The 288,358-nt window shown below is 46.2% G+C and overlaps 1 protein-coding gene and 1 non-coding gene across 6 annotated transcripts; one reads left to right on the plus strand and one right to left on the minus strand.

Annotated features, from left to right (window-relative positions):
• Positions 1-8,687: 8,687 nt before the first annotated feature.
• Positions 8,688-147,768, minus strand: SFMBT1 (Scm like with four mbt domains 1). 5 transcript variants are annotated; one of them, XM_029051376.2, is made up of 24 exons: positions 143,402-146,104; positions 138,444-138,694; positions 138,040-138,222; positions 134,668-134,741; positions 71,550-71,717; positions 65,143-65,237; positions 62,838-63,078; positions 57,968-58,056; positions 56,449-56,695; positions 55,377-55,474; positions 54,066-54,167; positions 51,895-52,045; positions 44,607-44,689; positions 39,354-39,480; positions 36,976-37,089; positions 35,084-35,126; positions 33,875-33,924; positions 24,245-24,384; positions 20,889-20,998; positions 17,067-17,242; positions 15,482-15,660; positions 13,109-13,351; positions 11,710-11,838; positions 8,688-10,819 (listed from the first exon to the last, which is right to left on the minus strand). In XM_029051376.2, the coding sequence occupies exons 5-24, from the start codon at positions 71,608-71,610 to the stop codon at positions 10,679-10,681; spliced, it is 2,619 nt and encodes an 872-aa protein (XP_028907209.1). In that variant the 5' UTR covers positions 71,611-71,717; positions 134,668-134,741; positions 138,040-138,222; positions 138,444-138,694; positions 143,402-146,104; the 3' UTR covers positions 8,688-10,678. The 5 variants fall into 5 exon arrangements, with proteins under 5 accessions (XP_028907209.1, XP_028907208.1, XP_028907214.1 ...); XM_029051375.2 differs by having other exon boundaries at positions 138,040-138,694; XM_029051381.2 differs by lacking the exons at positions 138,040-138,222; positions 138,444-138,694; positions 143,402-146,104 and adding an exon at positions 147,672-147,768.
• A 93,937-nt stretch (positions 147,769-241,705) lies between these two features.
• LOC114806974 lies at positions 241,706-241,843 on the plus strand. Its single transcript, XR_003755027.1, has one exon. It is a non-coding gene; the product is annotated as a small nucleolar RNA SNORA7 (small nucleolar RNA).
• Positions 241,844-288,358: the final 46,515 nt, after the last annotated feature.

The raw sequence follows: 288,358 nt of genomic DNA on the forward strand, positions 1-288,358 counted from the left end.
TGGGCCAGAGGTTGACGGCGGGATAGGCGTGAACAGTGGACGGTGAGGAGGTGAGCGGCAGAGGAGCGGAGCGTGCCGGGTGGGCAGTAGAAAGAAGGGAGGTGAGGTAGGAGGGGGCAAGGTGATGGAGAGCCTCGAAGCCCAGAGCGAGAAGTTTATGTTTTGTGTGGAGGTTGATGGGCAACCACTGGAGGTTTTCAAGGAGGGGAGTGACATGCCCAGAGCGTTTCTGCAAAAAGATGATCTGGGCAGGGGAATGAAGAACAGACTGGGGTGGGGAGAGACAGGAGGAAGGGAGGTCAGAGAGCAGGCTGACACCATAATCCAGCTGGGATATCATGAGAGCTTGTACCAGTACGATAGCCGTTTGGATGGAGAGGAAAGGGCGGATCTTGGCGATATTGTAAAGGTGAGACCAGCAGGCATGGGTGACGGATTGGATGTGTGGGGTGAATGAGAGAGCCGAGTCAAGGATGACACCAAAGTTGCGGGCTTGAGAGATGGGAAGGATGGTCGTAGCGTCCACAGTGACAGGGAAGTCAGGAAGAGGACGGGGCTTGGGAGGGAATATAAGGAGCTCAATTTTGGACATGTACCTGCCACAGCGCTTAGTACAGTGCCTGACACACGGTAAGCACTCAACAAATACCAAAATTACTATTATTATCCCCCCTATAAGAACCCAGGATTTTAGAAGGAAAGCAGAAACTCTGGGAGAGATGGCAGGGGGCAGGAGACATGAGGAAGTTGTAAGAGAAACACACAGGGAGGAAAGGGAAGTTTATCACTGGCCATTAACTTCTATCTAAATGGTGGAGTTCCAGCAGACTTTGCAATTAGAAAGTGCAAAGAATTTCCAGATAATATAATTAGCTTGTTAGACTCATCCAATCATTTATTGAACACTTACTATGTGCAGAGCACTGTACTAAAGCAGTTGGGAGAATAGAATATGACATTTCCGGCCCACAACGGGCACTTCCGAGGTATGTGGAGTCACATCAATAGTGTTCCCCACCCAGTCTTGAAAAGAGGGCTCTGGAAGAGTGAGGTGGTAATAATTTAATAATTGTGGTATTTAAGTACTTATTCATTCATTCAATAGTATTTATTGAGCGCTTACTATAATAATGTTGGTATTTGTTATGCGCTTACTATGTGCCGAGCACTGTTCTAAGCGCTGGGGTAGACACAAGGGAATCAGGTTGTCCCACGTGGGGCTCACAGTCTTAATCCCCATTTTACAGATGAGGTAACTGAGGCACAGAGAAGTTAAGTGACTTGCCCAGAGTCACACAGCTGACAAGTAGCGGAGCTGGGATTTGAACTCATGACCTCTGACTCCAAAGCCCGTGCTCTTTCCACTGAGCCACGCTGCTTCTCTACTATGTGCAGAGCACTGTACTAAGCGCTTGGAATGTATAAATCGGTAACAGATACAGTCCCTGCCCTTTGACGGGCTTATAGTCTGTGCCACAGTTGTAAATACTGGGATAGATACAAGTTATTCATATCAGACGTACTCCCTGTCCCACATGGGGCTCACAGTCCAAGTAGGAGGGAGAACAGGAGCTGAATCCTCATTTTACAGATGAGGAAACTGAGGCACAGAGCAGTTAAGTGACTTGCCTAAGGTCACACAGCAGGCAAGTGGTAGAGCTTAGAACCCAGGTCCTCTGACTCCCAGGTCTGTGTCCCTTCCACTGGCCCCCACTGCTCCTCACACGATTCATGTGTGTCCTGGGACTTTCTGTTGGAAAATTGGGAAAGCCAGCGATAGAGATCTCCACCTGAGACAAACATCACGGTGAGGAGAATGGTGATATCAAGTCCCCAGTTCCCTTCCCCAGAGGCCGATCCGATCTCGGGAAAACGAGCTCACCCACATCACGACGGCTTAGTCTGCCCACTGACTCAGATTACCCGCTCTTCAAGCCGGAGGAGCAGCCTTACGGGGGGACTATCAGAAACAGCCCGCAAGGCTCTTTCATTTCAACCAGAGAACTCGGACTTTCTTTGGGTTCCCGGAGCAGCGGCCTCTAGGTAAAAAGCAACCACATTTCCCAGAAGTGCTAAGTGTATCCCTGTGAATGAATGTCTACTATGGGCAGCGCCCGGGATTTGGAGATAAAGGTGAGACCAGAGAGTCTTCGTCCTCTGCCCTTCCAAGGCTTTCAGTCTTGAGCACAGGATTCAGATCCAAAGATTAGCCTAGCCTGGCAGGTAGGTTCAAATAATCTCTCCTAGAACTCAGTTGAGGGAGAACAGAGGTTGTTTTCTTAAGATTCTGGCCAACAAATTGGATTTCTTCCAAGTCTTGGGACACTCGGGTCTGTGTACTTTCCACCAATGGAGGGCGGCGGCCCATTCGCCCATTTTAGTAGTAGAAGGAAATATACTTTCTGCTTGGGTAATTAAAAAGTTCAAAAATCCACAATCATCTTGATTTCCTTGTTTCCTGAGAGTACATCTTTGTAAATCTTTAAGATGTAAAATTGTTTAAGTAAAATCAGCACCAGGGAACTGCACCAATTTAAGGAATTTTTTTATTTTCTTACAACCACTTAAAACTGTCATAATATACCACAAACTTATGTACACTCTTATTTACACAGAAACAAGCAAAATAGCCATCCAAAATAGATTTAAAAAAAACTTTAAGCCTCTACATCTATCAAACATGATGGGAATTATTTTTAATAGGCATATTTTCTTGTGCATATTTTTCCTTACATAGTATTTCAACCTCAATGCATAACATCTGAAATCGGGGGTAGGGGGGTGGGAAGGGAACCCAAAAAACAGCAAGCAAGAAGGACACAACACAGAACGCATTTTGTTTTGTTCCAAACAAGCAGCTAATTAAAATAAAGGCAAAATACAGGAAACAAAGTGCATCCGTTCCAATGAATTAGTATAAGAAAGAGGCCCAGATAGAGTGCTGGTACCAGCCAGGAGTCTTTCCTTGGCAGACCTCTGATTGTCTCCATAGGATTTAAGTTTATTATTTTAAAAAGGAGGAAGAGAAGGGCAGGAAGGAGAGGAAGGGGGAGAAGCTTGAATCCTCGAGAGAAACATTCAAAGTACCATCTTGAGAAGTTAGGGAAGCAACTCGTCAGGCAACTTACTGTTTCTGCCTGAGCATCACCACGTCCCCAAATCAGTCGCTTCTCCACTGGGGTGCCTCAGAACCCCAATCGGGTGCTCTGTTCACACTCGCTCGCTTTCTTGCAACATTCCATTAAGCTGGAAGTGAAATTATGTTGAAGAATAAACCATAGAGGGATCTTGGGGTTCCAACACAGCTTGAGGAATTGGGGGTTGGGGGTGGGGGGGCGGGGACACCACCAGTTCCGCCGGCTCAGGAATGCTAAGTCAGATGCAGCCTTCGCCTCCTAAGTTGGTCCGAGTGAGACCCGTTGCCTCCTGTGGCCTTCTGGGTCAGCGCCTCACTGCTGGTGTTGGAGACTCATCCGGCAAGGTGGCTTGTTTTCCTCTGAAAAACAGTCTTACGTGTTGGCTGGAGCACTAGGCCAAGGCCCAGCGGTGTGCAAAGCCAGAAAAGAAGCATGGGGAGAGGAAGAAACGTCTATTTCCCTACGGGTTCCTCCTCATCAACTCTTGGTTTTTGCTGGTTACTTGGAAAACAGAAGAGTCTTCAAACGTATCGACAAAGAACCTTGTGATCTGATCAGTGCATCCAATACCCACCCTTTGCCCTTTCACCCCTCTAAGGCTGCCTTCAAAATTGAGGCTACTTGTATGGTCTGGGGAGAGTTTTCAGGGGAGCACCCCAAAACGGTGGGCTTGGAATAGGATACATTTGGACCGGTCCTTTGTACGTAACAGCTTGCAGCTTTCAAACTGGGCTTTTGGTAATCGGAACTGCAAGTCTACGTGTGGCTCACCTGGAGAAGTCAGAGTCCGCAAACTACTCACAGTCTCGTGCAGCGTGTGGGTTCCACCAAAGCTCACTAGCAAGTCAGATAAAGAAAAAAAAAATTCTCCAGGAGGAATCACACCTGCTTGAAAAGTACCAGGCATTTTTGGCTTTATAGTACTGTTTTTTTGTTTTTGTTTTTTTTTCAATGGTTTTAAATCAGCACCAAGATCACTCCATCTGCCGCAAATCCTTCAGAACAAATCCATGCAAGCTTCTGAAGGGCAGGGGAACAGGGACACCTGCTCGCCACCACAATCTTACACCTCACTAAGTGGTAGGATCCCCTTTCTCCTTCAGCTTGCTATCCAACGGTGTTTGAAGTCTCAAAACTTACTGAGCCCTCTGCTGACAGCACGTACAGCTGTGGTATTTCCTCCGAAGCCGAGGGAAAACAAACGACTCCCCCGCCCGCCGCCCCCATCCAGAGGCCAAGCACAGTGAATGAGAACTTGAAATTTAGAACTTGAAATTTCCACTCCCGTGGCTCTACTTACTGGCCACGCTCTCAGAAGATCTGTGGAAGTAGGAATTCTCAAACTGTCAACATAATAATCACTAGAGAACAGAGTCTTTGGCGATAGTTGCTAAGTACAGTGTGACACCATGTGGCAATCTCAAACAACATTCCCATTTGGTCTCACTCCAGACACTGCCCAGAAGCCTCTCTGGTATTTTATACAACCTCTCCCAAACACATGGTTTCCTTTTTGGTTCATATGGCAGCAGTTACATATTCCCCAAACCCTTGGCTGAAAAAGACAAAGCCAGCAGGGAGCCCCAAATAAGCACCTTCCCGTGGTCCCGTGCCAAGCCAGTTGCTATAGTCCCAGGGGTAATCGTATTCAGGTGACCAATCAGTACTCCAGGTGTTCCCTGTCCCACAGTCAATTCAGTTTTGCTGTAAGAGGAAGAAGCAGGACTGCTAAATTCCGATCTTGACTTGCAGGTATCTGCCAAAAAGCTGAAGTTCACCTTGCCTGCCCTGGTCCACTCGAAGGGATGAGTCCTGCTGCCTCCCCAGGGGCGGATTAAAGGCAGCCTGAGGTGAAATGGAGCAAATGGTTCGTGGTAGCCCATCGAGTAGGGCACGATTTCATTCATTCCGGAAGACAGCTGTGCTCTTGACCTACACTGGTACCTTCTATAGAGCTGGGTTTCAGGCAGTGAAGAAGCCTTGGGGCCTAATGACAGACTGCTGCGCTGTAGTTTTTCTCTGCTTTTGGAGAGTGGCCACGTTAAATTCCCGGAACCCCAGAGAATGACACAGCATAACGAGAATGACACAGCAACTCCCGCTGGTCGGGAAAGAATTAGCCACCCCAAACTACAGCCGGTCCTCGACTTTGAGATGCAGCTGTCTGGGATCAATTGCGTTCAGCGCTTACAACAGTGCTCGGCACACAGTAAGCGCTTAACAAATACTATTATAAGGCGAAACGTAAGTCGGAACCCATTTCCTCACAGCCCGATGGGGTCTTCCCTGGAGAACAACGGATGAGCCTCAGTCCCGGGACCCTGGGACCGAGACCCTGAGCGAAGGAATTGATTACAATGCTGGCGATGGGGAGAGTGCCGCTGGCGCTCTCTCTCGACTGTGCCGGTTATGTTCTTGTTGGGGCTGGAGGGAATGAGCGAGCGTGTGGGACGGGGTGCGGAACGTGGCAAAGCGCCCACAGAGGAGGTTTTCCCATGTGCGGGACCCAGCTGTGGCCAAAATGACCACAGCACAGTGCCGGCGGTAGGCCGTAGGGCTGGGACCCAGCAGACCGTTTCCTTGATAGCCGCTGCAGTCTCTGCTGCCCGTGTCAGTTAATTTTCAGGATTCCTGACGGGGCTGTCCACTGCTCGAATGCCCTAACAGGCAGAACTGGAACTAGAACTCCAGATTCGCCGAACAGTGTTCTTTACGCTGGATCGATGCTATAAATTGGGGATTAGTTCCTGAACCAAGACCGATACCCTATTTTTACCCCAATTACCCAGAATTGTGTACTTAATCGATCAGAGCTGAGTAATATAGTTGCATTAATGTATTTCTTTTGCAAATAGCAATCATATTGACATAAATATCGCATAAAAAGTTAAAAATACAGTACACCCAGTTCTCCTATAATACCGGGGTTGTGTTCTTGCAGGACCACATGTTGAAGAAAATTCATGTAGCGGTTCTCACTGCGTCCAACGCACACGTGCACAAAGCGCTTCTGAGACTGTATCACGCTGTATCACAGGCTCATGACGTTGGACAAGGTTTACTAATTCCCTCAAAGCCGTCTAGCCAAAGCACGTAGTGAAAATGCGTCGTTACGGCAGAACTGAGTGAACATAAAGGAATATAGTACAGTTCTGTACAATGTGCATTATTCCTACCTACAAATGATCTAAAAAGCATAAAAAAATTTAAACACACCCCTCCCTCTTTTTGATCTTTACAATAAAATGGGCTCAGGGATGGGTATTTCTCTCTGTTTTCCTGTGCATCCCCTCCCAAACCACTGCACCCCTCCATGGGTTCTAATCCCGGCTCCACCACTTGTCTGCTGCGTGACCCTGGGCAAGTCACTTCACTTCTCTGTGCCTCACCTCATTTGTAAAATGGGGATTGAGACTGGGAGCCCCACATTGGACAGGGACTCTGTTCACCCCAATTGGCTTGTATCTACCCCAGCGCTTAGTACAGTGCTTTGCACTTAGTGAGCACTTAAATACCATAATTATTCAATCCTCTCTGCTCCTTCCCCCTCCTCTGCCTTTTCATTTATTTTTTCAACACCATATACGGGCCCAAGCCAGTCCCTTCCCCAGCTGACGCCTCCCCCATCACACTGAGACCTCCATAGCTTCAGGGGCTGAACTGGACTCACCAGGATGGGGGAGAAGGCTCAAGAGGAGAACACCACCACTTTCCCCTCCCTCCCCTGCTTGCAGGCCTGGGCCTGGGACAGCTGAGCCAGGGGAGGGACCAACCATCACTCTCTCCCTTCCACTTAGGCCCTGAGGCTGTTGGCAGCCCTGGTCAGTGGGTGTGTGTTTGGGGGCTTGGGCGGGGAGGAGGGGGGGGGGGCAGGGAGAGAGAGAGACTGCAGCCAGGGAACGGGCGGCACGTGTCCATTTCCTATTAAAAAGAATAAAAAAGCAGCAGCACAGGGTAGGTGAGAGCGAAGGGCCTGGATTTGGTATTGCAGGGAATGGAAGGGGAGGAGCGCAGGAGATCATAAATGGGAAATAGTCTGTGGGGAGAAAGAACGGAGTGAAAGTTTCAAAATTGGAAGGGGTGGGGGGGCAGTGGAGAGAGGCCAGGGAGTGGGTTACATAGCTGATCAGCCAATGAAATACTGTACTACTGTAAGCAGAAAACTGAGCTAGAGGCTAGTTCAGTCAAGTTGGCCTCAATGTCAAAATGTCAAAACTCGATATTAATTTAGAAAAATCAGAAGTGTAGTTCCTCAAAACTCCAAAATCTTAGGCTGGGGACTGTCTGTACTCAAACCTTTTGCACTAAGGAGAAAATTACAGACTATGAGTCTATGTCAAATAATAATAGTATGGGAACAAAAGATATGCATAGGAAGTGAAATGTTTTAATCCAGGGTGAGCCACAAGCAAGGTGGTTATATAGTCCAAACTAAAAGACTGCCTCCCCCAACAAATCTTTCAAAGTCAGGAAATAATAATAATGGTATTTGTTAAGCCCTATGTGCCAAGCAGTGTACTAAGTACTGGGGTAGATAGAAGGTAATCAGGTTGGACACAGTTCCTGTCCCACATGGGGCTCGTAGTCTTAATCCCCATTTTCCAGATGAGGTAACTGAGGCACAGAGAAGTGAAGTGACTTGCCAGAGATCACACAGCAGACAAGTGGCAGAGCTGGGATTAGGAGACCCAGGTCCTTCTGACTCTAAGGCCTGTGCTCTATCCACTAGGCCATGCTGCAATTTTCTCAAGAAAGGAAGAGCCCAAGAACCTGTGTGCAGCACATACTTTACCGAAACACCTGTTCTGAAAAGCCAAACGAGAAATGGAACTCCACTGGCATCAGGTGGTATTGCTTTCCAGTCCAGGCTAAGTCCTAAAATGAAGCAGAGGATTCAACCCCTGACATCTGCCCCAGCGGAACGAATTCACCTCAACAGTTAATACACCAGTTCCAGGGAAGCAGTTGACACGTGTATTTGCAACAATAAATGGAATTGGAAATTTCTGCCTTAAAAAACACATAAACAAATATCCTCACCACACCAAAAAGCCCCAAATCATCTTCTTCCTTTGGCATAAAAGCTGCCTGACTTCGACCTCCATTTGTCTCTGCTTCTTGAGCTGCCTAAGAAATTTCATTTCTTATTTGAAATACTTGGGTATGGGAGTTTGGGGTAGGATGAGTTGAAAAATGGGAAACAAAGTCAGATTCCCATTACTCTCTAGGTTACAAATATTCCCCTAGGACACATTTCATTTTTTTGCCCAGGAAAAAAAAAAAGCAAACAAAAAAACAAACCAACAACAACATCATCACTAAAGGATCCAATTGCCCAAGCAAGGATTCCAGTTAACATTTTGCAGGGGACTGGCTCTCTCCTCGGCTCTTCTGGGGTGCTTAGAAGATTATCCCTTCAAGCGTCCTTTAGTACCACTGTCAAAGACAGAATACTGGACTGGAGGAACGTTAGTCTGACCCAATATTGTCCAGTTTATGAGCTGAAGCTGGAGACCTTAAAAGTCAAAATGAAATTTCAAAAATAAGATGTTCAATTAGGGTCCCTTTATTACTTCCCACACATTAACATATGCAATATGCAGTTCTTTCTCCCCTCTGACAAATGACCTATTCATCACCTTAAGGGACAATGCAGGAGGCCCACATTTAAGCTCAACAACACTATCTTGTACCCACTCTTTATTGCTAGAATCCAATAACTCCAAGTTGCTATTACAAATAAGTTGATAGACCCAGTACTCCTAAAATGCAGGATTACATTCTTGCAAAACCCTGTGTTACAGGTAATACATGATGTACTATTCCAACAGGCTCACACTGTGGAATGAACATTCCCTAATTTCCCAACAATGTTCTAGCCAAAATGATCAGTGAGAACATGTTTTCTGCCAGAACTGGGGGGAGGGGGGCAGTACTTCCACGTGCCATTTTATCAACAGATTCTGGGTAATTTACTGACTATCCACTGAACATGGGACCCAGATCTTGTGTTCTAGATTTTCCAGGACCTGACAGATAACTGAATTAATGATAAACTGTCCTTCGTAATAGTTGAATACTTACACCGTGGGGAACTTTTGAGAAGGGATAGAGAGATTTGTTTGGATATAATTTGGGATATCTTGAAAATGATTTGTGAACAACCATCAGGACCTGGGCAAGATTCTATTTTGAGATTTGAGGTGACTCTGCAGGGGTGAGGAGAGGAATTGTTGTGATGTGGGAGTGGGGTGTGTGTAACATAAAAGCTAGTGAATCCAATCCCTATATCATTCATCTTATATGCAGCTCAAAGGACAACTCAGCAGAAACCCACAAGTGGCTGGCTAGTCTTCAATTTTTAATCGATATTCTATGTCCCTGAAAACACAAGTGTTCTATTTGCTTTGCCTGAATTAGAGAAAGCCAAAACCCCACTTTCAGCAGGAGGGAAAAAGAGGTGAGGTGAGTCTTTCCTGGGTGCGGAGGGGGTGGTTGCAGAATTTAACCTCAAAAAGCCCAGCATGCTTTCAAAGGAACAAAATGTTGCTGCAACCTCAAAGAAAAACTGAAGACAAAACACACTTTCCAAAGTCCACTGAAAGAGCTAATGGAAATGAACATCATTGTTGCTAAGGTGCCTATAAACCTCTTCTTGGGATGCTGCTGAACTAGGAGACCAATCTCTGAATGGAGGAGAGGGAGAGACTAAAGAACTAGTGTAAAACTTCCAGAGAACTTGTCAAACTAAGTTAGAAATAAAGATAGCAAACCACCACCAATCCCCTGAAAGCATTATTTTTGGTGTTCAGGTTGCTGTTGAAAATGGCACCTGGGGTGGGGGGAAGGGGTGGGGAGATCCATCAAGAGCTATTAGCTGCAATTTTAAACAGAGGTAGTGGAAAAAAAAAAAGTCCCCAGAAATATAATTTTTAAATAGACCAAAATGTGACTACATTCAGAGTCCTAGAGCTACAATATCCCCAAAATGAGCTGCTTTAAGGAAAACACACACACACACACACACACACACACACAAGCACTGACACGCCCACGGCTCAATCCCGTATCAGTGCTCACAAAGTTAAGTTCTTGTCTTCCAAGAAAGATGGAACAGGAAGAAAAAAAACTTGGGATAAAGGGGGGGGGGAACAGAAAGGAAATAAACAAAAGACTTTCCAGCACTCGCGATTTTCACTTAAAATCACTGTCCATTTTTCTTCTTTTACATGCACACATCCCAAAATGCTCATTCTCCTCACAGGAGCCTGTTTTCCCTCCTCCCCCACCAATACCTTTTGTTAAAACAAACCAACCAAAACTGCAATCTGCCAGCCAAAAGACTGCCACATTTCCATCCCGATTACATTGGTACTTTGCCCCAAGGGTGTGGTCTGTCTTTCCTCAAAGTGCAAAAACATGGCAAGCGGACACCTGCAAATCGGCATCACCAGAGAGCCATTTTGGCCCCACCTGGCTACCCCGAGGAATAGCTCACTACAATTGTGCTTCCAAGGTCCTGTTCAGCTTGGCCACGCTTCTTAGTTGGCAAACTGCTGGTAAAAGGCAAACTTGATCCTCTCAATGTGATGACAGAGTTTGATGGCAGGTCCCAGTTTCAAGTCCATGCATTCTTGAACAGTGGGAAGAGTAAGGAGTAGTAGTGCCTGCCCATCAATTTCCTGTCCAGGGATAAACAACAAATAGCTTCTAAGAAGTAGAGTTAGTGACATTTACCGATATCTCTGCTCACCTAGGGGGCTCCTTTTTCAAAATTTTTCAAGGTAGGGAAATACTTTTTCCATTAGTCTCCTTTACTGAGATTTTTCTGCCTCTTTCTCCACCCACCCCTCCACGAAGCAGTCAGTCTTTTCAGGTCAAAGAATCTCATAAGTTCCTCGATCCCAGGGAATCTTCAAAACCAACTGCTATTGCTTCATTGGTCATCATGTGCTTGAAGATCGTTGCCCCTTCTTTGCAAGCATTTGGCAAATTTAACAAGAACTACAACCGGCAGCAAGACTGACGCCTTTTACACAGCCCTGATTAAACTTGGAATCATCATTTTCCTGTTTCGTAAAACGAAACTCGACACTGATAATACTGACCCCCAAGAGAATCTAGCAAATGATACCTAGACCCACAGGCTGATCCCGGGGTTATCCGGGTCATATTAGCTAGGAAACCGTAGTCACTCGCTATTCAACATCGACAATCACCCCTTTGAAAAATTGGTTGAAATGACCCAAAAATAAAGTTGGTAGATTTTTAAAACAAGTTTCTCAACTCATTGTGGAGAATGAGATGCCAGAAACGGCAATTACTTTGACAAGAACGGGAAAAGTAACAGTGGCTTTTTTGGGAGAACAAAGTTGTAACAATCAACTAAACAAGCTTTTGACCCAATGCCAAAATAAATGGCAGGAGATGGGTTTTATTATTTTGTGGAACTTGAAAAAAAAAAATCAGCATTTTGTAAAGATCAGAATACAATGCAGCTCTACAACAAGCTACTGTCATTGTTCTTCCCTGGGGGCCTGTACTGATAAAAATGAAAAAGCAGTTATTGTACCTGATCCAGGAATATTCTCGCTAACGGAGCACAGTCTGTGGATTTGATGAACCGCACAACATCGGCCACACTCCAATCCAGTGGATTACTGTCCAGCTGCAGCTTTTCAGCCACTTCAATCTTTATTTCCTTCATTTCCCCCACACAAAGCAAACACCACATTAGAGTGAATTTTTACTCACAACTATTTAGCTGTCTTATGCCACCATATGCTCTCCTCATAAACTAAAAGCCCATTCAAGCCCATAATTGAAACAAATTCAAGACAAAAACCCTCCTGGGGAGGTGGGGGTGGGAGGGGAGAGACATTTCCAGTCAGCATTCCAGTTTTACTTTCACTGAAGTGATCAAAAAAACATTTTGACTACCAAAAGAAAAGTGAATTTCATGGCCTTGTTCTATGCTGAGTGGTGTACATGGACGTGATAATATTTCCAATGAAGCGAAATAAAACTAAGTATAAGAGGGACCACTTATGGTTCAACTCAGTGTCTCTGTTAACATTCCTTTCGGATGGAATTTTCCTTTAAAGTGAGTAGATTGAATTGAGTGGGATCTCATCAGAAATGTCAACAGACTGAATTGTAAAATCAAAAAGTGCAAAAAGTGGAAAAAAAAAAATTCTCCTCCTCCTGGGTAGGCACATTAAACTAACACTGAAAGACTGTTGGACAATCAAGTGACTACGACCACTGAATCAGGTGGCATTATTCCTGAATTTTGGCCACCTGAAAAAACGGCCAGCAGGGTCCTAGCGTGGGCCAGCTAGCAGCACTGCTGCCATGGCCACCTCCACGGTCCGCCTGCTAGGTCTCCTGCAAGTGTTTGCAGAAAGATCATGCCAGGAATCTCTGGAAAACCACTTAAGGAAGTGGAAGCACTGGCTACGGTGATGGCAGAGAGACAGAGAGGGGGAGAGGACCTCTTAGCTGCTACCTACTACTTTGCAGGCTGCCCTGCACCTGAAACACTCTCTGGATCAGTGTTTCTGGATTTGCGTCCAGAGCTCTCTCTCGGGCCATCTCCCCCTTTCGCTCGCCTGCCCCCATCTCTCCATCGCCGTCTCCCTCTCTCCACCTGTCTTCCCTCCCCAACTCTCCTCACCTCTCTACTTCTCTGCCTTTCTTCCTCTCCATTTCGATTCTAGCTGCCTTTCCGGCCTTCTCCCTTCCCTTTTTTGGACCACCTGCCCAGATCCCATGGAAGTCTCACTTCCCTGTCCGGCTTTGAGCTCCATAAAAATATGGCCAATTTGACCAGGAATGTATTTCTAAAGGCACATCTATAGTGAAGGAAAGGAGGAACCTGGGTCAGTGACAGCTAGGTTTATCTCCCCAGGAGTTCAGGCCACACAAAACCTTGGGGAAGGAGGAAAAGATGATTATTGTCAAAAAGGAACCTTTGGTGAAGGAGGTTTGTTCTCGTCATCGGAGAAGGAAAAAGTGCGGGGCTTCCTCTTCCTCTTATCTTGATCCTGAGGCAGTGAAGGTGACACCTCGCTTTGGGTGGGAGAGGAGGAACGGGATTTTTTCTCCGATACTTCTGACTCCTGAAGCTCATCTTGTTGCTCAGAAACACTGTCCTCGCTTAAGGATTCTTCATCCACTTCATCCTGCTCATCCTCTTCTTCTCCTCCACTACCCTGAAGGAAAAAGGGAGAAGGAAGGCACCATCACACATCACAGAGTACGAAGAAGCAGCGTGGCTCAGTGGAAAGAGCCCGGGCTGGGGAGTCAGAGGTCATGGGTTCGAATCCTGGCTCCGCCACTTGTCAGCTGGGTGACTGTGGGCAAGTCACTTCACTTCTCTGGGCCTCAGTTCCCTCATCTGTCAAATGGGGATTAAGACTGTGAGCCTCATGGGGGACAACCTGATCAGCCTGTATCTACCCCAGCGCTTAGAACAGTGCTCTGCGCATAGTAAGCGCTTAACAAATACCAACATTATTTATTTATTATTAGTATTATTAAGAAGGTTAATTTAGGTACCCTAAAACCGATCTCTCATTGATCAGACTCAAAAATGGTCTCTAAAGAGGTATTTTACATTCCACTAGGTCTGCTCTGAAAGCAACGGACTCTCCCTGATAAATGATAGCTGAGCTATGGGTCCGAAGACTTCCGGACTGAGAATCTGAGTCTAGGTCATGGGTTCTAATCCCGCCTCCGCCACTTGTCTGCTGTGTGACCTTAGGCAAGTCAGTTCATTTCTCTGGGCCTCAGTTACCTCATCTGTAAAATGGAGATTGAACCTATGAGCCCCACATGGGGCCAACCTGATTTGCTTGTATCCACCCCAGTGCTTAGCACAGTGCCTGGCACATAGTAAACGCTTAACAAATACCATAATTATTACTATTAGGTTAGCATGCTAGTGGTTTGTGCAGCCCCATCTGCACTCTCTGTAAATTTGTCTTTAGACCGTAAACTCACTGTGGGCAGGGAATGTGTCTTATGTCGTACTCTCCCCCAAGCGCTTAGTACAGTGCTCTCCACATAGTAAGTGCTCAATAAATACGATTGACCGACTCTCTCATCCCCACCAGTCACATTCTTGTTAGGGCATGGAAGAATGGATAGGTGGGCAGGGCGGGGAGTGTTGCAAACTGCCCACAGAAGGAGGTTGCTTTGGGTTTGTGTGTGTGTGCATGACCCATTTACAATAATCATAAATAATAATTCCAGGCTTGGGAGTCAGAGGCTGTGGGTTCTAATCCTGGCTCCGCCACTTGCCAGCTGTGTGACTTGGGGCAAGTCACTTCACTTCTCTGGGCCTCAGTTACCTCGTCTGTAAAATGGGGATTAATAATAATGTTGGTATTTGTTAAGCGCTTACTATGTGCCGAGCACTGTTCTAAGCGCTGGGGTAGACATAGGGGAATCAGGTTGTCCCACGTGGGGCTCACAGTCTTAATCCCCATTTTACAGATGAGGGAACTGAGGCACAGAGAAGTTAAGTGACTTGCCCACAGTCACACAGCCGACAAGTGGCAGAGCTGGGATTCGAACTCATGAGCCCTGACTCCAAAGCCCGTGCTCTTTCCACTGAGCCACGCTGCAAGACAGTGAGCCCCCCGTGGGACAACCTGATAACCTCGTATCTATACCAGTGCTTAGAAAATAGTAAGTGCTTAACAAATACCCTCATTATTATTACCAATAACAACCCTGACTATTTGTTCAGCACTTACTATGTGTCAAGCACTGTTCTAAGCACTGGGGCACAAGATACAAGTTAATCAGGTTGGACACAGCCCCTGTCCCTCTTAGGGCTCCCGGTCAAAGTAGGAGGGAGATCAGGTGAAGTGGCTGAAGCAACCCCAGCAGGGTGCCGATACAGTACTGGAGTGTCCCAGCCCGGCAGTTGGTTGCTTTTTCAGCTTCTGGGGTCTACGCCTACTTTAGCCAGCTTATCTGTCCGGATATCTCCTGGGCCTGCCACCTCCCAGAATGCTCCGAATGGCTCTTCCATCAGAAACCTTCACCGCTGATGGCACGGCCACGGCCGGCACAACCAGGACTAGATCCCAGAAACCCGGGACCTGGGGATTCTTAATTCCCAGAGCGGTGCTCATCCATTCGTTCAATCGTATTTATTGAGCGCTTACTGTGTGCAGGGCACCGTCGTAGGTGCTTGGGAGACTACCATGTAACAATACAGACACATTCCCCGCCCATTAATTAGCGAGCTAGCAGGGAGCTGTAAAATTACGACCACGGTAGGTTTTTCATCTTATGCCAGCTGTGATTTGCTTTTTGCCCTAGCCGCATACCCGGGGAGAACCTGCTGGTGTGGTGTCCACAGATGGAGAGGAGCGCTTCTTCTTATGGACAAAGAAATGCTTCCTTCTCTTTCTCCTTTTGTTCTGTTTCTTCATGCCACATTCCAAATTACTGTGCCCACCAGGTGGTCGCCCAATTCTCTTGTTTTTCTTCTTCCCGTAATAGTGTGCTGGAGGGGAGAATAAAGAAATGGTGCATTGCTTTTACAACGTCTCTTCCCTGCTGTCAGCCTCATCCTCTCCTCTTCTTTGGTGGGAGAACCCGTCTTGTTCCTCTCCCCTTTTCGCTGTTCCCTGCCTGAACACTGGTTGGATCTGTAGGTCATTAATACGTCTTTCTGGACCCAAAAGGCAGGTTCCAAGCTCCTGCATGCCTCCTCTGATTTTGCTGAACCCGAGCCCGGGTTCATTGCTCGAACGTGGGCGGAGACGAGTGTACTGAAGAGAAGAACAGAGCAGGAGAAAGAGTGCAAGGCCAAGAAAGGAATTGAAGAGAATGGGACAAGGAAAAACTGAAAGGAACTCTGAACTGAAGAAGTAGAAAAGAGAAGGGGAAATACGGAGAGAAGTGGGACAGGAGGCAGAGACAAAGCTAGGGGTAGAAAGAGACACAGCTACCCAGAAAGATGAACAGAAAGAGGGAGATATCAGTAAAGGAGTAGAGGGATGCATGGAGAGAGGAGACAGGAGAAGAGACACATGGAAAAGGGACAAAGAGAGGATGAGGAAAAGAATCTAAGACGAGCAAAGAATGTGTACTTCTGCTGGTAGACCGTAGGTTCCTTTGGGACAAGGTTGCATTCAGGTTATACAATGCCTAGCTCATCGCATACAGATGGATTGCTAATAAATACAACTGATGATGATATATAGTTTAGACCCCGACATTTAATTAGCAAATTACCACGTCACTGTGGTTTTTCTCTCTGCAGCAGAGTCCAGACCCTGCAGAAAACCAGGGCATTATTTTTCAAAAGAAAACAAAACAGAGAGCAGGTTCATACCACAGTCATGCCCAACATTTGGCAATGTCATCATCAGAGATGAATTTTCACAAGTCCTGAGGCATGTAGCTATATTCCGGAAACAACCCAAGAGGCTTACAAATGAAAATGTAAATATTTTCCTATCTCTGAGGCTCCACCCATAGCCACTGGTTCAACAGTTCATTTGACACTATGAAAATGCAGGGTCCAAAACTGCTCAGATTCAACCAGGAGAAATTCTCCTCTTTATTAATTACCCTCAGAAGAGAGACAGAATTGGAATTCTGATTACTTATACTTTAAAAAAAAACAAAAACCCAAAACATCACGGCAGCATGTGCGAAGATACCAAGGCAAATCCTACCCAGCTGGGAAACTGCATTCTATTTGCTTCCATCTGTGTTTTTCAAGGGGAGAACGTACTGAAAAATCAATCGGAAAGGTATTGCAACTCATTCCTCAAGTGACTGCAGTTCAATGAGTAGCTGATCAAATCCCAAGTAGTTAGCTCTAAAATGATGTGGAATTTTTCCTGGACCACAGGGCTGGAGTCAGCTGAAACGGTTATAAATCCAGAAAACGGAACTCACTGTATTTGGTCTTGGTCAGTACGGAGCAGTTCTCGGAACATTTGTCCAGAACCATCTGAGGACCGAAGAGATTCGGACAGCATTCCAGTTTGATGCAGGTTTTCCGGCAGAAGTCGGCCACCCGGTCGGCTGTCCTCACTATCTCGACTGTAGCCCGATAGCTCTTCCCTTTGTACCTGCCGGTGGGAGAACCCGGATGGTTAGTCGGGTTTCAGCAGTTCTACTGATTTGGAGAAAACCCTAACTGTTGACATCTTGAAAATTATAACACTGCTTTGCATTCTGTACACAGCTCAAAACCCTCCAACCACTTGACCACCATTTCCTCCAAAAGCCTACGGGTTAAAAGCAGGTTAATATGCCCTAACCTATTTTAGAGATTGGGATAGTGAGGCATGGAAAGGTTATCCTGCTTTCTAGTTTATATTTTGAGTCCTGAACTTAAATTGTATGGAGCATAACTGTTTTTTTTTTCAAGAAATATATCTTTGCTTCAATCTTTAAAAATATTTTCCTGAAGGGGAGGAATTGCTCATATCACTGATTCATTAGCGATAGATTCATCTACGGAGTTGAAATCGAAAGCTTGCTTCCTCTGTTTACAAACTTAAAAATTGGTAGTGCTGTCAGGATTTTGTCCCTGCCCACAACGAGTTTCCAGTCTAAAGATGTCACGTGGTTTGCATGACAATTGTGTGTTTGCTCTCCGAGGTTGAGCGGGTGCCCTGTCAAGCCTACTAACCTCAAGGTGAAGGGGTTGAATTGCTCTCCCCTACAAGGTGTCTACATGGTACAGTGGAGGCGCTCACCCCCATTTGCCATCCGCTCTCCAGGATGCTGAGGGCCGCTCAGTATGACTCAGTCTCCCGGCGTCAGAAATCCGGCAAGGCAGTGGCTGGCTGCAGTAGCCCTTCCAGCTTGGACCACGGAGGCAGGCAAAGATGGGGTAAGGGAAATCTCCACTGCGGCTTTCATTTGTTAGTGCTTCACTGAGGGGAAGGTCTTATGAGTGAGCGAGTGGGAGTGGGAGAGACGTGTGTGTGTGTGTATGAAGGTAGGTAAGAGAGAATGTATGAGTGTGTGTATCAGAATGTGTGTGTGAATATGTGACTGTGAGAAAATGAGAGACTATACGGATGAAAGAGTGTGTGGTACGTGTGTGAGAGAGAGAACGCCTCTATCCCCTTTCTGCCTTCTCCCCAGCTTCATTCATTCATTCAACTGTAATTATTGAGCGCTTACTGTGTGCAGAGCACTGTACTAAGCACTTGGGAGAGTACAATCTAACAATAAACAGACACATTCGACTTCTGAGCCTACCCCCATGGAGACCCCGCCCCCCCCCCCCCCCCGCACCCCACTTACATCCCATCAGCAAGGATATAGTAAAGTGCATTCTGTTCATCAATTTAATTTCCCTTTCTTCTACTTCATACTAATAACGTGCAACGGCATATGCGATCCATTCACACGAAAGTCAGACACGTCTGTGTTCAACTAAATGCTAAAGCCTGTAAAATGTTTGTATAATTAAAACTCAATGGGCAGTCACAGCTAGTACCAAGGTGTTTTTAATGGTTTTCCTTATTTCAAGCTAATAAATTGAATCAAAGTTAAGTAGCTACGGGGTTTTGTGCATCACTAAATGGAAGTCTCCTAGAGCTAACCTGATTCCGCAAGCATGTGTGCTTTAGGTTTGTTAGGTATAATACACTTTCAATTATCCACACTAATGGAGGGAAGCATTAATGAGGAGAATTAAAACAGTGGATAATCCATACACATAACACAGTTGCTCAACTGCCTAAGGACCAGTTCCAATTTCCCTAGTCAAGTATCTGGGGGAAGAGACTACAGGGTAAATCCAATAGACTCCCAGAATAGACTGCTAAAAGGCAGAGGGAGTGGGGAAGTCCTAAAACAGAATGTTTTGGAGGGGAACAAGGTGGAGAAGTTCCTGAATCACGCTGGGCAGAAAAGTAAGTCACCAGGAACATGGTGAGATGGGGAAGTGCCAAGGGCGATGGGGATGCTACAACCTCTATGCAGATGATTTCTAAATTTGCCTCGCTAGCCCTGACCTTCCGCCTTTGCAATCGTGCATTTCCTCCAAACGGTGGTATCTGTTAGCTGTTTTCTATCTGCCAAACACTGTACTGAGCACTGGGACCGAAATGAGATCATCGGATTGGACACAGTCCTCCCACATGGGGCTCACGGTCTAAGGGGGAGGAAGAACAGGTATTTAAATCCCCATTTTACAGATGAGGAAACTGAGCCACAAAGAAGTTAAGCGCCCAAACACCCTGCAGGCAAGTGGCGAAGCCGGGATTAGAACCCAGGTCCCTTGACGCCCAGGCCTGGGCTCTTTCCACCAGCCCACACTGCTTCTCAGCGATGATGTCCTCAAATTCAACATGTCCAAAATTGAACTCATCTTCCCTCCCAAATCCTTGCCTCCATCTGTCTCATCAAGATTGACAACACCGCCATCTTCCTCACTTCTCAAGACGGTAAGTAACCTTGCCATTATCTCTGACTCCTCCCTCTCTTTCAATTCCCGTATTCAATCAGTTCTTCCTTCACAACATCTGCAGAATCTGCCCCTTCCTCCCCATCCCAGTGGCCACCACACTGGTCCAGGCGCTTGTCATATCCTGGCTTGACTACTGCATCAGCCTCCTCTATGGTCTCCCTGCCACCAGAATCTTCTCTCTCTGGCCCACGCTTCCCTCTGCTACCCAGATTAATTTTCTAAAACACCTTACTGTACGTGTCTTCTCGGTTCTCAAAAACTTCCAATAGTTGCCCATTCCTCTCCACATCAAAAAGAAACTCCTCGCCACTGACTTTATTAACAATGATGGTATTTGTTTAGCGCTTACTATGTGTCAAGCACTGTTCTAAGCATTGGGGCAGATACATGCTAATTGGGTTGGACACAGTCACCATCCCACATAGCGCTCACAGTCTTAATCCCCATTTTATAGATGAGGTAACTGAGGCGCAGAGAAGTGAAGTGACTCACCCAAGGTCGCACTGTAGACAAATGGCTGAGCCGGAATTAGAACCCAGGTCCTTCTGACTCCCCGGCCCTTGCTCTATCCGCTAGGCTACGCTGCTTACGACACTCCATCAGCTCTCACTCCACTACCTAGCCTCGCCCCTCCCGCACAACCCAGCTTCCATCCTTCATTCCTCTCAAGAAGCCCATTGTAGGCAAGGAACGTGCCTACCAACTCTGTTACATTGTAGTCTCCCAAGCTCTAAGTACAGTGCTCTGAACACAGTAAGTGCTCAGTAGATATGATTGATTGACTGATTAAGATCCAACTCACTATGCCTCAATCTCTTCTTGCCCACCATCGACCTAGACCTCAAACCCTCCCTTCTGCCTGAAATTCCGTCCCCTTTGTATCTGACGGACCACAGCTCTCCCCACCCTCTACAGCCTTCTGAAGCCACATCTCCTCCAGGAGGTCTTCCCCAATTAACCTCTAATCTCCCCCATCTTAATCCCTCAACTGCCACTTTAGCTATCCCATGACACCTATCGCTTAAGTACTCACAGCCCCTCGTAGCACTTAAGTAAACATCTTATATACTCTATCACTTCCTCTTATCTGCCATTTATTTTAGTGTTTGTCTCCCCGCACTAGGCTGAGGACAGGGGTCAGGTACACTCATTTCTGTTATACTTTTCCACACACTTAGTATACAATTTTTCACCCAGCAGGCACTCAGATTCAAGTGATCGGTCGAGTCTCCAATATACACGTTGCCATCTAAACAGATAAGAGAAAGAAGGTAAAAAGAACATACTTTGCTTTCAAGATCTCCCCATGCCCATGCCACACCGAATCCTCATCCAGCTGGAGCTCCCGAAGGACACGGCTCGGTTTGTAGGCTGCATTGATCAGTAAAGTGAGAACCTACAGGCAAAATTTTTAAAGGGTGTAGGGCGGGGGAAGAAGAGGTGTTGGAAGAAGAGAGGAAAGAGTCCATTAGGGTAGTCTTTTTGCACATTTGCTTTAAAGAGCAGAGAGATCAGCGGATTCATTCCATTATCTCAATCAATTAACCAGGATCAAAACACCAAGGAGTGAAAATGCCCACGCACTGTTTGGGTTACCGAAATTAGCAGCAGTTGCCAGAGATGACCAAACCAGGCAGTGAGTGGATCAAGCCAAAATTTTACTGTCAAGAAACAGTATACCCCACAAATTTCAGACCACTTTCAAGGAAGACACAGCTTTTTCCATGTCACTCATTGAGGAATCCCACCAAGTTCCAGAGGTTTAACCACACTCTGCATCCCTGACTACGATCCTTGCCAGAGGCAAACCCTCTGAGTGAACATCTGCTCCTTCTGAACCACCTCCCACGGTGGAGCAACAGTCAAATACGGAGCCTTACACGAGGGCTCATCTCCCACTCCCTTCTGTGTCACCCTGACTTGTTCCCTTTGCCTGCCCTCCCATCCAGCCCCACATCACTTACGTATATATCTGTAATTTTATTGGTATTGATGTTTGTCTCCCCACTTCTAGACAGTGAGCTTGTTGTGAACAGGGATCGTCACTGTTTATTGCTGTGTTGTACTTTCCCAAGCGCTTAGTATAGTGCTCTGTACACGGTAAGCGCTTAATTTGACAATGAATTAGGGAAGGACTAGTCATTTTGGCGCTGTTCAGCTTCTCCCGTGTTAAGAGATTAAAGTATCTTCATAATCGGTGTAGTAATGAGTCGGGTCTACAGATACATGATTCCATCCTCAAGGGATTTTCAATCTGGAAGAAAGGTCCTCTAGTGCTTAACATAAAGCAGTGGAAGCCCATGGAACAGGTATATCAAACCAAATGTGGCCTGCAGTGAGAATGTCAACAACTTACAGGTGTGCTAAAACACGGCAGGGAAATGGGAAGAGGGAGATAAAGTGGAGTAGTGAGAGCAGACCACTTGAACCTGATTCACCGCTCCTTGTTCCAAGCTGAAATCTCTGCTGAGTTTCCCTTCTGCTGCTGCTTTCGCTATCCGAAGGGAAAATCATTTGGGTGACAGCTTTTCTCTCTGTCTCTCTTCCCTCACCCTCCACCACTTTGACTCTTTCTCCTTTTCCTGTCTTTTTCTGACCCTCAATCTTGGACTGCTGTCCTCATCGCCTTGGAAGCTCCACCACTAATATTGATTCTTTGAGAAATTAATTATCGTTCCATTCACCCATTTCCTTTCGTTCCACTTAATAATAGCCTATTAGGTAGTGGTTGATTCTTTTTTTTTCTTTTTTTCTTTTTTTTTTTTTTTACAAAGCCTTCAATAGTCATTTGCAGCTTTTTAAAAAAAATCCGGCCCATGAACGTCACCAGCAACCCACACACGGGAATGAGTTGGACATGACGGTCACAGAGCAAGATCCATACTTACTTCCCAGTCTCCTCTTCATCATGAGACTACCCTGGTTGTACAATAAATGAAATCTGCATACTTTTCTTGTCATCCTAAATAAATTTCCATTTGCCCTGCTGGCTATTTACAAGGCTGCAGAAGAAGCAAAGGATACAATTTGGGACTTCCTGGGAAGAACAGCAACTTCACCACAGCAGATCAAACTACTGGGGACAAGAGTCTTATTTTGTTTCACTCAGAAACAATTGTCTAAAATAACAGAGGAAGAACTCTACCCCCCTTGCACGAACAGAGAGCGGACAAAAACCTTCAGGATGCTGGAATGCTTTGTGGCAGTTTGGACCACTAATGGCCCCGTCTGAGGAGTCCAAGGATTATTTCCCACCGGTACTAAGGAACTGTTATTTTTACCAGTTTTTGTAAAAATTTATCTCATCTCTTCCCTCTCCTGTGTGCTGCCCTCCCACAGTTTAGACCATGATCGCCATGACCCTGGGGAACAGGGAATATGTCTTAGCTAAGGTGAAGCAGTATGGTCTAGTGGATAGAGCAGGGTTCTGGCAGTCAGAAGGACCTGGGTTCTAATTCCGGCTCCTCCACTTGTCTGCTGTGTGACCTTGGGGAAATCACTTGACTTCTCGGGGCCTCAGTTACCTCATCTATAAAATGGGGATTAATAATAATGTTGGTATTTGTTAAGCGCTTACTATGTGCAGAGCACTGTTCTAAGCGCTAGGGGAGATACAGGGTCATCCGGTTGTCCCACGTGAGGCTCACAGTCTTCATCCCCATTTTACAGATGAGGGAACCGAGGCACAGAGAAGTTAAGTGACTTGCCCACAGTCACACAGCTGACAAGTGGCGGAGTCGGGATTCGAACTCATGGTCTCTGACTCCCAAGCCCAGGCTCTTTCCACTGAGCCATGATTAAGACTGGGGGCCGTATGTGGGACAGGGACTGTGTCCATCCCAATTACCTTGTATCTACCCCAGCGCTTAGTACAGTGCCCGGCACATAGTCAGCACTTAAAAAAACTACTATTATTATTATTGTAATTAAGAAATTAAGAATAGTGCTTTGCCCCGTCCATCGTAAACACTTAACACGATACTGATCGACTGACTTGTTTTCCCTTATTCATCTTCCCCACTCGTCTCTCTCTCTCTGTCCCTGCCTTTATGTCTGGGCATGGTTGTCTAGTTTCAATATCACTGGGCACTTTAACATGTGAGTGAGAATAATGGTTTGAGGTTATAAGTAATTTCCACTTGCCCCGCTGCTTTCCCTTGATGTGGTACCTAAAGGAGGGGGTTCTTTTTGACTTTGTTGCAACTTTTTTCCCTCTATTTTGGGAGCACAAGCTCTGGCTTCTCTCCATTTCAGAGTAAAGAGGCTGCATTCAGTCACTGTAGTCATCCAGAGGAAAGGAATTTGATTTTTCAAGTTTGATTTCAAATTCTGCATCCCTGAAAAAAAGTTCGGGCTACTTGTGTGGTCTACTGAAGCAGTAAACACGCCAGATAGTTCTGAGAATGGAAAATGATCCTATTTACTCTACCCAGGACTGCAACACGGATCACGTGGCTGAAATCTCTGCAAAAATGGAAACAACGAAGCTTCTGCTCTGGTCTCAGAAGAGAAACGGAAACCATCCACGGGTGGTTTTCTGCAAATATTTACGAGTCCGCTGCTCACCAGGATCACACACACACATTCTGCAGGAATGCTGCCCGAATCCTGACCGGAACCTCGCGCCCCTACTGCTCCTTACCTCTTTAAGGACGAGAACACAGTTTCCAGGTCCCACACACTGTGGCAGCTCGGCGATTCGGCCCTTGTTGAGGTATGGCCCTGAGAAGCACCGGTGGTTGAAGTAGATCTTTGGGCAGCAATATTTTCCGTTGACTACAACTGGAAAATGAAGACAGGCAAATACTCAGAATAAGAAGCAGCGTGGCACAGTGGAAAGAGCCCAGGCTTGGGAGTCCGAGGTCATGGGTTCGAATCCCGGCTCGGCCGCTTGTCAGCTGTGTGACTGTGGGCACGTCACTTAACTTCTCTGTGCCTCAGTTCCCTCATCTGTAAAATGGGGATTAAGACTGTGAGCCTCATTTGGGACAACCTGATTACCCTGTATCTCCCCCAGCGCTTAGAACAGTGCTCTGCACATAGTAAGCGCTTAACAAATACCAACACTATTATTATTATTATCTCTACGGCCAAAGATCAGGCCACCGGGCAATCCACCTGCCTCGGGCCTGACGGCTGTTGCTTGGGTAGTGGCCGAGAAGAAGCAGCGTGGCCTAGTGGATAGAGCATGGGCCTGGGAGTGAGAAGGGCCAGGGTTCCAAGCCCAGCTCCGCTGACTGTCCGCTGTGCGACCTTGGGTAAGTCACTTCACTGCTCTGGGCCTCAGTTACCTCATCTGTAGAATGGGGATGAAGACCGTGAGCCTTATGAGGGACAGGGACTGTGTCCAACCTGATTCACTTGTACCTCCACCAGCACTTAGTACGGCGTCTGGCACAGAGTAAGTGCTTAAATACCATAAAAAAAAAATAGTACTAAACTCAGAGCTTGGGTCAAAAATCCAAGTTTAGAATAGTGATGACTTTCTGAACGTGCCTCTGCGCCGCACCCCCTCACCCCCGGGCTTTGGCTTTACCACAATTTTAGGCCTTTATAATAGATGATGCTCCACAATAATAATAATAATTATGGTATTTGTAAAGTGCTTATTATGTGCCAGGCACTGTATTAAGTGCTGGGGTGGATACAAGCAAATTAGATTGGATACAATCCCTGTCCCATGTGGGGCTCACAGTCTCATTCTTCATTTTACAGATGAGGTATATGAGGCACAGAGAAGTGAAGTGACTGTCCAAGATCACACAGCAGACAAGTGGCAGAGCCGGGATTAGAACCCATGATCTTCTGGCTCCCAGGCCCGTGCTCTATCCACTACGCCATGCTACTTCTCATGCTGATTCCAGGCTTAAAGGGAGAGAAAGATGCGATTGGAATCGGCAGAGGGTCCACAGGGAGCCGAATGTAGTGTGCCAGATACATTCTGTTCCCTGCAGTCTAGGACAATTTTCATCACCGTGCAACAATCGCAGGGGTCTAGTTCAGACCGAGACGCCCTGGGGGACAATCTAGGCCATGTAGCTCGGAAACTAGAAGCCCTCGCTCGCTTCTCTTGGAGCTCAGTGAGGCAGCTTATGCTCCAGGTGACTTCTGATGACACTATCAGTGCCTACCAAACATAGACACATGATCCGAAAGGCATACGCTACATGAGATTACAGGAGATGCACGGCATGGTGGAAAGAGCCCGGGCCTGGGAGTCAGAAGATCATGGGTCCTAATCCCGGCTCTGCCACGTGTCTGCTGTGTTACCCTGGGCAAGTCACTTCACTTCTCTGGGCCTCAGTTCCCTCATCTGTAAACTGGGGATTGAGATGGTGAGCCCCAAGTGGGACACAGACTGTGTCCAAACGATTTGCTTGTATCCACTCCAGCGCTTAGTATAGTGCTTGGCACATAGTACGTGCTTAACAAGTACCACAATTATTATTCTTATTATGTTGGCCAATAACCCTGCTTTATTGTGCCACTATAGCCAAAAAAAGCTGGGCATCATCCGGTAGGATTTAGGAAACGAAAGGCAGAATTTTGCTCCTAGATACAACTGTGGTACGCCTGCAACTGGAACTGTGCAAGTGATTCTTGTTGCTACACCGTAGGAAGGATATAGCAGAGCTGGAACAGGTACAGAGAAGCAGCGTGGCTCAGTGGAAAGAGCCCGCGCTTGGGAGTCAGAGTTCATGGGTTCGAATCCCGGCTCTGCCACCTGTCAGCTGTGTGACTGTGGGCAAGTCACTTCACTTCTCTGGGCCTCAGTTCCCTCATCTGTAAAATGGGGATTAACTGTGAGCCCCACGGGGGACAACCTGATGACCCTCTATCTACCCCAGCGCTTAGAACAGTGCTCTGCGCATAGTAAGCGCTTAACAAATACCAACATTATTATTACAGAGAATGGCAACCAAGATAAGCAGGAGAAGGGAGCAGCTTCTGTCTGAGGACAGACTGAAAAGATTAGGTCTCTTCAGTCTCTCCCCACTCCAGTCCATACTTCACTCTGCAGCACAGATCATTTTTCTACAGAGTTTAGTACATCTATCTCCACTCCTCAAGAACCTCCAATGGTTGCCCATCCATCTCCACATCAAACAGGAACTCTTTAACATCGGCTTTAAAGCACTCGATCGGCTTGTCCCCTCCTACCTCACCTCACAGATCTCCTCCAGCCCAGCCTGTACGCACTTTGCTCCTCCAGCCCCAGTGTTGCTCTCTGGACCCTGTTCGTCTGTCTCACCATTCATTCATTCATTCAATAGTATTTATTGAGCGCTTACTATGTGCAGAGCACTGTACTAAGCGCTTGGAACGTACAAATCGGCAACAGATAGAGACAGTCCCTGCCCTTTGACGGGCTTAGGGTCTAATCGGGGGAGACGGGCAGACAAAACAATGGCAATTTTCCCACGTCCCTCCTTCCATATATGCCAGACCACCACTCTCCCCTCCTTCAAAGTACATCTCCAAGAGGCCTTCTCTGTTTAAACCTTCTTTTCCCTGACTCCCTCTCCCTTCTGCATTGCTTATGCGCTGGTATCCGTACCCTTTAAGAACTTGATATTCACCCCACCCTCAACCCCACAGGACTTATGTTACCCGTAATTTGTGCATTAATATTAATGTCTTTTTCCCCCTTTAGACTCTAAGCTCCATGTGGGCAGGAAACATGTCTACCGCCTCTGTTGTACTCTCCCAAGCACTTAGTACAGTGCTCTGCACACGGTAAATCTGGTTGAGTTATTGATTGCCGAGATAGTGGCTGAGAAATCTACAAATCATAAAGGAAGCAGACAGGGCAGACACGGAATTGTTGTTCACTAAATTCCAAGTCACTGAAATAAAGGGACATGGATCAAAACTTAAAGTAGTTGATTCAAAACAAACCAAAATAGGTTTTTTTCCCCCTACAGCTGGTGGTAAACAGATGGAATTGATTACCATTGTCAGTTGTGCAAGCAAAAAATATTAAGAGGTTCAAGAAACTGATGAGATAAACTGATGAGAGATCCAAACTCGGTTACTAAAGGACAAGCTGTGAATGCTAGACAGTACGGCTCTAACCATGGGGCAGCAGTGTGGTTCAGTGAACAGAGCACGGGCCTGGGAGTTAGAGGACATGGGTTCTAATCCTGGCTCTGCCACATATCTATTGTGTGCCCTTGGGCATGTCACTTCACTTCTCTGCACCTCAGTTACCTCATCTGTAAAATGTGGACTGAGACTGTGAGCCCCAATGTGGGACAACCTGATTACCCTGTATCTACCCCAGGGCTTAGAACAGTGCTTGGCACATGGTAAGCACTTAAAAAATACCCCACCCCCCAAAAACCAAAGACAGACAAGATTAATAGTTTCAAGAAATTGATGAGGCAAATTGATGAGAGATCCAAAATCAGTTACGAAAGGACAAGTTATGAATGCTGGATAGTACGACTCTAGCCAGGGGGATGGATACGCAGATAGATAATATTAATAGGTTCAAGAAATTGATGAGGCAAACTGATGAGAGATCCAAAATTGGTAATTAAAGGACAAGGCATGAACGCTAGATAGGACAACTCTACCCACGGGGATGGGTGTGAAAGAGGGTAACCATCACATGTCAGCTGTGTGACTGTGGGCAAGTCACTTCACTTCTCTGTGCCTCAGTTCCCTCATCAGTAAAATGGGGATTAACTGTGAGCCTCACGTGGGACAACCTGATTCCCCTGTATCTACCCCAGTGCTTAGAACAGTGCTCTGCACATAGTAAGCGCTTAACAAATACCAAGGTTATTATTGTTCCTCTGGTCTGATCCGGTATTAGCTTTGTTTATGGTCTTACGCCAATTCTCCAAGAGTACACGCTATAGCTGAGACTCAGTGGACTTAACCTACAGATACAGAAGTAACACTTTTCACCCATGGTGACAGTCTGTGGAATAAGCATTCTGAATGCAGGGCATGTGTCTGTTACATTGTTATACTGTACTCTCTCAAGCGCTTATTGCACTGCTCTCCACACAGTAAGTGCTCGATAAATTCCACTGGCTTTGGTCTTGAGCCATCCCTTAATAACAAGTTAAACAAGTGACAGCTATTTCTCTGAAAGAACGAGTAATCTGTCTTTAGGTTTTGACTTGGCGGGGGGGCTTACTTTTAGTCACATTCTAACCAGGTTATGATTTTACAGTTGAATTATGAAGGGGATCAGTTTCAATTAAAGACAGTAGTAGGGCAGCCCCGCTCCCAACCTGTTGCCATCACTGTAATCGTCCTCGCTCCCGTCCACTGCTCCTCTGCCGCCACTTGGCTCCATTTCAAAAAATAATAATAATAATAATAATTGGCAGAGGACCCAGTCTATTCTAGAGATTCAGTAGGATTTCGGGTGACTTACTGTGATTGAGACATTTTTCTAAGCCTTAGTGACTTTCAACTTTCTGACAATAAGGCCAAACTATATTGACATTTTGTTCCTGAAGTGAAGGATGATTAAGATGTACTATGAGGAATCCCTCTAGGGATGCCTTCTCATACCTTGTATATTTACTGATGCAGCAGTTTAGAGCATCATAATTTGGAAAACTCGTTGGCACATAACCATTCAACGTCTTCATTGATTCAACATGCTGCTGATTTAATTCACTCCCTGAAACTTGAGTCATACTCCAGAGAAGGAGTATGTTTTCTCCGCACTCTACACAGTGGGGCATTTTTTAGCTTACACGATTGGAATGGGCATTTCTCCGCAACAGTGCCTGCTAGGCCACCATCAAAACACTGGACTTGGTTAGTGGAAGCCATCCACGCTCATGTGATAAACATAATTTAGACTATTGGCAGCAAAAAGAGTACTGAATCAAAAACACCTTGCAGCATCTCGCAGAGAGTTCCACAGCAATCTACAGCATGACATGCAAATCTATTTATGAGGGCACGTAAGCTCGTCACAGGCAGGGAATGTGTCTGATGATTTGGTTGTATCGTATTCTCCCAACGCTTAGTACGGGGTTCTGCACATAGTAAGCACTCAATAAATGCCACTGATTGATAAGAGACCTGTGTGACAAGTGGTGGGATGCCAAAGCTGAGGAGATCCAAGGCTACACGGCCTTCTACACACCACTCATGTCTTAACAGTGCCTCGGGAGAATAAAGACGACACTGGCTTCATCACAAAGAAGGGAAACCGGCAGAGGTGGCGACCACCACGGCGAGGTGGATACAGCACGGGCCTGGGAGTCAGAAGGTCATGGGTTCTAATCCCTGCTCCGCCGCTTGTCTGCTGTGTGACCTTGGGCAAGTCACTTCACTTCTCTGGGCCTCAGTTACCTCATCTGTAAATCAGGGTTTGAAACTGTGAGCCCCACGTGGGAGAGGGACTGTGTCCAACCCGATTTGCTTCTATCCACCCCAGCGCTTAGGACAGTGCCTGGCACATAGTAAGCACTTAAATACCATGACTATTATTATTTAACATGCCCTAGAAAGGGACAGGGACCGGGTCCAATTCCCACCTGTGTATCCTTTCCCCGTGCTTAGGAAAGGGCTCGGCACACAGTAAGCACTTCATAAATACTATTGCTATTTCTACTAAGAAACATCATCTCTTATCACATCACATTGTGACTTCATATCACAGTATGGCACAGTGGACGTGGTCTTCACAACAAATCCGATAAGGGAGAAACGTATTGAGCAGCACCAAGATCTCTTAAACAGTTCTAATAGGCCATAAAAAGAATTCAACCCTCTCAGTAGACCTGAAATAGGGCCAGAGGCAAGGGGATCATAAGGAAATTTGGCTGCCCCGAGAACCCATAATGGCATGCTTGGTCATGTCGGAGCTGGGGATGTCCTGTCTGATTCAATCAATCAATTAATGGCATGTGCTGAGTGCTTACTGTGAGCAGAACACTGTAATAAGTGCTTGGAAGAGTACAATATAACAGAGTTGGCAGACACACTGATTGACCCATTCCTTATTGTCAATGGTATAAAAACAGGGCTGTGTAGTTGGTTTGGTCCAGTTCAATTTACTCATTCAATTGTATTTACTGAGTGCTTACTGTGGGCAGAACACTGTACCCAGCTCTTGGGAAAGTACAAAATGACAATAAACAGACACATTCCCCGCCCGCATCGAGTTTGCAGTCTAGGCAGCCACACTGTAGGATACAACCAAGGACCCGGACTCTAGCAATCGGCTACACTTCTGATCCTCTGAGAAATTCTTCCACTCAGGCTCTGAGCAACGTCCAACACCCTAAAGACAGTCAAAAAATGCTACATATGGATCACCAGACTATGAGCGCATTGTGGACAGAGAATGTGTCTACCCGTGCTGTTGTATTATACTCTCTCAAGCGCCTAGTACGGCGCTCAGCGCTCAATAAATGCTACTGATTGACGACTATGCTCTACAAACACATGCCCCCAAAACACCCCAATGAGAATGATCGCAGATCATTTTGCAGTACGCTTCTTGAAAATAACTGTGGCACCTGTTAAGCACTTACTATGTGTTAGGCTCTGGGTAGATACAACATAATCAGAGGAGCCACAGCCCCTGGGCTACATAGGGTTCCTATTTTAATGGGGAGGGAGAAGAGGTATTTAATTCCTATTTTACAGATGAGGAAACCAAGGCCCAGAGAAGTTAAGTGACCTCCCCCCCAGGTCAGCAGGTAAATGGTGGAGTTGACCTAAAACCTGAGTCTCCTGACTCCCTGTCCTGGGCTCCTCCCACTGCTTTTTACGTCTATTATACTCTCCAGAGCACTTAAAACAGGGATTTGCACCAAGTAAGTGCTCAATCAATGCAACTGACTGACTGACTGCAGAGTCAGTCGGTCTTGGGCAGGGACTGTCTCTGTCTGTTGCCGAATTGTACACTCCAAGTGCTTAGTACAGTGCTCTGCACCCAGTAAGCGCTCAATAAATACGATCAAATGAATGAACAGAACAATAGGCGTGAAGAAAAATCAGCCTGCACCAGGATAAGGGTTAGAAGAAACATTTTAAGGACACAGAAAAGTGAATCCTCAGGCAATGCAGGATCGCAGCAGAAAACTGGGAAACAACAGTGCCGGACTGACCGGCTCTTTTTGAGCAGAAACTCTGATAGGCTCGTGAGACAGAGAAGTCAAAATCAAAAAAAGGCACCAGGTGCCGCAAAGAGCAAACACCAGCGGAACCAGGGACAAACCACAGGTGGCGGACGGGACTGTCAGCTCTCTGTCGGCCTTTTCTGTCCCTCTGGCACCCAGAGCTAACTTACTTCACCGGCAATGGTCTCATCTTTGAACACAAAAGAACAACTAAAGTGTTTTCTACTGTTGAAGATAATGGCTGGGGCTTAAAACCTGCTCTTCACATCTCCCTCACTGGCAAGGAGCAATCTAGAGCATTCTTGGCCCAGGTCTAGTGTTGGGGGGGGGGGGGGGGGGGGAGGGAGAGCCTACGACCCTTCCCCTACTCCACTGCTCCACGTCGATACCCATAGCCTTTGACGCTTGCATGGAAGCCCCTGTGCATGTGCTGCATAACGAGGATGCCCAGCTCCACTCAACCATCCTCCCTGTCTTCCAGAAGGAAACGCACACCAAACTGAGTGCCCGGCTCAAAGCCCAGTCCTTTAAGGACAAGCCGCTCTCCGGATTTAGCCCGCTTGGGCCCGGCCTGTACACATTACAGCTGCTCAAATCAGTTTCTTAAAAAACACAGTTCACAACACATCACTCCCTTCCCTCAAAAGCCTCTAACGGTTCTTCCCGTTAAATGAAAAGGCCTAACAATTGGCTTTAAAGCTTTCCACTAGCTGTTGCTTTCTTATCTATGAACTCTCTTTCCCACATCGCCCTGTCACACTCTTTCCTCCGCCCACGCTAATCTTCTAACTGTACTTCACTCCCAACTCTGCCACCTCTGACCCCTGGCTCACACCTTTCCCACTACCCAGAGCTCCTTCACTTCTACAATCAACCAGACCATATCCCTTCCACCTTTAAAATCCTCCTCCAAGAGGTATTACCCTGATGATCAACCCCTGCTTTCTGGCCACGTCACCTCATCGGGCACCTTTTAAAATTGGGAGTCCCATGAGGGACAGGGGCCGTGCTCAATTCCCACCTGTGTATTTTCTCCCAGCGCTTAGTACAACGCCCTGCACACAGTAAGGTACTATACCTGAGCAGACAAGTGTGTATCGCTTTAACTGACTAATATAGTTTCGCACATTTGTATCTACGCTCTTTTTTAAGTCACTCAGTAGTAATAATAATAATAATTGCAGTATTTGTTAAGCACTCTTTTTGTGCCTGGCACTGGACTAAGCACTGAGGTGGATACAAGGAAATCGGGTTGGACGCAGTCCCTGTCCCACATGTGGCTCACAGTCTCAATCCTCATTTTACAGATGAGATCACTGAGGCCCAGAGAAGTGACTTGCCCAAGGTCACACAGCAGACAGGTGACAGAACCAGGATTAAAACACTCACGACCTTCTGACTCCCAGGCTTTCCAGAGCCCCTACTGTCTCTCAAGAGCACTGTAGTGGATGTTTGGGGCAGGGTTACGTGTGGCTTAGTGGTAAGAGCATGGGTTTGGGAGTCAGAGGACGTGGGTTCTAATCCCACTCCGACACTTGTCTGCTAGGTGACGTTGGGCAAACCACTTAACTTCTCTGTGCCTCCATACCTCCTCTGTAAAATGGGGATTACGACTGTGAGCCCCACGTGGGACAACCTGATTACCTTGTATCTACCCCAGCACTTAGAATAATGCTTGGCACACAGTATGCGCTTAACAAATACCGTTTCTTGATTCTATTTATTGCCACTGTTCTTGTCTGTCTGTCTCCCCCGATTAGACTGTAAACCCGTCAAAGGGCAGGGACTGTCTCTGTTACCGATTTGTACATTCCAAGCGCTTAGTACAGTGCTCTGCACATAGTAAGCGCTCAATAAACACTATTGAATGAATAAGAGATGCAGCCACTGTTTCTGAAGACCTTGCAATTCAATTGCATGTTTGCCAATTTCCATCTGCTCATCTCTCCCCACTGGACTGCAAGCTCTTTGAGGGTGGGGACCAAGTATTTTGTTTCTGTCCCATGATCCCAAGAGTTTAGTACAGTGCTCCGCACACAGTAAATGTTGATGAAATTAAGGTCATCTCTTTAGGTCAGATAGAGGCTTTGTTCAAATACAGTAACCCGGGAGAACGAAGATGGTCCCTGTACCCTTGGATCACAAATAAGGACACGAGTTCATACCTGAGTCTGTGGAATTCAGCTCCTGGTTTTTCAGGCCTTCGGGAACTGTTCTTGAAGACAGAATTATGAAGTGAGGAGACAAGCATAATGGACACCTATCCCCGCTCTTACCCTCTTGTTGCTATTTTCCCTCACCCTCTTCGTTCACAGGAAGAATGTGTAGCCCAGAAGAGAATATGGGTAGCAGAAAGTAAAACTAAAGGCAGAAATTTCAATGACTATTCTGCTGAATTACTAAGTAACCACAGCATGCTTCTACAGGTGGTGAAGAGAAATCTGTGGAAAGTTGCATCCTGTTTGCCTTTAACCAATTATTTTAACTCACAAAATATTTGGCACTAAAGTTTTGTTTTCCCAAATGTGAAAACTAGAAAAAGCCTAACAGAACAAACTCCAGTAATCGAATTAAACAGTAGTCAATTAATTCTTGCAAAGCCAACTTGCCTGGAGGTTGGACTCTTTAGGTCTTGAAAAAATATTTTTTTCCCCATCTCCAGTTGTGCCCTACCTCTGTCTCCGGCTTCTAGGACTGCCCTTCCCTACCCCTTTCTGTAACTACCCTCTTACTCTTTCTTCAAATTACTCTAGTTCAACACTTTTGTAGCCAGCATTTTTGGCCCGGACAAAGGCATCACCTGGAGAATTTTCCCTAACTTTCCACACCCTCTCTCCAGCCCACTAGCACAACCAATTTTATCTGACTCAATCTTGTAATTTTTGAATCTATATGCTGACTGCATGCCTGTCGGCTCCCCTTTCAGAGGGTAAACTCTCGGAGGGTGGGAACTATGACTATTTATTAATTTGCACTGCAGAAACCTAGAATCTTGGAGACAGTCTACAAATACTGCCTGACTCACCCTGTCTTTCGATCTAAATTCCATCCCTACAAATCCCTTCCTAGTATTTTTACCTCCTTTTATTCACATGCCTGGAAAATTAGAGTCCTAAAAAAAATATGCTTTTAGGGACATAAAATCTCAAAGACGGGTTAAAGCCATTCTGTGTCCAACTTCATTCTGGGAAATGTTTGTAATTTGAAGGGAAGAATAAAACCCATCATAAAGTAAAACACAGGTTTAATCTTAGAAATCATTTCAAGTCACGATGAACACATAAGCAAGGAATTTCTACCCTGAAGTAACTATTTTTCTGTGCATTCCAAAGCCCTAAGTGCCAAATTACCGGGAATACCATTGTGTTACTTACTGTTTCTCTGGTTGAACCACTGCAACTTTCTTTTGTTTGTTCACTGAAAGGAAAAAAAAAAGTCTAACTGCTACCCAATTTTTTTAAAAAACTAAGAAAATAAAGCTACAAATCTTATACCAAACACTTAAAAATACTCCAATCACTGGGCAGACTTAATAACAAAGATAGCTCTTAAGTGCAAGCATTTTGTACACAAGTCTTTAACTCCCTCAGAAACTGTTATTGCTCTACAGTACCATGTTGACATAATACATGCAGCTATTCAATATATGCCCTTATCTTCAAGGGAAGTCAAAGTGGGCTTGCCAACACCAGTTCATCTATCCTCTTCCCCCATGCATTTGGATCAAACATCTAGCTTTAGATTTACATACATCACATATTTTCATATTAGATAACATATCTCTAGCGCGTAGACACATTTTTAGAATGACTTGCATATACTGCCAGTAACATACGGGCCTTTAACACGACTCCCTTCTTGGGTGTACCTTTGCTTGTGATATATTTTCGGCCTAGAGGGCGTTGGCTCGTTCAATAGGTTACACCTCACCTATGTACTCTTGCCAAATCTATATGGGGCTAAACGGAAATCTAATAATTAACAGGACTTGTAGTTCAGCAGAAGTGGTCCGGAATCAACAGAATGATGTTCAAAAGGGACAAATGCAAAGTAGTGCACAACAGGCCCCTGCCCCCCCAAATCCCTGCACAAACACAAGATGGATATTGACTGCTGATGAATAAGAATGTCAGAATAAGATCTGGGGACCAAAAGCTGAAGATGAAGGAGCAAAATAGTGCTGTTGGTTTAAAAATGTTATTCCTGAAGTCAAAGGAAATATATAATGTGCTATAGTTGAGAGGAATCCTTCCATTAAAGACAGCATTGTTCAGTCTGAGACTTAGAGAATGGCATCCAATTTTGGCCACCGGATTTTAAAAGAGATGTGGAAAGTCCAGAGATTAAAAAACCAAAAAATGATTAAAGAGATGGAAAAATTGGTTCCATGAGGAAAGGTTAATGGCAGTAGGGTTGTTTAATCTAGAAGAGAAAAATAAAGATAAGAGGTGATTTAATAGGTGATTCAAGAAGAGGAAGGGTTATTTTGAGAAGAATGCTGACCAGCTGCTTTCTATTTCCAGAGAGGAACAAACCAGAAGAAAAGATGTGCTCAGAGTGTGACAGAAAGCGTATGAGTGAATGAAGAACTGGGGGAGCGCGAATGAGAATGTATGTTTGAGAAGACACAAAGAAATCTTAATTAACAGTGATTTAATTCAGGAACAGGCTACCAACAAAGGTTGTGGAATCTCCTCCCCTGTAGATCTTTTAAAAATTAGAATAGGCCACCCTCTGATATGGATGATTTCATCCAAGGGTTTTAAAAAAAAAAAATCATAGGAGCCAGCTGGGTCGATATAGGAAAGGAGGGCTCAGTCTGATCATGGCAGAAATTTCCCTCCTCCACCCGCGTCACAAGAAGTCTAACATCCTTTCAGTGTAAGCTAGAAGTCCACACTTTACTTACTGTTCATCTAAGAAGAGACTCCACAAGTTTTTGTTGAAGAAGAGACAGAGAGAGAGAGAGAGAGAAGGAAAGTGAGAGGAGGCAGAATTTTATAGTCAAAAATTTTTAGTGGTTTCTTTTCATTGGACATTGCAGTGACACATGCCCAGTCCCTTCGGGCAGATATGCAACCGCTTTCAAAACCGTAAGTTATAAATCAGAGCCTGAAGCCGAGATGAGCTACTGTTGTGGCATGTAGTTTGAGCTTTCCTCTAGAGTGTCAAAAGATTTATCCTAATAGGCAGTGACTGCAAAATGGTTCAATCTTACAGGTTTTTGGCATTCCAGCCACTCTAGTTAGAAAAACTGGACTGGTACCTAATCCTCGGCGAGGAGACCTGAGCTGGTAACCATTGGTCTCACACCAACCCACAGGAAAAATATTCATGGACTCCACACTCACGATGCATTCAGGCACGGGCTGTTTTGAGCCTAAGGTCAAAAAAAAAAAGTGGGGGAGGGGGTGGGGAAGGAGGAGAGAAGAGAAAATCTCAAAAAAGGGTTCATCAAAAGTCTTATTTCACAGTATCATGCTACATCTGCACTCGGTTGACAAGGGATTCTATTTGGAAGGTTCTTATTAAAACCCAATTTACTGCTGTCCACGCTACTGGGAGGAACACGCCTGGCCACTGACAGCTGAAATGTGGGTGCCATTCGGAAGAGTTGGGCTGAAAGCACATTCCGAAATGGAAATTCAATTAGTCGAAACACTTGGGAAAATAAGGGGCATGAGCAACTGGTTCACTCTGGGCCCCTGTTGCAAAGAGATCTCCCAGCAGGTCAGAAGCTGTACCATTTCATTTAGAGAAGTACTCCAACTGAAATGGTTCAGCCAGCTCGTCTCCAAGTCGGGGGGGGGGGGGGGAGGGGTGGTGTGAATCTAAATCCATGGTCTGGGCAACAAATTCAAAGTCATTTTGTGTATTTTGTTTAATGAGATGTACATTACCCTGATTCTATTTATTTGCCACTGTTTTGATGAGATGTTCTTCCCCTTGACTCTATTTATTGCCATTGTTCTTGTCTGCCTGCCTCCCCCGATTAGACTGTACGCCTGTCCAAGGGCAGGGCCTGTCTCTAGTTGTTGCCGATTTGTACATTCCAAGCGCTTAGCACAGTGCTCTGCACATAGTAAGCGCTCAATAAATACTATTGAATGAATGAATTTGGTTTTCTGCACACAGAAGATGAACAGTAATGTTGTCCACCTCTTTGAGTGAGAGTTGCTTGTTCCCCTAAGACCGAGAAGAAATTAGTGAAATTCTTCCTTTCAAGATGCGCCTGGCAAATATTTACATCCTCTAGAATATCAAACTTAATACATACAAACTTCCAAAATAATGTGTGCTAAATAGGGAGCAGAACCTTTCTCAAACTTACGAGTTACGCTACGGAAATACTATTTCAACTTTTTCAGACCCTGTTTGCTGGTTCTCTGTGGCAGGAAGGAACAAAAATCACTATGAATAAACTTGGATCCTAAGGGTCATTCCCATCTAATTCAATCACCCGGAAACACTCATCTTTTGATAGATAGTTGTCCTTTCACAACTGCAGGGACCGTATTTTTAATTTTTATTGAACTCCCTCAAGCCCTACCTAGTAAATTGCTCTGCACACAGGAGGTTCTCAATAAATATTTATGAATGATAATCTTCCAAAAGAAAATTCTTCATTATGCCCACTTTCTAAGGTTTCCAAAGCAGGCTTTAGCAACCCACGATCCTTACCAGAATGTGGTACGCTGAGCCAGCCGAAGGAACACGGCCATGGCTGAACACAAATGCCACACTGGACTTTAATGGATATGGGCTGCTGCTGTTCCAGACCCTCAGCAGTTAATACTAACTGTAGTATTTGTTAAGAACTATGTGCCAAGCACTGTGGTAAGCTCTGGGCTAGACACGAGATAATCAGGTCAGACAAGTCTCTGTCCCACCTGGGGCTCACAGTCTAAGCAGAAGGGAGAACAGGCTCTGAATCCCCATTTTACAGATGAGGCAACTGAGGCACAGAAAAGTGAAGTGACCTTTCCAAGGTCACACAGCAGGCTCTTGGCAGAGCTGGAATTATAAGTAGCATGGCCTAGTGGATAGAGCACGGACTCGGGAGTCAAAAGGACCTGGGTTCTAATCCCAGCTCTACCACTTATCTGCTGTGAGACCTTGGGCAAGTCTTTTAACTGCCATGTTCCTCAATGACCTCATCTGTAAAATGGGGATTAAGACTGTGAGCCCCATGTGGAACAGGGACTGTGTGCAACCAGATTTGCTTGTATCCATCCCAGTGCTTAGTACAGGGCCTGGCAAAGAGTAAACACTTAAGAAATACCATTATTATTATTACTATTAGAACTCAGGTGCCCTGAGTCCCTGGCCTCCCCAACCCACCCAACTACTCCCAGCCGCATCACATACCCCTCCTCCCCAACTCATTCCCCAGATGAGCATAAGAAGCCAAATATATTGCTGGCTTTTACCCCAAATTAGAATTTAGAGATTATTTAGGATGCTTGACATTGAATTCTACTTCTTCCACTGAGTTAGTTTGGGACCTGGAGCTCTCCCTGTGACTCATTTCACCTTCCTGAAAAAAGCAATATAAACTGAAAACTACCTCAAAAAAACCCCCAAAACAACATGGTCAAAAGGGACCCAGACCAAACTTTTCAGGCCCTCTGGAGTGATACCTACCTTCCAACTGAAGCCACAGGTAGGAACCCTTAACCATCGTAACGGTAGCCACGCATACTTCTTCAGGATCAATAGGGTTCACGGCCTCAAGCTTCATGTTCTCCTTAAATCCATGATCCGAAATTGGCTAGAGGAAAGTCCAATGAAAAAATTCCACTCGGGCACAATAATATCCTCAGAATTGAAGCAATGGACTAACGGTGGGCACGTATTATGGAAAACATGTTTTCCATGCAGGGCAGCTTCCTATCTTCAGATAGAAACTTAAAATCATTTTACGTATCAAGAAGGTGCACTGTGACATAAAATGAAATACTTTGAAACTGAGCCCCTAGCAGAGTCTTCACCTTCCCTCCTAAACCTACTCCTCCCATCACTATCTACACCGTCCTCCTCCCGGCTCCAGAAGTTCATAAACTTGGTGTAATCTTTGAAGCGCTTAGTACAGTGTTTTGCACACAGTAAGTGCTCAATTAAAAATGATTGAATGATTTCCTCTCCAACTATTACTTCCCTCATTCGGTCCTGCTGGTCTGTCCCCCACAATGTTTCCCGGCTCCTCTCTGTCCTCTCCACCACCCAGTTTCAAAGCCTCGTCGCTTCTCAGCCTCCTTATTCTAGTCTTCTTGGCTCAAGGCTTTCCCCATTTTTCATACGGTGACCAAATCATTCTAAAATGCCATTCACAAAGCATCACTCTCCTCCTCAAATACCTCCAAAGGCTACTCGTTTCTCCTGGCATAGAGCAAAACCTCCTTCCCATTGGACTTAAAGGTCCAGCTGTCTTTTTATATATTCACTCTTCTTCCACTACACCCCAGCTCGCACTCTTCACGCCTCCTAAGCTAACCTTCTACCGCTCTCAACTCTCCTGTCTCCGACCCAGGTCTTCACCCCCTTTCCTCTTGCGTGGAACTCCCTCCCTCCTCTCGTACATCTGTAGGATCACTTCCTGCTCCAGGTGCAAAACTTTCTAAAAAGCCATCTGCTACCAAAGGCGTGCCCCGATTACTCAGTACCTTCCCTGATCACATCATCCCACCACCCACCTCTAGCACTCCAGTGTATATTCTATTTAAACCCATCTGAACAACAAAGAACAGTCGTTTTAAGTGCATACTGTGGTCTAGACTGTGGGGCCTGCACGGGTCTCTTTCAGCCACACAGGCATCCAGAGATGAATTTCCCTGTCGTCTTCGAGCGTGAAGGGCGAGTACACCTATTATAACTACCTACTCTATGGATCCACTACCAGAACGACTGCAGATGGAGGTGGGACGTTGTGGGAGAGATGTGTCCATGGCGTCGCTATGGGTCGGAGACGACTCGACACCAGAAGTCAAGATTTTTGTGTTGATCATTTGTTGCTATAACCTTCCACTCTTATTCATATTTTATGTTTGCCGTGTGGCTTAGTGGAAAGAGCACGGGCTTGGGAGTCAGAGGTCATGGGTTTTAATCCCGACTCCGCCACTTGTCAGCTGTGTGACTTTGGGCAAGTCGCTTAACTTCTCTGTGCCTCAGTTCCCTCATCTGTAAAATGGGGATTAAGACTGTGAGTCCCACATGGGACAACCTGATTACCTTGTATCTACCCCAGTGTTTAGAACAGGGCTTGGCACATAGTAAGCGCTTAACAAATACCATCATTGTTGTTATTATTTCCCTATTGAATTGCAATCTCCTTAAGGACTCTCCTTCTACAACCCAACCTGCATACTTCGCTCTTCCAATGCTAACCTTCTCACTGTGCCTCCATCTCCCCTATCTCGCCGCCGACCCCTCGCCCACGTCGTGCCTCTGGCCTGAACGCCCTCCCTCCTCAAATCTGACTGACAATTACTCTCCCCGGGCTTCAGAGCTTTATTGAGGGCGCACATCCTCCAAGACACCTTCCCGGACTAAGCCTCTCCTTTCCTCTTTTCCCACTCCCTTCTGCGTCACCCTGACTTGCTCCTTTTGTTCTTCCCCCCCTCCCTGCCCCACAGCACTTACAATTACATCATTGTAATTTATTTATTTGTATTACTGTCTGTCCGGCCCCCTCTAGACTGTAAACTCATTGTGGGCAGAGAATGTGTCTGCTTATTGTTGCACTGTACTCTCCCAAGCGCTTAGTATAGTGCTCTGCACACAGTAAGCGCTCGATAAATACGACCGAATGAACAGATGAAAGGAACCAGGTCTTCTGTTTCTACTGAAGGTTCCCAAGTGCTCTGCATACAGGAGTCGCTCAACGGAATTGGTAATAATGATGACGACAAGCCTTATGGAAAATGCTTTCTTTCTATGGTGCGCAGCACTAATGCAGACCTGGATTTTTAAAGAAGGAAATGAAGAAAAAGTTTTTACCTCTTGACGAGCAAGGGCAGAACCACACCTAAAAGATGTGAATGCAATGCTTGCCAGGTCAGCTGGGCATAATACCGGTTATAGGGGAAACAAAGAGTTTAAGAGGTTCCTGTCATGAGAGCAATTTTCATGACCTTAATTAAGTCGGTACAGGTGATGCAGTCATCCAGCAGGCAAAGCAAAACAAACCAGAAGACTTAATTTCATCTATAGGACTCGAGGGAGTTGGGGTTAATTGAGAACAATATCGGAGAAGCCAGGGCACGGCTAGACGTTACCAGAGGGGTGTTTTACAACACTGCTGCTTAGGCCATGTGTTGTTTTGCCATGCCAAGGGAGAGGCTGGAGAAACCACATGGAGTCAGGAAAACTGAAGTCAGGAAAACTTCTCCTCATCTCCCACTCCCTTCTGCACTGCCCTGACCTGCTCCCTTTGCTCTTCCCCCCTCACGGCCCCACAGCACTTTTGTATATATCTGTAATTGTATTTATTTGTACTGATGTCTGTCTCCCCCCAGCTTTAGACTGTAAGCTTGTTGTGGGCAGGGAATGACTGTTTGTTGTTGAACTGTACTTTCCCAAGCGCTTAGTACAGTGCTCTGCACACAGTAAGCACTCAATAAATATGAATGAATGAAAACATAGCAAGAGAAGCTTAATACTGAAAGAAGGTCTAGAGGAGAACAACTCATTTCTCATACCAGTGGTTTATTTGAGGTACTTGAATGCCGAAGCTCCTTGTGGGCAGGGAACTCATACTGTACTCTCCCAAGTGCTCAGTACAGTGCTCTGCACACAGTAAACTCAATAAATACCACTGATTGATCGATTTAACTGCTATAGTCATTTTATTTCCCTAATTTTGTAACTCCGGTTCAGGGAGCTGGAGGGAGACGGGAATATGTGTGAAGGAATGGTGCAGTTAAGAGTGAAACTACCCGCTTCTCAAGTAGTTTCATTTTGTAGGTGACCTTCTCTCCCCAGATTGAACCAGGAGCCACTGTTTCCATGGTCCAACACAACCCTAGACACGGTGCAGGAAGGAGGTGGCATAGAGTTAAGATGATGGTTCAATAGTATTTATTGAGCGCTTACTATGTGCAGAGCACTGTACTAAGCGCTTGGGATGAACAAGTCGGCAACAGTCGGCAATCAGATGGTTCTGATTTTCCGTAGCCCAAGGCCCGCTCCACCTGCCCCTAAAACTGATTAAGTTTGTTAGTAAACAGTGCTTCTATTCTTTTTTAAAAAGAAATACTTGGGTACGCTATATATCTTGGGCATCCCAAATCCTTTTCTCTCACAGCAATGACTGGTCATATTAGAACCCCAAATGGTTCCCAATCCTGGCACCGGAAAAATCTTTTAAGCCACTGGGTTGGTGCCGATGAAGAGCCTGAAAATTTGGGTGGCCCTAGTCTGGCAAACTGAAATATTAAAAACTGAAAGCCAAATTTATAAACTCCTCAACGAGATGGGTTCAGAAAAGGTTCTGAGGCATATGAGATAAAAGTCCGGTTTGGCACAGGCACGGGGGAATCATATAGGTGGTTTCAGCCTCCTTGAGGTACAGGCCTGTCACAACTGTCTACGCAGGGAGGCGGCGTGATAGAATACAAAGAGCAAAGGACTGCAAGTCGAGAGCCCTGGGTTCTTCAATGATGGGGAATGCGACTCGGAACCCGCTACTCGAGTCAATCAATCAACCAATGGTATTTATTGAGCTCTTACTGTGTGCAGAGGACTGTACTAAACGTTTGAGAGAGTACAAAACGACAGAGTTGACAGACATGCTCCTTGCCCACAATGAGCTTATAGTCTAGAAGGGGAGACGGACATCAAAATACATAATTTATAGACATGTACGTAAGTGCAGTGGGGCTGAGGTAGGGTAAATATCAAGTGCCCAAAGGGTACAGATCCAAGTACACAGATGAGGCAGAAGGGAGAGGGAGTTGGGGAGGAGAGGGCTTGACTGGGCTAGGCCTCTAGGAGGAGACGTGACCTTAATAAGGCCTTGAAGGTGGGGAGAGTGGCGGTCTGGTGTAGACGGAGGGAGAGGGCGTTCCAGGAGAGACGGAGGACGTGGGAAAGGGATCAGCGGCGAGATAGGTGAGATGGGGGCACAGCAAGCAAGCTGGTGCTAGAGGAGCGAAGTGTGGGCTGAGCTGTAATATGAGATCAGTGAGGTAAGGTAAAAGGAGGTGAGCTGATTGAGGGCTTTAAAGCTGGTGGTAAAGAGTTTCTGTTTGATGTGGAGATGAGTGGACAACCCCGGACGTGGACTAAACATTTATTTTTCTTTGAAAAATCATCTGGGCAGCAGAGTGAAGTTTGGACTGGAGTGGGGAGAGACAGGAGGCAGGGAGGTCAGCGAGGAGGTGGATGCTTTAGTCAAGGAGGGATAGAATAAGTGCTTGGATCAGCACAGTAGCAATTTGGATGGAGAGGAGAGGGCGGATTTTAGCGATGCTGTGAAACAGTGGAACCCTTAGTAAAAACAGTGCACATACGTACATGAAATAAAAAGGCTTTCTAAAGGGCATAGAGATAATTTTTCTTCCATTTAACATTTTGCCATTTTTTTTAGGTTGACTAGAATAATCTCCAAGACCCACAAAGTCACTGCCTTAATTGACACGACTCTATTGATGACACCAGAAACTAGATTCATTTTAAATAAAATTCTCAAAAAGCATCTTATCAACTTCACACTTCCACGGATGGCTCCACTCCTACAACAATGGTGGCTTAAATTGTGACCAAAGAGTTTAGGTGACTACTGATATTTTGGGGTTGGAATCACTGTCACACCAAGTAAGAGGAACACTGACAGAAGATGGCTGCATCCTTGCAAGTCAGCTACAAGGAGGAGGATCTTACTAACAGAGAAATGCTTACCAAAGGAAAGCAGCTCTGGGGAGCAGCTTCAGCACCGCACTGTTTGAGGTAGTCCGCCCAATCAAAATCCTGGGTCGGGTAACCTAGAGCGGGGAAAAAAGCCCATACATTTTTAAATGAACACTTTATATCTAGCCCAGTACTTAGCACGGTGCTTGGCATCTTGTGCGGGCTTAATAAATACCACCACTATCGACATTATCAACTGCATCTAGATGAATTAATGTCCTGAAAGCTACAATTAGTCCTTTTTACCATGCACCCAAGTGCTACTCAGATACACGTCTGCCAAAAGCGATGCCTCTAGGTGCAATATCCGATGTTCAAATTCCTTTGGTTCTAAACTGGATCACTTACTACGCTTTTAGACGCAGGAAGACTGAGACCGGCTCAATCAATCGTATTTAGTGAGCGCTTACTGTGTGCTTACGTGTGCATCTGTACAGGGCTCCCAATAGGAATTTAAATTCCCAAGTAGTTCTGATGAGCACAGTTCCAACTGAACTCTTGAGCGATGCTAGCCAGAATCCTTCCTTATCGAACAACAACGTTAACTATGCACTACCCGAATCCCAATGCAATTTTACAGCAAAAAGGAACCCAGCAGATATGATCTTTGTATTATGACGGATACAGAAAGCGTCAGGGAGCAACCCCCAAACTTCTACTGTTTTCATAAACCGTATAAAAGTATTTGACACTATCCAGAGACCGGGGCCGTGGTAATTAGTAAGCTGCCTCAGAAATTCACCGAGATCCTTAGGCTATCTCATAATGGTACAGTTGGTGGACTCAGTTGAAGGTTTCTGGCACTTTCCTAGTCATCATTAGAATGAAAAGGGCTTTTTCAGTCCATTTTATACCGCCATGCTTGAGGATGGAATGAGGGCTCTGGAATCAGAATGCCACGGAAAACTCTTCCACCTCAACAGATGACTACAAGCATCATCAAAAGTCTCTGGGGCAGGCATCCAGGAACTGCTATATACTGACAATGACTGCATTCGAGATGCACACACCAGAAAACGTGCAAGTGATCAGCAATCACTTTGCAGATTCGACACAGCCCTGTGGTCTTCTAAGAAATCTGAAGACCAGTCGACAGCTGGGAAATCCTATACCAAACCATCAGACACCCAGAACTTGATAATGATTAATAATAATAATGTTATTTGTTAAGCACTTACCACGTGCCAGGCACTGTACTTAGCGCTGGGGTGGATACAAGCGAAACAGGGAGGACACAGTCCCTGTCCCACGTGGGGCTCACAGTCTCCATCCCCATTTTCCAGATGAGGTAACTGAGGCCCAGAGAGTGAAGTGACTTGCCCAAGGTCACACAGCAGACAAGTGGAAGAGCTGGGATTAGAACCCATGACCTCATGACTTCCAGCCCTTTGCTCTCTTCACTACGCCATGTACATTGTCAATAAATTTGCTACCTAGGCAATGACCAACGACACATCGAGAGACAGAACCCACAAGACGGAATGTAAAAAGGCAGTATGGCTTTTGGCAAATTGACGGTGCAATCGTAATGGGGCACCAAGCTCTATATCAAGCCGTAATAATAATGTTGGTATTTGTTAAGTGCTTACTATGTTCAGAGCACTGTTCTAAGCACGGGGGTAGATACGGGGTCATCAGGTTGTCCCACGTGAGGCTCACAGTTAATCCCCATTTTACAGAGGAGGCAACTGAAGCACAGAGAAGTGAAGTGACTTGCCCACAGTCACACAGCTGACAAGGGGCAGAGCTGGGATTCGAACCCATGTCCTCTGACTCCCAAGCCCATGCTCTTTCCACTGAGCCGCGCCGCTTCCCTGTATGGCATCCAGCTTTCTATATGGCAACCCGATTTGCTTGTATCCATCCCAGCGCTTAGTACAGTGCCTGGCACAAAGTAAGCACTTAACAAATACCATGTACATATCTGCAATTTATCAATTTATGTCTGACTCCCCCTATAGACTGTAAGCTCATTTTGGGCAGGGAATGTATCAGTTTATTGTTACATTGTCCTCTCCCAAGTGCTTAGTGCAGTGCTCTGCGCCCAGTAAGTGCTCAATAAATACAATTAAGTGATTGAATAAATTCCACCACTATTATTAATAAGTATTAATGATAAGGCCTGGATCTACTACAGAAGATACATTCAGCTTTTTAAAGCAGCTTCATCAGCATCATCCTTGACCCATTTATCGACATCACATGGCATGAAAGATTATGAGTAACGAGGGCCTGGAATGCAATCGGTTCGCCAGCACTGAGGCAATACTCATAGCAACATAGGTTTGCTGAACGGGATACATGAAGACAGTGGATTCAGAGGCCACATGATGAACTCAAAGGCGGCATCCGCAATCAGGAAGGGCAAGAAAAAATGCTTTAAAGAAGTAGTTATGCGGCCCCACAGTCGTTCTGTAAATATCCGCATACTCCACTATTTCCCCTATCTGTAATTTATGTTAATGTCCGTCTCCCCTGTCCACTGTACGCTCCTTGTGGGCGGGGATCCCATCTACCAGCTCTATTATATTGTATTTTCCCAAACAGTACAGTGCTCTGCACAAAGGAAGTGCTCAAATGCCACTGATTGCTTGAGTGATAGATTATATATTCTATAATATATATCATATCTATAATATAAATCTGGCGAGGCTTTGCCCTACCGCAGAAGATAATGATGGGGGATAGGGGAGGAGGGGAAAATTTCAGGGTTCATCTGTGCTCTTTTTCAGAAAGGGCAAGGGAAAATAAGAAAGGTGGGTTCGAGGAAGAAGCAGCCTTGCCTAGCGGACAGAGCACAGGCCTGGAAGTCAGAGGGCCTGGGTTCTAATCCCAGGCCTGTCACTTGTCTGCCGTGTGACCTAAGGCACGTCACTTGGCTTCTCTGTCCTCAGTTAACTCATCTGAAAAATGGGAATTAAAACCGTGAGCCCCATGTGGTTCACGGACTGTGTCCGACCTGACCAGCTTGTATTTACCATCCCAGCACCTGGTACAGTGTCTGGCACAAAGAAGGCACTTAACAAATACCATTTTTATAAAAAGCAAGTGTGGCACCCAAATCCAACTCTCTACAGCCTCCACCTTTGGGGTCGGATCAGATGTCAGTTCACCAGAGTCCCTTCTCCCCGGGTTGGCCGGAAAGAAACAGTGCATGATATATATATATATATATCTCATGTAATATAATCAAACAGTGGGCCAACTGGGGCTATTCTAAGGTAAGTCATCCCTACGATCTTGTGACTGTTACCTTTCTTTCTTTAAAGCACACCACTCTGAAGCACAGAAACTGAGCTACACCTGGATTTTAATCACCTGATCTTAAATACCCATTTCCCTCCCCCTTAACCTGTGAGCCTCACGTGGGACAAGGACTGTGTCTGACCTGACTGTATGGCAGATGCCCCAGTGCTTAGCACTGGCACATAGCATTCACTTAACATTATTATTATTATTACTATTATTACAAGAGCAAATGGAATTTGAACTGAGAGACTATTCAGGGACCAAGCTGACTTGAGAAGCAAAGATTCTTGCTATGATTTTTGAAAGAATTCTGATAAATACCTCTTTTAAATTTTTTTTTTTAAAGGAAGACAAGTAAAACCAATAAATGTTGCTCTCTGAAACCCTTCAAAACAATGCAGCGGGTCAGGTTTAAGAAAAGGCAACTAGTCAAACTAATTAAACAAGAAATGTAATGCAAAGATTGTAGGGTAATAATTCTCAGCCTGGTGCCCGGGGTGAATTGGAACTCTGCTTTAAAACTGTGGATACAGATAGATGACATTGTCATCAAATGTTTTCCGATTTGTTGCCTTGTAAATTGGGGAAACATCCACAGTGAAGAGGCTACTATGCCAAATGTGTTTTCAAATCAATTACAGCCAACTCTCACATACAATATTAGCAATTCATTCAACATATTTTTAGATGTGAAAAAGCTTATTGGTTATTTATGCTTTCCCCTGACTCCCCAGCAGCTCCAGGCTCTGGGAAGGAACAGACTGAAAATGAATCACCTCCCGATAGCATCTGGAGCTGCAGGGGCGTAAAGGGAAGCCTAGAACCCATTTCTGACCTTCCTGAATGTCATCCCTGAATTTGAAATGGGACCCAGATATCCCTTATAGCAAATGGCACCAAAATATCTTTCCCGAATCATGACAGCCTCTCCCTTTCATCTTGGAGTTCACCTTTCACAGTGTGATTATCAGATGACGCCACTGACTCCCTAGCCAGCTTCCTGCTTTTGATATACTTTATTTACTTGCATAATTGACCCACTTTGGGCATAATTTCTGTAACTCAAACGGGGGAGGAGCTATTATATGGGGAATGAAGCCTACCAATAAGGGGAGCAGGAGGAAAAAAAATAAGGAGAAGTTCTACATAGTAGAACAGTATTTATGCCAAACATTGTACTGAGCATTGGGTTAGACGCAGTACATGTAGACTGGACAGTGTCCTTGTCCTACGCAGGGTTCAAAGTCTAAGTAGGAAAGTGAATAGGTTAGCTCACCTATTACCCATTAGAATCGATTAGACTGTAAGCCCGTCATTGGGCAGGGATTGTCTCTTTCTGTTGCCGAATTGTATATTCCAAGCGCTTAGTACAGTGCTCTGCACATAGTAAGCGCTCAATAAATACTACTGAATGAATAGGTACTGAATCCCCATTTCACAGATGAGGAAACTGAGGCACAGAGAAGTTAGGTGACCAGCCCAAGGTCACGCAGGAGGCAAGTGGTAGAGCCAGCATTAGAACCCAGGTCTTCTGACGCCCAGACCCGGGCTCTTTCCGGTGGGTCACGGTGCTTTCCAATAGGTGCTCAATGAATTAAAGTAAGCTCCACTCCCTTCTCTCCTTATACTGGCCTGTCTGCACATTTCAAAAGAGAAAGCTTAGCGCTTGAGCCCTGGCCCTACCCTTCTCTGTACCTCAGAGCGAGTCACTATGGCTGCTTAGAAAATATATATTTTATTTTTTCCTCAAACATCTGGGGCAGGGGTGGTGGGAGGGGCCAAGATTGTGCAGTGGACGCAAGTAGGCGAGGAAATACGGTAGCTTAGGAACCTTTTACTGGTAGCGTGGACATCCCTAATAACATGCTTCGCACTCTTTTGGTTCACCTAATTTCCTGGATGATCTTGACCTACAGTTCAGCTTTCCTGTTCTCATTCAAGTGAGCTTTAAATTCTTGAAGATTTTTCCTCTAAAATGATTTCTCTTACTCGGTTAGTTACATATTTTACTTTTTCACTCCGTGGCAGGTGTTTTACTTGAACTTTTAATATAGTGTATTTAATGAGTCTACAGGCTTCCTGTAGACACTTTTTTTTTAAAGCTACTTCCTTTGGCCTTTTCCTTCCTTAGAGTTTCCAATTAATCAAACTTCTCTTTCATAAAATGTAACATCTGTGATGGTTTCTTTTGGCCTTCTACACCCCCAGAAAAATGGTTAAATGTTACAATGCTATAGCTTCCCCAACGGTTATCTGCTCACCAGATTCTGATCACTGTTCAGAACTGAATGCAGTATGGTTTCAATTGGTGGTTTTTAAGACCAGTTGTTCCAGAAGAGTCACTTAACCTAACCAAAGACTATACCCCATTTCTCGCCCTGATATGGTAGTTTGCACCACCATGTAAGGATAATTGAAATTTCCTACTCTTCTGGCCCCTGAAGTGTGGCAGGATCCCCTACCTCATCTCCCATTTTCTGTATTTACCTCATTTTCCTCATTCTAGTCATATGGTCTATAGTAGCCAGCCGCTCGTACTGATTGAGCACTTACTGTGTGCAGAGCACTGTACTAAGCTCTTAGGAGAGTACAACGGACACATTCCTTGCCCACAGTGAGCTTATAGTCATTGCTCATTGACCATTAGTGACCACTGCTCATAATGACCATTGCTCGTTAGTCATTGTGGGTGACAGCACAGTCCTACAGCAATATTTTTGCTGCTTCAACATGGAACTGGACCGAGGTCCCTGTCAAATGGAGAGAGGCGGCAGCCGAGGGAGCAGAACAATGGAAGAGTGGCGGCCGAACAGAGCTGGCCTCTCCCCATCTCTCCTGCTCCACCCCACCGGTCAGCCTCGGTCTCGTCACAGCCCCCTGCTATTCCTCTCTGAAGACATTCCTGACCCTTCCGCCGTACATGGCTCAGTGAAAAGAGCGTGGGCTTCGGAGTCAGAGGTCATGGGTTCGACTCCCGGCTCTGCCACTTGTCAGCTGTGTGACTGTGGGCAAGTCACTTCACTTCTCTGTGCCTCAGTTACCTCATCTGTAAAATGGGGATTATCTGTGAGCCTCACGTGGGACAAACTGATTACCCTGTATCTGCCCCAGCGCTTAGAACAGTGCTCTGCACATAGTAAGCGCTTAACAAATACCAACATTATTATTATTATTACTTCAGCATGGTGTAGTGGACAGAGCTCAGGCCTGGGGGTCGGAAGGTAATCCCGGCTCTGCCGCTTGTCTGCCGTATGACCTTGGGCAAGTCGCTTCACTTCTCTGGGCCTCAGTTACCTCGTCTGGAAAATGGGGATCGAGAGTGTGAGTCCCTCGGGGGACAGGGACTGGGTCCAACTCGATTTGCTTGGATCTACCCCAGCGCTCAGTACGGTGCCCGGCACATAAGTAAGCGCTTAAAGAGCAAAATCATTATTATTAATAAAAAGCAGTAGGACAGTTCTTGTTTGGGTAGATAATCCTAATTCCCATATTGGTGTTTCTGAGAACCAACCAGCACCTTTACCGTGTTACTATAGCAGAGTTATTCCAGTTATGGTCCGGTAAAATGGTCAAGAAATTACTGCCTTACGCTGTCTTTTACAATGTCATAACCTTATCTGTTACCTATCCCTGTACTTATAGAGTTTACAGACTGGAAGCAGAATATCCCGTTGAAGTTTTGACCTCCACACGTCTCTGAGACGCCAATGCTAATTATATCAAGGTTCTCATGCAGCTGCCAAGCATACCAAATCCCTTCCGTTCTACAGTGTTAGATTTCTAGTATTCATGTATATGCAGTTGCATATCTTGGCTTTACTTTTTTTGCCAATTCCCTGCCCGTTTCCCCATTTGATGGGTGGTCTAATTAGGTGTCATTGATCTCAAATGCCCTCCAGACCTCCACAACAGAATACAAGGAAAGAAATCGAGGAAATGGCTTTCGGCGCATGCCGTTTATCGATAAAACCTTTTAAACGAGTTATGATCCTGATGTACCGAAGGGCAAAAGGGAATTATAGATACATACCGGGAGGGGGGCTGAGATTTAATCCATTTTTCAGACTCCACTGCACCGGGAAAATGCCGTGACTATTGACGTGGCACACAAAGGATCGTTTTGCGGAGAGTTCTAGTCGCAAGTCGTCAATTTCCACCAGGAAGTATTTCTCATTGAATACCTGTGAATTTAATCAACAGGGAGATAAAAGTGTGACCTTTTATGAATGGCATTTCCACTCATAAAAGATTTAACAGATGAGGATTAAACGACGGCATTGTGCTTGGTAAATACGATGACACGACTGGGGGACTTAAACACGTGGGCCTCATTTCCAAGTCATCGTGCTTGTTTGCTGAGGTCTCCAAGTGGCTTGGGGAACCCCAGACCCACAAGTTCAGAATAATACAGGAGGATTGTGTAAATCCATGATGCAGCTCCCTCAGCCCTGAGCTGGATCACAGAAGCGCAAGCTCACACCCCACACTATATGGCTAAGTGGTGCCAACTCCAAACTCTTTTCTTCCTAAAACCTGAGGGGGCGGGGGAGGAGGAGGGCGCAGTTTGCAAAGGCTTTTATTCCTGTGTCTTGAAACATTCTAGAAAGAGAAGCAGTGTGACCTAGTGGATAGAGCACAGGTCTGGGCTCTAATCCTGGCTCCGCCACTCGTCTGTGTGACCTCACCTGTCAAATGGGGATTGATGCTGTGAGCCCCATGTGGGACGTGATTAGCTGTATCTGCCCCAGTGCTTAGTACAGTGTAAGCACATAGTAAGCATTTAACAAATGCCATAAAAAAAAAAAAGGAAAGAGATGCCCATTTCTTTACTGTGAACTTCAGGAGAAAGACATGAGAAACAAAAAAATACAATACAATAAAATAAAAATGGTATGTACCTTCTGCTTGGACTTGAAACAGAAACTAATTAAGGAAAATTACTCCAACCTTTACATCAGACAAGGCAAAGCATACTGTTGAAAAATAACAAAAAAACTTACTCCCTAGATAACCCCGTATATCCAGACACTTTAGTGAAATCTTTATCAAAGTTACAAGTAACAGTCATTTAAAAGTGATTTTCCTGCCAAGCTTATGAGAAAACGCTCATACATGGCTTCTTTCTACCCTGATAACCTGATTTGCACTGACATCCTCCCAGATGAAAAATGCAGAACAAATACTTTAGATGAGAAGGAAAAAGGAGGAATTTTGCCCTCTAGACACTTAGAAACCTTTGAAACTATGTAGCCTATTTTAAACAAATCATGTTTTAGGTTTCATCCCTTCAACACTTCTCTGTGCCTCAGTTACCTCATCTGTAAAATGGGGCTGAAGATTGTGGGCCCCATGTGGGACAACCTTATTACCGTGCGTCTACCCCAGCGCTTAGAACAGTGCTCGGCACATAGTAAGCGCTTAAATAACATAATAATAATAATTATTATTATGGTAACCCAACTACTCTGCAAAAGCAAGAGTGTTGGTATTTGTTAAGCGCTTGCTTTTGCAGAGTAGTTGGGTTACCATAATAATAATTATTATTATTATGTTATTTAAGCGCTTACTATGTGCCGAGCACTGTTCTAAGCGCTGGGGTAGACACAGGGGAATCAGGTTGTCCCCCGTGGGGCTCACAGTCTTCATCCCCATTTTACAGATGAGGTAACTGGGGCACAGAGAAGTGAAGTGACTTGCCCACGGTCACACAGCTGACAAGTGGCAGAGCTGGGATTTGAACTCATGACCTCTGACTCCAAAGCCCGTGATCTTTACAAGAGTGTCACACTTCTAGTCTTAACTGTAAGCTCCAGTCTTTCTCATAACACCCATATATGTATCTTTGCAGGGAGTATTGAATCAGCGTGGTGGAGGGCACACAATTAGGGAGAAATTAAATCTCCTCTTTTTATTCCTAGCTCAGTTGGAGAATGGAGTAGCCCTGTAAATGGACCTTAAGTCATCTAATATGAGGGACCTTTTACTTTGCTTTGACACACCCAAAAACAAGGAACAGGCAGAGAGGTGCAGCGTTGTGGACGCCTGTCCCTTCGGGGACTTCATGGAACTCAACAAGACCATTTCACATAGACCAAACGACAGACGTCTCAGGTAACCATCACGCTCCTGAACCGCTCAAGGTCTTCGACAGAGAAATGCTGACCAGTAAAACCCGACAACAAGGTTGACCCCCAAAAGTACCTTAATGACTGTAGCAGGAGAGATCACAAAAGGAGCCAGTGGATCCACAGCCTCTAACTTCATGCTCACGGAAAACGTATGCAGGCCTATCACTGGCTTGTCCTGAAATGTCAACAAGTAAGTTAGAGTGAAAATGAGGAAGTTTGAATTTGATGAACAGGATAATTTCAAGTGCATAATGTACGATTTCTGCTCCTTGACTCTTGTATCATCTTACCTGTGAGGGAGAATTAGGAAAATCGCCTCATGTCATATCCTCACTCACAGAGACGTAACTGTCTAGAAGGCAGCAGTACTAGTAGCATTTACTGAATGCCAACTTGGGCAATACAGAAGGACCTTACACTCGAACGGAGGAAAACAAGTATAAAAATATTTACAACTAGAGGTCAAAGATAAATAAAGCCGTCAAACATACCTGAGAGCTACAGAGGGGGTAATCATACTAAATGCAAAGGGAGCGTTGGAAGAAAAACAAAACTTATTTTACCTAAGCCATAGGTTTCTTTAACTATGGTTAGAATTTTAAAAGCTAAAAAAAAAAAATCAATAGAATAAAACACAAATCACCCAGAAAGATCATTTCAAGTCACATCTGTTAAAGAGAGATTGTAATTTTTTCATCAGAATCCCTTCCACCTCCCCAGGGTTCTTCAGAGCCAGCGGAGGTCAGACAGAGACACCCACAGGTATCTATATCTCTATAACTATACATATATAGATATGTATGGCTATAGAGCTATAGAGAGAGACATATTCTATCAAGAGTGTAGATCAATCTGCGTAGTATAAATCTATCAAAGTGCTCAATAAATACCACTGATGATGATCTATCGATATATACAGTTGTCGTTTGTATTCAAGGAAGACATCAGTAACGGTGAAGGTCACCTATGGGTGCGTCTGTTGCTGAAAAGACCCGTAGTCCCAGCCATATCGTGCATACAGAAAGTTTGTCCTTTATTAGGTTGTGATGCTTAATGTTTGCAACACCGGGCAATGTTTCCTCCTTTGCCTCCCCTTCCACACACAACTTTTGCTCAAACAGAATCACTCCCTTCTTAATGACAGTGCCCCACACAGATCTAGCCTGAGCCGCTGACTCTCACTTTTCAGCTGGAATGTAACGATGTCTGAAACTCTGTTTTACCGCAGGTAAAGAAAATATATGCCAATAAATTTGATAAATACCCTCCTAGAGCAAAGCAAAATACCCTCTTAGGGACTGTCTTCCAAGGTAATCCTTTTTCCTGAATCTCTGGATTATCAATGTTAACAGAAGACAGATCCACAAGGTGTGGTTGCTTTTACCTTAAAGAGGTCAGTCGGTAACAACGACTCTTCCTCCTCCTCTTTTACTTTCGTCAAGATCTCATTCCACTCCACCTCACTCTTCAAGTGTCTGATAGCTTCGGAAAAAGAACGAAGAAACACATTAAGTGAGAAGCCTTCTTTGCCCCAGAGAGAAGGGGAGGGACAAAATTAATCCCTTAACACTTGAGTGCCCAACTATGTTTCCACTCAAGGAACAAGCTGCTTGTTCTGACAAAAATCTCCACTCCACTGATGACTCAGACCCAAATATGGAAGGCTGCGTAACAGCTGTTACTGAATGCATAATAGCCTACAAAATCACCACGCTAACAGTTCACAGGTTATTTCAAATCAAAATGCTTTGGCATATCTTGAGTGCCACACAACTTCTAAATTGCTTTTCTTTATCCTCAAATTTCTGTAAACATAAAGCCTTCCTGCTCTCCTCACTTCCACCCATTTTGACCGAATGGGGGGTGACATCTGCCTAGAAGAGTACAAGGGCCATGAATCTAAAAAAATAAAACCGGAAGAAAAAGACAGGGTGCTGAATCTCAATTCATCATCTTCTCTCAGCCTTTGGCAGACATTTGTGAAATCACCAATATAAATGATCATACAAGGAAGGCAAGTAATAAACAAATGTGGTATTTGTTCAGCACTTATGACGTGCCCCAGTACTGTGCCAAGAGCCAGGATAAAACAGTGTGGCTTGGTGGAAAGAGCACGGGGCTTGGGAGAAAGAGGACATGGGTTCTAATCCCGCTCTGCCACTTGTCTGCTGTGTGACCTTGGGCAAGCCACTTAACTTCTCTGTGCCTCAGTTACCTCATCTGTAAAAATGGGGATTAAGACTGTGAGCCCCACGTGGGACAACCCGATTAGTCTGTATCTACCCCAGAGCTTAGAAAAGTGCTTGGCACTTAGAAAGTGCTTAATACTGTTATTATTATTATTAGATCTAATACAGTCAGATCCAATGCAAAACAAGATGCCCTGTAGGGACAGGATACTGGACTCATGTCTATTATTCATTTTATTAATAAAAACTGAAGAAGTCACTCAGCACCTAATGGGGGATGAAGGTCATATCCTTGTCGAGTTGCCCAGCCAACTTGATGAAGGAATGGATCCAAGTAGAATAACCACTGTTCAAACTGGTCAGAATTCTCCAGTCCTTCATAGTGCAACTTCAGTCTCCCCCCGACACTGTCTGCCACGTTAACGATCCAAGCACCCAAGGAATCCCGGAAATTCTGACACTCCAGTCTGGAGCCTGGTGCAATAAGATCCAAAGGATTCTTTCCTTTATGAAGCTGCAGGTCAGATGGTCAAAAAGATAAACAATAGAAACATTGCCAGTTAGAGAGAAATAAGGAAACCTCAGTTATGAGCCACAGTGTCTAGTAGCTTTGCATCTGTCTTTGGATTTTTGTATTAGCAATATCAGAGGTGACTGATAAAAGACAATTTCACGTCTTCCACCACCTCGCTGTTACTGGATACCATGTGAAATTTCCCATTGTAGACTACTGATCAACCTAAAAATCAATTACAGCACTTAGCATCCGAACCAAATTGGCTGGTTTTGTTTCAGTAAGCAGGCATTTTCTTTTCCACACACCCATGCTGCAAAAGAAAAACCTTATATCCCTAGCTCCACATACACTTCCCCAAGAGAGGACAGAGTAGAAGAGGCCAGAAGAAAATGAAAATTACCTTCTTGCATTCTAGTACTGCTCTTTTTTTCCAGTATTATCTATCAATGGTGGGGATGTGTTTGTGTGTGCTTTTGGGTATGTGTATGAGAGAGAGATGCTGTAAAGATGACATGGGAATCACCCACAGACAGACAAAGCGCATGTGAGCATTGGGAAGAATTCATTTCGGCATTAGGAGAGAGGAGTGATTAAAGAGTACTAATAAGTGATTGTCATAAAAGTAGTGAAGTAAACCTTAAGTTCAAAAAAGAAAGAAAATTTCCTGAACTGATGGAAAGGCCAAGCAATTTTGTTTAATGGAAGGAAATTAATTTGGATAACAGCCTTTGAAAAAATAACAGAAATAATACTTTGGATTTGTTTCCCGATAACTGTAAAGCAAACATGGACACGTGCAGTTCTCACAGAGATAAAAAACGCTGCAGACTTAACTGAAAACGAATGCGATCCTTAAATAAGCCTCCTTCCCCCCAAAGAGAAACACTATAATGGAGTAATCATTCATTTGCATTTCTGTAATTTACTTCAGAGTGCTTTACCTAGTTCTATTATTATGAAGTGCCGTCGAGTCGTGTCCGCTTCATAGCGACTACCCAGTTCTATACATGAATCCGAATGAAAAGCTCCCAAAAGCCAATCCCTCCCCACTGTCGAAGGGTGAGGGGTGATAGAGTGGGGAGGAGAGAGGGAGAGAGGAGGAGAGAAAGAGAGAGAAACTGACTCTTATTCCACCTCTACTTTCCAGCACAGCACCCATCTATCCAGCTGAAAAGATAAGCAAGGGCCTAGATCCATGTATACCCAACAGAGTTTCATTGGAGAAGAAAATCAATTTTCCCTAGTGATTCCATCTGCAGTAACACTTACACCCTCTAGCAGGTTAGCAGGAGCACTACAGGCTCCCTTCAGGGTCTGCTGTAGGAACTCATTCCAGTCCGAAAACTTATCTTTGATGCCTAAATAGGAAAACAAAATAAACGGTCAGTTCGTGTATCAGAAGCATTTCCCAATTCTTCGTCGACGGCTCATTCTAACACTTTTTTTCGCTTAAATAATAATGTTGGTATTTGTTGAGCGCTTACTATGTGCAGAGCACCGTTCTAAGCGCTGGGGTAGATACAGGGTGATCAGGTTGTCCCACGTGGGGCTCACAGTTTTAATCCCCATTTTATAGATGAGGTAACTGAGGCACAGAGAAGATAAGTGACTTGCCCACAGTCACACAGCTGACAAGTGGCGGAGCCAGGATTCGAACCCATGACCTCTGACTCCCAGGCCTGTGCTCTTTCCACTGAGCCACGCTCTAACTCGGGCCGCTTTTGTTCCTCTACAGCCAGAGTTCACTTGAGACCAAATCCAACCCCTGTATAAATGATTCCAGATATGAAGGTTGCATTCATTCATTCATACATTCGATAGTATTTATTGAGCGCTTACTATGGGCAGAGCACTGTACTAAGCGCTCGGAATGGACAATTCGGCAACAGATAGAGATCATCCCTGCCCAATGACGGGCTTAGAGTCTAATCGGGGGAGACAGATGGACAGAAACAAGACAACATCATCACGATAAATAGAATCAAGGGGATGTACACCTCCTTAAGAAAATAAAGACGGTAATAAAAATATATACAAATGAGCACAGTGCTGAAGGGAAGGGAGAGGGGGAGGAGCAGAGGGAAAGAGGGCTTAGCTGAGGGGAGGTGAAGGGGGGAAGGGAGAGAGAGCAAAGGGCCATCTGCTAAAGTCACTAAGGATTTAGTCATCTCAAACTTTCTGAATGTTTTCAATTTCACTTATGAGGAGGATCAGCTGTCTCTGCTCTCTTTAATTTGAACCCTTAAAATGATCCGTACTCCAGTCAATTTTTTTACTTTGGTAAATCAGCCATTCCATCTGAGTTGGAATGGGAATCTACTGCAGCTGGATAATGATACTGAACACCCCCTAAGAGCATGAACTGGATTTTTCATTCTGGTTTACTCTTCAAAATGCTTAGCCCGGTGCTCTGCCACTGAACAGACTATCAATGGACTTAGAGATTCACTATAGTTGCATTAAATGTCATCAATCTTCAGGAATTCGACTGTATAATTCCATTGTGTTAACGTTTTAGTACAGATTTCTCAGAACGGATAGCCCAGAGGTACTTTTGAAAGGCAACAAAATGAAGCTGGAAGATAAAAAATAAAATTTGGCATCTTTCCTGGGAAAATAGCACCCTAACGTCACTCAGTTGACAAAATCATGAAGACACGATCCCTCCTACAAAGTCCTAGGCCCAAGCGAAACCAGCAAGGTTTAAGACACAGATGGGCTGAAGTAGTTCAGTAGATAGTGCGTAAATATCTACAGAGAAATGCACACGAAATCCAGGATGAGAAAAACATTTACTGTACTAAAAGTAGTGACAGTAGAGTAATAATACTATTTACTGAACACTCAATGGGAAGAATTCACTGCACAGCAGCTCCGTAACAAAGAAGAGACACGTTCCCTAACACGACTTTACACTTAATGGGGAAGACAGACATAAAGATACTCACAGAGTACTCAAATACTTGAAAATAGATCTAAAAATAGATCTAAATAAAAGTGCTCAGAATGGATATGAATAAGTACCTAAGCATTAGAAAAGGTTGATGGGTTTGGATGAATTGGTGTGCTTGGAAGTGATTGAAGGGGGTGAGATTTTGGGAAGGTTTTGAATATGGGGAGACCTGGGGTCTGTCTGTTGTAGGGAGGGAGGGCCTTCCAAGGGAGGGGAACAGCGTGAGCAAAGGGATAAGGCGGAAGTGTCAGGTACAATCAGAAGGTGGGCTTGGAAGTGATGAAGAGAGCAAGTTGAGGAGTAGTAACCAAAGAGTGCAAATCCGTAAGATGGGGTGAGTTGATGAAGAGCCAGTTGAGTTTCGTTTTGGTCTGAAAAAACACGGGAAATGGAGAGATACGTGCTGCTTGATGCCTCAAGATGATCAGTGCAGTAGCCTACGGGACAGGTTGTAGCGGGTAGCGGCCGAAGGCAGGGAGACCGGCAAGGAAGCCGATATAGTCTAGCCACGAAATGACCAGAGCTTAGATCAGGGTGGTAGCTGTTTGGCGGAGGAAGAAGAATGGATCCAGGAAAAACCGGCAGAATATGGTAATTGACTGTTAGACCTGGAAGAGCCAGGACTCGAGGATGACACTGTCCGTGCGTTTCCGGGACAGGGAGGTTGGTGGTATTACTGACTAAGATGGGAAAGTTAGTTGAGAAGAGTGGGTTTAGGGGGAAGGGGGAATTGTTCTGTTTTAGACATATTGAGGTACTGTGGGACACAGAGAAGATTTTTTTTTCATATGGGTAAGATGCGTGTGTTCGAAGTCAGATGGAAAGGAGTCTTCAGGGAGTGAGATTTCAAATAATAATTGTGATTTTTTAAGTGCTTACTATGTGCCAATCACTGTACTCAAAACTGGGTAGACATAAGGTAATCAGGTCGGTCATACATGGGTCAAGTCTAGGTAGGAGAGCAGGTATTGAGTCTCCATTTTACAGATGAGGAAATTGAGGAACAGAGCAGTTAAGTGACTTCCCAAGGTCACACAGCAAGCAAATGATGGATCCAGGATTAGAACCCAGGTCCTCTGACTCCCAGGCCTGTGCTCCTTCCACTAGGCCATGTTGCTCCTTGACAGGGGCGGAGAGTGACAGCAAATGATTTTATGGGGTGAGGAGAGACAAGGTCAGAGGTACAATAGAGGGAGTGGATTTAAAGTGCAGACAGGAAACCTCCTCTTGAGAAACAGCTGGAAATCAGGAGAAAGACAAGGACGCAGCTGTACGGTAGTGAGGAGCTGATGGAGGCGGGCGGGACTTTGGGAATCTCAAGCCTGACGGCTTCAATTTTATCAACAATGTACTCTCAAAGGTTAGCGAGGAAGGCACTGAGGGGACTAGGGATTTCAGGAGGGACCTGAAGGTCTGGAAAAGTTGGTGGGGGAGTGTGAGAATGGGAGTCAATACAGCAAAAGCAACATTGTGGGGTGAAGAGGTCAACTCCCCCTTTCCCCAGGAGAGAGGGAAAGTGGGAGAAGGCAAGTGTCCCTCAGAAGAAGAGGGGCAGGGAAGATCTTGTCATCAGGTGAGAGCCAAGTCTCAGTGATGGTGAGGAGGAGCTGTGAGAGGGCCAGGCTAGGTCAAGAGTGAAAGGGATGGGAGCGGGATTTCTTACGACCACAGTGAAATTGATTTGGGGGAGAGAGGGGTAGGATGGATGGGGGGAAATGCAAGGGATGGGGCGAGGACACACGTATAAATGCTATGGCATGAGTCATCCTCTATTCCTGGAGACATGTTGAGTTAACTAGCAAAAATGAAATTCTCCTACAAGCCTAGGCTCTGTCATTAGAGTGTTATTTTGCAGGACAGAAAGTCACATCAGCACCACAAACCCAATTTATGCTAAACAGTTATTACCAATCAAATGATAGGCACATTTTGAAAGTATAAGGGAAGACTAACACATCAGAGATGGAGTAGACAGAGATGGTGACAGAGGCCATTCTCCAACAGCAGTAAGACAGCTGCCAAAGACTTTCTTCTATGGTATTTGTCGAGTGCTTACTATGGGTCAAGCACTGGGGTAGATACAAGGAAATCAGGTTGGATACAGTCCCTGTCCCACAAAGGGCTCACAGTCTAAATTGGAGGGGGGAGGATTTAATCCCCATTTTACAGATTTTCCATCCCTATTTTCCATCCTCTTTGTGAGAATCAGATTTGAGAAAGACTTTTTCCTACTGAATTTGTATGGGGATGTAATGTTTACTCTTGTCATATCTTGTATGTGTCAGGCATTATAGGTTACATTATATATCTTGTATTTTTATTGGGGATTTGTGACTACTACTTTTGGAGGATGATCCATTTGATATTGGATCTACCAGGCCTGCTACACAGACTGGAAAAGGGATAGAGGGTCCCCTTGGTCACTAATTATGATGTTTTTTCCTCCGCACCTAAAGGATTGAAATGTTTATTCCTGATTAGTTGACTTATACAAAGCATCAATTTACACTGGCTCTTGATTGAAGTTTGAAATTTGCCTTTTTTTTTTTTTAAGAATGCTCAGCTTGAAAGAACAAAAACAAAGGCATAATATCTTGATGAAAAAGTTAAGAGGGCAGAAGGTGAAGTGGCTCAGAGTCTAAGAGTATATATTTTAAAGAAATTAGTTTCAGAATATATACATCGAACCATCCAATTCTATGGACATTCCTAATTTTACATGACTTAAGGCGGCTTCTCCAAAGAAGAAGCTGACTCCTTGTACGATTCTTGTCTTATGCCGTCGAGTCGTTTTCGACCCATAGCGGCACCACGGACACATCTCTCCCAGAATGCCCCGCTCACCACCTGCAATCGTTCCGGTAGTGTATACAAAGAGTTTTCTTGGTGAAACTACGGAAGCGGTTTACCATTGCCGCCTTCCGCACAGTAACCTCGAGTCTCCGCCCTCGACTCTCCCGTGGCGCTGCTGCCACGGATGGCCTTCCACTCGCTAGCCACTGCCCAAGCCAGGAGTGGAATGGACAGGCCTCTGCTTGACTCTCCCTCCCGTAGCCGAGACTGGTAGAGGACTGGAAACTCTCCAGGTGCAACCCTGAGAGGGGCTTGTACGATTACCTAATGACAAACAAGGCTGTCGGTGGAAACGCTCTCAGGCACTCTTAATTCTTATGGGATTTCTATTACCTGCAGGAGCTTTGAGAACCTTCTTGTTCTGTTCGCACCACCCAATGGGGTGTAAGTCTGCTGTCATGATGTCGCACCAGAAGTCAGCTTTGCGATCCTCGCCATAGCCGTCATATCGTAGCAGAAGGAGCTGCCCGCAAGTGGTGACGATTGTGGCAACCCAGTAAGTGTCGTGATCTGTTTTGACAGCAACTTCAAGCTTCATGCCAGGAGCAAATCCATTCTGTAAACTTGTATCCACCTACACAGAAAAACTCCATAATCACCAGAGCACTTTCTGATCAGAAAATACTCTTGTAGAACACATTTCCTTCTCAGGGAGGCTTTTCACACTCAGGCACTAAGCAGTGAACTCTATAGAGGAAAACCAGATAAATTCTATTTCTAAGCACGTGAGTAATCGGATCAGAACAGGAGTGGTCAAGTTTTTGATGACTCACTATAAATTGAAGAAGAAAATTAAAAACGGAAACCAAAAGCAGTGTTCTGTGGGCAGTGTTTCAAGAAAACCACTAAATATTCCCGGAGCCTCAGGTAAAGTATTTCCTGCTGATAGCTGGATAAAACGTCAATTTTTACAAGTACTTTGCAGGAAAATTAACTAGAGGTTTGCAATAGACAATTTTTTTTAGCTCTTCTTTAACAAGACGAAAGGGTTTCTTTCTTGTTGTTATTTTTTAATGATAATTGTTAAGCGCTTACTATGCGCCAGGCACTTTACTAAGCACTGGGGTAGATACAAGTTACTCAGGTTGAGCACAGTCCTCATGTGAGGCTCACGGTCTTAATCCCCATTTGACAGATGAGGTACCTGAGGCACTGAGAAGTGAAGTGACTTGCCCGAGGTCACACAGCAGACAAGTGGCAGAGCCGGGGATTAGAACCCAAGTCCTCTGACTCCCAGGCCCACACTCTTTCCACTAGGTCATGCTGCTTCTCTGAATTCGAAAGAACAAATTACTCAAAGTCAAAAATGAGCTCTAATGTTAACAACCAAAGAGAACAGATGTAATACGCTCCAAATACATAAATTTCTCAAGTGCAGAATTTGCTTCCTACCCAGTGTCAAGTAGGTGCACAACTTAGTGACTGGGAGCCCTGAAGCTGTTTGTCTTCCCTCTTTAGGAATGTTCAAACTAGCTTGAAATTTCAGTGATAGAAAAACAAATTCCAATCCCTCAGTAAAAATATAAGATATCAGATTTCTACTTAACTAATTTTTAGCTTTGGCTTACATTCATTTTGGGTAGCGTATTTCCCTCCGCCAAATTTACAGGCAAGAGAAATTAGGCAGCAGCAGATTGAAAAAATCAGCTGGCAGCTGGTTAACCAGGTGAACACTGCTAGGGTAGCATATTTGAATGGGGAGTCTTGTGAAGGTGCGAATGTATTTTTAAATGAAAAAAACTTGGTTTATTAGCATAATTATTTATCCATTTGAACATCTGATTAACATCAATTGTAACTCAAAGGACTTTCACGGCCACCAGAGGGCTCTCGTGTTTTTCCAAAGATGAAAGACATTCAAAATGATTGAAATGTAATTAAAAATACTGTCGTACGAAGGCAGTCAAAGCAAGATGACGATGGATTCCAAACATGGAATCCACATCTGTATGCTCTATCACTTCAAAAGAAGCACAGTGAAATCCTTCTTGATTCAGAGACTTCTCCACTAACATAAGACCATCTTTTGTACGCCACGCTGAAACAAGTAGGGATTACACCTGAAGGTTAAGTAAGGGATATGGTGCAGTGGAATTCCCGTCCCCTTCGAATCCACCAGACAACAGCTCTCGCCATTTACAAAACCCCTCTGGAATTCCACCTCCTCTCGGAGGCCTTCCTGAATTTGTTTTGCTTTCCTCAGGTCACATCCTCCTAATTTTTGTGCCGCTTCTGCACTCATAACCACCCAGAGCCTTTCCAAACATATAGACTTACTCTCCTATTTAAGCACTTACTCATCTACATATCCACCTTTCTGTTCTCATTTTCCTTCTATCTATAATGATTCTGTGTCTGTCTCCCCTGCTAGATTGGCAACTCCTTGGGAACAGAACCAGTGGGTTCTAACTCTGTTGTACTCTCCCAAGTGCTTAGTACAGCGCAATCCATACAGTAGGTACTAACTAAGCACTATTGATGGATCGATAACAGACCTACCCACTAAAGGAATCGTGAGAAAACTTTCTCTGAGAGATCTAACACCCAAACCCTCCAGGGGCAGCTGCAAGAAGTAGAGGCAAGGGAGGGGGAGAGGAGGAGCAGAAGACAAAGGCAAGAAAACAAAATCATTACTTACATGCTTAAAGGACCCATGAGGAACTGCTGTGGTTCCTGTGTCTTCCAGATATTCATCCCAGTTAAATTCCACTTCCTCCATACCAGATCCAGCGTCTGGAACACATATTAATAATAATAATAATAATGTTGGTATTTGTTAAGCGCTTACTATGTGCCGAGCACTGTTCTAAGCGCTGGGGTAGACATAGGGGAATCAGGTTGTCCCACGTGGGGCTCACAGTCTTAATCCCCATTTTACAGATGAGGGAACTGAGGCACAGAGAAGTTAAGTGACTTGCCCACAGTCACACAGCCGACAAGTGGCAGAGCTGGGATTCGAACTCATGAGCCCTGACTCCAAAGCCCGTGCTCTTTCCACTGAGCCACATTAAATAATAATACCACGACCATACCAACTATCACTATAATATTGTACGATGCTACCCTCTTCTGTGCACCAGAAGAAATATCTGGGGCCAAGAGGACAAACGATTTGTCTGAGGTCACCCTCAATTATTAGAGGAACCAGAAATGGAACAGTCTTTCTGTTAGTGTGCTGCTTCCCAATAATAAGTAAATGTCTTAGTTTGAAAAGAACTTGATAAAACACAGTACCCTAACTTTGAAGGAAGAGGTTTCCTAATACAACCATACTATAGTTCTTCTGGGTACATAGTGAGGAAAGATCTCTTGTTATTCCTACCAGCCTGTTCAGGCACATACACACGCTAATGTCTCTCTGCCCCGCCCGCTTTCCTCTTCCCTCCTATACAGCTGAACCTCTGTCTTTGGGCAGAACAAGACCCAAATCATCCCAAACAACACATTCTTCATATTTTTAAAAAATTTCCCAGGAGATTTCAGTTTCTCTGTGTTTTGTTGGGGGGTTTTGGTCACTACTGTTACATTTGTTGAGTGCATTCTTTGAGCAAAGCACCTTACTAAGCACAGGAGTATGAATTTGGAACCTACAACTCATGAGCTCTATTTGGCTCTTCTTGGAAACAAATGGAATTCTTTGAACCAAGGCATCCATACTATGGGAGTCATGTCCCCCTCGCCCGGCGTGGACTCAGCATTGTAGAGATGACACATTCAGCTTCACCCCGACAGCTTATCCCGCAGGCAGTGGCTGGTCGGTCCTGACCCTTTCAGCCAGAAAGGGGTGGAGGTGGAGCCAAGATGGTGGCTCTACTTCTTGTCCTCTGCCGGCAGGACGCAATCCACCCAAGCCAAGGTATTGGTGGGGTTCCCGTCATCCTCACCAGATGGCAGGATGAACTGGTGCTGTTCCTTTTCCCTCTCAGCACCTCCAATGCCCATGGAGTTGACCAGTCCCCTACCCCAACAGCAAGCTGCCCACCAAACCCTATCCCTCCTCAGCCATGCTTTGGCACCCATCTTAATCCCTTTCCAAATGACAACCAGTAATAACTTCGGTCCCTTCCCCTCTTTTTCTTTCCTCTCCGTACTCCTCTACCACCTCTTTTCTCTCCCCTCCCAAGTTCCATTAGAAAATGGCAATGTAAACGCAATATTAACTTGAAATTCTTCTTATCATTATTACATCTCCACAGTGAAGTAAGCTACATTAATGTATGTTCAAATCGTATGATTAGCTCTTTGGGCAACTGGTCAAAGGTTTCATTTTGTTTGGCTCTTCTTCACAAAAGGTTTGCCAACTCCTGTGCCACGGAAAGGTTCAAGGTTAATATTTCAGACATGGTCCTTGGTCCATAGGGGGCTCACAATCGAACTGGCGATAGACGTACAAGGCAAAACAAACAAAAAAATCCCCAATAAATATAGAAAAACCTGCCGTTTGACAAAAACAGCAGCAGCAGTAGCAGCAGAATTCGTGAAGCGCTCCATTTTTTCCCTGACTTGCTCCCTTTGTTCAACCGCCCTCCTGACCCCACAGCACTCGTATAATAATAACAATAATAATGTTGGTATTTGTTAAGTGCTTACTATGTGCAGAGCACTGTTCTAAGTGCTGGGGTAGACACAGGGGAATCAGGTTGTCCCACGTGGGGCTCACAGTCTTAATCCCCATTTTACAGATGAGGGAACTGAGGCACAGAGAAGTTAAGTGACTTGCCCACAGTCACACAGCTGACAAGTGGCAGAGCCGGGATTCAAACCCATGACCTCCGACTCCAAAGCCCATGCTGTTTCCACTGAGCCACGCTGCTTCTCATTACAGATATACATATCTGTAATTTATTTATACTAATGTCTCTCCCCACCCCTCCGCCCCCGCCAGACTGTAAGCCCCTTTTTGGGCAGGGAATGTGTCTAAGGTTGTATTGGACCCTCCCGAGCGCTTAGTAAAATGCTCTGCACGCAGTAAGTGCTCAATAAATATGACAATGAATGAATAAGACTTCACTACTGTAAGGGCAGGAAGGGGAGCAGGAGGGTAGGGGAAGAATGCTCGACTCCATGGACTCTCAGGACCCCATCTTTTCACCCTGATTTGCTCCCTTTATTCACCCCCCAGCCCCACAGCACTTATGTACGTATCCGTAATTTATTTATATTAATGTCTGTCTCCCGTTCTACACTGTAAACTCACTTTGAGTAGTGAATGTGTCAGTGATACTGAACTCTCCCAAGTGCTTAGTACAGTTCTCTGCACATGCTAAGTGCTCAGTAAACATGATTGAACGATTGATTACCTGGGAGTCAGAGGACCTGGGTTCTAATCCAGGCTCTGCCAATTGCTTGCTGTGTGACCTTGGGCAAGGGAAAACTGCCCTATGCCTCAGTTTCCTCAGCAGTGAATGGGGATTATATACTCTTTCTCCATCCTTCTTAGCTCCATGTGGAACAGGGATGGTGTCCAACCTGATTAATCTGTACAAACCCCAGAACTAAGAACTTAGAACTTGACACATAGTAAAAGCTTAACAAATGTAGTAATAATAGTAATAATAACAACTGAATGCCACAGTGGAGGGTGGGGCAGCGGAGGGGAGAATAGAGGGTTGTGAGGATCCCTTAAAAGCCGAGATCCTCATGAACCTAAGACTATTTAAGGTGTAATCATCGCATTTTCAGAAACGTTTTCTGAGATGAGACTATGCACTGAATGTTCAGGAAGAAGTACAGAGGGATTCTTTTTTACAGACAGCAGCTGCAATCCTGGATGTGAGGATTCCAGATGAAATAAAGAGGAATACAAACAAACACTGCCAACGGTTTGTCCGTTTATCCAGGTCAAAAATTAATTTATCTAATGTGGGATTAGGGTAAGAAGTGAAATTCTGAATGCCCTTCTGTAGAGTGGAGTGAAGAACAGACAGTGCCTTGTACAGACCTAAAGCATTCAGTATCATATTTTCCTATGATGTTAGTCTGTGGGGCAGCTGTGCTTCTTATATTTAGCTATGGTCATTTCATACCCACAGAAGGTCAATTATGGTCTATGCTTCCACATTTCCTCCAGAAAAGTGTGCAACGTTTTTGAATTAGCATATGTCCTAGATTCATGATTATGACATTGTTATCACAGCCCTGAGTGAAACAGGCCTGTCCATGAAAGGAATCATTTGCTTTTATTCTACTCTGGTAATATTTTAACAGGATTAGAATAAAAGAAATAATCGGCTATTCAATTTCTGTTTATTAGACCACTACAGTAAAGATATCATTACGCTACAACTTCACATAAGTCTATTTTGGTAAAGTATAGCTAGACCTAAACTCTGGAATATAATTAAACATAGCATTTTAGTTGTCTTTTGTTGTTTACTTTCAAGCGCACACTCCACAGAGGATTGGTTTTGGGATATTTCTTTATAATGTTTGCGTTCCCAAGATTTAAGTGGCCTATTTCTCCATGAAGGTTAAAGTGCTGCGCTTTCATCTCCCTGAATTTGTTTAATATTATTTGATGGGGAAAGGTATGAAAAGCACAATGATGTATTGCTCTTTAATTAAAATGCCGCATCATATTAAATGGCGAGCCCTCAATTTTTTCCACTTCTCTAATTGTACAGACAGACAATAAATATATCTTAAGTCACATCCATTGAAATCTACACTAATTAGACTTCATTTTAGAGGATTCAGAAATATTAAAACATTTATTTGAGAAAATGCATTTTCCCTCTAATATCAGATCAGAATCGGCCTAAAATTACCCAGAGTGCCCAAAAAGTGAATAACGGTGATCAGTATCTACAGCCCGTTTTTACCGTCTTCCCAAGAAGGGTTTAATTAAATCAAATCTGCAGATTAATGAGCTGTTCTATATTAAAAATCGGATCTCAGACAGTGCAATCTAGGAAGCAGGAGAAGAGATGTGCGGTAGACTGTAAGCACATTATGGGCAGGGAACACGTCCGTTAATTCTGTTGTACTGTACTCTCCCAAGCGTTCGGCACAGCGCTCTGCACATCGTAAGCGCTCAACCAATACGACTGACTGATTGATAGAGTCCCGTAAGGCTGAAAATTCTCCATCTGGCCCTGCCTGCTCTAGTTTGAGCTGAGACGTAGGACTACGGCAACCAGGTCTGACAAGGGCTGGACGAGAGGGTAGGCCAAAATTTGAGATGGGGGTGCGGCCGAATTTAGGCGGTGCTGTCACACATAAATGGCATTTCCTGATGCGCTGCTGGGAAGGAAACAACGAGGTATGTGCGAATAGGTCACCAGCGCCCTGCACTTTCCAGCTGCCGAGCCCTCAGAGGCTTTAAATTGGGAGAGCAAGAGAAGGGCCCCGAGATAGGAAGTGTGGAGATTGGCTCCAATCTAGCTGAAGTGTATTCTGAACTGACCCAGCCCAATCCGGTCTGTGGATCGGGCTCCGGATTCATGCGCTTCGCCCAAGCTCAGTCAGCGCACGAATCCGGACTCTGCCACTTGTCTGCTGTGTGACCTTGGGCAAGTCACTTCATTCTCTGGGCCTCTGTCTCCTCATCTGTGAAATGGAGATGAAGACTGGGAGGCCCACGTGGGACAAGGACTGTGTCCAACCTGATTCTCTTGTCTCTGCCCCAACGCTTAGTACAGTGCCTGGCACATAGCAAGCGCTTAAATACCATAAAACAACAAAACAAACACTAACATTGGAAATCTCCAGAACTGCCCTGCCTGTGTGAAAACCTGTGTAAAAAGCAGCATTCTTATGTTAGGATAAGGTTAAACTATTCCATTACACTGCTTTCCTATCCAACTTGCCACGGGCTTTCCTCGACTCTAAAATACCACTACTGTCACCTGTCAATTGTTTCTAGGTTAACTATCTTGTAAGAACATGGAAATGAATAATTGAAATTCCACCTCCTGCAATGAAATGAGCAGGCTTAAGGGGAAGCTTCTGCTTCAGGTGACACCACTGCTAAGATTCCTGGAGGTCTCTTAGCCTTGAAACCATATACCGCAGCTCATTTCTTCATACCTTCAGTTGTAGATTAGCACTCAGTCCATCCATCAATAGTATTTATTGAGAGTGCATTGTGTGCCGAGCACTGTACTAAGCGCTTGGGAGACAACAATACCACAGAGTTGGTAGACACAATCCCTGCCCTTAGGGAGCTTACAGTCAAACGGGGGACATGGACATTAAAATAAATTACAGGTAAGAGAAGCAACTGAGCCTATGTACATTAAATTCATTGATTCAATCGTATTTATTGAGCGCTTACTGTGTGCAGAGCACTGTTCTGAGTGCTTGGGAGAGTTCAACAATAAACAGACACATTCCCCGTCTACAACGAGCTTACAGTCTAGAGCGGGGGGAGACAGATTCCGTTTAGAGCACTTATTTTTTTGCAGAGAATTCAGAACTACTTGGTATAAGCAAAAGCCTCCTCTACAGTAATCGTTTAGACTGTTAGAATCCAGGTTTTAAAGCAGCACAAATAGATACAGTATGTCCCTTAAGATCTGTTAACGATGATGTTGAAGGTAATATAGTGAGACCTAAGAGAAGTTTATAAAATTCTTTGCGTTCCTCAGATTAGGTTTTACATGACCTCAAGTTTTATTATTACTACCAGCCCTCTTTTGCACCTTCAAAGGGGGAGTTTTCATTCCCAGAGGAAAGGCAAAGTAGATCTAGAAACAGTTAATCAATTAGGCCTATGAACTTTCGTTCGATTTTAGAGATCATATTCATTTGTTCAAGAATTTTAAATCTGTGTCTCAGAAATTGTTTCCTTGTTTCCCCCTCTAGACTGTAAGCTCATTGTGGGCAGGGAACGTGTCTATCAACTCTGTTGCATTGGGACTCTCCCAAGTGCTTAGTACAGTGCTCTGCACATAGTAAATGCTCAATAAATACCAGATTGATTGACTGATTCGTTCCTCACTTCACCAACTGTAAGTTAAAAATACAGCACAGTACACAGTCCATCTACTTAAATCTGGGGCTGATCAGAAATTTCACCCAAAAGACAGAATGTTACTCTAATACCTGTGTCATATTGTTGTTCTCCGTTCATCTCCTCAGCACTTGGACCACCTTGCTCAGGCATAAAGCAAAAAGAAAATGTCTCAGAGGCAGGCCCAGCCACTGAATCCTGGGCACCTAGAGCTCTCTAAGTTTTCCTCAGCAGACATCCAAAAGGTCTCAGTGACAGGGCTGAAAAGCAAGCAAACAAAAGTTTAGCAGCCTGAAATTGAGAATCTGCTTTTTAAGATAATAAGACCAGACATTTGGCTTACTGTTAGGGGGTGGGGGGAGAAAAAAAGATTTTTCACCATTTATACATCTTTTCTTCTAGTCATCTTTGTTCTTCTTCCATTGGTAAAACCTGTTTGACCTAATTTCTTCTCCCTAGCAACCCACTGAAAATGTATATGTAAAAACCATGTAATTTCTCTCTGAACGCAGATGAAAAGAAAATACATAGGTAGAAGAAACAGGACTCAGGGAAAGCTCATAGCATCACTTCTGTTTTGGAATTCATCAGTTCTAAATGACAAAGACATATGTACATATATAGGTATATGTATACACACATACAAATGCACACACATATTTAAATATATGCATATTATATATATATTTCAACAAGGTACAATTTCAATCTATAAATGTTTTTAAACCTTCCTCCTCTCCATGCAGTTTCTTGAAGTAGCTAACATTAAGTTGCAACCCATTTTCCATAATAACACCATAACTACAGTACCCTCTAATTTCTTTTCTGAAAGGTTCGGTTTTCAATGCTGGGTTGGCTAAGAGGTGAGATTTAAGGCATAATTTAAGTTTTCCCTCAAAGCAGGATTTGTCAAGAATGTAACCTCCATGTTACAGGAGAATGGGACTGCATGTGGATTTGGGGAAGAGGGAAAAACTGCCTGAAACCTGCAGCTTTATAGTGTGTTAATCCTTAATGAGAACAACACATTTAAACAGCCATATTTGGCAATAATAATCTGATTATATACAGTTGCAGTCATCTTTATTTCCAATGATCTTAAAGAATTACATGATTTGACATAGGCATGGAGTAATTCCATAATTGCACATAAAGGACTGACCCAACTGAAACGTAGTGACGCAATTAACAACCTACAAAGACCAAATACCCTCCCCTCCACCCTATTGTCTCCCCCCACACCGCCACCAACGCACTTAAACCCTGCATCTCTGTGAGCAGGGAATGTGTCTGTTAAGTTCCTCTGCTGTACTCTCCCAAGCGCTCAGTACAGTGCTCTGCACACAATAAGCGCTCAATAAAACAAATGATTGAAAGACTGTCAGAGAAAGTGTGCTAAAATAGGTGACTGAACCAAAACAAACACATGGACTCCAGTGTTTTGCATTTGGCCTTCCCAAAAACAAACATTCACCTGAAATCCCAGTCAGTGAAACACTGATTCAACTATAAATGTAGAGGAGTTAAATCAATGCAAAATTCTGCTCTTATAGTAATATTAACTTATCAATATGGCATAGGGGTCATTTTAAAGTTTGCACTTAAGTACGTTAGCAAGTTAAGATTCCTCCGGCAATGCCAACCTTGGCATTTCTTTTACATTTGAAGCCTTGATGACTTACCAATGGAGACTTTAAGGATTTAAAAAACTGCCTACTTATGTAGTTTGGAGAACCCTTTATATACATCTACTGGAAAATTAGTAGAGTGCATTTTATAAAAGTGATTTCATGGCCAAAAGGAATTCAGGAGAGAGAATATAAACTCATCCTATATAAGTTATATTATCTACATGCTCTCACAATTTCCTGTGGGCAGGGAACGTGCCTACCAACTCTTTTGGACTACACTCCCCCAAGCGCTTAGCACAATGCTGTGTACACAGTAAGTGCTCAATAAATTCCACTGATTGAATATCACTTGGATTACAGCCAACGAGCCATCAGTTCATTGTTTTAATAGGAACAAGAGAAATAAACTGATGAAGTCATTTTATTTGGAAACATCTGTTAGGGATGCCTGCTTATCACCAGATGGTTAGCTATTTTTCTGCAAGTGAAAAACTTGTATGTCATCCAAGCTTGGCGTTCGTGGAAACTAAGTTTATTTTGCATTTATTTCCTTATATCAGTTCATGAAAAACAATTTTATGATTTTTTAAAAAAATGGTATTATTTTGCATTACATTCCTTTACCAGTACATTTTACCATTAATATTTTACCTTGCAGGCTCCAAAAACATTATTAAGTTATTCACTTGAGAAGGTTCTGCAAAACTCATCCTGACCTATTTGACCACGAGTCTATTTCACTTCTAAAGGAAATTAGAGAAACTGTTAGACAGTCGACCCTTAAATTTGTTTGTTTAGAGTTTAAATGGTAATATCATAACCATTTTCCATTATTTTATTCCCTTGTTAGATGTTAGGCCAGAACAATTCATCACTGTTAGATAAAACTGAAAACCCTAAACAGTGTAAGTGAACAAGGATCAGAATGCAAATTCACTGTTCAAACACGGATGACCAAAAATATAGCCGGAAAAAAGCAAATTGAGTTTTTACGGCCTTTCAGTTTTAGAAACCAAAAATTATATGGCACACAGTCCCCAAATATGCCCACCAAATATCAATACTGATAAGAGGTAGTAGCATTTCTTGAGCACTCACTGGGTGCAAAGCACTGTACTAAATGTTTGGGAAGTACAAAAGTGACACATTCCCTGCCTTGTCTGCTGCGGGAACACGGGCAAGTCACGTAACTTCTCTGTGTCTCAGTTAACTCATCTGTAAAATGGGGATTAAATCCTCCTCCCTCCGACAGACTGAGGGCCCTATACGGGGAAGGAACGCTGTCCAACCTGATTTCTTCGTATCTATCCCAGTGCCTAGAACAGTGTTTGACACCTAGTGTGCTTTTAACAAATACCATAAAAAAGCCTACACTCTAATGGAGGAGAGAGACATAAAAGTATTTACAGAGCCAGAAAAATAAATAATTGAATACACATATATACTTGAGTGCTGAGTATAGTTATCAGAAAGTACATAAATATTAGAGATGGCTGACGTCTTTAACTTATATCCTACTGGAAATTATTCAGAGAAGGCATTTTGGAGGAGGTGGGCTTTCAGGAGCACTTTGAATATGGAGAGGGTTGTGGTTGTTGGATTTACAGAGGGAAGGAGTCCCAAGCTAGAAGAAGCACAGTGTCAGCGAGGGGATGGAAGTGAGGGAAGCATTGTGGCTCAGCAGAAAGAACGTGGGTCTGGGAGTCATAGGATCTGGGTTCTAATCCAGGATCTGCCAACTGCTTGCTGTGTGACCTTGAGCGAGTCATGACCTCTCTGTGCCTCAGTTTCCTCGACTGTAAAATGGGGAGTAAATACCTGTTTTCCCACCTACTCACTGTAAGCCCCATGTGGGACAGGGACTGCGTCCAACCCGATGAACTTGTACCTCCTCTAGCTCTTAGTGTTTGGTGCATAGTAAACACTTAACAAGTACCATTAAAAAAGGATCCTCTGACTCCCAGACCCATGTTCTTTCCCCTAGGCAGTGCCGTTTCTCTGTTGGGAATCCAATTTTTTGAAACAGTACATTTGGTGCATCATCACTGAAAGTTTGGAGTATAACAGACGACTCATCCACCACTTAGGTTCCATGCAGAGCTGCAGGATTGGAATATATTTCAGGTCCCTCTCGCCTACTACAATATAATTAGCGAGGAGCCACTGTTTTGATCCTGGGTGTGTTCAGGATGCCTTTCTCTTATTCAAAAGGGAGAAAATAGTGCTGGGGATCCCAAGTTGCTATTTGGCACAGTGGCTGAGAAAGACAAGAACTCTTCAGTTAACAAATTCATTCATTCATTCAACAGTATCTATTGAGTGCTTACTATGTGCAGAGCACTGTACTAAGTGCTTGGAATGTACAAATCGGTAACAGATAGAGACAGTCCCTGCCCTTTGACGGGCTTACAGTCTAATCGGGGGAGACAGACAGACAAAAACAATAGCAATAAATAGTGATGGTATTTGTTAAGTGTTTACTATGTGCAAAGCACTGTTCTAAGCACTGGGGGGCTACAAAGTGATCAGGTTGTACCACATGGGGCTCACAGTCTTAATCCCCATTTTACAGATGAGGTAACTGAGGCCCAGAGAAGTTAAGTGATTTGCCCCAGGTCACACAGCTGACAAGTGGCGGAGCCGGGATTCGAACCCATGACCTCTGACTCCTAAGCCCGTGCTCTTTCCACTGAGCTACACTACAAATCCTAGGTGGCCCAGTCACTTTTCCCCATGATAAGACACTTTGATCCAACCCCACCAACCCCCGAACCCCACAGCACTTATGTACATATCTTTAAATTATATGTTGTAAATTCCTTACTTACTCATATTAATGTCTGCCTCCCCCTCTCAACTAGAAGCTCGTTATGGGTAGGGAATGTGCCTGCTAATTCCGTTGTATTGTTACTCTCCCAAGTGCTTAGTATACTGCTCTGCACATAGTAAGCACTCAATAAATCTTACACTGCAAACGGCTTTTTGTGGGTTGAGCCTGGTGAGCTGAGTCTTTGTAAAAACTTCCCATTCCTTTGTCATTGTAGAAATAATAATAATTAATAACGATCATTATGGTATTCGTTAAGCACTTACTATGTGCCAACCACTGTTCTAAGCGCTGGGGTAGATACAAGGTCATCAGGTTGTCCCATGTAGGGCTCACAGTCTTCATCCCCATTTTACAGATGAGGTAACAGAGGCACAGAGAAGTTAAGTGGCTTGCCCAAGGTCACACAGAGGACAAGTGGCAGAGCCAGGATTAGAACCCACTTCCTCTGACTCCCAAGCCTGTGCTCTTTCCACTAAGCCACGTTGCTTCTCTATAGTATCATATCTACCATGTGTGCTGATAATGAAGTAAAAGACTTTTGTTTCCGCAAGGCAAAAGATCAGTCAGATTTAGAAGACTAAAGAGTTGTGATTGCTTTTGAAAATCTGAAAACGGTTCTTCTAAGTAGGGAAGATCTTTCCAGAAGAAGGTATGTCCAACACCTATATCTGTGAAATTTCCTCCATTAGGGAATATAGTTTTGCTTTAATCCTATAACCTCAACTTCCAATCTGGACTGTTCATATGCAACAAGCGGTGTTCTTTCTGAGCAACAACTGTTCTCGTTACTGCTGATGGAGTATAAATTCCATTATATTTGTTAATGTTAACAAATAAGTTGAACTAGAATAGATCTATTGCCCCTACCTACCACCAGGGATGATTAGAAAAGGCCCGGTGGAGACTGACCCCCTCAAAAATATGGCAAATATTATATAATTTCCAAGGCCAAGAAGAATCACATGAGTGGAATGAGAGCTCATTTCCTAGGAGGTAATGAGTAATCACAGTTCCATGATTCAGCATCACTGGCATAAATACTGTACTCACAGTGCCGAAAGAAGTGAAATAGCAACGTTATGTGGCATTAAAGGCAACTGGATATCAATGAATGGTAGCCAAATAGTAATTCAATTAATAGTTAATGTCGACAGAACAATTCTTCCCTGGTTTTCTTTCCCTGGTAAACCATCAGCAGCCAGCAGACAAATTCCAGCTGAAGCACTTGAATCTGCCCTCACTATCCAACAATTTTCACCATAGGCAAATACATTCGTTTCGGTCAGAACACAAGTTCTCGCCATGCTTTCTGAGCAGAAAGCTATTCAGGATTGGGAAACATTCACTCGACATCTCAAGGCAGTCCGGATCCAACGTGCTTCAGGGTAGGAACGAGCGAGTCCTTAAAGTGGGAGTTTTCCTGAATGCAGAGAGCTTGGCAAGAAGGCGAACCCCATATTAGAGAAGAAATGAGCGGAGATAGAAGGACAGTAGCAGTCACGCAGAATAGCTGCTGAATGAAGTACATTCTCAAGCACAGCCTGCTGCTCTATTCAGGTCAGTTCTCCTTTCTCGGCTTGCTCAGGAAATACTGATTCCAATGTAGAGTCATCAAACATTTTCTCCCGTTGTTTGAGAAGACACTTGGCTTTTGTTGCTCTGCAGTTACGAAATCAATCATCACCCTCGACTTTATAATATCCAGCAGCCATTCTGCGTGACTGCTGTTGTGCTTCCATCCCTCTGATCTCAATTTCAAGCTCTTAGTACAGTGCTCTGCACGCAGTAAGCGCTCAATACATACCACTGAATGAATTTCACTTTTGAGTGATCAGGTTAGAAGATTCAAGAGATCCAATAAGAATGGTTTCACCAGCTGCTCACACCTGACTGGGGAGCTGAAAATTAAGAGAACTTCCATACTAATCAATCATAGAAAATAAGGGGATAAAGTTTGAGACAGCTCATAGGCAAAGTTTTCCCTTTTCCCTACCCACCCACCCCTTTTTAGACTAGGCTCAGAATTTTACTTCAGTTACCTAAACCCTGTATAGTCAGGGTGTCACCCCTACCAAAAAAATACCTGCCCCAAAACAAGAGGTGAAATAAGGTAATCTAATAAGGAAATTTGCACAGGCAGGGAATGTGCCTGTTTACTGTTATATTGTACTACCCCAAGTGCTTAATACAGCGCTTTGCACACAGTAAGCACTCAATACAAATGAATGAAAAGTTCAATATTAGCTTACACTTCATAACTGAAAAATAAACAAGTCAGATTTTTATGAATTGAAATGTGTAAGGGCCTCAATTCATTTCTTCGACATTGTCCTGCTCTTGATCACCACAAGCTCAAGTATACGTTCTTTAATTAAGAGCTTTCCTGATGTCACGAAGAGTTGGAATCTGAAATTCTGGGTGTCGGCATCATATTGTTCCCCCCCTCCCAAAAAAAAGAGAGAGAGAGAGAGAGAGAGAAGGATTTTGGGGCATTTTTACTGCTAAAATTGCTAAAATGAGGGGCAATCCAAGCACTCACACTCAAGCAAGTTAAGACAGCATCGCTGCAATGCCAATAAAAACCCATTCTCAAGTTATGATGGTCATCCGCTAACCCCAAACTCAGGAGGGGGAGGAGATTTATTCCTAAGTGTCCCTCCCTGAGGGAAGTTTAATTGAGCAGCTAATTCTTTATATGGTATCAATCCAGCCAATCGGAGGGAAGGATTGGGAAGGACCAAGTGGGGCCAGGCAGATGGGGAAGGAAGAAGACCCTCAGCCATTTTAGGGAGGGGAGAAGGTTTGAGCCGCGACCCCGGGAGGTTCAGGGCACAGGGAAGGCTTGGAGCTGTGACTCCGGAAGGGCAGAGGAAGGGATCGCATCTCAGAGCATCAAGATACCCAGAGGTTTTAGGGGTCTGGAGGATAAGATTGCGGGGGAGCGAGGCTCACCGGGGGCGGGGGGACACGATCAAGGAGACCGGTAGTGATACATCCTGGCATCCAAAGGATTTGCAGAGGGTGCAACTGGAACCTGGGCTGCCTCTAGAGAAGAGGGGAAAGCACTAGAGGAACGTGAGCATCAGAATGCCTACAGGAAAGTCGAAAGGGTGCTTTCTCGGGGGAGGGGAGGAAGGCACGCGGGGGGAGAGGAAGAGACATGTTAGATCTTGGGACAGGCAGTTCAGATGGGAATTATTCATTTCTAATCTGATTAATGTGTTGAGAATACCTGCGAGGAGACTATTAAATGTTGCCGAGATCGCTGATCTTGGTGTCTGCCTGGGGGGGAGGCCAGAGAAGCTCCAGGTTCCAGGACCTGTGAAGTCAAGGGAGGGAGTCCTTTCTCACAAGTCCACCGTAGTCAACCCTGGAGAGGGGTGGTATACTAGTCCCTGAATGATGCCCTTGTTTTCAGAGAGATAACTGGGCTTAAACCAAGGAGTAATGGCAGTGAAAGGGGTGCAGAGATTTGGGGTTTAATAATGTTGGTATTTGTTAAGCGCTTACTATGTGCAGAGCACTGTTCTAAGTGCTGGGGGAGATACAGGGTCTTCAGGTTGTCCCACGTGAGGCTCACAATTAAACCCCATTTTACAGATGAGGTCACTGAGACACAGAGAAGTGAAGTGACTTGCCCACAGTCACACAGCGGACAGGTGGCCGAGCCGGGATTCGAACCCAGGACCTCTGACTCCCAAGCCCGGGCTCTTTCCACTGAGCCACGCTGCTTCTGCACGGACAGGGATGTTCAAATCCTGCCTGTCCTGGGAAGGGAAGAACTGTCAGTCAATCAATCGTATTTACTGAGTACTTACTGTGTGCGGGACGATGTACTAAGCCCTTGGGAGAGTACAATACAAAAACAGACACATTCCCTGCCCACGAGGAGCTTACAGTCTAGAGGGATTAACTGGAGAGGTTTAAAATCCAGCAGGGGCTAACAGGGGCCTGGGGGCTCCTAAAGTGACTCCAGGGGCTATTTCGACTAGGATTCAGGGCCGAGAACCACCGGAAATCTCCCAACAAGTCCAGCCGCACGGATTCTACGGCCCTCCTACTCACTCCCCTTCCTGTGGCGGAACATCCTCCCTTCTCCGCAACTGAGCCTGTTGCCAGGAACAGTGCCCACAGGTGACTGGAAGACGGAGTGGCCTGTGCTCAGGTTGAGACGATAGGAAAGATGAAGGCAGAGGGGGCAGAGAGATGAGGACGTTGGGAAGAGATGGGGACGGCATCTTTGGAGGAGGAGGAGACGAACGGAACACACAGTTCGGCTGCTCTCATCCAACCCACGGGCCTGGGGCAACCCATGGGGCCAGCTGGGACCCGCCCTCCATGCCCACCTGGGCTCAGCCTTGCAGGTCTCCCTGCTCAACAGCTGCACCTGTCTCTGTACTCTTTCTTTCTCTCTTCCCCCCTCAGCTCAGTGCAGCTGCTGTTTCCCCAGCAACCAGAGGGCGTCTCCAAATTCCTGACTCAGGGGAAAAAGCAGTCTTCTCTCCCTCCCTCCCGGCTAGCTGAGTCTTAAAGGACCAAGAGCTGGCTTATTTGCCCTTCATCTTACCTGCGGACCAGGCAGCGACCTGCCATCGGCTCCCTGATCGACAGACACGCCCTGTTCCGCTCGGACGGTCTCTGGGCAGCAGCCCACTCACCCTATCCACCGGGAGATCGCTCCACGAAGCCTGGCCATTTGGCCTGGGGAGATGGAGAACCCCAACTGAGAAGCTGAGTGTGCTGCTCGAGGCATCTGGATGTCCTTGGGGATCGGGTATGCCTCCCCATCCCAGGTCTTGGTGGAATCAATCGGTCATGGAGAGGAGGCCCTGGACAATCAATCTCAATCGCTCAATCTCCCCTGCCGGCTTCCCAGTGATGTTACACACACCACATGGAAGCCTCGCAAAACAGATCAGTCCGGGGCCCGTGCAAGGCTTGCGCCAGTCCTGAGTAGAACTTAGGATAAAATATGCTACAGAAAGAGCGAAAACAAGTCTGTGTTCTCTTTTTATATTTTCCTGCGCCTTCCAACTACTGGCTGTGCCTTCAGGCAAAATCCCCACCTGCTCCTGTCTTGATTATTGTAAATGAGTAGATAGATGTAGGTATATCTGCGCACATATCTCTCTACTCATTTACAGTAATCTATACACGCACACACACACAGCATCAGTTAAAGAAAGAAATAGAATAAAGAGGCCAAGTGCTGACGGATCTCCCCCTACATTTTCTTTCCTCCTTCATACCCCTGACTCCCATAGTTACCTACTCTGCATAACTTTTTCTTCTAATAACCCATCATAGACTTACCATCCATATATCTAATTTAGCCTTTCTCAAGCCATCTAAAGCTCCTCACTTCCCCCTCTAAGATTCCTAACTCTCTCTCCAGTAACCCAATAAGGACCTCTCATCCCTGAATTTATCCACACCTGTCCTGAAGCTATCGATACTTTCAGCCTGCACAACCTTTCTGTGGCAAACAACTCCATATGCTTACCGCCTGCCGCGTAAAGCAGTGTTTCCTTTAGTTTGTTTCAGAGCCTCAACCTTCGATGACCAAACAGACTAATCTTCTTGTGGGATTTTGTAAATAGCAATTTGGGTTAGCCTTGTCTTCCCACTTCATAATTTTATAAACTTCAAACATATCCTCCCTCAGCTTTCACCTTTCTGAACTGAAGACTCCTAATCTTTTCAGTGTAATCTCATATTTTTTTAAAAATGACACTGTTAAGCACTTACTATGTTCCACGTGCTATACTAAGCACTGGGGCAGATTCAAGTTAATGAGGTTCAACACAGTCCCTGTCCCACAAAGGGCTCACGGTCTTAATTCCTATTTTACAAATTGGATAACTAAGGCACAGAGAAGTGAAGTGACTTGCCCAAAGTAATGCAGCAGACATAACGGAGCGGAATTAGAACCCAGGTCCTTCTGTCTCCCAGTTATATACTGAACCTCTCCACCCTCCTGATCACCTTGGTTGCCCTTTTCTGTACCTTCTCCAGCAATATTATGACCTTCCTGTGACGTGGGGACTAGAACTTCAAAGTATCTCCAGGACTGGGTGCACTGTAAGTTTATACGACAGGAAAACTGTACCATTAGTTTTGTGTATCTCTTTCCCGAGTCATGGTTGATGGTAATGTTTTCTTTTTGCTCAACCTCACATGCCTAGGTCAGTACTCTCCCAACAGTGGACGCTCAATAGGTACTATGACTGACCGACTGACACTGGTAACTAAAACCAACATCAAGTCTCAACCCCAAGTTCGATGCTTTTTCCTCCCTAAAGAGGAAGATTTTAGGAGTGCACATTGATGACTTTGCAAAAATTAAAGTTATCCACCTATCAGCTAACATAAACTACCTAGATCTTTACAGCATTACGATACTGCTCTGAAACCAACTTGACCAGAAAATTTAGCCAACCTCTCTCCCCAGTTCCGATAGAGCCAGTTCTCCTATAATGTCGGGGTTTTGTGAAAATGCAAAGTGGAAAACACACATTATAGCAGAACTGAGTACATTATTATAATAGTAATTATTATGGCATTTATTAAGTGCATACTCTGGGCTAAGATAACCAGATCTGATACAGACCCTGTTTCATACTGAAGTTCACAGGGAGTAAGGACAGGTACCTTATTCCCATTTTACAGATGAGAAAACTGAGGCCCAAGGAAACTAAGTGACTTCAGGATGGAAAGGCAATTCCACCTTCCCATTCACGTTACCCCACTGCTTCTGCGTGTCAGTCACTTGTCTCTGGCTTCTGAAAAAAAATCACTCCAGTGGTCCTCTTTCTTTACCTTTCTTCTTTTTCATTTCAATTGACATCCTCTACCTCTTTTTTGGGGGGTTGGGGCGGTAAGACATGGGGCAGAGTTCATTTATCTAAAGTAATCTGAACATGAGACAACTGGAGGCTTGGTTTGAAAAAGCATCAGAAGTCATGACAAATGTGCCCGGGCTTAGACCAGTGCTTGACACATAGTAAGGGCTCGACAAATACCATTTAAAAAGAAGGAAGCCAGAAGGACATATACAAAGGGAAAGAAAGGTAAGCACAGAATTGAAAGGAGAGAACACAGACTTATCTTCAGCACTTTCTGTCCTAGACTTCACCCCTTCCTTCTTGCACTGACTTAGGAGAAAAGGGATATGGGGAGGGACAAATAAGTGAAGTGGCCGCAGCTGTCTGGGCCACTTTAAGCCAAACCTTGGCTTTGGCTCACTAAAGACAGTCCCCCAAATTTCACCTTACTCTTGAAGCGATATGGTAGTTTAAGGTGTGTACGTTCAAGTAATTATACTTCTCAGTATAATTGATTTCCTATATAATAGGTTCATCTGTTCTGAGTTTGCATAATCTTACGCAGTATACAGAGAACCTAAATAATTGAAAACCATAGTAAATTGCTTAAAGTGAGCTTAAAGGCAACAGAGATGCAACCTTAGTTTAAACTAAATTAAGCTCATGCTAATTAAATAGGCAGTCCAGAGTTCGGTTGCATATTAAACACACACACACAGCTCTTAAAACAACCACTACTTTCAGCTAATTATTCTCAGCTGGAAGGTCATCATCAACTTCCTAGATGGGCTTTCCATCTCATTGTCTTCAACGGCATTCTCTTTCGTGCTGTGACTCTCCCTCCTCTATGATTCTGAAAAAGGGTTATGGGGAAAGCATAACTAAATGTCTTTATAATCAAGTAGCCCCAAATGATCTGAGTAGGTCTAAACTTTCAGGCCTGTTGTTGATGAATAATGGTTATATTACACTTAAATGTTGCCAAGATTAAAAGTTATAATTTATGAATATATCACCCAATTTTGGTTCTGCACCAGGTAATTCCATCTTATCATAGCACACACAGATTTCATACAGAACTCTTTCTTGGGGGGAAAAAAAATCGAGCACAGATGTGGTTTTTTACTGTAGTGCAACAAGTACAACATGTTTAACATAAAACTTAATTACATGCTAAAGGACTAACAGACTAAATCATGTGTGCTGAACTAGGCAGTTGAAGCAAAATGGATATGCAACTAAAACCAGTCTTTGGCACCAAATGAAATTTCCAATGAAAATTCTGGGCACACATCTGCTAGCACAGACTGTTAGGTTTTTATTTTCAACTAAAAAAAAAAAAGAAACCACACAAACTTGTAACTGCAATTTAAAATGAGATAATAAGTGTATCAAAACAAAGAAATCAAAAGTTCCTTCAGCAATACTGATTTTGCCACAATGTGCTGAGAAAACATAAGCCTCTAAACTGTAAGCTGCCAGTGGGCAGTGAAGGTGTCTAACCAACTCTGTTGTACTGTACTCTCCCAAGAGCTTAGTACGGTGCTCTGGACACAGTAAGCGCTCAATAAATACCATCGATTGATTGATAGGAACCTTAAGCAGGTCAGAGCAAAGACCCATCTGGCCCAATAGTCTTTTTTTGACAGTGGCATCAGCACACTTGGGAGAATAGCATGAAAGCTCCCCTTCGTGATACCCATCCTAATGGTTAGGGGTGAGCTAAAATCCCTAACTTCTCCTCTGGTAAACAATTAAAAGAACCTCTTTGTCTAGGAATTTATGCAGACTCCTCTTGAATCTTCAGATTTTTTTCAGCCCGCTACCGTCTTCGTCGCCCTTGCGCTTGGATTTGCTCCCCTTTATTTACCCCTCCCTCAACCCATACATCCAATCTATCACTAAATCCCTTCGGTTCCACCTTCACAACATCGCTAAAATCCGCCTTTTTCTCTCCATCCAAACGGCTACCCCTTTAATCCAAGCACTTATCCTATCCCACCTTTACTACTGTATCAGTCTTCTTGCTGAGCTCCCTGCCTCCTGTCTCTCCAAACTCCAGTCCACCCTTCACTCTGCTGCCTGGATCATTTTTCTACAAAAACATTCAGGTCAGGTTTCCCCACTCCTCAAGAAATTTGGTTGCCCATCCACCTCCACATCAAGCAAAAACTCCTCACCATGGGCTTTAAAGCACTCAATCACCTTGCCCCCTCCTACTTCATCTGGCTACTCTCCTACTATAACCCAGCCCGCGCACTTCGCTCCTCTAATGCCAACCTGCTCACTGTACCTCGATCTCATCTATCTCGCCGACCTCTTCCCCACGTCCTGCCTCTGGCCTGGAACAGCCTCCCTTTTCGTTTTCGACAATGACTCTCTCCACCTTCAAAGCCTTATTGAAGGCTCACCGCCTCCAAGAGAGGCCTTCCCTAAGCCCGCTTTTCCTTTTCTTCCACTCCCTTCTGTGTTGCCCTGACTCACTCCCTTTATTCACCACCACCACCCCAGCTCCACAGAACTTATGTAAGTATTCATAATTTTTATTAATGTCTTTATCCCTCTAATAATAATATTAATCATGGTCCTTGTTAAGCACTTACTATATGCCAAGCACTGTTCTAAGCGCTGAAGTCAATACAAGTTAATCAGGTTGGACACAATCTCTGTCCCACATAGGGGCAATCTCTCTCTTAATCCCCATTTTACAGATGAGGTAACTGAGATCCAAAAGTTAAGAAGTTAAGTGACTTGCCCAAGGTCTCACAGCAGATATGTAGGAGAACCGGGATTAGAACCCAGATCCTTCTGACTGTAAACTCACTGTGGGCGGGGAATGTGTCTGTTATAGTGTTGCGCTGTACTCTCCCAAGGGCTTAGTAGTGCTCTGCACACAGTAAGTGCTCAATAAATACGACTGATTGAAACTCTGAGTTGAGAAAAACACATTATAATTTGCATACGACCATCACATCGCATTCTAGCCAGACAGACGTGTGTTGTTTGAAGAACATTCCCTAATTACCTACCAGCAATCTATTCAAAATGTGTCATGAAAACACATGCTCTGGAAGACCAGAGTAGTGCTGTTTAATTTTGCGAATTTTATTGTTAATATTTTGGAATGTTGAATTTTTAAATTGCTATAATTGTCTCTGATATATTCTTATTGTTTTGTGTGTCTATCTTCCCCACTTAGATTACGAGCCCTCTGTGGGTCAGGGACCGTGTGTTAATTGATTTTCCAATGTTTACCCCAGCACTTAGTACAGAACTTTGCACATAGTAAATGCTTAATAAATGCTAGTAATAATAACAATAATAATAATGACCTCCGATCCAAATGGGATTTGAGCTGGTCAACTGTTCGTAATCGATCTTCTCCATAAATGCAGAAATGAAAAAAAGATTAAAAGCCTTTGCCTTTACAGAGTCACTTATTATCAGCTTTCCCATCCTACCTATCAGGGGGCCAACATTTTGCTTAATGTATTGTTTGTGTTTCCCTTAATGCATCATGCTAATTGCCTCTCCTTTCCAGCTTTAGCTTTTCTAATCTGTCCCTACACAGTTGTGCTGTATCTTTATGCTCCTTTTTGGTAATGTGATCTAATTTCCTCCTTTTGTGACTTTCTCATTTGCTCTTCCCGATTCTGGTTCTGGGTTTAACCTACTTGGTGACCCTTATCCAAGCACTGTCCTCGCCTATCCCGCCGTCGACCCCTGGGCCACGTCCTCCCGCGGTCCTGGAATGCCCTCCCTCCTCACTTCCGCCAAACTCATTCTCTCCCCCTCTTCAAAACCCTACTTAAAGCTCACCTCCTCCAAGAGGCCTTCCAGACTGAGCTCCCCTTTTCCCTCTGCTCCCTCTGCTCCCCATCTACCCCCCCTTCACCTCTCCTCAGCTAAGCCCTCTCTTCCTTTCTTTCCCTCTGCTCCTCCCCCCTCCCTTCCCCTCCGCTCAGCACCCGTCCACTCAACTGTATATATTTTCATCACCCTATTTATTTTGTTAATGAGATGTACATCACCTTGATTCTATTTATTTGCTATTGTTTTAATGAGATGTTCATCCCCTTGATTCTATTTATTGCTATTGTTCTTGTCTGCCTGTCTCCGCCGATTAGACTGTACGCCCATTAAAGGGCAGGGACTGTCTCTGTTACCGATTTGTACATTCCAAGCACTTAGTACAGTGCTCTGCACATAGTAAGTGCTCAATAAATACTATTGAATGAATGAATGAACTTATCACTTACCACACTGATCCACTTCTCTTATTCACCCTTGACTACCGCATCAGCCTCCTTGCTGACCTCCTTGCCTCCTGTCTCTCCCCTTTCCAGTTCCCACATCTCTCCGCTGGCTGGATCACTTTTCTAAAAAATGTTCAGCCCACATCTCCCTACTCCTCAAAAACCTCCAGTGGCTGCTCATCCACCTCCACATCAAACAGAAACTGCTTACTATCAGTTTTAAAGGCGCTCAATCAGTTCCTCGGCCTCCTACGTTACCTCACTACAACCCGACCCGCTCACCTCGTGCCTCTAACAACTGCCTACTCGCGGTACCCTGATCACATCTGTCCTGCTGCCAACCCCTCGCCCACATCCTCCCTCTGGCCTGGAACTCCCTCCCCTTTCATATATGACAGACCACCACTCTCCCCACTTTCAAAGCCCTACCAAAAATCACACGTCCTCTTAAAGGCCTTTCCTGATTAAGCTCTCACTTCCTCTATTTGCCTATGCATTTTGATCGGTAAGCCGCAAGCACTTGATGTTCACCCCACCTCCACAGGACTTTTGTACACATCCATTTCCCCTATTTCTAATTCATCTGAATGTCTGCTCTCCCTTCTAGACTCTAAGCTCCTTGTGGGCAGGGAATGAGTCTACCAGCTCTATTGTGTGGAACTCTCACAAATGCCCAGTACAGTGCTTGGCACATAGTACGCACTCATACACACTGACTGATTGCTTATCCTTCCTATCTGTTTGAAGAGTGGGTTCCTGAGCCTGCATGACTGTTTCTTCGTAGGCCGGCTTTCTTGAACTCTTTTCTGCCTTTTGAACTTTCTTTCCATTGGATCTTTCCTACTAATGCCTTGTTGCTGTAGTAGTAGTAGTAGTAATAATCATATTTACTGAGTGGGAAATATAAAGATGTGACATTCCAATCAATCAAGGGCATTTATTAAGTGCTTATTCGTGTAGAACACTGTACTAAGCACTTGGGAAAGTACAATACAGCAGTTATGCAGACACGATCCCTCCCCTCAAGGAACTAATGGGGGAGATAGACATAAAAACACTTCCAATCAAAGCAATACCGTAGATGCAAAATTGCTGAGGTTGAGAATCTGCCCGATTCCTCAATGTTCCGCACTGGGAAATCCAACATCCCAAATACAATCCGAAATGCTGCGTGTCTATCTTTGGCCCAGTGAATTGCTTAGTTTTCTCATTACCAACAGATGCTGACCCAAAGCTGAGTTATGAGTCGATTCTTCATGGATATTACCAGAAACTCAATTGTGGCTGGATGAACAAAGCTAAGGATTAAAGTATAGGTATTCCTCCTACAACAAGGTCACTGCATTTCTGCAGAGCCCCCAAGGTATCCAAAATAACTGTGTTGGGATACTGTTTCAATGGGAAAGAAAGGATTAGGGTTAAAAATTAGTGACATAGTGCAAGGCTTCTAAAAGCCTTATAAAATGTGTTTCACATAAACTATTGTACTTCACTTGTTTACAAGACAATTAACATTGGTTTTTAGCCCCCGTCAGGGAATAATAGTAATGATGGTATTCGTTAAGCGCTTACTATGTGCAAAGCACTGTTCTAAGCGCTGGGGAGGATAGGAGGTCATCAGGTTGTCCCCACGTGGGGCTCACAGTCTTAGTGCCCATTTGGCAGATGAGATAACTGAGGTCCAGAGAAGTTAAGTGACTTGCCCAAAGTCACACAGCTGACAAGTGGCGGAGTCGGCATTTGAACCCATGACCTCTGACTGCCCAGCCCGTGCTCTTTCCACTGAGCCACGCTGCTTCTCATAAATGGGACCCTCACTGCTCTGTCCTTACAAACTCACTTGTTCTCTCAGGTTTCTTTTCCTCTTGGCTGTCAAATCCCCAAACCCTGTTTGGGAGCCCCTTAATGTCGGGCTCCCGTTGAAACCTTCATATCCACAACGCTTTCACCTTCAATCAATCAATGAATGTGCACCACTTAAAATCAGTTGTGGGGATTTTTTTTGTTGTTTTTTTAATATATGGTATTCGTTAAGTGCTTACTATGTGCCGGGCACTGTACTAAGCACTGGGGTATATATAAGCGAATCGGGTTGGACGGTCTGTGTCCCACATGGGGTTCACAGTCTTAATCTCCAAATTACAGATGAGGTAACTGAGGCACAGAGAAGTGATTTGCCCAAGGTCACACAGCAGACAAGTGGCGGAGCCGGAATTAGAACCCAGGTCCTTCTGACTCCCAGGCCCAAGCTCTATCTACTAGGCCATGCTGCTTCTACTGCTCAGTTTCTAGTAAACAATTAATTTTAAATGCTCGCAATTGGTTTCCTTCAAAATGGGTTTCTGTTGGTCTGTGAGCTCCTTAAGGGTAGGCATCCCCTCTAGACTGTGAGCCCACTGTGGGCAGGGAATGTCACTGTTTATTTTTGTATTGTACTTTCCTAAGCGCTCAGTACAGTGCTCTGTACACAGTAAGCACTTAATAAAAATGACTGAATTGAATCCTGTCTACCAACTGCATTGTGCTCCTCCAAGCGCTTAGCAGAGCGTTCCACACAAAGTACTTGCTCAATAAATACCATTTATGAAATGGGTTTCCACATGACCCTGGCATCGTCACTGTAAACAAGTTCCACTGCTTTAGGTCCAGGTACTCCACCATAGGAAACAAACCTACAAAATTATCTTTGTAACTTTGCCTTTGACTAAAGGGGGGACACAACCTGATGCACAGAGTCAAATCACAATTAGCCAGGAGTTGGTTAGCCAGTTTGGATTGTTTGAGCTGCTAGAAGCCTCTGCCTCACCTGCAAATCATCATGGGAGCAGTCTCGGTCTGAGGAGCTGGTCAGACTCTTGCTGCTAGCCGGTTACCTGCTCCATATCCTGATCCGGCCCAGGTCCCTGCTGGAAGAAATCTTTCATAGGGTAAGGTGACTGGGGCAGAAAGGAGGCTAGGGTGAGCTGATTTGGGGTTATTTCAATCTAAAACCTTTTCCATCCCTTTCCTCGAAGCAAAAACCGTAGGGTGTCCGTGTGGCCCGGCACATGGCAAGTGGCTTTTGTAATCAGGCAATCAAGCTTTAAAATGGACACTTTGCCACTCCATGACTGTAAACCTCAGACTTTGTTTCTCTTCTTGGAGCCTTTCCTATCTGTAACACTGACGAAATCTAGACTTTGGCCATTATTCTGTTCGGTAATCTGGCTCAACCAGGATTATGCTGGCCAACGTCTACACACTCCCTTTTTTCCCGGATCGCTCCGAACACAAGAGCGTCCCTGTTTGTGTTGTATTTATTCCTAATTCAGTGATATACAGTTAAGTGGCCCCACTCTTAATCGCCTGAAGTAAAAGCTTCCAAATCGAATAAACCAAACTAGCTTCTGGGTGAGCCTTTAACTCTGTCAAGTTAGGGAGCCAAGTGGACTAGCCCAACAACCATCTTTAGCACTTAGGAACTTATTTATACCCATCCTCAGCATTTGAATGTTCGGTGTATATTCAACTGGGTATTGAATTTGTTCTGATTGCTCCAAGGGCTTAGTACTGTACTCGCAAAAAAGTGCTCAGTAATAATAATGGTGGTATTTGTTAATCACTTACTATGTGCCAAGCACCGTTCTAAGCTGCTGGGGGAGATACAAAGGTAATCAGGTTGGACTCGGGCCACGTCCCACATGGGGCTCACAGTCTTATTCCCCATTTTAGAGATGCAGTAACTGAGGCACGGAGAAGTGAAGCGAGTTGCCCAAGGCAACACAGCAGACAAGTGGAGGAGCCGGGATTAGAACCCACGCCCTCTTTTCTCCCGGGCCCGTGCTCAATCCACTACACCATGCTGCTTTATAATGATATTTGTTAGGCAGCGTGGCTCAGTGGATAGAGCCCAGGCTTGGCAGTCAGAGGTCATGGGTTCGAATTCCGGCTCTGCCACGTGTCAGCTGTGTGACTGTGGGCAAGTCACTCAACTTCTCTGTGCCTCAGTTACCTCATCTATAAAAGGGGGATTAACTGTGAGCCTCACGTGGGACAACCTGATCACCCTGTATCTACCCCAGCGCTTAGAACAGTGCTCGGCATGTCGTAAGCGCTTAACAAATACCAACATTATTATACTAAGCCCAGGGGTAGATACAATATGATCAGGTTCGACACAGTCCCTGTCCTACAAGGGACTATCGCTCTGAGAGAACAGGTACTGAATCCACATGAGAAGCAGCGAGGCTTAGTGGAAAGAGCCCAGGCTTGGGAGTCAGAGGTCGTGGGTTCTAATCCCGACTCCGCCACTTGACTGCTGTGTGATCCTGGGCAAGTCACTTAACTTCTCTGGGCCTCAGTTACCTCATCTGTAAAAATGGGGATAAGAAGCGTGAGCCCCACGTGGGACAATCTGACTACCCTGTATCTACCCCAGCGCTTAGAACAGTGCTCTGCACATAGTAAGCGCTTAACAAATACCATAATTATTATTTTACAGATTAGGAAACTGAGGCACAGCAAAGTCACGGAACTTCCCCAGGGTCACACAGCAAACAAATGTCAGAGCCCAGATCAGAAGCCCGGTCTTCTGATTCCCAGGCCCGGCTTCCTTCCATTAGGCCAGTCTCTTCCCAAGGAAAAGTGTCTTGTGCTTTGGTTGCACCTCCCAAGCATCTAATACAGTGCACTGCATTCAGGAAACATTCAAGAACCATTTATACTATTACTACTTCAAAAATCTCTCAAAAACAGGTTTTATAATCCCTGGGGGTCTTCAGCACAGGCAACTTCAAAGCTTGGTCTGGGACTATTTCGGTCCACAGTGGCTGAGAACAGCGGAGATCAAAAAACAAAAAGAGTCCCCATATGGGCTTTGCTGTTTATTTAGTTCTCTGTCTCCATAGTGGTCACAATCCACTCCATAGCGGTTCTGAGCCATGTCCACTCTATGTGGAAGTGTCCCCACCAGGCTGCAAGAATGGGCTCTGCTTGAGAAGCGGCATGGCCTAGTGGCAAGAGCATGGGCTTGGGAGTCAGAGGACATGGGTTCAAATCCCAACACCGTACTTGTCTGCTATGTGACCTCGGGCAAGTCCCTCAATTTCTCTGTGCCTCAGTGACCTCACCTGGAAAATGGGGATTAGGACTGTGAGCCCCACGTGGGATTATCTGAGTACCTTGCATCTTCGCCAGCACTTAGAACAGTGCTTGGCTCAGAGTAAGCACTTTACAAATACTACAATGATTACTTGGACAACAGGGGCAGCAGAAAGGGATTGGGACACACGATGCCTTTAAGTAGCACTGGGCACAGATGGAGTGAAATAAAAAATGGAGACATATGAGCAAGTCATACTGGGGATCCTGCCACTGCAGTCTAAAAGCAAACACCCGGTTCCCAAAGGTTTCTGGGAAGAGGGGGAGAGAGGACGGGGGAAGGATTAAGAGTCAAGGATAGCATTTCGGTATCACTATTAGAGAGAGTACTTAGCTTTCAGAAGAAGCTCCAGTCGCCTGAAAGAACTATGCTTTAGGCAGATTATAGATTTGAAATCTTCACCACTTGCTGGCACTAGTGATAGCCCTCAGTAATTTCATGGGAGAGTGGCAGAATGTGGGGGTTGCAAACTCTGTCCTACAAAGACTTGGATGAACTTTTGGAAAGTTCTTTTGGCACTCCCAAACCAAACAAGTGCAAAAATTAGCAGTAATAATAATAATGATGATGGTATTTGTTAAGCACTTACTATGTGCCGAGCACTGTTCTAAGCACGGGGTGGGGGGGGGGAGGGGGAGATACAAGGTTATCACGTTGTTCTAAGTGGGCCGCAGAGTCTTAATCCCCATTTTAAAGATGAGGTAACTGAGGCATAGAGACGTTAAATGACTTGACCAAAGTCACCCAACTGATAAGAGGCGGGGCCGGGATTAAAACCTACTACCTCTGACTCCAAAGCCCGGACTCCTTTTCACTAAGCCACGCTGCTTCTCGTAGGCAGCGAAAGACAAAGAAAAGCAGGACTAGAGACCTCTGAAAAGTAAATATGAGAAGATCTCTCTGATAAATGGAAAAACTACATTTTTAAGAAGGAAGGGAGAAATAAAATACTGCCCAATAGAACCAAAATAAACTTTTACTGGCTCATTGATCCTTAAATCCAGGCTCTTTAACGCCTTGCCTCTGAGTTTCTAGTTGTCTTGGAATGTGTTATTCTGAGTGTAAATCCTTTGCCACAGAAACCTTCGAGTAACAACTGGAATCAGCATAAAAAAACAAAAACAATTCATTAAAAGCAGATGGCCAACTTGAGAAGAATGAGAAACTCAACTGAAGCTTGATTAAAAAGTTGATACCTGAAGCTTGCAATGGTTAAGTGACTTTTCCCTGGGTCACACGGAGGAAAGGGAAGCAGAGAAACAGAACCAGGCCCTCTAGCACTATGCCTTCATCACTAGGTTATGCACCTTTTCTTGATCAGCCAACACAAACACCCAATACGCAACTGTAGCACTTCAGTACTTTATCTGTAAGCTTATGAATACACTCTTCCCACTTATACTCTTGCACTTCATTTATTTGAATGCTCATGTTTATGTTTCCTTGCTTCTTTCATTAGAGTAAGTGCCTGGTTAATTTTTTTTTTTTCATTTTCTCAGCATCTAGTTCAGGGCTAAGCCCAGGGTAAGCACTCAATAAATACCAATAATGATGATGATGATGAATTTTAAGGTTCCAGAGGCTGGCATCCAGGCTGCTGACCTCACCAACTGTATATCCACAGTGAGAAAGCCTGAAGATCAGCTAAGACATCATCCTAACGGGGCCATATTTGGTTAATGGAGCTCAGACAGATCAACTGCTGCCCTTTTGAAATCATGACCACTTGAGGTATAGGCCCCAGCATGAGACATTCCAGCTTAGCATTCCAGCTTGGGCTCCCTGCAAGTAGTGAGAATAGCATTCAACAAGGAGGAGAAAAAAAAAAAGCCTCACATAAACACAACAGCCATGCAAAAGCAACACTAGAATTTAGATTAAAAATTCAGTAACAAAAGACCTTTACTGGAATGAAGAGGGGAGATGGCAGAATTTCCTGGTAAGGGTAAAGAAAGTTTACCCAAGTGCTTTCTACAACACATTTTCTTCACAGGTGTTATAAATCCACGCGAAGAGGAAAGAGGCAGAAGAGAAATTTTTAAACCAAAAGATTGAGGCTTTACATATCTTCGACCACTCACACGCCTAGCGGAATCACTGATACTCTCCACCTAGAAACAAAAAGTTATTCCCAAAGTGCCTGAGCACCCCTTATGATAGCACTGAGAAGGGTATTAAAAGGACTAAGCAACATGACTGACATGTAGAGACTCCCTGGAAGGCTGCCTTTTGTCGAACCATGACTATCCTCCCAACAACTCCTTCCTTCCCAAACAGCCTTTTGGACACCAGATCTAAAGAAACTACAGCGCAAGGAGGCTTTGGGTTTTTGTTGTTTTTTTTGTTTGTTTGCTTTGAAAGCTCCCAATTTTTTTTTTAAAGCCCCACTTCTGGGATTTAAAAGTCCATAAACCGTGATAACATTAGCCCCCTGAATGTCAGATCAGTTTATTATGGTGCTACGGTCTTCAAATGGGCATTAGCAGAAACAAATAAGCTAATGCAAAATGCTTTGGGTGAAGCAACTGTTAAACACCATAAAATGCATCCAGCTCAGAGAAGAGAAACATTATCCTCTTTATCAGCAGGAGTACTTGAGTACCTACTCTGAGCAGAGCACATGCTAAGTGCTTAACAAACAATTTAAGATAAATACAAATATAAACGTCCCTCAAGGAGTTTACAATCTAATGGAAAGACAAACCAATGTAAAGTGATGAATACAATAGTTAAAAGAGTGTGATCAAAGAAAGAAATGATAAACACAAGTGGATGAATAAATAAATGAAAAAACCTGATACATATAAGGTGATTCCTGCTGGTTGAGGAATGGCACATCCAGGTTTGAAAGGGAGATTTAAACAGAGACTGCATCATGGAGCAAGAAGCCTTTTAGAAGTGCTCTGAGAGAGGACAGGAATATACTTTGTTGAAGCTGTGAGACAGGGAGGACTGAAGTGGAATGGCATAAGCAAGGTTTGGAGGCAGGCGAGTTGAAGGTGAGATTTGTTAGTGCACTTAGTTATTGGGGTTTTTTTGCTCCTTTTGGTTGTTGTTTTTTTTAATGGTATTTGTTAAGCGCTTATTTACGCACCAGATACAAGTTAATAGAGAAGCAACATGGTCTTGAGGATGGAGCATGGGCCTGGGAGTCAGAAGGACCTGGGTTCTAGTCCTGGGGGACCTTGAGCAACTCGCTTAACTTCTCTGGGCCTCAGTTACCTCATCTGTAAAATGGGGATTGCGACTGTGAGCCCTACGTGGGACATGGACTGTGTCCAACCTGATTACCTCGTATCTACCCCAGCGTTTAGAACAGTGTCTGGCACAAACTAAGTGCTTAACAAATGCCATTGAGGAAAAAAAAGTCTGGACACAGTGACTTGCTCCAGATCTCACAGCAGACAAGTGGCAGAGATGGGATTAGAACCCAGGTCCTTCTGACTCCTGGGCCTGTGCTCTATCCACTAGGCAACGCTGCTGCCAGAATGTATGTTTTAGCTGTGCATTTTGGATACACTGACATGGCACATTTAGATAGATGACATGTATCTGTCTGGATTCATAGAGACACGGTGTTGGAAGAAACAATCATGCACATGCGGGCAGCACCAAATACAGTGGGATTTCTACAGCGCGAGGTTTTCTTTAAGGTGGGGTTTGACAAGAACGCAACCCCAGTGTTATAGGAGACTGGGGATTTGCACAATTCCCTTCCCCCCAAATGATATCCACCTCTGTCACCAAAGGCAGGGTAACCTCTCTATCAGGAAGGGTAAACTGCATGACTGTTAGGAACCCTACTGCAGCAAAGAAAGTCAAGGGGCTAAACAATCTGAAACACTGGATCATTCAACTCACCAAAGGACACTGAAATGAGCTTAATTCCACATGCCTCTTCGTAGCAAGAATAAAGACCAAATGTACTCACGACACTCTTTGAAATGAATATTTTCCAGGCAAATGCATATTTATGCTTCTTACTGTAGCTGAGACAAACTTACTTTCTAGATTGAAAAACATGTTGAAGCCTGGCTGATCAAAGGGTAGGCTGTTTCAATAGATTGACAAACTAACCAAAAGCATTAATGGCTGAATGACACCAACCTTTATACATAATGATGTCAAGACGCTAGTAGAGAGCTTAATGGCTTTATTTGTCCTATCACCAAAACGGCTCATTTCCAATTTATCTGTGGCTTCACTTGATTTGCTCTTACAAACTGAAAAAAAAAGAATACATCTAATTTCCCCAGAGTACATCTTTGAGAAACTAGCAACAACCGCAGTCGTTCCTGGATTTAATGATGAAAATGTTGGTCACTATTTTTTATATATATATACATAAGAAGCCATTCGGAGAATTCGAAATCCGACTTAGAAAGGAAACTTTCCTCTTACTTGTTCCGTTCCCAAATACTCTCCCCCCTGGCGTCATTTGTTATGCTTTCTGGAAACACAAATATTGCCCAAGTCCTCAGAATTTACTTTTTCCACCTGAAGCATTTATACATTTCCCGTTGCTTTCCTCAGCCCAGTGGTGACTATCCAATTCTCCAACATTATACCTACCCTTTATTAACCCTAAAATTAAACTTTTTTCTAAATTATGAAAGTGATAAACGGTACAATAATCTATTTAGCAACGGAATGACAAATATGCGCTGGGAGAGAGGGAGGAGCTAACTGCCCTCCCCCCAGCCAACTATCATCAAACAATGAATAGATTAACTATTTTGCAAGTTAGTAGTAGCTCAAGTTAGGAGCATGGGTTGTTTATTTCTGTCTTTTCTAGAGCAGGCACCACAAAATTGCACACCACCCTCCAATCTGAACGATACTCCATAGTCTACTGATTTTCTCAAGCGTAGTGCTGGCCCCAAGTTCCGTCCAAGTCATCAGGCGAGTATTCACTCTTGCCCATTAAACATTTTTGAGCTTTCCCTTTTCCATAAATTTTCCATAAATTCTTCTATGGCTGGACTACAGTGCAGTTCCAGGACTCTTCTCCAAAGCCCAATAACGCAGCAGTCAGTTCAGCAGGAGAAGCTCATTAATTCCCTCCAAGACAGTCTGTAAATCAAATCAAATCAATCCAAGGAAGAAAAAATAAAGTTCATCTTTCTAGAACTAAGAAATTAATCTCATTTTTATTAAGTAGCTTACATTTACAGTCTCGTGGGGCTGAACTGTCAAATCGATCACTGTCATCAACAGTATCTGAGTGCCTACCAGCCAACGGAAGTCCTTAGCCGATTTCAAACTCCTAAAACCAAAGTCAATCAAAAAGTCACTCTATTCTAGTGTACTACTCTTCGCTGAGCCCTTAAGGGCATGCCAACCAGATTCAGATTGGCCACTGGGATTTCAGGAATGGCACTTTGTTCTTTTCAACACGGCACTTTGCTACCCAAAAAGCACCTTAAAAATTGAATACATTTTCTTTGCTGAAAAGAAAAATAATTACTTTTAATTACAATACTGGGGAAATCAGAATACATATGACATGATATTCTTTCAGGAAATAATACCTAGAGTCTTTTAATAGCTATATAACCCCCAAAATATCTGGCTATGAAAACTGGACAGTAGAGGTACTCAGTACAATGAAAATACATCTCTGATGAATCCAAATTTGGTTTCCTGAAGGGTATAAGAGACATTTTAGAAACAGTCATAATTATTGTGTCTAGTTAATTGTACAAGCATTTGGAGAAGTTGGGGTGGGGTGCGAAGGGTAAAAGGAAGAGAGGAATAAATGACTTTCCCAACCCATGCAAATAAGTGATCAATTCTAAAGGCTAAAGTTTTATTTTCAAATAATTTAGGCTGTCATGCTTATTTATGTAATTAGTTGTTTAATTCTTTTCTAAAAGCTTCCTACTGTTTTCCTCAATTATTTCCCATGCCAGTTAATTACACAGGTTAGGAATAGGATGCATTAAAAATATTCGTTTTCAGAGGTTTTAAATTATTTAATGTAGTCTACTTTGACACCTAGAGTGAAAAAGAATAATTTTTCCACATACTTTACACCTCACCTGAATTTTGGCTCATAATTTAGGCAATGTTACTTCAATATCCAGAGAAGCAGCATGGCTTAGTGGAAAGAGCTTGGGCTTGGGAAGCAGCGGTCATGGGTTCTAACCTCAGCACCGCCACTTGTCAGCTGTGTGACTCTGGGCAAGCCACTTCACTTCTCTGTGCCTCAGTTACCTCATCTGGAAAATGGGGATTAAGACTGTGAGCCCCACGTGGGACAACCTGATTATCTTGTATCTACCTCAGTGCTTAGAACAGTGCTTGGCACTTAGTAAGTGCTTAACAAATACCATCATTATTATTTTTATGTTTAGTAATGAACAATAAGATAAAACGTTTCTAGGACTCCCTAAATTTAACCTTCTTCCGTTTGTCTCATAATGGCTACTTAAGAAAAGTTGGACAAATTAATTTTTTAGAAAAAATCCAATTTTTTTTTTTTAAAGGGGCCTACTTCATAGAGTTCTTCACCAGTTGGAAAAGTGTAAAAGTTCCCCAAAGACTGCCTGTTTCAAAATAAAGAAGAAACTGTAACTAACCCTTTTTGCAAAGTGCCCCAATAACCTCTAAAACTGAAGTAAATTATTCTCTCCACCACACAAAATACACTGATACAGAGGTAAGATTTCTATCGATCCAGCTTGACATTTTCATACCTGCTGCATACCCTTTTCATCCCTTCATTTATTCATTAGTATTTAATGAGTACCTATTGTGTCCTCTAGACTGTAAACTCATTGTGGACAGAAAACTTGAAGCTCTTACACTCTGCTGGGGAGGACCGGCAGGGCGATCCAAATGGTATACATTTTCCAAGGAATTCTTTTTGTTTGGTTGGTTAGATTCTTTTTAGAAATACGGCCTCCCACCTCCCATAACACTTTTTTAGTGCTTTTCCACAATCGGGCTACTAAAATTAATGCCATTATTTCTTACAGTGCTCTCATTTTGTGATAGCGTTCTGGTTTTGCTGAGTTTGCAGTCTGTAGAGCGTACATGGTTTGCGTGTACGTGGGGCCACTGAGGAGTAGCTGTGTACCAACACTCATACAGCTTCTGTGTTTTGCACTGAAATTACCCCTCGGATAAATACAGTATTGTGCATTATGAGCGCAAAGCAAGTTACCAGAACAGAGAAAACAAATTTTGTAAGTTTTAGGTCTGGCGTATAAATTAGATAAGTGTCAAATCAATGTATGCATAGTTTTTGATTCGAGAGGGTTGCAATGGGGATTTTTTTGAAGGTGTAGACATGTTAACATTTAATTGTTTAAATAAATAATCTTTGATTACTTGTGCTTATTTGCATTGCTATTTGACCATGTATGTTAGCAGTATTAACTAGGTTGATCATTTTAGTCACTTTAAAATATGTATTTATATTCCTGGATTAATGGACTCTATATTATTTCCTTTGGAAAACTATACTTCATTTAGCACTGTGGAGCTGAATACTTGATTTTCATGGAATCAGGCAGGAGCACTAGCTGGATTTTTCAGTACTCATATAACTCCTGAAACAACTAGGCTATGGTCCTTGAAAGTGCGGTTGTGTCATGAATGGCTGTATTGTGGGGTACATTTTCCTGTAGACTTACACGTTGTAAATTAGAATCTCTTTCAGAACCAGGCCTAGTGTAAGTAAAAATTATACTGCAGATCTCGTCCACCTTCCTCGGTTTTAGAAGGCTTTTTCTGCCTCCCCTCCCGACCAAAAACTCAGGCCCTAACCCCCATAATAATAATAATAATAATAATGTTGGCATTTGTTAAGCGCTTACTATGTGCCAAGCACTGTTCTAAGCGCTGGGGTAGATACAAGGTAATCAGGTTGTCCCACGTGGGGCTCCCAGTCTTCATCCCCATTTTATAGATGAGGTCACTGAGGCACAGAGAAGCGAAGTGACTTGTCCAAGGTCACACAGCTGACAAGCGGCAGAGCTGGGATTAGAACCCATGACCTCTGACTCCCAAGCCCGGGCTCTTTCCACTGAGCCAATAATAATAATAATAACGGTGCTTGTTAAGTGCTTACTATGTGCCAAACACCGTTCTACACACTGGAGTAGATACAAGGTAATTAGGCTGGACACAGTCCCTGTCCCACATAGGGCTCACATTCTTAATCTCCATTTTACAGATGAGATAACTGAGGTCCAGAGAAGTGAAGAGATTTACCCAAAGTGACACGGCAGACATGTGGTGGAGTCGGGATTAGAACCCAAGTCCTTCTGACTCCCAGGTAATAAAACCAACACTAAAATAATTTCTACCAAAAGTACAATGTGCCTATTAAATCCCAGTCTCTAAACGACAAATGACTTCTATAGAACTCCCCAGAACACCTACGTAGCAAACTGCTAGCCCCACCTCATGTTTAAAAGTGAATCATATTTAATGCCTTCAAAATATAATATGAGATTACATAATCCACCTGCTAGCAGATCGTTAGGGAAGCAGCACGATCTAGTGGAAAGAGCATGGTCCCAAGAGTCAGAGGCCCTAGGTTCTAATCCCGGCTCCGCCACCGTGTGCAGCGTGGCTTAGTGGAAAGAGCCCAGGCTTGGGAGTCAGAGGTCGTGGGTTCTACTCCCGGCTCCGCCACATGTCCGCTGTGTGACCTTGGGCAAGTCACTTAATTTCTCTGTGCCTCAGTTGCCTCATCTGTAAATATGGGGATTAAAAAATGTGGGACAATCTGATTCCCCTGTGTCTACCCCAGCGCTTAGAACAGTGCTCTGCACATAGTAAGCGCTTTACAAATACTATAATTATCATTATTATCTTGTGCAAGTCACTTTACTTGCAAAATGCAAAATGGAGAGTCAATACCTGTTCTCCCTCCTGCTCGTACTAGGAACCCCATTGGGACCTGATTAGCCTGTGTCTGCCCCAGCGCTTAGAACACCGCTTGGCAAATAGTAAGTGCTTAACGATTACCACAGTTATTATTATTGTTGTTGTTATATCATTTATCCTCCGTGAAAGACTTGTTTCAGATGAATAAAGAGTAAAAAAGGACACTTTTTTCCTCTCCTCTACTTGTTGCAGACTATTTCATCCTCCTGCTGCTTTTATCCCCCACACTACAAAACACAGCCTGGGTTTAACACAACTGCGAGATTTTAACGGTGCTTAAAACAAATACCTAGAGGTCAGAAGTATCTGCTCACTGGGTGAAAACTCTAATTAGAGTACCAACAACTCCGCTTCATTCTGGTAAAATTATTTGGCCACCCTCACTGCCCTTCCTCTCCTGCCAACTATCATTTACTCATTCTTGAAACAACCGTGCCCTCCCTCCTAAGCATTCTACTCTTTCCGGCGACTTAGGTATCAATCAACCAATCAATCAATGGTATTTATTGAGCACTTACTGCGTGCAGAGCACTGTACTAAGCTCTTGGGAGAGTACAATGCAACAGAGTTGGCAGTCACGATCCCTGCCCTCAAGGAGCATACGGTCTAGAGGGTATCCTCCTCCCGGAAGCCTTCTCCAACAAACAAGACCTAGGCTACCGCTGCATATCATTCTGTGATAATCAACCCTAACCTGAATAGGCATGCTAATACGAATTTGTATTTATGTCTCCTATGTAGTCTACGCATTCTACTATTCAGTCTCTTCATTTCTCTCTACCCGTCCATCTTCTCCTTTTATGATATTAGTTAAGTGCTTACTATGTGCAGGGCCCTTTTCTAAGTGCTGGGGTATAGAGACGAGCTAATGAGGTTGGACACGGTCCTTGTCCCACGTGACGCTCACAGTCTCAATCCCCATTTTACAGATGAGGAAACTGAGGCCCAGAAGAGTTAAATGACTTGCCCAAGGTCACACTGTAGGTCGGGGCGGAGCCAGAATAAGAACTCAGGTCCTTCTGACTCGCTGGCCCGTGATCTACCCATTAGGCCGTGCTGCTTCACCCACGTTAGCCGGCTACAGGCAGAACTGGGACTCAAACCCAGATCTCTTGATTCCCAGTGCGGTTCTCTTTCCACTGGACCAGCAGCAAGGCTCTCCCTCTCTATACATTTAGCTTCTTGAGGGTGAGGATTTGCCCAATCCAACCCTAAACTCCCAGAGCTCCACTATCACAATGTCGGCGATGCTCAGAAATTGTTGGCATTTCATCCACACAGAAAACACTTGAAAGTTTATTGCAATTAATTCAAACATATGACTTTCTCTTTTTAGACCGCTGACCAAGGATAAGGCAGCCAACTCTATTATAGCATAATCAAGCGGCACCAGAGGCAGCCGCATTATAAATGAAAGCTAGGGAAGGGGAAAAAAAAAGTAAAGATAGCAAGCAGTTATCATATACTCATCACAAAATTGTTATGCTGGGACGAGATAAAGTCAATATTGCAATTTGTTCTCATAAAGCAATAATTCAGCATGCAGCCTGGGCCTACAAAGCAGGCCTTTGAGAAAGCCCAAGTACAGCACTTTTATACAGCGCCTCAAACAGAAGGACTTGTTCATAAGCCATTACTGAGGGAAGAAAAAACCCTTCAACCTGCTAATTAGCTGGAACTCTAGTGTTTGTCTGCCAATTCAAATGGGAAATGGTACAGTGGGGGAAAAAAAAAATACCAACCAAAACCACTTGAAAATCCATTCAAAGCACTTTGTGATTAAAAAGACCAAATTCCACTCAAAGGAACTAATGCCTGACAATTATCCATCCAGATTCCCTATTTTCATAAATTTGTAGAATCGGCGTAAAGTCGACTCTTCCGTGTAACGTGGATGATTTTTATAGATGCACATTCAAGATATCAGGCTGCACCAGCCTTAATTTGTTTTATGTTACGGCATTGCTACGTTCTTGTTTTGACAAAAGTGTCTAATCCAATATGCAGTGTGCTAGCAGAATGAGCTATCTGTCCATCCGTATTTTGTGTTCACCTTGAAGTTGTTATGCATTTCTAACAAAGAAGCCAAGCAGCTTTCGCAAAGTCAGAATGCATGGAATGCTCATTTGTCTGTTCTACTTAGGGTCTGCCACTGTCAATTTACTGTCACTTCATTTTTTCAACTCCTCCGATTTCTTCTTTGAGAGCTTGTCTGTGACCCAGAACAAGGTCAGAAACACCCCCACGGGCTCCCAGAAGCCAGCCAGATGCCCAGACACACCACATGTTGAGGAAGCCATGTTGTGTCGCATCTTTTTACCCCATCCTACTCGCCTAACACCAGCCTTCAAATAGGCACGTTCTAGAACAGCATTCTTAAGTCTGTTGCTTTCCGACTTGTTTCTACTTATGGGAAGCAGCGTGGCTCAGTGGAAAGAGCCTGGGCTTCGGAGTCAGAGGTCATGGGTTCGACTCACAGCTCTGCCACTTGTCAGCTGTGTGACTGTGGGCGAGTCACTTAACTTCTCTGGGCCTCAGTTACCTCATCTGTAAAATGGGGATTAACTGGGAGCCTCACGTGGGACAACCTGATTACCCTGTATCTCTCCCAGCGCTTAGAACAGTGCCCTGAACAGAGTAAGCGCTTAACAAATACCAACATTACTATTACTGTGATCATATTAGTCAGTTGGTAGTATTTATTTACTGAGCGCCTACTGGGTGCGGAGCACTGTACCGAACTGTGAAGCCTAAGAAGACTCAGTCTGTACAGCATCTGTGGAGCTGGACGTTGAGATGTTCAGGAAGTTTCAGAGACTTGTGGGTTGGATCCAGAACAGTGAAAAGATGGTTTAAACTGGCCCGATTACCCTTGATTCATAGGCCCGTATGACACTTGGACAGAAAGGTTTCTCACAAGCTCCAGTTACAGACACACAGACATGACGGGAATCAAAGCATCGCTTTCAAAGGTGCCATACTGCTGGCACTACGGCTGCTGGAACAGGTTCACATTCCGATTCTCCACACATGAAAAGCTGTATGCACTTGTGTGGCAGCCTACCAGAAGTGGAAAGCCTCTTCCATCAATGAGGATTTGTAGTTGCAGGGAAAGTTGCAACTGCAAACACCATCCTCGGGGACCTAGGCTAGGGGCACTTCCACCGTGAAGAAAAGAAGGTTTGGAAAGCCTGAAAAGATTCCCTGTGGGTATTCTGGCAACTCCAGATTCCACACGGGAAATCTCCCCTCATTAATTCACAACACCCTAGTCACGTCACCTCCACTTATGTATTCAACTGTATATTCGATTATTTTTTCAGCTTTTTCATCCTAACATACTCGTACTACGTTCTGTTAGATCCTTGCTCTTCCTCCTGTTCCCCTTATTCGTAATTATGGCATTTATTAAGCACTACGTGTTAAGCGCTGGGGTAGATACAGAGTTACGAGATCAGACGGTCCCTAACGACCACGAGGGGCCCAATCTATCTGACCCCCATTTTGAAGATGAGGAAACTGAGGCCCGGGGAAGTTGAATGATTTGGCCAAGGTCGCAGCAGGCCGGTGGCCAAGCTGGGACTTGAACCTCGGTTTTCTCATTCCCAATCCTATACTCCTTCCACTAGGCCATGCTGCATCCCTTTTATCTGGAAATAATTTGCAAATCGTTTTTGATTGTCTCGCTCTCCCATTAGATTATAAGATCCTTGACGGCAGGGAAGTGTATCTCGCTTCTGTTGTACTCCCCCAAGCATTCAGAACAGGGCTTGGCACTCTGTAGGTGCTCAATTAAAAACACATTGACTGATGTACCTAGGCAACCACTTCACTGAAGACTGCTCAATGTAAGGCAAGTTGCAACCTACCCAGAAATCACCAATTCAGAAGAGGGATTCATCCATGGCAAAGCTCAATTAATACCACATCCTCAATAAAATCTTCTGAGACTCGAACGATGTGATGTAGTGCTTGCAGTGGAATAGCAGCACTGATATCAGGTGTAATAGATAGGATATCCAGCCCAATGCAAGCCATTTCTACTCCCGGCAAAAAATTAGCAATAGTGTCGTTAAAGCCAAGCAGAAGATTCTTCAAGTACGGTGACCACGACATTCTGGTTCTAGGATGAGAACCCAAATCCTCTGACTCCCAGGCCCATGCTCTGTCCACTAGGCCACACGCGGCTAGCTCCCTTCTCAGCCCTCTGCCTCTAAACCCGTTACGGGCTGGGAACGTGTCTGCTAATTCTGTTGTACGGCACTCTCCCAAGCGTTCAATACAGTGCTCTGCACATAGTAAATGCTCAATAAATATGATTCGTTGATTCCCTCCGTGCTCCCCTCTCCTTGCTTGTTTCAGCCTACCTTGCTCCCATCGCCCACATATTACCTGACGCACCCTTTTCAGCTAGCCTCAAAGTACGTGTGCGAAAACATCGAACCAAAAGAACAATTTTGTGAACTGATAGGCAAACGTATTTAAACAACGAAAGTCTTGCGCAAATTACAAGCAGTGGCAACAGTGGAACCTTGTAGGTTAAATGGAAAGCTAAATATTTATTACACAAAAGCTACAAATATGAAATATGAAAAAGTTGTTCATTCAGGTTTAGTTAATCCCTTATGAAGAAAAGGCAAAGGCAGCGGAAGTATGGGGGGGGAACTGAAATGAGATTGACTAAGAAGCAGCACGGCCTGGCGGACAGAGCACAGATCTGGGAGTCAGAGTGTGTGTGACCGCTGTGTGACTCTGGGCAAGTTGCTTAACTTTTCTGCGACTCAGTTCCCTCATCTGCAAAATGGAGATTTAACACCTCTTCTCCCTCCCATTTAGACTGAAAGCCCCATGCGGGAAGGGACCTGATAATCTGATAATCTTGCATCTACAATCAGTCGTATTTATTGAGCACTTACCATATGCAGAGCACTGTACTAAGCGATTGGGAGAGCACAATCCACGAGAATTAGCAGACACATTCCCAGCCCATAACGAGTTTACAGTTTGAAGGAGGAGCCAGTCATGAATATGAAAAAAATCTATGCCAGTGCTTGACACACAGTAAGTGTTTAACAAATACAACTACTGCTGTTAGCATTATCATTTCTTTTTTTCTAAAATGAGATGAGAGGAGACAATGAAAAACACATGAAATGTGGTCCTAGAAAGACTTTGGGAGTGTCAAATAGGCCTTTCAAACCAGGATTTAGATTAGAAAATAAATGCAAATAAATCATAACTAAATGAATTTTCCTTCAAATACACGTGCAGGTTTAAAAGTTCAACAGGGAAGCATGTTTGCGATTTTGCTAGTGCCCCAACATCTGAAAATGATCATTTTATGGTTTTGAGAAACTCAGTGAATCCAAAAATTCAGGCACTAAAGGTCTTTCATCCCTCACTGTAACTCCTTACTTCCTTCAGTCCTAAAACTGAGATAATTGCTCAAAGGAAAAAAAAAAAAAAGCATTTTAAGGCACTTGAAGTACTCCTTCGAAGTGAACTTACATCTTTATCTCATTAGCCTTTCAAAAATGTGTCCCTCTAATGACATTTTATTTATAGCAGTAGGATTTGTTCTACAACAACTGATTGGGGAAGGTAGCAAAAGAGCATCGCCATGAATATATATAGACTGCAACTATAAAGCATTCATCATAAACCTGCAAGGTATTTAAATAAGGCAATTTGCATAACACTTCCCCACTGAATTTTAATTCTGCAGCATTATTCCAAATCCTTGTTACGGCACCATGTAAAATCAGCGAAATACTGGATGACACAGTCAACTAAAACCCAGGCACCTACTTCATGCATATTCTTTATCTCCAAATGTAGAGAAGCAACGTGGCTCAGTGGAAAGAGCACGGGCTTGGGAGTCAGAGTGGCTCTGCCACTTATCAGCTGTGTGACTTTGGGCAAGTCACTGAACTTCTCTGTGCCTCAGTTACCTCATCTGGAAAATGGGGATTAAGACTGTGAGCCCCACGTGGGACAACCTGATTACCTTGTATCTACCCCGGGGCTTAGAATGGTGCTTGGCACCTAGTAAGCGCTTAACAAATTCCAAAATTATTATTATTACAAGCAATACCACAGAAAACTAGGGTTTTTACAGTGCAGTGCTTTGGGAACAACCAGAATGCGCATAGTCCATTTAGTTAAAAATGCCTAGCAGGTGAACTAGAAACCAGTCTCGTCCCTTAATAATAATAATGATGGTATTTGTTAAGCGCTTACTATGTGCCAAGCCCTCTTCTAAGCAGTGGGGTAGATACAAGGTAATCAGGTTGTCCCACGTGGGGCTCACAGTCTTAATCCCCATTTTATTCATTCAATAGTATTTATTGAATAAAATGGAGTAACTGAGGCACAGAAGTTAAGTGACTTGCCCAAGGTCACCCAGCAGACAAGCGGCAGAGCGGGATTAGAACCCCTGTCCTCTGACTCCCAAGCCCGTGTTCTTACCACTAGGCCATGCTGCTTAAAAGTCCAAAGGCTAAAACCAACAATAATAACGAGTGCTTGAAATGATTCAAGGTACTGGCATTCAAAGAAAGAAAAAATAAAATAAAAGCGAGCGGTCCCTTTGTGGAAGAGTCGAGTTCAGCACCTCACAGAGGAAAGCACCTCTGGTTGTTCTCCAATTCAATCAAGTCATTAGCTGCCTGGAGTCAAAGGCCAAGGGAATTAGGCTAACAAGGCTAATTTGAAAGTCTCATTAACAAACGTTTAACATTTAACATCATGTTATCATGGCAAACACATAACTATATACTGTGTATAAACAATGTAATACATGATAAAGCCTGTTTCAAATTCGCTTCTAACTCGGAGCCTGAGATCCTGATTAGGACCCAAATGATACATAGTTGGAAAATGGAGCATTTTTTCTTGCGGCATCCTTTCAAGGGGCAACGGTTCTCCCGCCCATGCGAATATGTTCCTCCTTTCTTCCTCAGTGGTGACACACAGAAGGAGTAAAAACGTATACATTTTGACGCTTTTCACCTCTTAGCACCTGAACAAGTTAACAGTGTTGTAAAGAACATTGCAAAATGCAACTCTGGTTGTTGAAAATGGAAATGGTTGCAATCATTTCATCGACATGTTATATTAGGTTCTGTTAAGTGCCCAAAGTATAACTTAGGTGAGGAAAAAAAACATTCTAAAAGGCCACTTGTAATTTCAGAGGCGCTTTGCTGGGAGAAAATCTTACTGTGTTATTTGATTGCACATGGGGAGTGGGGGGTGGGGAGGAATCAAGTCTAAATTCAGCATTTAAATGATTCCTTTAGCTGAAAATGTGCACTTTAGCTCATTAAATTCCATTTTAAAAGAGTTTTGCTGTAGGGGCAGTGTGTCAATCTTTTTCAAGTTAAGATCACTTAGAAACACTTAAAAATCAGTCAAATGATCAATGGTATTTATTGAGCGCTTGTCAGGTGTAGAGCACTGTACTAAGTGCTTGGAAGAGTACAATACAACAGAATTAGCAGAAACGTTCCCCGCCCATAACGAGTTTACAGTCTAGATGGGGACTGTAAAACTACAAACCCCTTTAACTTGGGGCCAACCACCCAAACAAATTCCTATTTCCCTCATGGTTGCCTTTTTATGAGCTCTGATCCTGCAGGACATTCGCTTTTAGTCAGGGACTGAGACCCTATCTTCCCCAAACTACATGGAAATCACGCATCTCAACTAAAAACTTCTTGCAAATTCCAATTCTGGGTTGGGTTTTATTATTGTTGATGGTGATGTTTTTCCTCTGAGGATTTAGACTAGTACCTTTGATGAGGAAGCAACTCTCAATGAAGCCAATTGCAATTTTGCCTTTCACAAATGTGCACTAACATATCTGTAATTTACTTATTTATAATAATAATAATGGTATTTGTTAAGCGCTTACTATGTGCCAAGCACTTTTCTAAGCACTGGGGTAGATACAAGGTAATCGGGTTGTTCCACGTGGGGCTCACAGTCTTAATCCCCATTTTACAGATGGGGTAAATGAGGCACAGAAGTGAAGTGACTTGCCCAAAGTCACAAAGTTGATAAGTGGCGGAGCCAGGATTAGAACCCAAGACCTCTGATTCTCAAGCCCGAGCTCTTTCCACTAAGCCACGCTGCTTAGACTGGGAGCTCATTGTGGGCAGGAATGTATCTGCTCGCTGTTATACTGTACTCTCCCATGCTCTTAGTACAGTGTTTTACACATAGTAAGCGCACAATGTGACTGAATGAATGAATGAACTTAGACTGGCAGCCTCATGTGGGGCAGGGACAGTGTGCGACCTGATTAACTTGATTCTATTTATTGCTATTGTTCTCGTCTGTCCGTCTCCCCCGATTAGACCGTAAGCCCGTCAAAGGGCAGGGACTGTATCTGTTACCGATTTGTACATTCCAAGCGCTTAGTACAGTGCTCTGCACATAGTAAGCGCTCAATAAATACTACTGAATGAATGAGTGAATATTTACCCCAGGGTTTAGAACAGTGCTTGGTAACTAGCAAGTTCTTAACAAATACCATCTTCATTAACAGTGTTTCTGAGCAACAGGTTGAATAGTACAATGTTAAAGCTACACTGGCTTCTCTCTGACTTTTGCAGGAACGCCTATTGGAAATTACGTTAAAGACGGCACAAAACCTGCAGGTCTTGGGAATTCAATCTCAACTTTCAGAAGCATCTGTTCTACAGAAAAGGAATCGGCAAATTTTTTTTTAAAAGAGAATACACAAAGGAGAAGAGCAAGAGTCATTTAGGGTAACAATCCACAGCATTTATGAAGTGCATACTGGGTGCAGAGCGCTGTACTAAGTAAGCACTTGTGAAAGTACAGTATAAACACAAATAATTACTAAATATTGGGTGTGAATTCTGTCTTCATTTTGCCTTCAAGAATTCACCAAATTCAATACTGCCAAATAACAGTCAAACAAGCAACTAATGGCATTCAGAAATTACACGGCTTCTTAATGGAAGTGATAAAAGTGCTTTAGAAGGTCAGTCTGAACCCTATTCGGTTTTTCTTTACCTCCTGCCTTCGGCTTTTTGTCATCTTAAGGCCCGTCCTCGATTAACTACAGGCCTCGAAAAGGGGGAGCAAGACAGGCGGTCGAGAACGTCGGCGGTGAAAGCGCTACATTCAAGAGATGCTGTCTCGTCTGTCTTCTTGGAATGTCCCATCTCACTCCCCCATACAGCTCTGGGGTCCCCGACCACATCCGGCTGCCTCCTCAATCTTACAAGTACTGTTAAGTAAAGGCCTGTATCCCCAAGCCCCGACGTGCAGGCCCCAAGACGAGCCCTTCTAGCTGAATGAAGCCAGGGCCCCGAGCTTTCTTGTGACGAGGGGAAGTCAGATGAAAGGCTGGCAAGCCCTTCACTCTTCACCACTCTATACAGAAGCTCTGCAACACAAGTCCCAATGCACAAAGAAATTCCGGCTCAAGAAAAGGTTGTTTCAAGAATCCAAACGTCCTTTGTGGCTTTCTTGAAAGCATTTTCAGATAAACTAAGTTTTCGAGTTAACTTGACAAGTTCTGTAATGTGAAAAGCTCTACCCACCGTGGCAGGAAAATTGGCTCTTTTTCTCCTTTGTGGTGTTCCTCCTCCACTGCCCCACCCTTAGCAGCTGGTCTCCTTTAATTAAGGGATACTAACCTATTGGAACCCAGGCCTCTCAAGCCCCCAATTAAGAGGCAAGTACAAGAAGATTGTAAGAGTAAAAAAGCAACAAAATTCTCAATTCTAGAGTACACCAAGTTTACTGCCAGGAAAGAAACAACAAACAATATGGTCATCTACACTACAATGTGCCCAAACAATGTGGTGAAATCTTTAAAGAAGGTGCTTTAATCGTGATAATTGGGTATGCTCCCTTAAAGGAACAATCCTCAAACTCCGAACAATTTGGCCTCCTGTGTCTCCCCAATTCAATCCAAACTTCATTCTGCTGCAAGGATCCTCTATCAACAAAAACGTTCAGTCCATGACTCCCCACTCCTAAAGAACCTCCAACGGCTGCCCATCCACCTCCGCATCAAACAGAGACTCTTTTATAGCACTCAATCAGCTTGCCCCATCCTACCTCACCTCACTAAACGCCCAGCCCACACACTCTGCTCCTCTAGCGCCAATTTTCTCGTGTACCCCGATCTCGTCCGTCTCGCGGCCGACCCCTTTCCCACGGTCTTCCCTTGGCCTGGAACTTCCTCCCCCTGGGCCAAATACACCAGACCACCCCTCCCTCCACCTTCAAAGCACAATTAAGGTCACCTCTTCTCCATGAGGCCTTCCCCGATTAAGCCCTCTTTTCCCCGGTTCACTGTCCCTTCTGCATTGTCTATGCACTTGCATCTGTGACCTTTGGCCATTTGATAGTCACCTCACCCCCAACCCCACAGCCCTTATGTACATATCTTTAAATTATTGTGACTTATTTATTCATACTAAATAATGTAGTCTGTCTCCCCCTCCTGATTGTAAGCTCATTGTGGGCAGAGAATGTGTCTGCTAATTCATTCATTCAATCATATTTACTGAGCACTTACTGTGTGCAGAGCACTGTTCTAAAGTACATTACAACAATAAACAGTGACATTCCCTGTCCACAACAAACTTACAGTCTGGAGGGGATGCTAGTTCTGTTGTATTGTACTCTCCCAAGAGCTTAGAACAATGCTCTGCACATAGTAAGTGCTCAATAAATACCACTGATTGATTTTTCCTCTACATAACCTTAATACTACTACTAATAATGGCATTTGTTAAGTTTTTACTATGTGTCTAGCACTGTTCTAAGCGCTGGGGTACATACAAGGTAATCAGGTCCCACGTGGGTCTCACAGCCTAAGCAGGAGGGAGAACAGGCACTGAATCCCCATTTTGCAGATGAGGGAACTGAGGCACAGAGAACTGAAGTGAATTGCCCAAGGCCAACCAGCAGACAAGTGGCAGAGCTGGGATTAGAACCCGGACCTTCTGTCTCCCAGATCCAGGTCAGCTGCTTTGCTGTTATGTTTTCAAGATACCACATTATCAGTTAAGATGGACATGGGATGGAAGATGGAGGCAGCAAGCAGCTAGTAGTAGAGAGGGCTGCTGTTGTTGAACTTGGGAAATGCCACAGCCCACATATAAGATTTGAAGCTTTGGTTGTTTCTGTTCATAGGAAGGAGGCATGAGAGCAGTGTAGCCTCTCTTTGAGAAAGACCCATATTTCCCACATTCTGAAAGCTTATTAAATTTATCTAGCCAGTTCTCCTCTAATGCAGAAGTTGTGTTCCTGAAGAACCTCAAATAACAGGAAACTCACACAGCAGTACTCCGACCACGTCTGATTCTGCTTACCGTATTACAACTCGTGTAATGAAAACCCATGGTTTTTTTGGGGGGGTGGGGGGACATTTAAAATGGTATTTGTTAAATGCTTTCTATATGCCAGGCACTGTACTAAACACTGGGGTAGATACAAGCTAATCAGGTTGGACAAGGTCCATGTGCTCACGGTCTTAATCTCCACTGTACAGATGAGGTAACTGAAGCACAGAGGAGTGAAGTGACTTGTCCATGGTCACAGAGCAGACAAGTGGCAGAGCCCGGATTAGAACCTAAATCCTTCTGACTCCCAGCCCGAGTTCTATCCACTAGGCCATGCTGTTTCTGTTTTGCAGAAATAATTGCTTACGTTGTGGTTTTTAATTTCATTAAGACAATAAGAAAAACCAATAGTGAAATATCTTGTTTTTTACGAGGTGATTCTTTTATCAAATAATGTGTACAGCCTTGCAGATGTTTTGTTCCTTAGGCATAACGCTTGGCTCTAGCACACAAGTTCTCAGAACAAGTTCTCAGCTAGACGTTATTACCGGACAGGAAGCCAAATATATCAATTAGCAAAATAACACTTCTCTGGCACCTCAGATCTCAGTAATCTGAAAATTTTCACAACATTAATTATCACTCACCTACTTCACAGAAACAGGAATACAGAGATAAGTGATTTGCCCCCCCCCCCCAAAACAAGAAAAAATCACGCAAGCAAGAATTAGTATGAGAGAGTAACTGAAATCACACTCTGAGATTTTAACTACATCATGTTCAGTCTTTTCATTCACCAACATGAAACAACTATTCATTCACAAGCTAAAACACTTCCGGGTAAACCAGATGAGAAGAGTAAGCATATTTTAGAGAAACGGGCTACCACCTGTGTACCTTGTCATCACAAAAATGAAATTAGATTATACAACTCCCCACATGAAGACGTAAATGAACGAAGCCCTAAAGATTAGCTTCACAGGGGTGGGCTTATCTGATGCCCTCTCTTTGTCACAATAGTCCTGGGGGACTAGAAATCATACATCATTACAAATACGGAACACATCATCCAACAGAATGTTGAGCCTTCTGTCAACAGACCGTGCAGAATGAAACAACCACTTGGGATAGTCCCTCCAAGAGGCCATCTTTTTTTGGTGAGGCTATCCTCTCAATCGATTTCTTTTAATAATTAATTAATACTGATGCTCCATCCAAAGAACACCTATTCCATATGCCCCTTTTCTACTCTATGAGGGAAAATAAAATTTTGCTAAAATGACAAAGAGGCAGGGCAAAAACACATTTCACTGCATTTTCTCTATATCAGAGCGTGATTTACTGCTCCTGGGGACCTTGACGAAAGGGGTGACGACATTCAGAACAAGTGGGAGGCTATGAAGACTAAAGAGATCTACGCTTAAGTAGATCAAAACCAAATCAAGGGTATCTAATGCATCCTTGAAGAGTTTATATGAACCCATATTCAGCACCACAGCATAATTCGCCTGCGTTCCCTCCCCCTTCGTGTCCAACAGACCACCGCTCTCCCCACCTTCAAAGTCATATTCAAATCCCATCTCCTCCAAGCGGCTTTCCCCAACTAAGCTCTCATTTCCCCTACTCCCTCCCCCTTCTGTGTCGCCCTCTGCTCTTGAATTTGTACCCGTGAAGCACTTGATGTTCACCCCATCCTCAGCCCCAGCTCTTCTGTACATATTTTAATATCTGTCTTCCCCTCTATGTTATAAACTCCTTATGGGCAGGGAACATGTCTGCCAAATAATAATAATTATGGTATTTGTTCAGCGCTTACTATGTGCCAAGCACTATCTGACCCAAGTGCTGGGGTAGATAGAAGGTAATCAGGTTGTCCCACGTGGGGCTCACAATCTTAATCTCCATTTTACTGATGAGGTAACTGAGGCACAGAGAAGTTAATGACTTGCTCAAAGTCACACAGCTGACAAACGGCGGTGCGGGGATTAGAACCCACAACCTCTGACTCCCAAGCCCGTGCTATAGTGTACTCTCCCAGGCACTTAGCCCACTGTTCTGCACACAGTAAGCACTCAATAAATACCACTGGTTGACAGACTGCTCTGCACAAGCTAAGTGCTCAGTAAATACCACTGATTAAGTATAGAGAGCGTCACGTTCAAACGTTTACCGAAATCACTGCCACAGAAGTATTAATAGTATTTATTTTGCACTTACTGAAGGCCCAGCACTGTACTACGCGCTGGAAAGGAATACACTGGTGAGCATTAGACAGGAGCCCTGCCCCTCTAGGGGTTCGCTATCTAAGAATAAGGGAGATGGGGGCCTGCAGATGGACATATAAAGAGACAGTAAAACAATAAAAACACCAACAATAAAAAAATCAACGGAAAAATCCGAGGACAGAAATAAATATAAAATAAAATAAACCCTGGAGGATACTCTGGCTAGTAGAGCGGAGCAAAAGTATACCCAGGAACTGAGTTGTTCGCCAAGATCGAATTAATTTTCTCATCACATCCCTGCCGGACAGGAATGAGAAGAGGATGAACGGAAGCAGGATACCCAAATAGCTACTGTAAGATGAGCTTGTTAAATACTCCGGGGGGCCAAGTGAGACCCTGAAGGCTTGGGGGGAGGGGCGGGTTGCAGTCTTTCTTAACCCTAATTCCTACTTCACACAGCTGCTTCAGTCACTACCGAAGATAATCAATTGTATGTATTGAGTGCCTACTGTGTACAGACCACTGGACTAAGCACTTGGGAGAGAAAAATGTGGTAGGCACGTCCCCAGCTCACAAGGAGCTTACAGTCTAGTGGGGAGACGCACAATAAAATAAATTACAGATATGTACATAAGTGCTGCGGGGCTGAGGGTGGGATGAATAAAGGTACAAATACAAGCGAAAGGACGATGCAGAAGGGACAGGGAATAGGGGAAATGAGGGCTGAATCACGGAAGACCTCTTGGAGGAGATGTGTCTTTAATAAGGCTTTGAAGGTGGGGAGAGTGATCGACTGCCGGATATGAAGGGGGAGGGAGTTCCCGGCCAGAGGCAAAAGGTGGACGAGAAGTCGGCAGAGAGACTGACGAGATCGAGGTACAGGGAGTGGGTTGGCATGAGAGGAGCAAAGTAAGCAGGCTGGACCGTAGTAGGAAATCAGGAAGGTAAGGCAGGAGGGGGCAGGGCAATTCAAAGCCAACCGTAAGGAGTTTTTGTTTGATATGGTGGTGGATGGGCAACCACTGGAGGTTCTTGAGGAGTGGGGAAACGTGGACTGAACGGTTTTATAGAAAAATGATCCGTGCAGCAGAGTGAAGTATGGACTGATGTGGGGAGAGACAGGAGACAGGGAGGTCAGCAAGGAGGCTGGTGAAGTACTCGAGGTGGGACAGACTAAATAAATGTGTGGATCAACGCGATAAAAGTTTAAATGAAAAGGAAAGGGCGGATTTTAACGATGTCGTAAAGGTAGAACTGACAGGATGTGGTGACACAATGAACATGTGGGTCGAATGAGAGAGATGTGTCGAGGATAATGCCACGATTATGGGCTCGTGAGACAGGGAGGATAGCGGTGCTGTGTACAGTAATGGGAAAGTCGGGGGAGGACAGGGTTTGGGTGGGAAGATGAGGAGTTCTGTTTTGGACGTGTTAAGTTAAGAGGTGTGAAGGATGGTAATGCTCTCAATTTGAAGGAATACCAACTGAGACAGCACAAGAATCCGACACAAAAGTTGACAGGTATATTTGGGCTAAGAAACAATTGTGCTTGGCACGTGGCCTCGGTCAAAGCTTAATGCTGCCCCACTTCCCAGCCTCTGCCTCTCAGTATTGCACTGCACCACAGACTATTTGGTTTTTATGTTTTTACACTTTACAGTATTTAAATGCAATAAAATTGCAACTAAGAGGCCTTCTTTGACTAAGCCCTCCTTTCCCCTTCTCCCACTCCCTTCTGTGGCACCTTGACTTGCTCCCTTTATTCATCCCCACTCCCTGCCCCACAGCACTTACATACATATCTGTAATTTATTTATTTGTACTGACACCTGTTTCCCCCCATCTAGCCTGTAAACTCAAACTGGGCAGGGAATGTGTCTTTTGTTCTATTATACTCTCCCAAGCGCTTAGTACAGTGCTCTGCACACAGTAAGCGCTCAATAAATACAACTGAATGAGTGAATGAATTAGTTCATTCAGTCAATCAATCGTACTTATTGAGCGTTTACTGTGTGCAGAGCACTGTACTAAGCGCTTGGAAAGTACAATTAAGAGTGTTAAAGTATTCTGCTGGTTCTTATTATTATGATATTTGTTAAGCGCTTTGCATCAAGTACTGTTCTATGCGCCTGAGTAGATGCAAGTTACTCAGGTCGGACAAGGTCCCTGTCCCACATGGCTCACAGTCCAAGTAATGTAATGCCAGTAATGGACATAACGATAATACAGAAATTTATATTGAAAGATGTCACAGTGGCATCTCTGAACCCTACTGAATCAATGATTATTATAATGTGATTTTCCCCAAAACACGAGGTTCTTCAAGAACACGACCCCCACATGGTAGGAGAGCCCCCCGTGCTGCTTCAGCATTACACGGGATCTTTTTCAACATGTGGAAGTGAACACGATCTTTACTGCATTATAAAACACAACGCAAGGAAAAAAATCAAGACTTCTACCTGATATTCATAAGACTTAATAAAGTGTTTTGACGCTCTTACCAGATCTGGTCTCTGGCAATTACTAAAGAAGTTTGGTTGCCCTAAGGTTTTTTTTTTATCAAGAAAGCTCAATTACTCTAGGATTATATGGCCATCTGTGTCAGAATTGAAGAACCATGTCTAATCTATATTGGATCCAGTCTGGTTCAATTTATTCCCTACAGTCAAGCTTAAAGAGGCAATAAGAAATATGAAAAAGCTGGTGTTAGAATACAGAATTCCAGTTCTTGGAGAAACTCAATTCCATAGGGTAAGAGGAAGACAGAAGTCATTAATTCTGCATACTTGTACAGATATTGCACTATAGAAGCCCCCCGACAAGTTAGCATGCAGATGAATATGACCCTTTTCATAATGAGCCAAACACAATGTGACTGATAACTAGCCAAAGTTCTGTGCCAGCCAGAACTGACAAGATTAAAAAATAAGATTTTTTTTATGGTATTGCTTAAGCGCTTACTATGTGCCAGGCACCGTACTAAGCACTGGGGTAGATACAAGCTAATCAGGCTGGATACAGTCCATGTTCCACATGGGGCTCCCGGTCTTCACGCCCATTTTACAGATGAGGTAACTGAGGCACAAAGAAGTGACTTGTCCATGGTCACACAGCAGACAAGTGGTGGAACTGGGATCAGAAGCCAGGTCCTTCTGACTCCCAGGTCTGTGCTCTATCCACTGGCCCATGCTGCTTCCCTATTTCCATTGGCAACACAGAGATGAAAGCTGTCACTGAAAGCTGTGCTCTAGATAGCACACTGACCGATGATCCTGGGCTCCAGAGAGCCGGAGAGTCGCGGGATCCCAGCTGCAATGGGATGCAGCAGGTGGGAGCTGCACTTAGAGGCTGGGAGTCGTGGGGGAGCCCCACGGAGGAGAGTGGGTTAGGGAGTGAGAGAAAAGGGGAATGGCGAGGAGGAACTGCAGCTTCTCTGACTTGAGGCTACTTGAACAACTCATCTTTTGTGATGCCAACCTCCCGCCCACGGTAGCTCCGTCCGTCCGTCATCCGGACTTGCCATCCCAGCCCGAGGCCTGGCCTTCAGCTCAGTTGCAGCAGCAGTGGAAGTTCCCGGGAAAAGCCAGGCACTGATTGTCACAAAACCTGGAGAAAGTCTGCTAGAGAAGCAGCGTGGCTCAGTGGAAAGAGCACGGGCTTTGGAGTCAGAGGTCATGGGTTCGAATCCCTGCTCGGCCGCATGTCAGCTGTGTGACTTTGGGCAAGTCACTTAACTTCTCGGTGCCTCAGTTACCTCATCTGTAAAATGGGGATTAAGACTGTGAGCCCCACGTGGGACAACCTGATTCTCCTGTGTCTACCCCAGCGCTTAGAACAGTGCTCGGCACATAGTAAGCGCTTAACATATACCAACATTATTATTATTATTAAAACATCCTTTGGAAGTACTCTGTACATGCACCTTCCCCCTACACACACATACCTGCACGCTAACTTGTGTGGGGGGCTCTATGTTGCGATAACAGTACACATATGCAGATTCAATGACTTTTCTGTCTTGCTCCTACCCTGTGTAATTGAGTTTCTCCAAGGGCAGGAATTCTATAATCTAGTGCCAGTTTTTTTCATATTTCTTATCGCCTCTTTAAGCTTAACTGACTTTTTTTAAAATGGTATTTGTTAAGCGCTTACTATGTGTCGGGCACTGTTCTAAGCGCTGGGGTAGGTACCAGCTAATCAGGCTGGACACAGGCCCTGTCCCACATGGGGCTCACAGTCTTAATCCTCATTTCATAGATGCTGTAACTGAGGCACAGGGAAGGAAAGCGTCTTGCCCAAGGTCACACAACAGATAAGCGGCAGAGCTGGGATTTGAACCCGGGTCTTTCTGACTCCCAGGCCCGTGCTCCACCCATTAGGCCACACTGTTTCTCCCGATGGTGGTGCAAGCAGCAGCCTGGCTTGCCCTCAGGGGTCGAGGGAAAAAATTCCTTTTGCCTTATGGTGGTAGGAGAGAGCAACTGCTGGTGCTTGGATGAGCCTTGTGGCCTAATGGCTAGAGCACAGGCCTGGGAATCAGAAGGACCTGGGTTCTAATTCCGGCTCCGCCACCTGTCTGCTGTGTGACCCTGGGCAAGTCACTTAACTTCCCTGTGCCTCAGTTACCTCAACTTTAAATGGGGATGAAGACAGTGAGCCCCATGTGGGACATGGACTGTGTCCAATCTTCTATCTACCCAAGCGCTTAGTACAGTACCTGGCACACAGTAAGCACTTAAGTACCATACCAAAAAATACACCTGAAGGCAGGACTCTCCTCACTCACCCCTGTCTCTCTTACCTGGAGCTGTTCCTATTCTAACAGCCCCTAGAAAGCCTCGAGTCTTCATCTTTCGTCCTTTCCCGCTAACTACTGCCGTAGCTGAGCTGGTGGTTAGGGCTCGGACTGGGAGGGCAGCTCCAGAAAACGGACGGACGGACGGGGCTAGCTGGATGGGAGGCTGCCAATACAAAGATTCAGTTGTTCTACTAGCCTTGAGTCAGAGAAGCTGCAGCTCCTCTTCGCCACTCCCCTTTCCTCTCACTCGGGTCTGTTTATTGTTATAATGTACTCTCTGAAGCACTTAGAAAAGTGCTCTGCACACGGTAAGTGCTCAATAAATATGACCGACTGACTTCCTCTCCCACTTTCCTACCTGCCCTCTTCTCAACTCCTCCCTTCTTCTCAATCAATGGGATTTATTGAGCGCTTACCGCGTACAGGGCACTGTACTAAAAGCTTGGGAGAGTACAATATAACAGTATAACAGAAACATTCCCTGCCCACAACAGACTTTCTCCTCCTGCCTTCCGTATTTGCTGGACTCAGCCCAGACTAGGCGGGGCCCAACCCTGGTAAACAGCCTCCACACACCGCCCCCCTGCATTTCTACCCAAAATGCATTACCGGTATTTTGAGAGTAAATTCTCTATAAAAACAAATTTAACATATCAGTGAACATGTGTTTGGAAGCAGTGTGGGTGTGTGAGAGTGTGTGCGTGCTGTTAGGATGGGGGGGTGGACTGGATGTATTAAGTACTTCCAAAGGATTTTTTCCACCTCTAGCAGATTTTCTCCAGGTTTTGTGACAATCAGTTCCTGGTTTTCCTCTCTAGCATGAGTCACTTGATTCAATGTTTAACAAACTGAAGACTGCATAAGCTAGATATAGAGCACAGCGGCTCAGTGAAGCAAGTAAGAATTCCCCGAACTACAGGTTAAACAAATACCAAAAAAAAAAAAAAAAAAAAGAGCAAAAAACACCCAACCATAAACTTAAACTATGAATCTAGAGGAAATGTAGACTAAAGAGTTGGGGAAGGGGAAGCAATTTTTTACCGGTGGGTTGGGATGGGAAAATTTGGTTTTTTCCACATAGCAAGCAAATACATAGAGAAACTCTAGTCACCGGAGTACAGTATTAAATATTTAGTGGGATCTGATCTAGAGCATTAGCTCCCTGAGGATATATCACTTCTTTATTTTGTACTTCCCTAGCACTTAGTACAGTGCACTTCACCCAGTGGGTGCTCAATAAATAATGTTGGTATTTGTTAAGCACTTACTAGGTGCAGAGCAGTGCTATAAGTGCTGTCGGGGACACAGGGTAATCAGGATGTCCCATGTGGGGCTCACTGTCTTAATTCCCATTTGACAGATGAGGTAACTGAGGCCCAGAGAAGTGAAGTGACTTGCCCACAGTCACCCAGCTGACAAGTGGCGGAGTCGGCATTCGAACCCATGATCTCTGACTCCCAAGCCCAGGCTCTTTCCACTGAGCCACGCTGCTTTACTACTGTTACTACTTAAAACAGTGCTTAGCACAAAGTAAGTGCTTCACAAATACCATTTATTATTACTATTAGCGCTAGACTATGGGATAGAGTACAGGACTATGATGCAAGAAATTTAATGTTCCTAAAACAACTGGATGATGAAATGCATTCTAGGATATTTAAGGGTTTGACAGAAATAATTTGCAGTGTCATTCGCCAAGATTTTTGAGACCTCACGGTGGGACAAGAGAAGCCCCTAGGATTGGAAAAGGGCAAAGGTTGGCCCCAGTAATTATTAGACCAGCAGCTTGATGTCAACGTCTGGAAAAAAAATCTATTTTTAAATACCTAGAAAAGCCTAAGTTACTATATTTAGTTGTTCATACTTGAAGACAAGGTTACTGATGCAGAGGTATGGATACAAGTTATGTAGAGAAGCAGTGTGGTCTAAGGGAAAGAGCACGGACTTGGGAGTCGGTGGGCCTGAGTTCTAATCCTGGCTCCGCCACTTGTCTGCAGTGTGACCTTGGGCAAGTCATTCACTTCTCTGGGCCTTGATTTCCTCATCTGTAAAATGGGGGATTAGCTGTTTTCCCACCCCCTTAAACTGTGAGCTCCATGAGAGACAGGGACTGGGTCGGATCTGAATGTACTGTGTCAGCGTCAGTACTTAATACAGTGCTTGGCACGTAGTAAGCTCTTCACAAACATCACAATTATTAGGAAGTAACCAGAGGGGCTTTGTAGAGAGCAAACTGTGTCTACTGAACCTAGGCAGTATAACTCTTCTTGAAATCAAAGAGAAAATAATAGGTAGAAATTATCTACTTTTCACTAAAGCTTTATACTCCATCCCACACTTTCATGGCCAAGTGAAGATATGACCAGACCAGTGTTGGATGAGTATACAGCTACACAGAAGGTAAAACTCAAAATATTTGGGAACCTGAAAAATGCCATTTCTGAGTCAAGCCAATGGTCCTTCCAGCCCAGGATTCTGAGAGTCAGAATACAGTGTTTGGAGGAATAGCGTGTTATCCTCACCGACATCCATCCTCAGAGTTGGGGATGGGCCATTTAACCTCACTAGCTTTTCAGCATCTATCCCAACTTTTCCCCCTCTGACCCATTATGTGCCTCTCATCCATTCATTTATCCCTTCTTAAATCTTCTCATATTTTCAGCCCGCCCAACTTCCGGTGGCAACGAATTTCACGTGCTTACCACCTACTGGGGGGAAGGTGTGCTTCCTTTGGCTTGTTTTGAACCCACCAGCTTCAATACATACTCCCTCATCCTGGCACTGGGTGAACACTTCCACCTCGTCCAGAGAGGGTCCGGCAAATGTGGAAGGCAGGAGGAGAAAGTCTGTTGTGGGCAGGGAATGTATCTGTTATACTGTATTCTCCCAAGCGCTTAGTAATGTCCTCTATACAACGAGCACCCCCTAAGTGATTGACTGCCTGTAAAGGGAGGAAATGGTGGAGGAGGAAAAGGAGCTCTAAAAAACAGAATTGCAAGCACTGTTTCGAGGGGATCCCCCTTCCTTGGAATTTTTTAGGGGGTTCTGAATTCTGCATCTCCTATTAGGGTTCCTAACTCATCAGCGGAAGTGTATGGAAAGGAGGGGAGAGGGAAGGAAAAGGAAGGGAAGATAGTACTCACCTCTGCCGCTCCACTGGCTCCTCCTGCCACTGCTCAGGTTGTCATCGCCAGCAGCTCTGGAGGCAGTTGTGGTCTGGGCCCAAGTCAGGCCAGCTGTGCCTGAGCTCTGGGCCAGGAAGCAGTATAGCGGTCACGTTGCCACAGTGGCTCCTGAGCCCACACACCTGCTTGCCAACAGAGGGGACCGTAGGAGGAGCCAAGGAGGAGGCAGGCAATACAGCTCAACCCCACCGGGCCACGGGGCCGGAGAAACAGCCCGGCCTCTTGGCCTCTGAGGCCTCCATCTTCCTAACCGGCCCGTCCCCCCCCCCTTCTTGGGCTATCATCTTATGGCAGCGTCACCATCTCCCAGACCGGCGGGGTTGCCCTTCGCTCCGAGTCTAGTTCTCTAACATTCTTCCCGAGACCAGAACTACACATGGAACTCCCGGTTGGGGGCATTCCCCCGTTTTACAGAGTGGCAAAACTCTGCCTTCCGTTTTGTTTCCTTTCCCCTTCCTGATGACGCCTGGTCTGGCCGGTCTCTTTGGCTGCCACTACACATCCAATCAATGATGTGATGACTTGGAGATCTCTTTCCTGAGTCACGACTGGCTCAGCACTCATCATCGCAGAGTTGTGATGTGGACTTTTTTTTTCCCCCGAGTGCGTTATCCTGCACTTGCTGACGGCAAAGTCATTTGTCAGCCCCGCTCACTTGGCTTCATGAGGTCTTGCTGCCCTTCCTCCCCCCTCCGCACGGCATTTCATCAACTAGAAGAACTCAGTATCACCTGCAGGCTTGGAGGTTTCACTGCACGCTCCGTCTTCAGAAAATGTTAAAGCCCATTCTAGTGCTGATCCCTGGATGTCCCTTCTATTTACACCTCTCTGACTAGTTATGGCCATTTATCCCATGCTTTGTTTTTCACTTTTTAGCCCATTTTCTCTCCATAAGAATCCATTATTCCAAACTCCATCATGGCTTTTTGAAAAATAAATAAATCAACCTTTGGTCTGGAACCTTGTCTAAAACCTTTGAAAATCTAAATAGACTACGTCTCCTGGTCTACATCCTTATTAACTCCTTAAAGAACTCCAGCAGATCTGTAAGGCATAGTTGTGACCTCAGCAAGCTGAGTTTACCCACGTGCCCCCGATCCTAAATGTAATTATATATTCTACTTAGTTGCCAGGTATAGAAGGAAATTAATTGGTCTATAATTTCCAGGATCACCCTGGAACCCTTTTAAAAGATGGGGATTATACTGGCAATCCACCAAACCAATAATACAGTGGCTATTTGTAACAATAGGTTACACACTCCCAGCTGAGTTCCTTAAGAACTCTTGGGTGTATGCCATCTGGTCCTGGTGCTTTGTTTACATCTAGTTTATTAATTTGATTTAAAACATCCTGTAACTCACCACACCCTGATCCAGTTCCTTGGACCTGCCTGCTCCCCAAAAATAATTTAGATGCAAGTACCACTAACGACTTCCTCAGTAAAGACCGAACTAGAGAATTCCCCGGGCCACTCGGCTACCTCATTTTCATCCCTGAGTGCACCTTAACCCATAACCAAGTGGCCTCATTGATTCTCTAGCTGGCTTCCTGCTTTGGGGAAATCTGCAGCGTCAATTTTTAGTAAGTTTTAGCAGCTCTTGTACGGTGTTCTTCAGGCTCCTTTTTGTCTCACCTAATTTTCTGTTTACACCTGACCCGCCACTCTTCATGGGTTTGCCTGCTCTCATGATAGAGAGCTTTGCATTTATCAAAGAATGACTGCTTCTCTCATGATAATCATGATGATGATGATAGTATCTGTTAAGCTCTTGCTATGTGCCAAGCACCGTGTTAAGCCTTGGGGTAGATTCCAGGTTGGTCACAGGTCGGTCCCTAGTCCTTGTCCCTCATGGGGCTCATCGTCTGTCTGATGACCTCTCTTACTCTGCCAGATAGCTTCACAGAGTTAGTTCTGTTTGGGTGTCCCACAAAAATTTTACCTGGGCCCCTAAAATGGTGCTTTTAAACAGCATCCAGGCTTCCTGTAAATCAGCACAACTAGCAGCTTTTTTCCTAACTGTGGACTGCATTTTTTCATAGGTGTTTATATTGGGATTTTGACCCTCCCCTCTACCCTCCACGAATATTAAATGTAACTGAGTCGTAATCACCATTGAGAAGTGGCTGTCCTACATATACTTCTTGCTCCTGGGCCTGCCGATACTAAAAATTCAATCAATCGCTGGGATTAACTGAGCACTTACTATGTGCAAGAGCACTGTACTAAGCACTTGGGAGAGTACAATAACAGCAAAATTAGCAAACACACTCCCTGCCCATTCCAAGCTCACAGTCTATAGTTGGCCGTCAGGTTGGGGAAATGGATCATGAGGTTCCAGAGCAATTCAGGGGTACAACTAGCTGTTAGCGCTTAGTACAGTGCCTTGCACATAGGAAGTGCTTAACCCATACCATAATTATGAGTATTATTATTACAGTCTTCTAGACTGTAAGCCCATTTGGGGCAGGGATTGTCTCTATTGCTGAACTGAACTTTCCAAGTGCTTAGTACAGTGCTCTGCATGCAGTAAGCGCTCAATAAATACAACCAAATGAACGTTACCGAAGCGGGGACAAGTTTCGCCAACTGAGGCAAACAGCTCTCAAGGTTTTCATCACCTCGCCTTGCTCAGCATATTCTTTTGTATTGTACTCTCCCAAATGCTTAGCAATGTCTCCTATACATTAAGTACCCCGTAAGTGACTGTAGTGGGAGGAAATGGTGGAGGAGGAAAAGGAGCTCTTAAAAAATAGAATTGCAAGCACCTTTTAGAGGGGAGCCCCCTTCCTTGGAATTTTTTAGGGCGTTCTGATTTCTGCATCTCCTTTGAGGGTTCCTACCTCATCGGCTCCCTCCTAGCTGCATTACTATCTTCATCAGTGACTTGAACAGAGGAATTGAGATCCTACTCCTCCCGCTGCCTAATGATACTAAATCAGGAAGGGTTGCTATCATCTTAAGATCAAAGGAAGAAAATTCAAAGTGACCCTGAAAGGTGGAAAAATTACCCATCAGAATTAGGACTGCAAAAGGAAATTCAACAGGGACAAGTGCGAGATAGGACGTATGCTGATTAGGGAACTCTCTTCTGAATAACGCAAGCCCGCTGGATACCATATGCGGCAGCGTCAGAAGAAGCGGGTGCACGTGCACGGCATCAGACACGATGAGTACTACAGACAAGTTTCATAATGTGGGGTTTTGTGAGAACACTTCCCCCATCCCGTAGAACTAGGCGACCGGTGCTTTTGGGCAATGTACACCCTTAATGTCATTACAAATGCCCTTATTCCCACAATCAGTTGTGTCCCCTTTTAATCGCTACACTTTAAAAGAGAGGTGAAATTGAAGAAGATCTAAAGGACAGCCAAAAAATGAGGATGGAAAATAGGCCCTATGAGGAAACCTTCATGGAACAGTGGCTGCTTCAGCTGGAAAAAGACATGGTTTTGGGAAGAGTTTTGGTGAAAACTCTTTTCTTCCGGTCCACGAAAGTCTGAACAAAAGCAAGGTAAATTACATCAGCACAGAAGCCAATTCCATTAGATGCAACCTAAGTTAAAACTTCTCGACTGGAGGAGTGACAAAACCCAGGAACAGGCTACTGAGTTCCCGAGGAAAGTTGTGGAGACTCACCATCCTTACCAACAGCAGGTACTGAGTAGCTACCGTGTGCAGCGTTCAGTACTAGCAGCTTGCGGCTGTGTGGTCCAGTGGGAAAAACATGGGTCTGGAAGTTGGGAGACACTGGTTCTATCTATCTTGTCTTGTTGGTGTCTTGGGGTGAGTCTCTTATCTTCTCTGGGCCTCATCTGTAAAATGGGGATAAAACACCTGGTCTCGCCCCCTCAGACTGCGAACCCTGTGTGAGAGAGGTACCATATTCGATCTGGTAACCTTGTATTTACCCCTGTACTTAGGACAGTGCTTGGCACAGAGTAAGTGCTCAATAAATACCATTATCATCATTGCATAATAGAAACAAAGTGCAAGGTACTCAGGTGCCTGAGGGGGAGGAATGGCCAAGATCTTGGGGAACAGTCAGGGAATGATGCCTCTTGGAAAAGGTGATTTTTAGGAAGGCAGGGTTATGGCGAAACAGACTAAAGGAGGTGGAAGTAGTTTCAGGCAGGTGTGAGCAAATGAGTCCGACATGAAGGTTATTCCATCTAGAAAATATGCTTATTTTCAAATGCTGCTATATGGCCATTTAGAGAGATAGCTTCATCAGCACAAATAATAGAACTACAGGAAATGGGTTTAAACTTCAGCCAGAGAGCTATATTAGATATAAAGAAAAATACTGTGATAATACAGATAATTAATTACCAGAACCCGCTACCAAGAGAGGTTGGGAAATCTTTATCCTGGAAAATCTTTTGAAAAAAAGATAGACAACCATTAGTCTTAGATGGCTCAGGTATAATCCCGCCTGGAGGCAAAATGCTGAACTAGATGAACTTTTGCGATTCCCTCCAATCCTAGCCATCTGCGATTCCATGAATTGCTCTCTAAGGGGCATGTAACATTCCAAGCAGTTTAAAAAGTGCACACAAAATTCGACTAACCCACAATTTTCTAACACTAAGCAAGAGGAAGTAGCGTGGCCTAGCGGCTGGAGCACGGTCCTGGGAGTCAGAGGACCTGGGTTCTAATCCCAGCTCCACCACTTCTCAGTCGTGTGATATTGAGCAAATCCCTTCTCTGTGCCCCAGTTACCTCATCTGTAAAATGGGGATTACCACTGCGTGCCCCCTGTGGGATACGGTTGTGACCAATCTGATTAGTTTGTATCCACTCTAGTGCTTAATAAAAATTATAACTGTGGCATTTGTTAAGCGCTTACTATGTGCCAGGCACTGAACTAAGCGCTGGAGTGGATGCAAGCAAATTGAGTTGGACGCAGTCCCTGTCCCGGATGGGGCTCATCACAGTCTCAATTCCCATTTTACAGATGAGGTAACAGGCACAGAGAATAATAACGATGGTATTTCAAGCGCTTACTATGTGCCAAGCAAGAAGCAAAGCGACCTGCCCAAGGCCACACAGCAGACAAGTGGCGGAGCTGGGATACGGTACCCGACACATGTAAGCACTTAAATACCACAAAAAAAAAATAAGCAAGGGGCTACATACAAGACTGAATTACAATCCACAAAAAGGTGCCCTACCAACCTGACAACATACCCTTTAAAGTTCAGGGTGTACAAAAAAGTGTGGGTGTGCCCCGGTAGACCAAGGTGTGTCTGGGTGTGGAGAGAGTGGGCAGGGCTCCAAAACTGACATGGGGGGGGGGGGGGGGGTGGGATGAAATGAGTCCTCAGATCCCTTGATTGGTTCAGCCACGGGGGCTAAGAAGCTCAGTTCACCACCTTCCATCTCTTGCCGCCCTGCCTGGAAGAACAGAGTGATGTGGGGAAATCTGAGCGGGGTCAGGAGGCCTGGGCTGCAAACTCTTCATCAGCTTCTGCCCTTGGGGAACTTCACTGCCCCACTGATGGGCCGCAGAGTATAAGAAGGAAGGGAGAGTGCTATTGAATGAATGGCAAAAGTTTTGTAAGCAGAGTGAAATTCTGACATCACTGCACAGAAGTGAGCTCTCCACCAGCCTTCTCCATTCTCCAGCTCGCACTCTTCGTTTCTTGCAAGCTAATCCTCTAACAGTACTGATCCTCTAACGGTAACCGGTTCTTGTCTTGCCCGTCTCCTTCCCCTCATTCATACTGTTCTTTGGGTCTATTCATTCATTCAATCGTATTCACTGAACGCTTACTGTGTGCAGAGCACTGTACTGAGCACTTGGAAGAGTACGATACAACGATAAACAGACACATTCCCTGCCCACAACGAGCTCACAGTCTAGAATTCACTGTCTCCCCAAATTCGCCAGACTTCAGCTTTCCTCAATCCATTTCTTACCTCCCCATCTCTCATATCCCAACTGCCACTTCAACAATTTTATGCCACCTCTGAGCTTTAAGTACTTATAATCCCCAGTAAAATTTATGTGCTTATCTTTAATAATCAATCAATGGCATTTATTGAGCACTTACTGTGTGCAGAGCACTGTACTAAGCGCTTGGGAAAGTACAATATAATGGAGTTGGTAGATACCTTCCCTGCCCACAAAAAACTTAGTCTACAGGGGGAGGCAGACATTAAAATGAATTATGGATGTATACCTAAGTACTATGAGACGGAGGGTAGGGTGAATATCAAGTATCAGAGCAGCATGGCATAGTGGATAGAATGCAGGCCTGAGGTTCTAATCCTGGCTCTGCCATTTGTCTGCTGTGTGACCCTGGGCAAGTCACTTCACTTCTCTGTGCCTCAGTTACCTCATCTGCAAAATGAGAATTGAGATGTGAGCCCCACGTGGAACAGGAATTGTGTCCAACTCGATTTGCTTACATCCACCCCAGTGCTTAGTACAGTGCCAGGCACATAGTAAGTGCTTAACAAATAGCATAATTATTATTATTCACTATTATATTGATACCTCTTTATTTGTATTGATGTCTATCTCCCCCCTTCTAGACTGTGAGTCCGTTGTGGGCAGGGATTGTCTCTCTTTATTGCTAAATTGTACTTTCCAAGTGTTTAGTCCAGTGCTCTGCACACAGTAAGTGCTCAATAAATATGATTGAATGAATGAATGAATCAAGTACAGAGCCCAGTGCATATGCAACACAGAAGGGAGAGGGAGTAAGGGAAAATGACGGCCTGGGGAAGGCCTGTTGGAGGAGATGTGATTTTTAATAAGACTTTGAAGGGAAGAAGTGAGGGAGGAAGGAAGAGGGAAAGGGAGAGAGAGAGAAAGCGAAAGAGAAAGAGAAAGAGAGATGGTCTGTCGGATATGAAGGTAGAAGTTCCAGGCCAGACAGAAGGCTTGGGCAAGGGGTCAGCAGCAAGACAGACAAGATTGAGATACTTCCTTGTCTGTGTAATTTTATCATCTGTCCCCCCTGCTAGCATGTAAGCTGCTTGAGGGCAGGGATCATGTCTACTAATTCTACTGCACCCTCTCAAGTGCTTTGAAAAATGCTCTGTCCACAGTAGGCGCTCAATAAATGTTATTGGTTGATCTGATTCCACCTCTCTGATCTCTGTTCATCCTTTATTCCCTCTATTTGTAAATCACTGTTTGCCTGCCTGTCTCCCCCATTAGATTGTAAGCACATGGTAGGCAGGGAATGTAGGCTTGGCTTCTGTTCTACTTCGCCAAGTGCTTAGCACACTGCACTGAGCATCCCAAGTGCTCAATAAATACCACTAATCCTACTACTGTTGCTCCTCCTTGGAAGCAGCTGAGCAAGTGGTGAGGATTTGGGGCCCAAAGAGCAACTGTGTGAAACAGGAAAAAGGAACAGTTCTCTTCCTTGAAATGGTGGTTCAGGGAGTGAGGTTCTACAGTCGGCATAATTAGCATTATTATTCATGACATTTGTTAAACACTTACTGTGTGAAAAGTAGAGTTCTAAGGTACTGGGGGAAAAAAAAAGTACAAGAATATTCTTTTAGACAGGTCCCTGACTCACAAGGGGTTTATAATCCAAAAGTGGGATGGGGGGCAGTGGGGAGGAAGGAGGGAAAATTGACAACAGTCACAAAGGGAAGGAAACAACAGGGGAGAAAGAGTACAAAACAATATTGTTCAATAATAATAAAAGCCACAATACATTACTGCTAGGGGGCATAGTCTTGGGACCAATTATATTTTTATCAAGTTAAAAAAACTCACAGACCTCAAAAGCAATTGGCTCCACAATCCAAAAAAAAAAACACGCAAAAAACTACTCACAAAGGTGTTTTAACTATAAAGGTCAACTAATCTTTCGGAATTTTCCCCTTGACTCATAGCTCCCCTCCCCTTCCCATCCCGGAGATCTTCAAACCATCCCCCTTTCAACTGCATTTTCTTCCTAAAACACAGAATTTATTTATAGACTGTTTCTGGAGTCCGTTTACCAAAGGAAAATAACAACAGTGTTAAACCAAGGACTGGATATTGAAAGTAAAAATTGTCTCAACAATCCTTAGTGCTGTTATTCAAGTGCTTATTACAAATGTTAATGAACACTTCCCTTTGGCAGAAGAGATTAACGTCTTTAAGCATTAGTCAACACTGCCTTTGGCTACACAGGTAAGAGGACCAAATAAGAGATTTCAGGGAGCCAGAAGTGAATCACTGTCCTACTATAAAAGAACTATATTTAAACATTTTGCAGTATTGTAAAAGCTAGAGCCCCCTACTGCTATACAAAGATTCATTCACCTGTCTAATACAGATGGGAACCATGAATAAAAAATCAATTCTAAAGATTGATTTTTAAAAAAAGACCTAAAGCAAGAAACTCAGGGGAAACCCTTTCTACTATGATAAAGAATCACAATAATAACACACTTTGTGTGAATCACTCCATCAGGTTTAGAAATGCTATTCAACTGGAACAGAGTTTATATTTACTGAGGGATATTTTCTAGACTTTCCAAGAAAGTGTTTGTTTTTTTTTCCTCCCTCACTACAGACCCCTGCATACATCATAAAGAGTCCACTCAAATAAGGTTATTAATACTTAATAATACTAAATCTGGTTCCACACTCTTTTACTCTGTTCTGTTTAAGCAAAGGGAATATTCTGCTTCCAACCTACGATGGAAGATTTATCACTGTAATTTCTCATTACCATTCCCCTTCTCCAAGAAGACACTAAAGTATAGTTTATATATAGCCTGCCATACATATATATATAAATATATACACACACACACACACACACACACAGCAGCATGGAGTAGTGGATAGAGCACGGGGGTGGGAGTCAGAGGGTCACTGGTTCTAATCCCGGCTCCACCGGCTGCCTGGCAGATAGTAAGTGCTTCACAAATACCATAATAATTATTATTATGCATATCTTTAGTTTGGTCACTTGTTTTTGCCCCATATCTCCCAATAGAGTCAAAGCTCCTTGAGGGTTAAGAATTGTCTTCTAACTCCTCTCATTACTTCCCATAGCGTCTGCCCACAGTGCACCCTTAATGAATATTAGCTGACATACTTGTCATATTATGACTATTATGGCACAGTGGATAGAGCATGGGCCTGGGAGTCAGAAGGTCATGGGTTCTAATCCCAGCTCCGCCACCTGTCTGCTGTGTGACCCTGGGCAAGTCACTTCACTTCTCTGTGCCTCCATTACCTCATCTGTAAAATGGGGATTGAGACTGTGAGCCCCACGTGGGACAGGGGCTGTGTCCAATCCGATTTGTTTGTATCCACCCCAGCGCTTAGTACGGTGCCCGGTACATAGTAAGTGCTTGACAACTTGTCGGCTGTGTGACTGTGGGCAAGTCACTTAACTTCTCTGTGCCTCAGTTCCCTCATCTGTAAAATGGGGATTAAGACTGTGAACCCCACGTGGGACAACCTGATTCCCCTATGTCTACCCCAGCGCTTAGAACAGTGCTCGGCACATAGTAAGCGCTTAACAAATACCAACATTATAAGTACCACAATTATGAGTACTAATGAGATTCCACAATTTAGATTTTTATGACAAATGATTCTTTGTATATGATGTCCAAAGGGTAAGGGCAGGGACTGTATCTGTTACCGATTTGTACATTCCAAGCACTTAGTATAGTGCTCTGCACATAGTAAGTGCTCAATAAATACTACTGAATGAATAGATAAGCAACAATGAGAAATGAACTTGAATTCAGTGCTTGATTTCTAGGCAACAGCAATTACCAAAGGAGCAATCACTTGTTTTACAATCTGAAAACAAATTCCGTAGACAAAAGGCATTGGAAGTTAGCCTCTTGAACTCTACTGCCCCCCAGTTGGGTTTTTTTGATGTTGTTTTACTAGGCAGTAAGAAACACAGGGGCCAACTTTATGGAGGTGATGGAGGCAATGGATTTCATTATTATTATTATTATTGTTACAGCCAGCAGAGTCTGAGGGTAAAGCTATTCTCCCCAGAAGTCCTAACTGGCTGTGCCATCTTGGCAGCCCTAACGAAATCCTAGCGGCACTGCCATTCTGGCACTAACCTCAGAGGGGGCCGGTTAAAGGGGAAGGATGCAGAGCCAAACTGTCCAGTCCCCTCAGCAAGGATCCCAACCACTCTCAAATCCTTCCTCGTCCCAGGACCTGGGTCCCTCTCCTTGCCCCTGACTTTGCTCCTGTCAGGCCCGGGGCCTAGCTCAGTTTCTTGTTGTGGTCCAGATCCCAGGATCTAACCTCCTCCTCCCCTCCCCCCTTCCACTGCTACCCAGCCCTCACTCCTACCAAAGCGGGGGAAATGGGAAAAATGGGGCAAGAGTAAGGATACGTGGGAGGCTTGGGACTCCCATGTAGAGCGGGGAGCTGAACCACCTCCCAAAACATAAGTCCACATTCATATACCTACACAAATATCTCCTGAAAGTCACCCCATGTATTCAGTCAATCGCATTTATGGAGCGCTTAGAATGTGCAGAGCACTGTACTAAGCGCTTGAGAGAGCACAATATAACAACAGACGGACTGCCCCACGCACGCTTATCATCTCCACGCCTAAAATGACAAGGCAGCAGCACTTACAGCAAGAAGGTAATTTTGTTTTTCTTATCACTCTATAGTGATGCCTGGGAAACCAGGCAGACCTGCTGCTAACCTTCAAAAATTGAAAGAAAATGTGTTAAGTGCCTGTAGGAGAAGTTCATAATACAAATGATTAGTAATACAATTTAGTCCTTACATTTCTGGGATTGTGCTATATGCCCTTCACGTCAGCAGTTTTGACCCTTGTGACAATATTCCACGGTAATTGAAGAGTTAGCTCGAGCAGGGTATTGCACTATTTCCTTTTAAAATTTCTCAACCAAGATTAGTGTGATGTTGCTATGATTTGTTCTGTTGCTAAGATTTGCCCGAGGTACAGACTGACCTACTGCAATCAAAACATTGTAAGTATGTGGTAGTCAAATACACTACTATAAATTAGGAGTATTCAAATATTCTTTTCCAGCCAAAGTTTTCTTTTGAAAAATAGTTTTTTAAAAAAATGTGGCTTCCCCATCTCCTTTTGGATAAATATATCACACTTCATTCCCTACTTTGAAAATGCAGTGAGTTAAACCATGCCCTACCCTAGTGATCCTTCTATCTGCAACTACCCCATCAAAGACTCTTACACTTAGCCCCAAACCAATTCCTCTTCCTCCTGCTTCCTCTCGAACAACATTTTTCACTGGGTTTCCAGCTGCTGATTTCTGTTTTCGCACACTTCACGGTTAAAGCCATTTACCTATATCTACTTGACTCCCAAAAACTACTATATGGTTTGGCAGAGTTGGGAGGACGGGGACGGGGGAGAATGGTTTAGCACGACATAATATAACTATCCAAAGCAATCTGGAACATAATTGGACCTTATGATACATTTTTATTTAAGGAGAACTTAACAGAAATACACACACACACACGCAAATCATATTCTTTGTCATGTGGTTTCAAATCTTTAAGAGGACTGTGTCATGGCCATTTTGGACTGCACAAATGAGAGAATGCAGGGAGAAAATACATAGTAAGGACTTAATTGTCAGTATACGAGGCTTGTGCTGCACGGGGCAGCATTCACAAAAGCAGACAAAAGGTTCAGTGTGTACTATACAAAACACTTAGCCCTAGATTAGAGAGTCTTGAAAGACTGAAATACACTGAACTTAACCGTAGCCAAAGAAGTTTAGCTATTTTAAATAATGCAAAAATCACACCTGGTTAGTAATTATAGCACTACATTTGTATACATGGTTGACTCTTATAATTCTTTATTAGGGCCACCTCTCCCATGTTTTGCAAATACCCCACTCTTTATAAATCTCGCTAGCTGTTTTCCACAAACAAGACGGTAATGAGAACAGACTACAATCGTATATTTGCTTTACCATTACCCAGTCATTCCAAGGGGGCTTTTTCATCATTAACTTGACGGTAAAAATGAGACGATGCTATGATTCCGGTCTCAGGAAATACGAACCCAAAGACAGTAATTTTTTTCTTTAAAAAGGAGAAGCATGCTCCACAGTATACTGACCTGCAGACTGTTAGAACGATTCAGAAAAGAAAATGTTCTCCACACGGTGCAGCTCATCGGTTTGAGGCAACGATCTGCAAAAGGGAAAGTATGCTGTAATCGACACATCTTTCTACTGAGGGAATACAGAGAAGAGTCCACTATTCAGAGAAGTACGGCCTTCTGCGTCGCGCAATACACAGGGAGGCACGTACACTGAACTTCTGCAGGAATCACGCATTATGTAGTAGCTTGATAAGAGGGCCCGGCGGCGTGGTCGGGGATTTCTAAACCTGATCTCGTCCCCTTTCGCCTCACCTCACGCTCCCACTCTAGTCAGTCCTCTAGTCAACTTCCATCACCCACAACAGTCCCCCATTTCCTCCACTCCCAAACCACCTGCCTCCTCTTGTTTGCCATCACTTTCGGAGGGAAGTGCTCTAATCCTAGGAAACTGTAGGCGAGAACTTTCACCTCTCCCAAACCTCTGCCTAGAAACCGCCCCCTTCTTGGAATCCATTTCAGTTTTACCAAGCTGGGACATTAAAAAAAAAAAAAAAGAGAGACAAAACCCAGAGGCTAAAAGCAAAAAGTGATCAACTAAGGCCATGTAGAATTTGTAGATACACTAGATATGCTACTTTGGAATGTAAGCTCCTAGAGGGCAAAGATGATCTATGTTCGGTTGGTAAATCACATGACATTGCACGGGTCTGCAATAAATAGAGAAGCAGTGTGGCTCAGTGGCAAGAGCTCGGGCTGGGGAATCAGAGGTCATGGGTTCGAATCCCACCTCTGCCACTTGTCAGCTGTGTGACTGTGGGCAAGTCACTTCACTTCTCTGGGCCTCAGTGACCTCCTCTGCAAAATGGGGATGAAGACTGTGAGCCTCACGGGGGACAACCTGATGACCTTGTATCTATCCCAGCGCTTAGAACAGTGCTCTGCACATAGTAAGCGCTTAACAAATACCAACATTATTATTTTTATTAAATATTAAACCACTACAGCCAGCATCAGCAAGCCCTGTACGTGCCAGAAGGTGGCACCGCAGTCAACCTGTTAGCAGGACTCAATAAACACACTTATCCACTCATCGGTAACCAGGGGGGAAAAAATCCAGCTCGACCAGTAGAATATACCCTTGGCGGTGGATAAGCATTAAGGGGAGACATCAAACACACTCAGTAAGCGGAGAAGCAGAGAGCAGCCGACGAGGCCTCCAAGAGACCATTTCTAAGTCCTCCTCTCCTCCCACTCCCTGACTCGCTCCCTTATTCCCACGCCCCCTCCCAGCCCCACAGCACCTATGTACATATCTGCAATTCATTCATTTATATTAACGTCTGCCTCCCGCTCCAGACTCTAAACTCGCTGTGGGCAGGGAATGTGTCTATTTATTGTTATCTTATACTCTCCCAAGCGCTCAGTACAGTGTTCTGAATGAATGGAAGTAGCAGTTGGGTTTCACCGGAAAATGAGGCCAACATCCGTCGAGCTCTACTGGCCGGCCCACGAGCCTCTGGGGTAGCAATGCTTGGGCTGGGGGGTGGGCCACTTCCATTCCGTAATTGACGACGCTTCCAGATTGGAAGCACAGCTCCCGAGAACTTCACGGCAATCCCCCATCCTTCTCCCCGGCTTTTACTTGAGACGCGGCTCACAGAGCGAAAGCCTGGGACCACTGTGCGGATCCTAAGAGTAGCCACTCCAACGAGGAAACGGCAGGGGCTGCCTCACAGCCGTCACTCTTGGAGGTGGCGGGGAGGAGGGGACCCAGCCTGTGCTCTGCCCCTTTGCTTCCCACCCCTTTTTTGGTGTGCTAAATGGTCACTCCGGTAACGACGGTTACAGTATTATTTGCTTTGGGCACCTAGAACATACGTTTAAAGACCAGCGGTCTTATTAAGGGGTTTGTTTTTCACTTTCTGCGTTTCATTCAACTCAGAGAACCAATAGAAACCGGTGAAGTTGAGCCCCAAACATTCACGCGCGCTCTCGATATTGTCGTACGTACTTCACGAACACTGAAGGATTCATTCGGAAGTCAAGAAAAATTTCTTATCTTCCCCTCCACCCCAGTTCTTTGGCCAAAGCTAGGTTTATGACTTACCATTCGATCACGACCCTCCTATTTTAAACCATATTCCACGAACGAATAGAACATCAATACGGACTAGATAGGAGCCTCCAACTACCCCAAGTAAATGGTTAAAAATCCCCTAAGCAACCACAGTAAACTCAGAGAAAAAGAGAGTCGTCCTTCATATTCAAAGAACACTTCCTTTCCCCAGTACCCAGCGGTGAAGTTCACCTTAGGAGTGCCTGTGTGGCTCAAAAAGCCAATCCACACCGGGCACGCGAAAAGGCCATCCCATGTTGTGCTGTCATGTTTGATGCTTGCAGTGGCTGGTGGTGTTTCCTCTTCTGCCTCCTTGTCTCTCTTTCCATCCAAAGCTTTTGCTCAAAGAGAGCTACTCCCGAGTAAACAACCACGTTCTTGGAGTTTTAACAGGGATTTTAGAAACACATTTCCTAGGTTCCATTTTGAAACCCAATAACGAATGGTGTTTGCTCTGGGGGACATTTTTAAAAATTCAAAGGATAAAACTGAATGATATGTACTCTGTAAAGTACGCATTTCAGAAAGAGGTAAGAAACAGCAGTGTTAAGTCAAAGCCAAGTTAAAGTGCTAGACACCGGGTAAATGACACAGGGAAATCAAATGCTGCGAAGCCATTAACAAGTAATAATTATAAAACTGCCAAAATAATTCTCGAGCATTAAACACCTCTGTTCTTAATACTCTCTGGTTTTCAGATTCCCTTCTATTTTTAACCACCTTTTCATACATGCTGGGTAAGAATGCTGTAGTCACTTTAAACAAGCCAAAAAATGTTTGGGCATAAATTTTATTGTGTCCTGCTAACCGCAAACCGTAACGTATCTGTTGTTGAGCCATTATTACTTGCAGCTAAGGAAGGACAACCTCAAAGAAAGGAAACCTCAAACCCTGCTTGGGTTAAAGTACAGCCTTATAAAATTAATTTTTAGAATATGCCAATAATCAAGAACATAAATCAAAATTTAACATCTCTTTTGAAACAAACATTTTCTCCCACCTTCCCATTTTCCACCAAGCATTTGTTGCCAAGACGGAACTGGCAGTCTAAGTGAACGATTCTTCAGTTACGGAATGAAGTCACACCCAAGTTGGGATCAGTGAGGCCTTGCCAAAAAAGAACAAGCGACAGAGCAACAGTCACTAAACTAATTATGCTTTGGTTGAGCCATTCAATCGGCACATTTTCAGGTACAGAAGTACGGTCAGCAGCCGTTTCTTTCGAATCTCCACTTTCTTGCCATGGGAAGCCAAGAACACAGGTTACTCACCTGTAGTAGCAGTTCTCTGAAAGTGTGGTGGGCACCAGATCAAATCATGGTGTGAGCTCCATCTCAGCCTCTGTTTCCAGCCTCTCTGCTGGCTGGGGCCCTCGAGACTGGATTTTCCCGTCCAGGCACGCGGCCCCTCCCCTCCGACCGGGGCTCGCATATGGCTCTGGCCGGCAGACCCCACTTTCGCGACGTCCGTGGCAGGGTAGGTCCCAAGAAAATAAAGCACATGATTAGTGGTACCGCGGTATGGCTGGAGTTCGTCTGAGCAGTGGGAAATCTGAGTGGCAGGAAATCTGACTCTGGTGTGCTACCCACTTTTAGGGAACTACTATTACAGGTAAGTAAATGGCGTTTCTCCAAAAGCGAGTGACAACCAGATCAGATCATGGGCTATTACACACCTTAATCCCCCCTCGGTGGAAGGGGGGAGTCGTTTGGGGGGCGGCTGATGGAGGACGGGCAGCCCAAATTGGTTCTCTCTCCTGCGGATGGCATCCGGGCAACAGCGCTCAACAGATGTCCTCGTGGGGGACAGGAGGGCATCTTGTCCAGATTTGCCGGTGGACTGTCCCTCGGTGTTACAAATGAAGGTGGCCCAAGCCCTGACGGAGGGAGTGGTGGCTGTCCCTTGGAAGGATGGGCCCGGGCAGTTCTGGCAAAGGAAACGCAATCCAAGAGCCAGTGGAAAATGACTCTCCGAATACCTCTCCCCGCCCCCCTCCACCCAGTTAGAGTGGAAGGACGCAAACCAACATCTAGTGGGATACGCGCAGACTGCGTGATCGTTACAGATAATGGGCGATGACCTGTTCTGCAAGGTTGGGAAAGAGGAGATGTACATTCTCTTTCCTGGCTTACGTGACGGTCTGACACTACCTTAGGGAAGAAATTTGGGTTGGTATGGAGTACGAGCTTGTGGAACTGGGGAATCTAACAAGAGGGATTGAAGCTCACAGGTCCAACGGACTGAAGTGACTGCCACCGGGTAGCCGATCTTCCACGACGAGTGCTTGAATGTGCCCCAGTGGGTTCGAATGGGAGATAGGACAGCTGTGTGAGCACTCTGTTTACATCCTAAGGTGCAGGAGGGGTGCAGCTTGGGAAATGTAAGCGGTTGGATCCCTTCATAAACCCAGTGACGAGGGGTATTTCCCCCCAGTCTCTTCCCATCCGCCCGTCCAGGGAAAGTTAACCGTGCCGCTGGGTGTACTTTGACAGAGGAGGTCTGGAGAACGGACTGGCCGAGATGCACGAGGTGTTTCAGCTGGACATGGCCACTTCTGGTGCTACTGGCAACTATTTCCGACCCAAGTCGGTTCCTTGGTGTGAAGGGATTTGGCGCCGTCCCCTACAGCCTTTTCTCACACACGAGGATTTGGGTGCCCACTGCCACCTGATCTTTGTTAGTGTGTGAGAAAAGGGGCAGGGGGAGGTGGAGGGGTGGTTCCAAAGCCCATCCTACAGAGAACTGACAATGCGGTCCCCTTTACGGGCCTCCGGCGAATAGTTCCTTCAGTGGAAACTGGGAAGCTTTGCCTTTTCTTCCCTCGCAAATAAGTCTCCTTCCGGGGTGGCCCATTTCCAGAAGAGGAAGGTCACTGTTGCATCGTGCAGGTATTTGCTCGCGCAGGGCATCAGTTAGTATATTTTCCTGGCCTTAGAGGTGAAAGACGATGAAGTTTCCACAATGTTGTCTCACTCGTGACCAAACAGTTCTGCCTCAATGTGTAATTTTCATCATACTACTGAATAAGGGAGAGTTCTTCCCGTAACACAACTCAGTTCTAAGTGTAAGACGGTCCATGTTGATGCAAGTAGATTTGTTGTAGGAAGTGACAGTTGTAATAATAACCGCATCCGTTACGCACTTACTATGCGCCATTCACTCTACTAAGCGCTGTGGTAGAAGCAAGATGAGGTCGGACTCAAACCCTGTCCCAACTACAGTAAGTAGGAGGGAGAACGGGTACTGAATTCCTATTTTACAAATGAGGAAATAGACACAGAGACGTTAAGGGACTCGCCCGCGGTCCCGCGGCACGCAAATGGCAGGGCTGGGATTAGAACCCAAATCCTCCGACTCCCAGGCCCGTGCTCTTTCCGCTAGGGCCCACCGCTTCTGCACTGGGGCGCCTGCCGATGAAGCCGGGTGTTTTCTAATGTAATTTTTCCGTAACACAAGGTTCTTCGGGAACACAACCGCTGCATTAAAGTGACCATCCCTCGAAGGTTTCTTCACAGGTAAAGTAGGTTCCTCCTTGCTTGATGAGGTAAAATATGGTGACCTGTTACCGGTCAGAACCACGGTTCCTTTCCCTTGCAGTCTATCTTGGAAAGAGAGTAAGACCCAATGGGCAGCCCCCTCGTCCAGAATGTTGATGCGTAGTAGTTGGCTTTCCCATCCTCTGAGTTACGTCCACAGTGACAATCAGCTCAGGGTCTGGCTCTAGGAACGGATGTTCCCGGCCAAGGCTAGTTGGTTCTTTCTCCCAATCCAGCAATTGGAATGCACTATCCTGGGTGGCACTTGGCATTTTCCGTAATCACGTTTAGGCGGTCCTCTCACCTCTTCTGAGAAAGGCACTGGTTTTGATCACGTGGATGCGTGTCCCTAGGAAGTCCAACCACCGCAGCCGGGTCAGCTGGGGCTTCCTTAGGTTTCACTTAAACCCAAAGACACTGAAGAAGTGACGATGTTCATCTCAGATCTTCTGGTGCCCCAAGCCTTGACCTGGCATTTACTAGCCCATCATCCATGTACGGGAAGAGTATCCTCTGCCTCTATAACGGTGTTACTGAACGTGCAAGGCATTTTGTGACTAACCACTAGATTGTAAGCTCCTTGAGGGCAGGGAACATGTGCCTTCTCTGCACTCTTCCAAGCTCTCAGTACAGTGCCTAGCACTCAGTAGGCATTCAAGAAGTACCACCGATTGACTGAAGACCAGAGGGCCGACGTCAGGCCGAAAGGGAGGGCTCTGGACCGGTAATATTTTGGCCCAACCACGAATCAAAAGAATCTTCGGTGGTATGGCTGGATTTCAAAGTGTATGTACCCTCTAAGCTCCTTGTGGGAGGGGATCGTGTCTACCAACTCTGCTGTAATCGTGTTTTCCCAAGTGCTTAGTACAGTGCTCTGCACACGCTAAAGTAGTCGGTAAATACCACTGATTGACTGATGTGACTCTGAGGACCAAGGGACCCAGCCCATCCCCCTGTCCAGGAGTGGGAAGATCTTTCTGTGAAACCATTTGGAACTTTTAAGATGAGGTGTTTCCACCTGAGATCTAGGACTCTACTTCTTGGAATTGCCCTCTCGCGCAGAGGGGGCCCAAATCTTCCTCCTAATCGTGAGAGGGTCCCGGTTCCTCTTGGGAGATTCAGGGGGAATGTTACTGGTTGTGGCGAGAAGCAGAGCGATATCCCAACCCGACTATTGGAGGATCCAGAGGAGATGGGGTAGGGACAGAGGTGACCCGGTCCAAAGTGCTGGACACCCTAAGTCTGCCAACTGCCTAGGTGTTAGTGCCCTGAGGGGCCAAGGTTTGGGGGGTTCTAGTGGACAGCACGGTCACCACTATCACCTACCTGCCCCTGCCGCTCTGGCTGCTGCTTCGACCAGTGGGACGCTAAAGCTTTTTGTTAGGGAAGGAATGGCATCAGGTAGTCACAGATATCTTTACAGACACCAAAGCCACCCCTGCTGACAACTGCTGGCTCTCTAAATGAGCCTTGGATGTTAGGGTTCACCTTTCCCTCCTTGCTGAACCGTCCGCCGCTTTTTCTGGCCCGAATAGCGATTCAGGGTTGCAGGGTAACACCTGAATCTAGGTGCTCCTGGATTTCCTTGTTAAAGTTGGACTGTAAGTTCCTCGCTAGGCAAGGCGCACATCTTTTAGATCTGGGGTACGTTGCTAAGCACTTAATAGGGGGTTCAGCGTACAGTAGGTGCTCAATAAAAACCACTGTTGATAAACTCGCCTCCTTGCAATCATATCTGTGTTTCCAACACCCTTAGATTGGCCGAGGGCCAGGCTCTGCGCGACTTAGTCATGGTCTTTAGAAGGTGGGTGTGAATGGATCCCTTTGGCAGTTTGGGCCTCTAGGAAGAGGCCGTCTAGCCTTCTTCACCTGTTTCTTTTTTTTTTAATGGCATCTGTTTAAGGGTTTACTACGTGCCAGGCACTGTACTAAGTGCTGGGATAGAGACAAGTGAATCAGGTTGGACACAGAGTCCCTGTCCCACGTGGGGCTCACAGCCTTTAACCTCCATTTGCAGCTGAGGTCATTGAGAACCAGAGAAGTGAAGTGACCTGCCCAAAGTTACAGCACAAACAAGTGGTGGAGCCGGCATTAGAACCCAGGTCCTTCGGACTCCCGGGCCCATGCTCTATTCCCCTAGGCCACGTTGCTTCTCCATCTTGCCCCGGACGGTTTTCTGGTGCCGAGCCACATCGTCTGGTAACCGAGCGATGTCCGGGCGGTGGAGGGAGGTCAGCCTTTTCGTTTTCCAGGCTAAGTCCTCTACGGTTATCCCGCACCACAGAGTCACCACTGGTTTATCAATTTCCTCCACGCCACACTCTTGACAGCATCTGGAGCAAGGAGGATCCACCGGGTCATTCCGCTCGGGGCTGAGCGGGAGAGTAGAGACCGTATCGGTGGTCTTGAGTCCGGGACACACCTTCCCCGATTTCCTCCACTGGGCCATCTGAGATTATGTCCTCCACCATTCCGCTGGGGTGTGGGCATAAATCATGCTAAACAAGTTATAGGTGTGCTGGTGGTTTTTGCTAATCAGGCTGGTGTGTTCATAATTTATGCTAATAATAATTGGCACACCCCTTTCCCAGGTGGGTGTCAGGACAGAGGGTTGCCCCTTTGTGACTTTTTTTTTTCTTTTTTACTTTCGGTTTTAGGTCGAAGGCAGATCAAGGCTTGCAACGCCTCCTGCCGTGACCTGCCACCTAGGAGTGACAGCCCGGTCCCTTCGCCTCCTGCTCAGGGACAAAAGTGAGGCGCACAGGTCAGGGCGCGGATGGGGACCTCTGGGAGAGCGGGGATGACGGGGGCGGGGCGTGGGAGGAAAGCAGCCCGCGCCCACGGCTGCAACAGCAGGTACCCCTACCCCCTCCCCGGAGCATCTCCACCGAGGCTCCACTGAGGGGCGGAAGGGGGCCCAGGGTGGGAGGAAGGGATCCCCTGTCCCGTGCCACCTGAGAATCCTTGCCCAAGGGAGCTCCCCCTTCTCTCGGAGTCAGGGGCCAAATGAGAGAGGGTAGGTACATTTACACCTTTCTTCCCTCCCTGGCAGAGAGGTCTCAGGTAGGGAGGGACAGAAAGGAGGACGAAGACTTACCTTGAGTCCGAAGGTAGAAGAAAGCCGAAGATCATTCCTCTGCAGCAGAGAGAAAGTGGGGTCTGCCGGCTGGAGCCACACGTGAGCTTCGGTCGGAGGGGAGAGGGCCACACGCCTGGACGGGAAAATCCCGTCCCTGGCTCCAGCCGGCAGAGAGGCTGGAAATAATCCGGAAACAAGAGGCTGAGACGGAGCTCATCCCATGATTTGATCTGGTTGCTACCCACTTTTGGAGAAGCATTCCGCTAAAGAATAATTTACAAGAGGAAATTGTCATCTTTAATAGCAGTGAAAACGTTTCACTTGTGCTACTCAAGTTCACAGTTCATCAGAACTAGACTGCTTCTCCAGCTACGATCAAGTCAGTTAAGACAGCATGCCCCCTTACCTGCCTCTGACCACCTCTCTAACAAAAGTTGCAGGAAAACCCACAAAAGCATCTAACCTGGTACAGGCAGTCCTCGGTTTTAAGATGTTTCGGGTTAAGATGAACAGCGCTTGTATTTCTAAATGCATTCCGTTTCAGCTTTACAACACATCGGTTTTGACTTTACAACACCAGCCTCCCTTACGCCCCTTCGTTAGTGGGGCACAGATGGGGGCGGAGGGGGAGGGGGGTAGCAGAAGAGCCAAGTGGAAATGGAGCCAAAAAATTAAAAGAGGTGGAGGAAGAGGGGGAATCACTCGATCGCCAGACAGAATGACCAGGGAGGATCGATACGGCCACTTTTCTCCCAAAGACATAAAAATCGGCTACCTCATCACGGAACCTCGTTAACTCAATATAAATACATCGACATACTTATGTTACTTAACCGGAATTGGTTGAGGATAGAAATTGGGGTCTAGTAAAAAAAAAAAAAAACCCGACCACGGTTCAGGAGGTACAAATCCCCCCTTTACGCCACTGTGCCAGTGACCAAATCGGTTTTAACTTTCGATGCAGTTTTCAGGAATCATTCGTGTCCTAAGCGCGAGGACTTCCTGTACTATTGTTAGGAGAAGTTACACCAATTGTTGTTGAATATTTGAGGACGCACAGGGTTCTCTACTGACCACACAACACCGCCGCTGCTCTCGGAAAACAAACTTAATACACTTCGCAAATACTGTATGTTGTTCCACTAAAGCTGGATGACTTTTATAGTGCGTTTTTGCCATTTTGGATTCGCCTTACTTTCTACTTTACTTTTTATTTCAACTTTGGTAAATGAGACAGGCACACGAGCCAACCCAGTCAGTATCTTTGACAGTGAATCCTTCTTTGTGGGGGGTGGGAGGAAGAGAAGGGGGAGGGTAAAGCCTGTATGTTAACAACATTCTTTCTCGAATTTATAAAACGTCTGGTTCATAGATGCCCATTCCTGAATGAGTCCCTCGTTCTTTCAAATGATTCAACTGCCAGCATCTCCAACCTAGTTTTGAATTTTTCCCGTTTCATTTCATCAACCACCTTGAGCTTAGATGACTGCAAACTCATGAACCCCTTCACCAGAGAGCTTACAGAGGTTTAAGCCCGAGCCTGTTAATACAAAGACTCCCATGAGCCCCCGATTCAACACTTAAAGTATCAGCTCAACTGTTCATCCTTTTAGAAATGACACATCAAGTACAATACTGTTTGCTGTTCACCGTTCAAGGCCTTTCAGGCAAGTTTGATGAAGTGTCTGTTCTGAACATTAAAGACCACGAGGAGCATAATAAAGGATTATCCCACTGCTTTTGGCTAAAATGCCATTTCTGCTCTCCCAAAGACGGTTGAGTTTGAATGACGGGAATGGCTGTATAAAGTTCGTGAAGCTTATCTGGAGTAAAGTACCTCGTATTTTTCTGGCACTGCGAACTAACTCACTTTATTGAAATGATAGGAACGGTTGTCTAAAAAAGACTGTGAAGCTCTGGAAGCATGAGAGAAGTGTTTTGTTTTTTTTTTTTTCAATCTGCCGTAAAGTACCTTGTACTTGTCTGGCACTGCGAGCTACATCGCATTAGAGTCTAAGTTCACCCTGATGATTAAAACACAGTATTACCTATTAAAACTGAATCCATCCCATTTTTTCAACGTGCTCTGTTCTCCAATGACGGACGGGAGACTCCACGCCTTCCCAAACATTCATAACAGACTACCCGTAACCATTTTCCTGAAGATCAGGAGAGCAAAACTCTCTTTCCTTAACTTCACTCTCTCAAACAGAATATAAGAAGACTCCGCAAGAGGGTAAAACATAGAATACTGTCAAAATTAACGGATTCTTTTTAACTCACTTCGCTGACAGCAGCTTGTTTCTTCAAAGTGCAAATAATCACCGTGTAAAAATCCACCTGGGACCATTAAGCAGCCATAACTTTCAGGGATCCCTCTGGGAACATCAAACACCCCACCTTGTTATTACTTAGCGGTTAACTATCGGGCTTGTTTGTTCCTTTTCTCCCCCAAGACCAATTCAGCCACAGAACCCTCGGCCGCATCGTAACAGATTAAAACGTGCCCGCGTACTACCGTTAATCTTAAAGTCGCCGACGTCTCAAAGAAAACTCAAGATGGTCTTTTTCGGGAACCACCCGGACCCGACCGTTTCGCTGCCACCGGGTCCCCGTCTGCGAGACCACTATTTCTCATCACACATCTTCGCCAGAAACAAATAAATAAATAAATAAAACACCACCTTCCCTCGTCGCAGAAATCAAGCTTTCGAGGCAGTGGCAAAACAACCTCTGGCAATCAAAACAAGACAACTCATTCCACCCGAGAGGCATCGCCGGGAGGGGCGGGAGGGTGGTGAAACGCTAAGCAGAGGGTTTCTTGGTCGGGTTTTCTTCCGCACAACAAATATTTTCGCTGCAATCCACGGCTCCTCAAACGCTACACGTCGACTAAGGGAGCGAAGGAAGAGAGGGGCAACCCCGCCGGATTGGGGGGGGGGGCGGGGGGGAAAAAAGGCGGCGGGTCGGGAGCCGATTGTAAGACATCCACGTCTGCCACAGTTCTGCACGAGGCGCCCGCCATCTGACAGCCCCGGGGACAGTTTTCCCAGAGCGGGCAACGTTCCGGCCGCAGAGGGGAGTTACCTTCGGGTCCTCTCCCCGGCACACAAGTCCGCAGCAGCCGCCGCCGCCGCCGGGGCCGCCTCCCAGCAGATTGGCGGTCCCAAGTCCCCGGCATGGGGGGGCGTCGGTCCCCGCGGCCGGGACGGGCGCTGGGGGGGGGGGGGGAGGGGAGAGCGCGGAGGCACCTCCCCCATAAAGGGGTTTTTCCCGGGGGCTCTCCACCCCTTACCGTCAGGACTCGCTCGTTTACAATAAGCGGAGAAGGTGGTTCGATAACCGGGGCGCGCGGGGGGCGGCCCTCGGGGCCTCCTCACCTTCCATCCAGGTTCCAGGAGACGGGAGGGAAGGGAGCAAAGACGCGAAGCTCCGAAATCGTCGCGGGCGCGGGGACAGCGATCCCGCAGCCCTACGGGGAGGGTTTCCCCGACCGCAGCGCGCCGGATGGGGGATGGGGAGCCGAGCAGCAGAAAAGACGCGCCTCTCCGCAGCGGGGGAGCAGGGGCGGAAATGAAGGGTGCGAGGTGCGGGGAGAGGAACTTTGACGGCTCGGCTCTACGGAACTAGGGGGGTCGGGCCCCCCCCGGCCCCGACGCCGGGGAGGGAGCCCGCAGCGGGAGGCTCTCGGTCCTTCCTCGGCCGCTCTCCTTTCCCAAGATGCGGCGCCGCAAGCTCCCTCCTCACTTTTTTCGCCGGGAGTTGCGGCGCCGCCGCCGACCGCGGCCGAGAGAAGTCGAACGGGGGGGGGGGGGGGAATCGGGAAAACGGGGAGGAAGGGGGGGGGGAAGCGGGGCTGGGAGCGCACCTCGCCTCCGGGGGGCAGGAGGGGCGGCTTGGGGGCGCCGCGCGCTCGGTGCATCCCCCGGCCCGCCGGGCACCCGCGCGCGCGGCGCCCCAAGCCGCCTCCGATCTTCCGCCCGCGCGCGCGCCGCCGCCGCCGCCCGTTGGCGCTTTCGCCCCAACATCCTCACCGAGCCCGCTTGGGCTTTCGCTCCTTCTCTCATTTCTCCCGACCAAAGTTGAGGGAGGCGGTTTCACCCCACCACCACCCCTCACCCCTCCGCGCGCGCACACCCCGCGTCCCCTCCCCCAGCACACGCACATACACACACACACACCTTTTTCTCAAACCCCCGCCGCCAAACGCGCCGCTGCCCCCCTCAGGCCGCCGAACGAGGGAGGGAAGACCGGCGCGGAGGCCCGGCCGGCGGTCGCTTTTGCCTACCGGGAGTTGATGAGGGGCTTTTTTTTTTTCCTCCTTTTCTCTAAGCGCTCGCTCGTCTCCTTCCTGCCGGGCTGAGCGGAGCGGGGCAGCCGGGCTCCTCTCCCCGCCCCCCCGCCCCTCCCCTCCCACCCGCGCTCCGGCGGAGGCGGCGGCGGCGCTCCGCTCTCCGCCTCATTCCAATATGGCACGGCCGCGCAGAGCGCATGCGCCCGCCGCCCCTCTCGCTTGGCGATCCCCTCCCTCTCCCCTCGCCCCAAATAGCCGTGCCTAGGGTCTGGTGGGGGGACACGACCTCCCCGCCGCGGGCTCGGGACCCCGTCGCCCACCCCGGCCTGGGGCTCGCCGCTTTCTCCTCGTCGCCGCCTCTCCCCTTTTCTCCGGGGGGACCCCCGCACCTCCCGGCCCCTGCGGTCCGCCTCTGGGGGATTGCTGGGAGAGGAGGCGGGCTCGCATCCCTTCCCGGGTGCGGGGGGGGTCCGAGCGCCCACCTTGTTTGTCTCCCGTCTAAACGGCTCTACCCCGCTCCGGGCGGAAGGAGAGGCAGGTTGCATCTCCCCGCCTTCCCCCTGCCCCGGCCGCTCCCCTAAATCCCCGACCCGCAGGTCTCGCTCTCTTGGAGCCACCGCTTCAAGCGGAGGGGGACGGGCCGACGGCGAGCTCTCCGGAGCCACGGTCGGGGGGCCGGGAGAAGACCTCCCGAGGCCGCGGGAGCGAGAACTCCCGGAGATCGCCGGCCCGAAAACGCCGCCGGAGAGAGCCGAGGCGCCTTACTTTGAAAAAGTTGGGCGGCAACGCGGAGGAAGGAGGCGCTGGCCTCCCACTGTCCCCCAACTCGCTCCCGCGGAGGGACTCGGGCCGATGGGACGCGCACGTGGTGCCTTCCCTCCCCCCGCCCCCGAAAGGGAAATCCGCGGAGGCGGAGAGCCGAGCTCCGCGCCCGGCGCCGCTCCCCCCCCCCCCCACCTCCGCCCCGGGATGGCACGCCACCGGCCGGGGAGGCTCCCGGTCTCTGGGAGCCAGAGTGGCCCGGGAGGACCGCGGGGAAGAGCCACTCCCGGGGCGGGGCCCCGACGGGGCCGCCGACCGCCCGGGGGAAGAGCATCGCGGGGGAAGAGCCGGTGGCGGCGGGAGCTTGGCGTTCCCGAGCGGCCTCTCCGATCCGTCCGGAGATGGGGTCGCCTCTCCCTCTCTCTCTCCGTTGCCCGGTCCGTGCCGTTGAGGCGCGGTCGGTCCTGCGGAGATTCCCCTCTCCGGCCGCTGGAGGGGAGCCGCTGCCCGTGCCAATCTCCGGGGCGCGGGGAGAGGAGGATCGCCGGGGAACGGCGGGCAAGCCGGCGGGCGGAGGGGGGGGAGCCCCGCGGGGAAGGGGAGGGCGGCGGGGGAGCGGGTTGTGCCCGTTCTGGGCGGAAGCCTCGGTTCCCGGCTGGCGAAACGGGGGAAACGCGATCCTCGTATCTGCCGACGCTTCAGGGGAGGCCCGGCCCCCGCAGGGTCTCCCTTTCCGGACGCTCCCGATCCCCAGCCGCGCCAGCGCCCCCGGGGAATGGACCACGCTGGACCGAGATCCCCGCCGGACCCCGCCATCTCACCATCTCATCGAGGCCCGAATCGACAGCCGGGCCACTTGTCCCCGCCGATGGGTGCGGGGAGAACAAATCCGGCAGCGCAGGCCTCTCCCTCCTTCTGGGAGAGCGGCGAGACGCCCCCCCGGACCGGTTCCGTTGGCGGGGGGTGGTCTGCGGCCCCGGGCGGTGGATCGACCGGGAGTCGGAAGGACCCGGGTTCGGATCCCTCCGCCGTCACTTGCCCGCTGCGTGAGCTCGGGCAAGTCGCTTCGCTTCTCCGGGCCTCAGTTTCCTCATCTGCCAAATGGGGATTGAGACCGTGAGCCCCCCAGGGGGACGGGGGCCGCCTCCAATCCGATTTGCCTCTATCCGCCCCGACACTTAGTGCGGTGCCTGGCGCGCGGCGAGCACTGTACAAATACCAGAATTCTTACTGTCGTTATTTAAGTGTTGGGGGGGGGCGGGCGGGGGACACCTTGGGGATCCCTGCAGTGACTCTTTGGCTTTTCCCTCCCTGTGCCCACCATCCCAGTGGCCCCGGGAAGGAGACCGCAGAAGAAGGCGATTGCAAGATTCCCAGCTGCCGGGGCGGGGAGAGGGTTGAAACGTAGGGGGGGAGGGAGCCGGGGGAATAGCATCTGGTAACCAACTCCCCTTTCTCCACAGAGTAGGACGTCGGGTGCCCCTCACCTTCCTGGCAGGGTCCAGTACACCCGATTTCCTTTACGACAGAGTTCTCGCTGCCATGGAGGATAGATGCCGCGTCCTCTCGGACGCTCTCTCCTCAGGACGGTGCAGGGGGTTCACGCGAACGCACCCGCCACGGGGAATCGAGCCTGCCGCTTTTGATGAATTCCCTGAGCCGTCACCTGCACTGAACAGCACCACGCCCACGGGAGCTTTTGGGGTAGGAGGAAGGTCAGAGGGAGCCCAGAAAGGTTTCCCAAAGCCCTCCAAATTCTAGCTTCGGCGGGGCCCGGTGGGATGATCGGCAGGACGGGCCTCTGGGATCTCCCCCCAGCTCCCTCCCCTTTCCGAAGTTAAATTTGCCAGAGCGCTTTACAGAAGGGGGAAACTTCTCCGGTGCTGGAAATCCTTGGCCCACGAGCGGAGCGCCAATCCAAGCCGAAGAGGAGAATTCAATACTCTTTAAGAGGGGAGTCCCGGAAAGGGCCAGCCGCCCTGCCGCTCGTAATCAAAATCAGTCCTGGGCCGCCAAGGTAGCGCTGAACCCATAGACTCCAGACTGGTGTGGGCTTTTCGGAGGCCCCTGGTCCGTTCCTCCCGGTAAAGGCAGGATTACACTTCAACCATTGGCTTGGTGTTCAGAAACCACCCAAAAAGCAACAGTTTGATGCCAACGTTTCTAGCCATCACAGAAACTCTCTCCCAGATGGTAAATCAGCACAGAAATAAGAACTTGGTTTCTTCGACTCCAAATCCCAGTCCAAGTCGTGCGGCTCCCATGCCAAGCTCAGCAGAATAAAGCCTGCCGAATCTCCCGAGTTCCTCTTCTGAACCCCCATTCGGTCCTAATTTAGGAGTTCTGCTGCATCGCTTCCCTCCTTTCCATCGTTTAGAAGCAGCGTGGCCTAGTGGTTAGAGCATGGGCCTGGGAGTCAAGAGGCCCCGGACTTGGCTTCCAATCCCAGCTCCGCCGCTCGTTTGCTGGGTGACCTTGGGCGAGTCGCTTTGCTTCTCTGCGCCTCGGCTACCCGATCTGTAAAATGGGGACTAAGAGGGGGAACCCCATGTGAGCCCCTTAAATTCATTCTTATCTGCTTCGACTCAGCCCTCTCTCCCTGCTCGACAACGATACTTCTCCTTCCTAACTCGCTCCTGTGCCCGCTGCCTCCGCCAGCTGTTCCGGGCATTTAGCTCCTTTCGCAAACCTCCTGTCTCCCCACCCGCATCATCTCTTTCCCCTAATCCCCTGGCCACACACTTCATCGACAGATATGAGACCATCAGGCGTGATCTCCCTAAAGCCTTCCCTGCCCCTCTCCAATCCACCCCACCTCCTCCAACCTCCTCGACTCTTCCTGCGTTCACTGCAGTAGCTCAAGATGAACTCTCTCGCCTCCTCTCTACCTGTGCTTCTGACCCCAACCCTTCATACCTTTTGAAAATGCTCCCCCCCCCTTCTTCCCTCCTTGACTGCCATCCTCAACTGTTCACTTTCCAGCAGCTTCTTCCTTCAAACGTGCTTACGTAAGCCCTACCTTTAAAACCCCTCCCTCGACCCCACGGCTCCCTCCAGTTATCGCCCCGTGTCTGTCCTACGGTTTCTCTCCAAACTTCTTGAGCGAGTTGTTTCCACCCACTCTCCCCACTTCCTCTCCTCCGATTCTCTCCTAGGTCCCCTCCAATCTGGCTTCCGTCCCCTTCACTCCTGAGAAAGAGCCCTCTCTAAGGTAACCTGCTTCTCTCCGAGTCTAACCGACTACTCCATCCTAGTGGTCCTAGGCCTTTCAGCTGCCTTTGACATTCTAGACCACCCCCTACTCCTTGAAAACTTTATCCACCCTTGGATTCACCGACACTCGTCCTCTCTTGATTTTCCTCCTATCTCTCTGACCGCTCCTTCTCAGTCTCTTTTGCAGGCTCCTCCGCTGCTTCCCACCCTCTCACAGTAGGGGTTTCTCAAGGCTCAGTTCTAAGTCCCCTTCCCTTCTTCTACACCCCCTCCTTTGGAGAACTCATTCACTCCCGTGGCTTCGATTACTATCTCTATGCAGATGATTCCCAAATCTCTATCTCCAGCCCTGTCCTCTCTCCTTCCCTGCAATCTCACATTTTCTCCTGCCTTCGAGATTTATTGTCCTTAGGCGTACCGGTGACACCTCAAATTGAACGTGTCCAAAACTGAAGTCCTTATCTTCCCACCCAAACCCTGCCCTCCCTCTGTCCTTCCCATCACTGTAGACAACACTGCTATCCACCCTATCTCACAAGTCCGTATCCCCGGCGTTGTCCTCGACACGTCTCTCTCATTCCACCACCTGTTCGATCTGCCACCAGATCCTGTCGGTTCCACCTTCACGACATCGCTAAAATCTGCACTTTCCTCTCCATCCGAACTGCTACCGTGCTGATCCAAGCGCTTATCCTATCCTGCCTCGACTACTGCGTCTGCCTCCTCGCTGACCTCCTGGCCTCCTGCCTCTCCCCACTCCAATCCATACGTCACTCTGCTGCACGGATCGTTTATCATCAGAAACGGTCAGTCCGTGTCTCCCCACTCCACAGAAACCTCCAGTGGCCGCCCATGCGACTCTGCATCAAACAGAAACTCCTTACCAGCGGCTTTAAAGCACTCCATCAGCTTGCCCCATCCTACCTCACCTCATTAATCTCCTGGTACAGCCCAGCCTGCACGGTCCGCTCCTCTACCGCCGGCTTACTCACTGTGCCCCCGTCTCATCTATCTCACCGCCAGCGCCTTTCCCACATCCCACCCCGGCCTAAAACTCCTTCCCCCTCCACGTACGCCAGACCACCACTCTCTCCATTATTAAGGTCACATCTTCTCGAAGAGGACTTCCCCAATAAAGCCCTCTTTCCCCTGGCTCCCTCTCCCTTCTGCGTCATCTCTGCACTTGGATGGGTGACCTTTGGAAATTTGATACTCGCCCCACCCCCAGCCCCAGAGCACTTGTGCACAGATCTTTGGATTACATAGTAAAAATTAGTTTTATATTCATATTCGTGTCCATCTCCCCCTCTAGACTGTAAGCTCATTATGGGCAGGGACCGTATCTGCTAATTCTGTGATACTGTACAGTGCTCTGCACATAATAAAGTGCTCAATAAATACCGTCGATTGATTGACGCGGGACGTGGACTGTGTCCAACCTGATTAGCTTGTATCTACCCGGAGCTTAGTACGGTGCCTGGCACATAGTAAGCACTTAAATACCATTAAAAAAAAAACCCACCTCATTTCCTTCTAGCAATTTGAAAGCCCTTATGGCCACTTTGTTTTCCCAGACTGAATGAATGGACACCAGAGAATTGAAGTACCAACCAGCGGTCTGGGGTCTCCTCTGGTCAACCTGGGCCGTCCCCACTTTTTTTCCAGCTGTGTCTTCGCTCTGGTGGAAGCAGAGACACTTCAGTCTGGCAACATTTCATCCGGTGACCGGCAAGGGTGATGCATATCACTTGCAGAGAGGGTCGGGATTTTTCAGCTCCGTGTCACTGCCCTCCTTTGAGATGGACAGTGATGTCTTTGGATCCTCATCTTAGTGTCAGGTGCTTCGTTCCCCACGGCATTCCCTTCTTCCCTTTTTCCTTCTCCTTCTCCTCCCCTTGCTGCCATTCTCCGAGGCAGGAATGCTCGGGAGACTCTGAAAGACTCCGCCTGTCCGACAACTATCCGATTCATCCGTGTAACGTACCCAGGCTGTAATGTACCCAGGCTGCACAAACCCTGGGAGAACACATTCATGACCTCCTGGTTTTTCCGTTGCTGTAGAATGCTGCTAGGCACAGGTGCAATTCTGCTCAAGGGATTCTCTCTCTCCTCCTCGATGTTTCCACATTTTCTACCTATCGACCGTGCGGAGGATTCTTGAGATTCTTCCTCTGGAGCTGTTCCGGGGTTCCTCCCGCAAACATAGTATAATGTATTTTTCTTAACTCGGGGTTTCAATCAATCATATTCATTGAGCGCTTACTGTGTGCAGAGCACTGTACTAAGCACTTGGGAGAGTGCCACCCAACAATATAACGGACACATTCCCTGCCCACAATGGGCTTACAGTCAGAAGGACCTGGGTTCTAATCCCGGTTCTCCCACATGTCTGCTGTGAGACCTTGGGCAAGTCACTTAACTTCTCTGGACCTCAGTTACCTCATTTGTAAAATGGAGATTGAGTGTGAGCGCTATGTGGGACAGAAATTGTGTCCAGCCTGATTAACTTGTATATAGCCCAACGCTTAGAACGGTGCTTGGCACATAGTGCTCAACAAGTACCATGATTATTATTATTATTATGCTTCACTGATTCAGAAATGTAGGCATAGTCTGCCCTAGACTACCTCTATATACTGGGACCCATAGGGTCCTGTAGCCACAGTGATAGAAGAGAAAGTTCAGAAGGCTGAACCGCTGACCTAACAGCATCATTTAGTCAATCAATCCATCAATCAGTTGTATCTACTGAGTGCTTACTGTGCGCAGAACACTGTACTAAGCACTTGGGAGAGTACAACATAGCAATATAACAGATGCATTCTCTGCCCACATGAGCTTACAGTCTAGAGGGGGAGACAGACGATAATATAAATAAATTATGGATCTGTACAGAAGTCCTGTGGGGCTGGAGGCAGGGGTGGTGAATAAAGGGAGTGAGTTGAGGTGACACAGAAGGAAGTGGGAAAAGAGGAAATGACTTCTTGGAGGAGATGTGCCTTCAATAAGGCTTTGAAGGTGGAGAGAGTAATAGTCTGTTGGATATGAAAAGGGATGGCGACCGGGAGCAGGACATGGGCAAGAGGTCGGCGGCGAGGTAGACGAGATAGAGGAGCAGTGAGTAGGCTGGCATTAGAGAAGTGAAGTGTGTGGGCTGGGTTGTAGGAGAGTAGCGTGGCGAGGCAGGAGGGGGCAAGGTGATTGAGTGCTTTAAAGATAAAGGTAAGGAGTTTCTCTTTAATGCAAAAGTGGATGGGCAAACACCCCCCTCCCCACCCACACACACCCCATAGGTTCTTGAGGAGGGGGAAAACATGACCTGAACGTTTCTGTAGAAAGATGACCCGGGCAGCAGAGTGAAATTTGGACTGGAGAGGGGAGAGACAGGAGACAGGGAGGTCAGCAAGGAGGCTGACATAGCAATCGAGGCGGGATAGGGTAAGCGCTTGGATTGAGGTGGCAGCATTTGGATGGAGAGGAAAAGGCAGATTTTAGCAATGTTGTGAAGGTGGGACCGACAGGATTTAGTGATGGATTGAATACGTGGGTTGAATGAGAGAAAGAAGTCATGGATAATGACAAGGTTCATTCATTCATTCATTCAATCATATTTATTGAGCGCTTACTGTGTGCAGAGCACTGTACTGAGCGCTTGGAAAGGACAATTCAGCAACAGATAGAGGCAATGGGCTCACAGTCTAGAAGCGGGGAGACAGGCGTCAAAACAAAGTTTCGGGCTTGTGAGACAGAAAGGATGGTGGTGCAGCCTACAGAGATGAGAAAGTCATGGGGAGGACAGAGTTTGGATGAGAAGATAAGGAGTTCAGTTTGGGTTATGCTAAGCTCGAGGTGACGGGAAGACATCCAAGTAGAGATGTCTTGAAGGCAGAAGGAAATGCGAGACTGCAGAAAGGGAGAGAGATCATTGTCTTCATTCCAGGACCTTGGTTACCCTGTAGCCAGAAGACCAGGATCGAAGTGGGGTCCAGCAGGGCAGGTACACAAGCTATCCCACCCCCCTCCCCGGCAATTTCTTGGAGTCCTCAAATTTTGTTTCTCATTTTATACTCTTTCATATTAAATTGAACTTTGATCATGAAATCAAGTTTATCTTCAAAAAAATTTTTTTATGGAATATGTCAAGCGCTAACTCTGTGCCAGGCACTGTACTAAGCGCTGGGGTCGATATGAGATAATCAGGATAGACACAGTCCCTGCCCCACACGAGGCTCACGGTCTTAACCCCCATTTTACAGGTGAGGGAAGTGAGGCGCAGAGAAGTGAAGTGACTTGCCCAAGGTCGGACAGCAGACACTGGTGGAGTTGGGGTTGGAACCCAGGTCCTTCTGACGCCCAGGCCCTTGCTCTATGCACTAGGCCGCGCTGCTTCTCAAAAACTGTCATCAAACGGTTTGTTTAGAATTGTTTTTTGGATAGAAGTGTGCCGCGCTGCTCGAAAAGAATCCAGATTATGGAACTAATATTGTCAGCACAGAAAAAGTAAAAATGCTGAAGATGACTTTTCGAATTTGGTCCAGAAGAGGTCCAATATTCCTCCGGCACAGGGCCCCTGAAAGTTTTATCGCCAGCTTGCAGGGCATCAACGGCTCCTCAGTGGTGCTGGAAGCAAGTGTACATGTGCGGTTAAATGCCTCCACAGGAAGCTTCCCGGCTGATGCCTCATTTTGGATTTTCATTTGTAAATTGGTGTCTATCAGACTCTGGATTTGCTCATGTTGTTGCTCGAGGTGGTTTCTCGGTGAAATCGTCTTGCTGCTGATCAGGCTTGTGGTTCCTAAGCCCATTGGTGGACATTTTCCATGAATAAAAATGGCGATGCATTTATTATTGATTTAGAAGAGTTCTGACATTCTGGGGCTCGCCTGACAAGAAGGGTCCCAACGGTGCCACTCTTTGCATGGGAACCATTGGGCGGACAGGTGAGAGGACATTTAGGAAGTGGTCCCACCTCTCTCCAATACACATACCAAGCAGAGAAGCAGCATGGCGTAGTGGATAGAGCAAGGGCCTGCAAGTCAGAAGGTCATGGGTTCTAATCCTGGCTCCACCACTTCTCTGCCGAAAGACCTTGGGCAAATCACTTCACATCTCTGTGCCTCAGGTCCCTCATCTGTAAAAGCGGGATTAAAACTCTGAGCCCGGTGTGGGTCAGGGACTATATCCAACCCGATTTGCTCGTATCCAACCCAGCGCTTGATACGGTGACTGACGCCTAGTAAGTGCTAAAGAAATACCATAATGACTTAACTTAAAAATTTAAACTTAAAGTTTTTTTAAACTTAAAAATTGTCTTCACAAAGGGTGAGTATAAGGAGACCGCTGGCCAGCTGTTTGACTTTTCTACCAAATTTGGAGGAACAGAAATGTGATCAAACTGGAGTGAGGGACTTTGGTTAGGCGTAAGGAAGCGTTTTCTGATGGAAAGGAAGAGGCTACCTAGGGACAATGTGAAAACTTAGTACCTGATACTTTAGAAGAGGACAGCATCACCTCCCTATCTTGGATGATTTAGCTGTGGTCTTGGCTGGAGGTAGAAGCTGGAATGTCTAGACCCCTGAAAGACCCTTCCAGCCTTAGGATTTCCCAAACAGATTTTTCCATCCACTGACTCCTAGGCACCAACGAAATAATAATGATAATACCAACAATATAAGGGACCCAAGCTTCTTGCTTCTGTTTTTAAAAATGAATTTGGAACATAGAATAATATACTAAATCCAGAGCTAGAGAAAGTGAATGGAGAAGCAACAACCACAAGAAAATGCCTCAGGGATGTGGGATGGCGAAAGTGCGAGATATTCTCTGGATGGTGTCGGGAGGCCTTTCGCAAGGTGGGGAATAACAAGCCCTCCTAGTTTCCCGCCCTCACTTATCCAATTCACCAAACTTTCCTTCCCCATTTACCGCTGGGCTGTAGTCCAGGAGAACAAGCAGAAAGAATAGCAGTCTCTCCAAAATTAGGCAAAATGTTAGCGACTGAAGCTGTTTTCCTGCCACCCTTTGCCCCCTTACCCCTTTCTGCTACCAGACTGAAGAGGAGCTTTGCCACTTGTAAGAGTTTGTTGGGAATCCCAGGGAATAATAAAATGGACTGGAATCGTTCTGGGGATTTTTTTTTTTTTTTGTAATGTTATTACTCTGACCCAGCTCTGGAAGAAAAGAACCCTCCTGTCCTCAAGATCACATCAGCAACAGATGGACAGTACTTCCTGCCTGGGCCAGAATCTCTGTCACTATATGGCACTATTTTGGCAACTTTTAGAAAGGGAGTGTGGGTGTCCAAGGGGTGAATCAGAACACTTGGTGTACTTGACCTTCAAACTGTCCCAATTTAGTACCAGAACCGCACAGATTTGGTTGAGGTGTTTTGGGTTTTTTTTTTTACCTCAAACCCTCTGCCTGCTTGCACCTTTTGCCCCTTTCCTTTAAAGTGACACTTAACCTTGCAGAGACAGTCAGAAGGACAGCAGGGGAGAGGGTCTCTCCCACAATCTTCATTTTCCTCTCCTCGGATTCTTGTTTAAACTGCTTGGTGCTTTCTAAGAACGCACCAGGGCTAGAAGGCTAGCATTCTCACCACAAGTTCCAAGGCCAGTGAGGGACTGTGGGAAGTATGAAAAAACAAGATACAGATTTAACAGGCCTGTGGCCAGAGGCCAAGTTCAATATGTGGTGAAATTCATTCATTCGGTCGAATCGAGCGCTTACTGTGTGCAGAGCACTGTGCTAAGGGCTCGGAAAGTACGATTCAGCAATAAAGAGAGACATTCCCTGCCCTCACCAGACTTAGAGTCTAGAGCGGGGGAGAGAGACATCAAAACAAGTCAGCCTTTCCACCCAAAGGGCCGGAGCCCTAAAAAGATCTCACTGGGCCTCCACTCCCTGCAGCTCCAACCGAGTCAGGCCAGGAGGCAGTGAGGGTAATGACAGGCCTGGGAGCTTTCAGTTGATCAAGCCTCAGGTGTCCAAGCGCTTAGTTCAGTGCTCTGTCCAAAGTAGGTGCTCAGTACTTGCTATCGATCGACTGATTGATCGCACGGTAAGAAAAGGTCCGGAGGGCAGAGCCCCAGGTGGAGAGTCAGATTCCTGGGTTCTCTTCCTTCTCCGCGCTTGTCTGCGCCGGTGCCGTGGTGTGTCTATTGATAAAAGAGGCATGACTGTACTGCCTTCCTGCTTTGTCAGAATGTGCGCGTGGACAAGTGAGTTGTGGCACGGAGATCTTCAAATGGAAGGGTCTGGGTAGGTCCATCTCCCAGTCACGGTATCGGGGGTGAAGCGGGTGCTTCTGATGACTTTTTAAAAATGGTATTCGTAAAGCGCTTACTATGGGCCAGGCACTGCACTAAGCGCTGGGGTAGAAACGAGCTAATCACGTTGGACACAGTCCATGTTCCACGTGGGGCTCACAGTCTTAATTGCCATTTTTCAGATGAGGGAAATGAGGCCCAGAGAAGTGAAGGAACACGCCCAAGGTCACACAGCAGACAAGTGGAGGAAGGGAGATTAGAACCTACATCTTCTTGATTCCCAGGCCTGTGCTCTTCCACCAGGTCACGCTGCCTCTCCCCCAGTCTCAGGTCCCTGGGAACTAAGCTCTCCCTTTCCTGCTCCTGGACAACTGGGGCAACAAGTGGAGCAGATGTGAGGGGGGCTGCAATCACGCTGCCCAGTTGGTCTGCCCCAGGGGAAGCAGAGCAGGGCCCAGGTCTCGCCGACATTAGGATACGGAGGGTGGGAAGAGGGGGACTAAACCAGCTGGGCTGCAAAGTGCTCCTTTGTACCCAGTGGGTGTTGTTTTAAACCTGAAAAAGCACTTAATTAAAGGTAGCAGCAGTTTGCAAATCTCCTTTCCACTGACGGAGAGGGTATCGCCGCGTGCTGGAGAGCAATGTCAGAGAACAACAAAACCCCCGTGCCGCACGTTCCCTTTAATAAGCAAGTTAGCAAAGGGAATGAACACTAATGACTTTCCGAGGTTAATTACCGTAAGTAATCTGCTCCTCTAATCTGATTATTTAAAGGCTGCTCCATTGCCTTCGCTCTGGGGTCTCCACTGCCCCACAGGCCCGAGTTGGTCAGCAACCATCCCCCTGTCCTACTTGCCCCTCCAAAGAAAAACAGCTGATCCCAGTGATCCATGAGAATGGCAAAATCGATCACTTGGAGACGGTGCGGGAGGGTTCTTTTTGAAAGAATGCCGTGACAAGGTAGCGCTGTTCCTTGCCAACCTGAAGTCCTGTTTCATTTTGGATGAGCAAAGACAATCGGAGGAAAGGAAGAGGATCGCACTTGCCATGGATTAGGGCTGCAGCTGCTGCAATTCAAAGACTGCACCCGATTTCACAGTCCCCCGAGAGCGGGCTCCGGCATGAGCGTACATGCGCATCGGGGCGCGCTTTGCCTTGGGGTGCATGTGGGTGTGCATGAACGAATGTGCATGGGAGTGCAAATGTGGGTATAGGGGAGTGAGTGTGTGCACCAAAGGTTGGGCATGGGTGTGGATATGAGTACGTGTGTGAGTCTGGGAATTGAATGTGGAGACGGATGAGGAGATAGAAACGTGCTCGTGTGGATTTCCACGCTGAGCTCGCTTGAAAGTGAGGGAGAAATAACTCACGCAGCTCCTAGGAGCGTCTTCTATCTTCTTCCACCTTTATTTCCACACCTTTGTTCCCATCTCCACACCTTTCTGCTTTCCATCCTCCAAGACAAAAGGGCTCTCTTCTAAACCCATCCAACGGGGTGGTTTGGGGGCTGATGGGAAGCATCTCTGCTGAAGAGTCTGAATCCAGACACGACTCTCTATTCCCAAGAACATTCCCCAAGCACCATTTCGCACAGTTATGGAACCCTGAAACTGGAAGGGAAACTCTAGCAAGTTCTCCTGCTTATTTTCTCTGTCTTCTGAGAAGAGGGGGTAAGGAAACTATTCAGGTCAACTAGGTGTTTTGCTAAATCGAACGACCCTCGGGCATTAAAGCCCCATCCCTCATTTCTCTTCTCCGACAGGTCACCAGAGCTTATCTGGGCTTGACTAACCTTCTTGTGTCATTACTCTCTTTGAATGACCCTGGGCGGTGGGGGCAAAAGGGGAAGGGGGAGGGGAGGAGTGGAGAAGCACTGTGGCTCAGTGGAAAGAGCCCGGGCTTGGGAGTCAGAGGTCGTGGGTTCCAATCCCGGCTCTGCCGCCTGTCAGCTGTGTGACCTTGAGCAAGTCCCTTCACTTCTCCGTGCCTCAGTTACCTCATCTGTAAAATGGGGATGAAGACTGTGAGCCCTACATGGGACAACCTGATGACCCTGTATCTACCCCAGTGTTTACAACAGTGCTTGGCACATAAGAAGCGCTTAACAAATACCAACAATATTATTATCAAGGAGTGGAGGAGAAGCAGCGTGGCTCAGTGGATAGAGCACGGGCCTGAGAGTCAGAAGGACTTGGGTTCTAACCCCAGCTCTGCCACTTGCCCAAGCTCACACAGCAGACAAGTGACTTCACTTCTCTGTGCCTTGGTTACCTCATCTGTAAAATGGAAATTAAGACTGCGAGCCCCATGGGGGACACGGACTGTGTCCAACCTGATTAGCTTGTAGCTTCCCTGGCACATAATAAGTACTTAACCAGTACCATAAAGAAAAAACAAAAACAAACCAGCCTGCTCTGATCTTAAATGTTCTATACTGGCTCACCCCTCTCAGGACCACACCTAGAGAGCTTCCTGTACTCTACCAGTCTCAGCTACAGGAGGGAGAGTCAAGCAGAGGCATACTCATTCTGTTCCTAGTTTGGGCAGTGGCTAGCGAGTGGAAGGCAATCTCCTCCAAGTCAAAACTCCCCTGTGCTGGGTAGCAGCGGTATGAGAGAGAGTCGAGGGTGGAGACTCAAGTTTACTGCATCGAAGAAGGCAGTGGTAAACCACTTCCGTATTTTTACCAAAAAAACTCTACGGACACACAACCAGAATGATTGCAGGTGGAGGCGGAGCGTTCTGGAAGAGATGTGTCCATGGAGACGCTATGAGTCGAAGATGACAGCGTAAGACAATACTGGCTCGAGCCCACAGTCATTGCCCATCTGCCCAGTAAGGGACAGATCCGATTTATATTTATTCTGCTGTAATTTCCAATGTTGTAATGATCAGACCTTTGGTCAAATGCAGTGCGAAGAAGGAAGAGATGATACAATTGCAGTCTGTTTCCCCCAAGTACCTAAACAAGATGACATCTCCTCAGTTCCAAAGTCAAGCAGTACAGTATTCCTTGATGCGCCCTTCTCTCAACCCACAGTGCCAACCAGAGCGGGTATTCAACTAGAGGCTGCCCCTTGTTGTGTGTCACGTTTGTCTCATGATCCCTATGAAGCTGCTGCTGGAAAAGAGCCACTTCTTTTTTTGATTTCAGTGCACCGTGCTGGTCTGTCGATGGCAATCGACTCCTTATTTTTAGAAAGAATGTAAGAAAAACACAGCAAATGCATCACCTCTTAAACATACAGAATACAGCTAATTTAAAGCTAGCTATACAAAATGAAACCTCACCTTCTTTGATCTTCAACGGCAAAGAGCCAGCTGGTGTAAATCAAAATAACACTTCTTTAATCCCTTATCACACTGATGCAAAAACCATGTAAAGTAATTCTAAACCTCCAAGACCGTTACTATTGAACTCAATAAAAAACTCAATAAAAATAGAAATAAAACAGCCACTCCTAATCTCTTAACTAGCAAATAGCAAAAATCAGTATAAAAAGGAATATGGAACTCAAACCAAATTTGATATAAAGAATAGAACAGCAGGCTCCTTACCTCTTAGATAGCAAATAGCAAAAATTAAAAAAAAAAAGAATATAAAACTAGGCCTTTTACTTAGCAAATGGCAAAATTGATGTAAAACATGAATCAATCTATAACATCATATGCTACCTTTATCATATTTTAACCCTGGATTAATTTGTAATTTATTGTTGCTCTTAATCACACTCTTATCGTACAGCGTATCTTTCTTTTCTCATTTAGCTTGGGAGGCCTGGGTGGGACAGTGACTGATATAATTAGCTTGTATTTTCCCCAGCACTTAGCACATAGTAAGCCCTTAATGAACACCATTACTATTTCCACAAGTAAGCGCTTAACAAATACCATTATCATCAACTAGCTCTGCTGTTGGTCCAGAGAAAAGAACACTGGTCTGGGAATCAGGAGGCCTGGGTTCTAGTCCCGGTTCTGTCTGCTGGAGCTATGCTCTCTGTGGTGAAGGTCTCTCAGCAAAGAACCACCTAGACCATTCTGGGAGGTGGACAGACCCAGCAGGAACCCTGAAAAATAGTTGGCCAGTGTGGGTGGTGAAGACCACAGTGGTTACTTAGGCAGTTGCCCGCTGGATCACGGCCCAGTATCGGCACTATTGCGATCATTTCAGCCACGGTGGGTCCTGCACATAGAACCCACTGCTCACCTATTCACTCCATGCCCCAGTAGAGGGTGAAATTAGGGTTGTGCAAATCACTAGCACTTCAATCTATTTCTTCCTGCAGTTTCAAATTCCTGCAGATTGAGAACTGGGGCTTGTCCATCATTCCTGATGGGAGACTCCATCATCATCACTATGACTATTACAGCTACAATATGTGCGTTACTGATGGTAAGATCCTCTCCATCATCATCATCATAATTGTGAAATTTGTTAAGCACATCATAATAATTTGTCAAGCACTTGCTATGTGCCGGGCACTGTACTAAGCGCTGGGGGGAGAGCAAGGAATACAAACCAATCGGGTTGGACACAGTCCCTGTCCCATATCGGGCTCACAATCTTAATCCCCATTTTACAGATGAGGTAACCGAGGCATGGAGAAGTGAAGTGACTTGCCTAAGGTCACACAGCAGACAAGTAGTAGAGCCAGGATTAGAACCCATGAATTTCTGACTCCCTGGCCCGTGCTCTATCCACTAGGCCAGGCTGCTTCCGAAAGAGACTGAAAAGACCAACGCATGACCAGTATTTCCTACCACAGAGTCTGCAGTTAATAGACCCTTGCTGTGCTAATGAGTTTGTCCCACACCGGGCTTGTCTTTGTTTTTGAACCTGCCTCTTGCTACCCAAATCATCACAAAGCCATTGCTTAAAGGGAGCAAACCCGCTCACAATCACTGTGTGCGAGGCTGGTCTATCCACTGCAATGGTCTCCCAACAGGCCACTGCTATATCGCATTGTTGGAGCCTTCGCTTCGCTACGTCTTTATATCATCTATCCTGTCCCCCCGGCACACATGTGCTTTCTTTCAGTCCGCCATCTAACAGCTGCTTAGATACCCTGCTGTTTGTTCTCCATTCTCCAACCATGTCCCGTCCAGAAGAATTCTGTTGCTGTGAGCCCTGATTCAAAGCTAGCGAACCGACTGCGTTCCGGGACCTCATTGTTCAGCCGTTTGATGCTGAATATGGTTCATAGATGGTGCTGATGAAACGCCTCTACAAGTTGGATGAGTTTTCTGAAATGGGTCCAGGATTCACGGCTTCTTCCTCTCTACCCTCCTAGTGATGTCACTGGCGCCAACCGCTATTGGCTGTCGACTGCAACTTAGATGCCTTCCTAAGGATATGTAATGCAGTTAGAAGCTAACATGTTAGAAGCTGTCACCCAAGTTTATGAGTGGATGGAACCCAGGGGCTTTAACCATGGCCTAGTGGAAAGGGTATGGGCCTGGGTGTCAGAGGACCTGGGTTAATAATAATAATGTTGGTATTTGTTAAGCGCTTACTATGTGCCGAGCACTGTTCTAAGCGCTGGGGTAGACACAGGGGAATCAGGTTGTCCCACGTGGGGCTCACAGTCTTAATCCCCATTTTACAGATGAGGGAACTGAGGCACAGAGAAGTTAAGTGACTTGCCCACAGTCACACAGCTGACAAGTGGCAGAGCTGGGATTCGAACTCATGAGCCCTGACTCCAAAGCCCGTGCTCTTTCCAGTGAGCCACGCTGCTTCTCTATAATGTTGGTATTTGTTAAGCGCTTACTATGTGCTGAGCACTGTTCTAAGCGCTGGGATAGATACAGGGTAATCAGGTCGTCCCACGTGAGGCTCACAGTTAATCCCCATTTTACAGATGAGGTAACCGAGGCACAGAGAAGTGAAGTGACTTGCCCACCGTCACCCAGCTGACAAGTGGCTGAGCCGGGATTCGAACTCATAACCTCCGACTTCCAAGCCCGAGCTCTTTCCACTGAGCCACGCTGCTTCTCATAGCCACGCTGCCACCTCCACCACTTGCCTGCCGTGTGACTTTGGGCAAGTCACTTAAGTTCTCTGGGCTGCAGTTTCCTCATCCGTACAGTGGGGATTCACTATCTATTCTCCCTCCCCCTAAGACTGTGAGCCCATGTGGGACAGGGACTGTGTCCAACTTGACTAAGCTGTATCAACCCAGCACTTAGTACAGTTCCCGGCAGATAGTAAACACTTAACGAGTATCGTCATCATCATTATTATTATTGTTATCACCAAGTTCTTGATCTGCCCATCTCACTGTTTCCCGTCTAGCCCACCTATTGGTTGGGGATTGTGTAACTCTCTCTTTTATTTTTCTGTCTCTCCAAGTCTCTTTCTCCCCCACTGTTCCTTGAGCACTCTTCCTTCACACCGTTGGGGGATTAATGTGATTCCATAAAACTTTAACGAGGACATTTTAATATCTGTTTGTATGATGCCTTTTATAGCTAATGTTCAGCTTAATCTCCCTAATTAATATAAACCTCACAATTACCTAGGCTGTGGTTAATAACCAAACACACAGGATCTGTCCACCTGCCTTCTCTACTATCCATCTGCCTGTGTTTAATGGATTTGTTTATTTTGCTGTGATTAATCTGTGATTAGATTTGTATACAGCAATAAAGCAATCAGGAGAAATATGCTTGAATATGCTCATTTATTTTAGTTCTAATTATATTGATTTTCAGTACATTGGTAATTGGCTGGGTTTTTCTTGAGCTTTTGCTTATGGCTGGGAACTCAGCAACGATCATCTCTGTTGGCTGGTTGCTTATTGGTGAGTTTCTTTGTCATTAAAGAACGTGAGGGGCAAGGCACGGGGTTGGAGATGAGGGTGCCAACCGGGGGATCTTTTCCCAGTCAAGCCTAGCCAGCCGCTTGCACGCTGCCCTTCGGAATGGATTATTTGTAAAAACTTGAGAGACTAGGATAACATCTTCATAATAATGTTGGTATTTGTATTTGTTAAGTGCTTACTATGTGCAGAGCACCGTTCTAAGCGCTGGGGTAGATACAGGGTCATCAGGTTGTCCCACGTGAGGCTCACAGTCTTAATCCCCATTTTACAGATGAGGGAACTGAGGCCCAGAGAAGTTAAGTGACTCGCCCACGGTCACACAGCTGACGAGTGGCAGAGCCGGGATTCGAACCCATGATCTCCCCTTGACGCTGTTTAGTGCCATTGTTCTTGTCTGTCCGTCTCCCCCGATTAGACCGTAAGCCCGTCAAACGGCAGGGACTGTCTCTATCTGTTGCCGACTTGTTCATCCCAAGCGCTTAGTACAGTGCTCTGCACATAGTAAGCGCTCAATAAATACTATTGAATGAATGAATGAATGATCTCTGGCTCCCAAGCCCGTGCTCTTTCCACTGAGCCACGCTGCTTCAGGGCATGAATGCCACCTTGGTGCTACCTTGTGGCAGGGCAATTTTCTTTATTTGGGTTTATCACCTCATTAGAAAAGTATTATTCCATGGCTCCGTTAAAAACTGCCCTTTGCATTCCTGTTCCCATTTCCCCATTCCCTCAGGGCTGCCTTTGAGTTTTCTTTTCTCAACACTCTCCTCAGCAAACTATTTTTTAATGGTATTTGTGAAGCACTTACGATGTGCCCAGCACAGTTTTATGCGCTGGAGCAGGTACAAGTTAATTAGCGTGATGGAGTGTACAGAGTACAGGCCTGGGAGTCAGAAGGTCATGGGTTCTGGCCCCGGCTCCACCACTTGTCTGCCTCGTGACCTTGGGCGAGTCACTTAACTTCTCTGTTCCTCAGTTACCTCATCTGTAAAATGGGGATTGAGACTGTAAACCCCATATGGGACAGGCACTGTGTCTAACCCAATCTGCTTGTATCCACCCCAGCGCTTAGAACAATGCCTTGAACCTAGTAAGCGCTTAACAAATACCACAATTATTATTATTATTATTATTATTATGATTAATTAGGATGGAGATTCCCTGTCCAAGATAGGGCTCACAGGCTAAATAGGAGGGAGAGAAGGTATTGAATCCCCTTTTTCAGCTGAGGAAACAGGCACAGAGAAGTTAAGTGACTCATCCAAGGTCACACAGCAGGCCACTGGCAGAGTCAGGATTAGAACCCACGTTCTCTGACGCTCAGGCCCATGCTCTTTCCACTAGGCCACGCTGCTTCCTGCTTTGCTCAATCTGTGCTTTATTCTGAAATCACTTGGGTTTTCTCCCGCAAGAACTGACTCCTTATTGCAAGCTTGTTATGGACAGGGAAGGTGTCTGCTAATTCTGTTGTATTGTACTCTCTCAAGTGTTCAGTACAGTGTTCTGCACTGCATAAGCACTCAATAAATACCACTGATTGATTGATTATTTTCATCTGGGTGTTCGGCATTTTGTCCTGAAAATGTCCAGTAACCCTTCTTTGCTTATTCCCCAAACTCTGTCCCCAACTCCTCTGCCCAATTCATCCAACTGAGAAAGCAAATGTTCCTCTAGACTGTAAGCTTGTTGTGGGCAGGGAACGTGCCTACTTATTTTGTTGTATTGTACTCTCCCAAGCGTTTAGTACAGTGCTTTGCACACAGTAAGCACTCAATAAATATCATTGATTGATTGGTTTTTGCATTTTATTATCCTTACACCCTCCTCTTGGGCGCTTTTTGCCTCGATGATTTTTGTCTCTATTTTCTTCTCTTTAACCTCCAGTTTTTGATTCTCCCTGCCATGCTACTTCGATGGCATCTTTGTATTCCTCTTTGACCCTAATCTCATCTTGGTTAAATTTGCCAAAATATCTTATGTCTCTTCTTTGGGAGACCCTTCCCTGCAAAATTCTATGCTTGGGCTTCTTTATGATTCCTCTAGAAAAACTTTGTCTTCCTTTGAGATCGAAATCCCTTTTCACTCTTCCCCATTGAATTCATCTTTTTTTCTTCCATCTCTTTCCCATAACTGGCCAGATGACCCACTCTTTTCCTTTTCCTAGTCGATGGGACAGGTTTTCCCACTGCTTTTCTAATGCAGGAGATGGATCCTAAAACTCCACTTCCATTCTTCTTCTTTTCTTACTTTCTGAAATGAAAATACATAGGCATCAAAACATTCACTGGCATACCAGTCCCATTTCCCACTGTCGCCTCCAATCAATCATTATTATTGAGTATTGTGTGCAGAGCACTGTACTAAGCGCTTGGGAGAATATAACCTAAAACAATATAACAAACATTCCCCGCCCACGATAAACTTACAGTCTAGAGGGGGAGACAGATGTTTGTTTTTTTTTTAATGGCACTTGCTAAGTGCTTACAATGTGCCAGGCACCATACTAACTGCCGGAGTAGATACAAGCTAATCAGGTTGGACACAGTCCCTGTCCCACATGGGGCCCACAGTCTTAATCCCCATTTTACAGATGAGGTAACTGAGGCACTGAGAAGTTAAGTGACTTGCCCAAGGTCACCTAGCCAACAAATGGCGGACCTGGGATTAGAACGCAGGTCCTTCTATTTATTTAATATAAATAAATTACAGATATGTACATAAGTGCTGGGGGATGAAGGGGGAGTGAATAAAGGGAGCAAATCAGGGCAACACAGAAGAGAGTGGAAGAAAAGGAAATGAGGGCTTAGTCAGGGAAGACCTCTTGGAGGAGATGTGCTTTCACTAAGGCTTTGAAGGTGGGGAGAGAGATTGTCAGATATGAAGAGGGAGGACATTCCAGGCTCATTCTCTCTTTGAGATGTTTATCCTGGGCCCCCTCTGTGCATAAAAGAAAATTCCAAACAACTTAGCTAAACAATTATCTGGTCCAACCCACACAGAGCTCACATGGAAAACACTGGAACAAAGAATTGCTTTATCAGCCTCGTTCTGTTGCCTCCTGACAACTTCCACCACCCCAGTTTTGACTCTTCTCTCCACCTCCATCCAGTTTAGCTCTTCAATTCTCATTCCTATCATTTCATCCTTTAAATGAGAGTTCTGGTGCTTTCTCGGTTGCTAGCCTACTAATCACTTCCTAACTTTATTCTCTTACAGTACTCTGGACATAGTGAGCGCTCAATAAATTCCACTGATTGATGGATTGATTATATTTTCCTTTAATCATCTTTGCACCTGCCATTTGTGCATATCCCTTATATGCCGGGAAGCAAAGCTCTCCCCATCCTTGTCCTGTCATCATTCAAACAATTGTACTAAGCACTTGGGGGGGGGGGGGGGCACAATATAACAGAATTGATAGACACATTCCCAGCCCACAGTGATCATCAGCGCAATCCATTACTGGCTCTCAATTAATAATAATAATAAAAAAATGTGGTATTTGTTAAGCACTTACTGTGTGCTAGGCACTGTACTAAGCGCTGGGGTGGATACAAGCAAATTGGGTTGGACATAGTCCCTATCCCACATGGGGCTCAGAGTCTCAATCCCCATTTTACAGATGAGGTAACTGAGGCATGGAAAAGTGAAGTGACTCGTCCAAGCTTCACACAGCAGATAAGTGGTGGAGCCAGTATTAGAACTCACGACCTTCTGACTCACAGGACTGGGCTCTATCCACTATGCCACGCTGCTTCTCAATTGCACCTTGGGTCCCGGTATCCTGGCTTCTAACAACATTACATATCCTTAGGAAGAGTTCACTGCATCTAATACTGAGAAGCAGCATGGCCTTGCGAAAAAAACACGGGCCTCGGAGTCAGAGGACCTGGATTCTAATCCTGGCTCTGCCACTTGCCTGCTGGGTGACTTTGGGCAAGTCATTTAACTTCTCTGGGCCTCGGTTTCCTCACCTGTAAAATGGGGATGAAATACCTGCCCTCCCTGTGAGCTCCATGTGAGACGGGGATTGTGTATTATATGATAATATCATATAATAATAATAATAAATAATTATTGCATTTGTTAAGTGCTTACTATGTGCCAAGCACTGTTCTAAGTGCTGGGGTAGATACAAGGTAATCGGGTTGCCCCACGTGGGGCTCACAGTCTTAATCCCCATTTTACAGATGAGGTTACTGAGGCACAGAGAAGTTAAGCAGCTTGCCCAAGGTCACACAGCGGACAAGTGGCGGAGCCGGGATTAGAACCCACATCCTCTGACTCCCAAGCCTGTGCTCTTCGCACTAAGCGACGCTACTTCTCCAAAAGCTTAGTACAGTGCTTGGAACATTGTAAGCAAGAGCTTAAAATATACCACAGTTATTATTATCACTACCTATTTGCCCAGGTGTATAAGAGTAAGTTCAAGGGGCATCCTTACCTCATTCACCACCTTATCTGAAACTCTTTTTCTATCCAACCAATTATCTTTGGAGGGCTTGTGTTCTCATACATTGAAAGTACATATTTTTAAATCCTATCATAACCCTGAGAATGACCAAGAAGAAGGGTAACCATCATATGGTTCCTCCAAGCATCCTGGGGTCTCTGTCAGACAGAATACCAGGCTGGATGGATCAAGGTTCGAGCCCAGAAATGGCTTTGTTCATGGTCTGTTTGCTTGCTTTGTTTTGTTTTGTTTTGTTGTCTGTCTCCCCCCTTCTAGACTGTGAGCCCATTGTTGGGTAGGGATTGTCTCTATTTGTTGTTGAATTGTACTTTCCAAGCGCTTAGTACAGTGCTCTGCACACAGTAAGTGCTCAATAAATACAATCGAATGAATGAATGAATGAATGGTCTTATTTTCTTGTGAACGAGAAGCTGCTGGCCTAGTGGGAAGAGCACGGGCCTGGGAGTCAGAAGACCTGGGTTCTAATCCCGGCTCCATCACTTGTCTGTTGTGTGACTTGGGCAAATCACTTCACTTTTCTATGCCTCAGTTACCTCATCTGTAAAATGGGGATTAAGAATTCATTCATTCATTCAATAGTATTTATTGAGCGCTTACTATGTGCAGAGCACTGTACTAAGCACTTGGGATGAACAAGTCGGCAACAGATAGAGACAGTCCCTGCCGTTTGACGGGCTTACAGTCTAATCGGGGGAGACGGACAGACAAGAACAATGGCACTAAACAGCGTCAAGGGGAAGAACATCTCGTAAAAACAATGGCAACTAAATAGAATCGAGGCGATGTACAATTCATTAACAAAATAAATAGGGTAACGAAAATATTGTGAGCCCTGTGTGGAACAGTGACTGTGTCCAAACCTGATTATCTTGTATCTACCCCAGTGCTGGTACAGTGTCTAGCACATAGTAAACACTTTATAAATACCATTTAAAAAGCAAAGAAAAAACCACTTAAGAAACGCTATTAAAAAAAAAAAAGGTCACATTTCATCGGCTTGAAAGTCTTCTCCTGCTCTAGAAGTCCACTCCACCTCCTTATCTTCACATGGACAAATGTTTCTCAGTTAGCAACCCACTATCCTCCTGCTTTTATAGCAGCATAACGCTGGACTCGCGAGAGGAAAGAAACAATCAACTCTGTGCTGTCTTCTTTTCAAGCGGGCATATTCCCAACAGCTTTCTGTAGCCCTCACGGGTCAAACTCTTAGCTTCTAACACAGCAATGAACAAAGCGGACAGCATCCGGGCTTTTGAAGTTGTTTGCTAAATAAAGCATTTCAAAATCTCTTAGCTACTTGACATTATACTGGGAGGAATCGCCTCCTCCAGGCTACTTAGCAATACTCCCACATAGATCTGATGATCTGTGTTCATCTGTGTATAAGTGGCCTTCAATTCCATAGTTAAATCTTCTTTGTTCCCTTTCTTTTACAATATGGTGATAAGTCCTTGTACTATTGACATTACCATCTTGCCCTCTCTCCATATTTCATTGTAGTCTTGGCTAAGGGCTTGTTCAGCACATTTGTGAATGCCTTATAAAATTCCAGTGGCAGTCTATTCGTTCAGAGCTCTTCCTTCTCTTTCAGATTCCATAACCCTGATAGCGCCCCACCCCCCAATCCCCTGCCCAATGAAATGTTGCCCTCTACCTCTAAATCCTCTCACTGTTCATCTGTCAAGCTTATTTTAGGTGGGGAGGGGTCAACCCACACCCACCACTAACATTTCTCACTCAATCAATCAATCAATCGTATTTTTTACTGTGTGCAGAGCACTGTTCTAAACACTTGGGGGAATACAATATAACACAGCGGGTAGACATTTCTCCCTCCTCTTTTTTAAATAGTTCCTTAAAATAATCTAATATCCCCAGTTTTTCATTTCTTTCCCTCCTTCCTTGCCTTTGAGCACTACCAACACCCTCTCCTCTTTCTTTCTCTTTTGCCAACCTAAAATATCTAGAGACAAGTTTATTTCCTTATCTGCCCGACCCCTCCATCCTTAACCTGTTTCCTCATATTGCTCTCATTTGTCTTTTTGATGTACTTCATTTACCCCCATCATCCTTTATGCCCCTCTCTGTTGCTTCTAGCACCTTCTCAACAAAACATATTTGTTCCTTTCTCTGAGACACCCCACTTTCATTCCCTCCTCCCCCTCACCCCTTCCTAGTATGTTTCTTCAGATCCTTCAGCCTCTCTTGTGACCTTTGGATGCTTCGACCTTATTAGTTCTCTGATCTCTTCTGTCATTCCTTCATCTTGTATTAAGATGGTGCTGCTTCTCCCTGTCCTTTCCCAAACTGACTGCTTTGCCAAATTTCATATCAGCTATGAACGATTCTAGAATGATCTAGAAGCGCATTTCCCTCTCGTGACATTTTGCCGCCTCCACTTCTGCCTGCCCCTATTTGCTCGCCAACTTTCCTGTTTTCTCATTTTCTCCTCCTGATGATTCTATACGAATTAAGCACTTATTTTGCGCTAAGCATTATGCTAAGCGTTGGAGTAGATACAAAATAAACAGTTCAGACACAGATCCTGTCCCATTCCGGGATCACAGACAGGCAGAATAAGGCAATTTTGTACACGGTGGGAGCTATTAAGAAACATACCATTCAGAAAGTGAAACCATTACTATGGGAAAAGCATCTTTGTGTGTGTGTGTTAGAGAGAGAGAGAGAGAGAGAGAGAGAGAGTGTGTGTGTGTGTGTGTGTGTGTGAGAGAGAGAGAGAGAGTGTTTGTGGGGCAGGGGATTGGACAAAGGGAAAGATCCATTTCATTACAGAAGGCTCAGGTAGTCTCCCATGGTACTGATTGAGTGTGAGAGAGTGGAATTTGGGGGGAGCTGCTCTGGATATTTGAAAGTTCCTGGCAGAGGTTGGGATAGTGCCACCACTGCCTTCAAGGACTAGCGCTGTGTAGGTTCCTCTCACCCTCAGCCCTCAGTGTGAGGGGGAGGTGGGGGTCCTTCTCAATCCCAGCCCTTCCAATCAGGTTGGGGAATACACAGGGCCCAGATGAGTGTCGGAGAGCTCAGGAGCTGCTGCAGCTCATGGAGCCAATCTGCCAAATGGCTACGCCACTCAAGTGTCAGTGGTCCCAGCTCAGCAGGCCCATCCTAAGCCGAGCGCCGTAGCGGCTGCTGCAGGGCCGATCATGGGAGGGCAGTGGCATGGCAGCAGTCGGTGAGTACCCTCTCCCTTTCCTCCCTCTTTTTCACTCTCCTCCTTGCCTTCACCCTTTTTCCTTCTCTTCCTTTCCTCCCATATCCCCCAAAAGGGTCCTCTATGTTAACCAATCAAGTGTATTTTTTGAGCGCTATGTGCAGAGCACTGTATTAAGTGGTTGGAAGAGTACAACAGAGTTAGTAGGCACGTTCCCTGCCCATGACGAGCTTACAGTCTAGAGCGGGGAGACAGAAGTTAAAATAAATTATGGATATGTCCATAAGTGCGGCGGGGCTACGGGTGGGGTGAATAAAGGGCATAAATGCACGCGCAAGGGCGACACAGAAAGGAGAGAGAATAGGGGAAATGAAGGCTCAGTTGAAGGAAGCCTCTTGGAGGAGATATGATTCTAGTAAGGCTTTGAAGGTGAGGACTGTGGTGGTCTCTCAGATATGAAGGGGGAGGTAGTTTTAGTCCAGAGGCAGGATGTGGGCGAGGGGATGGCGGTGAGGTAGACGAGATTGAGGTATAGCGAGTAGGTTGCCGTTAGAGCAGCAGAGTGTGTTCGGTTGCAGTAGGAAATCAGCGAGGTAAAATAGGAAGGGGCGATCTGATTGAGTGCTTTAAGGCCAATGGTAAGGTGTTTCTGTTTGATGTGGAGATAGATGAGCAACCGCTGGAGGTTCTTGAGGAGTGGGGAAACGTGGACTGAATTTTTAGAAAAATAATCCTGACGGCAGAGTGAAGTATGGACTGGAATGGGAGAGACAGGAGGCAGGGAGGTCAGCAAGGAGGCTGATGCAATTTCACATCTCCCCACCACCTCAAAATCTTAATTCGGACTCACTTGAAGTATGCTTGATCTCCGCCTTCGCTCACATCCGCCTACCTCGAGGATCTGGGACTCGGTTAAAATCCCACCAGAGTGGCCCCAGATTTCCAAGCTCCCTCTTCACCCCCAAACAAAATCCCCCTGGGAGGTGTTTGACCCATTCTGTTCCCCATCGGGAACTCTGCCTCCTCCCACTTACATTCCTCAGTCCAAACCCTTTCCTGGCAGAGACCCACGATTACACCATTTCTTCAACTCAGTGTCTTGGACCAATACAACCTTGTTTCCCCAAAGCACATTCACACTATTCAATTTTCAGTCATATTCTGTTCAGCGATAGCAACACAAAAAATCTTTCCAGATGTCTTTTCCCTTTTCTTCCTGCTGCTTTTTCCGTACGCAGTCATAGGCAGCTCAGGTCAAACTCTTTTCGAACTTGGCTTCTGTATGACAGCATTTATCTCGCTTGGCTCCGTTCCAAGTGAGGCTCGAATCAGGAGGCTTACCACATTTTCTCTGTGGGCTGCTTCTCCCATGCCATTTCTTCTGCTCGCAAACTTCCCTTTAAATGGCTCCGACTCACTCCCTCTTGGATCAGGATCCTCAGAGGCCAAAGGGTCCCAGAGCTTGCATTTCTGCCAATACTCACAAAGGTCCACGTAATTTTTCAGGATCTTTGATGAACAATCCTCTTTCCCAAGTCCGGTGTAGAAAGAGCTTCAGAGACTCCGCAAAACAGGGTTTCAGCATAATCTAGTGGATAGAGCACGGGCCTGGGAATCAGAAGGACTTGGGTTCTAATTCCGGCTCCACCACTTGTCTGCTGTGTGATCTTGGGCGAGTCACTTAATTTCTCTGTGCCTCAGTTCCCTCATCTGCAAAATGGGGATTAAGACTGTGAGCCCCCAGGTGGGACAGGGATTGTATCCAACCTGATCAGCTCGTATCTACCCCGGCGCTTAGAACAGTGCTTGACACATAGTGGCGCTTAACAAATACTATCATTATTACCTTAACTCTCATTCTAAGTTTGCTGATCCCTGTCAGTGTCCTCTGGCCCTATCATATATATCCCCCAGAAGGTCAGCCTGTTGGCTCTGCTCCTCCAGCTGGAGAATGACCCCAAGAAGGAAAAGCTGGGGCAGGGGAGAGGTGGAGAAGCAGGTAGGAAGACAGGATGTAACCGACCTCCGAAGGCACAGGGCTGGGCCAAGTATGTGCCTGAGCTTTAACCCACCCCCATCCTGAACGAAATGATTAAAGTTAATGAGCTGTAACAGGCGGCACGCTTTTCAAGGCAAATCAAGGGGAAAATCATTTGACTAAACTGGCTAAAATTAGAGCTGACGAGCGGCTGGAAATCCAATTTGGTATTTGGGGATTTCTTGGTTCCTAGCCTTAATTCTTGCCCCTTCAGCAAGTTTTTGCCTTAAGCTTCGGACCCGTCTTTCCTTCCAACGAAAGGAAAATCCCCTGGGTTGCAGAATCCCGGGAAGATTTCTTGCTAGTTTTGAAAGGCACAGTGGAGAGGCAGTCCGTGGAGACAGTGGAGGGGAAGAGGAGGCAGTGTGAGGTAGTGGATTGAGTTGTGACCAACCTGATTAGCTTGTATCTACCGCAGCACTTAGTACAGTGCCTGGCATATAGTATGTGCTTAACAAATACCATTTAAAAATATAAATACATTTTAAAAAGGGAAGAAATGGGCAGTGGGTAAAGAAGCAGAAAAAGGGAAGGAGAAAAGTCACTCAGAAGGCTTTCCCCAAGACATTGCATCCAGAGGTCTTTTTTTCAGTGGCATTTGCTAAGCACTTACTATGTGCCAGGCACTGTACTAAGCTTTGGATTAGATGCAAGCTAATTAAGTTGGACATAGTCCACGTCCACATGGGACTCACAGTCCTCATTCCCATTTTACGGATGAGATAACTGAGGCAGAGAGAAGTTAAGTGACTTGCTCAAGGTCACACAGCAGACAAGAGGTGGAGCCAGAACCCAGGTCCCTCTGACTCTCAGCCCTGTGATCTATCCACTAGGTAATTATAATATAATCATCATTATTATTATTAAAACATGTATTAAGCACATACTCTAAGCTAGGTGGCAGGATAAAAACAAGGTTTGGAGATTGGATACAAACCCTGTACCAAACAGGGCTCATTGTCTATCTTATACCCATTTTATAGATGAGAAACGTGAGTTCCGGAGAAGTTACGTGACTTACCCTAGGTCACACAACAGGCCAGTGCCAGAGCCAGAACTCAAGCCCACGTATCCTGACTCCCAGTCCCACCATCCCAACTCCAGGGTAACAGGAAGAAGCCAAATCATTTAAAGAGATAATTCAAAGCTAGGAAAAAGCTCTTCCTCCCCTCCCATTCTCTGACCAGGTTCAGCAGGATTAAGGTGAGATTATGGTTTGGGAATACACATGAGAGTTGAGCCAAAATATGGGACTTCTGAGCCAGAGGATTTCATACAATACTGCAAGGGGCAGATGCATCCCCTTCAGTCCTGCTACCTCCTCGGTTACCTAAGCACTCAGTTGTGCTTTTTTCTTTATTACTAATCTATTTATTATTGCTCTATCCACTTCTGTATATCATTTACACATCCTCGACACCCGAAACTGTTATACATTCATCGATTTTGCCTGTTTTTCTCCTCCATTAGACTGTAAACTCCTCAAGGACAGGTATCAATCAATCAGTGACATTTATTGAGCACTTTCTGTGTGCAGAGCATATAGAAGTTCTTGAGACAGCATCACATCTTGGACGTCTTTTGGGTGTCCCTCAGATGCCTAATGCAGTCCTCTGCACCAGCCAGGGAGGGGTTCAGCCAATTCTGGCAGTGATAGCGATGAAAGGACCACTTCCCATCAGAGCCAATCGAGGAGGACCAAAGGGTCCCAACTGCCCACAGAGTAATCTCTGCCCTGAAACTTAGCTCCCCCTGGGCTCAGAATTTTTTTTTTATGGTATTTGTTAAGCACTTATTATATGCCAGGCACTGTACTAAGTGCTGGGATATAGATACAAGTTTATCAGGTTGGGCAGAGTTCCACGTGGGGCTCATGGTCTTAATCCCCATTTTACAGATGAGGTAACTGAGGCACAGAGAAGTGAAGTCACTTGCCCAAGGTCACACAGCAAACACGTGGCAGAGCCAGAATTTGAACCTAGACCTTTCTGACTCTCATGCCTGTGCTCTATCCATTATGCAATGATTTGTATGGTTATCCTCAACTGGAGCAGGAGTGACTGGGATTTAGTCTATGTACTATCTGATATGATGGGTTTATTACATTTTTATCATCTATAGGATTATGATGTATATTTGATTCAGCATGAGATATATACTTACCTGAATAGTGACAGATCTGATTCAGAAGCCCATGTTCAGGTCCTGGTACCAAGCCGCTTGAGATACATTAGGCATGGAGGATGATGGACAGGATTATTTCGAGTCCAATAAATGACACATCTGACACATCCGACAGGGCATACGATGCAAGGAACGGAGTGATTACCTGTTTCAGTAGCTAATATATCTGTTTAAACAGGCAGTGTGTCGGACTCAGTAGGTTAGTTGATTTCCCAGTGAGTAATGGTGTCCCATTCCTGGGGATGATTTATCCGTTTCAGAATGAAATGTATCAAATTGGCCAGGCAGGAGGTTTAGTCTGGCGTGTGATGTATTTACCTGTCATAGACACTGGGACCTGCAGTTAATGTCTCTGTTTGGCCTCAGGGCCCTAAGGTCTCCAGCAAGATGTGGGTGTGGCCATGAATATTTTCTTTGAGGAAGGTAGGCTAGGTGTTGGGAGTGTGTTTGCTGCAGAGAAATGTTGAGCATGGCTGCTTCTGGACATCAGGAGGAAGGGTAAGAGGGATGAGGGAAGAAGCGGCTCTGCAGGGGAGGGAGAGGGAATAGGGCAGATTCCACAGCCCTGGTGTAGCTTTAAGGGCCAGGAGAATGTGTGAAAATCCTTCCTTCGAGATGGAGCTTCACCATGTGGGGAGGGTGGACATAGAGGCAACCTCTGGAGAGTGAGTGAAACTGGGGTTTCCCTTCCCTGACCCTTCCCTTTCCTGCACTCCTCTGTCCTCCTCCTTCCTTCTCCCCAACGGCAACCTTCAGTGACTCCTTTAACTACCTCCAGCCCCCAGAGCTGCCTAGGGCTGAGCTGTTACCTCATCTCACTGACTTCTCTCGTTTCAATGAACACCCTTAACTTTCCATTATTCACGGATCTATCATCCACGAATCCACCTAAAATCTCTTTGAAGTCTTCTAACAACCCTACCATGTCCCTCTTCAAACCTGAATTTATCTTATTCTAGTAACTCATTATAAACCTCTCTAACACAAATTTATCCAAACTCCTCTTGAACTTGCTGATATTTTCAGCCTCTTCAATTTACTGGGAGAACAAAATCTATACGCTCATCATCCACTGTGGAGGGAGTGTTCCTTTTGGTTTGTTTGGAATCTACCACCTTCCAATTTCAATGGGTCCTGCCTCATCCCTGTATTTATTTAAACAGCAATTCCTAGTTTGCCCTGTCCGTGTCCTTTGTGACTGGGTAAATTTCAATCATATCCCTTTTCAGCCTTCATTTTTCCAGCCTGAAGGGTGCTAATCTTTACCAGTCTATCCTTGTCCAGAAGCTTCTCTTTCAATCAATCAATCAATAGTATTTATTACCTACTGGTTGCAGAGCATGCTATTAAGCATTTGGTAGAGTTCAATGGCCGTTGAAGGAGCTTATAACGTAATGGCAAGAGACAGACACGAAGCAATTTGCAGATAGGAGGAGGGAGTACTTAAATCATATATACATCGATATCTACAAAAATGCTCTTAATCAGTGGCATATATTGAATGCAGAGTGCTTGGGAGAGTACAATATAACGGAGTTGGTAGACAGGAATGCTGTCCACAAGGAGCTTACAGTCAAGAGGGGAATATCATGGTGGTTTTGAGTGCATGAGTACTGAAACGATAGTGGGGAGGATATGACTTGGGGAGGAGAATAATTAAGTAGGGAAAGACTCCTGGAGAGGAATGGAGGAGGAGAGGCAGCATGGCCTAGTGGTTGAAATATGGGCCTGGGAGTCAGAGGGACTCCACCATTTGTCTGCTGTGTGACCTTGGGCAAGTCATTTAACTTCTCTGTGCCTCAGTTACCCGATCTGTAAAACTGGGGATTAAGACTGTGAGCCCCATAAGAGACTGTGTCCAACTGGATTACCTTGTATCTACCCCAATGCTTACAACAGTGTGTGGCACATAGTTGGCGCTTAACAATTACCATTAGAAATTTTTTTCAGGAAGACTTTGAAAATAGGGGAGAGTTGTGGTCTGATGGATTTGCAGTGAGAGGGAGTTCCAGACAGGAGAAAGGGAATGAGCAAGAGGTCAGAGCGGGAGAACTGAAAACCAGATGGAGTGAGAAGATGAGCCTGAGAAGAACAATGAGTGTGAGGTGGTGTGTAGTAGGAGGAAAGAGTGGATAAGAGAGCGTGAGTTGATGGAGTGTCTTAAAGCCAATTATCAGGAGTGTCTGCTTACTGTGGAGAGGCTTGAGGGTCTTTTGAGGAGTGGAGAAATGTGGGCAGAACAATATTTTAGAAAGGTGATCCATGCAGCAGCGTGCATGAAGTATGGACTGGAAAGGGAAGAAGCTGGAGGCTGGAAGAACAGTGAGGTGATTGAGGCAGGCTCCAAGATGGGATATGATAAGTGCCTGGACCAGGGAAGTGGCCATTTGGATGAAGAGGAAGGGGCGGATCCAAGAGATGTTGTGGAGGAAAAATCAACAAGATTCACTGATAGAGTGTGAAAGCTGACAGAGAGCGAGGAGTCAAGGAAAATACCAAGGTTATGGGCTTGAGAGGCAGGAAGGGTGGTGGCACTCTCTACTGTGATGGGAAAGATGAGGCGCTAGGTTTTAGACATATTGAGCATAAGATGCCAGTGGAACATCTGTGTGGAAAGGTCCTGGAAGCAAGAAGACATGTGAGATGGAAGAAGAGGTGAGTGGTGAAGGTTGACAAAGTAGATTAGAGAATCAACTGCTTAGAGGTGGTCACTAAAGCCATGGGAGTGGATGAGCTCACCCACTGATCATCTTGGTTGGACTTTTCTGTAGTCAGTCAATCAGTCGTATTTACTGAGCGCTTACTGTGTGCAGAGCACTGTACTAAGCAATGGGAAGAGTTGTTATTGTTGTCTTATGCTGTCGAGTCGTGTCTGACCCTTAGGGATGCCATGGACACATCTCTCCCAGAACACCCCACCTCCATCTGCAATCGTTTTGGTAGTGCACGGGCTTTGGAGTCAGAGGTCATGGGTTTGAATCCTGGCTCGGCCACTTGTCAGCTGTGTGACTTTGGGCAAGTCACTTAACTTCTCGGTGCCTCAGTTACCTTATCTGTAAAATGGGGATTAAGACTGTGAGCCCCACGTGGGACAACCTGATTCCCTTGTGTATACCCCAGCGCTTAGAACAGTGCTTGGCACATAGTAAGCGCTTAACAAATACCAAATACCAACATTATTAGTGTATCCATAGGGTTTTCTTGGTAAAAATACGGAAGTGGTTTACCATTGCCTCTTTCTACGCAGTAAACCTGAGTCTCCGCCCTCGACTCTCTCCCATGCCACTGCTGCCCAGCACAGGTGACTTTTGACTTGTAGCAAGGCAACAATAAACAGACACATTCCCTGCCCACAACGAGTTTACAGTCTAGAGGGGGAGACAAACATTAATATAAATAAATCAATTCTGTACTTTCTCCAGCTCTATTATACCCTTCCCAATATGTGGTGGCCAGAACTGAACAGAGTATTCTAGGTGTGAACAAACTATAGCACTACAGAACGGCAAACTGAGCCTTTTGTTTCACTGTTCTATGTCCACTCAATCGATCGTATTTATTGAGAGCTTACTGTGTGCACAGCATTGGCTAAGCACTTGAGAGAGTACAATATAACAATATAACAGATTTGGTAGACACTTTCCCTGCCCACGATGAGCTTACAGTCTAGAGGGGGAGGCAGACATTAATATAAATATATTTTGGATATGTACACAGATGTTGTGGGGGTGAGGGAGGGGTGAATAAAAGGAGCGAATCCAAGTACAAGGGTGACGCAGAAGGGAGTGGGCGAAGGGAGGAAATGAGGGCTTAGTCAGGGAAGACCGCTTGGAGGAGATGTGCCTTCAATATAGCTTTGAAGGTAGGGAGAGTAATTGTCAGATGTGAAGACAGAAGGCGTTCCAGGCCAGAGGCAGGACGTGGGCGCGTCTATAATTTTGTTTTATTTATTTGCATCGATGTCTGTCTCCCCACCTCTAGACTGTAAGCTCGTTGTGGGCACGGAATGTGACTGTTTATTGTTGTGATGTACTCTCCCAAATGCTTGGTACGGTGCGCTGCACACAGTAAGCACTCAGTAAATGCTATTGAATGAATGAATGAATGAATGGTCGGCGGAGAGATAAACAAGCTCGAGGTCTAGTGAGTCGGTTGGCATTAGAGGAGCGAAGTGTGCAGGCTGGGTTGTAGTAGGAGAATAGCGAGGTGAGGAAGGAGGGGGTAAAGTGATTGACTGCTTTAAAGCCAATGATAAGGAGTTTCTGTTTAATCGGAGGTGGATGGGTAACAGCTGGAGGTTCTCAAGGAATGGGGAAACGTGGGCTGAATGGTTTTGTAGAAAAAATGGTCCAGACAGCAGCGCGAAGTATGGACTGGAGTGGGGAGAGGCAGGAGGCTGGGTGGTCAACAGGGAGGCTGATGCAGTGATCAAGGTGGAATAGGATAAGTGCTTGGATTAACGTGGTAGCACTTTGGATGGAGAGGGAAGGGCGGATTTTAGCGATGCTCTGAAGGTGGAACTTACATGATTCAACCGAGCGTCCAGATGGCGCCCAGTATTTTTGGCTGCTGCAGTACATGGAATCAATACTTTGCGAGAAAAATCGACAGTAACTCCAAGTTGTGACTGAAGCTCCGAGTCCATCATCTGGCAGTTGTAATTTGGATTCTTTTGTCCAAAGAGCGTTACCTTGCATTTGCTAAAACTGAAGTTCACCAGCCACCTTTCAGCCCACACAGTCAGCTCGATGAGGTCTGACTGCAGCTGGTTCCCCATCAGCCTGACATTTTACCATCCAGGGGGTCTTAGTGCCTTCAGCTACCTTAGAGATTTCACTGCCCACTCCAGATCATTTATGAAGATTCTATGTTTACTCAATAGTTTCTAAAACTATAGAGAAGCAGCGTGGCTCAGTGGAAAGAGCACGGGCTTGGGAGTCAGAGGTCATGTGTTCGAATCCCGACCCTGCCACTTGTCAGATGTATGACTGTGGGCAAGTCAGTTAACTTTTCTGTGCCTCAGTTACCTCATCTGTAAAATGGGGATTAACTGTGAGCCTCATGTGGGACAACCTGATTACCCTGTATCTACCCCAGCGCTTAGAACAGTGCTCTGCACATAGTAAGCGCTTAACAAATACCAACATTATTATTAAAACCTTTGCTATGAAACCCTCGCAAAGGTCTTGAAAAAAATCAAAATCGATTTTGTCCGCTGGTTAATAATAATAACTGTGGCATTTGTTAAGTGCTTACTATGTGCCAGACACTGTACTAATAGTCTGTGTCATAGTAGTGTTTCTTTCTGAGGCGCTTCCAGGAACACAGACTGCACTTTCTATTTTTGCTAGGGCTCTCTCAGTACAGGTTGTTAGTCATGGGGAACCGGGAAAAAGAGGGTGGTGGCTCAGCACATATCATCTCATCAACTACCGCAAAAGCAGTTCAAGCATTTACGCTGTTGGTGGCACGATCTATCTTTTCCTTCTTCTCCACCCCATTCAAAACTCTGGTCCCAGAAAATATCAACAGCCCCAGTCCGATCTCTAGTTGAGGGAGAGAGAGTGGTGCTATTTGACAGCACCTTTGGTGTTTATGTACATACCTGTAATTTATTTATTTATATTATTTATATTAATGTCTGTCTCCCTCTCTAGCCTGTAAGCTTGTGGGTAGGGAATGAGTCTGTTATATTGTTATATTGCACTCTCCCAAGTGCTTAGAACAGTGCTCTGCACACAGTAAGAGCTTAATAAATACAATTGACTGACTTGTTCAGTGCTCTCTCTGAATGGAATGAAAGGTGCCCTATTATATTTTCACAGCACAATGGGCAAGTTATTCTCTCGCAATGACATTCCTAGTCATGGATTCAATTTCACCATTAACAGGATCATCTTCATACCAAAGAACAGCTCTACGATTGTCTCCTGGTAGCATTTCTTGGGTGTTGCTAGTCATTAACTAGCACTGTGGGCAGGGATTGTCTCTCTTTGTGGCTGAATTGTACTTTCCAAGCGCTTAGTACAGTGCTCTGCACACAGTAAGCGCTCAATACGATTGAATGAATGAATGAACTCACTTTTTCGGTGAAGATCAGTTATTTTCAGGTAATAATAATAATAATTGTGGTATTTGCTAAGCACTTTCTATGTGCCAGGCACTGTAATAAGCACTGGGGTGGAAACAAGCAAACCCAGTTGGACACAGTCCCTGTCCCACATGAGGGCTCACAGTCTCAATCCCCATTTTACAGATGAGGTCACTGAGGCCCGGAGAAGTGAAGCGACTTGCCCAAGGTCTCACGGCAGACAAGTGGCAGAGACACTTAGAACCCACGACCTTCTGACTCCCAGGCCCGTGCTCTATCCCCTGTGCCATGCTGCTTCTCACTAGGCCATGCTGCTTCTCCTTGGCTGGATCTTCATTTCGTTCAGTTTATCTCCTAAACCTATCGGTTTTTCCACCACAGTGTCTCCAGGATCCACTCCCTGCTACCCTACCTTCCTCTTCATTGAAACCGCCACCGCACCGGTCCAGGCACTTGGCTTATTTCAGCATGACTATTGCATCAGCCTCCTCATTGATCCCTCTCTGCCCTCAGTCTCGCTCTTCTCCAGTCCATAGTTCACTCTGCTGCCCAGATTGTTTTCCTAAAACATCATTTGGCTGACTGCATCTCTCCAATCTTCAAAAACCTCCAATCTTCAAACCCCTCATCAAGCAGAATCAGTCATCTCTTTCCCTCCTACTTCTTCCATTTCACCTTAGCTTGCATTCTCTGCTTCTCCCAAGACAATCTACTCACTGACCTCCTTCTCATCTCTCCTGATGCCATCTACATGCCTATGCGAGGAACTCCCTCCCTTCCAAATCAGACCCCAGATCCTCACATCTGCTAAATCTTCTGGAAATCACATCTCCACCAAGAGGCCTTCCCCGATTAATTCCTACTCAGGTTATATCCCCTTAATCGCCACTTCTGAACCTGAGCATTTGTGATCTCACAGAATCATATCTTATGTACATGTGCAATTATGTAAATATCTTTCATACCCTACTACTTAAGCACTAACTCATAACAAATCTCTCTTTCCTCCTATCTGTAAATTATTTCAGTGTCTATCTCCCCTACTAGACTGTGAAGTCGTTGAAGGCAGGTGCTTAATACAATGCTCTGCACACGGTAGAGCTCAGTAAATACCAGCGATTGATTTGAATGTAGAAAACACTAGAAAGAAGTCAAATTGCAAGGAAGTAATAAAAAGAAAACTGGTTTCCAATGAAAAATTCATCTCCCAGCTCTGACACTGTTTCTTCTCAAGCTCCACCAACCACAATACATGCTCTCTGGGACACTGGAAAGCAGAAACAGGAGAGGGGGGATTTAGCGGCTGGCTTTTGGGCACCTTTTACCCAGTTCAGACATCCTGCATATTGGCTACTGAACTACCCCAGTGAGCTTCTCTGACGTGCTGCTCTCAGCCGTGGCTCCACCTTCTTGTGAATTGCCGAAACTTTCCAAGTGGCTGTGAAGGAGGTGCTGGCATTTGGGCAAATCTTGCAGAGAAGGGAGGGCAAGGGAAGGTTAAGGTTAAAAGGGTCAGAAAGAGAACAGAAGAAGCTCCTATTAAGTCAGGGAGTTTCCCATCTGAAGCTTCTGGTCCCTTTTTGGCCCCACCCAAAAAAGTGAGCAGAGCTGGTGAAAAAGAGAAAGAGGGAAACCATCCTGTATTTTTCAAGAGTTTCTTTGAAGAGTCCACCACTTTGGTTCCAGGTATAAATTCTCTTGAAACTGGAGGAGCCAGATAATTGGGAGTTAGAAGTATATCTGTTAAACATTATTCCTTAGACCCCTGGAAATGAATTGATCTTGTATGTCCCTGGTATCAATTCTGTTCAGTGACAACCTAATATCCAGACCCTACTGGCACATTTAATGAGGTTGTAAAAATGTAAATAGATATTTATTGCTTGTGAAGTTTTGAAGTTTTTATAGCCGGTCCGTGATCTCCTTTTAAGGCATCTCATAAATATACCACTTATTACTGAATGTCAGCAAGGACTCTCCTGAAAAGACAAAAGATATTTAACTTAATATAAAATAGGAATAACCCCATTAGAGCTAGATTAAGGGCCATTTCCTGAAGGACGTGTTTGCTTCGCATCATAATTGCAAAGCAAAGTTAGGGCGCGAAAGGTCGGAAAGACCTTAGTACAGTGCCCAGTAAGCACTCAATAAATATGATCGTATGATTGATTGATTGATTGAAAGAATCATGGCACCATCACGGGTGCAGAATAGGTAAAGAATCAGGGCAGGTCTGGTTGTTGGGGGTGGGGGGGCATGGACAGATAGATCCTCCCAATACTGGGTGCTCAAAGACACACCCGGGTACTCTCTGGACGTCGGCTGGCTCCTTCCATTCTGTGGAAACAACATGACCTAGTGGATAGAGCACGGGCCTGGGAGTCAGAAGGCCCTGGGTTCTAATCCCGCATCTACCACTTGTCTGCTGTGTGACCTTGGGCAAGTTCCTTCACTTTTCTGTGCCTCAGTTTCTTCTTTGGAAAATGGGGATTGAAACTGTGAGCCCCACGTGGGACAGGAACTGTGTCCAGCCTAATTTGCTTATCTCTCACCCCAGCATATATGTGCAGTGCTTGGCACTTAGTGAGCGCTTAACAAATACCACAATTATTATTATTATTCTTACCCATCTGTTCTCTTTTGCTATACCTAGGCTCATGCTCTTCGCTCCACCCGAACAAACCTAACTGCTCTTAACTGTTGTATTCTACTCTCCCAAGAGCTGAGTACGGTACTCTGCACACAGTAGGCATTCAATAAATACCATTGCTCGTTTGATTGATTCTTCACCCTTGATACTCCCACCACTGACCCACTGCTCACATTTTCCCTCCTGCCTATGCAGGGAACATGACCACCACCTCTGTTATATACCCGAGAAGCAGCATGGCATAGTGGATAGAGCATAGGCCTGGGAGTCAGAAGGTCATGGGTTCTAATCCTGACCCCACCACCTGTCTGCTGTGTGACCATGGGCAAGTCATTTCACTTCTCTGTGCCTCAGTTACCTCATCTGTAAAATAGGGATTGAGACTGTGAGTCCCATGTGGGACAGGGACTGTGTCCAACCAGTTTTGCTTGTCTCCACCCCAGTGTTTAGTACAGTGCCCGACACATAGTAAGCACTTAACAAATACCACAATTACTATTATGATTGTTATTATCGTAATAATAATAATAATGATGTTGGTATTTGTTAAGCGCTTACTATGTGCCGAGCACTGTTCTAAGCGCTGGGGTAGACACAGGGGAATCAGGTTGTCCCACGTGGGGCTCACAGTCTTAATCCCCATTTTACAGATGAGGTAACTGAGGCACCGAGAAGTTAAGTGACTTGCCCAAAGTCACACAGCTGACAAGCGGCCGAGCCGGGATTCGAACCCATGACCTCTGACTCCAAAGCCCGTGCTCTTTCCACTGAGCCACGCTGCTATCGTGCCCTCTTAAGCACACTAAGCACTCCATAAATGTAACTGACTGATTGGAAATCTCTCCTCCCTTAGTTTCACTAAATCCCATCTCTCTCCTCTTGGAAAGCCCTTCTAAAAAGCTATGTCCTCCAGGAGGTACTCCTTAATTACTCTCCTCAATTATTAAAAAAGGATCAGTGGATTTTTTTTGAGCATATGCTCTGAGCAGTGCACTGTACTAAGTACTTGAGAGAGAACAATAGCATTCGTAGACACAATTTCTGCCTTCAGTGAGCTTATGATCTAGCAGGGGAGACAGATACTAAAATACATTACAAGTAGGGGGAAGCAACAAAGTTTAAGCAGGGGGTGGGGGAGGCTGTCCCCTCACCCTGATGTTGAGGGATTTGGTGAAGAAGAATTCTCTGTTCTGTTGGCACCCTTTATGATTTTGTAAGCGTCAATCATGTCCCCTCTCATCCTTTGCCTTTCCAGTCCAAAGAGTCCAGAGGACTATAAACTGGGTAAAAGAATCCCAATTCCTTTTAATGTGTTTCATCACCAGCTCCTCTTTAAGTGTTGGATTGCTGAGGAGAGTATTCTCTATTGCTTTTCTTTTAAAATGGTATTTATTAAGCGCTTACTAGGGGCCAGGCACTGTCTAAGCGCTGGAGTAGATACAAACAAATTAGGTTGGACACAGTCCACGTCCTACATGGGGCTCACAGTTTTAATCCCCATCCAAAGATGAGGTATCCGAGGCACGGAGAAGTTAAGTGACTTGTGCAAGGTCACAGAGCAGACAAGTGGCGGAGCGGGGATTAGAACCCAAGTCCTTCTGACTCTCGGGTCCGAGCTCTATCTACTAGGATACGCGGCTTTCCTTATGGGAAAACTTCAACTCGGCCACAGGGTGAACCTTTTTGAAGATTTTCCTCTTCTGCATTCCGAAATATGAAAAGACTTTTCCTTCACATCTCCAGATCTCTGCTGAGCTGGCCTATATCACAGTGCTCAGGCCTAAAAACCACCAAGCTAGGCTTTTGAAAAACAGAATTGTCTCTAAAGTGTATTAATTTTGGACCGGGCTAGTGTAACACAGTGTTCCCCACACCCTGGCAGAGAGCTGACTGCGCTATTAGCCAGCTCAGCTGGAAGTGGGGAAGAGCTGCGGTTGATCGCTTCGAGTAAAATGCACACGTTAACTCTACTGACACATATAAACTGCATGTTTTTGGGAACAAATGGGAGCCAGCTGTTCTCTCTCCACAGAGGACAAAATGCGAGGCAGTGAATTAGAATAGAAAGCAGAGATTCTGGTTAGACATGAGAAAGTCCTTCCTGATTCCAAGTGTTGTGAAGCAGTGAGTATAAGCTCCTTGTGGGCAGAGAACAAGTCTTACATCTGCTGTACCTCCCCAAATGCTTAGTGCAGTGCTTTGCCCCCATTGACACTCAAACAAGACCATTTTTTATTTGTTAAGCTCTTACTATGTGCCAGACACTGTACTAAGCCCTGGGGTAGATACAAGATCAACAGTCCATGGGACACATAGTTTTAATCCCCACTAGACAGATGAAGTAACTGAGGCACCGAGAAGTTAAGTGCCTTGTCCAAGGTCACACAGCATAGAAGTGGCGGAGCAGAATTAGAACCCAGCACCTCCGATTCCCAGGCTTAAGCTCTTTCCACTAGGCCATAACCATTTCTACTTCTCCAGCAAAACAGATCACTGAAGGAGGCTGAAGAAGCTCCTTCTTTGAAACCTCTCAAACTCTATGGAGGTCCAATCTGATCAGGCTGGGTTAGGGATTTTCTCCCCCTCTAGACTGTAAACTCGTTGTGGTCACGGAATGTGTCTATACTGTACTCTCCCAAGTGTGCAGTTCAGTGCTCTGCACACAATAAGTGCTCAATAAATATGATCGAGTGAATGAATAAATGATTGTCCTGTCTGCAGGCAGGAAGATGGACAAGTGACTTTTAGAGGACCGTGCCAGTCAAAGACCTAACAATAACTTTCTCCCTTGTTCAACTCTCCAGGAGGAGTTGATCTGTTGTTCACCACAGTCCTTTACTCTAGCCAAGATCTTGGGCTCCTTCCTGATTAAAGATCTCTAGTGGACGAGTTTCACCCTCTCTGAAACTTCCTCCCACCTCAGCTTCACCCTCTGTCCTCCCCTCCTTCAGAGCCTTTCTAAAAATGTCATTTCCTCCAAGCCACAGGCCAGCCTCGCCCTACTTCTGCACCATCGTGAGCAAACACCGACAACACACCGAGACACTTCTGAGACACCTCGGGGGGGGGGGGGGGAGGACCAAGGGCTTGGCTACTTTCCCTTGGAGGGCAGGCTGATGTGTAGTTTGAGGAAATTTTCTCTTTAATTAAAGCAAAACTGGGACATTTTGAGAGTCTCATTATGAAAATATTGATTTTTCTTCATTTTACTCTTGGCCAGAGGGAGCCATAGGTTAATTGCCAAAATATCTTTCTTCCAGTCCTGGTTGATCTTGAAAGCCCTTGGATTCCCTTGGATTAGGATCTGTGAACCGAGAGGGTGAAACAGCATACTCTAGTGTCAAGAGCACTGGCCTGACAGAGGATCTGGGTTCTACTCTCGGTTCTGCCATTATCCTTCCTGTGTGACCTTGGGCGAGTCGCTCTGGGCATGTCACTCCCCTCCTCGAAAACCTCCAGTGGTTGCCTATCAACCTTCGCATGAAGCAAAAACTCCTCATTATTGGCTTCAAAGCCCTCCATCACTTTGCCCCTCCCACCTCATCTCCCTTCTCTCCTTCTACAGCCCACCCCGGAGGACACTCCTCTCCTCTGCCGCTAACCTCCTCACTGTGCCTCGTTCTCACCTGTTCCGCCGTCGACCTCTGGCCCAGGTCCTACCACTGACCTGGAATGCCCTCCCTCCTCATGTCTGCCAAACGTACTCTCTTCCCCTTTTCAAAGCCCTACGGAGAGCTCACCTCCTCCAGGAGGCCTTCCCAGACTGAACCCTCCCTTTCCCTCTGCATCTCCTCCTTTCCCCACTGCCCCTCCTCCCTCCTCCCCCTCCCCATAGCAGTTGCGTATATTTGTATATATTACTTTTTCCTCTATTTTATTAATGACCTGTACATATCTACGATTCTATTTATCTACTTTGATGGTATTGACGCCTGTCTACTTGTTTTGTTTTCCTGTCTGTCTCCCCCTTTTAGACTGTGAGCCCGTTATTGGGCAGGGATTGTCTTTATCAGTTGCCAAATTGTACGTTCCAAGTGCTTAGTGCAGTGCTTTGCACACAGTAAGTGCTCAATAAATACGATTGAATGAATGAATGGAGTTAACTTCTCTGTGCCTTAGTTCCCACATCTGCAAAATGGGGACAGAATACCTGTTCTCCCTCCCTCTTATATTGTGAACCTCACATGGGACAGGGACTGTGTCTCCTCCGCTTATTTGTAGCTACCCCAGTGCTTGACAAAGACGATAATAATAATAAAAAAATAGACTGGCAAACTGGAGAGGACCCAGCAAGAATCTGATCGTTCAGCCCTGGGCCCAGTTGGGTCAAAGGGTCAGAAGCAAGGCCTAGGGTAGGGGCTGGACCAGAGGCAGGGAGAGTGGCAGCAGCAGAAACAGGGCTAGACCAGAATTCCCTTTCCCTCAGGAGGTGCTTATTGCTGACTCTATTGGGCAGCACTCGGAAAACCCCTCGGTACACTGGCTCCCGGGAGGGGGGTCACCCTGCAGTCAGAAACATCCTCTGCCCTCAGGCATCTGGCTTCGAAGCCCTCCTGGCTGCCTATTTAGAACAGCTGCATCTGCCGGGAAAAAGTCAGTACCACTCCGTCAGCAGCTGACAGCGAGTGGGATTCAGGGGGGCCATGGTTCATCTGGCCTACGTGTTCTCGTGTATGCACATACACACACATACAAATGGATGCTCATGGACCCTCACTCATAGGTGAACTCACGCACTCTCCCCACATCAAAAATGGCTCCGAGAACGATCGCCTACACCACGGAAGCTATCGGTTTCCCAAGTCCAGGCCAGCGTCAAGCAATCTCATTAGGAGGAAATCAGCAATCCATAATGCCCACACTCCGTTCTGGAGAGGTTGGTCCCCAGGGCCACTCAAAAGTCACAGCACACTCACACTGACAGTGACCTACACTGCCTGCCACCCAGGCAGAGAAGACACCTGTTCGGGGAGGGAAGGGCCACATAACCTGTGATTGACACTTCCCTGGGCAAAAAACGAGGCAGCCACGTGAAGAGCACAGAGAGCTTCACAGCGCCCTTGGCTCATGGGCTGCTGAATCTGAGTGACAAACATAGCAAGTGAAGGTCAGAACTCCCAACCTCCACACTGCTCTGGATGTGAGCAGTCCCTGCTGGATTGGAGAAAGCCATTCCCGCTCAGCAGACATCCTGGTTCCACCCAGCCCTGCAAAGATTTGGGCCTGTGTTTCTTCCTCTGACTCCCCCACCTTCTTCTGAAACACCAGCTCATCTTCAGTCAAGGGGGCTGGAGTTAGTGACTGAATCTGAATCTGAAGCTTCCGTCACTCCGGAAGCTCTCCTATATGTCTAACCTCAATCCTTCCTGCTGCAACTTGGGTCCATTTCCTCTTGCTTTGCTTCAGTGGAGACCAGCAGCAGTGGGTCATTTTCCTCCACAAACAGTACAGCTCTCTGCCGGTATAACTTTTCAAGGGACTCCAAACAAAGAACTCTCCTGTGAACCAAGCCACCCAAATTCATTACCTTCAGCTTGGATAAAGGTGGTTTTACAGTATTGATCCTACCTAGATTTCAAAACTGCAATCAGAGAAGCCCCCACCGCCCCCAACCTTTCCACCATGTTGAAAAACAGTGGCTTTTCAGGGACTTTTGCCAGCTCCATGTAACGTACGGGCTCCACAGAGGGAGTTAGTGATTTCTGAATTTTCCAGATTTGGAAGGGGAAATACCCATTTCCAACCCTAGGCTTTTGGTTTTGAAGACTCATTTCAAAACTATGACAATAGAGGAAAGTTCACAACCAATTTCTCCTAGCCTTGCCTTGGAGTTCAGACTAGTTCATTTTCTTGCCTTAGGTGGTCCCCCCCACCGCCCCAACCCAGCCAGAAACAGCTCTGAATTTATGTGGTAAATGCCCTGTTGAAACTATTGAATCATTTATTATTTATCCAATTGTCTGTGATATATTACTCGCCTAGAGCTTCCCCAACCTATTAACTAAATTCTGGGGACAATTGGAAATGTGAGGTTACCCAAATGCCCTGCAGGGGTTTTATGGGTTTGGAGACTCTACAAAGAGTTAACATTTGTTCAGAGCGCTCCTAAAATGGCATTTTAAGAAACCTGAGGTCATTCTCTCAGTGTCACGGTAGTTGCCGTAAATGTCTTGTTAAATAAACTGAGAGGGCACAGGGAGAGGAACAGCCAGGGGCTGCTTCTGGGATCAAGCCACATCACCTTGAGTGGGAAAAATGCACTTTATTATTTTTTTTTTAAACAAAGGCTCCCAGGGCAGTGAAAAATATTAGCCAAATGGGCAATGGCACCTTGGGTATACGACAGTCTACACATACATGCACACACAAGCTACCGGGATAATCACGGCCTAAAAATATCCGCCGGCCCAAAGCATCCAGATAATTCAGGCCACACATACTGACACGCAAAGTGTGTTTGACTGGCCTCCAGCTCCCTCTGTTAAACCCAGCCTGGCCTATGAAGAAACGGCCTTTTGGAAGCTGAAACTGGATCCCTGGCTTGCCCTGTGGCCTTCCGTGGAGGGGCGGGGGGTCTGGGCCGAGCTTCTGCTTCAGAACGCTTATTGCTGGACAGTTCTTCTGGGAGCCGTCACCAGGGCTAAAGAACGAAGACAATCCATCACTGGTATTTATTTAGTGCTTTACTGTGTGCAGAGCACTGAACAGAGTACAGTTGTTGTTGGCAGGGAATGTGTCTACCAACTCTTTCTTTCCTTTTTCATTTATAATATTTGTTAAGCGCTTGCTATGTGTCCAGCACCGTTCTAAACGCTGGGGGAGATACAAGTTAAACAGGCTGGACTCAGTCCATATCCCATTTTGGACAGTCTAAGTAGGACTGATAGAATTATATTCTATTGTACTGTCCCAAGTGCTTAGTACAGTGCTCTGCACATAGTAAAAACTCAATAAATGCCATCAATCAATCAATTGATTACAATACTACGGAGCTGGTAGACAGGATCCCTGCTTTCAAATATCTTACAATTTCAGTGGGGACCCAGAGGTAGGGAGAAGTAACAGTCAGTTGGTCAGTCAATTGTATTTATTGAGTGCTTACTGTGTGCAGAGCATTGTGCTAAGCTCTTGGGAGAGTACAGTATAACAATAAACCACCACATTCCATGCCCATAATGAGCTTACAGTCTAGAGGACTACAGATAGGGTGGATTCATTCATTCATTCAATCGTATTTATTGAGCCCTTAGTGTGTGCAGAGCCCTGTACTACCCGCTTGGGAAGCACAATTCAGCAACCAATAGAGACAATCCTGGCCCACGATGGGCTCACAGTCCAGAAGGGTGGATGGATTGGCTCTACACTGTGGGAAGTTCACCGGGGCTTATCCAAGCTACTTGGAATGAATCAATGCCCTCTCCACACTCCACACTCCACAATGGAACCTGATTTAGTCCCATCTGCTATTGTCACTTGGTCATTTTTGCCACAGCGCTCAGAATAGTGCTGGACACATAGTAACAACAAATACCATAATAATAACAAATGCCATAATACTATGAAAAGTATAGACAGAAGTGCTATTCAAGAGACTAAATTATGGGCTCAGATGAAGGGCATGTTCCATAAGGGATCAAACGTGGGGAGGATTGTCAGGCCGGTGACCTCACTGGAGGAATATTCTAATCACTAAGAGAATCTTGGGCTAGTTATCATCATGCCCCCCTCCTGATTTCCGATTATCCGGTCCACCACAAGGAGAAGTCAGGGGGCTCATCTTAGAGTCTGTACTCTGAGGCTCCCGGCTTCAACTCCTCAAACCCTAGAGGAAATGTTCTGTGGCTTCTAATCCATTTTGGGGAGAATGGCGGGTGGGGGGCGGGGAGGACGTCAGGGAGAGGGACAGATGGGTTCCATTATCTGCACCTCAGCCAGTGAAGATGAGGAAAATGAAATCATAAGAAACGCTCATGAAAACCCAGAAGCCCAGGACACTTAATTTGAGGCTGTGGCAGAGGCCCGTCCCAAAGTCAATGCTTACAGTTTACAACTGAGTAGAAAGAAACAGAAAATAAGGTTTTGTATTAAAACCCCAACAGACCCTTAACTTTAACAGCACCCGCTGGCATAGCCCATAATTAGATCGAACATAACGACCATTAGTCATCTTAATTAGTACACACATTCCTTGTTTAGAACAGTAAAAATTACAAAGTCACAATGGCATTTAATTAGGTGAGCTGGGAATTGATGGTTGACTGTTTCCCTTTTATTTCTAAGGGCCCTTAGATTTAATCTCCACTTTAGATCCAGAGTCCCATGAGATTGCAGGTCTTTCCAGAACAGACACTTGTATGTAAAATCACCTATAGCCTTAAGACAAACAGAGTTCCTCCAGGAAGCTCCTCCAGTCGCGCTAACAATTAGTCGGAATGTAAAACGCGATGGCTTCGGAGATGGGCAGCGAAATATGCTTCATTGGTAAAAACTCAAGGTTAATGATGTGTCCTCACCAACCACAAGGAAGAGACTATAAATTCTCAGTGGCATATAGGCATTTTCACTGCAGTGGAGCAGCAACTGTGAGTATGGCGGTGCTGGGGGTGACGGGTAGCGGAGGGAATTTCACTTTTCATCACCTGTGGTTTACCCAAGCCAAGTGGAGTGCTGAGACAAATTATCCAGATAATTCAGACCCAAAATTCACACCTTCTAATGAGGAAAATGAGGCGCTCTTTACTTTCGGCTCGAACAATTCAGATTGGCTAGCTACATGGATTAAGTTTACTCAGTGTTTAGAGTTTGGTAGGAAGGGGAAGTGTGTGTGTGCGCGCATGCATGCGTGTGTACACGTTCATATATCTGGAACAATCTAAGGCAGCCTTGGGCTGTGAAAAGCAGGGGAGGTCCCAGGGCACGGATCCCCTTAATTCCATAGGTGATTTCCTCTTCCCAGGAGAGCTGGGTCTGTTTGTAAGCAAGCAGGTGGTGTGGTGATGCTAAGAGTAAGGAAGAGAGGAGGAGGGACTGCCCCGTCAGCCTGTTTAAACTGCCTCCCCTCCTCACCTCTCGCTCTTCTTTTCAGCCGCCGTGGGCTCCTAGACCGTTATAGAGGGGCCTCCCTGAGAACTGTAGACCATGGGCAAACACCCAGTTGGTCCACTGGTTAGAGCGGACCTGGTGGGGGTGGGGAGGAGGGTATGTGGGGGAGGAGGGTATGTGGACGTGTGTTTGTATGTAGTACAGTGCCCGGCACCGGCTGGGGAAGCAGCGTGGCTCAGTGGAAAGAGCCTGGGCTTCGGAGTCAGAGGTCATGGGTTCGACTCCCGGCTCTGCCACTTGTCAGCTGTGTGACTGTGGGCGAGTCACTTCGCTTCTCTGTGCCTCAGTTCCCTCATCTGTAAAATGGGGATTAACTGCGAGCCTCACGTGGGACAACCTGATTACCCTGTATCTCCCCCAGCGCTTAGAACACTGCTCTGCACATAGTAAGCGCTTAACAAATACCAACATTATCATTACATAGTAAGCGCTTAATCAATGCCGTAATCATCACGTCATTTCATAGTATCCACAAGCCGGTTGGGTCTTTTATTCCCCAGGGGTTTTTGAGTTTTCCAGCACCTGAGACCCTTTGCACTTCAGTCCTGATTCATTCGATCGTATTTCTCAAGTGCTTACTGGGTGCAGAGCACTGTACTAAGCGCTGGGGAAAATACAATACAACAATAAACAGTGACATTCCCTGCTTAACTCTTCCCAGGCACCCGCTGCTAGGGGCCACCCATCCCATTGGAATCAGCGGGAGAGATAGGCAACGGCGGGGGAAATACAGATGGCACCGGGCGATGATCTGACTCTGAACGCTAGGCTGGACTAAGCTCTCCTGGACCCCGGGGTTCAAAGGCCCAGGGGGACGTGGCTGAGCCTCTGTCACTCACGGCTCTCGGTCCTGCTAAGGCAGACGCTTCAACCTAAGGCTCCCCGCATCATCAAGCGCTTAGTACAGTGCTCTGCACATAGTAAGCGCTCAATAAATACGATTGAATGAGTGGATCACTGAAACCCCTCTTCCCAAAGAAGGCTGGCCTGGAGTCTCTGCCGCCCCAAGGCCTTTAAACCGGAGCGGATTTGGCGACTGTGGCGGACGGGGAAAAAGTGGGGAGGTCTCGCCCTCTAGTGGTCAGAGGCTAGAACGTCTCCCTTGATGCTTCTGCCCGACTGCCGAGCTCCCATCGGAGGCCTTCGCTGTAGCAATCGGTCCATAGATAGTAATAATGTTGGTATTTGTTAAGCGCTTACTGTGTGCGGAGCACTGTTCTAAGCGCTGGGGGAGATACAGGGTCATCAGGTTGTCCCACGTGAGGCTCACGGTCTTCATCCCCGTTTTCCAGATGAGGGAACTGAGGCTCAGAGAAGTGAAGCGACTTGCCCACGGTCACCCAGCTGACGCGTGGCAGAGCCAGGATTCGAAACCATGGCCTCTGGCTCCCAAACCCGGGCTCTTTCCGCTGAGCCACGCTGTTTCTCTCGTTAAGCGCTTACTATGTGCAGAGCACCGTTCTAAGCGCAATCAGGTTGTCCCACGTGAGGCTCACAGTCTTCATCCCCGTCTTCCAGATGAGGGAACTGAGGCCCAGTGAAGTGACTTGCCCACGGTCACACAGCTGACAAGCGGCCGAGCCGGGATTCGAACCCATGACCTCTGACTCCCAAGCCCGGGCTCAGTAAGAGATAGATCAATAGATCCGTAGGATTTTTTGAGCGCTTGCTAGGTGCCCAGCATCGCACTAAGCACTTAGGAGAGTGAGATCTAACAGAGTCGGGGGGGGGGGGGCGCGTTCCCCGCCCACAACGAGCTTACCGTCTAGAGGGGAAGACGGATATTAATATATAATAATGTTGGTATTTGTTAAGCGCTTACTACGGGCAGAGCACTGTTCTAAGCGCTGGGGTAGATACAGGGTAATCAGCTTGTCCCACGTGAGGCTCACAGTTAATCCCCATTTTACAGATGAGGGAACTGAGGCACAGAGAAGTGAAGTGACTTGCCCAGTCACACAGCTGCCAAATGGCAGAGACAGGATTCAAACCCATGACCTCTGACTCCCAAGCCCTGGCTCTTTCCACTGAGCCACGATATATATGTTGGTATTTGTTAAGCGCTTACTATGTGCAGAGCACTGTTCTAAGCGCTGGGGTAGATACAGTTGTTGTTGTTGTTTGTTGTTGGTATTTGTTAAGCGCTTACTATGTGCCAAGCACTGTTCTAAGCGCTGGGGTAGACACAGGGGAATCAGGTTGTCCCACGTGGGGCTCACAGTCTTAATCCCCATTTTACAGATGAGGGAACTGAGGCACTGAGAAGTTAAGTGACTTGCCCAAAGTCACATAGCTGGCAAGTGGCAGAGCCGGGGTTTGAACCCATGACCTCTGACTCCAAAGCCCGTGCTCTTTCCAGTGAGCCACGCTGCTTCTCGATACAGGGTACAGGGTAATCAGGTTGCCCCACATGAGGCTCACAGTCTTAATCCCCATTTTACACTATCTGAGGCACAGAGAAGTTAAGTGACTTGCCCACAGTCACACGGCTGACAAGCGGCCGAGCCGGCATTCGAACCCATGACCTCTGACTCCCAAGCCCGTGCTCTTTCCACTGAGCCATGCTCCTTCTCTAAGTAAAGTATATACATAAGTAAATAACCTGATAGGTATTTAAATGCTGTGGGGCCGAGGCAGGGGTGAATAAAGGGTGCAAATCCGAGCGCAAGAGTGATGCTGAGAACCAAGGTATCCTAGTGGAAAGAACACCGGACTGGGAGTCGGAGCACCTAGGTTCTAATCCTGGTTCTGCCATATTAATATACATAAGTAAATGACCGACAGGTACATAAATGCTGTGGGGCTGAGGCAGGGGTGAATAAAGGGTGCAAATCCAAGCGCAAGAGTGATGCTGTGAACCAGTATATCCTAGTGGAAAGAACACCGGACTGGGAGTCGGAGCACCTAGGTTCTAATCCTGGTTCTGCCATATGCTTGCTGTGTGACCTTAACTTCTCTGTGCCTCAGTTCTCCTGTTCTTCCTCCTATTTTGACTGTGAGCCCCATGCGGGACAGGGACTGTGTCCTACCTAATTAACTTGTATTGACCCCAGTGCTTAGAACGGTGTTTGACACACAGTAAGCACTTAAATGCCGTGAAAAAAAAAAAGGGAGTGGGGGGAGAGGAAATGAGGACTTAATCAGGGAAGGCCTCTCGGAGGAGATGTGCTTCTAAAAAGGTTTTGAAGGTGGGGAGAGTGATAGTCTGTAGGATAAGAAGAGGGAGGGAGTTCCAGTCCAGAGGCGGATGTGGGCGAGAGGTCAATGGCGAGACAGACGAGAGCAAAGTACAGGGAGTAGGTTGGCATTAGACGGGTGAAGTGTGTGAGCTCGGTTGTAGTAGGAAATCAGGGAGGTAAGGTAGGAGTGGGCAAGGTGATTGAGCGCTTTGAAGATAATGGTATGGAGTTTCTGTTTGATGCAGGGATGAATGGCAACCACTGGAGGTTCTTGAGGAGTGGGGAAACACGGACAGAACAACTTCGTAGAAAAGTGATCCGGCAGCAGAGTGACGTATGGACTGGGGTGGGGAGAGACAGGTAGCAGGGAGGTCAGCAAGGAAGCTGATAATAATAATAATGTTGGTATTTGTTAAGCACTTACTATGTTTAGGGCACTGTTCTAAGCGCTGGGGTAAATACAGGGTAATCAGGTTGTCCCACGTGAGGCTCACAGTCTTAATCCCCATTTTACAGATGAGGTAACTGAGGCACAGAGAACTTAAGTGACTTGCCCACAGTCCCGCAGCTGACAAGTTCATTCAATAGTATTTATTGAGCGCTTACTATGTGCAGAGCACTGTACTAAGTGCTTGGAACGTACAAATCGGTAACAGATACAGTCCCTGCCCCTTGACGGGCTTACGGTCTAATCACAAGTGGCAGAGCCGGGATTCAAACCCATAACCTCTGACTCCCAAGCCTGGGCTCTTTCCACTGAGCCACGCTGCTTCTAAGCCGATGCACTAATCGAGGTAGGCTAGGATGAGTGCTTGGATTAACGTGGTAGCAGTTGGGATGGAGAGGAAGAGGTGGATTTTAGTGATGCTGTGAGGGTTGAACCGAGAGGATTTGGTGACAGATTGAATATGCCGGCTGAATAAGAGAGATGAATCGAGGATAACTACCAAGGTTATGGGGAGTTATCCTCGATTCATCTCTCTTATTCAAGGTGATGGGCTTGTGAGACAGGGAGGTTGGAGGTGGTGGTAACTCAGGGTTTTGGCACGTTGGAGCTCCTGGGTGGGTCCATTTTACAGGCAAAAAAATTGAGGCCACCGACTGCACTGTAATAACTTGCCTGGTGCTTTAGAGCTGACATTCACTACAAGGAAGGGCCAGACCTGCTTAAGCTTTCAGGATTCATTTAAGTGCTCAACACGTTGGTAAAGTCAGGAGGGAGCTGGACCGAGTCCCGTTTGGGGGTATGTGAATTTCCTCTCACAACCTGAGAAGCAGAACGGTGTACTGGACGGAATGTGGGCCTGGGAATCAGGAGGACCTGGGTTCTAATCCTGATTCTGGCTGCTGGGTGACCATAGGCAAGTCACTTCACTGTGCCTGTTCCCTCATCTGTAAAATGGGGATTAAGGTTGTGAGCTCCATGTGGGATAGGGACTGTGCCCAACCCGATTAACTTGCATCTACCCCAATGCTTAGTATAGTGCCTGCCACATAGGTAGTGCTTAACAAATACCATTAAAAAAAAAACCCAAAACAAAAAAAATCTGATACAGAATCTTTCTCCTTTGGAAGGGTAAAATGGCACTTCTTTCAATTTCTGAGACAACAAGAAAAGAGTTCGGAGTCAGCAATTCTGGGTCCTAGTCCTAGCTCTGTCACTGACCTGCTGTGTGAGCTGGAGAAATCATTTAGCCACTCTGGGCTTCCATTCCCACACCTGTAAATCAATCAATCTATCAGCGGTATTTGTTGAGCCTCCCTTTAGTGTGTGAAAAGCCCTGTACTACTTGCTCGGGAGAGTACAATATAACAGAGTTGGTAGACACGTTCCCTGCCCACAAGGAGATTACAGTGTAAACGGGGAAGGCAATCTCTGCCCTCTCCCTCCCTCTTAGGGATGCTGTGAAGACACATGAGGCCACTGATTATTCAGCACACCTCTGGCTGAGTGAATTCCAACTGGATTTCCTGAGGGAACTTCCTAGGAAATTCCCAGCATGAAGTCTTGAGAGGATGGGGCCCTGATTGACTGGGGGCAAGATATGAGTTTGAGGGACAGGAATTGGAAAAATTGGAAAACAAGTGATCAAACTGACCCAATGTTGTGGGCAAGTCACTTCACTTCTCTGTGCCTCAGTTCCCTCATCTGTAAAATGGGGATGAAGACCGTGAGCCTCAAGTGGGACAACCTCATTCCCCTGTATCTACCCCAGCGCTTAGAACAGTGCTCTGCACGTAGTGAGCGCTTAACAAATACCAACATTGTTATTATTATTGAAGTGTCAATTTCCAGCTCTTAAAAGGTGATTGGTGGAGCATGATGACCAGATATTCTTCATCTCTGCTATGCTCAGAACAAGAGGAAATGGGCTTAACTTGCTATTAGTAGGTCTTAGTAGTACTTGCTATTAGTACTGCAATAATAATAACAATGATTATGGCATTTGTTAAGTGCTTACTATGTACCAACCACTGCTCTGAGCGCTGGGGTAGATACAAGATAATCAGGTTGTCCCACATGGGGCTCACAGTCTTAATCCCCATTTTACAGATGAGGTAACTGAAGCAGAGAGAAGTGAGGTGGATTGCTCAAGGTCATACAGCAGACAAGTGGCAGAGCCGGGATTAGAACTCACGTCTTCTGACTCCCAAGCCCGTGCTCTTTCCACTAAGCCACTCGGCTTCTGCTACTGCTCTGCACACAGTAGGCATGCCGTAAATGCTGCTGCTGGTGATAATAACTCAAAGCAGGTCTACCGATTCTATTATATTGTACTCTCCCAAGTGCTTAGTACAGTGTTCTGCCCACAGTAAGTGCTAAATAAATATGATTGATTGATTAATTGAAAATAAAGGATTCTGCCAACAAATGTTGGGACACATGGGAACAGTTATTGAGAAGGGGGGGAGAATTTCCTTCTGTAATTGTTATCCCAAAAACCCATATCTATTTGGGAAGAACTACAGGCCTGTCTAAAGGAAAGTAGATGAACTAAATAGCTTCCTAAAATAACTTCTGCTGGATGGACTCACAGTTGCTTAGATACCTCACTTTGACTCTTCTCTTGAGTTTTTGTTTTTAAAGCAGCAAGACTTGTTAAGTAAATTGTTTTAAGCCCTGTGACCCTTCTTCAATTCAACCTGGTTCTAGCTCATTAAATCCCTTTCCAATCATGAAGAAATAATTGCAGGAAAGATGATAAGACGGTGATGTACAAGTCATCAAGCCCTCACTCTTATTATCTTAAGAAATAGCATAACGCGTGTGTGATGTGTGTGCTTGTGTATAGTGCTGAAGGAAGAGATTAAATCTCTGGAGTAAAAGTGTGAACCTTTAAGGGGAGAAAAAGTAATTACACGAGAAGAAAATTTATAAAACTTAATTGGAAATCAAGGTAGGGAAAGCCAGGAGTGTTCTTGGGCTTCTGAATCAAAATAGTTTTTTCATGTCTGAAGCTATAATAATTCCATGAATTCATATCCCATTTTTATTTTCCAATGTCAGTTGTCTCCTTTGTCGCCTCAGCAGCCCTGTAACTCGGGAAGGGGGTGTCAGAGTGGGCTATAGTTTACAAACCGCCCAACACAGACCTATCTGTTTCAGAGACCAAATTAGCAATAAGGAGAGGTAAAGCGAAATTCTGACATACCCACTGTGAGGACACTTTGTTCCTCCCAAGCCAACCTCCTAGCTGTCCCTCCCTCTCGACTCTCCCTTCTCCATCCCTCACTCATGCTGTTCCCCCAGCTTTCGCCACATTCGACCCCCCCTCAACATCCGACCTTCTCCGGCAACGATTAATTTCTCAGCACTGTGAGCCGTATCATCCCTTTAGCCGACTCCAGCACTTATGAACTCATTTACACTTCTCTTAGCACTCATATGTCTGCCCGATTTATTTTTGATCACTCTAGTTGTAAGTAGTGCTCAGACCAGTGCTCTGCACAGAATAAACACTCAATAAATGTCACTGATTGATTTTTATGTTTGCTTCCTTGTCAACGGGGACCATGTCATTTCTTTATTTTGTACTTCCAAAGGGCACAGTACACTGCACTCTGCCAAATATCACCCAATAAATGGTGCTGCTATTACCACAAGGATGACAACAATGATGACCGAGAGACACTTAATAATAGCAACAATAATGATCATTGTCGTATTTGTTAAGGGCTTACTATGTGCCAAGCGTTGCACTAAGCACTGGGTAGACACGAGACAATCAGGTCAGACACAGTCCATATCCCATGTGGGGCTCACAGTCTAAGCAGGAGGGAGGACAGGAATTTAAGGCCCATTTTACAGATGAGGAAACCGAGGCCCAGAGAGGTTAAGTGACTTGCCGAAGGGTACAAAGCAGGCAAGAGATGGAGCCATGATTAGAACTCAGGCCTGTGTTCTTTACGCTTGAGCCTCCATCAGCTCCTTAAGGATAATCGAAGTTTCTCTCCATTTGGAGGGCCAGTGGGAAGGAGGATTTCTCAGTATGATTCACATTGTAGTCACTGTGTCTCTCTAAGCCAAAGGATGCATGGGCAAGAATGGACATCCCTTATTCTGGGCTCTCTAAAAAACATGGGGCTTTCAACACCAACACATGGAATTTTTAACCACCCTCCTGCCCTTGACCAAAAGTGGGTATCACATTTTTCAGTGTTTTGGTAAGAAAATTTTAATTCCTGGGTAGGTCAGACTGTATTCATCAGTGACTACAAAAAATACACTTCAGTAGGTCCCTAGATTTGTCCTGGAATGCCCTCCCTCCTCACATCCACCAAACGAACTCTCTTCCCCTCTTCAAAGCCCGACTGAGAGCTCACCTCCTCCAGAAGGCCTTCCCGGACTGAGCCCCCCCCTTTCCTCTGCTCCTCCTCCCCTCTCCTTCCCCCCACCCCGCCCTCTGCTCTTTCCCCTTCCCCTCCCTTCAGCACTGTGCTTATTTGTATATATTATTTATTACCCTATTTATTTTGTTAATGAGGTGTACATCTCCATGATTCTATTTTTCTTGATGATGTTGCCTTGTCTTGTTTTGTCCTGTTTTGCTTTGCTGTCTGTCTCCCCCGTTTAGACTGTGAGCCCGTTATTGGGCAGGGATTGTCTCTATCTGCTGCCGAATTGTACATTCCAAGCGCTTAGTACAGTGCTCTGCACATAGTAAGCGCTTAATAAATATCGAATGAATGAATGAACCCCTCTCCCTTTTTTATTGGTATCTGTCAATCACTTACTGTGCGCCAAGCACTGTACTAAGCACTGGGGTAGGTACAGGATACTTAGGGTGGACACATTCTCTGTCCTACGTGTGACTCACATTCTAAGTAGGAAGGAGTAGGATTTAATCCTCATTTTACAGATGAGGAAACTGAGGCAGAGAGAAGTTGCCCAAGGTCACACAGCAGGCAAGTGGCAGAGCTGGGATTAGAATCCAGGTCCTTTGACTCTCAGGCCTGTGGTCTTTCCCCTAGGCTACAGTGCTTCTCCCTGTAAGTATAATGACAGGGGTGGCTTCCTCTGGTGGTTGATAGGCAGGCAGATTGTGTTAGAGCCTGTGCCTCTCACTGACATTTCAAATTGGGTAGCCTTTTGAGGACGAGGAGAATAGACGAGTCCTTTCTGGGGCATATACCTCCGATTGAAACAAATGCCGCTAAGAAAGATGTATGGAAAGGGAGGGTGTTTTCTAGGCTTAATAATAATAATAATAATGATAATGGTATTTGTTAAGCATTTACTACGTGCCAGATACTGTAATAAACGCTGGGGTAGATACAAGCAAATTGGGTTGGTTCCATGTGGGGCTCACAGTCTCAATCCCCATTTTACAGATGAGGTAACTAAGGTACAGGGAAGTGAAGTGACTTGCCCAAGGTCACACAGCAGACAAGTGGAGGAGCCAGGATGAGAACCCATGACCTTCTGACTCCCAGGCCCGTGCTCTATGCACTACACCATGCTCCTCCTCTTAGCTTGAGGATTTTACTATTTAACTGTGGGTTCCGACACCCAAATTCAGGTTCCCTCAAGCAGGTTCTTGGTCCTGAAATCTCCTCGCTGACGTTCCCTCCTTCCAGTCCCTCCCCTCTCCAGTCCATGCTTCACTCTGCTGCTTGGATCGCTTTTCTAAAATGTCATTCTGCACACATCTTCCCATTCCTAAAAAACCTCCAACTGTTGCCCATCCCTCTCTGCATCAGGCAGAAACTCATGACCACCAGCTTTAAAATACTCAGTCAGGCAGTCTTCCCCTTTTCCCTCATTCCTCTCAAACCATCTTACTGCGCCTCGCCTTGGTCTCATCTCTCTTGCCCCTCATCTCTTGAGCCCTCCCTTCCCCTTCACGTCTGGCAGAATACCACTCTCCCCATCGACAAAGCCCTTTTGAAAGCCGATCTCCTCCAGGAAGCCTTCCCTGATTAATCACTCATCTCCCCCTCTATTCCCTGCACTGCTTCCACTTCAGCGTTTCCATATTGCCAGTGTCTGACCTGATTACCTCGTCTCTACTCCAGCGTTTAGTCCAGTGCCCGGCACACAGCATCTGCTTAACAAATACCACAATTATTTATTATTATCGCTTACCGCCTCCCAGGGCACTCACATATCTTGAATAGTCCATTGGTTTCCCCCAGTCTAAATTTCTTTTAAACTGTCTCCCCGACTAGGTTCTAAGCTTCTTGAGGACTGGGATCGTGTCTACTAATTCCATTGCATCCTCCCAAGTGCTTAGTACAGTGCTCTGCACAGAGTAAGCACTCAGTGAAAACTACTGTTTGACTGACATCTCGAAACCAAGGCTCATCTGCCATTCTTGAAAGGAGACCCCATCACCTTTAGCATCATCATCACGATCATCATGTAACAGAATTTTGAGATGGCATTCATTTCTGTATTACCAATTGCTTGTGTGTTGTTTCCTTAGTACAGACTGATATAATGATAGCAATAATAGTAATATAATAATATTTGTTAAGCATTTACTATATGCAAAGCTCTATACTAAGCCCTGGGGTAGATATAAGATCATCAAGCCAGACACGGTCTCTGTCCCAGTGTGGCTCACTATGACACCAGACTACTTGTTTTGTTTTGTTGTCTGTCTCCCCCATTTAGACTGTGAACCTGTGGTTGGGCAGGGACTGTCTATCTGTTGCCAAATTGTACATTCCAAGAGCTTAGTACAGTGCTCTGCACGTAGTAAGCGCTCAATAAATACGATTGAATGAATGAATGAGAAAGAACTGGCATTGAATCCCCATTTTATAGATGAGGGCACAGTGAAGTTGAGCAACTTGCCCAAGGACACACAGCGGGCGTGTAGCAGAACTGGGATTCAAACCCAGGTCCTCTGACTCCCAAGGTTGTGCTCTTTCCACTGGGCCAAGCTTCTCCTCAGCTTTCTTCAGCCTTGTAAGTTCATAGCGTCTATCAGACTCTTCGAAGCAGTTCACAATAATTGGTACATCACTCTGGGTGGGTTTCTCTAGGGGACCCTCGTTCCCATAGACAACGCTTGGATGAGTATCTCTAAGACTTTTGATAATGCTCATAGCCCGTTGAGTTCCAAGAGTTTTTTGGAGGACTGAAAGCATAACCATCTGCATGGAGATGGTAGTTGAAGCCAGGGAAGCAGATAAGAATAATAATAATAATGGTATTTGTTAAATGCTTACTATGTGCCAAGCACTGTTCTAAGTGCTGGGGTAGATAGAAAGTAATCAGGTTGTCCCACGTGGGACTCAAAGTCTTAATCACCATTTTACAGATGAGGTAACTGAGTCACAGAAAAGTTAAGTGACTTGCTGATAAAGTGGCACAGCAGCATTAGAACCCATGACCTCTGACTCCCAAGCCCGTGCTCTTTCCACTAAGCCACGCTGCTTCTCTTATATGAGATGAGCTCCTCAAGGGAGTGAGTGCAGATGGAGAATAGAAGGAAACCCAGAACTGATCCCTTAGGGACCCCGGAGATGGGGGGTGGGAGGCAGAGGAGGAGCCAGCAAAAGAGACGGAGAAGAATCAGACAGAGCAGTCAAAGAAGAACCAGGAGAGAATTGTGTGGCTTAGTGGATAGAGAATGGGCCTGGGAATCAGAAGGACCTGTATTCTAATCCCAGCTCTGCCACACGTCTGCTGTGTGACCCTGGGCAAGCTGCTTCACTTCTCTGGGCCTCAGTTCCCTCATCTGTAAAATGGGGATTAAGACTCTAAGCCCAATGTGGGACAGGGACCGTCTCCAACCTGATTAACTTCTCTCCACCCCAGGGCTTAGAATAGTGCTTGGCACATAGTAAGTGCTTAACAAATACCATCATTATCAATTATTATTATCATTGTTAACTTTTCCAGGAAAAGGATAAAAGGATGGTCCACAGCACCGAAGAAGGCTTGAGGGAGATCAGACTGGAGTAGAGTCTGATAGATTTGGCAAAAAAAAAAAAAGGTCATTGGTGACGTGAAGAGCCATGAGAAGCAGTTTGAACTAAGGGATAGAGCATGGGGCTGGGAGTCAGAAGGACTTGGGTTCTAATCCCAGCCCTGCCACATGTCTGCTGTATGACCTTGGCCAAGTCACTTAACTTCTCTGTGCCACAGTTACTATTAGCTTCTTTTGACAGGCTTATGGACTGCTTTAAGGTGTCATGGATACGTTGCCGATTCAGCTGCATATAATCTTTATTTCTGAGTCATTGAAACCAGACCTGTAGATGTGTGAGCCAGTCCAGCCTCTTTCTGGCAGAGGAGTCCGTTTAGACAGAAGCTCTGGTGAATCGGAAAACCGCAGTTACAGAAATGCCGTCTTCATTTTCCGATCTCTCTCTTTTGAAGAGCCCAAAGACTTGAGAGGAACTGAGGGAGTGTGGAATGTTGGCTGCTCTCTCCCCAGGTCGCCAAGGAGGCAGACAGATGGACAATCCCACCCATCAATCCTGTCCCACTCAGTCTGACAGGCAAAGAAGCTGCCTTTTAGAGCTGATTCTGGTTTGCTAACCCTAGTCAGCCCACCACAGAATGGGACGAGAATCCATTCTGGGGCTGTGGAGAGAGGAGGCAGCCACGTGTCTTGCCTTTCTAAAATGCCTCCTCCAAAGGCACCGGTGGTTCCCCACTGTTTGCAGCATGAAACAAAAGCTCCTGACCATTGGCTTTATGTGCAGGTGTGATGCGTGAAGAGCACAGACACACAGACTCTGCTAATGGTGGGCGCACACAGATTCAACTGGCTTCCTCTCCCCAATCTGCTCTCTCCTTTCTTCCCAAGCAAACCTCCTAACCGTCTCACGCTTACCTCCAACCCACTGGGGGAATGCTTACCCCCACCCTCAGTTTGACCAAACCACGTCCTTTCCCTCCTTCAAGCCTCCCAACAAAATCCACCTCCCCAAGAGACACTCCCTGATTAATCATTCCCCCTTCTCAGCCATACCACTCTTTCAGCCGTATCAGCACTCATGCATTATCTGTTTAGTTGCTATTTATGGATTTGCTTGTGTCTATTACCGTAGTTGCCTAAAAGCCCAGTACAGTGTTCTGCACACTGTACGTGCTTAATAAATGCTGTCGCTGCATTCTCACGCACTTAACTATGGTATAACCTTGAGGGCAGGGATTGTGTCTACCAACTCTATTGTACTGTACTCTCCCAAGTCTTTAGCACAGAGCTCTGCTCACAGTAAGCACTTAATAAATACTACTGATCGATAACTTCCTCCTCCCATTAGATGATAAGGGGCTCAAGGGCCAAGATCGTGTCTTATGCTTCTTCAGTATGTTCCCAAATGCCTAGGACAGAGCTCTGGACACAGTAAGCACTCAATAAATACTATTAATTGATAACTTTCTCCTCCCCTCAGATGGTAAGTTCCTCCAGGGCCAAGATCGAGTCTTACACTTCTTCGGTATGTTCCCAAATGTTTAGTGCAGTGCTCTGCACACATTAAGTCATGGGTTCTAATCCTGACTCCACCACTTGTCTGCTGTGTGACCTTGGGCAAGACACTTCACTTCTCTGTGCCTTAGTTACCTCATCTGTAAAATGGGGATCGAGACTGTGAGACAGGGACTGTGTCCAACCCGGTCTGTTTGTATCCACCTCAGTGCTTAGTACAGTCCCTGGCACGTAGTAAGTGCCATAACAAATACCATAATTATTAATTATTATTATTTAGCAGGGGGTCAGGAGTACTGTTGAAATGGCAACCAGCTGCTCCAGACTTGTTGAGGAACTGCCAGAACTGGTCAGCTCAGAAGAGTGCAGAGCCAGGCTGTGATGTTAGACCCTGGCAATTATAATTCTCACCCTTCCCTTGTTTGGGTGGCTTTTAAGAAAAGATTCCAAAGCCACTTAGAAAGGGCAACCCCTTGAGCCTCCCAAACTCCCCAAGAGCCTAAAACTCAAGTAAAAGAGGTAATTGGTGCTGTCTTCCCCTTCTCATAGTTTTTTTTAATTCCTTCTCCCTCACTCTACTTCGCCACTGCCTTCCCTTTAATAATAAATACATTTCAGAAAATGCAGCCGTTTACCTATTACCCTCTCTTCTCATTAGAGTAACAAACTGCTTGAGATTCTGGGAGACACTGTGAAATAATGTAGACAGATGTGAAGCTCAGAACTGGACAAGGAAGGGGCAGGGGGAGAGGGAGGAGGATAAAGGAGAAAGGAGAGATGGGGGTGGGGAGAAAAGCGGGGGGAGTGAGAAGAGGGGAGGAAAAAGGAAAGGGGGGAAGAGAAGGCAGGAGATGAGGGAAGAGGGTGGGATAGGGAAGAAGGGGACAAGGTACTCACTTTCTGCTGCCACTGTCTCCATCATCTGCCACTGCTCCTTTCAGTAGCTTAGGATAGTCAATCCATCATCAGAATTTAATAAGCGCTTACTGCTTGCAGAGCACTGTACTAAGTGTTTGGGAAAGTACCAAGGAACAGAATAAGTATAGACAATTGCTATCCCCAAGGAGCTTACAGACTAGAAGGGGAGACATATTAAAATCAGTTAGAAATGAATAGGCCCCTAAGCACTGGGGGAGGAGTGATTATCAAAATGCTTAAGGGGAACTGACCCAAGTGCATAGGTGACACAGACCAGGAGGACTTGAAGTGAGGGGTTATCATGGAAGGCCTCTAGATGAGGTGTGATTTTTAGGAGGGTTTTGAAGGTGGGGAGAGTGGTGGTCTGTCAGATATGAAGACAGAGGGAGTTTCAGGCCAGAGGGAGGGAATGGGAAAAGGATTGGCAGTAAGATAGATGAGATCGAGGTACAGAGAGTTGGCATTAGGAAGGTGCAGGCTGTGTATGAAATAGGAGATCAGTATTAGGCCGGTTGAGCTGGGATAGTTTCTGTTCGTAAGCAGAAGAGGGAAAACCTTCTCACTCCCCACCCCTTGGAGGGTCTGCCTGCACTGTTTGGTGCCCAGGTTCTTCCTGACCATCCAGGCCATCTGTGGTTACATAGGGGATACCACTGGCTGATCTCCAGAAACTCTCTACTCAGATTCTCTTGCCCCTGCTGCTGGGTAAAGAAATCTGTAGTTTCCACTTTTAACAAGCGGCCTGATTGCTCACATCCCAATTACCCACATTCAGAAGGAGCAACAGCTGTGGAGAGAGCCAGTGGGACAAGAATGGTGTTCTCAGTGCTTCTAATGAGGCTCATGGCACTTTCTAGGAATTGGGGCTTTTTTTTTTTTTTCTGAAGAATCATGCGGCTTGTTAAAGTGGGAACTACAGACTTCCTTACCCAGCAGCGGGGGCAAGAATACCTGAACAGAGCATTTCTGGAGATCAGCCAGGGGTATCCCCTATATAATTACAGAGGACCTGGATGTTCAGGAGGATCATGGGCACAAAACAATGTAGACCGACCCTCAAGCAGATGGGGAATGGGTTGGTTCTCCTTTCTCTGTGTACAACAAAGACTCCTTAACCTAGGCTTTAAAGCACTCAGGCCCCTTTAGTAAGAGGGAGGATGAAAATCGCACCATGGACGCTCACCATCTGTCAACAAATGACAATATATAGTATTGGAGGGGATGTCAAAAGTTAACATTGGAGAGAAGGTGCAGGAGAGAAGCAGTGTAGCCTAGTGGATAGAGGATGGGCCTGGGAATCCGAAGGACTGGGTTCTAATGCTGGCTCTGCCACTGGTCTGCTGTGTGAACCTGGGCAAGTCACTTAACTTCTCTGGGCTTCAGTCACCTCATCTGGAAAATAGGGATTGACTGCGAAGCCCCATGTGAGACATGGACTGTGAGTCCAACCTATCTTGTACCTACCCCGGTGCCTAGTACAGTGACTGAAAAATAGTGAGTGCTTAATGAACACCATTTTTTTTTAAAGACGAGGAACACCCATTGGGCAGCTCTAAGATCCCAAGGCCCCTTGTGTTGGGAGAGGCCCATTCTGTCAGGTAGAGACCCCATCTACAGAAGGCTGTGACCCCCAGTGGATCCCTATGTGATCCTATTTCCCCAGAGGGCTGTGCTTCGTGGCAGAACAGCACTGATCTGATAGAGCTCCAAAAGGCCCTGGACTTCTCTGTTTAAAGCTTGGACCTTATACACTGGGAGGGTAGGTAACTCTCTATGAGCCTCCTCCTCCATCACTTGACAGTTGTTCAGTGCTCCCCAGATTTGGTTTGACAATCAATTAATCAATCAATGGTACTTATTGAGCGCTTACTGTGTGTAGACCACTGTACTAAATGCTTTGGAGAGTACACTAGAGCTAGTAGGCAAGAACCCTGCCCTCAAGGAGCTTACAATCTAGAGGAGGAGACAGTAAAATAAATGATCAATGCGGGGAAGCAACAGACTTTAAGGCTATGTTCATAAGTACTGAGGGGGTGGGTTATCAGAGACCTCAAGGGGCACGGAACCAATCGAGTAGGCGATGCAGAAGGGAGGGAGACTCGGATGGAGAAATGAGTGGTTAGGGAAGGCTTCTTGGAAGAGACATGATTTTAGTACGACTTGGAAGATGGGGAGAGTGGTGACCTGTCAGAGAAGAAGAGGGACAGAGTTCCAGGCAGGAAGGAGGACGTGGGCCAGGGGTCAATAGCCAGAGAGACGAGATCGAGGTACGGTGAGTAGGTCGGTGTTAGAGGAGTGGAGTGTGTGGCCTGGGTTGTAGGGGGAAATCGGAGAAGTTAGGTAGGAAGGGAAGAGCTGATTGAGTGCCTTAAAGCCGATGATCAGGAGTTCCTGTTGGATGTGGAGATGGATGGATGAATGCACCACATGTCTACTAAATCTTCCCTCTCCCCTTTCCCGACCAGTTTCAAAACCCAGATCAGACGTGGCAGTCCACAGTCTGGACCTTTTCCTGTAGGAAAGAAAGTACAAATTACTCGGCCATGATCCAGCTGGAAGGTGAAAGTGAACCCGCACACCCTTTCCTAGCAGTTATCTATAGCAATAACTAAACAGTAGCTTGGGTTAGGTAGTTGAGTGTAGCATTTTTTAAACACTGGGATAGAGGCAAAGTTTTGAGATTGGGCAGAGTCCTTGTTCTGCATGGGGCTCACGATCTATGGCCCCCTTCTCTCAGTCTAATAATAATGTTTGTGATATTTGTTAAGTGCTTACTATGTGCCAGACACTGTACTTCACGCTGGAGTAGGTAGAAGATAAACAGGTTGGACATGGTTGCTATCCCTCTTGGGGCTCACAGTCTTTATCCTCTTTTTACAGATGAGGTAACTGAAGCAGGAAAAGTTAAGTGACTTGCCCAAGACCAAACAGCAGACAAGTGGCAGAAGCAGGATTAGAACTCAGGTCCTTCTGACTCCCAGACCCATGCTCTCTCCATTAGGACCCTGCTGCTTCTGAATGAGGGAAGCTCTCTGTCTAGCAGAATGCAGAGTTTAGGCTCAGAACCAGCCCCCAAACCCATTTCAATCCCAATGTCCTTTCATCATGTGAAAAAACTGTTCTGAGTTTTCTCCAAAAGACTGGTGAGATTTTTCCCTTTTCCTTCAGGGAAACAGTGTTGCATTTGGGGGGGAAATAATGGAGGGGTGAACCCCCATTCAGTAATATCACAGAATTAAGTGGGCAATGTCATCTGGATTATCTTTTGGAAGAACAGAATTTCGCTCAAGGAAGGGTAGGGAAGACTAGGAATGGAACTAGGAGAAATAAAGTGGAAACTGGGAAAAATCCTACCTTTTCTTCTGTCAGTCTACCTCTTTAAATAATTATGGTATTTGTTAAGTGCTTACTATGTGCCAAGCATAGTACTAAGCACTGGGGTGGATCCAAGATAATCAAGTTGGACACACTGAGGCACAGAGAAGTTAAGTGATTTGCCCGAGGTCGCACACGGGGCTCACAGTCTAAATAGGAGGAAGCAGGATTTAATCTCCATTTTACAGATGAGGAAACTGAGGCACGGAGAAGTTAAGTGATTTGTCCCAGGTCACCCAGCAGGCAAGTGTCAAAGCTGGGATTGGAATCTAGGTTCCCTGACTCCCAGTCCCATGCTGTCTCCACTAGGCCAAGCTACTCCTTCCCCTTCTTCTCCTGCCAGAAGGCAGTGTCATCTGAAATAATACCCCCTGCCATCTCCTCCACTGTTTGACTCCTCCCCCAACCCCCTACTGAATCTGACAGGATGAGGCTTGGGCCATCATCGTGGAGGGTGACATGGCTGGGCATGTGGCCCAGAACTCTGCCTCCTGGGGGCATGGCAGTCTCGAAACACCCCAGGAGCGTCTAGGCCAGACACCATGCCACGGTTCCTCTCCCGACATACCTGCCGAGTGAGCTTCGTATCTTAGACACTACCCAAGTCCCATGCAATTGGGTGGTTGCCATGGAAACCCTACTCCTTCCTCTTCTTACTTAGCAGATTTCATAGGAGTGAAATAAAAAAGCCACCCTAAGTTTTCAGTTTAGAGAAAGAGAGCAGCTGTTCTGAGTAATTTATGCATCTTTTATTTCCCAAATGTTTCTCATGTGTGATTCTCATCTTTCTTTTTCATGGTATTTGTTAAGCGCTTACTATGAGTCAAACACTTTTCTAAGCCCTGGGGTAGATACAACTTAATTAGGTTGGACACAGTTCCTGTCCTGCATGGGACTCACAGTCTAAATAAGACTAAGAGAAGCAGCGTGGCTTAGTGGAAAGAGCACGGTCTTGGGAGTCAGAGGTCGTGGGTTCTAAACCCGGCTCTGCCACTTATCAGCTGTGGGACTTCGGGCAAGTCATTTCATTTCTCTGTATCTCAGTTACCTCATCTGTAAAATGGGGATTAAGACTGTGAGCCCCACGTGGGACAACCTGATTACCTTGTATCTACCCCAGAGCTTAGAACAGTGCTTGGCACATAGTAAGCTCTTAACAAATACCACCGTCATCTAAATAGGAGGGAGAACGGGTATCCCCATTTTACAGTTGAGGAGAAGCTAAGCGACTTGCCCAAGGTCACACGGCAAGCAATTGGCAGAACCGGGACTAGAACCCAGGTCCTTCTGACTCCCAGGCCCATGCTCTCTCTACTAGACCACACTACTTCTCCTCTATGAATACTTGCCTAAGCTATAAAGTTATTAGTTCCAGTTTGATCTTCCATTCTGGCAAGAAGCTCAGACCCTTTGCCCCAACAAGGTGGGAGCATAGTCTTTGATCTGAGCGACTGGGCTGCCTCTTAGTTGAACAAAGCAACAAGAAATCAAACTGCAAACTCTTAGTTGAGAGTGAGGCCTTGGGAATCTCCAGAGACGAAAATAGGCCTTTTTCATAGGTCCTTTTCTATGAAGAAAAGTTAAAGGAAATGTGAGTGCTTGGCCTGTAGAAGAGACAGTTAATGGGTGGTATAGTGGATAGAGCACGGGCCTGGGAATCAGGAGGTCATGGGTTCTAATCCCGGTTCTGCCACTTGTCTGCTGTGTGACCTTGGTCAAGTCACTTAGCTTCTCTGTACCTCAGTTACCTCATCGGTAAAATGGGGATTGAGACTGTGAGGCCCACCTGGGACAGGGACTGTGTCCAACCCAATTTGCTTGTATTCACCCCAGCGCTTAGTACTGTGCCTGGCACATAGTAAGTGCTTAACAAATGCCACAATTATTATTACTGTCTATAATAAGTTTATGCAGGGTTTCTAAGAGGAGGATGCTGAGAATGGGGGAGTCACTTGATGATTCTGGGTTAAAAGGTCCACTTAAGCATAAAAAATTAATAGCTGAGAGACTCAATGAATTTTTTCATTCAGCCTTTGCTGCAGGACATGTCAGAGAGAGCTCCACACCCCCAATTTTTTCTTACAGCAAGAAGGAGAGAGAAACAGGATAAAATCATGGTAGCCACAGATGGTGTTTTAGGCCCTAATTGACAAACTAGAGATTAATAAGTCATCAGGACTGGGTGGCATCTATCCACAAGTTCTGAAGGAACTTGGAGAGGAAGTTGCAGATTTTCCAGCAGAAGTGTGCAAGCTAACATTACAAATGGCCACTTTATTAGGGGACTGGCAGATTGCCAGTGTAGCGCCCATCTAAAAGAAGGGCTCTGAAAGTGATTCTGGAAGTTATAGACTGTTGTCTCGCTTCTAAACCTGGAAATTAGTACAATCTATAATGAGATTTATCATCAGTGAACATTTAAAAAAACACAACCTGATGGGGAAAAAACCAAGGTTTCTGTAAGGGAAAATCATGTCTGTTGGAGTTCTTTGAAAGAGTCAGTATAAGCATGTGGAAGGGAACAGAGGGCATAATATACCTAGATTTTTGAAAACTTCCATTTGGAAGGCTTTAAAAAACACACAAACATTAATCTTGGAATTGGTAGAAACATTCTGTCGAAGACAGAAAACTGATAAAAAGACAGAAAACATAGGGTAGGGATAAACAACCACTTTTCCAGGAGGGAGAAGTGTCAATAATAGGGTCCCCAAGGGATCAGTGCTAAGACCAGTTTTATTTAACGTTTCCTTAGATGATCTGGAAGGAGTGTGCTTCAAAATCTCCATGTTTGCAGCTGTCGCTAAGCTCTTCCGGGTGGGGATAAATTACAGGAAGGTTTCATAAAACTCAGTGAATGGACCCCAGAAGGGTAGTTGACTTTCAAAGGGAGCATGTGCATAGTATTGCACCTGGGGAAAAATAATCTAAATTATATTTAGACAATGATTAAGCCCAGCTGTTGGTCCAGCAAAAAGAGCACTGGGAATCAGGAGACCTGGGTTCTATGTCCCAGTTCTGTCATCGGTGCTGGAGTACTGAAGGCACATCTCTTCCAAGAGGCCTTCCCTAAGTTGCCATTTCCTTTTCCCCTACTTCCTTCTGCGTCACCTTCATTTGCTCCCTTTATTCAGTCCCCCACCCCGAGCCCCTCAGCACATACGTACATATCCGTAATTTATTTATTTATGTAAATGTCCGTCTCCCCCTCTAGACTTTGTTAGTCATGGGCAGGGAATGTGTCTACCATCTCTGTTACGTTGTTATACTACACTCTCCCAATTGCTTAATAGAATGCTCTGCACAAAGTAAGTGCTCAATAAATGCGACTGATTGATTGATTCATTAGAGGTTTCATTCATTCATTCATTCAATCGTATTTCTTGAGCACTTACTGTGTGCAGATCACACAGTACAATACTACGGAGAGTACCATACTACGGAGTTAGTAGACACGTTCCCTGCTCACAGTGAGCTTACAGTTAATATTCAATCTTGTTTAAGGAGCGCTTACTGTGTGCAGAGCAGAGAAGCAGTGTTGCTTAGTGGAAAGAGCACGGGCTTGGGAGTCAGAGGTCTTGGGTTCTAACCCCGGCTCCGCTACTTGTCTGCTGTGTGACCTTGGGCAAGTCACTTAACTTCTCTGTGCCTCAGTTACTTCAACTAGAAAATGGGGATTAAGATTGTGAGCCCCACCTGGGACAACCTGATAACCCTGTATCTCCCCCAGTGCTTAGAACAGTGCTTGGCACATAGTAAGTGCCTAACAAATACCATTATCATTATTATTATTATTATTATTACTAAGTGCTTGGGAAGTACAATTCAGCAACAAATACAATCACTTACATTAATACAGTCACTCATCCTATCCCGCCTGGATTACTGCATCAGTCTCCTTTCTGACTTCCCAGCCTCCTGTCTCTCCCCATTTCAGTCCATACTTCATTCTGCTGCCTGGATCATTTTCCTGTAGAAACACTCAGGACATGTTTCTTCACTCCTCAAAAAACTCCAGTGGTTGCTCATCCACCTCCATATCAAGCAAAAACTCCTCATCATTGACTTGAAAGTACTCCATCACCTGGCCCCCTTCTAACTCACCTCACTTCTCTCCTCACACAACCCAGCCCGCACACTTCATTCCTCTAATGCTAACCTTCTCACCGTGCCCCGATATCGCCTGTCTCGCTTCCGACCCCTAGCCCACGTCCTGCCTCTGGCCTGGAGCGCCCTCCCTCCTCTAATCCGACAGACAACCACTCTTCACCACTTCAAAGCCTTATCGAAGGCCCATCTCCTCCAAGAGGCCTTCCCAGACTGAGCCCCACTTTTCCTCATCTCCCACTCCCTTCTGCATCGCCTTGACTTGCTCCCTTTGGTCTTTCCCGCTTCCAGCCCCTCAGCACTTATGTACATACCTGTAATTTTATTTGTTTGTATTGATGTCTGTCTCACCCACTCTAGACTGACTGTATGATCGATGTGGGCAGGCCGTATCACTGTTTATTGTTGTATTGTACTTTCCCATGCGCTTAGTACAGTGTTCTGCACACAGCAAGTGCTCAATAAATACGATTGAATGAATGAATGAATGAATGAATGAATGAATGAATGAACAGAAGATAATCGGGTCAGAGACAGTCCCTTTCCCACATGGGACCCACAGTCTAAGGGAGAACAGGAGAACAGATATTTCATTCCCATTTTACAGATGAGGAAACTGAGGCTCGGAGAAGTTAAGTGACTTACATAAGATCACACAGCAGGCAAGTAGCAGAGCCAGGATTAGGTTCAAAACAATAAAAGGAAACACTTTGTCACGCACTGGGTGGCGAGCATGTGACATCTGTATCACAGGAAATTGTGCAGATGGAAATTGTTGGCAGATTTAAGAGGGGTTTGGATAAATCCATGGATGAGAGGGATATAAGGGAGAAAATTAGATGTGAGAAGGAAAGTTAAGGACGTTAGATAGTCCAGGGAGAAAAGCACCATGGTTCCTCCAAGTATCTTGTTGCTACGGTTGGAGACAGACCACTGGGCTGGATAGACCATGAGTCTGAAACGTGGCATTGCAAAGGACATTTTTTCTTAGATTCAAATGTTCTCTGTACCCACTGAAGAATAAACAGGAGGAAATAGCTTAAATTACAGAAGGAAATATTTTGGTTGGACATAAAGAAGAATTTATGCACAGATCCTATGCACTTGGATCTGTACTCTTTACTCACTTAATATTCACTCTACCCTCAGCCCCACAGCACTTATGTACATATTTGTAATTTATTTTAATGTCTATCTCCCCCTCTGGACTGTAAGCTCCTTGTGGGAGGGAAGTTGTCTACCCACTCTGTTGCACTGTACTCTCTCAAGTGCTTAATACAGTGCTCTGCAGACAGTAAATGTTCAGTAAATACCATTGATTCATGCAGTCATATTTACTGAGCACTTACTGTGTGCAAAGCACTGTACTAAGTGCTCGGGAGAGTACAACAACATCGACTGATTCTTACTGTAAGAGCGATAAAACATTGGAATGGTCTATCGAGGGAAGGTGGGAGTCTATAACTCTGTAGAGCTTTAAGAAAAGTTAGAAGACCAACTGTTTCAACTAGTTTAGTAATTCATCTGCCTGGGAACAAAAAGGTGACCTCTAAGAATCTATGATTCTGATTCTATGGCAGGAGTATTGGGCAGCACTTCCCTAGAAGCCATTTTGGCATATGCCGCATGGCCTATGTGGGGCCTGTAATTTTAGAGGGAGCTGGGGGAAACAGCAATTGTAATATATTACCTAACTCCACCCAGCGTGACTTAGTGGATAGAGCACGAGCCTGGGAGTCAAAAGGACCTAGGTTCCAATCTCAGCTCCGCCACATGCCTGCTGTGTGACCTTGGGCAAGTCACTTAACTTCTCTGGACCTCAGTCACCTCATATGTAAAATGTAGATTAAGAGTGTGAGCCCCATGTGGGACAGAGACTGTGTCCAAGCTGATTAAACTGTACCTACCCCAGCACTTAGAACAGTCCTTGGAACATGCTAAGAGCTTAAGAAGCACCACAGTTACTATTATTATTATTAGTCTCACCCCTTAGTGACATCATCCAAAGGCAGTACCAATCCTTGGAAGCCCCTAAAGTCCTGCCACCCAGGAACTTCACCTGAGGGCCCCCAGGGCACCGTGGACATTTGGCTGACCTGGCACGGAGCTGGTCCGATCCTCGCAGAGTGAGGGTAATTCCCAACTGTGTAGACAGCCAGGCGAGCGCTGGGCTGGGTAATGCTTATTTTCCTCCACGTTATCGGGAACTGGCCGGAGATGACACCGGGGAGACATTAAATCAATCCTGAACTATTTCACTCCGAAATCCCCTGGCCACAGCTACTTAAGGAGGTTTTCATAAATACATCGATAACTGTCTGATCTGCCTCATTAAGGAAGCTTTTTATCCTTTAGTGTAACAGTGCAGCTCATCGCTGCCCCATGAATCATGTTTATGAACCCACATTAAGTGTGGAGTGTGCATGCCCTTCAAGTTGCAGAGTTTAGTGGGGGCTTGGTTTTTTTAATAGCCTCAGGAGAGCCCACCGGTGGGGAGGAGTTGCTTGGCAATGTGGGCATGTGAAGTCAGAGAACAGGATGGTTGTGAAAAAGTAGTTTCTCTTTTCCTTTTTTTTTTTTGAAGATGGAAGGTACCATTTTGCCTAGGACACATTTCCTTCCCCTTCCTCCCCGCTTCCCCCCCGGCCACACACACACACACGGGGCAGGCCTCTTTGGACAAGATTACAATTTCCCCAGTCAATCAATCATATGTATTGAGTGCTTACCTTGTGCAGAGCATTGCACTAAGCATTTGAGAGACTATAACATAACAATATAATAGACACATTTCCTGCCCACAATGAGCTTACAGTCTAGAGAGGGAGGCAGACATTAATATAAATAAATAAATAAATGAATTACAGATATGTACCTAAGTGCTGTGGGGCTGAGAGGAGGGATGAATAAAGGGAGCAAGTCAGGGCAATGCAGAAGGGAGTGGAAGAGGGAAAAGAAGGTTTAGTCAGAGAAGGCCTCTTGCAACGATAAGCCTCCAATAAGGCTTTGAAGGTGGGGAGAGTGATGGGAGAGTGTCTGTCAGATATGAAGACGGAGGGTTTTCAAGGCCAGAGGCAGGACATGGGTCAGAGGTACTGGGCAAGATAGACGAGATCGAGGTAAAGCGAATGAGTTGGCATTAGAGGAGCAAAATGTGTGGTCTGGCTTGTAGTAGAAGAACTCAGAGATACACACACACATACCTACTCTTCGTTTTGTGTGTCTGCGTGTTTCCGGGGAGTAAGTTGTACAGCCCTAGGATTAAAACTCTGCCACTTGGGCCCTTAGGCAGAGAAAGCTGCAGGCCTCAAGGGAGCCTGTTGCCAACCAACATGGAGATTAATCAGGAGAGTTTGGATCTGGTGCCACCCCAGCTCAATCCTCAGTCTGGTTGGGATTAATCCACCTATGTAAATAAACACAGGCCCACAGGCTCAAAAGTAATGAGGCCCACGTAAAAGACATCAGCTTCTAGGCAAGAAAGCATTTGAATGGAAGTTGAAAATCGGTCTCCCAAACTGAAACTGCCCTCGAGCCCCCTCAGGGCAATAAGGCATGTCATAGCATATGCTCAATGTCAGAGGCAGAGCAGCATATCTATGGACCCTGGGGTGGAGTTTTGGCTCAGAACCCCTCCCACATGAGACCCGCAACAAACGTCCACGGGGTGCGGGACAGCTCAAAGAAGATGCGACAGGTGATCAATCAACCAGTCAATCAATAGTATTTGTGTTGGGGTGGGCGAAGGACTGTGGTTAATTCTCAACAGTACATTTTCCCAGTGCTTAGTGCAGTGCTCTGCACACATTAGACACTTAATCAATACTATTACTACTACTACTGTGTGCAGAGCACTATACTAAGTGTTTGGGAGAATGGTGTACAATAAAAGCAAAAGACACAGTCCCCGCTTGAGAAGAGTTTACAACCTAGTGAGATTTAAATTCACCTGCGTGAATGCGCTGATTTACGTATAAGTTTATTGCTCGCGTAATAATGCAATCCCCATAGAGCTGATTTCTAACCGACTTGGAATTTCTCCTTACACATCAGGCAAGGTGTTTAAAAGCACTTGCTCTTCTGTTGCAGCAGAGGCCAGGGAAACACAAGATATACGCGACACACTGTGAGGGTACAGCATTCTCCGGCTTGGAATTCTGCTCCAAGGAACCACCGGCACTTTCCAGCAGAAACTCCCCTTTGGGCGGAATGGTTGAGATAGCAATTCACACGTGTAATAAAATCATCTGGTGGATAGGGGCTTTTTGAGTGTGTGTGTGTGTGTGTGTGTGTGTGTGTGTTTGTTTTTTTTCCCCCAGCAACGTTTCAAGGCTGCAGTGAGAACAAAGCAACCTGCTTGGAATCCACAACTGATCTGGCTCGGTGACAATCTGTTGCTTTTGCCCAAGCAGAAAAACAAATTAGTCAGGAGCAGAAACCACTCTGCCTAAAAACCTGCAGCATTAATAATGCATTCTGCCCGTCTGAAGCCATAGCACATTAAGAATTGTGGGGGATTGGGATATCAGATTAGATTTCCTCTTTTAAGGTGAACTCATTGGTAAATTCAAATACTTGCTGCCAGATGCAACAGCTCAACAAATGGAGGAAGAGATGTGTGTCATGATTCTAGAGCTCGAGCCGATCGATCAATCAAATCGGTCGTATTTATTGAGCGCTTACTGTGTGCAAAGCACTGCACTGATCGCTCGGGAGAGCACAATATAACAATATATACAGACACATTCCCTGCCCAGGATGAGCTTACCGTCTAGAAGGGGAGACAGACATTAATATAAATAAATACATTACAGCTATGTACGAAGGTCTGGAGCTGGGGGAGGGTGGGTTAATAAATGGAGCAAATCAGGGCGACACAGAAGGGAGTGGGAAAAAACAAAATGCGGGTCCGGGAATGGCCTTCTCCCCTCCACTCCCATGGGTTTTGCCTCACGTTGGGCCCGAGTCGCTCTGGCCTAGTGGAAAGAGCTCAGGCTGACTTCTAAAATCAGCCCTGCCACTTGCCTGCTGGGTGACCTTGGGCAAGTCATTTAAGTTTTCTGTGCTTCAGTTTCCTCATTGGTAAAATGGGGATTCAATACCTGTTCTCAGTCCCCATCTAATGCTCTGAGTCTCATGTGGGGCAGGGACTGTGTGTCTGGCCTGATTATCTAGTCCTGATCATCTCGTATCTAGCCCAGTGCTTAGTGCAGTGCTCGGCACATAGAAAGCAATTAACTAATACCACCATTATTAATTCTGACCACGTCCAGGGGGTGCCCTCTCCCCATCCCAGCTTCCCCAGGTCCATTTGCCGTTGTCCGTAGCAGCACCGACATGAGACATTTGCTGGAGTGAGAGTCTCCAGGAATGTCTCCAGGATGTCAAAGTAGAGGGCAGGTGCACAAACCCCCAGGGCCCTGACTGGAACTGTTCATCCCTATGAAACCAGCAGGCGGAACCATGCATATCCTAAAATGGATGCCGGGCTGGCCCCGCCCCACCCAGAAATGAGGTCAAGTCCATCTGATTTATGGGTTGGGATGGGCCTTCACTTCTGGGACTTGACTTGGGCCAGATTAGGCTGTTGCAAGCTGGGCCCTCCTAGATTTTTGGCCTGTGCAAAGCTGTAACTCACACAATTGCACCCCAGGCATAAGAGGCCTGCTCACACAACCAGACACCTCCCCTTCCCACCAGCCTTTCCCCCGCCACCTTCCCCACCCAACCCCGTATTCTTCCAGGCACACAGAGGCTCAGAGGACAGGGATATGCCTTCAAAACTCTGGGCACTCCTCCCGCTTCCCCCAGGTACATGTCCACACCCAGGCACATACACTCTGATGCATATCCTTTTAGAGAAAACAGTCATCCTGTCTGGGGTTTTGCCTGGCTCTGTCAGGGAAATAATCTTTGCTTACAATTTCAAATACCCAGGGACGCTGCTGAACCCAGGCAGGCCAGCCACCTGGACATTCCCAGCTAAATCCCCTTCACTGTATGAGCTCCCCAGATGTGTCACAGACGGTTAGTTGCAGGAAAAGAATGAGGTTTGTTTTGTGTTCAGAAACAATTGGATTTCAGGGCCATGAATATGCAGGCCTCAGCCCATTTCCTTTGAATTAAATGATTAATTGCAATTTTTCACCCTCATTCTTATTGGCTTTCTCTTTTCCTCATTTCCTCCTCCTCCAAATCTAGCCCTAGGCTCCGCTCTTACCCTTATGGCCTCGTAGCCCCTGGACTGAGGCATTCATTGCCTTTGAATCTCTCTCTCCCTCTGAGTCCGAGGCCATACATGGAATTGACTTCTTCTCAAGCAGGTGTCCAGAAAGACAAATGCTTGCAACTGGCCTTTGTATCTGGATCGTCCATGATCTCTATTTCCATCTCGCATTTCACTGGGTTTCCGAGCACTGACTTTTCTTTCGGAACGCAAGGTGATTCTGGGGGGAGAAAGCCAACCTCTGCGCAAACCCAACCCTCGCTAATTGAGAAGCAGCATGGCCTAGTGGATTGAGCACGGGCCTGGGAGTCAGAAGGACCTGGGTTCTAAATCTGACTCTGCCACTGGTCTGCTGTGTGACCTTGGGCAAGTCACTTAACTTCTCTGTGCCTCAGATACCTCATCTGTAAAATGGGGATTAAGACTGTAAACCCCATGTACAAACCTGATTAGCTTGTACCTACCCCAGCGCTTAGTACAGTGCCTGGCACAGAGTAAGTGCTTAACAAATGCCATTAAAACAAACCAAACAAATAACTACATTCTCCACCCCTCCCCGCCTCCCCTATGGAAACAGTGCTGGGCTCCCTCTGGATGCACCTCAAAACTGCACTGATTTAATATTGGTAATAATAATGATGATGATGATGATGATGGTACTTATTAAGTGCTCACTATGTGCCAAACCACTGCACTAAGCACTGAGGTGGACACAAGCTACTCAGATGGGACCCCATTTAAGCAGCAGGGACGGCAGGAATCTTTCCCCCATTTTACAGTTGAGGAAACAAAGGCTCAGAAAGGTTAAATGATTTGTCCAAAGTCACAGAGCAGGCCAGTCACAGAGCTGGGATGAGAACTCAGGTCTTCTGACTCCCACAGTTCATACGGCTTTTCTAGACTAAGCTCCTTGTGGGCAAGGGAACATGTCTACCAACTCTGTTATATTGTACTCTCCCAACGCTCAATAAATATCATTCATTGACTGATTTTGGTGTCCCTCTTGACCATTTCCACAGCTAGAGCTGGCTTGGACTCTCTTCTGAGTTTTCCAGGTTTCCTCTGGCAAGAAGAGTCAGGTGCAGGCATCTCCTCAGGGGTTAGTGATGGATGGCAGAGCTGACAAGAATGACACACAGATGGCATGACTGGTTGAACTTCACCGAGAGGCCAAAATTTCTGGAGCTCAAAGTGAGACAGGAGGCAGGTCTTCCATGAGGGTGGGGCCTCCAAGGGTGAGACTCCCATGAGAGCCGGTGGTAATAAACCTTGCCTCAAAAATGGAATAATGAGGTGTGGGACACACCTCTTTCCCTTTCTCCACTCCCTTTGCTACATTAGCCTGCAGATGTGGGGGCCTCCGGCCCCCAGCAGAAGGGCAAGGAGATTTGAGGCTGGAGATCCTTCCTGTTCCAGCCCCATCCCGGTCATCCATTTTTTAAGCACCGAGAGATCTTTCCACTTAGCATCCCTGGAGTAATGAATGGCACTAAGCTATAAGCTCATTGTGGGCAAAGATCGTGTCTGCCAATTCTGTTATATTGTACTCTCCCAAGCGCTTAATATAGGACTCTGCACACAGTAAGCGCTCAATAAATACTATTAATTCATTGATTGCTTGATTGGCCGGCTCAGGGATGGAATCAAGCATGCCAGCGATCCATGCCGTTGCATGTGAGTTCAGCTGGGATTCTCCAGTCATGTCTTTCTGAGCTCAGATGCAGACCCTCTGAGCAGAGGCGTGTAGAGTTGTCATTTGCTTCAAAGACAACACTGTTTATAGTGAGATTATCTCCATGGGCATGTGTAATATTGACAATCTCTTGTCCACTTGCACATCTTGTGCGTGACAACATAGTGCACCTTGTCTGGCCCCTTGTCATTTAGGGGAGTATCAGTCAGGCACCAATCAATCCGTCATATTTATTGAGCACTTACTGTGTGCAGAGCACTGTACTAAGTGCGTGGGAGAGTACAATATAACAGAGTTGGTAGGTACTATCCCTATCATGAGATTACAGTCCAGAGGGGGAGACAGACATTAATAAAGAAATAATGGATATGCACATAAAGTGCTATGGGGCTGAGGGAGGGGTGAATGAAGAGTGCAAATCCCAGTGCAAGGGCGACAGAGAAAGGAGCGGGAGAAGAGGAAACGAGGGCTTAGTCAGGGCCGGCCTTTTGGAGGAGATGTGCTTTTACTAAGGGTTTGAAGGTGGGGAGAGTGACCATCTGTTGGATATGAAGAGGGAGGGCACTCCAGGCCAGAGGCAGGATGAGAGATGGGGTCAGCGGTGAGATAGATGAGATGGAGGTACAGCGAGTGGGTTGGCATTAGAGGAGCGAAGCGGGCTGTCTGGGTTGTAGTAGGAGATCGGGGAGGGAAGGTAGAAGGGGGTAAGGTGATTAAGTGCTTTAAAGCCTAGGGTGAGGAGTTTCTGTTTGATGAAGTGGTAGATGGGCAACCACTGGAGGTGCTTGAGGAGTGGGGAAAGGTGGACCATTGATGAGGAGGGAAAAGCGAAGTCCTACTGTCAGTGGGACGTGTGCTTGAGTTGATTTTTCAATAGTGGTGATGGTTTGTGCTTAGTCATCCACGGTCTCTTGCCCAGTCCCATATGGCTAATCAGTCAATCAATCAATCAGTGGTACTGATTCAGCACTTCCTATGTGCAGAGCCCCGTACTAAGCATATGATATCCAGTGCCAGAGCAGCTCAATGCCCTCCTCCCTCTCCCTCCAGTGCCACCGGTTAGGCAATGGGAACAATTTAAGAGGTTTATGTTCTTTTACTGACTTGCATTTAGAGAAAGAATGTGGATGAGTGCAACTTTAGAATTCCTTTGGCTTGGTGGCATGACCCCAGCAAGCTCAGAGTTGTTGCCACTGAGAGGAGGAGGAAAAGCCCAGAAAGGAAAGGAGGGAAAACAAGAAAAGAGAGAGGGAGAGAGACAGGAAGAAAGAGAGAGAGGTTATATAAATCCATTAGCCACCTCTATCACTTAAGAGCTTACATACATTCATTCAATTGTAATTAATTGTATTCGAGTATTTATCTTGACTACTTTATTTGTAAATATTTTTATGACTGTCTCCCTGTTGGAGTGTAAACTCCTTGTGGGCAGGGAATGTCTCTCTTGTTTTGTACTTCCCAAGTGCTTAGTACAGGGCATTCCATTAAGTAGATGTTGAATAAATACTATTATTACTGTAATAGTGGGAGGGAGGGAGAGAGGAAGAAAGAGAGAGAGAGAGAAAACCACTCAAATCTGGGCTCCCAACTCCGGTTCCTTTTCTGGCCACCCAGTTTTGTTTTTTGTTCCTTTTTTTTCCTTTTCTTCCAGGAATTTCAGGCCCTGCTTTCCCCCAGATTCCTCCAGCTCCTGCTCATTTTCCTTCAAACTTCCCAGACTCTACTGGGTCAGGCTGATCCAGTCTGGAAAAACTCCTGGTTGGGCTCCACCTAAGTGCAACATGTTTGTCGTCAGCCAGCAGCAGCGGCAGGAGCAGCAACCCCTGTTCCCGCTCCACCATACCTCCATGCCACGGGGCGGTCTCTCTCAAGGCTGATGGGGCTAACAAGTGAATCGATCTTGATTGCTCCCCACATGCAGGGCTGGCTGCACCTTTAGTGTTTCCCAGTTATTCCTCCAACAGCACGTGCTGTTTGGAAGCAACACAAACCCAGCAGGAGCAATTGATTTTTATTAGGGTTCATTGTGGGGAGGCTGGCAGAGCCTTTTATTTAATGATTATAAACAGAGAGCCCCTTCTGCCATTCCAGGCTCTCAAGCTCAGAGAAGGACTTGATCTTCATGGAATAATTAACACTGGCTAGCATTGTCAGCAGCAGCTTCTGATTGGGTCTGTGGTTAGATGGCAATTTGTCACTTGCTTTACCGCAGTTACAAACCCTGGGCCTCAGAGAGTCTCCTGCTCAGCTGGCCCGTTGCTGACAGAATTCTCGGGGCAGGAGATGCTGATGCTTTTCCAAACCGTCCTGCGTTCCAGCTAGCGTGCAGCCAGGAAAACCAAAGGAGAAGCTCGGTCTGTCAACGTGGGGATTTTGGCCATCGCAGACAGCTTGGCCCATCCAGGGGGGCTGTTCAGGGACTTGGAATTCCTTAGCTGTCAAAGGTCCTTCTGTCCCCCATCTCACCCCTGGCTCCGGGCCTGTCAGACAACACTCATCTCGCTTGCTTTTCACAGATGCGATCCCTGGAGCCTCTAGGCCTCTGCTCATTTTGTGCTTTCCTTCGGGGAAGAAAAAGCCACTGTGTATGGTGTGTGTGTACGTGTGTGTATTCGGAAATCACTGACAGCCTCTGAATAAATCATCCAGGAGCGGCTGTACACTGATGATTGTGCTCCGAGGGGACAGGCGCGAGAAGACTAGGGGATGATTATGGCCGAGTAATTCAGAATCACCCTAACACTATGGACTATCAGCTTGAAGAAGACCAAAATCGTCCACCAGTCTGCTCTCCCACCTTCCTACCCACAAACAAAGATTTTCATTGGCAAAGCAGAACCGAATGTCGTCCCTGAATGTGTACATTGACAACTAAGTCAAAGAAAACATACCGAGAAGGCCAGTGGTCTCTCTTTGAGAAAATGGTAGAGCTCGGCGCCAGCCAGTGCTGGAAATAAGTTGGAACCCACTGGAACGCTGCTCGGTATAAGAAACAGTCCAGGAAAGGGTATTTTGGAGTGATGGTGGTGGATGTGGATGGTGGGGATAGCATCCCCACCCCATCATGTGACCAGACTGGAGAAGGGGAGGGGGGAAGCATGCTGTCTGATCCCACCCCAGACCGACTACTCCCGACTCTTTCTGAGTGGTGGGGTAGCTGGGTAGTTAGATAATTTGTTTTTACTTTCAGCAGCTTGGAATAGTGGGTATAGCACGGGCCTGGGAGTCAGAAGGTCAGGGTTCTGATCTCTGCTCTTCCACATGCCTGCTGTGTGATCTTGGGCAAGTCATTTCTCTTCTCTGGGCCTAAGTTACCTCATCTGTAAAATAGGGATCGAGATCGTGAGCCCCACGTGGGACAGAGATTGTGACCAAACCGATTTGCTTATATCCACGGTGCTTGGCATATAGTAAAAACTTAACAAGTACCATTATTATTATTATTAATAATAAACCAAAGGTCTACAGAGTAAGCGGAGTTCTCGACCTTCTTTACGGACTGGGAGAGAGCCTCCCCAAACACTCAAATCCAACTTTGTGGCTTGGTGGAAAGAATACAGGCTTGGGAGTCAGAGGAGCTGGGTCCTAATCCCGGCTCCACCACTTGTCAGCTTTGTGACTTTGGGTAAATCACTTCAATTCTCTGTGCCTCAGTTCCCTCATCTGCAAAATGCAATACCTGTCCTCCCTCCTATTTAGATTGTAAGCCCCATGTGGGACCCGATGATCTTGTACCTACACCAGCACTTAATACAGTGCTTGGAGCTTAGTAAACGCTAAACAAATACCACTTAATATTAAGTGGCAAGTGGGGAGCACAAACAATGAAACCCAGCCAGTTTATAAATGTTGAAATAATGTCCTTCACAGGGTGGGATATAGGTGGAGGAATGGATGTCAGTGGGACACACGAACAGTCGCTCTACAGAGAGCTAACCCCCAGGGGACTTTGTAAGCAAGAAGAGCGGGAGACCTATTTTCAAGACGTAGTGAAATCCAGTCTAACAATGGACTGCTGAGATCCTGCGGCAGCAGACAGACCAGCCTGGCGTGTGGCAATCAGGAGAGGGGTGGCTGTCCTTGAGCAAAGGTGGCTGAGACAGATTTGAACGCAAAGCAAAGGATGATCTTTCTGTGCCCAGATGAAGGGATTGCCAGTCTCTGAGGCAGTCTGCTCAATTAAGTTTGCCCAGTTTGAGCGGGGAGGGAAGGCCGGAGTGAGCTCCAGACCTAAGTGGAACCGACCCTGGGCCGAGGTCGAGAGGTCCACTAGAGGGGAGCCTTAATTAATCCGGGAGACCAGGCTGAGATGGGGTAAAACGGCAGGGAAATCAACTCCCTTGGAGCTAGGACCTTCCATACAAAAAGGGGAAAAATGACCTATCCAAAAGACTGAGCCTAGAGATAACCCCCCAGTGTGAGGGTGAGAGGCACTGAAGAAAACTCTGCATAAAATAAGCCCAGAGTCCAAATCCTGTCCCCACTGCCAGGACGGGGGCTGTGTCTAACCCACATATCTTGCGTATACCGCAGCACTTAGATGAAGAACTTAACAAATACCACTATTATCACTGTAGTCACGGATTGATATTTTCAGTCACACGTGGTAGTACTGTGCTTTGCACACAGTAAGCAGTCAATCAATAGGGATGAGTGCTCGATATGGTTAAAATCTCACTATCAACGTCACCTTCAAACCTGAAAGGTGGTTATTTGTATGTGCGTGTATATGTGAGTATTTATACATAGATATATACACATATGTGTGTATGTGTGAATATATATATATATATATATATGTAGCTCGATGGATCTTGCCCAAGGGGTTTTACTGCCACATAGTGGCCAAACTCAGGTAACAACTAGTTGCTCCAGAAAACCCCCGATTTATTATGTTGGTATTTGTGAAGCGCTTACTATGTGCAGAGCGCTGTTCTAAGCGCTGGGATAGACACAGGGTAATCAGGTTGTCCCGCGTGAGGCTCACAGTTAATCCCTATTTTACAGATGAGGTAACTGAGGCACAGAGAAGTTGTGACTTGCCCACAGTCCCACAGCTGACAAGTGGCAGAGCCGGGAGTCGAACCCATGACCTCTGACTCCGAAGCCCAGGCTCTTTCCACTGAGCCGCGCTGCTTCCCCTTTGGTAAAAATTTTGCAAACCACCCCATCAGTAGGGCTCCTGGGTCAGGAATTCAGGGACACCCGATTGCTTTAGAGGGGCTAAACGAAACCAAGGTGAGGATGATCTTGTCTGTCTTGTTCTTGTCGGTCTGTCTTTGTTCTTGCTCTTGTCTCCCCCGATTAGACTGTAAACCCGTCAAAGGGCAGGGACTGTCTCTATCTGTTACCGATTTGTACATTCCAAGCGCTTAGTACAGTGCTCTGCACATAGTAAACGCTCAATAAATACTATCGAATGAATGAATGCATGATGATCTCAAGAGACAGTGATGGAAGGGGACACTTTTATCAGGTGGGAAAGGAAGTTCCTCAGCCAGCTAGAGTCGGCTAGAAGGGACCCCCCTGAAAATCAAAATGCCAGGCAGGCCAGCGGGAGCTGAAAGTTGTAGGAGTGTGAGATCCTAAAAGAGGGACAACAGCAGCTTAGCCAGTGGACAGCAGTGGCCCACAGAAGGACTGAGCTCAAGAAGACAGGCTTACATACCTAAGACCATTGCCAACAGGAGGGAGAGCTACAGTCACAACAGAAACAAAGAACTAGAACGAATTAAAAGTGGAATTTTCAGGGTTTTTACATTCCGCATCAAAATTGGAATAAAATATTTAAAATCTCAAGTTTCAATTCATATTTCATAAATCGATCAATGATATCAAGTGCTTACTGTGTGCAGAGCACTTGCAATAAATGGCAAAGTAGATAGAGCACAGGCCTGGGAGTCAGAAGGTCATGGGTTCTAATCCCGGCTCTGCCACTTGTCTGCTGTGTGGCCTTGGGCAAGTCACTTCACTTCTCTGGGACTCAGTTACCTCATCTGTAAAATGGGGATTAAGACCGGGAGCTCCAAGTGGGACAGGGACTGTGTTCAACCTGATTAACTTGTATCTACCCCAGCACTTGGCGGAGACTCAGATTTACTGCACGGAAGGAGGCAGTGGTAAACCACTTCCGTATTTTTACCAAGAATACTCTATGGATACACTATCAGAACGATTGCAGATGGAGATGGGGCGTTCCGGGAGAGATGTGTTCATGGCGTCGCTATGGGTCGGACACCACTCGACAGCACAAGACAACAACAACCCCGGAATTTAGAACAGTGCTCCGCACATTAGTAAGTCCTTAACAAGGAGTTTACAGTCTAGAGGAGGAGACAGACATTAAAATACATTCCGGATATGTACAGAGATGCTGTGTGGCTGAGGGTGGGGTGAATATCAAACGCTTAAAGGGTTTGTATCCAAGTGCAAGGACAACGCAGAAGAGAGAAGGAAATGGGGATATGAGGGCTTAGTCAGAGAAGGCCTCTTGAAGGGGGATGTAATTTTAGTAAGGTTTTGAAGGTGGGGAGAGTGGTGGTCTGTCAGATATGATGGGGTGGGGAGGAGGGCGGGGAGTTCCAGCCAGAGGAAGGATATGGGCAAGGGGTTGGTGGTGAGACAGATGAGATGGAGGTACAGTGAGTCCTGGCCTAAGAAATCCTTTCTTCAAAGAGAGTTGAGGGAGGGGGTAGCACAAATGCCATTTACCCAAGGTGGAGGTCAGGCTTGCAAGGGGGTGGTAATATTCAGGAGCTATTTACAGATGGGAGTCTCAGATGGAGGCTGGAGGAGTTTCTGAACTTTGCAGCACAACAGCTGCTGCAGTCTTTCTCGTGTTCTCTGGCTTCCGGCCCCTGAAAGCGGCTTCTACTGGTTCAGCCTCCGAGATGGCAGGGGAGGCGGGGGGAGAGAGAGGACAAAGAAGAGGAGGGGTCAGGACAGGGTGGCCCAAGGTAGACAGAGATGGGACAAGAAGAGGAAAGTGAGCCCCAGAATTTCAGGGAGCTCCGTGGTCTGACACACTCTCACTGAACGTAAATTTTCACAAATGAATTTGAGGTCGAGGGGTAGGAATGGGGTAAAATTGGGTAGAATCTCCAAAGTCCCAACTAATGATTGGGCCAGGATTAATGCCACCTACAGGAGGGCTGCTGCTGGAAGGACTGCAACCTTCAGAGGCAGCAGGATCATTCAGTGGTATTTATTATTGTACTCATTAATAATAATAATAATAATAAAGATAATTATGGTATTTGTTAAGCACTTAGTACGTGCCAGGCACTGTACTAAGCACTGGAGAAGATACAAACAAATCAGGTTGGACACAGTCCATGTCCCCTGTGGGCCTGGTTCACAGTCTCAATCCCTATTTTACAGGTGAGGTAACTGAGTCACAGAGAAGTGAAGTGACTTGCTCAAGGTTACACAGCAGACAAGTAGTTATGGAGCACTTGCTGTGTGCAAAATAATGTACTAAGCACTTGGAGAGTACAATATAGCCAAGTTGGTAGATATGTTCCTTGCCCGCAATGAGCAGGATCATGAGAAGGTCATCCTGAACCTTCTTCCGAGACAGAGATTTGGAATAACAGGGGACCTGAACCGTCTTTTCTGGAAAACAGTGGGTCTGTTCTGTGGTGGAACCTGGAGTATGCACCCTAGCAATCCTCTAGTAATAGTAATGATATTTATTAGTATTAATAACAATAATAATAATAATAGTACTTGTTAAGTGCTTATTATGTGCCAAGCACTGTTGTAAGTGCTGGGGTAGATACAAGTTAATCAGGTTGGACACAGTCCCCATCCCATTTGAGGCTCACAGTCTCAATCCCTAATTTACAGATGAAGTAACTGAGACTCAGAGAAGTTAAGGGACTTGCCCAAGGTTAAGCAGCAGACATGTGGCAGAGCTGGGAATAGAACCCAGGTCCTTCTGACTCCCAGGCCCTTGCTCTATCCACTAAGCTACGCTGCTTCTCTATCGAGTGCTCGAGGGCAGCACATCGTGCTAAGCTCTTGGGAAGCACCCCAGAAGCACAAGACAAGCTCATCGCCAACAAGGAACTTACACTCTAAGGGGATACAGACAAATGAATATCTATAATAATAATAATAATAATGTTGGTATTTGTTAAGTGCTTACTACGTGCAGAGCACTGTTCTAAGCGCTGGGGTAGATACAGGGTAATCAGGTTGTCCCACGTGAGGCTCACAGTTAATCCCCCTTTTACAGATGAGGTAACTGAGGCACAGAGAAGTTAAGTGACTTGCCCACAGTCACGCAGCTGACAAGTGGCAGAGCCGGGAGTCGAACCCAAGACCTCTGACTCCGAAGCCCAGGCTCTTTCCACTGAGCCACGCTGCTTCCCCTATATGACAGGATTCATATCTTTATGAATACAAGCGCTAAAGATGGGCATAAATAAATTAGAAAATACATGGGTGTAAGAGGCGGCTGAGGGGTTGATTAGATTTGGGGCCCTGATTAGTTGGGGAAGGTTTGTTGGAGGAGAAGCCATTTTAGGAAGTCTTTTATAGGTGGGGAGAGTTGAGATCTAGTGGATTTGATGGGGAAGGCAGTTCCAGGCACTGGGAACAATGTGAGCAATGGTTGGATGATGAGATGAGAATAAGATGAGAATGGGATATAGTCAGGAGGTGGGTTTGGGAGGAGCGAGCAGAGGAAGAGGAGAGCCGGTAAGTACGGAAGACAGAGCTGGGGGAGTCACAATTCTCCCTCTACTTTTCTCCCTCACGTTCCCATCTCATTTGACAACACCACCATCCCTCTCTATCCCAGAATGTCACAACCTTGGTGTCACCCTCAACTCTTAGCTATCTTTCAATTCTCACACTTAGTCTACTAATCAAATCCTGTCAGTTCTTCCTGCACAACATCTCCTGGATCCACCCCTTCCTCTCCTGCCAGCTGCTACTATCCTGGTACAAGTTCTGGTCTTGCCATAGCAAGACTACTTCATTAGCCTCCTCGCTGGTCTCCCAGCCTCCAGCCCCTTCCCCTGCCTATCGATACCACATGCTCCCCACAGATGAATCAATAGTATTTATTAAGCACTTACTGTGTGCAGAGCACCCTGTTAAGTGCTTGGCAGAGTTTTTAGCCCCGATCCCTGCCAACAAGGAGCTCATCTTCCTGAAATATTGCTTGGTCCACATCTTTCCTCTCCCCAAAACTCTTCACTGACTCCCCGTGTCTCTTCACATCCAATAAAACTCTTCACAATCGGCTTCAAGGCTCTCCACCAACAGGCCCCACCCAACCTATCTGCTCTCTTCATTCCTCTGTCTTTGTTCTTCCCAAGCCAACTTTCTAGGCTGTAACTCGCTCTCAAAAACCAACTTCCTAGGGTGCAATTCTTCTGTCTCAAATTCCTCATCACAGTGTTCCCCCTGCTTGGAACTCCCTCCCTCCTCACATCAGACGGACCACAGCACCACAGCGTTCCCCACATTCAATGACCTCCTAAAATCCCACCTCCTCTAATGAGCCTTCCCCAGTTAACTTCCCAGAACCCTGAGGCATATCATCCCTTTAACCAATTCTAACATTTTTTTTAATGACATTTGTTAAGTACTTGCTCTGCGCCAGATGCTGTACAAAGCATTGGAGTAGATACAAGATTCAGCTTTGCACACAGTAAGTGTTCAATAAATATGATTAAATGAATACAAGATCATCAGTTTGGACACAGTCCATATCCCACATGGAGCTCACAGTCTTAATCCCCATTTTACAGATGAGGTAACTGAGGTACCGAGAATAATAATAATTATGGTATTTGTTAAGCGCTTGCTTATTTTTTGCCAGGCACTGTTCAAAGCGCTGGGGTAGATATAAGATATTAGGGTTGGACACAGTCCCTGTCTTACGTAGGGCTCACAGTCTAAATCCCCATTTTACAGATGATGGAACTGAGGCACAGAGAAGTGAAGTGACTTGCCCAAGGTCACACAGCAGACACGTGACAGAGCTGGGATTAGAAGCCAGGTCCTCTGACTCCCAGACGTCTGCTTTATCCACTAGGCCATGCTGATTCCCATTTTCACACATTCCTTAGCACTCAATCAATTGATCAATCACTCAAAGGTATTTATTGAGTGCTTACTCTGTGCAGAGCTCTGCACTAAGCGCTTGAAAGAGTACAATACCATAGAGTTGGTAGGCTGATCCTGCCCTCATAGAGCTTCATGTATTCATTCATTCATTCAGTAGCATTTATTGAGTGCTTACTATGTGCAGAGCACTGTACTAAGCGCTTGGAATGTACAATTCGGCAACAGATAGAGACAGTCCCTGCCCAATGACGAGCTCACAGTCTACACGGGGAAGACAGCAAAGCAAAACAGATCAAAACAAAAACAACATCATCAAGATCAGGTTGGTGTTTAAGGAGATGTACACCTCATTATCAAAATAAATAGGGTAATTATATATATATATATGTATATATATAATGTATGTGTTTGTGTGTGTATGTGTGTGTGTGTCCTCAATCATTTATTTTTACCACCTTAGTTGTAAGTATTTTTATGCTTATCTCCCTGGTTAGAGTGCAAGGTCCTTGTGGGTCAGAATGTGTCCCTTTTTTATTCTGTACTTCCCAAGCACCTAGTCGAGTACAGTGCACCAGGTTGGTGCTCAATAAATGCTAATATTACCACTATTATTTTTCAACTCTCTTGACCTCATGCTTGTAGTGGGTGTGTCTGCCGAGAGGCCTTGAAGCCTCAATTAGGGTTCCAGGCTTTTGGGTGGAGGCTCAAGTTCCGGGTTGGGAAGAGCCTCTAATAATAATAATAATAATAATTGTGGTATTTGTTAAGCACTTACTATGTGCCAGGCACTGTTCTAAATGCAGGAGTAATTACCAGCTAGTCAGGTTGGACACAGTCCCTTCCCATATTGGGCTCACAGTCTTAATCCCCATTTTACAGATGAAGGCACTGAGGCCCAGAGAAGTAAAGTGACTTGCCCAAGGCCACAGAACAGACAAGTGGAGGAGCCAGGATTAGAACCCAGATCCTTCTGAATCCTAGGCCTCTGGCAGAGAGGCTTCTCCCTTGAGGTCGTTTTTGTTTTTATATTCTGAAGATTTATTGGTCCTCTCTGGATTTTTTTTTGTACGGTATTTCTTAAGCACTTAGTCCGTGCATGGCACTGCACTAAGTGCTGGCGTAGATACAACCTAATCTTGGACATAGTCCCCGTCCCACATAGGGCTCACAGTGTTAAACCCCACATTACAGATGAAGTTACTGATATACAGAGAAGTTGTGACTTGCCCAAGGTCACACAGCAGACAAATGGCGGAGCTGGGATTAGAAGCTAGGTCCACTGACTCCCACCCCGGGGCTCTTTCCACAAGGTTAGGCTGCTTACTTCCCTGTACCCCGTTCATCCCATGCGAATGGATTTTTCCCAGGCAAATGTCAAAAAATTTGAGTTGGAATTTCCATCTCTGGGGAAGCACTTCAAGACTAGGCTGGGATTTTACGTTCTTTACAGTCCCTCCACTGCAGAACCAGGGTATACAGCGTGCTACAATCAGGACTATTTAGACTGTGAACTCCATGCGGGACGGGGACTGTGTCTGACCTAATTAACCTGTACCTACCCCAGTGCTCAGAACAGTGTTTGACACCTAGTAAGCGCTTAACGAGCACCATAAAAAAAAAGAAATGGAGAGGGAGATCGGGACTGGAGCGTTAAAAGAAACTCAGACCAACACAATATTCTGAGTTTGCCCAGTCTGACCTCCAGAAAACATGGTTCTTCTCATAGCTCCAAACACTTACCTGGCAAATGGTTTGTTCAAAGCACCATCTTTCTCAAGTGTTTCTATGGGAGCTACCAATGGGAAAATCATTTCCACTATTCAGGTAGAATAAAATAACTCTGAGGGTTCAGTTTTCTAGGGATCTCCATTAGCTCTGCCCTGGACAGGCTCGGGGAACACATACACAAGCCCAAAGGCAGCTGAGGGCACAAAGCAATAATAGCAATAATAATAATAATAATAATGATTATGGTATTTGTTATGTGCTTACTATGTGCCAAGAACTATGCTAAGCACCGGCGTAGAACCAGAATAATCAGAGCAGACACACTCCCTTTCCCACATTGGATTCGCAATCTAAGGTTATGGAAACAGGAGGTCTAGGGTGGGGATGGAGAGATGAGGGGAATAGGAGCGTGGCCTAGAAGCAGTGTGGTTTAGTGGATAGAGCACGGGCCTAGGAGTCAGAAGGACCTGGGTTCTAATCCCGACTCCACCACTTGTCTGCTCTGTGACTTTGGGCAAATCACTTCACTTCTCTGTACCTCTGTTACCTCATCTGCAAAATGGGGATTAAGACTGTGAGCCCCATGTGGGACATGAACTGTGTGCAACCTGACTAGCTTTTATCTATCCCAGTGCTCAGTACAGTGCTTGGCACATAATAAGTGCTTACCAAACACCATAAAAAACAGGATGGAGTCACCCCCGTTAATAAAAAGCAAGAGTTTTGAAGTGGAAAATCCGAGTCAAAAAAATTTAGAACAACTTTCCAAACTGGGCAGAGAGACTGTTTCTCCTTTCCTGATCCTCTCATGTCACCTCCTCATACCTAGACACACACACATTTCATCCAGTCAATAGGAAAAACCCACAGAGCACAAGAATCATCTTCCACTTCAGCCATAATATAAATAAAAGTCTTCAATCTAGGGAACTGAGAGAGCAGATGAATTAGGGGCAGTGAGGAGACTCCCCTGATTTATACAAGGCCACTTGCCAATTCAGCTCCCTCCATTGAGAAAGCAATGGCCAGTTTAAGGAATTTAACATAACATAATGATAGGTGTCAAAAGGGCAATTTAACACAAACCGTTAAATTCCATTATAAATAATGGGCAGTTTGGCCAATTCAGTGGAATTTACAGGCTGGGAAAGAAAATATCCATAATCCAATTCAGCACAAAGAGCAACCAGCTAGGAAGCTTGTCTAGTAATGCGTAAACCTGTTCAGTTCAGTTCATCTGAAGCAGGCAGCCCTGGGGATTCCTCAGAATAACATCTGGAATGGCACCTGGTACACGAAAAGGGAAAACTGCAGCATTACATTATTATTATCATATCTGTTAAAACACTTACTATGTGTCAAGCACTGTTCTAGGTGCTGGAGTAGGTACAAGTTAATCAGGTAGGTCAAAGTCCCTATCCTACATGGGGCTCACAGTCTAAGAAGGAGGAGAACAGGTATTGAATCCCCGTTTTACAGTTGAGGAAACTGAGGCTCAGAGAAGTGAAGTGACTTGTCTCAGGTCATAGAGCAGACAGCAAAGATGTATATATCTGTTATTTGTTTATTTAATTTATTTATTAATATTAATGTCTGTCTTCCCCTCTAGACTGCATGCTCATCATGGGCAGGGAATGTGTCTGTTGTATTGTACTCTCCCAAACACTTAGTACAGTGCTTTGCACACAGTAAGTGCTCAATAAATACGATTGAAGGAAGACAAGTGGCAGGGCTAGGATTAGAACCCAAGTCCTCTGACTCCCAGGCCCATGTTCTGTCCACTAAGCCAGGCTGCTCTTTGTGTAAGATTGTAACTTACAATCTCAAGTTACAATGTAACTTAAAACTCAACATGTCCAAAACCGAGCTCCTTAATTTCCCTCCCAAATCCTGTTCTCTTCCTGACCTCCCTGTCAGTGTGGATGGCACGACCATCCTTTCCGTCTCACAAGCCCGCAACTTTGGCATCATCCTTGACTCAGCTCTCTCATTCACCCCACACATCCAATCCGTCACCAAGGCCTGCCAGTCTCACCTTTACAATATCGCCAAGATCCGCCCTTTCCTCTCCATCCAAACAGCTATCGTGCTGGTACAAGCTCTCATAATATGCCAGCTGGATTATAGCGTCAGCCTTCTCTCTGATCTCTCTTCCTCCTGTCTCTCCCCACTCCAGTCTATTCTTCATTACACTGCCCGGATCATCTTCCTACAGAAACGCTCTGGGCATGTCACTCCCCTCCTTAAAAACCTCCAGTGGTTGCCTATCAACCTCTGCACGAAACAAAAACTACTCACTCTTGGCTTCAAAGCTCTCCATCACCTGGCCCCCTCCTACCTCACCTCCCTTCTCTCTTTCTACCGCCCACCCCGCACACTCCGCTCACCTCACTGTCCCCCGTTCTCGCCTATCTCGCCGTCGACCCCTGGGCCACGTCCTCCCGCTGTCCTGGAATGCCCTCCCTCCTCACCTCCGCCAAACTAACTCTCTTCCCCTCTTCAAAGCCCTAGTGAGAGCTCACCTCCTCCAAGACACCTTCCCAGACTGAGCTACCCCCTTTTCCCTCTGCTCCCCCTCCACCTTCTGTTCCTCCCCCTTCCCCCTTCACCTCCCCTCAGCTGAGCCCCCTTCCCCTCTGCTCCTCCCCCTTCCCCTCCCCTCAGCACTGTGCTCCTTTGTATATATTTTTATTACCCTATTTATTTTGTTAATGAGGTGTACATCCACTTGATTCTATTTATCGTGATAATGTTGTCTTGTTTTCGTTTCATTCTGTTTTACTCTGCCATCTGTCTCCCCCGATTAGATTGTGAGCCTGTCAATGGGCAGGGATTGTCTCTATCTGTTGCCAAATTGTACATTCCAAGCGCTTAGTACAGTGCTCTGCACATAGTAAGCGCTCAATAAATACTATTGAATGAATGAATGAATTGTACAATCTTAGGAAATCTTACTACCTGACAAAATAACACCCAGCTTCATCTCCTCCACTCAACCCAACAATGCTGTAAAATAAGGAGGGAAAGGGATCATTAACCCCACTTTTCAGATGAGGAGACTGAGGCTCAGAGAGGGTGAATTATTGGTCCTGGGTCACACGGTGGCACTTAGAATTCAGTTCTTCTGATTTCCAGGCAGAAGGAGAGGGCGTTTCGGGCAGAAAGGTCTTGACACTGAGTCAAATAACAGTTAACATTTCAGCTTCTATAGCTCTATACTTCTTAACCAATCGCCTCTGAAACAATCAATCCATCAATTAGTAGTATTTATTGAGCTCTTACAGTATGCAGAGCACTGTACTAAGCACTTGGGAAAGGTACAGTACAACAGAGTTGATAGGCATGTTCCCTGCCCACAATGAGCTTACAATCTGGAGACACTGGGTTGAAAATCAAATGCCTGGCCAAGTTCTCTGCCTCACCTCACTTTTTTTTTTAAACGGTATTTGTTAAGCACATATTATGTGTCAAGCACTGGTCTAAGCACTGAGGTAGATACAAGTTAATTAGGTTGGGCACGGTCCCTGTCCCGCATGGGGCTCATAGTCTAAGTAGGAAGGAGAACAGGTCAAGTGAGGCCCGGAGAAGCAAAGTGACTTGGCCAAGGTCACATAGCATGTATTTAGCAGAGCCAGGATTAGAACCCAGGTCCTCTGACTCCCTGGTCCATGCCCGTTCCACTAGGCCATGCTTGGACAAGTTCATCATTTCCCTAATGACTCCATTCATTCTTTGGTTATTTATTGAGTGCTTACTGTGTGCAGAGCACTGTACTAAGCGCTTGGGAGAGTACAATATAACAACAAACAGACACATTCTAGCAGCTCTTGCCTCGTTGCAAAAAACATATGGTCTCTGGCTCAGGAAGCTGTTCAGGCGCATTTAGCAGTTTAATGTGGGAACCATGTATCATCTGGTTGAATCTCCCATCACATTTCATTTTAATTGGACTATCTGGAACAGAAGGTCTGGAAAATCCACACATGTTCCACACCTAATCAGTGTTGTCCAACCCATGCTCGGAGGGTTGGAATCAATGTGAGATTTCCCAGAGGCCTCAGTAACTGTGGAGTCTCGGAGTACATTTGTTCCTCCCCCTCTGGGGATGGAAGAAAAAACACTGAGCCAACAGCCGCAGGGTCATCTAGATCGCAGGGCAGCCCCAACCAGCCATGGACCTCTGGGAATAATTTTCCAGGGAGCTAATGAAAATTGTGCTGAAAATCTTAAAGCCTCAGAAAGAGAAGGGAAAAATGCTGACTCGGTTAGACGGCAGGGCCGGCTTCAAGGTGTTCAGCGGCTGTGAGGCAAGGCAGCTGCCTCCCACACTTCACACGATGCCATCCCGTCACACTGAGTGCACGCGCAACATAATGACATCACACGCGAGGTTCGGCAGAAGAGCGATTCTCTGCCACCGACTGCCCCCTAGCCTGTCCCACTGATCGTAGCTACCTCTTGACTGAAGGTCCTGAGCAGACTGGCTCTGAGATCCCAACTCTTGGACCAATGTCGGATCATTTTTGCCCACCGCCATCTTTGAGAGAAGTCACTTGGGGGTCACCTTTGGAAATTCCTGTGCAATCATCCCCTAATAATAATAATAATGATGGTACTTGTTAAGCACTTACTATGTGCCGGGCCCTGTACTAAGCGCTGGGGTGGATAGAAGCAAATCAGGTTGGACACAGTCCCTGTCCCACATGGAGGTCACAATCTCAATCCCCATTTTACAGATGAGGTAACTGAAGCACAGAGAAGTGAAGTGACTTACCTAAGGTCACACAGCAGACAAGTGGCAGAGCCAGGATTAGAACCCAGGTACTTCTGACTCCCGGGCCCATGCTCTATCCTCTAGGCCAAGCTGTTTCTCTTCATCTGCTCCCCAAGATTGGTCACTCAACTTCTCCCTGGAGGATTTGCAAAACATCCTATTAGAAAAACAAAGTCTTCCTGGCATGGAGATGTGCTAAAATCTAGTTGTTGGCTGGAAATATTGCCTTATCACGATCATCAGTGGCATTTATTGAGTACCTACTGCCGGTAGACCCCTCTAAGGGTAGCACTTGGAGAGTTTCCAGTACTCTACCAGTCTCGACTATGGGAGGGAGAGTCAAGCAGAGGGATATCCATTCCATTCCTAGCTCGGGCAGTGGCTAGCGAGTGGAAGGCAATCTGCTACGAGTTAAAATTCACCTGTGCTAGGCAGCAGCGACAAGGGAGAGAGTCGAGGGCAGAGACTCAAGGCAGAGACTCCAGTGTTTACCATGCGATAGGAGGCAATGGTAAACCTCTTCCATATCTTTACCAAGAAATCTATGGATCCACTACCAGAACGAGTGCAGGTGGAGGTGGAGTGTTCTGGGAGAGATGTGTCCATGGCTTGGCTATGAGTCAGAGACGACTCGACAACAGAAGACAAGACTGTGTGTAGAACACTGAACTCCACACTTGGGAAAATACAGTACAAGCCAAAGGCACAGTCCCTTCCTTCAAGGAGTTTACAATCTAGAGGGGGAGCCGGGCAGACCCAGATTATTTACAAATAGTGCGTGCAGGGGGCAGAGTCAGTATACAACTGGAAATAGCCAGGGTATGGAAAGATGAAATAGGTGATTAAATGAATGTGCCGCACATAGATTGATATAAGTGCTAAGAATTTCTGTTAGGTCAACATGCCTTGGGGTGATCAAAATGAATTGGGGAAGGCCTCCTGCAGAAGGTGGAATTTCAGGAAGGTTTTGACGATGGGGAGGGCTGTGATCTGGCAGATTTGGATGGAGAGGTAATTCTAGACAGAGGGAAGGGTCTGAGCAAGGGGTCAGAGGTAGGAGAAGTGAGAGCAAGAAACCTTAAGAAAATTAGCTTGAGTGGGGGAATAGGGATAGAAGTGGGTGAAGAGAGCAGATGTGGAGGGAGAGAGCTCACGGAGAACCTTGAAGCCAATAATAATCATAATGATATTTGTTAAGCACTTACAATGTGCCCAGCACTGTTCTAAGCGCTGGGGTAGATACAAGGTAATCAGGTTGTCCCACGTGGGGCTCACAGTCTTCATCCCCATTTTACAGATGAGGTAAATGAGGCACCAAGAAGTTAAGCGACTTGCCCAAAGTCACACAGCTGACAAGTGGCAGAGTCAGGATTAGAACCCACGACCTCTAACTCCCAAGCCCGTGTTCTTTCCACTAAAGCCACGCTGCTTCTCTGGTCAAGAGTTTCTGCTTGATAGGGATAGAAATGAGGAGTCAGCAGAGGTTTTTGAGGAGCAGAGAGATGGGTGCACAATAACGCTTAAGAAAGGTGATTGAAGCAGTAGAGTTTCATAAAGACTGAGGAGAGAAGTTGGAAACAGGGAATTATCTGAGGTGGCCAATACAGGAGTCCAGCTGGAACACAATAAGAGTTTGAATCTAGCAGATGGGTAAAGAGGAAGGAGAAGACCCAGGGTGGAGAGAAATCCATCTTTCTATTTGTTCCTTCTATTTGTGGAGAGAAAACCAGCAGGATTTAGCAACAGACTGAATGTGGTAGCTAAAAGATGACAGTAATAATAACAATTCTACTACGACTACTAATAATAATTATTAAAGTATTTGTTAAGTTAGAGAAGCAGCGTGGCTCAGTGGAAAGAGCACGGGCTTTGAAGTCAGAGGTCATGAGTTCGAATCCCAGATCTGCCACTTGTCAGCTGTGTGACTTTGGGCAAGTCACTTCACTGCTCTGTGCCTCAGTTACCTCATCTGTAAAATGGGGATTAAGACTGTGAGCCCCACGTGGGACATCCTGATTCCCCTGTGTCTACCCCAGCGCTTAGAACAGTGCTCGGCACATAGTAAGCGCTTAACAAATACCAACATTATTAAGTGCTTACTATGTGCCAAACACTCTACTAAAGCCACGCTGCTTCTCTGGCCAAGAGTTTCTGCTTGATACGGATAGAAATGAGGAGTCAGCAGAGGTTTTTGAGGAGCGGAGAGATGGGTGCCCAACAATGCTTAAGAAAGGTGATTGAAGCAGCAGAGTTTCATAAAGACTGAGGAGAGAAGTTGGAAATACTGGGGCAATATTGAATGCTTATTCAATAAATACCACTGATTTAATACCACTAATAATACCACTGACTGATTCTCAGGGCACAGATTCCCCCTCTCCCCGCAACATCCAAGGTCAAGCTTCAAGGATGAAGGAAGAAGTAAAGGGATCCTGAGGGACCCAGGTTGGGTCAGATGGTCAGGCCCCCAAATCAAGCCAGGCGGACCTCTGTCTGCCGCTGTCTGATCCCGAGAACCTGGAGGGAGACCTACGACAACTTTAGACAGTCACAAGGAGAGGAGATGTGGCAGAGAAGAAGCAGAAATCCCTTGACGCACAAGGACTCTGGCCCTCCGGCCGCTGGGATGGTCCAGGCCAAAGGAGCGTGAACAACGTAGCGGAGGGAAGGGTTATAGGCTGGGGCAGGTGACTGCACATCAGCAGTTGACTGATGAGAGCTGAAAGAAAAGCCTCCAGTGGAGAAGTTTGACAAATGCTGCCCGGTAGCCCAAGCCCATAAAATGCTGCTCTCCCTTAAAGAGGAGGTGAGCATGGGCCCGGGAGTCAGAAGGTCGTGGGCTCTAATCCTGGCTCCGCCACTTGTCAGCTGGGTGACTGTGGGCAAGTCACTTCACTTCTCTGTGCCTCAGTTACTTCATCTGTAAAATGGGGATTAAGACTGTGAGCCTCACGTGGGACAACCTGATTACCCTGTATCTACCCCAGCGCTTAGAACACTGCTCTGCACATAGTAAGCGCTTAACAAATACCAACATTATTATTATCATCTGTAAAATGGGGATTGAGACTGTGAACCCCATATGGGACAGGGATTGTGTCCAACCTGATTTGCTTGAAACCACTCCAGCTCTTAGCACAGTGCTTAGCACATAGTAAGCATTTAACAAATACAATAATTATTGGTAGTATTATTAAAAAAGACAAGGCAGGGAGATTCCTTTTCACACATAGATGGCCCCAGAGTACTTCTATTTGTTGGAGGATTTTGTGGCTGGAGACGGAGAGTGTTTTAACTCCCAGAACAAGCTGGATTCTTCTGCATCCCACACTCAATTATTTGGGGTTCAGTGAGCCCATCTGTGGGTGGGGCGGGTGACAGAAGGGGAAGTTCACACCAGTCCATTCTGCAGCTCTGGCGGAGTTTTGGTGGAGCAGAAATGGGAACCTTGCCTCACCTTTGAGAATTATCAGTGGATTTCTATAGACAGACTCTCCCCGTCCCTTTGGGCAACGAGGAATGAGGAGCTGACCCAACTTCACAATGGGCGGGATCTTCCACTGTCAGCCACCGCTCTGCTCTAAATTACAGTCTGGGGTCGAGTCGTAGATAATAAAGCCCTCACAGTGGAGTATACGAAGGAAGCTGTGGAATTGCCTTCCCTGAAATTTGAAAAATCAGGTGAGATCTCTCTCTTTCCTGCCTCTCCCCACCCCTAACTGGCTGGGCTGGGTTAGGTGCTGCCCTGGCCAATGGCACAGAAATGGCAGCGTGACTTATCAGACCATCCGTCTCTGCTCTTTGTCCACCTCTGCAGGACTGCACAAAGGTCAGCCACTTGGCTATGCCCCATACAGAGAATCGCAGAAGACGACGCCCGTGTAGATATCGGTACTTGATTTAGAAATCATTTCATGTGGCTGACACGCGAGGAACCTTCAGCAATTTGCACTTAATCAAACAAGAACAGTGGGGGGAGGTAAAAGACTAAATTCTTTGCAGATGGAAAGCACTGCTTAATTTAACATTTAAAAAGAGCATCAAACTCTCCAGGAAAATGTGCTTAATTATTGAAGCACGTGGTGCCTTTGACCTTTGTTAGTTTATTAATGAGATCAGAGAAAGGAGCTGCAGAGGGAAAGATGTGGGCTAGCATGCCAAATTAAGAAAGAAAGGCTAACTAACAAATCACGCAAATATGCCACATAGAATCTCATTTAATAAGCAATTAGTCCAGCTGTGCTCACCACCAGCCCCACAGGATAGGGTCCCCAGCCAAAACCCGACCTTGTTATGTTCTCCTAAGGTGGAAACAGGAGACAAGGAAATCAAAGCAGACGCCGCCCAGAGCATGCCAGTCCCGGGCCGGGAGATTAGATTTCTCCGATCATGAATGTCATTCAGTCGGTGGAGCACCAAAGAGGCCCACAGGCAGACTTCTCAGCCGAGAACCCCGACTGGCCCAAACCCACCCAGGAATTTCAACCCCATTTCACAGACACGGATTATCTGTGTATTTCTATGGGAGCCTAGCGACACATCTGAGGTCAAAACGGGGGGGGGGGGGGCGGGAAATGGGAGGGAGGAGGAGGAAGAGAAGACAAAAGTGGGAGAGGAAGCAGAGGAGGATGGAAGTGAATGAGAAGGGTGAAGATGGTGAAGAAGGAATCGAGTTCACAAAGAATGAAGAGAAGGATGGGGGGGCGGTGAGGAAGGGGAAGAAGGAGTGAAAACAATGGGAGGGTAAAGAGGAGGAAGAGGAAGTGTCAGAAAAGGTGGAGGAGGAGTCGGAAGAAGAGGAGGAGGTGCCAATGTCCTGCGTTTGCCAGCTATGGATTCATGTGTCCTGCTCACCTTAGAAATGGGGGCAGAGGAGGAGGGAGTTGCGCAGGAAGCAATAGGAAACTGGCCAGCTAGGCAAGCAGCAGGCAGAGATAGGCCAGCAGTGCCACACCCTGCAAACCACAGGTGTGGTCAAGCCACAGGACAAAGATAATAATAATAATTATGGAATTTGTTAAGCGTTTACTATGTGCCAGGCACTGTACTAAGCGCTGGGGTGGATACAAGTAAATCGGGTTGGACACATCCCCTGTCCCACGTGGGGCTCACAGTCTCAATCCTCATCTTACAGTGAGGTAGGTGAGGCCCAGAGAAGTGAAGTAACTTGCCCAAGGTCACACAGCAGTCAAGTGGCAGAGAGGAGATTAGACCTCCTGATTCCCAGGCTTCTGCTCTATCCAGTGCTCAGTGCTTAGAACAGTGCTTGGCACATAGTAAGCACTTAAAAATACCATAATCATTATTATTATTATCATATCATCCTGCTTCTCTATCTTCCCAGGGTCTCAGTGGGCCCCTCTGAGGTCCATTCAAGTACGCATACGCACCTGGACATGGGGTACGACAGGAGCGGCAGCACTGAATCACAGCAAAGGAACCTTAGCCACACTATTCCAAGCTACTGGGAATCTCATGTTCTTAAAGATTCGGGGAAGTTTCCACATATCCACTTGGTTACCTAGTCCAGCATCTCACAACTCCTCTTGTACCCAGACACTAGCAGGAAATCCTTCCTTCAGTCCATCAATCAATCATAATTACTGAGTGCTTACTGTGTACAGAGCACTGACCCAGCACTTGGGAGAGTACAATTTAACAATATAACAGAGAGGGTAGACATGTTCCCTGCTCACAACGAGCTTACAGTCTAGAGGGGGAGACAGACATTAATATAAATAAATTATGGATATGTACATAAATTCTGTGGGACCGAAGGAGTGAATAAAGGGAGCAAATCCATGTGCAAGGGTGACGTAGAAAGGAGTGGGAGAAGAGGAAAGGAGGGCTTAGGCAGGAAAGACCTCTCGGAGGAGATGTGCCTTCAATAAGACTTTGAAGGCCGGGAGAGTAATTGTCGGATATGAGGAGAGAGGGCGTTCCAGGCCAGAGGCAGGATATGGACGAGAGGTCGGTAGAGAGAAAGACAAGATCGAGTTATGGTGAATAGGTTGGCATTAGAGGAACAAAGTATGTGGGCTGAGTTCTAGTAGGAGAGCAGCGAGGTAAAGTAGGGGGGAGCAAAGTGATTGACTGCTTTAAAGCTGCTGGTAAGGTGTTTCTGCCTGATGCAGAGGTGGATGGGCAACCACTGGATGTTCTTGAGGAGTGGGGAATTGTGGACCGAACGTTCCTCCTGTCGCTCATCAACATCAGTATTTTTATTGAGCACCTATTGGGTGCAAAGCACTGCACTAAGCCTTTGGGAGAGTACAGTAGAAGTGAAAGACCCAGTCCTCCCCCAGAGGAGTTTTTAATTTCAAGAGATGATGGGCAGATGTATTATTTACAAAGAATGAGAGCAGGATAATTAGCTACAATTAGAAGTAGCAGGGGCTTAGGAGAGATGAGTAGAGGGATAAGTGAAAGAACAAGCATATACTCATGCACACAAACACATAGGATTACACACACAGACACTCCCAGATATGATTTATGGGCACGTACAAACACACACAGCTCTGACTTTTTTATGGTATTTGTTAAGCACTGGCTATGTGTCAAGCACTGCTCTAAGTGCTGGGGTAGGTACAAATTAATCTGGTCGGACAGAGTCCCCATCCCGCATGGGGTTCACGGTCTAAATAGGAGGGAGAAAAGGTATCTCCATTTTACAGCGAGGCTCAGTGGAAAGAGCCTGGGTTTCGGAGTCAGAGGTCATGGGTTTGACTCCCGGCTCTGCCACTTGTCAGCTGTGTGACTGTGGGCAAGTCACTTAACTTCTCTGTGCCTGTTGCCTCATCTTTAAAATGGGGATTAACTGTGAGCCTCACGTGGGACAACCTGATTACCCTGTATCTACCCCAGCGCTTAGAACAGTGCTCTGCACATAGTAAGCGCTTAACAAATACCAACATTATTATTTTACAGTGGAGGAAAGAAAGGCAGAGAGAGGCTAAGGGACTCGCACAAGGTCACACAGCAAACAACTGGCAGACCTGGGATTAGAACTCAGAAGGAGCTCCCAGGCCAACGCTCTCTCCACTAGGCCATGCTATTTCCTATATTGCCTACTTCTCTTTCCCCATAGCAAGTCCAGAACTTTCTGTCTTCAAAGCCATCCTAAAATCCCACTTCCTCCAGGAAGCCTTCCCCAGTTAATTCACAACACCCCAGCTGCACAAGCCAGTACTCATTCTTAGCACTTATACATTTTATTTCTGCACTCAGCATGAATGTACACATGCATTTTACTTATTCATAGACATGTCTACCCACATATATATACACTATACATGAGAAGCAGCGTGGCTTAGTGGAAAGAGCACAGGCTTGGGAGTCAGAGGTCATGGGTTCTAATCCTGGCTCCACCGCTTGTCTGCTGTGTGACCTTGGGCAAGCCACTTAACTTTTCTGTGCCTCAGTTACCTCATCTGTAAAATGGGGATTAAGACTGTGAGCCCCATGTGGGACAACCTGATTACCTTGTATCTCTCCCAGTGCTTAGTGTTTGGCAATAGTAAGTGCTTAATAAATACTATTATTATTAAATATAGTATATATAGAAAACACAATAAATACTATTATTATAGTGCATATAGAAAACAATTAATAGAATATAATTATATATTAATATAATTAATTTCAATTAATTTTTTTCAGCTATTTCCTCCTGCTCCATGCACTATTTCCCAATATATCCTTGCTGTTCTGCCAGCTCCTACTATTTGTTAGTAGATCCTAAGCTCCTTGAAGGCAGAGAATATGCATTCTGCTTCTGTGTACTCTTCTAAATGCTTAGAATAATGTATAGCTCTCAGAAGGGGCTTAATCAATGCCATTTATTAATTTCTGGGATAATGTTTTAAATAAGCAGGGACTGGGTACAATGTCACCACTTTCACCACTTTGTTCTCCAACCACTTGTGTATAAGGCCTGTGAAATATGGAAATGGAGAACAAAATGAGAGCAACTAAAGACACGTAAAAGGTTACCTATGTCATGGCACCGTCTTCATGCAGCTGCTGGAGGAAGAGGGAGCTATTTTAGAATTCAGAATCCCAAAGGCTGATGCACTTCCAACTGAGGCCCAGGGCAGGGGGAGCTTGCTATTGAAAGGAGCTGAAACATTTGGGATTAAAATTCCTGCAGGATACCAAATTTGTAAAGATTGGGAGGTAAAAGGACATATGGATAGCTTTCCCAATAATAATAACAGGAATAATAATCACTATGGTATTTGTTAAGGATTACCTCCATGCCAGGTAGCGTACTAAACACTAGAAGAGGTACAGGATAAGCCAAATCGGACACAGTCCCACGAGGGGCTCACAGCCTAAGTGGGAGGGAGAACAAGCATTTAATCCCCATTTTACAGATGAGGAAACTGAGGCACCAATAAGTTAAGCGACTTGTCAGGATCACCATTTTCACCTGTCAGGCTACCATACACGGCTACTGCGTGGCTCAGTGGAAAGAGCCCGGGCTAGGGAGTCGGAGGTCATGGGTTCGAATCCCGGCCCTGCCACTTGTCAGCCGTGTGACCGTGGGCAAGTCGCTTCACTTCTCTGGGCCTCAGTTCCCTCATCTGTAAAATGGGGATGAAGACTGTGAGCCTCACGGGGGACAACCTGATGACCCTGTATCTCCCCCAGCGCTTAGAACAGTGCTCTGCCCATAGTAAGCGCTTAACAAATACCAACATTATTATTATTATTATTACTGGCTTAAGGCCCCCAGGCTGTTGTTATCTGTAAGGCTAGACAAAGTGAGCATTTCAACCTGAGGTCGCAGTATCTAAGATAAAGAGAGAGAGAGAGCATTCCTTTCAGATGTTTATCATCAGTGGGAGTCTGGGGACATATGTGCGTGCATGTGCTGCTTGGTCTTTTTAAATGAAGCCCTGAGAGGATTTCATCTCCCCCGGTAGCCATTTCTAGCTGATGCCTGACTTTTGATACAGAGCCTAGAGGCAAAGGAGCAGTCGTGTGGTCTCTGAAAAATCAACAGTACCCCTTCCAGGGCAGAATAACCACGGACAAAGGAATCCACTTATTAAACCAAAGCTTGACTCCGCAGCTCCACACCCCGCCGTCTTGCTCCCTGACTCTTTCCTGAACAGATGGAGAATCTTCCAGGTGCCTACAGTTCTCACAATTCACCAAGCCTGGGTTTTTCAAGTTTAGGACTTTTTCAGCGAAAGCCTGACAGACAGACAGACACTGGGGAAAAGCAGAATGCCTCCTCCTCCGCTGTATCTGTCCTAAATGTCTTCGCTTGCCAAATCTTTTATGTTTGTCAAATATCTACAGCTTTTAGGAAGTCAAATTTAGCTACTGATCTAATTTGCTTCTACTTCTATGTGTGGATCCCAGGCAAACATATGTTGAACAGGCTGGTTAAGAATATTTAATGGGAACTTAGTTACTGATTTGTAAATGAAAAGTGCAAATGTGGCAGTTGCCATAGAGGCTGGTAGTTCTCAGCTGGCATGGAGCCCAGCAAGCTTTAAACCCCGGACCATCTTGGCAGGGAACGGAGGGGAGGGGCCGTGAGGGAGGTATATAGAGCTTTATCGAGTCTGCCGTAAGGGCTTCGACCAAAACGTTACGGACAAGACAAGGCTTCGGGTGTCAGTGCAACTCTATATGCTAGGGGGTCACAGGGCCGATGTCGAGAGACTTGTAGACTCTCAAGTCACCATACCTCCGGCCACCCCACCCCGTTGAACTGGGGAGCCAGAATCAAGGCTGGCTCCGGGCTCATCTGTCAAAAAACTAAGTGGTAAAAAGTAATCTTTCTTCTTGTACTCCCCTACCCTCCATGGTAGAAACAGGGACCCTTAGTCAGTCGGATGCATTTATTGAGCTCTGACTGTACATAGAAGCGTACTAAGCGCTTCGGAGAGTACAGTAGAACAACAAACTGACATATTCCCTGCCCACAGAGTGCTTACAGTCTTTATCTCATCTCATCTGTAAAATGGGGATTAAGACTGTGAGCCCCACATCGGACAATCTGATTACCCTCGTATCTACCCCAGTGCTTAGAACAGCGCTTGGCACATAGTAAGCGCTTAACAAATACCATCATCGTCGTCACTATTATTATTATATCGGTCCTATAACCGGGAGATTTTCTTATCTCCAAAGCTGGTGACTGTAATGTCCTCTTAGCTAAGACTTAGACTGTATTTGAAACTGTCCTTCGTGCTCGAAGAAAATGGCACTTGGTGGTGAAATTCATCTACGACTGTGTGTGTGTATTTGTGTGTGTGTGTGCTGTCATGTTTGTTGAGTGCCGCACCTGGCACCATTTTTGCTTTTAACTCCTTGTCTCAAAATCCTTACGAAGCTCCTGCCTGAAACGAGCAGTTCCTATATATAACGTGTAAAGACAGACCAGCTGTTTTCTCCATTGTACACGCAGCTGCCCACGGCGAGAAGGGTTAAGGGCTGCGAGTTAGCATCCTTGGGGGTGGGAAGGAGGAGTGTGGCTTTTGCTTTTTCAGAATGCGATCTCTCCCTTGGAGTTGGCATTTCCCGGGGGGTTGGAAGAGGTCTCCCTCTGGTGACATTTTAGGGAAGCCAAGATCCAGACTGGGGGGCGTTCACGGCCTTGTCGGTTCCCGACACCGGCCTGGGTCGGAGGAAGCGGCAGGTTGGAAGCTGGCGGGAGCTGCAATTGCTCTGCAAATACTAGAGGTGGCATCTGCTTACCAGCCTTACATGAGCCAAGGCCGGCTTATTCCCGAAGGATGTGGCTGCTCGGCAGGGGCCCCGGGGAGAGAGAAAGAGACAAAGTCAAGTAGTGGCCACCAACCTTTACAAGGCTCAGGTGAGATAGTGTCCCTCCCCTTCCCCCCTCATCCACGCTCCCATCCTGCTGAATTCCTCTGCCTCCCGTCCCTGCAAAGTATTCAATCTAAATTTCCTGGGTGTTTCTTACTATGTGCCGGGCACCGTTCTAAGCGCTGGGGTCGATACGAGATGATCGGGGGTTGGACACCGTCCCTGTCCCACATAGGGCTCACGGTCTTAATCCCCATTTTATAGATGAGGGAACTGAGGCACAGAGAAATTAAATGACTTGCCCAAGGTTAGACAGCGGACAAGTGGTGAAGTCAGGATTAGAACCCGGGTCCTTCTGATTCCCAGTTCCGGGCTATATCCACTAAGCCATGCTGCTTCTCAGTCCCGGGATTGATCGGGCTGATGTGAATTTGACAAAAATAAGCCCCAGCTACCTGCATCAAAGAAAAGAAAGAAGGTTTGAAAAGCTCTGGAGGGAACACAACAAAATAATTAGACTGCTATTTGATCACAATAATAATGGCATTTGTTAAGCACTTACTACGTGCCAGGCACTGTATTAAGCGCTGGGGTGGATACAACCAAATCAAGTTGGACACAGTCCCTGTCCCATGTGGGGCTCACAGTCTCAATCCCCATGGAGAAGCAGCGTGGCTCAGTGGAAAGAGCCCGGGCTTTGGAGTCAGAGGTCATGGGTTTGAATCCTGGCTCTGCCACTTGTCAGCTGTGTGACTGTGGGCAAGTCACTTCACTTCTCTGTGCCTCAGTTACCTCATCTGTAAAATGGGGATGAAGACTGTGAGCCCCAAGTGGGACAACCTGATTCCCCTGTGCCTACCCCAGTGCTTAGAACAGTGCTCTGCACATAGGAAGCGCTTAACAAATACCAACATTATTATTGGTGAGGTGGCTGAGGCATAGAGAAGTGAAGTGACTTGCCCAGGGTCACACAGCGGTCGAGTGTCAGAGCCGCGATTAGAACCCATGACCTTCAGACTCCCAGGCCCATACTCTATCCCCTATGCCACGCTGCTTCCTGTGCCAAGCACTGTACTAAGTGCTGAGATAGATCCAAGATAATCTCACATGAAGCTCACAGTCTAAGGGGGAGAGAGAACAGGTATCTTATCCCCATTTTACAGATGAGGTAACCGAAGCACAAGGAAGTTAAACGATAATGATGGTATTTGTTAAGCGCTTACTAGGTGCCAAGCACCGTTCTAAGCACTGGATAACTTACCCAAGATCACACAGCAGGCCAGTAGTAGAGCCAGGATTAGAACCTATGTCCTCTGACTCCCAGAGCCATGCTGCTTCTCCATAACAACGAAAAGGAAAAGCTGGCAACTTTTCTTGGGACTCTTGAGGCCACGGTGGGCAGGGATGCTGTGAAAACAAGGCACAGATGGATTCTCTTCCAGGGTCTCTGGAGTTAAGGCTTGGATTCTCCCTCCATTTGTGGACACACGCTCCAGAGTGAGGAGCAGAGCTGTGTCTAGGGGAATGTGGAGTCCTGGGCAACTAGCCCTGTGTGGGGCCCATCGATCCAGCACAGTGAATGGGAGGAGAGAATTGTTAAAGGCCAGAAACTTCATCACTAAATCTGTCCCCTAACTCTACTGATAGTCTATCAGTCAGTCATTCGTATTGATTGAGTGCTTACTGTATGCAGGGCACTGTAATAAGCGTTTGGGAGTGTACGATCGAACGGACGCATTCCCTGACCACTACAAGCTTACAGACTAGACGCTGCCACTGCCACGTTGCGGCTGCTGCCGTCAGAACCACTGCCTCCGTGTCCATCTCAGCAATCCTTCAGATAGCCTAGGGCCCAAGTCGCAGATCTCCCTCGTCCCCTTCTTCTCCGATGCAGCAGCAACTCTCTAGGAAGGATGGGGAGCATGTCCAAAACAGAACTCCTCATCTTTCCTCCCAAACCCTCTCCTCCCCATGACTTTGACAACACCTCCACCTTCCCTTTCTCACAAGCCCGCAACCTTGGCATTATCCTTCATTCATTTCTCTCTTTCAACCCCCATATTCGGTCACCAAATTTTGCCGGTGCCATCTTCACAACATCTCCAAAATCCAGCCCTTCCATTCCAGCCAAACGGCGACAATACTGGTCCAAGCATCTGTCGTATTCCATCTCAGCTACTACATCAGCCTCTTCATAGGCCTCCCTGTTTCCAAGCTCTCCCACTCCAGTCCTTTCTTCACTCTGTTTACCCATACTATTTTTCTTAAAAAATCATTCTACGCACATCTCCCCACTCCTCATTATTATCTTGTATCTAATCCAGTGCTTGTTACAGTGCCTGGCACATAGCAAGCACTTAGAAAATACCATTCAAAAATACCCCGATTAGTCCTCCTCAAGAACAACCTTGGTAAGAATAACCTGATCTGTCCCTTCTGTCCCATTGTGCTGTCACTGTGAATACCTGGCCAGTTTCCTATATGATAACCTTCAATTCAATTCAAGCCTTAAAATTCCTCTTTTTGACCTTTCAGGTTAAACAAAAGTAACTAATTCCATAACAGACTGAATGAAGAATGCTCCACTTGCTTGGGCATCTTTCCCAAAGCATGTGGAGTCTGCATTCCCACTCTGAGGCCCCATTTTGAAATTCACTGCTTCTAAGCATGGCACACTCCTTCCTTTTTTTAAAAAAAATTTTATTCTTTATTTTATAAATGGTATTTGTTAAGTGCTTACTAAGTACCAGGCACTGTATTAAGTGCTAGGGTAGATACAAGATCATTAGGTTGGACACAGTCCCTGTCTCACACAGGGCTCACAGTCGTTAATCCCCATTTTACAGATGAAGTAACAGGCACAGAGAAGTGAAGTGACTTGCTCAAGGTCACACTGCAGACAAGTGGCGGAACTGGGATTAGAACCCAGGTCCTCTGACTCCCAGGTTCTTTCCACTAGGCCATGCTGCTTTTTATGCTGCTTCCTGGTGGCTTAAACCCAAGACTGCAGCCTCCTAAAGGGTCTTCCTAAACAGCCAGGGAGCTCCCATGTGGGGGAGATCTAACCCACTAAATCCCCCAAGCCAAAACAGTAGCATTTCAACTCACACTGGGTAGAGGCACATTACGGGGGTATCACACGGGGCTCCAAATTGGGTGATGGGCTGGGAAGGAGGGGAGCTGGGCTTGTGTCTTCCTCTGTAAGGCTGGATTACCTGGAGCTCTCCTTAATTCAGGGATGAGAAATTGGAGAAATGAAAGCCAGCACAGAGTCAGACATGAGCCCCTTCGGGGTAAGTCTCCTCTAAAGGAAATTTGACTGCCTCATGACATACGACTTCTGCCAACATACCTTTTATTTAGTTTTCAAAGCCCATGGGTTTATAAAATATTGGTCAATACAACAGTCTGGGATGGGGCGGGGAGTGCGCTTGGGAATGGCCTCAGGCTACATGTTTATTGGGATCATGGGCAGAGTGAGAGATATGGAGTTACTTCCCCATGGTGGATTGTCAGACGCATGCACCTGTCGGGATATGAAACCAGATTCATTCACCGAATCTATAGCTCAAGGAGAATGCCCGAGAATGGGGAGGATTGCTCTGGAGCTGCACTGTCAATTCAATAATAGGATGTTGGTTGGTTTTATATAGAACAGGGGTGGGCCAGGTCTAGCCTGGCTCCAAGTCAAAAGCCAGTTTCTACCCACAGCATCTCCTTCCTCACTCCGAGCCAGCTGCAAATTCAGGTAGCCAAGTCCTGGCATGCTGCAACCCCAAGCCCGGTGATGGGTGGGTGTTACTAACTGCATGTTTGGCCAGCAGAGAAGTAGCGTGGTCTAGTGGATAGAGCAAGGGCCTGGGAGTCAGAAGGAACCAGGTTCTAATCCCGGCTCTGCCGCCTGTCTGCTGTGTGACCTTAGGCAAGTCACTTCAGTTCTCTGTGCCTCAGTTCCCTCATCTGTAAAATGGGGATTAAGACCGGGAGCTCCATGTGGGACATGGATTGTGTCCAACCTGATTAGCCTGTATCGACCCCTGCGCTTAGTACAGTGCCTGGCACATAGTGAGCACTTGATATATACCACTGATTGATTGATTAACAAATACCATAAAAAAAACTTGTATGACTGCAAGTTAAAGTCTCGCTCCCCTTCCTGATCCCACTATTTGTAAATCATTTTTATCTGCCTACTCCCTATTAGACTGTAAACTCCTAGAGAACAGGCAACATTCATTCATTCATTCGATCGTATTTATCGAGCGCTTACTGTGAGCAAAGCACGGTATAAAATGCTCGGGAGAGTACAATATAACCATCCCCTCAGCACTGTACTCGTCCGCTCAACTGTATATATCTTCATTATCCTATTTATTTTGTTAATGAGATGTACATCACCTTGATTCTATTTATTTGCTATTGTTATAATGAGATGTTCTTCCCCTTGATTCTATTTATTGCTATTGTTCTTGTCTGTCTGGCTCCCCCGATTAGACTGGAAGCCCGTCAAAGGGCAGGGACTGTCTCTATCTGTTACCGATTTGTACATTCCAAGTGCTTAGTACAGTGCTCTGCACATAGTAAGCGCTCAATAAATACTATTGAATGAATGAATGAATCAGACACATTCCCTGCCCACAACAAGCTCACAGTCATGCATCTTGCTTCTGTGTATGCCCCTACTCCCTCAGTACAGTGTTTTGCACTAAGTGCTCAATAAACACATAGGGTTGATTTGTTGATAGAATCTTCCTTCTTAGGTGGCACAAAGAGTTTTCGGGGCTATGATCTCCCTATTTTGCCGAAGGAGGAACGGAAGCATTCCCAGGCTAAATGATTTTCCCAAGGACCCACAGCAGAGCTGGAACAAAAACCCAGATAGTCTAACTTCCAATTCAGTGCTCTTTTCACTAGGCCACACTGCTGATTGGGGCATGACCCCTTTATCAAAGAGTTTTCAGAGCTATGATCTCCCTATTTTGCAGAAGGAGAAACGGAAGCATTCCCAGGCTAAATGATTTTCCCAAGGACCCACAGCAGAGCTGGAACAAAAACCCAGATAGTCTAACTTCCAATTCAGTGCTCTTTTCACTAGGCCACACTGCTGATTGGGGCATGACCCCTTTATCAAAGAATGCCTCTTTCTCTTCCATGACTGCCTAAAGGCGATTCTACCCCTCCTGGCCCTGAACTTCCGATCCCAAATCCCTCTCTTGTCCAAATTCCTTTCATAGGCCAGGTATCCACTGGGAAATCAAAGTGGAACATGGATCAGATAATGCAGGAAACCAAATCCCCTCGCCCTAACTCTAAAACGGATTCACTGTACAATCTCTACCTCCAACAACTCTGAAATCCCGCTGAATGCAACCTCCTCACCTGCCTTTTCTCCCACACATCCCCCTACACAAATCTGTCCTGTTCCCTCACAGAAGCCTCACATCTTTTGACCCCATCCAATTTTCTCAAGTCATCATGCCCCATTTAATCTTCATACCCAAACTACTTTCCCTTGATGACAAAATTGAAGCCCTCATCACCATCCTCTCTACCGAACTCAACTCCGTCACTCCCCTATCCTTTTGCCGATCTCGTACCCCTAACCCACAGCCCTGCCTCACCTCCACAGTCTGCTTCCTTCACTCTTGTGCACATACCGCAGAGTGCTGCTGGTGGAGATCCAGATATCAGGTTGACCTCCTCCACTTCAAGTTCTCCCTTACCTGCTTAAGCTCTGCTCTCTCCTCTGCCAGGCAACATTATTTCTCCATTCTTATCGGCTCCCATGCCCACGACCCTCGCCAATTGTTTCAGACGTTTAACTCCCTCCTCAAACTCCTGTCCCCCCTTCTCCCCCGTCTCTTGCTCCTAATGACCTGGGCCACGCACTTTATTGAAAAAACTGAAACCATCAGGTGTGATCTCCCTAAAATCTCCCCTGCTCCTCTCCAGTCCCTCCCTCCTCCTCCCCCTTCTTCAACTCTCCCATCCTTTCCAGCAGTATCCCAAGAGGAGACCTCCTGCTTCCTCTTAAAATCCACCCCTTCCACCTCCACCTCTGACCCCATCCCATCACCCCTTTTGAAAGCACTTTCCCTCCCTGACCACCATCTTCAACTGTTCACTCTGCAATGGCTTCTTCCCTACTGCTTTCAAAAATGTGCTTATCCTAAAACAAACTCTCCCTTGACCTCATGGTTCCCTTCAGTTATTACCCCATCTGCCTCCTACCATTCCTCTCCAAATACCTTGAGCAAGTTGCCTATACCCACTGTCTACACTTCCTCTCCTACAATTCTCTCCTTGACCCCCTCCAATCTGGCTTCTGTCCCTTTCACTCCACAGAAACCATCCTCTCAAAGGTCACCAATGATCTCCTTCTTGCCAAATCCAACAGCCTCTACCCCATGCTTCTCCTCAGCCTCTCAGTTGCCTTCGTCATGGTCGAATACCCCCTTCTCCTGGAAACATTATTTAACCTTGGCTTTGCTGACACTGTCCTCTCCTGGTTTTCCTCTTATCTCTCTGGCTGCTCCTTCTCAGCCTCTTTCACTGGCTTCTCCTCTGCCTCCCATCCCCTAACTGTGGGAGTCCCTCAAGGCTCAATTCTGAGTGCCCTTCTATTCTCCATCTACACCCACTCCCTTAGAGAACTCATTTGCTCCCATTGCTTCAACTACCATCTCTACACAGACGATTCCCAAATCTACTTTTCCAACCCTGATCTCTCTCCTTCTCTACAGACTTGCATTCCCTCCTGCGGTAAGAACATCTCTACTCAGATGTTCCATCGACACCTCAAATTTAACATTTTTGAAACAGAACTCATCTTCCCAGCCAAACTCTGTCCTTTTCCATCACTGTAGAAAGCACACTATGCTCCCTGCCTGTAACCTTGGTGTTATTTTCAACTCATCTCTCCCATTCAACCCACATATTCAATATGTCACCAAATCTTGTCGGTACAATCCTCACAACATCGCTAAAATCCACCCTTTGTTCTCCATCCAAACTGCTATCACATGAATCCAAGCACTTATTCTATCCTGCCTTAATTACTGCATCAGCCTCCTTGCTGACCTCCCTACCTCCTTTCTCTCCCCACTCCAGTCCATACTTCACACTGCTGCCTGGATCAGTTTTTTATACGATCACTCTCCCCACCTTCAAAACCTTATTAAAAGCACATCTCCTCCAAGAAGCCTTCCCAGAGCCCTCTTTTCCTCCTTTCTCTACTCCCTTCTGCACTGTCCTTGCACTTGGATTTGCACCCTTTATTCACCCCACCATCAGCCCTACAGCACTTGTGTACATATTTGTAATTTATACTGTCTCTCCTTCTAAATTGTAACCTCATTGTTCATTCATTCATTCATTCAATAGTATTTATTGAGCGCTTACTATGTGCAGAGCACTGTACTAAGCGCTTGGGATGAACAAGTCGGCAACAGATAGAGACAGTCCCTGCCGTTTGACGGGCTTACAGTCTAATCGGGGGAGACGGACAGACAAGAACAATGGCACTAAACAGCGTCAAGGGGAAGAACATCTCATAAAAACAATGGCAACTAAATAGAATCAAGGCGATGTACAATTCATTAACAAAATAAATAGGGTAACGAAAATATATACAGTTGAGCGGACGGGTACAGTGCTGTGGGGATGGGAAGGGAGAGGTGGAGGAGCAGAGGGAAAAGGGGAAAATGAGGCTTTAGCTGCGGAGAGGTAAAGGGGGGATGGCAGAGGGAGTAGAGGGGGAAGAGGAGCTCAGTCTGGGAAGGCCTCTTGGAGGAGGTGATTTTTAAGTAAGGTTTTGAAGAGGGAAAGAGAATCAGTTTGGCGGAGGTGAGGAGGGAGGGCGTTCCAGGACCGCGGGAGGACGTGACCCAGGGGTTGACGGCGGGATAGGCGAGACCGAGGGACGGCGAGGAGGTGGGCGGCAGAGGAGCGGAGCGTGCGGGGTGGGCGGTAGAAAGAGAGAAGGGAGGAGAGGTAGGAAGGGGCAAGGTGATGGAGAGCCTTGAAGCCTAGAATGAGGAGTTTTTGTTTGGAGCGGAGGTCGATAGGCAACCACTGGAGTTGTTTAAGAAGGGGAGTGACATGCCCAGATCGTTTCTGCAGGAAGATGAGCCGGGCAGTGGAGTGAAGAATAGACCGGAGCGGGGCGAGAGAGGAGGAAGGGAGGTCAGAGAGAAGGCTGACACAGTAGTCTAGCCGGGATATAACGAGAGCCCGTAATAGTAAGGTAGTAATTGTTACAGGCAGGACTACTGACTCTCAAATTGTACTCTCCCAAGCACTTAGTAGAGTTGCTCTGCACACAGTAAGCACTCAAATATGTTAATTGATTGATTTTTTTTTCCCAATGGAAAGGGAGTTTTGGGACTATCAAAGTGGCATTAGGAATCAGGGTGCCAGGAAAGCGGGTATCTGAAGACCATTTTAATCATATAAATGGTCTAGTGATGTGGATAAGTCCTATCTGTTCCCCACAGAGGAAATTTATTCATTCAATCGTATTTATTGAGCACTTACTGTGGGCAGAGCACTGTACTAAGCGCTGGGAAAGTACAATTCAGCAATAAGGACAATCCCTGCCCACAACAGGCAGGAAATCAGAGTTTACTTCACAGTCTGATCAATTTCAACCAGCCCCAGCTTTCTCCTTTGGTCCGATCATCATCTGCATCATTTACACGTGTCATGATTTGTCACCAACCTTGGCTTGACACGGGATCCTGCAGAAAATCAGGTTCAGCCCCCAGCCAAGGAGTTCCTGATCTGAAGACAGCGTCAGACAGACAGACAAGGATCAAAATTGGGGAAGAGGAGCAAGGAGGAGTGGACATGAATCAAGGCCTAGCTATCATTCAGAAGCAGCATGGTGTAGTGGATAGAGCACGGGCCTGGGAGTCAGAAGGCTGTGGGTTTTAATCCCGGCTCTGCCACTTGTCTGCTATTTGGCCTTGGGCAAGTCCCTTTACTTCTGTGGGCCTCAGTTCCCTCGTCTGTAAAATGTGGATTAAGACTGCGAGCCCTACACGGGACAGGGACTATGTCTAACCCGATTTGCCTGCATCCACCCCAGCACTTAATACAGTGCCTGGCACATAATTAGCGCTTAACAAATACCATTATTATTAGTAGTATTATTTACAGGACCTGACCAGACACAAAATTCTGTGGGTAAAAACTCGGAAACACTTGATTTGTTTCTATGGCTAGAACCTGACTTGTCTCTAAAAAAAAACCCACAAGGAATTAACGCTCCCTCCAAGCGCCAAACCCAAACTACCTAAAGGTTTCCTCTTCGGGCCTCGTTTCTTGTTGCATCCTACTTCGGGAGGGGATGGATTGGAAATCCGATTCTGCGCAGGACCCCCACCTGCAGGAAATCTTTTTCAACTGCAACCTCTCCCAGGAAGAAGAAAAGAAAGGAGGACGCAATTGTGCGCTGGGGAGGGAGAAGCGGTGACTGCGGCATTTCTGAAAGCAGCCTCCTCCCTGCAGCAGCCGGGCGCTCGGGGAGAAGTGAGGCGACCGGAATGTGGCAGTGCCAGGGGAGCCCACTGCGAATGACCTCATCCGTTCATTGGCCCGGGAGCAAAGCTGGGTGGCTTTGAGCCTGCTGTGCTTATTCTCGAATTCTCTGAACAATTCTGGGAGTTAAATCACAAGTTCAGTAGGTGAAAGCTTGCTGTATTCACTGGACTCAGCACCCACAGACTAGGTAGATCAACATGATCGCCTCGCCCCATAAATGTTTCAATAATTCATCTGCCGGCAATGTTTGCTGTTGATCAGAGCCTCTTACTGGACTTGGATATAAATCTAAAATCAGACCTCATCTCAGATCTCTCTCTAACGACTATTTCTTTACGTTGGGGAGCGGGTTGTGCCCATAAAGTGGACTCCTATTTCTGTCTTACACAAACAATGGTGTCCCAGTTTATATGGGCTGTTAAGGTAGCTCTGTGCCTCAGGTTCGAAGTATCTCAGCACCTTGAACTGTAGGGGGAAGACCCCTGGCAGAAATCAGGCCAGAGTGGCCCACAGATTCCATAGAGATTCCTCAGAGACCAGAGATTCCATAGAGATCCCTCAGAGACGGGGCCCAGACTTCACTTTCTGCAGAAGGATCCCCTCTGGAGATCCCCCAGGCTGCACAGAGGCCCACAGAATGGGCAGCCTGGGAGTGCCCCTGGAAGGCAGAGAGAGACTGCGGAGAGAGAGCCTTCAGAAACAGCCTCCTCCCCGCCTCCTTTGCAGTTCCGGTAGCACTGATGAACAGTTTCCCTGAACGGGAACCACAGGATCAACCAGAGGTGTGGGAAGGAGGGCCGAGGAACAATGATCCACAGAAGCAGAGGAAGCAAAGTGCAGATCTGCAAGCATCAGTTGAGAAAAATGCTGACTTCCCTTCCCCGGGGTCTTAGCAGCAACCGTGGTCATTTCCTTTCAGGGAAAGGGGTCTGAAGGAATGGAGGAGACTCCGCAGTCTTAGCCTAGCCAAATCCTCGGGCGTCATCTTAGAAGACCCTGTCCATCCCTCTTCCCTGGGGCTTCTAGGAGAAATGGCTGCAAGCTCGGGAAGAAAGGCCCAAAGGGTTCGAATTGCCTCCCTTAATGTTGTTTCTTCCGAATTCGGGTTTTCCACAGACTGCTGAGAGCCAAACGCCATCCTCAGAGCCCTTACGGCAGACCTTCCCCTCCCCCCGTTCCACGACCTCTTTCTTTTCCCAGCTTGCAACAAAAGCTGCCATTGTCCTAAGGAAGTTTCAAGGGAAAGTGGAGAAAAGCTGTGGCAGAAGGGAATGGCAAAATGGAGACATCGCTTGAAAGAAAACCTGGTAATAAAATGAAAGGGCAATCGCTGAGGCAACTTCTGGTCCCACAGAAGACTGGGGGGGGGGGCGGGGGGGACGACAAGCACATTTGCCCCAAGGAAGGAGCTGGAGTAAGGAAGCCTCGAGGTCAGATAAACCTGCCGGCTCTGGGCTCCTTGTCCGAGTTTGTGCAAACACACGCTCACCCCCGGACCCTGAAGGTGGCAGAGACCCGAAGAGAGCAGTGCTGCATATTATTATTATTTCTCTCTGTGTGCTGGGAGGGAGGCATCGTGGAAAGAGCACAGGATTGGAAGTCAGGAGACCTGGCTTCTACTCCTAGATCCACCACTTGCCCACTGTGTGATCTTGGGCAAGTTATTTCACTTCTCTGTGCCTACCTGTTCTCTCTCTCACCCTTAGACTGTGAGTCCCAGATCATCTTTCTCCAAAAACTTTCAATTCAGGTTTCCCTACTCGAGATCTTCCAGTGGTTGCCCACCCACCTCCGCATCGAACAGAAACTCTTTACCACTGGCCTTAAAGCACTCAATCACCTTGCCTCCTCCTACCTCACCTCGCTACTCTCCTACTGCAACTCAGCCTGACACTTCACTCACACTTCACTCATCGAATGCCAACCTATTCACTGTACTTCGATCTCGTCTATCTCACTGCCGACCTGTCGTCCATGTCCTGCCTCTGGCCTAGAACACTCTCCCTCTCTATATCCGAAAGACAATTACTCTCCCCCACTTCAAAGCCTTATTGAAGGCACATCTCCTCTAAGAGGCCTTCCCTGGTTAAACCCTTTTCCTCTTCCATTCCCTCTGCATCTCCCTGACCTATTCCCTTTATTCGTCTGCCCTCCCAGCCCCACAGCACTTACATACATAGCCGTAATTTACATATTTATAATAATAATAAGATAGTATTTGTTAAGCAGCGTGGCTCAGTGGAAAGAGCAGGGCCTTGGGAGTCAGAGGTCATGGGTTCTAATCCCGGCTCTGCCACTTGTCAGCTGGGTGACTGTGGGCAAGTCACTTCACTTCTCTGTGCCTCAGTTACCTCATCTGTAAAATGGGGATTAACTGTGAGCCTCACGTGGGACAACCTGATTACCCTGTATCTACCCCAGCGATTAGAACAGTGCTCTGCACATAGTAAATGCTTAACAAATGCCAACAATATTATTATTAAGCGCTTACTTTGTGCAGAGCACTGTTCTAAGCACTGGGGTAGATACAAGGTAATCAGGTTGTCCCACGTGGGGCTCACAGTCTTAATCCCCATTTTACAGAAGAGGTAATAATAATAATAATGATGATGATGTTACTATGTGCAGAGCACTGTTCTAATCGCTGGGGTAGATACAGGGTAATCAGGTTGTCCCACGTGAGGCTCACAGTTAATCCCCATTTTACAGATGAGGGAACTGAGGCACAGAGAAGTTAAGTGACTTGCCCAAAGTCACACAGCAGACAAGTGGCAGAGCCGGGATTAGAACCCACTTTCTCTGACTCCCAAGCCTATGTTCTTTCCACTAAGCCACACTGCTTCCCATTTATATTAATGTCTGTCTCCCACTCTAGACTGTAAGCTCATTGTGGACAAGGAATATTGTTATATTGTATTCTTCCAAGCACTTAATACAGTGCTCTGCACAAAGTAAGCGCTTAATAAATGATTGATTGATTGGATCAGTGACTTGTCTAACCTCTTTGTAGTGTATCTACCACAGTGCTTGACACAGTAAACTCTTAACAAATACCAGTTTATTATGTTTAGTGGACTTGTCTGTCGGGCTGCAGGGTCCCCCTTTCCCTCTATGTGCCAGTCTGAGACATCTGCACCTCTGGGTCTCCTAGGCTATAGCTGAGGGAGAGGCCCCAACTAAAGAAGCAGCCTGGCCTAGAGGATAGAGCACGGGCCTGGGAGTTAGAAGGACCTGGGTTCTAATCCCAGCTCTACCACTTGTCCGCTGTGTGACCTTGGGCAAGACACTTCACTTCTCTGTGCCTTGGTCACTTCATCGGTAAAATGGGGATTAAGACTGTGAGACCCATGTGGCACATGAACTGTGTCCAACCTGATTACCTTGTAGCTACCCCAGGGCTTAGAACAGTGCCTGGCATGAAATAAGCACTTAGATACCATTTCCCCCATCTAGACTGTAAGCTCATTTTGTGCAGGGAATGTGTCTGTTTTTTGTTGTATTGTTCTCTCCCAAGTGCTTAGTACAGTGCTCTGCTCACAGTAAGCGCTCAATAAATATGATTGAATGAATAAATGAATGAACTGGCATTCATGGGCCTGGTCTGTGGGAAGGAAGGTTGCTTGGGGTTGCAACCTTGACCTTGCGTGGGTTGCTGGGAATGGATGGGAGAAACATCCACGAAGGGCACTTTAGGCATTAAGGGAGAAGAGGATGCAAAGGCTCTTCACTGAGTAAAGGTTCTAGGCCCCAAATGCTTACAGTTCTGGGAGAAGAAAGGCTAAAGTGTGCAGGGGAGACCACAGCACTGGGTTCTGAAGCCATTTCCAAAACAGAACTAAGCCCCATGTGGGACAGGGACTATGTCCGACCTGATTAACTTGTCTCTATTCCAGCGCTTAGAACAGTGCTCAACACATAGTAAGCTCTTAACAAGTACAATAATAATAATAATAATAAATATATTTGCTCACTACCCTCCCTGTCTCATTCATTCAGTCGTATTTATTGAGCGCTGTGTGCAGAGCACTGTACTAAGCGCTTAAGAGAAGCTACCATGTTATATTGTACTCTCCAAAGTGCTTAATACAGTGCTGTGCACATAGTAAGGGCTCAATAAATCTGATTGATTGATTTCTCTCAATCATCCCATGATATGTCATCAAACCCTGGCTGTTCTACCCTCACACCATTGCTAAAATCCACCCTTTCCTTCCCATCCAAACTATTATTATGCTGATCCAAGCACTTATCCTATCCTGCCTTGACTACTGCATCAGCCTCCTCGCTGACCTCCCTGCCTCTTCCCTTTCCAAGCGACACTTCACTCTGATGCCCCGATCACTTTTCTAAGAGAAAAATTCAGTCACTATCTCTCTACTCCTCAAGGAATTCCAGTGGTTGCCCATCCTCCTCCAACAGAAACTTCTTACCTTTGACTTTAAAACACTCAATCAGCTCACCACCTCCTTCCTAACCTCACCGATCTCCTACTTCAACCCAGTCAGCATACTTTGCTCCTCTAACCCCAGCATACTCACTGTACCTCCATCTCTTCTCTCTCATGGTTGATCCCTCGCCTACTCCTTCCTCTGGCCTGGAACTCCATCCCCTGTTCATATCCGACAGATCACCACTCTCCCGCTTTCAAGGCCTTACTGAAATAATATCTCGTCCGCGAGGCCTTCCTCTAAGCCCTCTTTTCCCCTACTCCCTTTCTCTTCTGAGTCGCCTATGCACTCGTATCTGTACCCTTTAAGCACTTGATATTCACCCCACCTTCAGCCCCACAGCACTTACGGATGTATCCGTAAATTGATTTAAGGTCTGTCTCCCCCTCTAGACTGTAAGTTCCTCGTGGGCAGGGAACGTGTTTATTAACTCTGTTGTACTGTACTCTCCAGAGCCCTTAGTACAGTGCTCTACACAGGGTAGGCGCTCAATGAATTACCATTGATTAGGTGATGAAATGATTCCCCCCAACCCAGTACAGGTGCCTGTCCTTGACCCAACTGGAAAGGAGTCACTGCTGGAGGCTGAAGCTTTACCTTGTTTACTCAGAACTCCTCCCTGCAGTCAGGGAAGTAATAGTTTGTTAAATAAATATATAATGTGTTAACTTTGGGTTTATTACCCTTCCCCTTCATTATTAATCACGCTGCACAATGTTTGCCGAGAGCCCTGCCTCTTGTTCTACATCAGGATCAGTTTCAGAGTGTTATTTACACATTGTTTAGACAGAATCTCATTACTGCTGGAGGTTCTTTTAGAGAGACCTCGAAGCACGAAGTATTTATGAGCTGAGCTGCCTGCGGGCTCTGCTGACATAATGGAAACTGCGAGTCATTTCACTCTGTTTCCCACCGTGGCGCATTATTCTCTCAGGGCTTTTCCGCATAAAAGGGGTAACCCTAGGGGCAAATTCCTACTGCTATTCACGTCCTCCCGAGCAAGGATCATGTGAGCAGCCCACAGGTGCCAGCCCTCTTTCTTTCAGGCCATGATTTATTCACTCTCCCAAATTTTTGGTGGGTCTCCCGGGGTTGGGCCATAGGGTAGCAGGCATGGGAACCACTCGCCCCACAAAGGGACCCGAGAGGATCTTGCACGTCCGCTCGTGTTCAATCTGGCCACCCTCCAATCAATCCTATTTAATGAGCAGCTACTGCACTAAGCCCTAGGGTAGGTACAATGGAATGACCCCCCAGTATTTGCCCAGAGCCCACTCAGTAAGGTGGAGGGGCGATGTCACAAAGCAGATGAATCTGTCAGTCGATCTATGGCAAGTGCTTGCTCTGTGCAGACTGCTGCACTGAGCGCTTGGGTGAGTACAATAGAGTTAGTCTCTGCCCTCAAGGAGCTTACAGTTCAGCAGGGGAGAGACACACAAAAATAAATCTCAGATGGGGGAAGGAATAAAGGTTTGAAATAGAGAAGCGGTGTGGCCTAGTGCAGTCAGAAGGACCTGGTTTCTAATTCTGACTCCGCAGCTGTGTAACCTTGGGTAAGTCACTTCACTTCTCTTTGCCTTGGTTACCTCATCTGTAAAATGGGGATTAAGACTGTGAGCCCCAAGTGGGACACGGACTGTGTCCCACCTGATTACCTTGTCTCTATCCCAGGGTTTAGAACAGTGCCTGGTACATAGTAAGCACTTAAACACCACGAATATAGTCATGGCGGCCGGTGGCTCGATGGAAAGAGCCTCGGTTTGAGAGTCAGAGGTCATGGGTTCTAATCCCAGCTCCGCCGCTCGTCAGCTGTGTGACTCTGGGCAAGTCACTTCATTTCTCTGGGCCTCACTTCCCTCATCTGTAATATGGGGATGAAGACTGTGAGCCTCATGAGGGACAACCTGATCACCTTGTATCTCCCCCCAGCACTTAGAACAGTGCTTTGCACATAGTAAGCGCTTAAATACCAACAGCATCATATACACACACGCACACGTACACACACAAATGCAATTGGGCAGGGGTAAGTAACCAAGTGCTTAGATGATATCGAGTGGAGAATAGGGTGGGGAGATGAGAGGTTAATCAGGGAAGGCCTCCTGGAGGAGAGATGATTTCAGAGGGCTTTGAAAGGGAGTAGCTATTTGCTGATGGGGAAGGGAGTTCCAGGCAGAAGGGAGGGTGTGAGCAAGGGGGTGATTGTGAAAGAGATGAGAATGAGGTACAGTGAGTGTCTCGATTCCTGTCATTCCAGATCCATATTATCGAACTCTACAGGTACTAATTGCAGAATTCTAGTGCCCCCCAGGTCTCTCTTTATTGCTGAATTGTACTTTCCAAGCGCTTAGTACAGTTCTCTGTACACAGTAAGTACTCAATAAATTTGATTGAATGAATTAATTAATCTCTGCAGCATGGCACAGTGGATAGAGCACAGGCCGGGGAGTCAGAAGGTCGTGGGTTCATTCAGTAGTATTTATTGAGCGCTTACTATGTGCAGAGCACTGTACTAAGCGCTTGGTGGGTTGTAATCTCGGCTTTGCCACTTGTCTGCTGGTTGGCCTTGGGCAAGTCATTTCACTTCTTTGTGCCTCAGTTACCTCATCTGGAAAATGGGGATTGAGACCGTGAGCCCTATGTGGGACAGGGACTGTGTCCCTGCCAACTCCCAACCCTGGATCACCTCTCGATCTTCTTTGTCCCCTTCTGTGTTCATGCAGCTCAGCATTTCTGGCAGAAATCTAAAAACTAGGCTGACCTATACCACTACAAATTTACCTTTTATGTTTTACCTCTTCTCACCTTTCATCTACATGCCACCACTATTCCTCCCCATCTACTCCCTCCTGAAGTCTCCAAGTCCCCCAAGCCTCTTCTCTCTAACCCCTGGTACCTCATGAATCATTTTGCTTTCAAGGTAGAGACTGTCAGAGGTGAACTTGCTCGAGGGCCACATCGAGCCTCTTTAGCAATCTCCTACTTCCAGATCCACATGATCCTCCTCCTCCTCCTCCCCAGCTGCCTCTCCAAAAGAGGTTTCTCAGCTGGTCTTAAAATGTGCCTTGGAGTCTTGGACCCCTCTAGATTATAAACTCGTTGTAGGCAGGGAATGTGTCTATTGTAATATTGTACTCTCCCAAGTGCTTAGTACAGTGCTCTGCACACAGTAAGCTCTCAATAAAAATGACTGACTCATCCCCTCACGCGTCTTGGAAGGATCCTCGCTCCCACTCTCTTCCCTCCCCTTTTATCTATCTCCCAACTCTCATTTCCCTCTTTCTTTCTGCCTTTAAACATGCTCATCTTCTCCCATAATGGAAAAGCCACCTCTTGCCCCCATTGCACCATCAGCCTGCTTCCATTCTTGTCCAAAACCCTTGAATGGGTTATATACACCCCTGCCTCCACCTCCCCTCCCTCAACTTTCTTCTCAATCCCCAGCATTCTGGAACTTCCCCATTCATTGAGATCATGCTCCCCAATCCTTTTTGTCCTCTCAACTTCCTCCACCTAGAAACTCTCCCTAGTCTTGATTTGACTATCACAGTCTCTTGGTTCCCTTCACGCCTCTCTGTCCATTTCTTCTTAGTCTTTTCTGGCTTTTCATTCTCCCCTCACCTTTGAATTGTAGGTGGCTCACAAGGTCCTGCTCTAGGCTCTATATTATCCTCCCTCTGCCTTCATTCTCTTGGGGAGCTTATTCGCTTATATGATTTCAACTACCTCCTCTATGTGGATGACTCCCAAATCTACCGCACCAACTCTGATCACTCACCTTCCTTACAGTCTTGCATTTCCTCCTGCCTCTAGGGCATCTAATTTTTTTTTAATGGTATTTGTTAAGCACTTACTATATACCAAGAACTATGCTAAACGCTGGGGTAGAGGGAAGATAATCAGGTTGGATATAGTCCATGTCCCTCATGGGGTTCACAGTCTTAATCCACATTTTATAGATGAGGTAAATGAGGCCCAGAGAAGTGAAGTGACTTGCCCAAGGTCTTATAGCAGACAAGTAGCAGAGTTGGGTTTAGAACGCAGGTCCTCCAACTCCAAGGCCCATGCTCTTTCCACTAGGCCACACTGCTTCTCATCTAGGTGACTCGCTGGTACCTTAAACTCAATTTGTCAAAAATTGAACTCTTCACCTTCCCTCCTAAATCTTCTCTTTCTCTTAATGATAATAATATTAATAACTATGGTATTTGTTAAGTGCTTACTATGTGCCAGGCAATGTACTAAGCACTGGGGTGGATACAAGGAAATCGGGTGGGACACAGTCCCTGTCCCATGTGGGGTTCACAGTCTCTATCCCCATTTTATAGATGAGGTAACTGAGGCCCAGAGAAGTGAAGTGACTTGCCCAAGGTCAAACAGCAGACAAGTGGCAGAGCCGGGATTAGAATCCATGACCTTCTGACTCCTAGGCCTGTCCTCTATCCACTGCGCCATGCTGTTTCTTTTAGCTTTCTTATCACAACTGACAAATACCATCATCCCCCTTGTCCCAGAAGTTCACAACCTTGGTGTCAACCTTGTCTCTTCTCTGCCTTTTTATCTCCTACATTCAGTCTGCCGCTACATCCTACTGGCTCTATCTCCACATTATTTCCGCTACATCCTACTGGCTCTATCTCCACATTATTTCCTGGATCTGCCCCTTTCTCTCCACCCGGAAGGCCGCCATCCCGGTTCAGACTTTTGTCACCTCCTGATTGAATTACTGCATCAGCCTCCTTATTTGGCTTCCTTGCTTCCAATCTTGCCCTTCTCCAGTCTACCCTACACAGATTACTCTCCCCGGCTTCAAAGCCTTCCTGAAGGCTCATCTCCAAGAGGCCTTCCCTGACACAGCCCTCCCTTCCTCTTCTCCCACTCCCTTCTGCATTGCTTTGTCTTGCTCCTTTTATCCATTCCCCATTCCAGCCCCACAGCACTTACGTACATATCTGTAATTTATTCATTTATTCATTCAATAGTATTTATTGAGCGCTTACTATGTGCAGAGCACTGTACAAAGCGCTTGGAATGTACAAGTCGGCAACAGCTAGAGACAGTCCCTGCCCTTTGATGGGCTTACAGTCTAATCGGGGGAGACAGGCAGACAATAACAACGGCAATAAATAGAGCCAAGGGGAAGAACATCTCATAAAAATAACGGCAACTAAATAGAATCAGGGTGATGTACATCTCATTAAACAAAATAAACAAAATAAATAGGGTGATAAAGATCTATACAGTTGAGCGGACGAGTACAGTGCTGAGGGGGTGGGACAGGAGAGGGAAAGGGGGGAGAAGAGGGTTTAGCTGCGGAGAGGTGAAGGGGGGCTTTGTCTCTCCCTCTAGACTGTAAGCTCGTTGTGGGCATGGAATGTGACCGTTTATTATTACATCATACTCTCTCAAATGCTTAATACAGTGCTCTGCACACAATCAACACTCAATAAATACGCTTGAATAAGTAAGTGAATGAGGCATTCATATCACTCTCTCAAAACACCATTCAAAATCCATCGCTCCCTTTCTCAAAAACCTCCAGTGGTTACTCGTGCCTCTCCGCATTAAATAAGAACACCTAACCATTGGCTCTAAGACTCTCTAGCACAAGTCTGCAAAATGGGGCAGGAGCAACACCTCTAAAGAACAGCCTCAACCCTATCTTCCTCTCCTCAGCCACACCAAACATCCACCACTCCACCTCCCTCCCACCCCTTTCACAGACAAGTTCCGTTTGGGGTATTGTGACCACTGCAAGCAGGGGAGGATTTTATTTGAGAAGCTGTTTATGAGAGGCAAGGAAAATAAACAAGCCTCCCAAGTAAAAGCCTCTAGAAATAAACCAGGAACATAGCTAGGCTGGAGAGAAAAACGAGAGCATTACTAATCTGCACCAGGTCCACACGAAGAGTCGAGAGAAAAACTGCTAAGCATTCTGGCTCAAGAGCAGAGACCTGATGGGTTCACGGGTTTCAACGCTCCAACCTTCAGTTTACAGGGGTCGGAGGTTAACACGATGCCCGATCGGACACAAGTTCACAGCAAGCTGCCCCAGAAATCTTCCAGCATGACTGATCCTCTCCTGGCAACCAAGGAGCTGTGGCTTTAGCCCCCATGAGCACACGGGTTACCCCCAAGACTCATCTGGCAACTAGAGCTGCTTCCCAAGGGATGGCCAGGAGTCCATTAGTCAGACTGTACTGAATGCTTCCTCATGCACAACTCATGAGGAACAGCATGGCCTAGTGGATAGAGCACGGGCATGGGAGTCAGAAGAATCCGGGGTCTAATCCGGCTCCACCACTTGTCTGCTGTGTGACCCTGGGCCAGGCACTTCACTTCTCTGTACCTCAGTTACCTCATCTGTAAAATGGGGATTAAGGCTGTGAGCCCCCTGCGGGACAGGGATTGTGTTCAACCTGATTAGCTTGTATCTACCCCAGTGCTGAGAACACTGGCACATAGTAAGTGTTTAACAAATACCATTAAAACAAAACAAACAAAAAAAACCATCCCTTGTGCTGTGAGGAGAGACAGCCCAGGCACAAATATATAAACTGAATGAGAAGCAGTTTGGCCTAGTCGAAAGAGCACAGGTCTGGGAGTCAAAGGACCTGGGTTCTAATCCTCACTCTGCCACTTACCTTATGGGTGACCTTGGACAGGTCACTTCTCTGGGCTTCATCTCATCTGTAAATTGGGGATTCAATGTCTGTTCTCCCTCCCACTTAGACTGTGAGCCCCATGTGGGACAGGGACTGTGTCTATTGTATCTTATATTGTATCCACCCCAGCACTAAGTACAGTACTTGGCACATAGTACGTGCTTAACATATACCCCAATTATTGATACATAAATAAAACAGTGACAGAAATATATAAATAATAGATTAATACAAATCAATCAATTGATTTAATCAATTTAATTTAATAATAGATGAATACAAATCAAAACAGTAACAGAAATATATAAATAATAGATTAATACAAATCTATCAATGGCATTTATTGAGTATTTACTGGGTACAGAGCACTGTACTAAATGCCTAGGAATGTATAGCCTAATAAATTTGGTAGACATGATCCCCTGTCCTCAAGGAGCTTACAGCATTCAGGGGGGACAGACATTGAAATAAATTACAGATAGGTGAAATAGCAGAAAATAAAGTTCCATACATATGCGCTGTGGGGTTGGGGTGAGTATCAAACTGCTTAAGAGATACATAGCCAATTGCAATAGTCGACACAGAGGGGCGGGCAGGTAGCGAAATGATGAATTAAATCAGGGAAGGCCTCTTGGAGGAGATGTGATTTTTGGAGGCTTTTGAAGGTGAAAAGAGTGGTGGTCTGTCAGATACGAAGGGGGAGGAAGTTTCAGGCTCGAGGGAGAATGTAGGCAAGGGGTTGGGGCAGGATAGATGAGATCATGGTGCAGAGTAGATTGGCATTAGAGAAGCAAATTGTTCAGATTGGGTTATAGGAAATCAGTGAGGTACGACATCATTATTACCATCATTTTATAATTTCAGTGCTTACTATATGTCAACTAATGTTCTAAGCACTGGGGGAGATGTAAGTTAATCAGGCTGAACAGAGTCCCTGTCCCCCATGGGGCTCACAGTCTAAGTAGGAGGGAGGACAGGTATTGATATGTTTCTATTTTACAGATGAGGAAATTGGAGCACAGACAAGTTAAGTGACTTGCCCAAGGTCACACAGCAGTCAAGTGGTGGGCCTGTACTCTTTCCAAAAGGCTGCAAGGAAGGAGATAACTCATGGAGTGCCTTTAAGCTGATGGTAAGGAGTCTCTGTTTGATGTGGAGCTGGGTGAGCAACCATTAGAGGTTTTTGAGGAGTGGGGAGTTGTGGACTGAATGGTTTTTCAGAAAAATGATCCAGGCAGCAAAGAGAAGTACAGACTGGAGTGGGGAGAGACAGGGGGCAGGGAGGTCAGCAAGGAGGCTGATGCAGTAGTCACGGCGGGATAGGATAGAGAGGAAAAGGCAGATTCTAGAGATGTTGTAAAGGTAGAACCAACAGGATTTGGTGACAGGCCGAATATGAAAGCTGAATGGGAGAGATGAGTAGAGGATAATGCCAAGGTTATGGGCTTGTGAGACAGGGAGGATGGTGGTGTTGTCTACAGTGATATGAAAGTTGGGAGAGGACAGGGTTTGGGTGGGGAAGATGAGGAGTTCTGTTTTGGACATGTTTAGTTTGAGGTGTTGGTGGGATACCCAAGTAGAGATGTCCTGAAGGCAGGAGGAAATGTGAGATTGAAGAGGAGCGAGTCAAAGCTGGAGAGGTAGATTTGGGAATCATTTGTGTAGAGATGGCAGTTGAAACTGTGGGAGAGAATGAGTTCTCCAAAGGAATGGGTATAGTTGGAGAATAGAAGGGGATGCAGAACTGAGCCTTGAGGGACTCCCACAGTTAGGGGATGGAAGGCAGAGGAGCGGCCAGTGAAGGAGACATAGAAGGAGTCGATTAGACTGTAAGCCTGTCAAAGGGCAGGGACTGTCTCTGTTACCAATTTGTACATTCCAAGCGCTTAGTACAGTGCTCTGCACATAGTAAGCGCTCAATAAATACTATTGAATGAATGAAAGGAGTGACCAGAGAGATAGGAGAGGAAGCAGGAGAGAACACGTCATTGTCCAGAGAGATGCCCAATTCTGAGGGTAAATAGGGATCGGAGACAACCAGCCTTATAACTGACCCAATAATTCCCTGACGGAGTGTGCTGGCTCTAATTGGGAACTGAACATCAAATAGAATATAGAATGGACTTCTTTTCAAAGTAACCTGACAGTATACATTGACCTTTGTTTCTTTCATCAGAACCTGTCAGATCTTCTTAGACATTTGTTTTTAGCGCATCTGGGTGACCTTTTAATCAGATGTCAGTGTTCATAAGACTCCTCTTCAGTTCAAACTGCAGCCAGAGAAGAAAGGTATAAGTCAGTTGAAGAAATGTGAGTTTGGTTATTGGACATCTGTAAATCTCCTCAATCTCATGTCTAAGAATGATAAGGAAGTCCAGGACCGTTTTCACTGCTTTCTATTGACTGACTTTCTCGTCTTTTTTGAAAATGTATGGCAGAATTCAAAACTGTATGATGTGTTTCTGAGTTTCACTGAACTACATTTGAACACAGAAAAATCGTATTAAAACTGTGTCACAACAAAAATATTGTGTTTAATAAAATTGCCTATGTGGGAGGCAGAGTGTGGGACAACATAAATCCCTGAGCTAGCTGCTTGTCCTGCAGGCTGGGGCCAGTAGTAAAAAATATCAGATCCTCACCAGAGTGGGTTGGTTAAATAATGGCAAGTTGTGAAGGGCTTGTACTTAGTAACAGTAATTGCATTTATCGATCACCCACTGGGAGCAGTGCACTATACTATGCCCATGGGAAGTACAAAACAATGAAGCGACACAAAACCTGCCCCCAAAGAGCTTACAGAGGCCGACATGCAAATATTTACAAAGAGGGTAAGCTCCTTATTTCTCTTAGCCAACCTCCCCTATGTTGACTTGGCCATGTAGTCCTTAAGCTTTGATACTCACCCCAGCCCCATAGTATTTAAATAAATATTCTTATACCCCATTTCCCCCCTCCGTAATCTATTTTAATATGTGGCTCCCCCTTTAGACTTTAAGCTCCTTGTGGGGCAGGGACCGTGTCTACCAACTGCGTTGTACTTTCTAAATGGTTAGTACAGTGCTCTGCACGTGATAATAATAACACTGGAATTTGTTAGGCACAGGGGTAGATACAAGGTAGTCAGGTTGTCCCACGTGGGGCTCACATTCTTAATCCCCATTTTACAGATGAGAGAACTGAGGCACAGAGAAGTTGTGACTTACCCAAGGTCACACAGCAGACAAGTGGCAGAGCCCGGATTAGAACCCACGTCCTCTGACTCTCAAGCCCGTGCTCTTTCCATGAAGAAGAGGCAAGAGAAGAAATAATTTAAAATCATATTTTGGACTGTCCTCTGTTGGGTCAGTTTTCCCCACTTTTCTGTTATATTTTTTGTCTTTATTTCTGTTATATTTCTTGGGAATTTCCCTGGACTTTTTTTTCTTTTAAAAAAGTCACACTACAACAGCGGAGGAATCAAATGCTTCAGTTTACTTTCCCTTGCAGCGCTTATGTGCATTTTATACAATAACCCTTTATATTCCTAAGGAATTGATTGCAGAAACCTCCTTCACCCAGTGAGGTGAAACCAAGAATATCACCTGGGCCTAATGGCAGCTGCACTTAAAAGAGTAGAGAGATGATGGTACAATTTTGGCAGCTTGAACTTTCCTAGCGGAGAATGGGATGAAAGGGGACAAGGCAGCCACAGGTGCTAGCAATTAGAGAAAGAGGAGATGCACTGGCTGAGGGAAGGGACCAGGGCCCAGTGCCACCACTGCTGCCTTACTATGGATAACAAACAAAAAAACAAAATCCACAAATGTCAGGGGAATACGTGTAATTTACTGTCTTTTTACTAGACAAGCTCTTTGAGGGAAGGGATCGTGTCTATTAATTCTATTGTACATTCCCAAGCACTTAGTGCAGTCATGGAAGGCACTCAAATACTATTGTTTGATTCAGTTGCAATCTGTATTTCTTTAATTCACAAAATTTGAAAAGTGACATTGCTATTCAATGTGCTTCATTCAGTATCTTCATGTAGAAATGGAGGTGATCCTATTTTTGGAGAAACTAATTCCAGATGCTAATTTGTACAGAGTAGAAACCGAATTGATATTAAGTTCAGAAAGAGTGGCCTGAGAAATATTCTAAAGGAAATCTAAAGCTCATATTAAACTTTCAACATGAGTACTATTGTAAATACATCTTTGTTACTTACCTATGAAATGTGGTGGGTGAAATGCTTAGGTTTACTACTCGCTGAATAATATCCAATTGCTCTCTTAAATCCAGTGACTTTGTCATCTGCCCTGGACTGTGAATAAGCACTTAATATATATCATTTATATACTGGTGGGACTGGATTCTGAGCTGCAATGAAGCAGTGTGTCCGAGTGGAAAGAGCACGGGTCTAGGAGTCAGAGGACATGGATTCTAATTCCAACTCCACCACTTACCTTCTCTGTGACCTTGGGCAATTTGCTTAATAATGATGATGGTATTTGTTAAGTGCTATGTACCAAGCACTGGTCTAAGCACTGGGATAGATACAAGGTAATCAGGTTGTCCCACGTGGGGCTAATAATCTTAATCCCCATTTTACAGATGAGGTAACTGAGGCCTAGAGAATTCATTCATTCATTCAATAGTATTTATTGAGCGCTTACTATGTGCAGAGCACTGTACTAAGCGCTTGGAATGAACAAGTCGGCAACAGAGAGAGACAGTCCCTGCCATTTGACGGGCTTACGGTCTAATCGGGGGAGAGAGACAGACAAGAACAATGGCAATAAATAGAGACAAGGGGAAGAACATCTCGTAAAAACAATGGCAACTAAATAGAATCAAGGCGATGTACAATTCATTAACAAAATAAATAGGGTAATGGAAATATATACAGTTGAGCGGACGAGTACAGTGCTGAGGGGATGGGAAGGGAGAGGGGGAGGAGCAGAGGGAAAGGGGGAAAAGAGGGTTTAGCTGCGGAGAGGTGAAGGGGGGGTGGTAGAGGAAATAGAGGGAGAAGAGGAGCTCAATCTGGGAAGGTCTCTTGGAGGAGGTGAGTTTTAAGTAGGGTTTTGAAGAGGGGAAGAGAATCGGTTTGGCGGAGGTGAGGAGGGAGGGCGTTCCGGGACCGCGGGAGGACGTGGCCCGGGGGTCGACGGCGGGATAGGCGAGACCGAGGGACGGCGAGGAGGTGGGCGGCAGAGGAGCGGAGCGTGCGGGGTGGGCGGTAGAAAGAGAGAAGGGAGGAGAGGTAGGAAGGGGCAAGGTGATGTAGAGCCTTGAAGCCTAGAGTGAGGAGTTTTTGTTTGGAGCGGAGGTCGATAGGCAACCACTGGAGTTGTTTAAGAAGGGGAGTGACATGCCCAGATCGTTTCTGCAGGAAGATGAGCCAGGCAGCGGAGTGAAGAATAGACTGGAGCGGGGCGAGAGAGGAGGAAGGGAGGTCAGAGAGAAGGCTGACACGGTAGTCTAGCCGGGATATAACGAGAGCCCGTAGCAGTAAGGTAGCCATCTGGGTGGAGAGGAAAGGGCGGATCTTGGCGATATTGTAGAGGTGAAACCGGCAGGTCTCGGTAACAGATAGGATGTGTGGGGTGAACGAGAGGGACGAGTCAAGGATGACACCAAGATTGCGGGCCCGAGAGATGGGAAGGATGGTCGTGCCATCCACGGTGATAGGGAAGTTTGGGAGAGGACCGGGTTTGGGAGGGAAGATGAGGAGCTCAGTCTTGCTCATGTTGAGTTTTAGGTGGCGGGCCGACATCCAGGTGGAGACGTCCCGGAGGCAGGAGGAGATGCGAGCCTGAAGGGAGGGGGAGAGGACAGGGGCGGAGATGTAGATCTGCGTGTCATCTGCGTAGAGATGGTAGTCAAAGCCGTGAGAGCGAATGAGTTCACCGAGGGAGTGAGTGTAAATGGAGAACAGAAGAGGGCCAAGAACTGACCCTTGAGGAACTCCAACAGTTAAAGGATGGGAGGGGGAGGAGGCGCCAGCGAAGGAGACCGAGAATGACCGGCCAGAGAGGTAAGAGGAGAACCGGGAGAGGACGGAGTCCGTGAAGCCAAGGTGAGATAAGGTGTGGAGGAGGAGGGGATGGTCGACAGTGTCAAAGGCAGCAGAGAGGTCAAGGAGGATCAGAATGGAGTAGGAGCCATTGGATTTGGCAAGAAGGAGGTCACGGGTGACCTTAGAGAGAGCAGTCTCGGTAGAGTGGAGGGGACGGAAGCCAGATCGGAGGGGGTCTAGGAGAGAATGGGAGTTAAGGAATTCTAAGCATCGATTGTAGACGACTCGTTCTAGGATTTTGGAAAGGAAGGGTAGTAGGGAGATAGGGCGATAACTGGAGGGGGAAGTGGGGTCAAGAGCGGGTTTTTTTAGGATGGAGGAGACGTGGGCATGTTTGAAGGCCGCGGGGAAGGAGCCATTGGAGATTGAGTGGTTAAAAATAGAAGTTAAGGAAGTGAACGAAGTTAAGGAAGTGAAAGAAGTTAAGAGAAGTGAAGTGACTTGCCTAAAGTCACACAGCTGACAAGTGGCAAAGTGGGGATTAGAACTCTTGACCTCTGACTCCCAAGCCCTTGCTTTTTCCAGTAGGCCATGCTTAACTTCTCTGTGCCTCAATTCTGTCATCTGCAAAATGGGGATTCAGTACCTGTTCTCCCTTGTACTTTAGACTGAGAGCCCACTGTGGGACTGGATGATCTTGTATCTATCCCAGTGCTCAGTACAGTGCTTGGCACATACTAAGTGCTTAACGAATACCGCAATTTTGATTATGGATTGATTGATATAAATAATTGAATGTGCAGTTAAATAGATCTATATGAACATCTACCTGCAGAAACGCCCTGGGCATGTCACTCCCCTCCTTAAAAACCTCCAGTGGTTGCCTATCAACCAACGCATGAAACAAAAACTTCTCACTCTAGGCTTTGAGGTTCTCCATCACCTTGCCCCCTCCTACCTCTCCTCCCTTCTCTCTTTCTACTGCCCACCCCGCACGCTCCGCTCCTCTGCCGCCCACCTCCTCACCGTCCCCCGTTCTCACCTATCCCGCCGTCGACCCCTTGGCCACGTCCTCCCTCGGTCCTGGAACGCCCTCCCTCCTCACCTCCACCAAACTAATTCTCTTCCCCTCTTCAAAGCCCTACTTAGAGCTCACCTCCTCCAAGAGGCCTTCCCAGACTGAGCTCCCCTTCTCCCTCTACTCCCTCTGCTCCCTCTCTGCCCCCCCTTTACCTCCCCTCAGCTAAGCCCTCTTTTCCCCCCACCTTTCCCTCTGCTCCTCCCCCTCTCCCTTCCCCTCCCTTCAGCACTGTGCTCGTCTGCTCAATTGTATCTATTTTTTATTACCCTATTTATTTTGTTAATGAGATGTACATCACCTTGATTCTATTTACTGCTATTGTTTTAATGAGATGTACATCCCCTCGATTCTATTTATTGCTATTGTTTTTGTCTGTCTCCCCCGATTAGACTGTAAGCCCGTCAATGGGCAGGGACTGTCCCTATCTGTTGCTAATTTGTACATTCCAAGTGCTTAGTAATAATAATGTTGGTATTTGTTAAGCACTTACTATGTGCAGAGCACTGTTCTAAGCGCTGGGGTAGATACAGGGTCATCAGGTTGTCCCACATGAGGCTCACAATCTTAATGCCCATTTTACAGATGAGGTAACTGAGACACAGAGAAGTGAAGTGACTTGCCCAAGGTCACACAGCTGACAAGTTAGTACAGTGCTCTGCACATAGTAAGCGCTCAATAAATACTATTGAATGAATGAAATACTATTGAATGAACATAAGTGCAAGGATGGGTATAATTAAATATGAAAGTGCTAGCTAGAGAGCTGTGAGTGCTGCTCTGTTGGATTTGGAGAGGGAGGAAGTTCCAAGCTGGGGAAATAGTGTGAATGAGGGGACAGAGGTGGGAGAGTTGAGAGTGAGATACAGCTTGGCTTGAGAGGAATGAAAAGAGCGAACTGGAGAGTAGCCAGTGAATGAATGAATCAGTCTATCAATCAGTGGCATTTATTGAGAGCTTACTGTGTCAGAGCACCCTCTCAGGGTCACACCTGGAGAGTTTTCAATACTCTACCAATCTCAACTACGGGAGGGAGAGTCAAGCAGAAAGAGACACAACCATTCCATTCCTAGCCTGGGCAGTGGCTTGCGAGTGGAAGGCGATCTGTTACAAATCAAAATTCACCTGTGCTGGGCAGCAGCAGTATGGGAAAGAGTCGAGGGCGGAGATTCAAGTTTATGGCGTCGGAGGAGGCCATGGTAAAACACTTCCGTATTTTTACCAAGTAAACTCTCTGGATACACTACCAGAATGATTGCACATGGAGGTGGAGTGTTCTGGGAGAGACGTGTCCATGGAGTCGCTATGGGTCAGAAACAACTCGACAGCATAAAACAAGTGTACAGAGCACTGTACTAAGCATGTGGCAGAGTCCAATACAACAGAGTTGGTAGACATGTTCCCAGCCCACAATGAACGTACAGTCTAGAGGGGGAGACAGGTATTAATATAAATTACACAGATGTATGTAAGCGCTATGGGACTGATGGTGGGGTGAATAGCAAGTGCCCAAACGGTTCAGATCCAAAAGCATAGATGACATAGATGGGAGAAGGAGCTGGGGAAAAGACGGTTTAATTGGGGAAAGCCTGTTGGAGAAGTAACCTTACTAAGACCTTGAAGTTGGGGAGAGTAGGGGGGAAGAGAGAAGAGAGCAGGTGAGTTGATGGAGAGGCTTGAAACCAACTGTGAGGAACTTGTGCTTGATTCAGGGGGGCTCGGGAAGTCTGGGGAGGGTTTTGAGGAACAGAGAGATATGTGCTGAACAGCACTTTGAATAGATTGGAGGGATGGGGCGGGAGGGAGATGCTGAAGGCAGGGAGACCAGCAAGGAGGCTGATGCGATAGTGTGGAAGCTACATGACCAGAGCTTGTGCCAGGTAGTAACTGGGTGAAATAAATAAATAAATTTTGGTATTTGTTAAGCGCTTACTATGTGCCGAGCACTGTTCTAAGCGCTGGGGTAGACACAGGGGAATCAGGTTGTCCCACTTGGGGCTCACAATCTTAATCCCCATTTTACAGATGAGGATGTGGAGAGGGAGGGGAGGATTCAGGATTTCAGGAAAAACCAACATGATCTGGCGACAGATGGAATGTGAGAGCGGAGGGATGGTGAGCAGCTGGGAGAGATACTGAGGTTGAGGATTTCTGGGCAGGCGCGATGTTATCGACTGCGATGGGCAAGTCAGGTGGAGGAATGTGTTTAGGGAGAATGATGAGTAGTTCTGTTTTAGACATTTTGAGTTGGAGGTGCTGGTGGGACACCCAAGTCGTGGAAACTAGTGGGGTGGGAATTCGGGGCTGGAGAGGTAGATTTGGGAGTCAGCTGCATAGAGGTAGTGTAGCTGAAGCCATTTGAGTTTAGCATGGGAAGAGTAGGCTGGAAATGAGTTGAAGGGGGAAGGAATAGTTTGATTCAGGCAAGTAACTGGGGACAGAAAAGCAAGGGTTCTTTTTATTCTTTTAGATAACATCGGGCAGCAAGTAAGAGATGTTTCTCTCTGAAGCTCTTCTCTTTCAGCATGGGACTGGGGGTCAGGAGCAATGGATTCTTTCCTCAGCTCTCCCACTGACCTGCTCTTGGGACTTCAGGCAAGTCACTAACTTCTCAGCAGCTGTCTCCCAATCTATATGATAAGGAGAATAATACCTGTCTCTCCTTAAGTGACATTACTGATGTGAGAATGCTTTGGAGAAGCCCAAGTGTTATACAAATTCAAGGTATTATGAAGGCTCTCATAATCAACCTGCTGCCCGAGACAAGCACACATAGGATGTTAATCAATTAGGGTGATAAACATAGAATGGTTAAGAGTAAGCACAGTTAAAAGTGACAGATGAATAATAAATACATAAGACTATATTGGGTGAAATTGAGGTGATTGAATGGTGGAGGGTGGGGGGAGAAGGCAGGGAGATTAATCATAGAGTGTCTCGTGGTGGAGATTTTTTTTTAGGCTGGCTGTGAAGTACACTATATACTGGAAATTGTGAGCTCCTAGAGGGACAGGAATTAATTCCCACCAGTGTCCTCTTTCCCAGCTGTTAGTACAGTGCTCTGCACACAGTAAACGCTTAGTCAATATCTAACTACTACTAGAGAAGCAGTAATCTGGGCTGTCTGGGAAAGGTGGGGAAGGGGGAGGGAAGGATGCTGAATAGGTATAAAGCTAAAAAGGTATTTTGGGGGATTTTCTTGAGTGAACCCGGCATTCATAGATCACTGGCTCCATCTTTTGTCAGAGAGGGAGGACTGCGACTCTGGTCGCCTTTCCCGCTCCTGGAACAGGTGGCCCTATTTATTCCACTGCAACGGGCTTTATGAAGTCACACCCCTTTTGCTTACAGGGTACAAGCTCTGGAAAATCAGGGGCTGAAATCAGTGAATCCAAAGAAAATCGGCAGAATAAACCAGAATGTTCTCCCTGTTACTCTGTTAGCAGTGACAGATGATTTCCACCAGAAAGAGTACCTAAGGGGGTGGGAAGTTTGCCTGTTTACTTGTTTTGATGTCCGTCTCCACCCTTGTGGACTATAAACCCGGTGTGGGCAGTGATTGTCTCTCGTATTGCTGAATTGTACTTTCCAAGTGCTTAGCACAGTGCTCTGCACACAGTAAGTACTCAATAAATACAACTGAATTGAGTGAATGAAGTAGGTATGAGGATGGAGGCTGCCTACCTGACCCTGGTATTGGGACCCCCAATTACCAGAGATGGTGCTCAAAGTGGGTTTCTGCTTCTGCCCCACCCGGGAGAGGGGGAGTGTGTGAAACGGCTGTGATAGAGAAGCAGCGTGATTTAGTGGAAAGAGCACGGGCTTGGGAGCCAGAGGTCGTGGGTTCTAATCCCATCTACTACTTCTCAGTTGTGTGAGGACTTTGGGCAAGTGACTCAGCTTCTCTGTGCTTCAGTTACCTCATCTGTAAAATGGGGATTAAGACTGTGAACCCCACATGGGACAGCCTGATTACCTTGTATCTACCCCAGCGCTTAGAACAGTGCTTGGCACATAATAAGCACTTAACAAATACCATCATTATTATTATTACTGGTTCATACTTCAGAAGCACAGACCTGGTGCTTTTATGGCCCAGTTTACTGATGAGTGCAGGCCTTCCTGAAGCAGGGGGATAGATGAGATGACAACCGTAAAATGACACATGCCAATCTACACTCATTACGGGAGGGAAATGTGTCTGCTAATCCCTTTGGATTGTACTCTCCCAAGCGCTTAGTACCGGGCTCTGCACATAGTAAGCGCTCAATAAATACCATTGGCTGATTCCCTCCTGCCCCTATTTCACTCCCCTACTCCGACTTGGCTCATACTGCACTCCTGTGCTCAGGAGCCCAGAGCAGAAAGGAAGGGGTGAGATTCCCCAGCCCAGTCAGGGAGCAGCGAAGGGTAAAGGCAGGAGAAACTACACAGAGTCTCTAAAATACTTCTGTCTGCAGATAGAAAGGGGGTTGCTGGATCTTTTCAAGTGAGAAGTCTGCCACCAAAGCCAAGCGCAAAAGAAACATGTTAGGAAGACTGATATCGGAGCAATTTTCCACTGAACGGATTGCTCCGCGCTGGTGGAAATTCTACCGGTGTTATTCCAAGTCGGTTGGAAGTTAACCTAGCCCCAGACAGTCTGAATTGATTTGTGCTTTTTAGGCTGAGCATATAATACAGATCTATCTATGTAAAAGAAGAGAGGGTCACTGGTTAGGATGCCACAGGCCAGTTGGCTCACAGTCAGTTCCCAAATGATTGGCTGGGAAGTCTTTGAGCTCTTTCCCATGCCTGAGTCCCACTTGCCATAGCCCTGGGTTCTTGAGGGAGCAGGTTTATGGCTAGCCACCCCTGCTGCTGCTATGACTCCCAGCCACCCCTGCTGCTACCTAAGTCCCATCCTCCTCAGGAAAGTGGCTGACCATAGGAACCACAAAAATCATACTTTAGCCACGGTGACCATTTTGGGAGCCTGGAGGGTCTCTGAGCACCCCTCTTCCTTCCCTTTATGCTTCCCCTGTCCCTCTCCTTCTTTCCCCTGACCCTGTAGGAACCTCCTTTCCTTCTTGACTCCAGGCATATTCTTTATCTCCATTCTCCATGCTGTGTTCCGCCTCACCGTCTCTGCTCCATACCCTCCCTCCCCACTGTGCCTGAGGGTATCTGCGCCTGACTCAGTTTATGTCTCTTGTTGTGCCTGTCTGTCTGTTCATGTCTGTCTACGGGGGCACCCATTTTTTCCTCGTCTGTGTTTATACACGTTTCCACCTCGCTCCCTGAGTTGCCTCCTAACCAGCTTTCCTGATTAATCTCGCTTCCACGACATGGCATTCCTTGCCAAGCCAGTGATTAGGACTGAGTGTGACTTCTTGGAATCCGAGGGATTCTCAAAAAACCCTATTTGTCTAGGATGTAATGTATTTCAAATTGATCAGCCTCACTCTCTCGTGCTCTGCCATGTTCTCACGCGACCGGATAATGCCACAATGGGCCATGGATCATTCCACGCAAAGCATATGGAGTTAATTACCAGGTGATTTTCAGTCACATTCATCACACAGCTCCTGTTGGAGGTTAGAGGGGAGAGAAGAGAAGCCACACTGTACCTTCTTCAGTTTGGCTCCATGAGGTTTTCAGGGAAAGGACCCTAACTTTCCTCCTTGTAACTTTCCCAGCACAAGTGACAACACCCTCATCCTCCCCCTCTCTCAAGCCTGCAATCTTGGCATTATCCTTGACTCCTTCCTCTAATGACAATGACAATCATAATTATGATAAGCCCTTACTATGTGCCAAGGCACTGTACTAAGCATTGGGTTGACAGAATGTAAAGCAGATCAAACACAGTTGCTGTTCCATTTGGGGCTCACAATCTAATGAGGGAGGGAGGTCAGGTGTTTTATCCCCATTTTTACAGATGAGGAAATGAGGTACAGAGAAGTTAAGTGATTTGCCCAAAGTCACCCAACAGACAAGTGGAGGAGCGGCATTTGAACCCAGATCTTCTGTCTCCCAGGCGCATACACTTTCCACCAGGCCACACTGCTTTTAATGTACCCACAGATTCCAACCAGGAGACCCCAGTGCTGGAGTCTCCTCCCCATGGGCTGGGATGGGCAAGAGGGGAGACAAACGACTCCAAGAGATTCCCTGTTCCCAGCCATCTCCCTTTAACTTCCTGCAGCCAGGTGCCAAGAACAAAGAGAGAGCCCTTTCTTTCAAACCCCATATTCAGTCTGTTACCAAATTCTGTTGGTTCTTCCTCCATATTTCCAGGTTTCACCTCTTCCTTCTCTATCCAAACCATCACCATGCTGGATCAGGTACTTGTAATATCCTGGCTTGACTACTCTATCAGTTTCTTTGCTGATCTCCCTGATTCCAGTCTCTCCCCTCTCCAGTTCATATTTCGTTCTGTTGCCCAGATCATTTTTCTAAAACAGTGGCCTGCACACGTCTCCCCACCCCTCAAAAACCTCAAATGGTTGCCTGTTCTTCTCCACATCAAGTAGAAATGCCTGTCCATTGGCTTTAAGACACTCCACCAGTTCTTTCTCTCCTACCTATCCACACTTTTCCCACAACAATCCAGCTTGTACTCTTCATTCCTCTCAAATTGACCTACTCACTTTGCTTCATTCTTGTCTCTCCCATCGGTGCCCTATTGCTCACTTCTTTGCCCTTGCCACGTACTCCCTTCCCTTCTCAATCAGTGGTTTTTACTGAGCACTCACTGCGTGCAGAGCACTCTATTAAGTGCTTGAAAGAGTAAAATTCAACAACTTTGAAAAACTCGTTCCCTGCCCACAAGGAGCTTATGGTCTAGAGGAAAGAGTCGCATTCAACAGACAACAGCTCTCCCCATCTTCAAAGCCCTTCTGAAATCAAGTCTTTTTCCTCAAGGCCTTTCCTGACTAATCACTCATCTCCCCATCTTATATCCCCCAACTTCCACATCAGCACTTTCATGCCACCTTAACATTTAAGTATTTATAACTTTCATAGCACTTTGGTACATATCTTATTTACTCAATTCCTTTTCTTTGTAACTTATTTAAATGTCAGTCTTTCTTGCAAGTTGTAAACTCCTTGAGGGCAGGGATCATATCACCTAATTTCTATTGCATTCCCCCAAGCATTTTAATACAGTGCTCTGCACACTGTAGGTGGCTAATAAAATGCTATTTATTGATAATAACAAAAACAATAATAATAGTAATTGTGGCATTTGTTAAGTGCTTACTTTGTGCCAAACACTGTACTAAGTCCTGGGGTACTGACAAAATAATCATGTCCCACATGGATTCACAGTTTAAGTAAGAGGGAGAATAGTTATTGAATCCTCATTTTGCAGATTAGGGAACTGAAGCACAGAGAAATTGCCCAAGGTCACAAAGCAGGAAAGTGGTGGAGCTGGGATTAGAATCCAGGTCCTCTGTTTCTCAAGCCTGGGAGTCTTTCCACTAGACCATGTGGATGATTCCCAAATCTACATCTCCAGCCCTGACCTCTCTCCTTCCCTTCAATCTCACATTTCCTCCTGCTTTCAGGGCATCTCTACTTGGATGTCCCACTGACACTTCAAACTAAACATGTCCGAAAACGAACTCTACTTTCCCACCCAGACCCTGTTCTCCCCATCTTTCCCATCGCTGTAGTCACCAATATCTTCCCTATCGCAAGCCTGCAACCTTGGCATTGTCCTCAACTCACCTCTCTCATTCCACTCACCTATTTAATGTCACCAACTCCTGATGGTTCTAACTTCACAACGTTGCTAAAACCCGCCCTTTCCTCTCCATCCAAACTGCCTCCTCTCTGATCCAAGCACTTATCCGATCCCACCATGACTACTGCATCAGTCTCCTTGCTGACCTCCCTGCCTCCTTTCTCTCCCCAACTCCAGTTCATACTTCACTCTGCTGCATGGATCATTTTTCTCAAAAAAACCCCTCAAGAACCTCCAGTTGTTGCCCATCCACCTCCGCATCAAACAAAAACTCTTTACCATCGGCTTTAAAGCACGCAAGCTGCTCACCCTATTCTACATCTCCCTACTGATCGACTACAGCCCAGTCTGCACACTTCATTCATCTGACACCAGCTTACTCACTGTGCCCAGATCTTGTCTATCTCGCTGCCGACCTCTTTCCCACCTCCTCTCCCTAGCCTGGAACTCCCTCCTCCTCCATATATACCAGACCACCACTCTCCCCACCTTCAAAGCATTATTAAGGTCACATCTCCTCCAAGAGGCCTTCCCCAATTAAGCCCTCTTTTCCCTGGCTCCCTCTCCCTTCTACCACCTATACATTTGGATGTGTGACTTTTGGGCATTTGATATTCTTCCCCCTCTCAACCCCACAGCACTTACGTACATATCTTGAAATTATGTATT

This window comes from Ornithorhynchus anatinus, chromosome X1 (genome assembly GCF_004115215.2).
Source record: "Ornithorhynchus anatinus isolate Pmale09 chromosome X1, mOrnAna1.pri.v4, whole genome shotgun sequence".
Lineage (NCBI taxonomy): Eukaryota > Metazoa > Chordata > Mammalia > Monotremata > Ornithorhynchidae > Ornithorhynchus > Ornithorhynchus anatinus.

Excerpts from the sequence above, each read along its gene's own strand:
- SFMBT1 (XM_029051381.2), bottom strand. The coding sequence starts at position 71,610 with ATGCCTGAGCAAGGTGGTCCAAGTGCTGAGGAGATGAACGGAGAACAA. Across the intron at positions 58,057-62,837 it reads GGTTCTCAAAGCTCCTGCAG|GCATCAAAGATAAGTTTTCG; the intron begins GTAATAGAAATC and ends TTTCCTATTTAG. Across the intron at positions 55,475-56,448 it reads TGACCTTCATCCCCCATTAG|CTATCAGACACTTGAAGAGT; the intron begins GTGCTGAGTGAC and ends CTTTTTCCGAAG.